This window comes from Anarhichas minor, unplaced genomic scaffold (genome assembly GCF_050575085.1).
Source record: "Anarhichas minor isolate MPS153535 unplaced genomic scaffold, ASM5057508v1 ptg000062l, whole genome shotgun sequence".
In the NCBI taxonomy this organism is placed as follows: Eukaryota; Metazoa; Chordata; class Actinopteri; order Perciformes; family Anarhichadidae; genus Anarhichas; species Anarhichas minor.
The window spans coordinates 8,883,970-9,118,169 of NW_027466508.1; the positions used below are offsets into that span (position 1 = coordinate 8,883,970).

Here is a 234,200-nt window from a genome sequence, read left to right on the forward strand (position 1 = left end):
TGTGTGCAGAGAGAAAATAAATGTGTGAATATGTAATTTGCATGTTGATCTATTTGAGAAGACATTATTAGCTCTGCTTTTAATGTCTTAATGTGTGAGTTGAAAATGTAAGATAAACTGAATGGTTTATTCATACTTGTCTGTCACCCACTGGATTGAGCACTCCTTTAACGGCCTGTTGGAGAAAGCTCTGTATGACTGAAGCAAAGGTAGAGCGGGTTGTCCCTCAATCAGAAGGTCGACGGTTCGATCCCCGGCTAGTGTAATAATAGAACTGTATTCTTTGTATCTTCTGTAAACACGTAACATGGTGCACACTGTGTTGTTTATTTATCATGTGTCTCCTTACAACACTTAAAATCCAGAGGCTTAAGCATTACCTACTTACACCTTGTTCTTGAATGCCCCACTCATTTGGATAAGTATTATGTTTATTTTCTGAGGTTTACAAGACGTCAGCTGGTGAATGGCTGCTTACTAGAAAATAGGAGCGCAGTGTCAGTATGTATTTTACCATCGTTTTTGAATTTGTATTGGAATAAGCTTTTGTTACATTAACATACATTTGATAGAGTCAATTCAAGCTCAGAGAAGTCAGTCCACTGAGGTTTAAAGGCTTGACCACACAAACGATGACAGCAGCAGTTCTGCTGTTGGAAGCACACGCCACTACCACTCCCTAAAATTCAACTGACGTTGACTACAGAAGCATCGTATCAGAATTCAAGAGATTCGTGTAAGACATTAAGGAAATATTGTGTGTGTGTTTTTTTAAAGCTCATCAACATCACAGAGGCCTGCCAAGAGGGGCAGCCAAAGTTCAAACTCCCACAGCCCCCTGGAAAAGCTCTGCATTTGTATCAATGAAGCTCTAGCGCACGTTCAGTCAGGAAGACTATACTCTTGCATGCCTGAGCCCGTAGTTCATTTGTCATACATCTGCCAATCACTCCTCACGTATGCACACTCTAATTTCCTTGCTGTTATTGTTTGGGGCTGTCAATCATGATATCAGCTGTTTAGATCAGCTGGTCTCTTCTATCCAATAGCACAACAAAACTATTTTGTCGTTAGCCTATCATCTTGCTGCTGTCTCTTTTAAATATAATTGTCTGTCTACCTTCAATACGTACATGCTGCTGTTACGCACCCCTCCACCTCCCCATCTCCACCCAATTGTCACAGATTCCTCATCTTCATCAACTCATCAGCCTATCAACCTCATCAGCCACCACCACCACCAGTGTCTGGACTCCACGGGGGATTTATCTTGCTGCTGCTCAGGGCAGACGCCCCTCGATTACAGATCTCCCTATAGAGTCCAAGTGCCAAAGATTGTGAAGACTTTATTATCAGATATCATTTGTTTATAATAAACAAACAAATCTGGTGATCACCAGATCAATGCGAAGTAATTGTTCCTTCAGAAGCTCATGCTGCTAGAGAAAAAACAGGGCTTCTCTTTTTTCCCCCCCAATTGTTCCACCACAGTGGATGCCTTTTGCAAAACATTTAATATAAGAGGGAACTTTATGGGCATCAATTGGACTTTATTACCTTGCTGGTTGTGGTTTGATGACCTTAAGAGAGGTCTGCAGTTATTAACACAAATGTATGTGTTTTGGCACAGAAATTATGGGATTCTGAGATAACATTGCAAATCTCACATGACATGTTTTATGATCTGAGAGGGGCATTCTAAATTAATAATCCACTTCATCTCCTTTCCATTACCTCGGATTTACATACCCTTGCAGCCTTGAAGTGTTAAACCTAATTTCTTTGTTCTTCCTTGACCAGGGATACTCTCAAGGGTTAATTTCTGCTACCATTCGCTCTGCCACTCTGTCTCAAAAAGCAGGTTTTTGTACTCTTTAAAACTGATTCTATTCAGGCATGTTTAATGATATTCGTTTGACATAATATTGTTTGGTAACATCCATTACACTTGCTGAGTGTAATTTTGAGTGTAATTTTGCTGGTAACAAAATCTCGTACAGATTTGCACAGTACGTCTATTAATAATTTCCTTTGTTTCATACTATTTCAAGTACCTGCCTGCGTTGGAGGGACCAGTCTGGTCTCACTCTCAGGGCATGGAATACCGATGCTTGGGCAGTAGCCCTCTGTGTCTTGATACCGACGCACAAAACCCTTTAGTGTCTGTACAGTATGAGATGCACTGGGCTTTTAACTAACTCCAATGTAAACCCAACCGCGTTATTGTTAAGATGTGGAACAACTAACGTAGTATTTAGGGCAGAGAAGTTTGCTCAGGGCGGTCGGGAAGGATGCTGAATGGGTCAAATAAACAGGACTTTTACTCAGGGGACCGGCCAAACCATAATGTTTTTTTTCCTAATTCTAACCAAGTAGTTAATTTAATTTAACTTAATTTAACCACTATGTGTTACAACGTTAACTGCAACCATTTCACAACCACGTGCAAACCTTCAGCATCAAGATACTAAGCAAAAAACTGCCCCCGGCGTCATTATAGTGACGCCAAAGGCTTCTGCCCAAGCGCCAAAATATGACGAGTAATGATGAGATCATGTTGGAAGTCTGTCAAGTGTTGTTTAAAAATTAGATGGTGCCTTTGAAGGCTGCACATATCTATGTTTTGCATTTTAGGCTAACTATAATTTAGTACATGTGCATGCTTAGTATGTACCCTTGTATCATATCAAATCTGAGCTGGATCTTTTATGTGGGATACCTGCCCAGTGAAATCAAATGCATTAAACTGTGGAGTACGAATGTGAGACAATGTTCTTAATAAAGCTACAAAATGGATTGAGTGATGGAGTGAGACTAGCTTTGTTGACAAACTACAATATAAAATTCCTAAAATACTGTCCGATAGACTACATATTGTCGCCCTACTTTTCTGTAAAGCAAACTGGCATGTCTTTGGCTGTGCTTTATTTTCAGGTAATCCAATGGTGTAGTTGTAACTAACGGTCCATTAATAATCCATACATTAATGCTTTTTAGGACTGTATTTAATTCAATCTTTAACTTACCTTTTCTTTTTCTTACAAAGTGAGCAGTGGATAATATTAAGACAAGTGCAAGCCACAGAAAGTAAAACCATGGATTCAAATGCAGGACATTGCGGCTACATTTTACACGCTGTTAAAGGGATTAACCTTAAACTCATTGCACTAAAGAATACACCCCAACGAACCATAGCTAATGCTTTGAGTGTTTTGACCTTTATTATAAACCAGTGAAATCACACCACTGTTATCCATTATTAATCTAATCTTCTGATTTTCAGGTTACAAAATTAAATAGGTCCAAGTGTGATGCCCTTTTTTAAACATCTTAATTCCATGACAAGTCCATCTAAAATGTCAAATGTCAGTTAGGTGAAACTGCACCCCCCTTTTCTGAGAAATTTTAGTTGGACATTGAAAGATGGGCCCCACATTTCCTTATTCTCTGGGTGAAGTCTAATGTGATGAAGATGAATATTATCAAATTCAATTACACTTTGCAGCCATTACTTATGGCACTCCCTGTGATATATTTCCAAGAGTAGGGCTGTGGTGCACATGAAGTTCTGATAATGATGATTACTGTCCATGATACATTTTAATGATAATGTCAGACCAAAGGAAAAGAGCATTGGTGAACTTGAAAAGATATGACACCCACAAATAAAAATAAATAAAACTGTTGATGTCCACATCCTTTTGATGTCTGAATCCACTGCAAAACTAACCCAACTTGAAACTTAACTTTGTAATTTATAGTCAAGTGAAGTCAATTTTTATTTATACAGCACCAAATCAGAACAGATGTTATCTCATGACAGTTTTCATATAGCGCAGATACCCAACAGTCCCCCATGAGCAAGCACTTGGCGTGACAATTGCAATAATCCAGCCTAGAAGTAACAAATGCATGGACTAGTTTTCTGCATATTTTTGAGACAGAGTGTTCCCCTATGATTGCAATGTTATAGGTGAAAAAGGCATCATTGAAGTTTGTTATATATGGGACTATATCTTTATTTAATATGTTCCAGGGGTGTTTGGGGCAAAGTACAATAACTTCAGTTCTGTCTGTGTTACCAGAAAATGGCATGACATTCACCCAAAAATCAATATTCATCATTTTATTCATAAAGTATTGGTTTATACAGACGGAATGTAGAAATGGCCGTTACTTGGTTAAATAAAACACATTCTCATCTTATCTCGTCACATGCTTTTTACAGATTGTAATGTACTGGGTGGCCCAGCGGATCAAACTATGACCCTCCACTATGATTGCTGATTGCAGTCAACACGTGGTTAAAGTTGTAAATTCAAACAAAACTTGCTCGTCTTCGAAATGATCTCCGTCCATACTAAAACGCCTGAAAACAAATATCACGTGACTATTCACGTACACTGGGCATGCGGGTGGGTGCCGGTGTAAACAGGAAGCAGATTGGCTGCTTAGTTAAAAAAATACAAGTTATAAAGTAGTCTTTAATTATGAAATGTTGTGTTTGATACTTAAGATCTTCCTCTCAAATCTTCCTCTATTAACTCAAATAGAGACATTTCGTGGAAAGTTTTTGAAGTTTTTTTCAGGCTCAGTTACAACGCTGCAGGTCTTGCTCTATATCTCTCACACATCAAATTGACTTTAAAATTAACACTTACACATAAAGGTTTACTAGATTATGGGTCCATAAATGTGGTCAACCGACGTCTCTCACTCATTTCCTCAGTTTCGTTGTTGTCTTTTCTCACTCGTAGCTCTGCTGGTGCCTGAAGTCTCTGTCCTACTGGAGAGCAATTAAATGTTTTGTTCCTTTATAGTTTATGTGTGTGGACTAAACAATAGTTGTGCAGAAAAAAATAAGCATTAATAAGAAAAGGAAAAACCTCCGTTTTGTGTCCGTCACCCTCCTCAAAGCCGCTAACCGTGACTTCAGACGTCCGCTCCGTAGGTCTGATAACGCCGCTGGGTCATGCCACTTACTTTTATCACTCGGCTTGTCTCCTTTATGTTGCAGCCTTTGAGCCAGGTTGTAACACTGCTAATAACCAATTATGTAGCGAACGCGGGTGTGGGCATCATCGTTTTCAAACCTATGCGTTTACGCCATGCAGCCACACGAAGAGGCAACCCCGGAGTTTCCAAACGTATTGTCCTCGGGAGCGTTTCCAAACGTATCCGTTTCCAAACGTATCCGTTCTCGAAAACTCCGGCGTAGTGTGGACGCTCAGTGTAAACGTAACAAAACATATGCGTTTTCAAATGGAAACGTAGTAGTGTGGACATGGCTTTAGGCAACAAAACCATTCGGGAAAGACACGACAGTTGGGCTTAAAAGAAGTACGTTGACTAAGTAAAGGGTAAACAACGTAACATGAGCACAGAAAACACGTAACTTCAAAATAATAACACTTTGGGACACACTGGTCTCCTGGTTGCACAGAAATTTTCCATTTTCCGTTCATCCACATTCATCTCACACTTCACATCCAGCACACCTCATCACTCTGTTGTTGTAAAAGTATGCGATATGAGAAAAAAATGTTGATGGCGTTTTAATGCCACTCATCACCTATTTTAGACTGTTCTCTCGAGAAAAACCTTGGACAGAAATAGGTGTTTGTGAAACAGCTTAAAACAACCCACAGATTATTTTTGTTTAGCATTACAGCATGTGGTAGTGTGGGTGGATGGCTGGATAAAGAATGTTAATTTAGTTGGTTCAGTATAGAAACACTGACATAGCCTTCTTTGCATTTGGCAACATATTAATTGGATTTGGAAGAGGATTTCAAAAATGCTTTACTTTTGATCTTTTCTGACCATAACCTAATGACAATAATACTGCATTATTTATGCTTTACACTCCCACGTGGCAAGCCAGTAACCAGCGCTGTGCTCTCATATGTTTGAATATCACAGCATCAGTGACTGTACTGCTGTTATGTTGACTGGAAATGAGTGGATACATATAACGTAACTCTCTATTTATCATGATAATTCATAACTACAGCCAAGTACATTAAATAAGGAGTGATAATGTATTACAGATGTCTGACAGCAGCATGCTTCGTTAGCAGGTTAGTTTTAGCATGTTTACTAAGTACTCACTGCATGTGCTTGGCTACAATTCACTACAACTCACTCACCAGCTCTTGTTGGACAGTTGGCGTTCAGCCTTAATCAATGCTCAAAGAATCTGAACTTGCATTTGATGCCCCCAAAGCAGCGCTTGCAAAGCAAAGAAATGTGTAATATCTGGCCACATATTATCCCTGTTTTCAGGGATCCAATTGGAGGTGAAAGTATTTCCAAAATGTTCTTAGGTTTTAGCATAAAACATCCCACATCTTGGATAAATTTAGCACGAGATTCATTTCCCGCCGCTGTTCCTTCAATTTTGAAGACCTGGTGCCGCTTAATAAATGGAGTGGGTGAAATCAGAAAAAGAGAACTAACGGAAGGACCTGTAGCTCCCCATGGTATCACTGATGGAGAAAAAGATTTAGTGACTTTAGTTCTTACACCGATCATAAGTAATATTAACAACATACAAAAATACGTTAGCCTAGCATCTTAAAACCTCAAGACATACTCAATAGTGTTTTATGATGATGCTTTACGAATGAAGTAATGAGGAACTACTTAGTAACTATTCAGTATGATGTATTTACCAACTGAAAGACTTAAAGATATCAAGGAAATGTACATCGGGTTTGGTTACACACATAAGGTCGCCAAATACAACTAAAGCGTGTGAGGTTAGTCCTCTGTGTGTGTGTGTGTGTGTGTGTCTGTGTGTTTCTTAGAGCGCAGGCGGCTATTAAATAATCATCTCGCGTCTGACTTTGTTTAAATCAGATATGGAGAGCTTTTTTGTCCTTCATGACATTTTGATCTCTGCTTTGTCATTAAGTGAGGGGATGTGATGAAATTTGCATAGCCCTAATTCTTCAGCCTGCTGACAACATATTTTAACAGTGACAGCCATCTTTAATATTTAGAAGAGTACTTTCCAATGCCCTTCAACTGAGCCTGCAGTATTAATGTATCCTTAATAGGAGAGGTTCCATAAATGAGCCTCAAATGGAGCTAGACATTTTAATGCTTGCTAGAATGGCTGTTATTTCCACACTTAGCCATAATAGTCTATATTGCATATTTAATAAAGTGCAGGCTCGTATTAATTGTTTAGCAGCCAAGGACTTCATTGAGTGGTTGTGATGTTCTGGATGGGTTTTTCCCCAGTCTTCAGCAATCCCCTTTGTCCCTTTTCATCTATTCTAGTTATATACAGCACAACACTGATTAGATAAATGCATTTTATAGCTTTTTTTCCTTCAGTTACGCTGGAAGAATGCCTTTGTGTGCGAGTGGGTAGGGGGTTCATAAGGAAAGTTGTTATATTTATTAGTTAATAACTTTCCTTATTATATTATAATAGCATTTCTTTGTTTTTATGGAAATTAGTTCCACAAATATAGTTATTTAATCATGACGATCATGTTTGAGCTACATAGCAACACTGGGCATGTGTCAAGTTAATGTGTTTGTTTGACTTCTGCACATCAGACACGGGGTAAACAGTGAAATGACTTGCTTGGATGTCAAGACTCTCACTATTACAAAAAAGGAACACATGCAGTAATTGACAAAAATGTGAATAAATGAGGAATACATCAAAATGAAGATGGAAATAATAATCTTCTTGTGATCACCCTTCACAAAATCATAAATAATGACCTATTTAGAAATGTATCTAAAACCTACAAAGGATTTGTTTGGCCATCTTACACAATAAGCACATACGGACCAACATCAGCATTCATTTGGAGTTATGTTGCACCTAACAAATGTAAGTCCAATATCCACTCTCCTTTGAGCTCTGTTTTTGTTCTCCACCAACTGGGAAGTATTGGTTTCTTATCTTCATCATTGTTAGATACGTCTGTTTACTATGTTGATGATAAGTGTGTTTGTAATCCTGCCCTTTGAAATCCTGCAGTTGGGGAAATTAATTCCAGTCAACGGACATTTCTGCAAAGCTCTTCATCACTTTGTTTTTCTCGTGCTGCTGTTTCTATTTCCCCAAGAGACTGCATAAATAACAACCTATTCAACTATTGTACAGTTCATTGCTATACAGTGAACACCAGGTTCATCTAGTCTGAAATTAAATTAAATTGCTTTTATTCCCAGTTTATCCACATGAGTTGATGCTTTACATCATTATCTTACAATTAAAACCACTAAGATTATTATAAACCTGAAAGCAGTTTTGATTAAATGGGTTTTTATTTAAATATTGAGTGTTTTAATAATACATATATACTTACAGCAAGTGCAGCATTTTCTCCACAAACTCAACTCAACAAAAAGCTGACATTTTAGACTTCATTTGAATATATGAGAACTGGTCGCGACTGGTACCATTATTGGACATACAAAATTAAAGGACATTTTTGCCTCCAAAGGTCAAACTCTCATAAGAGGGGGCACCATCATTTTAGAGTCATTAGGAATTGACTGGAAAGAGTTTTGAATAACAGTCCTTTCCTTTTGAACTCACTTCAAAGACATCAGAGTGCTTAGCGCTGTGGTTTGACAGCTTCACACTCGAAAGGACAGGCTGATCTTTGTCCCCTTTTACCATTTAATTCCCTGAATGGATTCGAGCTAATTGGAGATCATTATTGTGATGGTATGATGTCTTAGGATGAAGTCGTCCCTCTTAAAGAGCTGTAGTGGCATTAGGAGAAAAGGGGAAAAGACATCCTAAGAGCTGCTAACATATAAACAAAATGTATTTCACTTCCCTTCTTCTACAATTCTTTAGGTTAAACAATGATTTCTGAAAGCACACAGTTATAGCTGCAAATTCAATATGACCTAAACTGTGGTACTGCAGATGTTGGTTTAAAATGATTTGCATAACAGTAGAGCCTTCCAAACCAAATGAAAGTTGTAATGGCACTCTCTTAATCTGACTAGGTGGTTTCAGTGAGGACAAAGCCGAACTATGTCTTCCCGTGGGTGCACTAAATCCAAAGTTGATAAACACTTGAGTTAGCACCCTTGTGATTCAGCACACAGTCTAATGTAGTAAGTTTGATAAGTGAAGGGCAAAACCACCCTCATGCATTTTCATCAGCAGCCCCTGGACAAGGCTCAGACACACATTTCAATACCTCAGAGAGCCTTTACACAACAGATAGGCAGACTGTAGCTGTAATGTACATCCCAGAACAGCCATTATTGGAAAGAGGTTGTGAGGATGTCGTATTGAGGAGACAGTTAAAACGGTTTAATGAGAACTTGGATGCTTGCTTAGAAAATTTACGATAAAGGATAAACTTAGAGCGTCCGTCGATAGGCAAGCCTCAGCAAAGACTAAATAGAACACCTAAATTTGGATTAAGGAGGAGATATACCACAGACTGTGGCTGTTGGTGTGTGTGTCTGTATACTGCACATATACAGTGCTTCACTAGAGCTTTGTAATAGGGGTCAATATCTTGACTCTTTACCTACGTAAGGCTTGTCTGAACCCTCCAACGCATCGTCTATCTCAGCAATATTTCCCTGACAGCAGAGAATGGCAGCTATAAATACTGCTGGCCAGGAACATGACAATATATCCTGGATCAAATGTACAAATGTGTTTTATGGCAGTCAGCAACCAGCCATCCATAACTGAAGTTGAGTGAGCATAACTTTAGCATGAAGGTTGTTTCAAGGAAGCTTGTTAAGCTCAGGAAATGCATGGCAAACATTTGCCTCCCATTTCCTTTCTGTTCTTTCCGTAATGCTCAGAATTGTTTGAAACAGTTCGGTTTACATTTAAGCATGTACATATTGCATTCAAAACAAACAAATCATGTTGTGAATGCAACCATGGACAATGAGCCTTTTTATAACATTGTGTCTCATGCCATTTGTATTCTGATTTGTTGTGTGCACCAGTGAAGTAAGTAAAAAGTTCCGATCTAGCCACGAATTAAAAAGTTTATATATGATGACGGGAAGCATGAAAAGTGAGTCTGCATTTTGTTACCTAAAATTTTTCAGTCATCATTTCACCATTACTTCAAGAGATAATTTGTCATTTTGGCAGACGATAGTTTGACTTATCAACCAGTCCAGCAACATTATTCATGAATGCATGCTAGAGACCTCCCTTACAGCCAGTGGTTTACCAGACAAAAATTGAAAACGACACAAAGGTCATGATACAGGAACATTTTTAAGCTACAATGACTTTGACCAAAAACAAATTACTACTCCTATTTGTCTAGTTCACTCATCATTCAGCCCCCAGCTATAGTAATGATCTTTCAGACAAAAACTGCACAGTGTGCAAAAGCATTTGCTTAGCCTGCAAGCTCATTCACTTTGAATGGCAGTATGATGTGTGCTGGTCCCAGTTTTCTCAGATAACAAACATTTTGGGAAAGCTCTTGCAGGACTGTTAGCCTCAGCTATGCATGCAATGTCATCCAAGAGTAAAGCCGCAGAACAGCAGGTTCACACCTGCAATTATGGACCTTATATTTTTAACCTTCCCGTCTGGTGAGGCCAAGAAGACCTCCACAGCGAAGCAACTAGGAGGCCCTACAAGGTGCCTTAACCCTCTCATTGAAGCAGCATACTCCTTTACTGAGCCAGAACCCAAAGGATATTGCTGTGGGCAAGGGTTGGAACAAAAATGTACCAATAAGTTGACAACTTCAACACACACACATGTTGATGGCAGAGGCTGCAATACAAGGTGCCAACCTGCCCATCAGGATTTGTTTTGATTCTGATTCAGAGGGCTACAGTGTGATTATAAAACGATTATCAATTCAACTTGATGCCTTAACATTTATGATTTCTATAAATGATTTATTTTTTCTCACTGTGACTATCTGCTATTTTTTAATCATAGCATATTTGTAATGATTCATAATAAAAAAAACAGATCAATTTACTTCCAAATTGAAGAATTGTGTCAACTGGAGGATTACATTTTCCAATATATTCCCCAGCATTAAAAAGCAATAAAAAGCTGCCCTTATTTATATTTATTTTATATTTTAATAATAAATAATAGACTTCTCTTCAACCAAATCCTCCTGTTATGGGCAGTGAGCATTCTGTGCCAGCTCTTATACAAAAATAACGCTTTCTCTGGAAGATGTGGTAAAACAATACACAGAGCGATAAGGTGCGCGGTTACGGGTGACACAAGATTCTGTAGCAGTGGATGTCTACGTATAGCATGTTACTTCTAACCCTTAAAGGTCATCCTTCTAATGGTTTTTACCATTACTTGTCAATAAGACCTCAAGATACCTGAACTCTTCCACTTGGGGCAACTTGTCCTCTCCTCACCTACTGTGCAATGCACCCTTTTTCTGAGGTAAGACCAATGATCTCTTACTTACTGCTTATATTCATTCACATCACAGTCATCTAAAATCGGTTCCAGAGCTCAAAAGGCGTCAAAGTCCAATTGAGCCAAATTGACAACATCATCTGCAAATAGTTCAAATGCCATTGTTCTTCACATCCACACAATTAAAAACATCAGGAGCCAAAGTGAGGTCACCTAGTTGAACATTCTGTCCCACTTCATACTCTGTGATTCTTGTTGATAAACCAGGATCACAGAGTATGAAGTGTTATATACCCTTAATGTGTTGTATATTCTTAATGTGGTAACTCAGAGTTTGTGTTACACTGTATGTAACTGCATTACAGATGTGTGGGACAACACTGCTTTTGAAAATTATGTATTTAATTAATTCATCAGTATGTCTCCAAAAACAGTGTGAAACAATGTGAGCCAAACAGGCAAAGCAAGCCCACAGTAGAACATGCAGGAGTATGGTAGTTTCTTACTTTGGATCACACAATGGTGGATAAGAATACATATATTGCATCTTATTTATAGATAATATCTCGTTTTTGATTAAATGAGGGATGTGATGTTAACAAGGAACATACACCAAAGAAAACCTGGGTTATCATATCCCTGTATGTGTATATATATATATATATATATGAATCTAATGTGACTGTGCAACAAAGATAACTATGAATATAGAGGACTTTATTAATCCCAGTGGGAAATTGTGGTTTTACAGCAGCCACTCAAAGAGGTAGGTAAGAAATGAAAGAGAAATTGTGCAATTACAGAAATGCACTCTATGTTAGTAGTGCAAATCAAGTAGATAATGTGTACTGTACCACAAAGTACTGGATTGAGTTTTTTTGTTATTTTAGCAATTGAGGATGAATCTTTTGTTCATGGCTACATGGGCACTGCCTGTTAGATGTTATGTATCTTACAACATCATTTATCATCACATTGATTGTTTTTTGTCCTGACTCAAGTGAAATGTGTGCATTAACAAATCAAACATTACAAGCTACAGTGTCCTCTTCTTTGAACACAACAAGCATATTAGGTTTCCCAGACCCAGGATGAGGCCTGGGCTTCTGGGTACCTGGATTTCTTTAATCAGTATATGATGATTACATGCACATAAATGGAATAATTCCAAAACCAAATCCAAACCAGGGTAATAGAAGTTCCCATACATGTTATCACCAATTGCTCGACAGCTTCTTCCAATTCAGCAGACTATCAGTGGGTGTGGAAGATTTGGCAGCAACTTACATTATGATGCAAGGATCGTGCATGTGCTGAACACACGTACCGAAGTCGACACACACACACACACACAGAGTATGTTACACTCTGCAGAGCAACACTGACGGAAAGCCTGTTTGTTTCCCATCTGTCTCTCTCTTTCAGTCTACTGAGCTGTTTTCTGTCTTTTCTGCTGGTGGAATTTCACTCAGTCTTAATTGATTTGTTACTGTGCCTTTGCCATTTTGATCACCCTGACACAAAAACACAAATATATGTTAATTCAACAGAACTTGTATCATTTTGGAGACTGTATTAAAACAGTTGGAAGCTCTTGCGATAACAAAAATCCTTGAATCTGCCCAACCTATGTTTTAAAACCTCGTTGTTGTCAGAAATACATTTTAATTGTATTAAAATTAAATAAACTTGAGAATGTTCTAATGTTTTTCCTTTGCTGTTGGTGATTTCAGGATCACATATACCATATGCTTCTCTTCATCGTCAGAGCCATTTCCGGCGTTTTTTGACAGTGGATCAGTTTGAAATATTGCACGGAGTAATGGAACAAGAAGGAGCAGCCACGCTGAGCTGTTAGATGAAGAGCTGCAGGCGACAGGCTGCACACCTCTAACTTCTCAGCAAGGTAACCAATACTTTCATTTTCACAGACTTATGCCGTGTGCAGCATAAAAAAAGATCACAGTTGCTCACAGAAAGATGGATTATTACCTGATTTTGTTATAAAACTACAATGGTTTGCTCTACTAACCACAGTATTATGGGACCTGAAGTATTAAACTGCATTTGCTGTTACCACCAGGAAATAGAGTGTCGCCAAATCAACCAGGACTGAAATCTTAAGGATTGCCACTTTAAACCTAACCTGACCGGCCAAATGGTTTGTTACACAGAACCATTTGGGGAGACGCTATTGGAAACTGTTTGGAAAAGGCACTTTCAAAAAAATACTTGGCAGGTGATTGGATACACCATCTCTCAATCAGAATCCAGTTCCATCGAGAAAATCCTTCAGTGCCGTTCTTTGCTCATCTTTCATTAAAGAAATACTCTTCAGTTCTGATGTAAATGATGCTATTGAAGAATCTAAGTTACCCTCTTTAGAAGCCGCAATTATTGTTTTGAACAAACTGTCGCCTCTCCGTGTCGTCTCGCACAAGATGGATTTCCATGTGAACCCGCGACTCTCAGGTGATCTCGTGACATTGCGAGAATCCAGCTGCCGCGCAAGGTAACTTTGAACCAAGTCATTTAACTGACACTGCACGAACAATATTCTTCAGTTTGTCACCACAAGCCACAAACTGGCTTGTCTGCTTGCATGCTAGCATTGTAGAACATATTAACAATTCAAGCCATGCAGCTAGCTGGAGGATAAAAGTTGAGACTATTTTTTTTCAGAGTTACAAATCCCTTGTAAAGGAGAATAACATTTAAATTTAAAATGTCACGCTTCCCTTTTAGGCCCTGCTTCTATTGCATGAATTGATTGTTATTGATCATGACTGATGTTCATTGTTCAACTCACAAATGTAATTTCCATCCTCTGTTTAGCATTTGGGAGAGAGACGTGACAAAAATGTGAAACAGCATCTTCCTGTCCCTTTTATTTATTTCCTTGTTTTTGATGAACAGTGATTGGGATTTCAGCAACCTCTGGATTCTGCTGTGTTCTGTAGGTCAACAATGCTGTATGTCCCTGCAACTGTGCATCAGTCACCAGGCTGTTACCCCAGTTGAAGCCAATTATAGCAGATCCTGGAGATCCTCCAAATGCACAGATCCATGTTATAGGCTGCTGTCTGAGGGAGGATGTATGTCAGCTGCATCTGGGGGTTTGTGTGCACCAGCCCATTAAAAGGTCAGTATGCAGCTAATTCACTGGTGTGTAACTAATTTACAGTACTAATTTTAGTCTCATCAGGTGTTCATTGTGGGTTGATAGATGAAGTAAACATTTCAACCTCACTGATAACATTATAGCAGCACTAGTGTGACCAGTAAAAGGAAGGGTTGCCTATTTAGAAAGATACATGTCTAGTTGATGTGGTTAATATGCCACTATCACGGTTTTCATACCAGAGGAACTTTGTCATAGTTCTAAGAACCCCCGAGAAGTATCGTAGTTCTTAGAATGCCGTTCTGATGGACTTTTTTTTTAGCTCCTTTCTAAGAGAAGCTACTCTCCCAGCAAAAGAGGAACCACGAGTGATGTAAGTGAACTATGATTAGTCGAACACATGAGCCAATGCAGCACCGACAACAGCCATTTTCAAAAACCTGTTAGCCGTGTGAACAACAGAAAACAACATACGCAACAGCTTGTAACAAAAAAAATTTAAGAAAACAACAAATGGTCCGACAGTGATGTCCAGAAGTTAACTCGTTCGTGATCACACACAACTGAGCCAAAGAATGAGTGAGAGCCGCTGCTCAGTGAGTTAACCCAGTAGCACAAAGGCTAAGCCAGTAACGTCAGCCTAAAGGCTCTCCCAACTGAGCCGACGATGCCAATTATAAAAGACAACTAGTTAACTTGTGGTGCATCACGCTGCTGCCAGTGTTTGTGTTCTGTCTCTGTTTAGGACTGCATGTTGGATTTAATTACCCATGGGTCTTTTGTTAAAACTGTATTACAAAAATATTGTTTCAAGTGCAGAGTGATGATTCACACCATAGCATGCCGTGTCATTGCATTGAGATTAATTATATTGAAATGGGACTTTGCTCCCCAATTCACACAGGAGAAGACTGAAAACATAATTTGTGCAGAATTATGTTTCCATGAAAAATAAAACGTTTTGTTCTCAGTTTGTCAGAATTAAATCTGAATACCTTCCCCAGGGTGCTTCATTGGTATTAAACATGTAGTGACATACAGTATGGTTGGAGATTTAAAAAAATAATAATAATAATAATAACTACAACAATTTCAAATACTGATGTTTTTTCACCTTGAATGACATTTTGCATACTGTTGTTGTTCAACTGGTATATTATTTTCCTGTCATGCAATATACATGTCATATACTTCATCATCTCATCATATATACTGTATAAATAAAGCAGAACACATCTCAGTTACACAATAAAAGTTTAGGAACAAAGTACAAGTCAAAACTTGAAGAAATGTGGACGTGCTCAGTTTTAAAATCTCAAATGAAAAGAAACATGCAGGCATGTTCGGTCTGTAATGAAGAAAAACAAGTTTGATGTCTGGTAATTCACATTTTACTGTTAAAGTAATTGCTAATTTTAGTGTTAGCCTTGTTCTTACATTTAGATGAATATGCTTTGGTTTGTTGTGACTTTAAGAGTCGTTTAACTCCCGAGGCACTCATGAGTGTGAAAAATAAAACTGACCTACTCTGGGGAAAAGACAAACAGTTGAAATGAATAGTCTCCCAAACTGTTATTTTCCACTTGTAAAATTGGTGTTAGATTATGAATAGCCTCTTGTTCCCTAGAAGGACAAAGAGGAAAGTACACAATGTTGAAATCACTATAATCATGGCAAAGAAGTTCTTCAACAGGCACCAAAGAATAATAAAATAAAAGGTGTTCACTCCATCTCAGGTGTCAAAAAATGCTTCACTTCATCAAGCACTCTCATTGTGTCGGTAGGGGTAAAACTACTGTGTTTTCTTTTCCTCCTTCATTGGACAACAGTGTTATTTTACCGTGTTGTAAAGCATGCATGATTAGTGTCATAACCTCTATCAACATAGGATGTGTGAGGGATTACATTGGAGGGATCCAATTACAGATGTCTGACACTTAGATGTAACATCTGAAAGTGCAGTCAACCATCATTAACAAAGATAATTTTCTCAAAATGTTCCTTTTTCACATTAAATGAAGCTGAGACGTTGGTGAATTGACTCTGGTGGCAGTAAGAGTTTCTTATGCCAAGATTCACTTAGATGTGATTGGCAATGGTGCAGTGTTCTTCATGGAAGTACAGTATCCTTAATTTGCCTCTTATTGACTTAAATGATGGTTGGATTATTACCCAATATGTTATTCTAATTAGATTGAGTAGAGGTAGTTGTCAAAGGGGTCAAATAAATGTCACAGGTCTAAACTTCTGTGTTTCATTATGGCCTGAAGGATGCTTTCCTGCGTTACTGTGCAGCAATACACCTTGACTATAGAGAGGACGATGATAATTAATCAGATGTCCACATTTCAACCATTTTACTCTCTCTCCAGTTATTTGATCGCATGTGTGAGGGGGGGCCTGCAGAGCAAAGTCACATCCTGATCAGAAAGGTGACACCTGTCCCTCCCTTCTTCAATGCTTCTGTGAGACTAAATCATGTTCAGCCTGGTGCTTTGCAGCACGACGAGAGCAGCTACACTGATCTTGTTAAGGGCCAGTGGAGCCGACAAGTACATTCACTGTGATTTAGTTCCAATGACGTGCACAGCAATCTTCAGGGCGAAGAACTGTGTGCGTGTATGTATGTGTGTGTCCGTCTTTGTGTAGAAGGGTCAGGGTCACACTCCAATTCACTGAGACCCCGGAGGGAACAAACTGAGCCTGTTAGAAATAGTGCGGAGTCAAGCTTAACCTATTTTTAATAGTCCCTCCCTCTCCATCATTCCCTTCCCAGATCTGTCTTCTGTAACAGAGGGCTGCTGTTTTGAAGGTTAACATACTATCAATACCCTGACATTGAACAAAGTCCACATGGTATTTTAAGACCTGACACTACAGCACTTTAAATGTGCAGTGAGTATATCCGGGCGATCGCTGTTTAAAAGCCCTTGTGAAAAGATTTATAACACGTCTAAGATAACCACAGTTTTAAATGTAATAATGATCAATAACACTGAAGGGGTAATTTAACAATTAAAAGTTATAGGAACTGATCCTGGATTCACACAACCTACTTCCTGTGAGGTAATTAACAGTTTATGGTGGCAAACCAGTGCAATACTTTCCAGTTAAGTGCTCCTAAACAACAGTACATTTGAGAAATGAATATGCAGCAGAACTGACAGCTGCAAATTATGGCTGTTTCTTGATGCCGGAATAATAATTTTACACTACATTACGGCAGGTATTTACAATTCAGAGACGGAGGGTGCATACTTAACTACGTCAATTAAGCAAATAGTTGTGGAGATGTCAGACACTCCACTGAAGCAAATCTTTAGCAGACGGGGATGTGCCATGTGCTGTTTATGACACCAGCTGCACTGGCTTCCCAATGGGAAATAGTTTTGATGTTTTCCATAACTGCCACTCTTCCGCTTCATCAGGATCCCTCAAAAATGTTTTGACAGGTAAACATGTGGTGATGCACACCTCCAGTGAGGGACATTGCACAAGTTGAAGAAAGACCGACAGAGTTGCCTGTATCGCTCAAGGCATTGCAGGGGAAAAAAGGGGGAAATTTACATTATTTTCACTGTAATTCATCTACGGCTCAACAATCTTGCACTGGTGGGAACTGGCTACACTTTCTTCTGCACGTACTAGTTTAGTTTAGTGTCAGTTTTAGTTTATTTTGCACGATGCAAACAGCACAAACCCAGAAGTGAAACATTGTCACAGGAGGGATGATAAAACTATAGCTCATACAGTACTTTACCATCAAATTTTACGGCTAAAGCCCTGTCTATAAGAATGTATGTTTATATTATGGATGTAGGTGCGACTCTATATTGCCTTCTTTGTTTTATATGTTTGATTTATGTATATAGATCAGTCAGCCTGTTTGGTGGGCTTATCATTTATCTGGTTTATTAAAACCTGACTGAAATACAATGTTTGATTTGATTGAATGATCACGTGTTTCTATTATAACATCATTGCAACATATGTTACTTTAAATATTTGTATCATTTTAATTCTGCAAAGACTTTAATTCTTTGATAATTTTGAATAATTTGTTGCTCTTAGAATGATTGATACTGATACTCACTGTGTAATGGAGGCTCTCTGGCCGGGGGCTGTTAGGCACACGCACACACACTTGCACACACACTTGCACACACACTTGCACGCACGCACGCACTCACATCAACATCAAATCACACTTCCACAGTCTGTCATAAACACACACATACAGAGCAAGGGGTAAATGTTTTGTGCTTTTTTCCTGATTTTATCAATTGCACCTTTTTCTTTTAATCTCATTATTACTCGACACTTTGGCAATATTGTCTTTGTTACACTTATGCATTACGTATCTGCCAAGCCACAAAATGTTGACAGTTGACACAGAGTGTATCTGCAAAACAGTGTTATAACATATTTCTTTTGTTTTCCCACAATATCTGCTCTAGTAATACAATATTCGCTCAGCAACTGAAGCATGATAAAGACTTTTTTCATGGTTCAGGCACCAAGCGCTTGGTTAAGGTTAGGAAAATGTCATCTTGGTTAAATATTGAAAGTCAAAAGGGTCTTGAAGCACAAGCCATGATGTGTTTATCAGGAATTACAGTTTTTCTGATTGCTTAAGCACGATTTTGAAAACAGGACTCATTTTGTCAAAACACTACACACAATTCACACAACCAAACACGCAAATAGCACATCGAACACCTCAGATCTTTTGCAACATGAAACACTTCATTCAAAAGTATAGAATAATTGATAAACATCCCATCTTGTCACTGTATGGCACACACACGGTCATACAATCTGATTCTCTTTGATGCAGTTACAGACTGATGTGCTAAATGTAAAACATTTCTACCTTCTAATGATATAGTCTGGGTTTGATATTTTACAGATATTGTTAGAGTAAAGTCCATTTAGCTCCTAGAATTCGAAGAGAGCCTATTTTAAAATGAAATATAGTACATAAAAACAGCAAAAACCTTTATGGAGACAAAAAAGAAATAACATCCACAGTTACGTAAATTCAATTGCTAATACACATTTTTGGAAACAGGCCTCTCGCTGCTATGTTGGTTGACATTGTTGATGTAAACAGGTCCCAACCTGTGGTCTTTTTTTATAGCGCTTACATCGTGTTAGATGAGTCGACAATCAAGCAATTGGGTGTTTGGCCAGGTGGAACTTGTATTGGTCAATCTGTCCATGTGTGTGTCAGTGTTTTGAAATGGCAAACATGTGAAGTCATGTCGGATTCAAGTGTCTTATAGAGAACTCTGTTCAGTCTGTTCATGTTGAGTTGCAAATTGAGTGAAAAGCAAAACATGTGTGAACATGTAATCTCTGAGTGTCCGTTTCAATAATTGAGTTTTTTCTGTCATTGTAGTGTGTTAGCAATTGAAAAAATAAACAGCAACATGAATCACACTTTCCTTAACCTCGCCGAACAGCTGCGTCTCTCACACAAGTAAGGTGTTGCTGCTGCTGTGCGCCCTCCTTTCTACTTAGTTTGCCTTTTTATAATGTCCAGAATGTTTAATTATTTTTTATTATTTACTTTAGACAGCAAAAACATTGAACAGGGGGTGCTCAATTGTAAATAATAACAACAATCCACAATCAAAAGCTGGTACCCTATTAATACATACAAGTCACTGCATTTTCCACAACACTGTCTTGTAAATATTTTAGAATAAAAGCTCTGTATTAACAAATTAATGGATTATTTCCACAGGAGAATGCTAAAGGGCTTTTGTTTTGAAACAGAAAAAGGACGTGTTAAGTTAAAAATAAATATAAACTTTTTTAATGCCAGTGACATATCCTACAAATAAAGACATTGAAACTGTTGCTGGACATAATGTTGCTGGTAGGATGTCATTTACTGTCTATTTTTGCTGTGAACCGAAATGGCTTGATTCTTCCATCAGGGAGACCTGAGTAAATAATTATATTTTAAACAAAAAATTGAATAGTTTGCTTATGAATGGATAGGAATCATGTTTGTTTATAAAATCGAATACATTCATAGTGATTACACACAGAGTTTGTGAAGACAGGATGTGGAGCTCTGCCTGATAGAGACAGTACTCTGATAGGAACAGCTTGACAGAGGAGAGAAGAAAAATGTCAGGGAAGAGATGCTGCTGTGGACAACAGTTAGAGAACTATTTCGAATATGTAGTTGTTTCTCATTCATTTCAGGAATAAAGATCAATTTGAATGTTGTGTATTGCTAGGTTCTCTGTGATGGAAGAATCAAGCCAGGTTGTTTAGCATACTGAAATGCTTGTTGAATCACTTCGCAAAATCTGAAAGAGCAGATTTGAAAAAGTGAGTGGGACCTTTGACAGGAATGTGTTGAATGTCTGCAAAGCAAGTTCCAAAACTTTGAAGCAAGTTTTGGAACTTGGACAACTTGACATTGTAAGAGTGATGCAATTATATCAGACATTCAAATCTTATTTTCAAATGTTTGACTCCTATTTTTCAGTTTGAAAGGCATAGTGTACACGTTAAAATCGTACTTTCAAATAAGAACGTGACATTTCATGCATTTAAAAAAACGTTCAATCATGTTTTCCCCAAAAAAATAATACTTATTTACTTCTGCTGCTAAAACAAATATAAGTGCAATTCCTTGGAGACAGGGTTGCCAATCTGCTGTCACAGCCTGTCTTTATCTGTTTTAGCTAATATAACATGATGAACTAAATATCGGGAATCGGTCATGATAAATATACTTACAGGAAAGTAAAGCGGTTTAGAAACTTACCTACTAGAGACTTTGATAAAGAAAGATTACAGAAAGAGATTGCAAAATATAATTAATAGTATACTGTTCCTTAGCTGGCAGCTGGTACATTGAAAGAAGGTGGCGTCTTTCAGTTCCTGGTTCCTATGTGAGCCTAGGTAAGGTATTCTAACTCTTATCTGGAAGGAAAACAGAAACATGTAGACAGGACTGGACTGCGATGACAGTCGCCTCCGGTGGTAGGGTTACAGTATGTTAAGGAGGTGATAGAAGAAGGAAGGCATGGAAGGCAGGGAGTGTTAAGGGGCGTCATAATAAGTGAGAGTGGGAAGCGAGACAAGTGTCAGAAGGTTGAGAGGGCTGCGAATGGAAACACTGGCCCGGCTTGTCGTGTCATTTCGGCAGACTTGCCGAGGACAGCAATGTTTCCGGAAGCTTCAGCTTCCCCCTGCCGCCAGAACAAGACGTCCTCTCTGCGGCCGTCGCTGCTAACAGACGCCATCAGTCACACTGGCTCAGAAACCACTCGCTTCCAATCTCACCACTGCTGTGAAGGCAACTGCTCGAGCTTGTCTCACAAATCTGCTCCTCTGTGTGCTCTGCAAGCAAAGACATATATTTGCCCACCGTCACAACAACAACAACACACACGACACACAGACACACGCAATTCAAAGCACACAGAATTCTTCCGTCACTTTGCCAGAATCAAAAAGCTCTCCTACTGAATTTGTCGCTGTCCTGCTTTTTATATCCCTCTCTCTATGAAGTTGGCTGCTGGATTTACACTGACAGAATCCACCTCATGTCCACCATGTTTCCTGGGCTTACTGTCTTCATCTGAGCATTAAAGGCTCACCACGCCACATATTCTCATGTACTCTACTGGATGGGAACTTGTCCATGGACCATTTGGGAGATTTTTAGCTAATAATAATATAAAGCCGGAAATTAACTGTTTCTTTTTTGTCATATAAATGTGCCCAATTTTCAGCTTTGAATACTCATTTCATACACAGCGAGATCCCATGCTCTTCGATATTGTACTGTGCTAGTCGACTTTGTTTATGGACAATTACAAACATGCAATGACATTCTTGTCACTATAGTGAGGACATTGTTGATGGTGTGCACAGAAAGGAGGAAAAGCATTGATGGTTGAGTTGAATGGTGATGGACGGATGTATGCCAGGGTTTAGGTTTTATATATTTAATGTGAACTCATAAGGTATGTTTAGCATATGTGTTTTTTACGTGTCTTAAGTCTGTAGCCATTCTTTGTTTTACCTGGCTGCAAGACGGGACCAATAAAGATAAAGCTGAAAGTTAAAATCGTGCTCCCTTCAAGTTAGACATATGCTAATGTGTGTGGTTATTGCCATGTGCACAATATCACACAGTACAAAAAGGAGCCTTTGCAGAGACCGACTTCATCAGGAACTGTTTTCATCATGTAAATTAGCCAATAATAATACTGAGTTTGGTGAAGAGTGGAATGTAAAAGCATGAGGCTACTCCTTGAAGTGCAATATCTTTGGAGCTCCCATACAGGCCCGTTTCCATCTTTTAATGTACCCCATACACTTCATTCCCATCCCTGCCTACAACAAAATATATAATAATTTCATGCACTGTTTTCGAGTCTGCTCATCGCTGCACCTCCCAACCCTCTATATATGCACATTTCTCTCCTGCCCAACCCCTCCACAAACCAGATCAACGCGCATTCACTCTTCCCTAATGAACACAAATGCATAATTCTAGCTCATTACCTCCTCCACTCCTCCCATGTACCGTAAATGACAAACTAACTGACATCCATAAGCAGTTGAATTGTTGGTGGATTTGACCTTTGATCTCAAACGCAACCATGTGTTTGACATTTGGTATAAGCCAGTGAAACAGTCAAGGCTACACATTAATCAGCAAGGCATTAAGTGTATTGTAGAGTAACACATTGATATCAGGGGTTGGCTTAATTTACTTCATATTTTGTATCATACTGTATTGAGTTCTAGACATTTTTGCTAAATGTTTTAATGCTTTATCCATTAATTAAATTGAAAATGGCTTTTTAGTTTTTCAACACTAAGCAATATTCATTCTTAAAGGATAAATATACAATACAACATTCCGAGCCTTATTTTAGCAGCAAACAACTATTTGCTGAGTAAAGATATAGTGGAGTTATGTCTACCTGAGCAGAGAATGAAGTCACTCTCCCTCTTTGTATGTTGTTATCCGAGCTTCTTCTTGCTTTGTTGACCTAGCCGGACCGGCCTTTCACACTGGCTAGCTCACGGCCGCCGCTCTGCACGGCGGTTACAGCTGATTAAATAATATAGACCGATGGAGTCATCGCGGTAGTGTAGCACCCACCCTCTGGTTCTCCCTTCGATTAACACAGTTAGCTCTGTCAGCACGTTTGCCGTAGCTAGTACTGTTAGTGCTGCTCGCACCGGCTCAGGCATCTCAGGAGTAAAAAAAAAGCCTCTAAATCAACCCTCATTGACATTGACTCCCGATACTTTTTTAAATTTCTTTCAGTCCCTGCTTGCAACTCCTGCTGTATCGATTTTAAGCGGTGCTTAGTATACTTAAAACAAATCTCAGAGCCTGTTTGATATGCCTATGGCTAAAGCAGGCTTCGTCATAACAGCCCTTGTTGAAGTCATCTCGCTTTCTCTCTTGCTCAACCCGCTTTGATTGTAACCAGTCAATTAATCAGCAGTTATCAGCTTCATAGATATGGGTTAGGGAGGGCCTGCTACACCAGTGGGTTCAGAAGGCCGTCATCATCTATTCACATGGTTTATCACCAATACAAATACAAGAAGACGACGTAGACCCCTATTGACCGCAGTAATTATGACGGGAGGAAAGGAGGAAGTCAGGTGATGAATTATAACAAGTCAAAGTCTGCGTAGGAAGGAGACCTTGTTTGTGGCCCATGTAAAACCAAAAGTCAAAGTTCACTTATTTTACCGTACTTTTGTTGCTACGTACTTAACTAGCGCCGCGTAGTGAAGTTACGTAACAAACCCAAACCTAAAAAGTAGTTTTGTTGCCCAAACATAAAGTTGTTTTGTTTCAATTCACAATGCTAAGCTTCACTTTCACAACGTGGTAGCTTGGCCCGTCTGAAGCATTAGAATGGTAGTGATAACCACTGATGACACCCGTTCAAAGGGCTGGTCAAATTCCAAAATGGTGCTTTCTCTCTCTCTGTCTCTGTCTCTCTGCCTCTCTCTCTCTCTTGCTCTTGCTCTCTCCCTCTCAGCTGCTATTATTTATTCAGTTTGTTTGGCGGGACTCAGTAGCCGCGGCAGCCCCTCCCTGGCAGACCTATCGAACTGTGGCATAATAGATGTAATACATCAATGCGTTTGAGCTGAGAGCCTTTAATTAGGCCTTCCTGCTCGTTTCATCAATTCCCCCCTGCCCTCTTGAGATTTGGGGGAGGGGTGTGGGGGGTGATACTGAAAGGCCTCCTGCGCTGCATGTGAATCACTGCACCTCCACGTCCCCAGCCCATTCCTCTGCCTCCTCAGTAGCCTCTTTGTCCCTGAAAATCGCCAGCCCCCAGCCTCCTGTCCACCTCCCTACCAAGCCCACTGCCACTCATGACTGCAGGGTCAGACAGCATAAAATGCTGATCCTTACCTGAATGTCAATAATTAAAAACATGTCGCCCTTTAGGATTTGAAAATAATTGGCTTTCTTTCAGAAAGCAGCAGAGATGTCCAATATGAAATAAATTATTCTGAGTGTATTTGTGTGTGTGCGTGTGTGCGTGTGTGTGTGTACGCCTGCATACGTGCACGTGTGTGTTTGTGTGCAGCCATGACCTTGCTCCCCAGGTGCTGTTGAAATGTGTCATGTTGAATAAACGCCAAGAAGAATCCAGTGGTGACCAGCGGCACAACTGCAAACACAGACCACTCTCCTGCTGATTTTGCCATTTTTTGTTTACCATTTCTGGCTGTTCAGATTTCACATGAACCACAGCAACAACATCTGACATTTACCACAAGTTAAAATATGACCACACCAGACCACATAACTGAGGGCCACCAGCACTGGGGGGAGAGTCTGATCTAAGTAAGCATACAGTATATTGAGGACGACTGCTCTGCAGCTTTCAGTGCTGAATGCCAGACTATTGATTGCATTCATACGTATTACAGACATCATAGATTGCTTTTGTTTCTGATGAACAAAACTATCGATCGGAATTCAATCCTGAATCCAAATGTGACTCTATTTATTATGACATTCAAGAACACTTATTCAGGAAGACATTACATCAGGTCTTTAAAGGGGTACCTGTGTGTGTGCAGACCTGTGTGTGTGTGTGTGTGTGTGTGTGTGTGTGCGTGTGTGTGTGTGTGCTACATTAATGCCAGAAAAATCTGAAAATAGCACTGTGCTGCATTTCTTTAGGCAGTACTGAGTTTTTCATCACAACAAAAAAACTAGTGGGAGATTTAGTTAACCAAGGCTAATGTCCCTCAAAATTACCTTCTATTTAAGTAAAGATTCTGTCTGTATTCATGTGCTTTTGGTAGCCTATGGGCCGGACTAGCACACATAGTTACAGCCAAACACTTTATCCATGATGAGGTGAGCAAAGAAAAAGATGCACTGGCTGAAGACGCTAAATACAGCTCATAGGAACACACCAAGGACCAGCTAGTCCCCCTACAGATGAAAAGGAGATGAAAAGAAGACCAAAAGAAATGTGAGGACCAACCATGCCAACAGCCAGCACATAGTGGTTGAGTATGTGCTAAAGCATGTTTCTTCAATGTGACGGAGCTTTTAAAGGTAAAGGTTGCGGCCTGCTCTCTGAACCAGAGTAATCAATAACATTGCCTCAGTACATAATGTTACTTCCACACTGAGAATGCAAGCTTGTATGAAAGGATTTTAAAAAGATGTGATCCTGTGCTGGAAAAGAATCTTAACTATAGAAAAATAAAAAGTAATTTTAGACGGTCCCTTTTATGCTGATAAAATATATAACGAACAAAGAAATGAAAATATTCAGAGTTTGGCAAATACATACAGTACTTGATAATACCATGCTGAGAAACCCATACGATATGAAGCAACCCACATTGTTCTAGGGATCTAGTGGTGGGATTGAAGGGCCAACACCTGAAATACTGAGAGGCACAGAAGAGAAGAGGAGAAGCTCTGGAAGAGCTGCAGATCAGAGGACATCACCTATTATATGGCTGTTGACTTGCCAGCAGAAAGTGCAGGACCTTAACTACGTGGCTCAGATTCCTGCTCCATGTTCATAAACCTTGTGATGTGACAACAATCAAAAGAAGACACAAATTGTGAGAAAGTTGTGAAAGCCACATTAATGTGACAGCAGTTTAGTCCCATTGGATGTGCAACTCCAGTGAACAGCATATAAAGATTGATTTAGGATTTAGGAAAAACGCACTTGGCACAGACTTCATAAAGAACGACAGATGGCATCATTCTGTCATCCGTCTTATTGAGGATGCAAATTATTTTATGCTAGAAAAACTTTAAAAGATCAGCACATGTGTGCTTACATACACAAGCATATACTGTATGTACAGCCTGGACTATATTGCTTTGTAGATATAGTATAACTATTGTATAGTACACTTTACATGATAAACTGCCCACAGTCTGTTAATTCCACAGCAGCTAATCCCTTCAGTCTTTTGCTAATATATCCATTACATGAGTGATGCTCCCATAAGCCAGCCCTAGTCAGTAAATAATTCTGGTTAATTAAAGCCAAGACATCCATCCTTGCCATGGCTTTGTGTGCAGACTCTGCGAAAGGCATGTTCTATTAATAAAACAGTGGTTATCACTACTGTTGATGTAGTTTCAAACCTCTTAATTAGACTGTAGATTTCAAATGGAAATTAATGGCCAATAATTCATCGGAAAGGCGGAAATGACACCTTATTTCCACGACAGCGCACCCATCAGGAGGCGCACCAGCAGGGGATGGCTGTGCGAAGCAGCGACACTGAAGTTGAAATATTTATTTATTTGTTTATTTAAATGTCATTACGCTGCTTCTTGCCTGGGGAGATTGATAGTTAATGAGCAGTTAAAGGAAGCCCAAAAGCTTGTTAGCAGCATGCATGTCCATTTGTAAATATTGGTGACTCACAAGGCATCCTTATTTGTGTATCCTGTATTCTTTTTTTTGAAGCAACCACCACGTCTCCTGGTTAGATGAAGAATTATTTTAATATTTGAGCCCTTTCTCCAGTTAATTTACCAGTTTAAAAAGAAGCATTACATACAAACATACAGTACAAGGTGTTTGTTTATGGGAGAGAAAGCTTGTTAGCAGACACTTGACTTTTAGTGATCTTTTATATATTTGCTTCAAATTTATTTATTTCACAAATGGGAAATTATACCCAAGAGGAGGCAGTCAGTATTATGAGTTTCTATTAAACATGTTGATGATTTAACTAGCATTAGTTCTTCCCCTTGTATACCAGGACCAAATATGTAATGTCCCCGGGGCATTACTCCAAATATGATTATACGCTGCTGGTAAAATAATTAATTGTGGAAAACACTCTCTTTCTTCCTTTCTCAAAAACAAGTTAACACATCTATTTGTCTGTCTGTCTATCTAACTATCCATCTATATTGTTTTTTTTTCTGCCAGGTCTACAGGAGAAGAATTTGTGTAAAAATAAAAATTAGTGCAAGTAAAGCTGTACTGATAATTCATCAGCTTTCTGTAAAGGAATTGCATAAAATAAATTCTCTCTTCAGCGTTAGTAAATTAGAAAAAGACCTAAAGCTGAATCTATTGCTATGATGAAATAATAATGATTGAGCTCTATTGAACAGTGAATATATCAAAGGCAATAATAATTTGGTTGTTAACATTCCTTTTGGTTTTTGGATTTATTGAAATATTTAAATGTGTATACATGTGTTTTCAAATATGTTCAATTGAGGATTAAATGTAGAATATTACCCACATTGAAGACAAGAACAATAAGAAAACATTTAAGGATAATGATGATTGCGATTCAGAAAATAACAGCTGAAAAACCTTTGGGGATGCTAAGAGTCATCTTGAGCAGAAGTAAATAGTGAGACATGGAGGTGAATTACTGTTGTTCGTAGCTGTTGTCAAAGCTATAGTGCTGTTTCCAGCAAGTAGCCAACATTATTAAAGGCTACATGTCTATCAAAGAATGGTACGTAATGGAGGAGTGATACTTTGTTTTGAGAGTTTTGATTAGCTCAGCTTGGACAAAATTTGACAACAGCCTAAGACCAAAGGCCATGTATTTCAAATGTAACTGCCGTGCTATCGATCTTTACCATATTCACCATCTTAGTTTAGCTTGAGAGCTTGCTAACAATTGCCAATTAGCACTAAACATAAATACAGTGGCATTAGGATTCATCCTCTGAGCCCAGAATATCCAAGGAAATCTATTCAATAGTTGTTGAAGATTTCATACTGAACAAAGCGGCAGACAGACAGATCAACATCACCGTCACTAGATGCTAGCACGGCTAAAAACTGTAGCAAGTGTCCTTGTTGACAGGTCTGCAAAATACAAATAAATTAGCATTTGGTGCCATATTTTTCTGATATTAACCGTGGCTATTTGCAAATGATAGATCTCCGATTTCCTGACTGACATTGGCTTTGTGAAGCTGATCACTGTAATTGATTGGTTTGATAGAAAGCGACAACCAGTCTGATATTAAATGCACCGGTCTGTTTCATCTTCAATAAGGAGTCGGATATTTTTTTGTATTACTCAATGTATTTGGTATTTGCCATTTGTGAGTAAAAAATAACGTTTTTTTCAGAGAATCTGTCCTGCTTCGCTATCTTCCACAGCCACTGCATACTGTATATTCAATGTTGGAACTTTAAACCTAGAGTCCACAAAACTGTGAAACAAAAGCAATGATATTATAAAACAATCTCTCTGTGTGACAGCAATCAGCAATCAGCAATTTGAAAATGCCAATATGTCTAAAAAAAAATAGAAGCCATTTTCTCAGACTGACGCCGCTCTCTACAGGGAACATGGTGTTAATCGAAGTTGGGCAGGGAGCCTTTTTAATAGGTATACAAAATAGGAAAAAGCATTTCACTTTGCCTTTAAACTAGTCTACAAACTGAGACTTGGAAATCATCTGCATTGTTATAATTTCACAGACATAACTCTAAAACCTGTAGAAAAGCTGGATCACCATGTGCAGTTATACAGATTGACAGCAAGCTGGTAAGTTTTAGTAGAAACCTTTCCTAAATCATATGTTGGTATAGAATAAAAGATGGCACTGTTGACAAAGTCTGGGGTTAACTTCACCTGCTCATGTTCTTTGGTCGGATCCATATAGTGGAAAGGTTTCCTTTTGGCACGTTGGCCTTCTCTATTTAGACTCACACTGCCCATTTACAAGAAAACCAAGGCTTATAAACAAAAGTTGCATGGATTAGTTTTCAGCCAAACACAGCCGGTTATCCTTTCAGAGTGTAAGATGGGATGGTGACTAAATCAAAACTAAGTTGGTGCATTTGTCAGTACATTTGCTATAATTTACCATCTCTGGTCTTAATTCCAGTTAATATGAAATAAGTAAAACGTGGAAAAAAGAGTTGGTTGTTAACACGGCACTTACCGGCTGCCATTGTTCTCACTTGCCAAATCAAGCCGAACTAAACTGTCAAGATTCTTTCAAAAAGAAAAGAAAAAAGAGGAGAGTTCCCTGCTTGGTGTAAGTGTGCCATAATTCCCATTTGTCTCTTGTCTAAAGAATCACAGACACTTTGACAGAATAACAACAAAATGTTGTAAACTATTCATGAAAAAGAAATTCAACTTTCAAGTACTTACATGTGGGTCATATTAGGCTGGATGCCAGTTAAAAGACTTTGTCAACTCCTTTTATGTGTCCATCATATCCGTGTTCGCTAGTTTCACCTATCTGTATTTACAGCTTGTGTGTATTTGAAATTTGGTGGAAATTTGGTGGCACACCTCTGTAGGAGAGGTGTTTCCATTACTGCTGTGTTGCAATGCAGACATCTGCAAGATGTAGAATTTCTGTTTCAGAGTAGCTCAAAAGCAGAAACCTTTTTTTTGCAATTATTCAATACATGTGAGTGCACATAGAGTGATAATAGCAAAAATAATTGGCATACCCTATACTACAGTGTGATCAAGTACACCAGCATGGTGGCCATAAAAAAATAACACAGAGATGAATCAACGCCGCTCCGAGTCAGTCGAAACACAGATTTTGAGCTTCACAAAAGCGGCATGTATTACAGGGCTTTTGTATTGGACTGGGTTGTTTTTTTGTGTGTCCAACCCTCTTTAGGTTTCTAACATCGCACATCTTGAAGATGAGCAGCATAGCTCACCATGGGAACAAAACTGTGTGTCTACTTAACACAGTAAAGAGGGGGCTAAAAGACCTGCAGCCTCTTTCCTAATGAGCCTTGTAAGACCTCATGCTGTTTGATGTCTGGTACTGTTTCATCCAGCTCAGACTCTGTCTCCATTGCCCCCTAACCCTCTCTGTCCAACGAGGGGACAGGCAGGCTGGCACCCCTCTGCCCCGTGCCTGCCACCCACCAGGCCTGACCGTGTTCTCCACTTCATTTACCTTATGCTTTGCTCCTCTGCCGCACCAGGACCAGAGGCCAAAACGCAGACAGATATGCACCTGCAAAGTAACATCCCCTGGGATTAAACCAGGCACTTCATTTTGTTTGCATTTTGACAGGGTGTTTTTAATTTTACCTGCCAGCACGGGTTTGTTCAGGTGCTCTTTTTGGACCTCTGTCTTGTGTGACCTATCATCGCCATATGGTCCCAGTTCCCAAAGCTCACTACTGATGGACCTGCTGGCAATAAAGGAGCCATTTAACCTGTCGGTGCTATATTAAGGCCTTATTGTGCTGAATATCGTTTGAACTCTCATTCCCACCTGTTTCCCCTTTAAATATACTTTCACACGATGTTGTAACAGACAGGATAGCCATTGTTGTTAATGACAATTGTTTTTTTTCGTTTGTGTGTGTTTTCGACTGTGCTCACAGTTTCGTTCCTTTCATGTATTTGATCACTTGAGGCAAGGAAATGGATTTTATACCGTTGTTCTAGATCTGAGAACTGTGCACACTTAGTTGAGACAGTGAGCCTGTGCGTCTTGGCAACTTGAAATGTTTTCACATTTTCTTCATGAGATTAAGGTTTGATTTTATGGAAAGGGTTGTTTTGACAGCGAAAGGCACAAAAGACAAAAGGGAGTGAGAATGTAGTCAAAGTAAGAGAGGGGAAAGAGAAGTCATACATTCAGTGAATGATTCATAAAACAGCCAGAAAAGGGAAGCAGTGATTAAAGACCAACCAGTGTTGAGGTCAAACTGATGACTTAATGATGATTAGGTGAGGACACCACTGCTTGGATACATGCTCGCGTGATAAGTGTGTTGCATGTTAGGAATGCAACATATGAAGGTGTTTTGTTCATCTCAACACAAGCTGTGCCCTGTAGTGGTCGGAACACTGTGGCAGTTTACACTGAGACATTTGACCACACTCAGAGGTTTTATGGCATTGCCAGGTCGAGTTCTAAAACCGTTAATAGAAATGATTGTTTAAAAATATATATATATTGAATTTGCAAGTTAATAAACTACCCTTTGCAACATGTAACATGTTGCTTGTATTGTATGAATCTCATTGCTGATTAAATCTATTTTCCCTGTCATCTACATTGCTGTGAACACTTTCCCCCTCGTTTTCACAGTCAAATCACAATAACTTTCAGTAACAGCTAGCTCCCCACTACCACCTCCTACTTCTTTAACCTCACTAATTATCAAATATTTTGTCACAGCCCTGGCGCAGGCTTCTGTGCCGTTCTAAATGAATGTGCCTGTATTAAACTTCAGGTGTAAGGACAGTAACAGTGAGACTTTAGCTTTGAGCCGAGTAGAACTAAAATAGGCAAATATTTGATGTGTGAATGCATCTGGACATCCAAATCAACTAACGGTAACATGAGGAAAGAGAAATCATCAGTCAGGGGGACAGCTACAGGGGGGAAAGAGAGAGGACTTCAACAAAAAAAAGAGATGTGGAGAAGTGAGATGTGATGAGTGAGATATGTAAAGAGAGACAGCGATGAAGACTACTGTGTAGTGTCTGTGACAGAGGGAGGAGAGAGAGATAGCCCGTGTGATGGAAACACAGCGCTCCATAATGTTATCTCCACTGGGAAGAGTTTAATGGCTGAATGCAGCGCTATCTATTCTTGATATTGAGAGCAAGCAGTAAATTTCTCTCCCAAATGCAAAACTTGTCAGGATTTAAAAACTCGTCACGCAGCTTTATGAATCTCATTCTGTTTAGATGTTGCCAAGCAACACAAACTGCGGGAATTCTGAAGCCCAAGAACTATATTGTGTAACATTTAAAACAGTGGAGCAAGATCAAATTTGGTAAATGTATGATGATTCTATGGCATTTTGTTGGTAAGTGTCCATGGTATAAGAAGGATAATGACCTCCAAGCTTGTACGTTTTGGCACTTCTGCCATGACCTCTATCCCAAGTAAAATGAGAAGCTGTGTTCAGGTCGTCATTTGCATTTATTTTAGCCCGAGAGCTCATTGGTCCATAATGTCTGTGTCCCAGTGTCTTTGATGGACATCCGCAGCTGATCAGAGACAAGTATTTGCCCTGGCCATGGTACCGTATGCTAACTATTTGTCTGTGTTATGTGTCAAAATAGTGTTTTTTAGAAAATTCTGTTTTTGTTTTTATATTTGTCAGGCTCCTATATGTCTGAAAAACACTATTTATAAACTTAAAAACTATGCTTGTGACCAAATCGGATGAAAACGATGACACTTGAAAGCCTGCTGTTAGTAGATACAGTATCCACTGATATCTCTACAAGTCACATTATCTTTTTTGCAAAGTCAATGTATCAGCCAAGCAGAGGAGCACACCTACTGGGACGAGAACAAAGCGAAACGATTGACCTCGCTAATGTTGAATTAGTAAACACAATAACAAGGCTGCGGAATTCCCAGAGCAAACAAGAAGCACAAGAAAAAGTGATGCTCCTCTCCTCCCTCTCCTCTTTTTTATCTCTGTATTTCTCTGAGAAACCGAGGCAATCCTCACTGCTTCTCTTCTGAGCTCAACAAGTTTAAAAAGATAAAATAAAATTCAGCCAAACAGTAAAACATCTAAATATATATTTATTTTAAAAACACTTTTTGGTGCTTCATGTGTTTTGAATCAGGAACTACATACAGTAACTAAAACACATACCTGTGACATGAACTCAAGATTACTTTACAGATTCACTATTCAATGTCCATGTATTTGTATGCTGGTAGAAATAAAGCGTATACAAGCACTGTACATATTCTGCAATAATGACCTCATGGGTCCATCTTCTCCACATAGGAGCAAGACACAGACTTTGTGTGCCCGGTAGGCCCGCTCAGTAATCCATGCACCTACGTCTTTTAGGCTTTTCCCCGACTCCTGTGGTTTTCTGTACAGTTGCTTCACAGAAAGGAAGTGAATTACAAGCTAAGGGACATAATGACCTCGAACTAATACGTCCTGCTGATACATAGTGCAAGTTATCGTTATTGCTCAGTCAAACAGGAAAAGGAGGCAGTGACAAATGCATCTTTTTGTATTAAATTGTTGGTGGACAGTGAGACGCTGTCTCAGCATGAGACAGCAAAGAAAAACAATGTGATGTATCATTACATAGTGTTACATTAAATTGCCTGCTGGTTTAATCAGGTATCAGAGAGTCTGTTGCTTATAATGAAAGTCCCTGCACATCTACAAATGAGAACTTAAAGTACCCTGTGGCGTTTTCTTATAAATAAACACAAATTGTGCATACTCCTGAGGTCTAAAAAAAACATTTGAAAAGCTATTTCGTCTTGAATTATATTTGCCTGCTAGCAAGAGCTGGTGCATTGCAATGTTTCCTGGTGCATTGCCATCACTGACTGTCAATCAGTGGAGTAGCAGGAACATGTACACAAGCTCCCACATACTCATGCGTGTGCATGACTCTTAAACTCTTAAAAAGCAGGTAGCATTTTATTTACAGTTTACACTCATGAATATGTCTGTCAGGTAAGCCTGTTTTTGTGTTTATTACATATTCAGTCCCATTGCAAATTATGCTGCAGGCACACTGGAGCTCCAAGTCTTCAAGAATTAATTTAATCTGGGTTTTTTTTGTCAATAAGGAGAGTGGGGAAACACGTGGGCCTGCAAAACATTCTGAACACACAAAGAGAAGTTTACTATCTCTTAAAATCATACCACAGTAGCATCTTTTGAAAATTTCCTGCGAGGTCTCCCATGAAATGGTATTCATCCTCTTCATGCAGAGCATTCTCATCTTGGCATTGGGCACACACTGTGTGCAACATCAAACACATTTCATTTTGTGCTCGGCATAAAAACGGGCTCCCCACATTTCCCCTCACTACCTTCTGTAAATCTGCATTGACAACTCGAAAAACACATAAACATGTGCCCACACACCCACACTTCATCAAAGTATAATGCACTCACACACACTACTGCAGCCTCCCCCTCACCTACTCACACACAAGAGCACAATTAAAAAAGACACCATTACCGGCACCCCAGCTCCAGTTCACTTCACTGAATCCTCACAGTGATGCACTGGCTCTCAACAAATCACTCTTTATTTACTGTGGTTTCCTTGCTCAATGAATGTGAGAAACATGTTGACATATACAACTCTAACAGTAAAATTGATTCTAATGAATGCTGTATCTAACTGACATTTTGTTTGTGGTAGAATCAGCTCCAGATGAAATTCTTGGTTCTTGAACAAGTTTCTCATCTCAAATAGACTTAATAAAACTAACATCAGTGTGCTTTAGGAGGGTTATTGGTCGCTGGAAGCATTTGTCCTCTCCTTACACCATACTGTGAAGTGATTCTTTGTAAAAGGAGCTACATTGTAACAAAAGGGGCACAAAATCCACAATATTTGTTCTGTGCAAAACTGAATTTTTAAAATCAGCGATGCTAAAATGAGACTTCAGCAGAGGGTGTCTTCATCCCGCCACAGAACAGCAAGGATATAAAGTCTGGGGAAACACTGAGAGGGAACATCCTGCTACAGTCAAAAAGACTTTTGAGAGACACACTCTATTTTTGTAAAGAACACAAACAACACCGGTCTCGTGGTTGAAAGTCCTGTGTTTGTTTGACTCATCCACCTTCCCACCGGCCGCCCGCTATAAGTGGTCTTTCTCTGTATTTGATACTACGTCACTAGCTCTGCCGATGCACAGTCATGTGGATAAGTTTGAATTGTGTGTCCACCACAAAAAAAGGATCCGAATTTACATACCGTTGGCATTGTTTCGTTGTGCTGAGCAACACAAAAATAATGGAAAATTCAAGTCCATGTACACAAATACACGAATAGTTTTCAATTTGGTGACTATTTCACGAACAGCCGTGAAACTCAGTTGGTTAACTTCAACTTGCAAAATCCAAACTTATCCTTATCCTTTGCCTCAAAAAGCATATCTTTATGATGTTGTCTCCCGGTTGAGAACCACCTTGGGCATGATCATGTGCTTTGTCAAATGTTAAAAACACATGCAGCCAATAAATATTCATTACATTTATATTAATCCTGAAGTCATCACCAGATTTTGCACAACAAAGAGAGTGATAGACTATGCATAAGGTCAATTATCTATTGTTTGAAAACTGCTGGCCTGATTGTTTGATTACCTGTACTTGTTACTTAAATACTCAAATATGAAGAAAGACTCCTGAAAAGGGAGAAGACACAGGGACACAGTCTGAAAAAAAGCAACAATCCAGCTCCAATAAAATGTGAAGCATTGCAGATTGGTAAACGGTGACAGTGACAGTTATATAAGCCGCTGTGGCAGATCTAAAGTGATTCCCGCAGTCTTCCCTTAGTCGCTTAGAGGACGCCCCTTTCTTGACATGGAATAACAAAAACTTGAAATCCAAGTGGGTGCAGGAGGGAATGAGATTCGTGACAGAGGCACATAACATCACTGAGGGACTGAGAGGAAGGCTTAGTCACCAGCCTCACACTGTACCTCAGCAAGTCATCAATTATAAATGTGAATGTAGTCAAGAGAACATTTTCTCATTCATTAGAACCATATTCTACATTTACAGTAGTATCTGAGGAAGGTTCACTGTTCATTCAGACATGTCATTGTATTCTCCACTTCCATAAAATCTATCCACCCACATATCAGAGGTCATTGCTTTAGTGTTTTAAACATCACAGTTTCACCCACTACACCCTCCTCCGTCCCTCTCTGAGTTGCAAGGTTAACGCTCCAACCTGGTGAGAGGCTGAGGAAATGCTGTATGAGCGTTGAAAACCATCAAGGGCACCTCTGGCACTCAGGGTTGCGATGGATAAACAAAGAGAGTAGAAAAAGACCGCCCTCCAACCCGCGAGTTGCACAGACTGCACAGAACCAACAGGTGACTTTAAACCTGGTATCCTCCATCGCTTCAGATGGCTTCAGCGGTGGCAATTTGCCGCCTTTCAAGAGCCAGGCCACATAATGTCAACTGGCTGGCTTTGATGCCACATTCAACATCGTCTGAATGTGTTAAAGGCGCAATCCCTTATCCAAATGTGGCCAGGTGAAAAAAACAATTGGAATAGACATATTTTCTGTTATTGCAGTCTTGCTGTTCAGACTAGTTTCAGACAGCAGGGTGAGCAGTGTTACCCACTGCAAGAGCGGAGTAGTTACTGAGAGTTCAGGAGGCAACAGGTCTAATGTTTACCGGAAAAAAGGGGCGCCGCTGATGCTGACAGTTTAAGAATTCTGATACAGATATAGGGGGGGGGGAAATCATTATAGGCCACAAGAGCTTATTGCCCTTTAAATCTGGTTGGAAACTGTTTATTGAGAATGTCGAGAATTGCCAGAGAGAATGTAGAGAACATACTCTATCTGAAAAGGCGATGTTTTAAATTCCTATGTTTGTTCTCTTTTGTAGAGGTGCCACTGACGTAGTTCTTTCCTTATTTTGACTGAATTCTGACTATAGTGTCAGCTTGTTTTTTGTCATAGTTAAGCGCCACTTCTGCCTGTTAATTGGATACTTTCTGAATTGATTTGTATCCTGAGTTTTGAAAGTCATTTTAGTTTTTTAAAATATTTTCTCTTATTTTGTTTTATTTAAACAAAAACAAAAACATTGGGGAAACTAAATGAGCAATCCTGTCAAAAGGAGAAGACATCGGCAAACATCAATCCCACTGGCTTCACAAGAGTAAACAAGAGCGCATCTGACCGCCAATATTCAAAACATTGAATTCAAACCCGCAATGCGATAAATCAACTAACAGACGGCAATGCAGCCTGTGTTACTGTAGTTATGTTAATAGGGATGAATTATACCACATAATCCAGACTGATTGCCACTGAGGAAATGGCTTTCATCTTACTGTACAGTGCAACAGTGAACAATTAACATGCATGTCACAATCTATTTCATTATACGAACTATGGGTCTTAAAAAGTTATGCAAGAACCACTTCCCAGTGTCAGCAGAGACTCCTTTTATATCCTTATCTCTGTTCCTCTCGCTGTTCCAGTGTCCTACATGTGTGTGACAGAACTGTAACAGAGACCTTGGGAGCAGTTGAATAGGGCTGTGCGAACGTGTGTCAGTGGAATCACTAATGGGAACACCATGCTCCAAATATACAGTCCATCTGTAGCCTGCGCAATGAATAGCAACAGCTCTTTGCAATATTGACTCCTCCCTGCTCCCCCATTTTAATGATTATGCCTTTGTCCTTTGAGGTAAAAAGTCCTGTAGGAAACGTTCCATTACTGCATTAGAGGGAGGGGGGCTGCAGAGCACAAGGCTGTCACATCAGCTCTTTACTATTCATTAGGATCTCTTTCTTTTTTCCAGCATAAAAGGACCTTGATAAGCCATGTTTATTCATACACTAACCTTTTTAAATATTTCCAAGAGCTCTCCGACAAAGACCTACCTGGCATACCTAATACCTAATCTTTGTTTCATTATTCAGTCCTCATGCTCTCACTTCTCACTTAAGATGCAATACATGAATTGTGCCTCCACACTTCTTCTTTTAATTTTGCTATCTCCCTCTGCACCTCACTGGCACTATCATTTCATTATTTAGGTTTTCACAAAGGCTTTTTTGTTTTTTTTATACCTGTTTTTTTTTTTTAGAGGGGGGGTGTTTAATGTATTGCATTAGTTCTTTATTCTCTCCGTCTCCACCCCCTACAGTCTGCCCTCTTTTTCTCTGGCTTTCTCTCATTCAGAAGTCCTTGCCTCGGCACACTGATCCCTCAGGGCAGTCTACTGATTAGTGCAGCCCCCCCCCCTCTCTCCACCTCCAGCTCACCTGCCCACATTTTATTTAAATTATTTATTGCACTGAGGTTATTGTCACAGTATCTCCTGCTCTATAAAAGAAAAAAGGAAAGATAGCACCAGTGTAGGGTCTACTATGCAATGACTCTACAGGCTATAACACAAAACAGGTAAATCAGCCCTGAAATCACAGGTAATATCATAGTAGAGAAATAGTTTGACCTTTTGGGAAATATGCTTTACTGTCTTAAAGGGAGTTGGACAAGAAGAACAATACCATTCTCATGCTGCAAATTAGCTTAGCTTAGCATAAAGACAGCTATCCATGCAGTGTCCAGAGGTAAGAAAATACACCTACCAGCAACCTCATTAATTAACATTGTATATCTTGCTTGTTTAATCGAAAGAAGAAGAAAACACGTGTTAAAAAGACAGATTGCGTGTTACTGGGGTTTATGTCTCAGGCTTGGTGTGGTGCCAAGTCCTGGATTATTTGATGGGTGCCCGGCAACCTGACAGTGATAAGACGCGCTCCAAACGGCGGCGCCACCAACGAGCACTGCACTGAAAGAAAACTCAGTTCTAGTCATGCAGACATGTTGTATGAATAATACACATAATTACACTTGTGTTATTCAAATTAGAAGATAGAAGACAATGAGAAAACAAGATTGTTATGATAATGCATTTGATTGCAACTTTCAATATTTTCAATATATCCATGTAAAAACAGGTAACTTGTAAATGCAAATAAAGATCCACATCAAAACAGCTAAAGACAACAACAAAAAACACATTACTAGCTTTAGTTGCATTTAATAAATAACCTGTCAATTTATAAGCCTTGAATAAACTCTCAAAAAGTCCCTCTGGATCTACGATTATATTTTTCAAGCTTTTGCATAACGTTCAAATAGATACACTTTTGACTTGAATGCTTGTTTGCGTACATCCATCATGAATTACAGGAGGAATCAAATGTGAGTTTAGCATTCAACATCTTAATAATTAAGCTACCTGTTCCACTGGTCCTGAAACTCTCTTTTTCTCTCTTTTCTTCAGCTTCTAAATAGTCATAGGCACATAAAGTCATGTTCCTGTCCAGCTCCATTTGTCTTCTATAAGTGGCTCAGCAAACCTTACTCCGCTCCTCTATTATACCTGCACCGCTTGGATAGATACAGTTAGCGCTAGCAGACATGTTCCTTTTTCTCTGAGACCACATCTGCCAGTCTGCCAGCCACCCATGATACTTGGCAGGCTTTCACTGACTACAGTGAGCGCTGCAGCTGCAGCAGCACCACCGGTACCGTCGGCACAATGCTAAGACATGGGCCAGCTGTAAGCCCAGATACTGATACAAACACAGGCGCTGGTCCCAGTTAACAAGTGTAATCTGCAAGGTTTCTAGAGCAGCAAGGTTCCAACACAAACATGGCTAATATCCAAGAGAAGAGTTAGGCAGCACATACTCAATAAACAATTACTACAAACCTGTGCTTTACATTTCTGCTGTTGGAACAGATTCAAGCCTCTACCACCACAGAGTTTTGTGATATATTAATTATATCTGTAACCCATCTCTCGCCTTAGGAGTTTCACTTTATCTACATTGAGGCCTTTGGAGCGCTAGCAAAAAAAAATAAAAAATGTTACGCTCTGGTTTAATTGCAGGATTGATTTCTGAATGATGGTGGCTTTATTCCTGTGATCGGTCTTATGAACATCTTTTCCATCCTCATCTAAAGACAAATAAAGTCCCTTTGACCTCATCAGTAGCTTGTTTGGATTGGAAGATGGTGCACTGCAACATGGTGGAACATGTTGGAGAACAGGCGCAGCAAGAAATATCGGTTTTAGCGGACAGCTATTAAGCACATCAAGAAGTGTTTATTAGTGAAATGAATTACTAATTCAACAACTGCTCCCCTTTTTCAATTATTCTGTCTGAGTTACTTTATTTTCCATTTCTACTTTCCGTCAGCCTCGTGGCGCTGTCAATCTCTATAAAGATCTGCCTGTTTGTTTTCCCTCCTCACTCCCATTCTTCCTTCAGATGAACTGTCACATCCCCTCCACTGAGCATCAATCCACTCTTCGCAATCTGCCCCAAAGTTAGTGATGCCAAATCCATGACGGCCTCACTCAATCCACATTTTCCACCCAATGGAATTTGAGGACACATAAACCAAACCTTGCTTGGATATGCACATTCCCACTCAGACTCATCAATCAGGCCTCGTGGGAGCTGCCGTGCTCCAGATTGGTTTTTAGCTATCCAGTGAATTGATTGAGAAAGAGAAACTTAAAGTAATGTGTTTGCCAATAAGGTGCCACACCGGCTTGACGAAATCAGGCATCATGACCGCCTCTACCGACTAATACTAAGGTTTTTTGATGCTATTTTGGAGCACTCTATCGGCCAGACAAACTATCAAGTATGTTGAAGTTCCCCTGGATATTACCTGCTACCTACCATGAGAAATAGGAGTTTGTGTGAAGCAGGGAAATGAGTGAACATGAGGGTAGTAAGAGGGGGTGAGAGAACGAGTGGTGAGAGTGAGAACTCAGCAGTGAGAGTAGAAATCTAAAGGGGAGAGAAAAAAGAGCCCTAATTCAGATGCTGCAATCTGACAGAATAATTTATTGACTTTCTGCAGCTTGGTAAAGAGTTCCTGATAAATGGAGCAAGTCCCACTGAACTGGTATCAAAACAATTAGAAGGGGGTCATACCAATTGAGAAAATATAAAGCAAAAATCAGAACCATCCATTCATCCATCTATACACGAGCCTCATTGAGGGTCATGGGGGAGGGGCCGGAGCAAAACACAGGGCTGAACCTGAACTACATCCTTCAATTTGTTATTTATTGATGACAGATTTTGAAAGGGGCGGATTGCCTCTTCATTTAGTGTTTGAAACATTGGGAATTCGATCACAAAACAACCTGAAATTCAATGAACTCATGTTCAGCATAATCGCAAAGTATGCCAGATATTGGATCAGACGGGTTAAAGTTGTGCATTCATGTGTTGCTGTATACACATGAAGAAACTGAATATTTAGGTCATTGTGATTGAGAGGAAACTACAAAGACATTAAACAGAATAAGGATAATAATATCTTTGAATGTTCTACAAACAACCTTCCATCAACTGAAACTCCTGAAACTGAAACGCGTTAACAATAAAAAATGAAGATGTTTACAAACTTGAAAAGACTCCTCTATCTGTCTTTGTGACAGACAGCAAAAGAGATGGAGAGCCGCAAACCATTATAATAAATTGATTGAATTTAGGAATTTCAAATTTTTTTTCTATTTTGTGATGAAAACCAACAACTACTGAAATGTCATGGCCTTTATTGGTGTTATTTTTTTTCCTCTTACTTGTTTATTTGTTTTTTGTTGTAGTCTGTGTTATTATTAGCATGTGGCCTAATTATAAATAATTAACTGAATATATAAAATGTGTTTTACATGATACAGGTCAGCGCTGATTAGCAGCTTTCGATTAAAAGCAGGTTTAAAGCAGTAAGCACTGGTCTCTTTTGGCTTGAAGTTTAAAATGATAAAGAAGAATCAATTGGCAGACTCAATAAGAGGTTGTCTGTGCTTTGTCTAGTTAATATTTAAATAGGTTTGGTCTGTGAGTTGGCTAGTTTGCTGTTGAACTACTTCTGCACACCCTTTCATGTCGCTGTGGTAATATTTTGCTTTCACTCTGTGTGCTGGTCAGATGTATTCTCAAAAATGCATTTAAATACTCGTAATTAGTAACAAGTCTAGTAAAATAAGGTAAAAATGTTTCTTATAATCAAGAAATGTGTTTTTAATGCTTCAAATGGTAGATAGCATGTATAATATCTTTCCAACAGAGATGCAAAGACAGACATTTCAAACACTTCAACCTTCAAGGTCATACAGACAGGTACATCGAAGTTTTGGGTACTCATAAAACTATAGCTCGAAGAACACTGAATCCCTTTGTTAGGTCTACACTGCAGGAACATGACAAGTTTGAGCCTGGTTTTAGCTCAGACTCCTTTTGATTTAGCAAACCACGAATCCTACACTGCAGCAGCAAGATTAGAGCTGAATGTCATCTAAAGTACCTGCAATGGTGTTCATCATTATAAGATTGCCTGACAGGTCTTTGTGGCACTGTGCCCCCTGAGATTCGGCTGCTGACACGCTGGAAACATGTTCATAAAAGACCTGTTTTAAGTGTTGCGCCGTTACAGTGCTCTGAACCTCCCATCTGTCTACAAACAACACCTCTGTCTGGTGAATTACAGGTGCAGCATGTGTTAAAGCAAAAATAATAAGCACAATGACGCTGCCTCCTTCCAATGAAAACGCATCATGTGCTGTAAGGTCAATTACTGCATTAGTGAATGGATATTACGCCAGCAGGCCGATAGCTTGATATGGGTGAAGGTAAGGTTATATGACAACAAATAAAACAGTGATTTGCAAAAGTGATTGCTTGCTTCGTAAACACTTTCGATGGCCAAAGCATGCAGAGACAAGTTCCCTGATTGCTTATTGATCACGAATGAGTACCTCAGTGAGAGGAGATCAGCTCAAGGTTACAAAGGTCAGTCAAAAAGCCTGCCAGGCCTGGGACAAATCTGTTATTAATGCTTTACGATGCTCATCAGAAACGGATGTGTTATTGATTTATTGTAAAACATTTTGTTTTATTTTATTCATTTTCTAACTTCAAGGACCAGTGTGGAGAATATAGTGGCAACTAGTGGGGAGGTTGCAAATTGCATTCAACTGAACACCCCTCTGCTCCCTCCTCCATTTCTAAACGTGTCGGAGAACTACGGTCGCCTTCAGACTAGGGCAAAAACGCTGAACGCCCTCTCTAGAACCAGTGCCTGGTTTGTCCGTCCTTGGCTACTGTAGAAACATGGCGGTGCAACATCGCGGACTCCGTGAAGAGGACCCCCTCCCTCTGTGGACATAAAAGGTTCATTCTAAGGTCAGGGACACACAACGATAGCTATAAAACATAGCTGTGAATATTATATTCCATTCATGCCCAACAGGGTCGCTTGTAGAGAGGATTTCCTCTCAGCTCTACGGAGCTTTTAGCATCATTCAGCTCATTGTTTTGGTTTTCAATTTTGCTCGAAGTGGGCCGGTACTCACTGGTATACGGTATCGGCACTTCTACATTTTACTCCTTGGCATAATGGGACTTGTTCTTGTGCACGGGCACTTCTCACAAGCTGCCGGTACTTTTTTCTGCCCTCTCCATATCAGGTTCTCCGGATGACTCATAATGATCAGTCATTATGGTGTAGCACAAGCGATTTTAGGTCACGGCTCATAAGCAGTATGAACATTTAAACAATGTGGAGAGCATCTGGACGAGCCAACAGACGGCTTGGCACGGGGGAGAGGGGGGTTGAGAACAAGGGTGCAGTCATTTTTAGCGATAAAATATTCACAGTGAACTGTTCCTCATCACCTTTTTGTTTTTTGTTTGTGTACAAATATATTTCATGAAATATTATTCAAAACGTATCTAAATCTGCTCTTTTGGTTTACAAAATATGATTTCACAGGACAAACATTTCCAGAGGAGTGAAATGTTTAGTCGAAGGCTGTGACATAAATAAATACACATAAATAATAATTACAGCAAGTTTTCTCTGTAAGCTTTTTGGGAGTTATCTTTATCAATTATAATGGCCCAATCGTTTAAAGTCAAATCTTTCAAATTTTCTTGGAGGTTGACCCCAAACTCCATCTCCTAGTATTTTTTATTCACTGTAGAAATTCAAAATGTGACTCTGTATCCTGCACTCTATGTATCAACACTGGGTAAATATACAAACACACCGCCCTAATCCAATAAAGTTTCACTGAGAATATTATTTAAGTAAGGCATACCATAGAGGATCTTTAGCCCAAGTACAATAATAAAACAATTAAATAAAATGCTTTAAGAAATATTGAATAAATAGGAACAAGTAGCAAGAAATACACAGGCCAGCATGTGAATAAGGGGAGTACTGGCACTTACAGTATATTTTTCCACTTTTTCCACAATAGCCTTGTTTTTGGAGGCAGCAGGCAGCTGTTTACAACAAAAAGGGCTCTAAAAACCCCTGTACCCTAGCTTCCTAGTAAGGAACGACAGATGGATACAAACATGACTCCAAATGAATGGCAACGTTTCTCCGTATCTGCTTTAAAGTTTGTACAGTCAACACTTTGCCTGTAGTCTATGGTTGCCCTAAGTTGAGCAAACGGCTTTCTCCTGTGAGTTGCCGGCGCTAACTGCCGGTTAATGCTGCCAAAGAGATCTAAGGCGTGAGCAAAAGATGCATCTCCTGAAGCAGCGCTGGTAATCAAATAGAGTGACTATCAGACTGTACCAAGTACCCGCCACATCATGGGATGATAGTAGTACATTAGAGATTTTGTTTATTTCTTCAGCATATCAAGTTGTTGTTTTTTGGGGTACGTTCTTTTGTTAATCATTTATTTCCATCTCTGGAAAATGGACAATTGTCCTGTGTAATCTCACAAGTTAGTTTTAAGTGTTCGTCACTGCCTTACCCCTTCATTTCTGCAATGGGCTTCTCGGCTATTATGTATTGTTTGTACCCTTTTGTGTTCAGTTTGTCCAGTTGGTTTGGTCAATTTACTTAAATTTCAGGGTAGTTATGTTAAGTTGCCCTCTTTTAGGGACCCAGAACTTGTATTATTTCAGATTTGTAAGTAGATTTGTTTTATGTGTGTGCTTTGGATAAATACTTTTTTTTAATACACTTGTGCCTCCCAGCTCTGCTCCTCCCAGTTTTTTTCATTTGACTTACAAACAGTTACAATACAGTATCCATAAATCCAGTTTAAATCCAAATTAACTTAAGTTAGTTAAAGCTGTACATGGAATAGACGCTGATGTCGTTAGAGAGATACACAAGGAGAAAGCATATGAGAGACACAGCATGTCTGCTGAGTTGGCATGCAGGGTTCAGAGTAGATAGGCATGTGTGCATATCGTGTGTCTTTTCATGAGAAGAAGGGGAGACATTTGGCCGCCTTGTGTTATAATCTATAGGTTTTCAGAGGAAATGGGGATGAGCAGAGGATTGTTAACCATATTTCAAAGGAAGTGAGCGAGATAAAAACTCCTCAACATTCCTTTGCTCTCCTCTATTCCCCAGCTGTGAGTATCAATCATTCTCTAATATTCCCAGCATGTCTTCAGGGTCTCTCTGTTCAGGCCCTAGAGCCCAGCTTATGGCATCCTTTAGATCTTTCTCTCTTTCATGTGAATGCACACTCCGACTTTAACATTTCCGACCAGCATTAAGATTTAGAGTTGTCTTTGACGTACAGAATAGAGCTGCGGTTTTCTTTGGTGCCTAATGAAAATGCTCCACAAATTTGAGAGGTCAGTGGCTTAAATGAACTGTATGGGGAGCAGCAAAGGAGTTCAGTTCAACAAATGTATCTGGGATCAAGTGCATTTCAGAAGTCACATTGAAGAAGTTGAACAAATGCGGTGCAATTTGTTCTTAGAGAATAAAGATGCACCATTTATTTCCTCTGAAATGTTGAGCATAAATAACTGCCTTGAAAGTGAAAGTGATCAAATGTCTCAAGATGTCATGCATCATTTTATCTATTTGGCAAAAAAACGACTTTAAGTTCACCAGGCTGGATCGACATTGTATATGTGCTCTCTAATCACTAAGAGGTCACATAAGGTATAGGCTTCGGCACAGAAACAGCCTCTCCTTTATGTTTTGTACAAATGTTGGCAATATTTTACTTCAGACCACTTTACTAGCCAACCACTTGATTAGATACAATTCTAAGGTAACTGCAATTTGGTCTTTTTAAGTTCCAGTATTGCAGTCCCTATTTGTGCTTCAACTTCAAGCCCTTTGAGAGCAGGAACAGTTTCTTTTGCAATTAATCTTCAGTGCAATTGAATATAAAGGTTTCTCATTCAGTTTTGGTGTGGTCTGTTAATGGTAATGTAAGTGGTTCTAGTTTGATGTTTAAATTACTGAGTGTTATATTAGACTGAACACGCATAGAGAAGCAATCTAAGAGTTTTTGTAATAAAGTTAGGCCAGAAAAGTTTTAAGCCGACAATAGCACATACACTAACAACACATTCTCACTCCCAACTCGTCAAATACCAATGCTTGGTCAGTGGCTAAGCTTGGCTAAGCTTCAAACTTTGACGCTCTACCTACCCCTCTAGCAATGGATTTTGACGTGTCATGAACGGCGTGTCTTCATACAGTACATTTGTTACATGCAGAGTAAAATAGAAGATGAAGCAAGGTATGCTTTAGGGCGTGACTTCCTTTGGATTGACAGGTCGCTACCAAGCATTGTCCAGTCTGGGACTTTTCTGTGTTCTTGTCATACAACTTCAAACCTTTCCCAGAGGGTTTTCAGTTCATGAAAGTTAATTGTAACCTTTTTGGTCTCCTAAAAATGTCATATTCAATGTCAATTTGTACTTAGCTCCAATCTCTAGTGTAATTTCTGGTTACAAAAAACTAAAATGGCGACAAACCAAAATGTTGCACTCCAGGCTTGAAAACAGCGTCCACAAACAATACTAACGCGAACAGCAACCTCCTCGGTAAAAGTTGTGTTTGTTTGACCTATCCTGCCCCCTGCCTCTAAGCGGACTATGGCACTAGAACAGTTGCTATGGGCGTCTAATAATGACACAGATGGGTTTACAATAGAGTTAAGGGAAATCCGGTGCGTCTCACACAGACGCTAACGGGTGCCTCTGTGCATCAGTATCAGACGCTGAGGGGCACTGACCAAATCTGACAAGTTAGGAGTGAGAACGAGTTGTGGGTGATCATATACAGTATTCCCAATGCACTTCTGTCTCAAAGAAATTACATTTTACATACTACTAATTTGGGTTTCCAAGTTGTGATATCTGTGAATGATAATTCAATTCAATTCAATTCATTTTGTACAGCCCGAAATCACAAATCTGCCTCAGAGGGCTTTACAATCTGTACACATGCAATATCCTCTGTCCCAGGACCCTCACATCGGAACGGGAAAAACTCCCCTACAAAGCCCCTTTAACGAGGATAAAAAAAGAAAAAACCTTTGGGAGAGCAACAGCAACATCCCTCTCCCAGGATGGACAGAAGTGCAATAGATGTCATGTCACAACACATTAAATGCATTGTGTAAGTGCATTGTACATTTTTTCTATGCATAAATCATAGATAGGTTGTCTGGGTGGAGGGTTGTCTGAGAAAGTGCAGGACTTTGACACAAGAGAGTTGGGTTTGCATCCACCTACAGTTACATTTAGGCAACAAAATCACTTTGGTTAAGCTTAGGGGAAGATTTTCATTCCAATTAAATATTAACATGTTAAACATTTCCTGCCTCTCACTTAAAGTCACTGTCGACTTTTTCCAATATTTAACCAAAGCCGTTGGTTGTTGGCTGTTCCTAGCCTTAAAAGATTGCTTTGAGTGCCAAAACATAACCAAACAAGGTTTCACAATGCTTCAATCGCTATGTGCACATATTGGATATTGTAGACAAACAAAGGAAATAATGTTGTCACTGACAATTTTGTAGATATGGTCAGTATAAAAATGTTGTCACTTGCCAGGTACATAATTAAAAACATTTCCTCATTATGTTGAAAAGAAAATGTTATCAAGGTTGAATTACTTTTCGTTCAAAATGTATTCGTACAATAAATTAAATTAGAAGTGTATGAAGTATATGTATTTTAGGAGACACGTGGCTGTATTTAACACTTTAAGAAAAGCATGTATAAGTGCTATATTAACATGTCATAAATGGTGTATAATACTATTTTGTAGTTGTAAAAGCAGACATTTTAAGTGGTTTTAACATACATCATTTGTGAACAACATGTTCTTCATCTGCACTAGCCTCCACTTAAGGGTGCCCACAGGAAGAGTTATAGTTGTTAAAAAAATGCTTATATCTGCTTAAAGCTACATTATAATGTGGCATAAACTATTTATTACGTGTTTATAAATGCTAAGTAAAGTGTTACACTGCAGGGGTAGCACATATTAGTAGAGACTGTTTGGTCTTTTTAGTCTCTGCATATTTTTCTTTAAGAATTCTCGGATATAGAAAAGCAAAAGTAAAGAGCTTCAAAGCTTGTATAAAGAAGTCAAAAAAGATCAACAAGGCGCTTCTCTGCTTAATGAAGTAGCGGCAAACTTGCAAAAATAAAGTAGCACTTCTTCAGAGAGCAAAGCAAACTGCTTGTTTCAGTGATCAGTGTTATGTTCTCTGAAGATGTGCCACGTTTTGATCTTTTGACAAAGTGTGCCAGTACTTCATTGAAACTGTGTATTCTGTATGTGATAGCAAAGAAGCTATATTGCTGACAGACAATTTTTACTTTGAAGATTTAATTTTGCTCGAAATTCAGTTGTCAAGTTGCCCTATTGATGTTTTTTTATTAACTGATGAACACAATAAATAAATCTCAGGATCACGCTTTCTTTGATAGTCAAATATTGACACGTCTTTGAGGGACTGCAAAGTGTTATCAAGTTTGATTAGTTTCAGGGGACTCTCAGTTGTGTGAAAAGTAGCCTTTTGTACATGGTGTTACTATATAAACTGATTTACTTGTGTAGTCTGTCACTTGTACTTCAAAACGGTAGACATTCAAAAAAGTATGAATTGATTACTTGATAGATCTGTACCATAACATAACCTCACTCCATACACTGAGCTTATAGTCTACTATTTTTCAGTTGTTTTAAATGTCGACGAACTAAAAATAACAAAAATGAGGACATGAATCTTTCAACAACACAGGCTTGCATGCAAAAACTGATCAAGATGAAGATGTGTAACAGTCATTTCTTGCATCAGCTTTCCTGTTTGTTTGTTTTGTTTAAACGTCAGCTACCTTGCTCGGTTGCATGTTGTGTTCACGCCCCTCACTTCGTTGGAGCTTGCATGGCCACCGAAGGAGGTGCGAGTTGACAAATGAGGGAGGAAGACACAGCGTGAGGTCATGGCGAGGTAGCCAGCTACCTCTCGCTGCGTAAATAAATAAGCCATGATGCTGTCAGCAGTGCAGAATATTCATCACAATAATAGCCACCTTGGGGTTGGTTAAATGTTCCAAGGAAACATCAAGGTCAGACTGTGTGCCCTGATAATATAATAAACTTCATAAAATGTCTGATTTGTGTCTACGTGAGCTGAAAATCACTTGGACAAGCAGCCCAGGCTAAGTGAGAAAACATGTTGGGGAGAAATAACATTTGAATAGTTAATATCTTTTATCGACAGCATCCCCTTGAACTTTTCATCTCTGTATTAAGTAAATGCAGCAGTTTCGTATGTTCATACGTGCACCAAATTTTAAAGTCAGTCAAAGCAATGAATACACACAAAGGTGTCCTTTCCTGGCAGTGCGTCTTACATAATTACAACAAAGAAGGACTCTCGAGAGAGTCGGAAGTCTTGTGGAAATGTCAATAATATTCACATTGCTCCTGTCACATAGCCTGCCATCATTCAAAGCTTTAAAGAACATGTAAAACGTCTCCCTTGTTCCATGTTTTTGCTGTGTCCTTGGCTGCCCCACTCTTTGAACGGCCTACAGGGACTCGGGCACAGAGGCAGAGGATAGTATTCGCTTAGATTATTTAACTTAATATGCACCTGAAGCACAGTTATACTAAACTAAAGGGATATTACTCACCTGAAGCTCTGTCTTGATAATGATGTGTAACACCATGCACAATTGGTGTTTAGGTGGTGGGATCGCTCTGCACTTCATATTGGGATGCATGGATTCTTACGCACGTGATCTGAATAGAACCCTTTCTGAACATTTCTTGTAAACGCTTAATCCAAAAATCTTTAAAGAAAAAAATGGCCCCATCCCAAAGTCCACAATCATGAACTTTAAGATGTGTTCTCTTGCAGACATTTTGAGCCCTTTATGCACATTTTATGTCTGCATTTCAGGAGACTTTGCCTGAGGGAATAACCCACCATTCATAGCCTTGTGACGTTAAAACATGGGGTTACCAAAGTGAAAATGAAACAGAAGAAAACTAAAAAGTCCTAAACCAACAATTTTATGTTAACGTTTTGGCTTTGATGATATGTCACCATAAAGTGCTGTCCCATTGGTATTTACATCGTTATGAGCCCTTACAGCCTTTACAGCACTCAAGCACAAGCAGCGGGTGAAATCTGTCGCTAAAATCTGTGCGGGTTCAGGGTTTAGGTCTTAGGGTGGAGACTGGAACTGGGTTTAAATCTTTTGCCCATGACCCCTGTTGCCTCTCTGGGGTCTAGGGGCCACTACCAATGCAAGAGATGTGGTGTGTTTGTAAAGTCATGAAACAGAAGCATTATGTCTCGTGGGTTCAACGCCCTCACTGCTACTGGCTTGAAATCAGTATTATCAACTCAACTTTAAGTTTAAAACACCATGATTGCCATTGAGATCGTCTGAACAGGTGGAAAAACAACTTGAGTAATTAATCTCGCTTTTTTAATGGGTTGAATTTTAAAAATTAAAAGGCAGTGGACGCCTTGAGTTCCAGCAGCAAGGGCAGTTATTAATACATCAAGTAATTAGCATGGTTCCCGTACTCTTATGAATGAAAGTAATTGCATCGAACCTTTTTCCCACCTTGCCTCTCTCTTAAATTTGATAAAAATGGAAATTCCATTATGACCTTTTAACCTTGTGCATTATTCAGGTGAGCAGTTTACCCACTATTTCTCTCACAATATGGCCCAGGGTCCAGGTTTTTAGCATGTGTTGAAGCCTCTGCGAGGCTCTGGAGAGTCAAGCCTTCACACACCCTTTTGGCTTCTTGAAAAATACCTCCCTTTGGATTAAATGTTGAAGACAAGGCGCTCACATTTTGTGAGGAAACTAAATTAACCAACGTACCCTACAGCTCTCTTCTTTTACCTCACACTAAAAGCCAAAAAGTGCATGAAGCCTAATGTTAATGTCAATGATACAGACGGAGAGCAGAGGCACTTTGAAACCACGCTCACAAACACAACAACTGCTCTTTTACATGAGGCTAGTGAATATTATTGTTGCATACACTGTGCATAATAAATGTGCTGTACATTTATTTTGTAGAAATAATTTCTATAAAAATAATGACATAACTAATATTATATATTTGTTTCTAAACTGTATTTAGAAGTGCATCAATATGGCACAAATTTCCTTTTCTGATTTCCCTTTATTTATTTTACAAAAGACTGAGCCTCCATCATACAATATCACGCAGTTTACCTCTTGCATCCATATACTGTACATGCAACATCAAGCCATTTTATACTGTGCAAATTTTAAAATGGTATGAGTGCTATGCTCTTCAAAAAGAAAAGTACCACAGTGCCACTCATCAGGCTTGAATAATGAATTATTTACTGATCCCTGAGCATAAAGCCAAAGGGCTCCTGTTCACAGTATATCTACCAAGCTCAGCTTTATGTAATGTACTCTGTCAGGTTTGATGTATAGCCTTCTGTCAAAGGCTATGAAGCAGTCATGGAACTCAATTAAAGGTACCCTGTGGAGTTTTCTTTGTAACAAACAAAGTTATGTTTAGATTTAGTGTTTCTCACCCAAATTTGGTATGTATGTTGTTATGGTCTGGCTCTAAAACCATAGCAAATGATCATGAAAACTCTGAGGCCTGACAAACATGTGAAATGTCTTTTTTCTAGCTCATTAAACGCTTTAAACATTCTAAAATATGCGTTGTTTACAACCATGTTGAACCAACAGAATGAAAGCATATTATTATTTTAAACACCCTCTGTAGACAAAACACAATCATTATTAAACTGGAGAGGATGCGCAGTGCTTTATTTTCATTCACGTGCAACCGCGAAGTGTTTCTTATTCAAGAAAGAAGTGGCGTTAATATAAAACATCAAAGCAAGAGCAGCATGCGTCTGCAAAACTGGGGGTGTGAAACCTGGTGCAATGTTTGCATCCACAGTAGGGTGTGATTCCAACAACGCTCTGTTCACAGCTACTAAGGCTTCTGCCTGCAGTTTTGCCAGGGGTGACTGGCAGTTTTAAGAGAAAAATAGTCAGAGGAATATCATTCAAAGTTCAGACTCCACAACAACATGTTGTGCAATCTTACCAGGCCACCATTGAACACAACTTGCTTGGATTCCGTTTCATATATTGTATGTTTGTATCCAACTTTGATGTTGTCTCAGTACTAAGCTGCTGATGGCTTTAATGAATGAATAAAACATCTCACGGCATGTTCTCTCCATGTCTTATTGTGGTTCTCCCTCTTTGGTTACTCAAAAAAAGGCAGTTTGGGGAGCAGCTATATTTACCGTATCTCTCATGTTTTGAAGTTATTGGTACACAAGCCTAGGGACAAAGACAAAGCAATCCCATTTTTCATTCAGACAAGAACTCCTCGCTTGGCCTTGTCTCTGGATTTATGAAATCCCCCAGTGCTCAGTTTCATTGAACGTCGGAGTTTACAAAAAGCAGGCTGACATTCTGAACCTAATAATTGACTTTGATAACAAGCTAGAAGACTTGTGTGCTCACTTATTGATGTTGAATATTAATGAACTAGAGATCTATGCTGCCCTCTGACAGGAACCCACCTGCCTGTAAAAATACAGAGCAGGGTGAATAAAGTCAACTCCCTCCCAGATTAATTCCATTTGGTGCAGATCACTGCAGTCACTTTTCAGCTTTAATAGTTGTTCGTTAATTTTTCGGGGGATTTTGGGATGCAAATTATTTTCACAATAAGTGTGTTCACTCTTCAACGTAAGCACAGCTGGCTGTTAGAGTTTCCAGGCTCAGCGAGGCTATTTAGCAGCAAGAGTGCACTACTTGATCGCACATCAGCTGTTTGGTTAAGCAGTCAACAAAGCAGAGAGTGAGGAAGTGAGGGGGTTGTCTAGAAGATGGCAGCCCTGTCTTCATGTACTCCATATTGGAACCATTTCTTAACTTTACAGAGCACCACAGCCCAGGTGTAAATGATTATGTCAAACATTGAGATTTTGGCTCATTCATTGCATACTTACAGTATAATACAAGCATACACATGCAGTCTCTTTTTTGGTGATGTCATTAATAAATTAAACTATTGTTTCTCACATGGACAGGTTATTTATAACTCTAACATGCTACATATGTGCGTGCGTTCTGGTTTGTATGTTTTCTCCCCCTTTAAATTACAATCAAATAGCCTATCATCATACTTAACGATATAAACCCCGGGCACTAGGACCTTGGAGAGGCTGCTGCGCTGGCTTTCTCACTCTGCCAAGTAACGTCTCTCGTCAACGACAGCCAGGATTATAGCCAAGGAGTTTAGCTCAAAGTAAATGATGCACGGAGTGAAATTGTAAGTACAGGTAGTTACAGAATGTGGCTATCTGTAGTTGTTAACGATTGTTACCTGCTTAAATTTAGGTTTACTTGAGGCAAATGAAAGGGAATATTGTAGTGGGCTATGTTAACGCTAAGCTAGCTAGCTAGCTAGCTAGCTATTTTGTTAGAAACTGTCTCCAGTGAGCAAGAGTGTGAACGAGCGAATTCTAAATACAAGAAATAACTATCGACATCTCTCTATTCTTTGCATTAATATATCTCTCTTGTATTTCGAAACAATAATATCAGTCCCTATAGAATGTTGTTGTTTATCATCAGTTAATGCTAGTGAAAACTAAATGTCATAGTGTCCCTCATAATGCTATTGTACCGGTATATCATCCAATTCATTGACCAGATTTTTTATTTTTGTTATTCATGTTTTATTTCTCCATTGAATGGTATATTTGACACTGAACTAGTTCATCTTTATCTCAGTGATAGTGTCCAAATGAGCATAAAATATCACTGGTATGTAAAAACTACACGGATAACAAAATAGATGTAAATGTTGATCAAAATCTTATTCCCTTCTGCTTATAATAAAACAAGTAAACAACTCAAAAGTTGACACTATCAGGTCCATTCTCCATCCATTGTGTGCGGTCCCTTTAAGAGTTAGGATTTGGGAGTGACGCGGATATGAAAGCTAGTTTATCCGTCTTTCATTTACAAGCAGGAAAATTATTTCTCTCTCTTTATTTGAGAAAAGTTCATATTTGTGTTGTCAAATTTCACTATGACCCTGAAATTCTGTCTCTTGTGTTATCATATACTGAATGCAAGCAAAACTACAGAGCAAAATCACACTCTTTCTGATTGAACCAATCTATGAACTGTCTGAAACAATGGATATCCGCGGCAAACATGCCGCTCCCCTTGGGGCTAAGCCCCCCTTTCTATGAATCCTACAAACGCCCCTGGTGAAATGATAGATATAATATAATCAGTATCAGTTCAGCTTCTTGGTTTAAATTACTGTTTTACAATTAACTGCTTCATATTATGAATCTATACCCAACGCCCAATAGTAATGTGACATGTATCTCAAGTTTCTCCTATGATGAATGTTCAGTTCAGTTCTTAAAGATACAATCTCAAACATCTCCGTATCGTTCTCTTTGGCGGAACCTATGGCGATAAGCAGTAATTTGTTTTTGTTTATTTTTGGATCTCACTTCCCAGAGATCCAAGTGTTAGGTTACTTGTGATTTTTCCAGGGAATGTCGCCACAGACACTCAGTTCGTAATACTGCAAATACTAAATCTTTCATCAGTGGGCCTTAGGCTCAATCATTACTGTGAAAAAGCAGAAATCAGCAGACAGCTCAGTGTGTGTGTGTGTGTGTGTGTGTGTGTGTGTGTGTGTCTGTAATTTAATGAAACTGGAATTGTCAGAGAGCTGAGAAACTTCGGTCCATGCCATAAACTCAGACTTCATTGCATCTTGTCAATTTGAACAATTCTGTAAATCCGATTTGTATTGAAAGGACTGTAATGAAGCTAATGCCGACTGGTTTCCTGACTTCTGTCTCTCAGAAACAAGAGAGAGAGAGGAGAGGTGTGGGGGCGGCGTTGGTGCAGTGACAGAACCGGATAATCTTTGCCTGGTGAAAGCAGGTAAAATCAGAGCACAGAGCACAAAGTGTGCGAGATGTGCTTTTGTCTAAATCCTATATTGTCTTCTTCTTCTCTGTTGAATGTGTGCGACGATGCTTAACTATTGAATCTGGATTACCATACGCGATATCTGATTAGATGTTTTCATCTCAAGTGTAGGAGTGTGCTCCAGGCAGTGATATGCATTACCATGCCAGACAGCCGAGCTGGGGGTGGATGGGCCAGAGATGCAGCGATGACAGGAAGTGAGCCATTTGAGGCTGCTGCTTACCTGTTCAATGTCAAGCAGATACCTGATGAGATGATTTGGTCTCAAGTGTGCCCGCAGCTGCAATCTGCCTTTCAGCTTTTAGAAAAGAAGTTCACAGCATTACCTCGACATCAACAGAGCAGACAGAGCTTAATAATTATCTAATTCACTAGCAGAGAGTGCATCTAACAGGGAAGCTTCAATATGAAATACATCTGCATTTTAAGTGTATAAAAGGAATAGAGTGCTGCAGGGATGGCAATTTTTTTGTAGGCAAACCCTGAAGTTAGCATCGTACTGGTTCCCTCAAGAAAAAGCCAATTCAATTCATAACACCACTTATATGATTTTTGAAACCTCGCAGCTTCCCGTGGATCCTGGTTATACCCGGACCATGGTCATGCCTCCTGCTGTGGTTCTGTTATTATCATTGGATGTGTTGTAACTCTGTTATGCTGTTCATTCTATGCACATGACATCTATTGCACTTCTGTCCATCCTGATAGAGGGATCCCTCCTCTGTTGCTTTCCCACAGTTGTGATGAGTTTTAATATTGATGATATTTTATTTTAACATTAGCAAGTTTAGAGCCTGACATTTACAGTGACAGCAAGGCCAATATTTGTTTGTCTGTTTTGACCGAGGTTTGTCATGAATAACAGCATAGCTCGAATAAGAACACTACCAAAAACCAACTTCAACAGAACATGCAAGAAAAAGAGAAACATAAATTGCTGAGAGAAAGGCAATGCTGCTACAAAGAGACAGCCTCTGGGCCAAAACTTGAATGAACATCTGCATTGCCGTTCCGAGATGAAAAAGCACTCTAAAATGAGAAGGAACTGAGAGGAGATGCAGATGTGGCTCATTTTCTTTTAACTCTTTGCTCCACAGTCTGCTTAGTCAGTTTAGACTGAAAAGCTTCTGTTCTTGTTCAAACTGAGTAAACAGTGTTCACTGCAAAAGTCAACTGAGAAACCACTTCATTGGGTACACCTGCTTAGCCGAATGCAACCGAGTATAAGAGCCCTCGAGTCCTTCCCTAAGAAGCCGATAAAGTTTTATAAAGTCTATTTTTCACACTTTTGGTGGTGGATTTGCCACAAAACACAAGGCTTTCACCCACAACACTGCTGTTCTTGTCTCTTGTGAACAAAGTACTTCAAGTACTAGTTTTGGTTTTGTTTGAAACAATTTAAAGTTGCGACCGTTCGGTCCAGAAGAAAAAACCTTTCCGTCTAAATGTAATTGACAGTTTAGTTGCACAGGAACGTAATTTTGTAGGAGAGAGGGTTGCAAAGTCACGTTACACAATGCACCTCTACTTGACTTATACTAAGTATAATAAAACCCTGCACCACAAAGAATTAAGGTAAGTAATTTAAATTTAAATCTGCTGCAGTGCAGAGTGATTACTTCAATAACCGAGAGACCTTCAAAAGTATCACACACAGCTGAACAAATAAATAAATGAATGACCACAGCTCTTATTGAGCGTTCAATTGAGCAGTAATAACATCTCAATTGACAGAGAGTGACAGAGAACATAAGTAACATTCAGGTGTTGCAGGATTCATGTCAATTCAACCAAATACATTTTACAAAATACTCCTTTTTGGTATCTGGCCTCTGCTTTTGCTGTTTCTCCAAGTATCGCAAATGTCCTTTTTACAACACAAAGAAAATGTAATTCACCATTATTGTCCTAAAATGGCAGCTCAGGTTTCAGTGGTGCATATCTAAGAGCCTCAGCAAATAGGACTATCTGCCCTAAATATGTTATATTTCTATTTTGTAATTTGGGAGGATCTTTAATCTGCTATCGACCATACATCCAGGTGAGATTATACAGAATATATGTATGTTATTATTAGACAGACTGGTAATAGTCCGTTAGTTGATCTTTTGTTAATGTGGTTATAAAGCCGGTTGACAGACAAATGAAATCATTTCGTGGAGTCACTAAATGTCAGAACAGAAGTGCTGATTACACCCACGTTGATGTTTGACAGGAAGGTTTGAGTTATGAGAACTCTGCTGGCAGGGTTTTATCTCTCCTACTTAGTGATATTCATCAAGAGTACTGTTGTTTTTTTAGTGTTTTAGTGTTTTCCCTATTCAGTTGACAGCATTTAAACTGAAAGAAACATTAGAAATATGTTGCATAAGTTCATCATGAGTTGCCATGAGGAATAAGGCCCATCTTGTACAATTTCAGTTATCAGAATTTAAAACGAGTGCTATCGCCTAATGTCTAACTAATAAGTGCCACAGTTTAAGAATCAATTATCCACAATGATGACAATCACATCCATTTTAGCTTCTAAGAGCCAAAGGATGTGGTGTTTAAAAAAAATGTGTATGTCTCTGTTGTGTGGCAGGAGCGGGGACATAATTTAGGCAGTCGAGTTGATTCATCTTTCAAAGATGACTCTAGGCCCCTCAAGAGGAATGCAGCCAGGGTTTATAAGTGATATGTGCTCCATGCTTAATTCAGTGCGATTTTCCAAGCACAAGGTCACTCATTGTCAGTATCTGGCAGAGGCCCATTGAGAAGAATGAGATGAGCTAAGAGAGCTTTCTCATTCTGAGGCTGCAGCTCTCGACTCATAATTATCTGGATGGCGCAGGCCTGCGTGACATTGTCAAGGAATACAAAACTGTAATCTCTGCCTGGTTCTTCTGTAATGAATTAACGCCTATGGCGGTGGCACAGCAATGCATCACAAGCACTGATAGATTTCAATTTTAGAGAGTTATCAGCGGTTCTATCATGGGAATGGCTCCAGCAACAGTGACTATTTAGAGTGGAGTGACCTTTTCACCATTAAGGTCTATGTGTCTGGTGAATAGTCAACCTTTCATTCAAACCCAAGGGAGCACTGTCAGAATCTCTCCGACATGTTTAAAGGGTTTTACATTGCTGGAATTATAATGAGTTTATTAGAGATAACGCTGATGTATAAAATGAGACTGTAATCAAAGTACATTTTCACCTGAAGTTCTTTGTTTGTCACTTGTCCATGCTTTCAAGAATGAAGCAATTTCTGATCCGACAATCATTTGGCCTTCCAAAACCGTTTTACATCGTGGTTACCTTACATGGTTAAGGTGTGTTTATAGGTTCAGCCACAAACGCGACTTGGTTAGGTTTGAAATATCATGGTTTGGGTTAGAAAGCGTTCTTAGTTGAGAATAGGGGACCTTCATTGTCACGGTTACAATAATAAAGACATGGTTAAGGTTATGGAATAATAGTATACGCTTTAAAAACAAATAACGTTGGCTGTTGGTTTGAAACTGAAACAAACAGCAGCACTTCGTGTTACAGTCCAATGTTTCGTTGACCCATGCGTCCACGCAGACTTCCTCCATACATGGACTTTGTCCCTCTTCGACAATATCACCTGACTTCCTCTTTTGCTGCTGTCCTAATTACTACGGATCTTAGAGTCACTTAAAAATGACCTTTTGAGACTATTGCTTGAACCACTTAAACTCCTATCTTCATTAACTCTGTTCCTGAGAGCATGACATAGTTATCGTCACACTGCCATGGTTAGGTCCACACGTTGTTATAATGATGCGCTAACATCTAACAGTACTAAAGAAACTGGCTCTTGACTGCTGCTGCAGACAGGAAAACTTCTTTTCACTTTAAATTTATTTCAAAACATGATTTTAGATCTTCATTATTTCAGAACATATTGTGAGTATATGTAATGCACAAGATGAAACTGTATTTTTTCGAGTTGCCTCAGCTGCTGGCGTCGAAGCTCTGTGACACTTTCTGCAAGAGATTTACAACTGTGCTTAGTTCCTCCAGTTATGTAATAATTGTAATACTGTTATTGTGAAAAAAGCAGGTAGCTCCAGGTGACCAAAGGCAGCAGCGGTGCTGCACAACACCAGCTATAAACAGACAAGATATGTAGCCAGCTTTCATCTCAGCTCTGCAGAAGATTCCCAGCGAACTCATTTGGGATGCATACACAGACAGGGAGCAGAAAAACAGACAAAGTCCAAGTTGAGAGGTGTTGAGTGGGGGTTTTTCAGCAGTTAGCTGCACAAATAACCTAATTGGTTGGTGAAAAATGGTCAATATCCATGCCGGTGTGGACGAATCTAATTGAAAAAAATTGTTTTTAAATATTAAAGGCCGTTCTCTGTGTTTTTCACTTCATGTGAACATGTGTGTGTGATTGAGGATGACAGTGAGTGTCTCTGCAGCTTTATAGGAGCCCTTGTGATGGCTGAATAAAACACCAAACCTTTTAATTCTTCCCAGGGATTACGGTTTAGTCATAGCTCATTAATAGAAAATATTGGCCCCGGCTTTTTTTCTCATTACTTTAAACCATTAAATATGGTCATTTCATTATTCAAACAAAAACATGAGACCTTGGGCTTAAGACTGTGACAGCACTCACGGACGTCAAATTGTTTTATTGATAGCCGACTATTATTAGACTGTTGGGAATGTCAGAGCTGACTCTCTTATTGAAGGGTTCTTGTCTGTTCTTCTTTTTAAGAGCCACAAGTCTATATCGTATGACAATCACAATTGAGTGGACAACTTGGTGGGAGAGCGATGCCAATGCATAATGTACAAATCGTCGGTCTGTCAGAATCACAGCAGAATTCAACATCAGAGCAAAGAACATCCTCCAGTGACGAGGGCTTTGATGTAGGGGTAGCAATTTGTTCTGCCTAATAAGCGTTCAGATAGAAAATAAAGGTTCAAATGTTGATGGAATTTTGCAATCAAGAAAATATAAATGATTTGTCATTTGATGTTATTTTTTCCTCCTGTTCTTGTTATCTCACACTCTCACTCTTTGGGGCATTTAAATTTTAGTCCATGTTGTTGTGTGTTGCAATGTTTTTATCATGTGCAGAGCAGCAGCTAAAAGAAAATAACGAAGTTTCGTTAAGGCTGTAAAGTTAAGATGTGGTTCTTCCTGGTATGCTGTCATTAATGCTTCTGTTTTGCAGTACCGTGGATGGCCAATGGGACCATTTGGCCCCTTTGCAAACTTGTTGAATTGTCTGCTTTAGAGATTTGCAAAATGTACCTGATGCAGCCTCCCAAATTCGCGACGCCTTGACTCAACAAGCCACATCCAGCTTTCTTGATACATCCTTGCCTACACCCGAGCAGATTAGCATCAATACGACAAATACCTTAATGCATTTAATCCATTGTAGTTGACCATTCTGCCAAGATAATAGCTGTAGCAGCAACTTTGCAGTATTCCTTCTTAAATGATTCTAACACCATACCTACTCAGCATAATGGTGAGTTTAACTCCTTCCCCCTTATTTCCTACAGTAAAAGACTTTGGTTGTTTTTTGGGATGTTTTTCTTAACTAAATTTAAATCACGTAGTGTTTGTCTTCATCCAAAACCCAGCTGCTTTTTGATTTTAAATAAATAGATGCCCCTCACCCTCCCAATTGGTTGCTTATTTATTTATTTTGCTTACATGGTAGACACACGAGACTGCCTCAAATTGATGCATTGAGCTGGCATACCTTTTCCAAATCCCCTCCAGCCTCTCATCTAAAGCCACCTTCCTGATGTATAATTCATACGGGAAGATGTTCAGGGGACACAACTCCAGCAATTAAGTTGTGTAAATGACAAGGTCATTAACAAAGTTTATATGGTAATGTCGTGCCCCAAAAGGAGATGGGCAGCAGCACCTGTCGTGTTGTGGATGCTGACCTCAGCAGGCTTCCCAACAGGGGCTGACGAGGCTTCCAGTGTTGCATTAGTAAGGCAAATGTTAAACAGCAGTACAGTAGTATTAACATAGACACCATCAAGTCATGAGGACTGCGACTGTGATCTCAAATTCATTCATTAAACATTGTTTATACATGCTTCTTAAACGATATGGCGTCTATTTCTCACTATTTTTCTCTGTATGTATTTCATCTTTTCATCCTTTTGGCTGACCATTTAGTCAAACGCATTCAGAAAACAACAGAATAACTTCTGTGGGTTATGAGGCCGCTTTAATCTGACAAATCCAGGATTAAAAAGGATTAGGTTTTGCCCACTCTACACAACAATCAACAGTAACAACTATATGGGTGTTATTTCATGTTATTCTCAGTCAGAAAAGGGTGCCCAGCCAGGAAACGTGTTGTACATACAAAATGTAACAGAAAGAAGCCTCTATAGCTGTGCAGCTCAGGGTGAGGCCGTGCTCCTGGATATTGATGATTGCACTCTTAATTCACAGGTCCTGTTCCCTTATCCCTTTCCTTCTCCTTGGCACTGATGGCCTCGCTTTGACAAATCTAAAGCAACAGAGGGGCGACAGAAGAGCAGATTCTGCAGTTAAGTGGAGGTAAGTCAACCTGCCAATGAAGGGCGTCCCTTAATTGCAGCACTTGTGCGACAAATCAACATAAATGGCCCTGGAAATGTGGCCGTGAAAATCAAAGTGGTGCCTTGAATCACACCTCGAAACACAGGATTAACAAATGAGGGTTTGGGCCGTATATTCGGCACGATGTAATTCTGCCACTAATACTGTGAAACACACACACAAACTCATTTGATGCAAAAACTTGGGATACAGCTCACGTTCTGTATAATATGTTCTGTTACCTGGCTAATTCCTTCCCTTTAGGTGTGCTTTTTTTCTGTCTTTCATTATTGCATATTTCAAACAAATCTCGGTTCTATTTTCAAGCTCAACAGACTATTTCTATCCAACTGACATGGGTTAGTTTGGCCAGTATGAAAATGCATGCGGTGCTGGACGAGCCTGCTAAAATCGAGTTCAATCCATTCCTGCAATTGTTTTCAGTTAATGTAACAAAATGAGACAATAATGAAGACTAATGGCTTACCGCATTTGGTTAAATATGAAATTCATTTAGATTACTCTCCTGCTTTGCAAAGATTTTACAATCTCTCTAAATTAGCCATCGCCTGTAATGTCCCTAATGATGAAAATATCAGTCAAAGTCCACATCTTTGTTGCATAAATTGGGTTAAGTATGAATTATAACGCTTCTTTAAATTGTTTCACATTGTGAGGAAAAACATCAGAAGTCATAAAAATAAAAATAAAAAGTTATATTTTGCTCACCTCATTTGTGGCATTTCCAGTTTGCATTGTTTTGTAAATCTGCTGTCAAACTGAACGCTTAACAAGCCGGTTGAAACTACTTCAAACTGCAGAGAAATTTGCTTTGTTGACTCACAAGTGTATTCACCTGCGTGAAATCCTTTGGCACCATTTTGATCATGTCCATCTTTTCTCACTCTTCAAGTGAATACTAATTACTCGCATTTCCTTTGTCAGATTTGATGCTAAAGCCTCCCTAATCCCAGCTTCCCCTCTGACAAGCTCTACACAATTTAGAGAGTGTTACAGAGAGATAGAGTGCGATGTATGAAGAGGGAAACTGAAAGAGAAGCTTGTAAATGTGTCCATCACTCACATGCACACCCACACAAAAACAAACGGATCAAGAGAACTGTACATCAACGCCGCAGAAATCTACCTGTGACACTTTGTGAGCAGTCCAGAAACTACAAATGACATCATGTAAAAACAATGACAGTGACAATTTAATTTAATTTATCATATACTACATATTGTCAGTACAATATGTAGCTGAAATGCAACTGTGGCTACCATAATTGAAGTGCATCTGCTTGAAAGCAGAGCTTACAATTCATCATTCATTTTCATTCCTTTATGCCTGAAGTCCTTCTGAAGGTTTTTATAAAGAAGAGAATTGCCCATGAATGATGTGATCATTTTCTATTGTACACCGGTCAAGGCAGCACAAGCGTATTTTCTTCCTCACGCCTGCCAACTAATCGCATATATTCCAAATGTGATCCTCATCCTGGCAAAAGGTTAGTAACCTGTTCTTATATTTGTCCGTTCACATGGAGACTTTGGCCCTATTCGCACATGACTAGTATTACCACTATTGGGGACCTGTAGTGATTTGTAATAATTGAGGAGGTTTTCTGTGATTTTAATCTGTTGCGAATCGGCCATGTCCGTAACTTCTCAAGTAAAAATTCTACGGCAAATTACCTCATGTCATGTGATAATATTGGTCTTATATATATTTATTTTTTTCTGCAGCTTTTTTCAGATGTAACGCGGAGCCTTTACATCATATCTAGGGGAAAGTTAGTTAATACGAGTACAGTACAGACCTAGCTACTCCCGTGTGAATGCGTCGAACGAATCACAGACGTGGATTGCGTTGCAAGGTACACCGATACTAGAAAAGTGTTGCAATACCCTGATGTTTAAAACGGTGAATATTACCTGTTTTTATTTGTACAGATACTTTAAGAATAACAGTGTTGAGCGGGGCAGTGTGTGTGTGTGTGTGTGTGCAGCAGGTTTACAGAGCACAGGAACACACTGACTTTGTGTGGTGGGCAGATGAAGCATATTCAAACCAGATACAACCATGAAAAATGTTCCTTTTCACAGGTGTTCTGGGCAGGAAGAAATCACAGCATAATTTCATGCAAAAAACAGCAGTAAATTGCACTGCACCTTCTGTTGCATAAACACACCCTCAGCTGCTGATGTAAATGGGTGCATGTTCATTTTATTTTATTTTATTTTTCTGTCACTAATTTAGACCCGATTCTGGGCTGTGTAAGGTTTTTCCTCCCACATATCTCCAAACAAAAAAAGTCAAATTGGTCACTGCCTTTCAAAACAACCCATATTGTTTTCTTAACTCTGCTCCTCTGGGCAGGATGACATCACTTGTTGCTGCCTTTTATGACCAACACAAATAATGATTGCAAAAGGTATTTGAAGGAATAGAGAAAGTTTTTCCATCAGTCATTATAAAGCACTTGTTAATGCCTTATTATGCATGACCATAATCTACAACTACTAGGCCATTAACAGTTTTCCCTCAATAATCGCATTATTTCTTATTGATAGTAAGTAAGAAGTTGTTGTACATGAATTAGGATCTTAATATGCTTTGCTCAGTATGGGCCCTATAAGGTGGTACCACAAGAATAATCATTCTCCCTAAATTACACTTAATAAATATGGTATATTCTTATGTATTATAACTACAAGGGCTAATAATGTCCAAATAATAATAAATGAAGTCTGTTTTACTCAGAATGGGTCTTGCTTATAACTGATTCACTAGTAGTTGACACTTAATACCCCCACACAGGTTCCCTCTTCTACAGCTGCCTCCTCTTTAGTAATTATTTAGTAATTAATTATAGCCCACAACTATTGCAATTAACAGACCCTATTCTTAAGTGATGGGTTACACCTTGAGAAAAATGGAGGTCTATTGACATTCACAGGTTCAATTCCCATTCAGTGGTAGAAGACCAAATTCAGCACTAGTGGAAAAATATCTCCTTTATTAATGGTCCACTTCAGGGACTTTCAAACATATATATGAATAGATTTATTTTCAAGGAATAGAACGTGCATTTCAATAGACCTTTATATATATTTTTTTGTCATGTTTTAAAGTGCTTTATAATGACTTAAGAGCCAATATACTACTGTTATGCATGCTAATAAGTGCCTAGTTAATGGTGAATAAGTGTGCCTTTTGTATTAAGTGTAACCAAAGACATTATTAGGACTTAGGACAGTGCTGCACTGTTGCGTTGCTCTCGGCCATTAAGGACATGTCATGGACATAATGTGCAAAAAGACATATAGGACTTTTGTTGTAAAGAATTTATTGAAAATAGAATGTGTTGATGGGTCTCGGGTGATCACAAGTTGACAGCAATATTAATATCGAAAACATAGGGTTATTATCTACCGGGGACTCCCGCTGACACCTTTGCAACAGCAGTGCAGTGAGCGTCAATCAAGCGGGGATGAGAGCGAGCAGCCGGATGAGCGTGAAGGTGTCAGATCTGAGCAGAGCACCGGAACAAAACACCAACAGGTTACAAAACTATAATTAAGTTATTTCATTTGCCTCCAAGCAGCAACCTCCGGTGCTGAGAAACGAAGCCAACGCAGGAAAAGCTGCACTTCTTCCAGTGGCCATTTGAGGCTGGCTCAAAAAGCAAGATAGATTCCCATAGACCCCCATGCTACCATGCCCAACTTTACAGCAGAAATAACCTGTTTACAGACTGGTACAAAAACAGTTTTGGTTCTCAAAAGCTAATTTCCCTGTTTGTGACAACTGTACGGGGGGGGTACATTTTTATATTACTTACATAACGTTATGCAACATTAAGGGTGTGGCCCCTTTGAGTGACAGATGGTTGCTGTACCAGGTTGCTAGCCGCCAGCTGTCTCCGCTGCTGCATCACCCGGGCTCGCGGAGACTACGTCCATATTTTATACAGTCTATGGTGGCCTCTTGATGCAGTGTACATATCTGCAGTGAAGCTGCTATGTGCTGCTGTTGACAATGTGAAGGTAGTAAACCCTTGGCTACACAAGCTGCTGTGGATCACCTCTCTCTGTGAGTAACTAACCCACACACACACACACACACACAGACAAGTTGAGTAGGCGGTCCTTCAATGTGGCCCAGGACACACTGCTAAAAGAATGTGACCATATGCAGCCCGAACCAATTCCGAATGTGGTCTGAGCAATCGGAATTTAATGCGTCCTGGATGCATTCCCACCTGTACTTTACTGTAGAGCTGTCCAGTTGTGATCGGATCACCCAAGATTCATGTTAATGCCAGGTATGAACCAGGTCTGAACCAGGCCTTTGTTTCTTCTGGATCCAGACAATGGGAATCTCTGCAGTTGTAAAACAATACCGTGGCTGCAGACCACAAACAGATCACAGCCCTTTGCATTTTCAGCCTGCATGGATTTTGCAATGCATATATAATGTGAATTTTCTAAACAGACAACAGTCCTTTTGGGCTCATGGGAGAAAGACTGAGGGAGAGACTTGATGAGCTTCAGTTCATCAGAGCAAACCTAGTGTCCCCTAGTGGACATCAGAGGTGCTTTTCTTCTTTAGTCAGTAGGATACTGAAGAGCTGGTCTGAGCGCATCGACTCTGCACATACTCGGAGCACACACACAAAGACGCGTAACTCATTGCAGCCCATGCACATTTACATCTGTCCAATCGGATATTTAGTACTTGACATGTGTTTATGGTACATCCTGCTCTGTCTAAATCAAAACTGAATGATGAAAGAATAAGCCTGATAAGTGAATTTAGAGATTGAGGAGAGTTGACACAGTATGTAATCAGACCACAGAGGTCTGCTTGTAGTATGAGAGAATGAAATGACAGTGTTGATACAAAAGTCTAAATTTACCAGAGGTTCTTGTTTGGATGCAGTTTTTGCTCATTCAATGGTAATGTACAGCGGCACACTGGAAAACTGAACTGTTTGATGGCACAGGAAATACTTTACTCTGTTGACTCATCTGCTCACAGGTGGATAGAAGAAATAAAAACCCTGAACCAATCAGAGACTTAAAGGTAGGATTAAGAAAGGAGATTTCATGCTGTGCCGGAGCGAGACTCAATTTTAAACAAGAATGGCAACATGTGCGGATGAGATCAACGCAGCAGTGGGCCTACAGGTTTTTGTTAGCTGACTTCCAGAAATAACAACTCTTACCCCCAATGTCTACTGGATGCATCCGTGTCGCTTTCCTGCTCCACCGGACACGCTATCAAAGGGTCCCGCTGATGACTCACACACCGCTCTTTTCTGTGCTGCCCTCTTAATGCTCCCACTCTTCTTTTGCGAGACCAGCTTGCATCTCTCTAAAGTAAAAAATATGTTGTCACAATAATGGTCGACTGCGTAACCGTCATCCTACTAACTGGAGTCTCCACAGGCCCCAGTGGTATACCTTTTGACACATCTCACAGGTGCTTTTATTCTATCATGACAATGATGTCGATCAGTTTGTTTAATTGATAGAATAGAATAGATGGATCAAACATTTGCCATGGACCCTAATTTAAAGTATCACACAATATCAGGGGGGTAGGGACAGTCTTTTGAAGGAGTCAGACACATTTCCTTGTATGTTAGTATGTTGGTAGGATGAGAGTTAAAGATGCTCCATTTCTGAAAGACTTCCAGTGGACTCTTGAACCATGACAGAGCCACAGCCAATAATAACGCAACGCAGCCACATCCATTGGACATCCAGGGCATGTTTCTTCAATGTTCATGAAAAAAAAAAAAACATTAAGTCTTTACTGCAGCTTCTGTATTAACTAATATTTATGTTTTGACAGGACGATATTACTGCCAGCAACGGTGGCTTTGCAGAAACTTTTGGCACGTGTTTGTTTTCTTTTCATCAAGTGGGAGATATCTTAGCTGTCAGAAACTCCCGATATCTTCACCTCGGGATTAGAAGCAGGAGACTGACGCGAAAAGTCTTCCCGACTCCACTTCTCGTAGTTGTGGTCTGAACAATATGACTTAAATACTGCTTAATGAGGAAATGTATACTGTAGCCTCTATGAGTCCTTCCGTAAATATATCCTTGAAACGTAAGGTAGCTGCATCACAGATCTTGTGGATATTTTTTACACTCTGTGTTTTTTTTAAAATAATGAATTGCTTAAGATTGTTACGGCTGTGTGGTTTCAACATTAGAACAGGAAACATAATCATATTCATGGTGGAAGCTTTCTATTATTCAGTGGTTTCTAGACACTCTTATGTTCAACCAAATGTTACCAAAGACACCACCAGCTCTCAAATATTATCGATTGGGTCGAATCATACGTCAAAGAACTAAACCCTTTAGGGAAACTTTGTAGTAAAGACTGTAAATTAATGAAGCTGTTGCTTTTATTCATTTATAACTGCTTCACCTGTCGGTGGCTCACAGCAATCTTAATTAACATTCCACCAGTTGCTACAAAACCCTGTCTATGTGAGACTTTAACAGATGTAATGGTACATATGTACGTATTGATTTACAGTGTATAGGGTGACATTCAGACAGTTGATGTGTTTAAATAAGGAAAGTCAATGTGTTGATGAGAGCTCTAGTCACGGTGTGTCTGAAGTTGGTTCTCATTTCTGTTCAAATCATCTTCTCTGTGCCCGTGTCTGACTGAGAAATATTCATGTGTAATTATGATTTGTTACCGTGTTTGTTTTTAGTGTTGTATATTGGATATACTAGTAGTTGCAATCGTGAAGAATCAGTAATGTAGACGCTGTAGTAGATGAATGTCAGATTTCATGTTTATTATGATGATTCTGATGAATATTGTGATCCTGCTCATCTGAGTTCTGTTAATAATTGCTCTCCGTGTGAGAGCTGATGCTGCTCAATTGACTAATTCTGTTTAATCTCTTTCTCTCAGCTCTCATAACAATGTCGTCAATCTACGGAGGTCAAGTTGTTTCCACTAAATATTTCTCTAATCAAAGCTAATTGAACATTGCCTTTACGACCGTTAGAGATAATGTCCTAAAAAATAAGACTTTGATGGCATGATACATTTGTTTTTTTCCAGTGAAGCGTAGCCTTTACTAAGCCATAGAACTGCTGCATGCTGGCCATCTGGACAGTCATTCATGTGCAAATAATGAAGTGGCTCATGTATATGGAGTCAGAGGGAACTTTTCAGATGTCCACTTTCCTGTTTTACATCAAAACATTATGAGTCAGAGTATTTTATTAACATGTCTCAATATGCACATAAATACTAATACTAAACTAACTACTATATGTACTATATATAACTACTGTTGGAGGATGATGTAATCGACAGAATGAGGAGCCCTTTTTTTAAAGGCATGAAAAAACATTCAAATTTGCTCTTAGTCCCATAGTCTTTACTCTTCACACATATATCCTGCATCAAAATGTTCACACATGTATCCTCCTCTCTGAAATTGTAAAAAGCTAACCCACAGGAGTTGTACCTTTGCAGCTCTGACCCTTAATGATTGGGAGTGCACTTTGACTTTGCCATCGACTGCCATTGTAATTGAAGGCTCAAATCTTTCAACGCTTTTTTATTTTTTATTTTTTTATGCTGTATTTTCCCATTTCTAAAAAATGTGTAAACATTCACACTGTGGAAACAGAGACGACAGATGTCAAAGATGATTTACAGCCTGCAAAGCCACATGCATTTTAAGAAAACTGGCTGCTTCTTTATTCTTATTATCCAACTTCTCTTGTTTTTACTGCTTATTTAGTATTTTATCACTTATCCTAGTTTTTATGCTCTTTTAGTTATATGTGTGAGTGCTGTGTGTTAGGAAAGTCATTACATTACACAAAACTCAGACAAATAAAACACTGAGACAAATGGCACTGTGCTCCATCCATTTACCAAAACTACATTTTCTGATTAAATACTTTGACTAAAAAAATTGCAAAGGGGAAACCAGGAGCCACATTATTTTCACATTTTCCTTACAAACCAAACTAAAATAATGAAATGAGTCTGAATTATACAAGGTCTCCCAGCACAGGCTTAATACGCATCAGCCACCTCTTTGGAGTCAAACTGTAGGAGGGGAATTATAACCAATCAGTGGTGCAAGATATTAAACCAGTGGATTAAATCCAAATGACTTCCTGAAACAAAATAGGTAGCTATAACAACAGCAGGTGGTCTCCTGCGCACACAAACTGTTTAGCGGAAACTCAGACACCTACATCCTGGCAAGTAATCAGGATTAGATTCCCTAAAAACAAAGAATCCCAAAAACACTTTCCCGCTGCGAATAATTACAGACATACGGTGGACCAACACATTTACATCGTGCTCATGTAGAGCACAGAAAATGTAGCAGAGTATTTAACATATGAAGGCGTCAATGTATCCTCCTATAACGGTTCATATGATATTGAACAAAAAAAAACATTTTCCTTTTGTGTGCGTTCTCCTATGAATGGCCTGCAATACAAGCGTTCCTGTGCATTGTCGAACCTGTTTTTATGTGAGCAACAGTGAATTGTGATTCTTAGACCCATTTATCTAGAGCCATCATCAGGTCAAAATGTATGTTTCTCCAACACTTTGATGTATGACAAAATACTGGCATAGCTAATGGCATTCCCATTAATGGTCATTCACGATTTTGTTTTACTTCATAGGATCACAGCAACTAAACCACAATGTCAAATTGTTTCAAAAACAAGCTATTTATTTTTTCTGTTACGGACAGGACTTTACATCTCATCCTGGACACAAAATACCACACGTGTACTGTTAGTATTCAAAGGAATCAGTCACAATCCTCCAGCCTGCAGGTTCAGTAGATGAATATTAGATATTAAGCCTTAAAAATAATCACATCCACTACCAAGGAATCACAAACATGAGAATGCACTTTTTCCTGTGATTAACCATGTGGAATATAAATCCTCCAGATACATTTGGTTACAAGAAAATGCATATTTGTTTGCCACAACTTCTTATTCCATTGACTGACAGCAGTGATTTAGCATGTCGTTATGTTTGTGTGTCTGGTTCAGTGCTGCAGCGCTGCAGAGGATAAGAACAAGTATCTCTTATTCACATTTAAATGTGACAGATGAAAACATACATCCAACAAACCTTGGAGGAAGCAGCTCCTTTCATCCAAACTTCCAAAATGTTCTGTATTCTCTCCAGAATTCCTCTCCCATGTAAATCGCCTACAACCCTATCAAATAATATAAATAATATATGAGAAGTAAACTCCCTCAATTTGTTATTGTCATGGATCTGCTGGAAAGCAGACTGCTTCTGTTTAGTTTCTGTTTTACCTCGGGCTATATGGCAAACTTGTCAGTGTTCCCTGGGATCTCCTTTCATTTGTCTGTTTGTCTGTTTGTGTGTCTGCACGCAGTCGTGTAGGATTCATTTTCTATTTTACTTTTTATGTGCATGTGGGTAAGCATGGGTGTGGTGGGTTTACAGCATACACATTATGTATGCATGCTGATATCTTTTGAATATACATGTAGAATTAAAACTGCATACGAGACTCCCACACGTTCCTCGAAATTTGCATTAAGATCTACATGGCAAAAGAATAGTAACTATTTATTTTTATAAATTGGTGGAGTCAGAAGGAAAAGATATGGTGGTTTATTCTAGCTTATTTACACACCTTATATGGATAAAGTTAAACAGCACCTCTTAAATAGCAATAGGGTTTCTATTGCCAGAGTTTTCATACTTGGCAGGTGCTGTTACACACTGGCCCTGCCACACAGCGCAGAATCTTCCCTCATTTGCGAGGAGATGGAGAAGGATGTGCAGAGATGTGAAAATAAGCCCGGACTTCCCAATGAGTATTCCACTCACAGCTCCATGACCTTGAGGTGAGCTTATCCCCGGCCAGTGTGCCAAGCTGCATGAATTATAATATCCACGTATAGGTCTAGCCTCAGCCTCTGCCCCAACCAAACAGCACTAGGCCTCGCACAGCTTCTCCTCGCCGGAGAACAGCTTTTCACCACTGTATAACTGCCCGCTGGAGGATGAAGTCCTGGCCAGTCAAGACACCTGGTTCAAGAACACAAGGTGAGCATAGAAGAGCTGGTGGTAGATATTATATGTGTTATAATGTGTATTGTTATCGAGCAAGTTCACAGTCAGAAAAGTTAGATTTCATTTAGATTATTTAGTTGTACGGATTGGCTGCTGTATTTCTACTCAGAGGTTGAGGGATCACCAACACTTGGTTGACGAGCTGATGCGCGGTAGCTTCTGCAGCGTTTTAGACATAATTATTATGACTGCTTTCTTCACCGTATCAAGATACAACATTAGGAACTTGTCTGAGCAAGAAGGATCATGAAAACAAGCTGTGACAAACATGTAATGTTACTGTTACATGAACATGCTTCATTTGTAAATGACTACTTTTAGTTTGAAAGGAACCATGCAGCATTTATGCTCATATTATTCTAGTGTTTACCCATTGACGACAAAAAAAAACACTGCTGATACCAGATTGTTCTGGTACTGTCAGATTATCGGCATATTTGGCCCATGTTATGGGTCCGATTAAAATGTGTGGAAAATAACAGCATGCATTTGCATCGTCACTGTTCTACTTAGACAATTGCAAGCACTTATTTGCTTTCTGTGGGAGAGTTAAGAGGATTGTTACAACTCTCATTTTATTTTTCTCTGTTGCATATGACACTGCTAGAAGCCAGTTAGCTAGATTAGTACAAATTTTGAGGAGAGAAGAAAATCAATCTTTTCATCTAACTCTCCACCAGAAAGCAAATAAACGTACGTCCCAAATGATCAAACTATTCCTTTAATTTGAATGCAAGTTCTTTATAAATCAAATGCTACCACATTTACAAAGTCAACAACATACCCTATATAAATGTAGCATGTGGTAAATATTTACCATATACTTTATGTCCCATTTTTATTACCTGACCTGCTCTGCCTTTGTACTGCTCAACCCCACGTGTGCTATCACTGTTAGTGATGTGGTTTGTATTTGTACAGTGAAACACAGAGCTTCAGTGAGCACACCACAGACCACAAGTTGCTCTCACAACCACCATAACTCAGAGAGGATAACCCAGTACATAGTGTGGGCTTTAATCAATTAAAGACAATTTGCAAATGCAACATCTTTACAGCTCACAGTGTCCTCACTCACCTCCCCACAAGTCTTCACTGCATGTGTTGTGTGACTGGAAAAATACCACTGGTGCAACAGATCATAAAACTCACAGTTCGGATCGGATCGCAGATGATTGTCAGTAAGCCTTTATTTAACACTGTGATTGTTAACGTTAAACTGTGTAATTAATCGGCGGTTCACACGCGTGCCGAACCGTGAGCGGGGATCCGTATGCATCACGGATCGACAATGGCCCGTTACAACACAAAAAAAAAATACTAATTTAAAACATATAAAAGTATAATAATTGAAGCCTTATTATTTTTGACATATGCTGAAAGATAGAATACGGAGAACACTCTGACATAGTTAGAGTGACCTCAACCTGAGACAGTAAACATCGTGGGTGCAGTGACATATGAGTAGAAAGGAAAGCAAACTTAAGTAATTGATGAATGTTAACCGATATCTTTCTGGATACTTTCCTCTTGTGTTTATACGATAGTATCATAGCCAATCAGAGAATTGTGTACGACCTCCTGTAACCAATCACGATGTTCCAGCAACAGGCATATGTACGAAACTTTGAATGTATAAAGATGGGCTGTTGGAAATAGAAATTGGCTCAACACCAGGCCCGTATCTGTGACTGTTGAAGGTGATTGTTGCCCACCTGCAAGTGTAAAGATTCCCCAGAATAAAACCTTGAAAGACATCTTCTCTCTTGTGAGTCTTGATGAGAAAATGTCCACCACATGTTGTGTCAGATGCTGCTGCAAATGTGGTTGCCTGTTTTGTTGTAACAGCTGTTCTGCATGATGCTTTTTATTATGTCTATTTGTTTCATTTAATGGTTTGACCTTTTTGGTTGCCACCTTTATAGTTTGCATTATATACTGTAATAAACTGTGACTTTTTTTTAAAGAATTGCTGTGTTTCTTGGTTACGAAACAGGAAGAACAGGCAGGGAATGAGAGAAATGTTTAATGAAAGAGAGAAAGGGCAGTAGAAAAATGTTGATGGGTGCCATGCTTTAAATTATGCTGCAGTGAGCAATCATGGCCATTTCTGTGCTATTATGCAATATCTCTCTCTCTCCTCCCCTCCTTCCATCTGTCTTTCCTCCTCACCATCCTGCCAGTTCTCCTGTAACCCCTCCTTGTACCCCAACATACACACACACACACACACGCTCTGCCTTATCTTTATTCCCAGAGAAGGCTCTCTGTTTGAGCTGTCATTATAACCACTTCGAATAGCCTAGCTTCATGGAGAACTAGAAGAGACATGCTGTGCCCAATCACATCACACTTTCTTCCTATCCAATACATGCATGTCATATTTCATTGAGAGTAAGATAATATGTATTGAAGGATCTGACTCCATAATCCTGGAGTTGAGTTTTTCATCATAAATGCTCCCAGACAGGGACAGTGTTCAACTTTTTGGGGGCTTAAACAAGAAACATACCTCCCCCAAAAAGGCTCAATTATTTTTTTGCCTGCTAAGAGTGCGACTGGGCCTGTAGCTCCATTAAGTACGCCAAATCTGAGTTATTACATTAAAGATTACAGCAATTTGTATTGCTGTACATTTGCCGCTCTTGAACCAAAAACACAAACGTGCACCTGTGTTTTTCCTGCTGTGACAAGCAAAATGTCTTCAGTGAAAAAGGACTTTAGAAGACTAGTGAAAGCGAAAACAACTAAGTAACTAAAAGCAATAAAATGATTTGTAGTAGCGACAAAAAGATCTATGTCAAGCCTCAAATTTACTTGCATATTAACAATTTATATGGTAATCACTTCCAAAAAATTACGTTAACTGTATTCCAAATCCTGTTCTTTCATGTTAGCAAATTTACGATTTACACCTGGCTAATTACGTAAATGTGCAAAAGTGAGCAAAGGAATGTAGGCGACCGAAGACCTCAGCAGTTTATTTGAACAAGAAAAGCCAAGGTAAAAACTTGGAAGCTCAACTGCAGTGATTCCCCCTGGTGTTGCACTCACTCAGTCAGAACACCAGGCGGGTGGTCAATACTTGTCGGAAGCCATGTTTGAATGCAAATTACGGCTGGTGCTTGTTCAGATGTGTACTTGCCTGAAAATTAGTTTGTTCAGTGGTGGCAGAACCTTGTCTGATTACAAGTGTTAATGCTAATTAAGTTCAAATAAAGTTAACTCCTGATGGTGTGTTTTTAAGTACAGGGGTGAAGACACGCCTACATTCATCATGATGCTACAGAGTGGCTGAGATTGTAAAGGTGCTTTTGTTGCACCCTTCAAAACACGTCCAAAAACACGTCCATCTTCGTTTTGCAACTGTTATTAACAAATCCCACGGTTAAGCACAAGCACATTTTGCCTTCAGCCTGCATACATCACATTCTCTAAAAACTCTCTTAAAGCGACAGCGCAGAGAGAGGGAGAGGGAGAAAGAGAGAGAGAGAGAGAGATCACTTCTTAGGTATTTTAAGAATGATCAGTGTGATAATAATTTGGGATACATATTTTTCACACATCGTGATCTTCACGCCCACGGCCAGTGAGCCACACCACCTCCATGCAACTGGTGCTGTTTTCTACCATGATGGGCAGCTGATAAATTAACATAACAGCCTGGTTACTTCCCGAGAACATAAATCCTGCCCCCCTTCCCCCTTCCTCACCCAATTTTACAGAACAGACACTCTGAGGAGGGATGTTTTGAATAGCAGATGAACGCACAGAAGGCACAAACAGCCAGACATTCATAATAAACTACGGGTGGCTTTACCACAGTGATTTGTTTCTGGTTAGAATGCTCTAACAGGGAGAAAGAGAAGAGGTATTTAAATTTAACAGACAAATAAAGTATGGATGAGATGAGATGAGATAAATTGTTTGTTTCTTCACTAGACTAGTTTGGGTTAGTCTAATGCCTAGTTTATACTCTAGCACCAGTCCACACAGAATGCATGGAGGCAAAGAGCCCAAGGAGTAAATATCAGGCATGAAGCAACTAATAACCATTTTCAGTCCTGCAGGCATTGTGATGGATTACAAGTACTGTGTGACAACCGACGTTCTGAAAAGTGAAGCCAATGGGCACAGGGCCTTAAACTTGCATGGCCATTGGGGGAATGCAAAAATAAGAGAAAATTACCCAACTTCTCACGTGACTTCAGTAAACATTGTAAATGTGAGTTTATGGTCTCAATCAGCTTCAAGTCTTCTTCAATACAGCATGATGTTCATTTAGTAAATGATAATCCTATTTAGAGTAAAATAGACCGTAAAGAAGGGTATGCTTTAGGACATGGTTACCTTGTGATTGACAGGACGCTACCAGAGACATTCTATGTCGTCTCTACCACGTTGTCACTCCTCCATATAGTCCAAATATGGTAACTTCAGTTTACTGGTTGCCAAAATCCAAGATGGCGACAGCGAAAAAAAGAAAAAAACAACTCGAGGCTTCAAAACGGCAGTACACAAACCAATGGGTGCCGCCACAAAGACTACGTCCATTTCTTACATACAGTCTTTGGTTGTACACCAAACCCAAGTCTTTTTTACGTTGCCACTTCATCAGGCTTTCACAAAAGGTACAGATTCATAAATCTGTTGACTGTAGCCTTGACCTTGACTGAATACCAATATCTCCCCAAGGTCAAAGATAATGAGCAAAATATTTGACAGCCAGGAAGGGAATTATGCTGTTTTGGAGTAGTTTGACAAGTTTCTTCGGACATTTTGATGGTGCAGAAAAAAACTCAAATAGAGTACATTGTAAGTGAGAGAGTAACATACCGAACCGCCACCTTTCAAACCTGCAGGGGGACGAATTTGGGATACTGAACAGCTGCAGAAAGTGACTTAACATGAATAAAGTCCTCGATGTAATCCGCTGGCATTATGGTTCCTATAAAACACATCAACCAATTCAAATTTGTGGTATTTTTGCGATTTTAGATCGAGAAATTGTGCGGCCAAGTCCATCAGGAGCACCCAGAGAAGTAAATTTGTTGTTATCAAAATGTATTTGTATTGAGTTGTTAATTAATTTGTATCCATGGACACTGTCAATATTTAGACAGTGTACATTAGCAATTCATGTACAAAAATAGCTTCTGCATAACCAAAAAAGATGAATGGAAATGATTATTTGAATCTTCTATGAAATCAATATTACATGATAGAAATAACGGCTGCATCCTGATCTGATTTGAACCGTCTTTTAGGAATCAGTTTAATTACCATTTAATTTCCATTGAATGAAGAAATTTCATTTTAATTAAATTTAAATGTTATTGAATGTTTATTTTACAATTATTACAATGACACCTGCTGTTTCCATTTCATTATTTTTAACGTCTACAGTATTAATCTAATCAAGACTCTGTCTTCTTTGGCTTCGTAGCTTTTTTATCTTATTGGGGGAGAGAGAAAGACCTGCATCAGGGTAGATCTGTATCCTTGACAATAATTGGACACTGATAGTGGGTGGTTGTGTGTGTGTGTGTGTGTGTGTGTGTGTGTGTGTGTGTGTGTGTGTGTGTGTGCGTGTGTGATTTCACTCTGTGGTCTACTAATAACACTCTGCTGACAGTCATTCTTCTTGTGTTTATCAGTGTGCAGGTGTTGTACATGCTTGTGAAATTTAAGTGGATATCAGAATAATGAAATTAAGAGCGTTCACTTTGTGTGCAGGCCAGGGTCCACTTGAGGCACACTTTTTGCCTCAAGTGGAGGCTTTTTTGCCAAAAGAGGAGACATTTCTCCTCTTTTTAAAGTGTTGAGTAATTATTGCCACAAGCCTCAGATATTTCCCTTTGAGTTTAACATATTTCATATGAAACAAAGAGCTAAGCTTTTAAACCTTTTTCTGTGGTGTGGTGTTTTGCCCCTTGCTGCGACTGGTTGGATAATGGAGACCTGCAGGCCCACCTCAAAGTACTGCAGTGGCTGTTACAACAGACAAATACAAAGAGACACACAGACAGAGACGGTGCTCTGTGCAGACAGGGCAGACAGGTCTTAAAAGTCGGTGCAGGTATCAGAGCTGAGCAGCGGGTGGTAATGATTGACAGCTTGTGTTTTATCTGAGATTGCCTGGCCGTTTTGTTTTCTGTGTATTAAGCAGGTGAACTCAAACAAGGCTGTAAAGACCAAGCACATTTTGAAAACAAGCCCAGAAAAACAAACCCTGTGACTGCCAATATTTCCAAGCAACATTCAGCTCGAAAAACAAGCCTAAATGTCTGTCAACAAAAGTGGCGCTGGCAGTGAACACAGCAGGAGTAGTGAATACCTATATAGCATCCAGGGCGGCCGACACCGAGGGAACACCGGGTCAGGTGCCTGGGTCAAAGGAGGCCCAAAAATAGTCTGCTGAAATAATTTCCCTGAACACATTTCTAAAAAAAACATCATCTAGTATTAGTGAGTCACATAAAAGCTTTTTTTTTTTTTTATTTTATTTTTTTTTTTTTACTGTTCCTTGACATAGTGCTCAAAAAACTATTTTAATTTTCCTCCCTATAATGCAAAAAATAGTTTGTTCTGTCACGCTACTGCAAGATCAAAAGTGTAATATCTATCTAGCTACCCCATCGCCTCCCTTCCAGTAAACTTTCGGTAAAAGAGATAATGATAGCAGGGGTGCACGGGACTTTCTGGCCAGGTATTTGACAAAAGATAGTGAAGTTGGAGATGCTGTTGCAACAAATACGGCTACAACTGCAATGTGGATGGAGGGTATTAATCGAGAGCATGGTGAGAAATCCAATCATTTAGCTATTAGACATCTGCCAAACACAGCCGATAATAGCACCCACCTAGCTTTAACTTTAACATACAGTTATCAGCTTGCATAGAAGCCTAACGCAATGCGTCCTCTGACAGAAACAACTGGAGTCTGGAGATGGAGTTAGCAGCGCCGGAGAGGAGAGACAGAGAGGAGGAGAGACCCAGCCTGGAGGTGAGAGCGGGGCGGGAGAGGCAAGCAGTGCCGCAGAGGAGGGGGAGGGAGGAGGAGAGACACGGCCTGCAGATGAGAGCGGGGCGGGAGAGGCTAGCAGCGCCGGAGAAGAGAGGGAGGGAGACACAGCGCCTGCCCCAGAGTCAGAGCAGCATGCTGGATGATGCGAGCACTGGCGAAATAGCATCAGACTCATTTTAGTGCTCTTGTGTTATGGCCGGATTTAATGATGATCCTGACAGGGACAACCTGGTACCTGGAGATCGCAAAAGAACAAAACAAAAGATGCAGACAGATTCATTAGGCATTAGCTGACATATTCTAAATCCCTTAATGGTCGTGAAAAAACAGAGAGGGACTGGTTAATATAGAGCGGCTCAAACTAAAGCATTTTGCTTACCACGCTTGCTGTTCTTATTTCAACAAGAGAAAAGTCGTGCAGTACACTGATTTCCATTGATGGGGTGTAAATTGCCGCTATTAAATGACGAAAGCTTAAGAAAAAAGGTTCAGAGCATGAGAGAAACCGTGCACATAAACACTGTTATTGGAAATGGAAGAACCTGCAGTATTCCGTCCTACAATCGTCTGACAGCCAACAGCAAAAAAAACAACTGTGTGAGAGACTGAAAAAAACCAAAGCACTACTACAGAGATTGCTGGATTCTACACTGTATTCAGCCTTCAGGAATCTGTCATTCAGGGGCAACACAAACCGACTTGAAGTGAGAGATAATGGACATGTTCTGAGTGTAATTAAGCAATTGGCAAAAGTAAAATAACATCCTATATGATCAATTACAAAATATTAGGGAGCACAGGCAACAGGGAAAGAGAGTCCAAGCCCTATTAACTAGTCTAGCATAGCAGCGCTGTGGTGATGGGTCTGTCTGCATCATTCTGGTATAGGGGGAAAAACCCTCTGGCTTGTTTTTTTCTTGTGCGGTGCTAAGCACAGGATGCAGCTGCCCTTACAAAATAGAAAGTGCGGATAGCAGAAGGAGAGGATTTAGCCACGTAAAATACACAGCTAATGGCAGCCAGTCAGACGACAACAAACTATTTCATAATGTGTAACGCAACCCCTGCAGAGGTCAGTGCTATGATAACGAAGCTAACATGGCAGGAAAAGTTACGGGAGTGCAAGCCCGCATAATGATGGCGAATCTTACAGAAGGTTTTGGGCTGTTCTCTGGACTGCTTCTCTGACACATGATGGAGTGTGCGCATAGAGGCAGTGCGCCCAGTGGTAAAGCATTTGCTTTGGGACAGTGGGACAGTTTTCTGACAGAGGCAACTGCTGTTGCCAGTGCCATGGGCATCAAACCAAAGTTGGAAATGAGCGAGAGAAAGAGGAAAGTTTTTTTTTGATGAGTCAGAACATGGGATAGAAGAAAGCCCAGACATCGCCCTATTTAAAGTGGTTTATGTTGGCATGGACTGCGTTATCTCTCTCTCTAAGTGCACGGTTCACATCAATGAAGCAGACCATTTCCACGGACAACTTTTAAAGTTCAAGTTTCAAAGCATTAAAGATGGAAATGATAGCGCGTCTCTAATATGATTATGTTTTGTGACGCCTATACTTGGATTAAATAGTGTGTGGGAGAGCCATGGGTTGTGTGCACACGGCAGTCCTGACAGCTTGTTTCTGATTGTCTCAAGGGATGTCTGTGTTGATGATTGCTAAAGCATGTCGGCATTTAGATTAGATGTATTATGCAGGCAAACAGAAGTCATGGATGCTGGTGACACCGGAGTCCAAACGCCAGTGTAACAAGTCAAGGTAAATGTAAAGGCAAAAGACTTTTTTTACACCAAAAATAGGAAACTCTTATTGTCAAAGACTGTGCTCAGGCCTTTTTCATTCTTTGATGCAGAGCTGCTCCTAATTCATTGTAACATGGTTGTGATGAGAAGGGATGCAGCATATTTTAGAGTCTCATCACCATAGTTACAATACAAGAGTCCTGTAGGCGTTTCATCGTCTCTGTTCAAGCCACTGTCCAAAACAAAATGAGGAGCGTGAGCTGAAAAACATGTCTGATCTTGACAAGTATATGTCGTTTCTAAGCAGATTTCACTGCAACAATTGGAACCGTTTGGTGAATTTCGCATTGTTTTCTTTACAGGACTGTATTGTTTTAAATAAATTCCTGGGACATTTTGCGAAAAGTAATTTGGCACTTATTACAAGTATAGATACAATCATGGTAATAAAGTAGAGATGATTATCAGCTGGGTCACTTCCAGTTAATTATTTCTAATGAAATGCTGGTGTAAAACAGAGTTGTTTAATCTGTGCACAGGTTATTTTAACATGCAAAGATGAAAGAAAAAGATAACCCAGACATTAACCCATTAACAAATATTAACGTTGGTTTAAATGAAGCAGTTCTTATAAGGAAATTCCTCTGTTACTTTTAATTAGTAACAAATACATTTCTTTCCAGGAAATTTACAAAGAAACAATAACAAAATAGATTGTAAATTGTTTACATTAAATACAATAAAAGGTTACTGATGACGGTCTTTTAAAATGGAGCTTAGTTATATATTAAGCTATAATTGTTGACAAATACTGTAACTAAAGGAACATTTAAAATGACCATTGCAGTGTGTTATAAACCATTTATTAAATATTTAAATTTCTATTTAAAATAATTGAATTCATTATTTGCTTTACAAAATAGTTGTCAAAACAGGACAAATGAAGTAATGCAGTTGAATGGGCTCACCAGTAATGTTACTGTTTAAAGGCTGGTGTCAGAATCAAGGTCAGCTGTCCACAAAGGACATGAGCAGCCAAGTAGCCTGTGATGCTTGATTTTCCTAATGGGTCATTCATCAGTGGTAATTTGCTAAACTAATCTTCCCATTTAGTTCTGTGCGGAAAAAAATTAACCTAACCAATTCACACTGACAAATGAAGCCATTATCAACGTAATGGTAAATTGAGAGGTCAAATTAAGGTGCCATGCTTGGGGAACCAGCACCCTCCCATAAAGGAAAAGCATCAACACTTGGAACATGATCCCTCACCTCCATCTGAAATTATTAACAGCACCAAAATGTATTAATAAAGGTCGAGTACAGCATTGTTTCACAGAGCAAAGTGCTTCATATCCAAAGCCCTTGTTGGATGGGATTAATATTCCAGGGGGAGGTGGGTAATAGAGTATATTCAGTGCGGCAGATTTAAGGCATTTAAGCTGACACCACATTTCAGAGGTTTTTTAGGCAACGATATTCAACACAACAACTCAGAGATATATTGTAAAATACAGAGACCAGTGATCATACTTTAGAAATGTAGGTATTTTCATCTGATGGGAAGAGACGAATCACACACACACACACACACACACACACACACTGTGTAATGTGTATATGAATGGATCAAAGACCCCGGCAGACCCACAAAGCTGTTTTCAGATATTCTGTCTAATTAGACTTCTGTTCTGGTTACAGTTGGCTGACCTACTGTACACTACGAATTAGTCAAAGTCACCAAAGCTTATAAGTAACTAATAAGTGCCCGGTTACACACGAAGGATGCAGAGGGAAATATGTTCCTTATGAACAGGTTGCGCTGGAACATAATAATAAGCTCAATAAGAAGAAGCAGATTTGTTGAAGTAGCACTTATCAGTAACACTAGAGACTGTGTTGTGGGAATAGTACACCATAGAACATTTAAATATATGAATTAGAGCTGAAACAATTAGTCAATCAACAGAAAATGAATAAGAAACAAATTTGAGAATAAATTAATCATTATTCATTTTTCAAGCAAAAACATCAAACGTTCTCAGATGTGAGGATTTAATATCTTTGGGTTTTGGACTTATGAGCATTATAATTCAATTAATTCAGAAAATGACTCAACGATCAAGCGATAATGAAAGGTTGCGGCCCTTTAATCAATACAGACAAACATACATGTTGCAGTACTTGTGGGTTGTGCAGTGGCCACCATTGGCTGGGATGAGTTTCAATCATTGCAAAAATACTACTGTGGAAAGTTTGTTAAGCATTTCTTCATTCAACAGAGCAAGATTATAAAGAATTGGATGTCACAGCAAAGCTAACACGATCCCCACCTTAAATTCTGCCTGCCACGCTCGCTCCATTCCAGTAAATGTCTGCACTGTCATGTTTGCGAATGCATCTCAGAGTTCACCAAATTTGAACGTCGGAGCACAGCGAAAATTTACAGCACGTCCAAAAGCGTATCATCTGACTGAGGCGCCTGAGTTGAAATACTTTTTTTTTGGTCTTAGTCAAACATTGGGTGTGCTGAGAATGATAAAGATGCAAGTTGCCCTGCCCTAACAGGTTCAACGAAATAAAAAGGAGCGTGAGAGAGAGAGATGTCAATCAAGCAGTCTGCTCGCTCCTACACAGTCCTGAGAAGAGAAGACGTCTCAATCAGGCAAGTAAAAATACCTGTGCAGCGGTCACAATCGCCGATCAACACATGCTATATCTAAATCACCAAGTCCCGGGCTTTGATGGCATTATCACAGCAGGCAGTTTCACTTTAAACATTGATGTAATTAATAACATTAATATTTTCTGCATCCTACTTTGGAGTGGAATACCTGATATTGTGCATGTATGCTCATTGCCACGAATAAATGGAAGAGTTAGTCTCACCTGTGCTTTTTCTGCCGTGACAAATCATGATGCATATAGTGAGCCATGTCTGTTGTGTCATTCTGCCGTCAAAAGCGTCAGTCCTGTTGTGATATATGCTGGTAAGCTACTTAAGCTTGTAACACAACCACTTCAAACCGATATCTTGGTTAAAGAGACAGTAATCATAAAAGTAATTATGTTTTAAGGAGAATAATATGATAGATTGAGATTCAGTCAGTCAGGATTTATTTTGCGTTAATAATAACCAGCAGTAAATTACAATCGGATTAATATGCTCCTGCTATGGCTTCCAATCACAGCTTTTAGTATAGTTTATTGGTTATGTGGAATGAAATTCTTTATTGAAGCGTGATTATGCTGTAAGCCACAAACTAAATGCAAGGTCTTGCCACGTGACACACACATATATCAGCTGGTTTAAATTGACTGACTGAACTTTCTCACAAACACACTGAAACTGTGAATACACTTCAACTATAACAATTGTAACCAAACTGATAATTGTAGTCCCTGCCTCTTTACAAACACAAACTACAAGTGCTAAACGTGAAAAAAAATACATGTTTTATGTTTTTGTATCCCTGATGGAAATGTTGCTGTTTTTTGTTTTTTTTTAAGAAAATTGTATTTATAGACTGGATATTGAACTGAATTGTTTGTAATAACTTTACACTTGAGCCATAAGCTGCCACGGTCTTAAAACTGCTTATGTAGTGTACAGAGTAAGCCCAGTCTAATCCCAGCAAAAGTTGGTGAGTGACTGTAGATAAGGAGTAAAATTGAGCAGACTGCTACATGCACTGTGGAAAATAGGCTGTAGGCTTCACGCATCATGTACCTCACTTTACACATAATCTCTATGTGACCACGTGGCAGTCTACTGTCTGGTCAATATGCTATTTTAAAATGTCCTAGGTACAAAGTTTATCAACAGAGGCTTACAGAAAGGATGAATTCTTCCTTAACTTAAAGTAGGACAACGGCATTGTCTTACTTTGTGTATTCATGTGTTGTTGAAAGTCTGACTGAGCTATATATCAGTGGGGTTTTTTCAAATTTCTGCACCTGCAAAAACAAGTAATCACACAACGGTAGTTTTGACAAAGGTACCGACGAAGTAAAGGCGTCATGTTTTCGGAAGTGTCTTCTCACCTGAGGTGCCATTCTCTGCACTTCCAAAGAGTAAACACTCATAATCAGTGAACCGTCATCACTGACCTGAATCCAGCCCGGCATGACAAAGACACTTCCTTTGCTTGCTTGTTCAGACTGGGCTATTGATCCTGACAAACAACACATCCAGGGTGTGTTGCAATCATTCAACACATCACCCCTCTGGTCTCACTTCCAAGTTACCTCTATCAACAGATCCCTCCTTTGCGTTACAACGCAAACACTCTGCGGAGTTTACCTTCAATGAGCGGAGCCATAACAACTCACTAAGTGTTTGTTCAAGCAGAAGGCGAGGAGAAGTGCTGGCGGGACGGAGGGAGGGAGAGAGAGAGGCAGTGATGATAAATCACCAGAGAGGACGATGTGACGCTGACAGTATTACATCCTTGAACTGTTCCTCAGTAGGCAAGGTTAGGCTGTCTATTGGTGGGCTGCAGCTCCCTCCGGGCCTGCAGGAAAGGCAAAATTAGGCAATTACAGGCAAATGAATCTTTTATCCCTTGACAGCAGCTTTCAGAGTCTGAGTGTAAAATGGTGTTAGGATTCAGATGAAGTGCATCTGTGCACCAAAATGCTCCACACTATGAAGAAAGGTCCTATTCTGCATGCCGCAGATCAATAAAAAGGCGACATAGTTTGAATTTAGGAAACATATGGGAGCTGAATATAATTCATGGCCACCGATAGTTAATTATGTGGTATGATGTTGCAGATGTGTTGTGTTGTGACTGCTGGGTGTGGACCTCATCTGTTTTCACCCAACAGGCCCAACAGGTGTTAGCTCTGAGGGGGTACTGTGCATGATGATGAACATACAAATAAAGTGAAAGTCAGTGGGTCATTAGTCTCTTACTTTCTTATTGATCAATCATATCCCAACGTAGCAGAATAGCCGCACTGTATGAATTGGCTTGACTTGAGCTGAAAGGCAAGTTTTACATGACTGGCGGACATAGCCGATGGCGTCGGGTCTTTTTTGGTAGCTTTGCTAACTTCTCTACTTGTACTATGGAAGAAGGTAAACATTGAAGAAGTTGATAACACAACTGTCTTTGGAAAAAAGTCCAACTCTCACCAGCAAACTTAAAAACTTTATTCTTCACCTTCTAGTTCTGACAAATGGACAAAAATATTAAACTGCAGAAATGACGATCATGAAAGAAAAAAACATATCCCAATATATCCATATGACCTAGTATCCATTGTGATTACTCATGCAACCATGGCCTCTAGTTAATTCGATTTTAAAGATCCCCTCAAATTAAGCTACTTTTCACAGCTCTATCAACAGAATTTTCCATAAAATCATTCAAATTCTTTAATGAGTATCGCCCAACGAATCATCCCGCAGCTCTTTTTAGACTAATAGGAGATCGTGAAAGGGGACACCTCGATACCATTAGAATTATAATACAACAAACATAATTTTCAATAATCAATTTATATTGACAAGTGTCCTTTTTTACACACAAAACCACATCGTCACACTAGCAGTCAGTGTCATACTTCACACATAGTGGTGAGCCGCTTGTAAACATGCTAGCAGATTAGCTCTGTAGCAGCAATGCTAGCTTGGCTACCCAGTTGGTGACGTTACCCTTGCCCTGCAGGTCGTAGCGGTCCGTCAAGTCTCCCAAAATTGTCCATTGCCCAGATATCTAGTGATGTTTTTAATGTGTATTATTGCAGTTTCACTCCAGGAGAATCACACTGTTTTCTGTCTGTATTGGATGCGCTGGAGGACATGCATGCATTCAGAACGTGTTAGGAGGTGGACCAGTTGATATTCCCTGCATGAAATCACACTTCAGTGCTCCTGACTTTACCAGCAGCCGAGGTGAGGCTTGAAATAGTAAAGATGCATTTAATGATAGTGAAACAGAGGTATAGTTAGTATTCATGAAGAGACACGCCACTCCGACGCCCGTTCTGCTGCGGAGGGACATGGCTGGCCAAACACAGCAGCTTGAGGTAAATGCACAGAGGTAGTTTATAATGTTTGGGAGTCATAAACATTCTGCCCTTGGCTCTTTCCTAGCAGACGGACCAGGGAGAATTTTACTACTGCCATAAAGCATGTTCATCTTCTTCCTCTCCCCTTGCTTCCCCTCAGTTATAACACACACACAGAAACACGCGCATACACAAACACACACACGCCCATCCCTGTCATATTTCACAAACACCTTATGCATTAAAATGAAGGAAGGGAACGGGAATGCCTTCTGTAAACAGAACGGTCAACCGTTCTCCTCACTGCTGCATTGCTTGTACTTAAGGCCAAAACCAAAAGATCAGAAAGAGTTAGCCTTTCAACTGATGATTTATTTTATGTTTGAAATGTGAAGGTTTATTTTTAAAGGGTAAGGGATTCAAGGCAAAGGGACAAACTAGGATGGGCTGGACACAATAAATCCTTGTGATGGGAAAATAAATTGTGTCATTGAGGTGCTGATTGAATTCAATTATATTTGATTCAATTCACAATACTCAAGATGTGTATGTAACATCCTGTCTACTTTGACCTCCCCTATATGCGTTTATGCTTTAACTGTTTGAACTGTAGCCCAGATGACAACCTAACTGGTCACTGGGAAATTTAAGTCAGGGCATCTCATGATTGAGATTTGATCAGATCGTTTCGTTCTCTGTAGAGAACCACAGTGAGTACATTCTTAAAGAAGTAATCAAAAGTGGATATTACAAAGGGCTTTAGAAGGAAGAAAGAAACATGTCCAACATGTGTGACATACATACTTCCACACCTAAATACACACAGACAAAACTGCCCAATTAAATAAGGTTTATTAAAAAAAAAGCCCCTCGGGTGAGCTGATAGCCGTGGCGTACGCCACATGGGCACAAATGCCCTGAGCAGATTCCATTCCCCGGCTGGCCATTTGCATGTCATTCCCCTTCTCGATTTTCCCACTGTTGCTGTCAAATAGAGGCATGTTTTAAATCTATAAAACTCTGTTCAATCAGATTTTGCACATCTGAGGTGAAGGTTGTAGCTGTAGAGGATTGCAGGGTTTCTGCTTGAGTATTGCAAGCTAAGTTAGGTCGTGCCTAAGCATCGTTTCTTAAACTACAGTTATGGGCTACCATGCAAGGTGCCACCTGTCCATCTGCACTAAACTATTTCACATACACACCCATACATACGCTGAGTTGGGTTAAATGTCTTGCCCAAGGACGCATCGACATGGACTGGAGGAGCCACAGCCACCAACTATCACAAGCTAACATTTCCTATCAACCAGCGACGGCTGGTGAGTCCAAAAATTGGGGAGGAGCAGCGAGGCCCCGAGTCCATACGAGGCTACGGCAGCAGAGCAGAGCCCGTCGTCCTGTTCTTCTGGACTGTGTACCTCTACCCATACAGAGGACACGGGAGAATTTGAAAAAAAAAAAATTGGCTGCAATCATGCTTTTTGTAATCCAAACGAAGTTTTTGTAAAATGATGTCCATGTCTTTGACCAAAGTGTGGTTTTATATTTTAACCGTCTTACTAAAGCTATAGTACAGCAACATTACCTAATAAAGTGGTTGTGTCCGTATATAGATTCTGGCCATCTTGACCATGACTTTATATGGTTTGTATTGACTTTAATGCAAGATGCTGAATATATACTGTGTATTCGTTGCTCTTAAATTTACAAATATAGTTTGAATTGAGATCATCTTAATTTAGCAGACAAAACTGGGGTGTCGGATGGTAAAACTCCTGACCCCTTCTACGTGGCTGTTTTTTATTAGACACCTGCAGGTGAGCTGGTGTGGTAACTATGGTGATTATGCAGTTCTGAGATCAATGCTTCAGTGTCTCCCCGAGTTATAACCCTGCAATAATGATTCAGTTGTAGTTCTGCACCAGAGAATGAGGCTGGCACAAAAAGGACAGCGCATTGATGCACTCACACCAAAACCTGTGCATTTTGTTTTTAAATCTTCCTGCCAATTTCTATTCAAGAAGATGGATTTGCTAAACTCTATTTAATGTAGTAAATGCTTTTTTGCCTATAGGTTGGATGCACTTATTGCAAGTCGCTTTGAACCAAGACATCTGCCAAATGAATGCAGTGTGATTGATTCAAGTATAAAGTAAGTGTGGTGAAAGCCTTGATCACAGCCTTAATTAAGTTTCTATTTTTAGAAAAATGTTTCTCAGAGGCAAGTGAAAACCTGCGAGAACCAGAAAGACGCTGTGATAAATCTAGTTTATGTGCAACTCTTTAGACTCCCTGAGGCCTGGTTCAGCTTAACTCATAACCAGCATTTTTTTATTGAACTTCTCTAAGGGTCAATATAACTTTGATTGAAAATAATGCCAAAAAATAAACTCCTTCCTTGTCACGTTTAACCCCCCTAAGCCCCTACTCTCACTACAACTTTTAGAAGGAAACTTTCTAACTGCAGTCGTAGTCATCTTTGACTTAACTGACTCGTCGTTAAAAAAAAAAAAAAAGACTATTTGAGATATTGAAGAGTCAGCAGTCATGCTAGCAGCACTGTGAGGCTGTGCTTTGAGCTAAATGCTGAAGTCAGCATGCTAATGCTGATGTTAAGCAGGTATAATATGTATACCATGTTCACAATCTAGTTTAGCATGTTAGCATGCTCACATCTGCTAATAGGCAATAATAATAAAGTACGGCTGAGGCTGTAGTTTTAGTTGTATTAGTAATAGTACTGAACTTTATCCTGATGGTGGTGCTAGATTAAAAATGAGATAACCAAAGTGGTTAAGATGTATCCTGAGGTGGGCTTGAATGTGTGTACCAAATTTCCTGGAAATCCAACTAATAGTTGTTGAAACTTTTCACAAAAGGAAAAGTAAGGGGATCAGCAAAATCTTTAGGATTCATCATCTTGGAATCATGTGTAGCACCACCAGATCTGTTTTCACTTATCCTGTAAAATATCTCAACACCTACCAGAAGGATTGACACAAGAGGAAAAGTCAGGGGATGACTTAAGTCAGTAGGATTCGTCCTCTTGCCACCATGAATGTCCGTATAATTTCATAGTAATCCATCGAAATAGTTATTAAGCTTCTTCAGTCTGGACCATGCCGTTTGCATGGCTAAACATTTCACTTGTGTGTGTGTGTGCTTAATAATATAATTTAATGTCATCTGTGAAAGTGTAGGTCTTGATTGAAGATGTGACCAAGGGGCCACCCAAACACATAACAGAAGCAGGTCAAGTACAGATCGCTGTGGGACACCACCGTTAGCAGCACTAGCTCACTCCGATAGAGAACTATTCTACACATCATGCTGAGTTCTGTCAAACAGAACAAGTACCGGCCCCTCGAGAACAGAGTTCTCCAGAAGATCTGAGGGGACCAAGTGCTCCTCAGTGTCAAATAGGACAGATGTTAGATGAGAATCCACAGCAATCAACAATGAATTGCTACCCTGGTGAGCGTAATTTCAATAGTTTACATCTGAGCTCAGACTGAATCGATCAAAAGTGGAGTGGACAGATGGGCTGCGAGTTAGCCAGCAACCACTTTAGACAGTTTAGACATGAAAGGACAATTAGAAATCGGTCTGTAATTGCTTATTGTAGGCGGATTAAGGTTTGGACTTCAGAGCAAATGAGTGACTAGATTTATTTTGCAAACTGGGAGAACAAGCTGTAGGATTAAGTGATTTATTGACAATGACGAGAATTTGTTTACAGCTAAAGTAGAGTCGAAGATATACGAGTTTCCCAATATGAGCAAAATGACCACCATCATCAGCAACAAATGATAATTGTTTGAGAAATTGGAAAGTCCAACAGATCAGATCTGTTTTCCTATTATCTGCTATTAACATGTAACTTAATCAATTCAATAACTACAAAAACATATCCATGATTCACATTTAATTGTCTGGCTCGCTGAGTTGTCACCTACAAAGACCGCTTACTGGTCCAACTTGGATGGACATATATTGTGTACAATTCTGGCTGCTCAGTTGCTACTATCTTAAGTCACCCACTTCTATAATGACAATGACTCTGATTAATCCCTCAGAATTTTAAATGAGTCTGTCCCTCCGAAAGTAAATGTACTAATACACTGTGTTAGAAAGAAGATAGAAGGCTTCTGACAATTAGAAAAAGTCGAACAATGTCTGACAGTGAGATAATGATGATAGCCTGTAAGAATATCATCATAAAGTACATGTCTCTAAGGACCTCACAAAGACAAGCCTGTGTACGGCTAATTAATCAGCAATCAATCAACGAACAAAATGTAAAATAACAAAATTCCCAGCTGCAGACTGCATGCCGTCTCCTGCAGTGGAGGCACAGCAAATAAGGAGTGAAAGTGTGGCTCCATACCAAGCTCAACGTAGGGCGCCAGTTGATATCTATTGCAACCTCCTACTGTGCACTAACAATATTATATAAATATACTGCACAAGGATCATACCAAAAACTGTACACATTGTTTTTACAGTAGACTAGACTTGCATCCACATCCGGAATTTGGAAGAAACAGAAAAACAAACAATGATTTGAATAAATAAATGCATCCTTTGCTTTGTAAAAGATCAGTATACATTCAAACCTACATGTCACTAACTGCTTTTAGTGACATGTTACACATACTTGGTTGATCAAGCAGTGCTAATAAAATGCTGCTTTTCAATAATATAATGTAATTCCTTTGTTAGTGTATCAGCACAAACAATGTTTGATCCATTTATAGTAAATATCTACAGGTTGTACTCCCACATACAGTAAACTCCAGGCTTTATATAGCTTGTAGTACAATGTGACAGTTCAAATACTTCCGTCATACAGTAGATATCTGGAGTGGAATCCAAAGCAGCTGTGTTTTACATTGTTTGAGAACAAGATGATGAAATGTGTGTACAACAGCATATGGCAGTAGAGCACCTTGATGTGTTTTGCTTGATTGTGTTTTTTATTTTTTTTTAAATCACTTAGGCTATCTTGTAACACCATTATGAAATGTAATTCAAAGCTGCCAACGTGTTTTGGGGATACTTTTTGATTTGAACTTTGAACTGAAGTCACACATCATCTTCAACCCATACATGTGTACATCATTATCGTGTTTAAAAGAGTAACTTAACACCCCCAGAATATCTTGATTTTGGTGACCTCCAGTGGTTGCACTTCCGCCCTTGCAGTGATGTACAGGTGTACTCCAGGACATCAATGTCAGTGACGTTACAGGTGTAAAAGAGCACACTGATGACTTCCATGGAGTTAAAGGCAGGACAGTGAAATATCAGTCAAATCAGAGATGCTGATTTACTGTAGAGGTCTGAATCCAGGCTATTGCCTAACCTTGTAGCTGCCAAATGCTGTCAATGAACACTACCCAGGATTTGGCAGAATTGTCCATTATAAATGTCTATTTATGGTGATAGAGTTTGGTCCGGGGTGCAACAGGGATGAAACTTTCAACCAGAGAGGATGGTAAAATACTGCTTTTTTTTGGGCCTGGCACCAGACAGGGACAACTGATTTACTATGAATAGCTTGCTAAAACTTTGCCTGCATTGATTAAATGTCAGTTGAAAGAGTAGTAACATGTAAAGACTCAGAATCTGCTATGACCATATTGAGAAACTAATGTTAGAGAAGCAAACGTGGCATATCTCACATATTGGACTAAGCTAACAGATTCATCTCCACCACTCACGGACTACACCTACTTTTCTCTCTAGAATAGTGTGTGGAACATGGTCGCCGGCAAGAAAATAACTCTGGATTGGATTATTAATACATTTTACAACTTTATGAACTAATGATTTACCTCATGAAAAAATATCCTCTAAATTATGGATGTCTAAACCGGAAGTTGTCAAACACATTTTGCCACTACAAAAATGTGATCCAAAGCCCGGTGCTCTTCTTGGGGGCACTTGTCCCTTACCTCTAATTTTTGCACTTTCATCCTACTTTGAATTTGTTTAGAATGACTGACCCCATCCTATCCCACATTCACATCCCATGGAAAGCCACACTATGGCTGATGGCCAGTCCCTGTTTGTTGCTGCTTCTGAAGCTCGAACTGCTGCTTTGTAGAGATGTCCCACTCTTTGAAGCCCTCTTTCTCTGGCAATGTTTTGTCCACGATGGTGAATTGGCTGTTGGGGCCGGCGCAGTTAGACTCAAAAGAAAGTGTCATCCCAGTTCAACTAGCCAACCAGAATTACATTCAGGTACTTTACAGTTCTGCCTGTGTGGTTGGCATGTATTAAAAAGTGAATATTTGCAAGTTGCTGTTACTAAAACATGGAAATGTCATGGTTTAACGTTTTTGAAGATCAGCTATCTCCGAGCAAGGCATTTGAAATCTAGATAGAGGAAAATTAATCTTAGTATGAAATTCACCTGTTTTTATCAAAAAGACTGGAAAAAGGAAGATATTTCATGTTAGCTGTCCGTACAAAATTCCGTCCTGCAGCAAATACATCTTCACTGTTTACTGTGTATGAAAGAGCAAAGCGGTTATGATTATATGTGTGGCATTTAGCATGTGTGGGAAGGCCCGCAGTATTTAGGCTGTAAAAACATCCGCTCATCAGTTGGAAAGCTGAAGGGAGCAGCAGGTGCGTGCCTGTTGCTAAGCAGCACCATAAAATGTCAAAGGCACAGCTGAAAAAAAGGCCCAAATAACATTTGAAAATAACACTAAAAGAATATTCGCTTTTGTGAAATATTTTTAAAAGGGGGGACATAGATGCAAAAGGAGCAAAACCAATGTAAAGCAGTTAAAGCAGGGCGGCTGCAGCTCAGGTGGTGGAGAGGCTGGGCCAATAATCGGAGGGTTGTATTAAAGAGGGAAAAGTTGCAGTTATAAGCATTGCAACATGATAATATAGCTATGACCTTTTAAACACTAATTCCATCCGGGCAAAGTATTCCAAAACGAGTCACACATTTTTTTTAATCTAAAAGGAAAATTGATCTCTCACATATAATTCATCGGACCACTTAAACTGTGTATATTTATCAATAAGCTGACTATAGTTCAACACAATTCATCAACAAAAAAACCCGTGTCCTGAACAAGTACATTTTGCGGAACACAACAAATCGGTTCGAAGAACACGGACAAAAAAATGAATACAGAAATCTCTCATCTGTAATTACCAAAACAAAACCTTTAGAACACCATCATTCAGAGAAATAAGCTAATTGAGAAAACTGGTTTTCATAAAAAAACTATAAAAACCAAATAAAATAACTGTCTTGTTGAATTATATTCTCTTGTTTTTGCCAGATGGTTGTATTAATTGTGTGTGTGTGTGTGTGTGTGTGTGTGTGTGTGTGTGTGTGTGTGTTTGTGTGGTGAAAAGCAGCATAGCCTGCGTTTGAGTGGGTACAGTAGCACATGAGCACATTCTAAATGCAATCAATCCTTGCTATGGCCAAAAAAAAGGAAACGTTGGAAATAACTGGAATTATCAGTGATGAATGTAACCACCGGGTACATTCAGGAAATAATAATACAGAAGAAAACACATACTTGCACTCAACGTAACCTTCCAGTGAATTACTGGATGCTCTGCACTCAGGGGCATAACAGTTTGATTGACATCTCTAAGCAAGCTGGAGAAGTTGCTCAGTGGTCTCGTGTTCCAAAGTAAAATGTAGCATATCAAAGCTGTGAGTTCATCCTTATAACACATTAGCATGTCAGCATTTCCAAACAAGTCACAATGAACCCTGCGAGTTTCAACTTACTGCATATGGTGATGAAATTGGACTGCAGTTATGTTTAAATCACTGCTTATTTTTCAACCATCTCATTGTCTCCGTCAACTCCACAGATAGCATGTAATCATTTTCTGATGTTGAGCATTTGGGCAATAGAGTAGTTTACACAATGTGCCTGCATAATCACCGCAACCGGCTCCCACAGCAACTTTTTCTTCAGAACTACACTTGATGAGTTCAGCTCTGATTTGCATTTCAGCGTGTGTTTGATGTAATGTTTATTTAAACCGGAATTGTAAGATTACCAGACCAGTATCCCTAGAAATTATTTTAATACTGGACTGAACTCTGCAACACACAATATATTTTCAACTTTCTGTATCTGTGGAAGTACAGTAGTGTGCCTCTTCTTTCAGAAAAGTGGATCTGAATATTCTGTGGTGTTTGCGTACTAGAGTTAGCGGGAATTCAGACCGAAAACAGCCCTGCGTTAAAACAAAACAGGGGGCTGCGATGGCTGGTTTGAGGTATCAGTGAGGATGAAATACAGTCAATTTTGAGTAAGTAATGTGTTTAAAGGCTTATCAGATGGCAAAACACTGCACAGTGACTTGTAATACTCACAGACAGGATTTTATAACTCTGGAAAGTCCTCAGGGTTTGTCTTTTGTTGTGACGACCGCAAGGTAAACAGCAGAAATACATAGCATCCACGTTTCAAAGTAATCCACCAGGAATGTGCACTTGCATGCATTTAAGTAACTGAGACAGCGCCTTGCTGGAAAACACAGCGTTGAAGCAAAAGTTGAGCCTGGACGTTAACTGTGCTGTATTTAGAGTTTAACTAGATATCTACGGATGACTAACAGTGACCTTAACGACTGCTAAACAGCACGGCTACAACTATTTACTATGTATGTAGGGTGCGGTCAGCTCATCACATATTTATTTGGGATAAATGTATGTACCCCACTTCTCCCGGGTTCAAGAGGAGTCGTCAATTTCTTTTTCTTTTTTTACATATAAGAGACGCTGAACAAAGGATTACAACTTGGAAAATCATAAACAGTTTTTTTTGCTGAACTGTCCATTATAAATGTTATTTTCTGATGAAAGGGTTTGACTGTACAGATGCTGTAATAATATTGTAGATGTATGACGTCGGACTGGAATTTGTGTCAAAAAGAAACAGTGCAGTTATCATTCATTACACAAATCAAATGATACACATCAAATGTAATCTAGTTGATGATTATAATAACTAGAGTAGTTAACTTTAATAGACAAATGCTCTCACACTCGTCTAATGTCTATTGCCATGTTAAAGGCCGTAAGTTAAATGCTTACAATGCATGCACATCATGATGAGCCACTACTACAGAATAGACACACTGTACTGCAAAAATTAAAATACACACACAAACACACACACACACACACACACTCAGGCCAGCAGCAATACACATAGTCCAAGTGAACAACAGATGAATATCAGTGCCACATCCCACAATCCCTTTCTTCCTGCTGTGGTCCTCTCTTCAACACATACCGCTGAACTTGAAGGAAAATTGCTTTTCTGATATCTCACAAAGTGTGACCTTACTCACAAAAACACTCACTCAACCACTCCAAACCAGAAATGGATCCCCCCCCCCCCCCCCCCCCCACACACACACACACACACACCCAGATGAATACAGATCTCCCTGTCATGTCAGATACACTGCTCGTCCTCAATCAGCTTCTAGCCTAAATCAAAAATCCATTATTATTTTCATTTTGTCATCGGTCATAATAGGCCCAAATCAGGGATCAATGCATCATGGTGAGTTAATAAATGAGTGGAGCAATAAAAATTGGCTGATGGGTATAATCGTGATTATGTAATATTTTCACTCAACAAGAATCATTTTTATGACACGAACTCAGTCGGCGCTCTTTGATCAAAAGGAATTAGACTGGAACTGCTGAAAATGAAAGTTGATGCAGCAACTAGAAATATGAAGACGTCTTTATTGCCATTGCTTCATTTAATGGTCATCGTGGAAAGCCAGAAAATGGGGGAAAATATGATGGATCCACCTCAAAGTAGCAAGACGAATCTCACTGCCATCTGGATCAACCTGAGTCTGGGTTTGTTCTGTCGATAACTTTGCTGAGACGTGGCGGAGTCAGACAAACAAAAGACAAAATATAGGTTAAAGGAAAGCCAACGGTTTAGCCAGATTATCTAAACCATGAGGGGAAACTGAAGTCTGCCAAACATGGGAGTTTGTATGAATCCTGCATGAGTGCTTGTGTTTTTTGCCATGTCCGATTTATGTTTCTGCTTTTTTGGATCATCAATTAATTTAAGTACAATCTTATTGCAAATAGAAATGGCATCCAAAACTATGAAAACACAGCCCTGTTTCCTAGAAATTATGTTTATCTCAATTTGCAGAGTAAAATAGTTTGACAGATTACTTTTTTCAACATAATGAGGAAATGTTTTTGATGAACGCATCTGCAAAGTTGCAAAATGTTCATACAGAACCTCTCTGCAAAACACTTACAAACAACACGTTTGTATTTTGTGATTTCTCTCCATTATCCTCTCTTGAAATACAATTTCAACTCACAGCAACTCGAGCATGAATAACATCGTTGATGGTAATGTAAAAGGTACTCACAGCATTTGGTAAAAGTCAAAAGTTAATTGAGGCATTAGTTCAACCTATGAACATGTAACCAAAAAAAAAACTCTCTTTCCCTCACACTAGACCCAACCACTCATCGGTCTCAGGATACCGTTCACCCAGACTGCCTCCCGTATGTTAGCAGTTTTTGAGCTGTATGCGATATCGGTGTTTAATTAATACGCTGCTGTATTCCTCACTGTGAGGAAGACACCGAGATCATTCTTTTATTTGTAAGGCAACATCACGCTTGATATCAATATTGCTTTGTAACACATTTACTAAGAAACCAGCAGCAACTTGGTAAGAAAATTAACAGGAATTGAAGTTTCAGTACTTTATATAGACTGAACTGATTTGAATAGATCGGCCCAATTGTCATGACACCTGATCCAGCTATTAGAGTCAGTATCGGCATCGGTACATCCTAGTTTTATTCATTGCATGATAAAGCAAAGTGCAGCACACTGTCATATCTCTCCTGCGCTGTCGATCTAGTCTAAATTGTCAACCAGGAGTAGATTTCCATTAGGTCTATGTTCCACTATATTTTACATAATGAATAAAAGGGTCTGCAGCAGATGTGCAGCAGATACTGATAAACGTGATCAATCCCCTGAAACAACTCAGCTGTTGAGCTGTTGTATTTTAAGACGATCTGGGGTTTATGTTCAGTCCCATTAAACTGAGCTCACAGTTAGTGATTTGACCTTCAGTTCCTCTGTCATGAGCTGGAAATCCAGAGTTAAAGTGACATCTAGCTGGCATTCACTGACAGCAGATGAGGAGGAGGTTTAGATGTGTGCATGAGAAAGAGATATTAAACCCTAAGAAGCCAGAGTGCGGCTGACAGCTCTTCCACTCCTCTTGTTTCCTGTTCTCATCTACCCCCTTTGTTTTTTTTCCCCTTTCTCACTCTGTCATCTGACAGTTAACTGCACAACAGGAAGCTCTCCACCGAGGGGGTTACGATTAAATTTCGACTGGGTTTTTTTCTGTTGTTTTTTTTAACAGCCGAATGCTCTTCCACACAGTTACATTAAAACATTTATACACAAGCACTCTTTTTTGGGGGGGGATTTGCTCTGTCTTAGTGGAACTTACCCTGCAGAACAAATAGCATCTTATTTTTGAAATGTAGATCGGCTAATTGGAATTCAGCTGGCTTCTTTTTTAATTTATTGAGTAACAGCTGGTCACAGACAGGGATGTAGTGGGAAATAAAAACCCTTAAATCTTTTTAATTTCGTCATAACACACCAAATGTATTTGTGTTTCCTTAATTTATAGCAAAGATCAGTCAGTCGGAAATGGTTGATTATAAAACACTTTTTCTATTGCGGGAACCTAAAGCTGCTGAAGTGCATCATTACAAATCCATATGCCAGATGTGTGTGTGTGTGTGTGGGGGGGGGGGGGGGGGGGGGGTTACAGGATATAAGTGAAGCCAGGCTATTGTTAAAAATATTGTTGTCATTATATTTTAAAAGATTGTCTTATTGCGTTGCTATTGAGGTAATCATGTCAGCAAAGTCAGGTAAGTTGTAGTCACTTAATGCCACTGTAAAACCTAATGGTATAAACTGTGGGGGAATTAACAAAAACACACATCATTCAAATTAAACCACCAGCACAGTGCTCATGATATGAGGTCATATGATCATATAATGACCATGTTTGATTAAGAGATACAATTTGGGGAAAACCACTTCCCTAACAGCAATAATAAGAAACTACTTTAAAACTGGAACTGAACCCAAGTAGAAGAAAAGGAGCAAGTCTGAACATGTGTGCACGAGAGACATGGCCACTTAGACAAAATATGAGTCCTGTGTGCTGGGAAGTCCACTGGGAAATTATGTGACTTTGTTATTGACCGTTTTTTCCTGCTACGAAGGACAAAAAGGTCTTCCACGTGAAACAGGGTCAGGTCCCCTCTCACTCTCGTGTGTGTGTGTGTGTGTGTGTGTGTGTGTGTGTGTGTGTGTGTGTGTGTGTGTGTGTGTGTGTGTGTGCCAATTACCTGGTGGCAATAAGAGTCCCTCCTACAGGGCTTCAATGTTACGCTGAAGTCTAACAAAGACTCAATACGCTATATAGCATACAAGAATGTGTGGATGCAAGCCAACGCAAACAACTACACTACTGTGTACAAGCTTTGCACACACATCACCAACGCTAATATCGTTAACTGTTCCGACCGGCTCGGGAGTCGCAACATAAGGACGGACACCACATCAAGTTAGATTCAACAACCACCGCTGTCAGTTTATTTACAGGACACAAATAAACTGGCATGTGCAAATCCAACTGTTTTTTTTGACAGGGTAAAACCTGCTGCTCTTTTGGAAATTGCTTCATTGTCATTTGCTGATGAATTGCACACACAAAAGAGTTCATTTTGTAATGATGAACAATATGGAGACCAGTCTCGACTGTGTGACGGTAAGATATTACTTTTTTCCCCAGTGGTGAGTATTATAACGTATTACTATTTCAAGTCTAGTAACAATATTACATTGACCCATCACAAAGTACTTAGTACCGTACTTTCGTTGTCACCACCCGCATATCACACTGAATTCAAATTTAAACTATACTATCCCAGAGAGGCCAAATATTCTTTAAAACACAGTTTTAGATTTGTTAAACCTTTATCTACTTGAGAAAATGAAAACAACACGAGTTCACGGTTCATTTTTCACATCTAGACCACATTGGACCAGGTCCAGATCAAAAGCTTTAACTTCTAACGGTCTGTGTTGGCTTGAACCTCGGATTCGCCGCTTGCGGCTATATTTCTTTGGAGGTTTATCCCTATGAGCGACTGCTTTCACATACAATGACCAATGTGATGCATTGTTAATATAAAAATAGTAATGTTAGCTGCTTTAAGAAAAATGTCAGCAAATTATCTTTCTTTGAGTAGTATATTTTGAGACTTTTTTCCTACCTTTCCCAGCTTGTAAAGTGCAATCTGATAAATCGACCATTTGCATTGCCATTTGAGATAGTCCAGAGTCAGAAAGAAAAAGGTCTGAAATACAATTTTGAAGCTATGTATCTGTGGGAGTCAGAAACATTTTCCCACTTAGTTTCCCCATCTGTGTAGGTGTGACTGTGTATGGATGCATGTGCACGTGGCGTATTTGTGTGTGTGTGTGTGTGTGTGTGTGTAAATGATGACATCACTTGCATGCAAGGTGCTTCCACACATGGCCTTATTTGGCCCAGCACAAAGGCATACACACTTCAAAGGTGTGGGTTTTGGATCAATCGCGGTGGGTGTAGGTAGGTGGTGAATGTACATTCGCTCCCTTCATCTATGACTCTTTTCATGTCTATGCTTGCAGGAGCCACATTCATGACAACACTTGAATCTTAATATGAATAAATGAGCTTGAATCAAATGAAATTGTGGTTTAAATCAATCAGAAGCTAGAACCTGTGCGTAAAGCAACACTTGACCCTGTGCCTTTCGGTCATGAACATCATTTTAATTCAAGGATTGAGCTGCACAAAGTGTATAGAAACCCTGCGGACCTTCAAAGCTTAGAGTCTTTACAACGGTCTCTTATACAACCCCAACAGTACCTATTCACTGTAGGCACCGCAAAGTTTGCCTTTCATCAAAACATCTCCTTATCGGTGAATATTAAAGATTTGTACTCAACCTGTCAAGAAAACTTTAACTTCAAAAAATGAAAAGTTGGAAGCAAACCAAAGCTAAATACACACGCAACTCTTGTTTAGCAGGAAAAGTATCTACATCTGGTGCTCAACCATCAATTTAAAATAAGTTTAAGCCAGATCTTAGGCGACGCGGTGAAGTGCTCCCTAAGAATCTGCATGAAGTGGCCACTTATAAACTCCCTCTTAAAGTCTGTTGCTAGAAGTCCCTGTGGCTGCTCTGCTGCCCAAGTCACACAGTCCTTCAAGTTTATTTTTGAAGTCTGACTCGTATTCCTTTGGGACATGAAGGTCGGAGGCGGCGGGGTGAGCGTCCCCTCCGTTTTCCTACTCTTCTGTCCCCTCCTCCCCCTCCTGTCTCCTCACTTCACCCATGGGATGCAGGGAAGGTGAGAGAGGGTCACACATTTCTAACGCTTGACCAGCTCTGCGTCTATTGGCAAAGACCGAAGGTGCGTTCATATCAAAATCCATACTAAACTCAACTTTTCAGTGCAGACAGGTAGCTGCGAGGTGAATGGTGAAAGAAAGCAATACTTCTGTTGAAATTGGCCAAAATTAAGCAATTATCGGGAGAGGATTTTTTTATGGGTCGATTTTTTTGGTTTATTTAATCAGCTAACTCGGTTTGTCCTCACTACAGACGTGTACTTGCATCTTTCAAAATGCAATCTTGTATAAAAACAGCATTTCACTGCTGAACTGAATCACTTTTTTATGTAATTTGTATTGACTTTGCTTACTTCCATTACACTTACCTGTTACACTAAAATGTATTATTGCATTTTGGAAAAAGACAGTTGACAGTGAAGAAATTGAAAATTGTGTCTTTATAAGCTATAACATGAATCACTGTTATCCTGCTAATATTCATAAAACCTCCATTCCAACCCTGCAGATTCCTCCAGATTCATCTCCTCGTATTCTGTCTGTGTCTTATTAAAGGCCTAATTGAATGTGATTGATGACAAAATTCCCCTTGATTAAAAAGAGCTGTGACAGAGATGGTCACGTTGCCGAGTGGAGAAATGTCACTATGACGCTTTTAATGGGTTATTTTCAAATCGCCTGTGTAACTTACAGGATTGCAAATTATTTAATATGTCAGGCCAGTAACACTGTTGTAAGAAGCCACCTAAAACAATGTATTGGATGTTCTCACACAATAATTCAGAAAGGGTCATGCATGTTTTATGGGCAATCAATCAAACTCAAACACCAGCAGGCTAGATAATGAGGAACTATTGAGAGGAATGAGGCCTATTCAAGCTCAGAGATGGAGCAGGACAAACACCATTCTCTACGGACTACCTTGAACATGGCATAGTTATTGTGAAGGTGCGTGTTTGTCTGCATCTGTCCAGGTGTGTGTGTGTGTGTGTGTGTGTGTGTGTGTGTGTGTGCAACTGATAGAGAGTTCATTTGCATGGGTCCTCTTCTTAAAAACGTGCAGTATATGCAGATGTTTGTATACTGTTTTATCAGCTTTATTTATCCAGTTGGAGGAAAAGATACATTTCAATCCATCACGGATTATTGAACGGTAACAAGACTTAAACTAAGCAGGGGTCTCATTTCTAAAAAACAGTGCATGGGATCCACATTAAATGCTTGCATATGTATGTATGTACGTACGCCAAAAAACATTCCGATTCATAAAACCTTGCGTATGCCTGCCAGTGTGCAGCTGGTTCAGCCTCACACGCCCACATTCAACCAAATGTGGCACCTTATGAATGTTGGTGCATAGACATGAGCCTGTTTATCAGTGGGTCTTTATGGGGAATCACGCCAGCTACCGAGAAGAAGACTAAGAAAAGGATTTTTTTTGACACAGAAATCAAAGTGCTTGTGGATGAAGTGATCTCTGAACACTCTGTGCTGCAGTATTTATGTTTACAGCAATTAGACTGATTGGTTCCAAAATGATCGCGACAGTCAGTGTAGCCAGCACTCTGGATATTATTTAAAAAGGAAGTTTGGTAAACACTACATTTACGTTTTCCTTTGGCATTATGAATAGGACTGATAATGACGATATGGAGTGATTGTGCGACAGCTGTCACTGGCTTTATTTCCACACTTTGTTAATTCACACAATCCTTATGTGGAGGTGGTCTTCAACATTTCTCTTCATTCACCGCTTTTATAGACTGTGTGTTTGTATAAGTGCACCAAGAGAAAGTGACAGCTAACCTTAACCCTTAATAAAACAATCAAAAGGCATCGAATAATGTATGATGTTAAATAAATCAGATAATGCATAGGCAATTCAGTGATATCCCTGCAGACTTGACTGGTCTTGAAATATAATCCTCTTTGTTTGAGACCGAGACACGACTTGAGAACTGCAACACTGCCCAATAGCTGTCGAGACATTTCACTCAAAACCACAAATGTCAATCTTGTGGCGGTGCTATAGAAAAATCAGGGGATCAGTCAGTCACCTCTGAGCACCATGAATGTCTGTCCCAAATTGAATGGCAATCCAGCCAATATCTGTTGAGACATTTCACTAAAAATCAGAAATGTGAACTTCGTGGTGGCATTAGAAGAAAAGTCAGGGGAACACATAAGGCTTCATACTCCTGGGACCATGAATGTCTGTACAAAAATTCAGACAAAAGTGATGGACCAACCTGTAGACAGACATTTACATCCTATAGAGACACACTGCTAACATGGCTAAAGAAATTGTAATGTAATGTAGTTTTAACCCAAAATAATTCAACGGATGTTGGACTGGCATCGTACTCTGATGCACGTTAATAAAAGACTAGGATTTGTGTCTTTATCATTATAGTATTATTGCCATTTTTTTGCAATTTACATCCTGATTTCAGTGCTATATAAATAAGCTTTATTGTATGGCTATTATTAGGTATATTGTTGTTTATTAAATTACAAAAAAAGGACAATTATAAAACTCATTAAATACTTGTTAATTGCAGAACACAGAATGGTATTGAGGTGCAGTGGGGTTTTTTGGGTCTGGTTGCTATGATACGGAATATCCACAGAAGTACTGCTCTAGATGAATCAGGCCAAAGCAAGTAGGGAGAGGGAATGGACCCACCGGTCTATGTGTATTAATATCTCCTATTGTTGTTCCCGTTGCAAAAAGTTCTAAAAATATATAGCGGTCGCTTGCCATCCCGTGGTTGGCGATACATTACCAATTTATAGCTACAGCTAGTCATGTGTGTAAGTAATCAAACAAGACATGACCTATTCTTTATTGAAAAGTATCTCAAACTGACAAATTCAACTGTAAAACAGTGAACTCTATTTCTGTTACACGCCATTTGTTACTCCCTAGTCTTGTACTTAATATGGGACATGGAGCACTAATCTCCCCCAGGGGACATGCAGTGACTTGCTCTATTACCTGCCCGTTATTGGGCAAGCTTCCAGATGTATGTGACCATGCTGCAGGTAGAGCTAATCCTGTAATGACACAGACGGTCAATTGATTGCAGTCTGATCTCTATTCGAGGCTCCCCCCCCACAGGTGGAGCTGGTGGCTTGTGAGAAGAGGATTTAACCTTCTCTCAGTGAATTGATTAAGAGAGGGACAGAGTAGGAAATGCTGTAAGTCCTCCCTCGCTGCGGAGCGTATCAGCAGCGGGGGACAATTACTGACGTGACATTTTGTCACAGACGTTGCACTGTTGTGCCGTCATTTTGTGTAGAGAACACGGAGCGAGCTAGAGATGTTCTTAGAAACACACTCTTGTCACAGAAAGATCAGACAGATCCTTTATTATTTCTGTGTTTTACATTCATTTTCAGTTCCATGTGGCAATGCACATGATGCAAGATCGTGCAATGCTCTGCCTTTAAAGTGATAAACCTTATTCCTCATCTCTAAAACAAAACTATGCTTCATTTTAACGTCAACAGATTTCTTTTTCAATGCAGATCAATTCCCCAACATTTCCAAGTGTTGTATTGGGAAAGGCGTTTCAGATGTGGTTAGATGGTCCGACAAGCATTTCTTTAGAAGCATACTGATGCCCTTTGAGTGATGTTCAACATGATGACTAGAGGAACAAGCTTTTATCCCAAACATCATGAGTCCAGTTCTCCAACACCTACAGCTATGCCTTAAATTGGCTTGACCTTTAGGTATGAAGAAAGGTGGCTTATGCAAAGTCTTTCTCTCCACTTTAAAGGAAACTAATTCCACTGAATCATCTGAGAACGAGGTGACATTTCAATATTTTTTTTCATGAAACAGCCTTACATTTAAGATTTAAGCTACACACAGTTTTAAATGTATGTAAATATTTAGTCAATGCATCTGTAAATACAACCGGCTCAACCTCATTTTTCAAAATGTTTTATCAGACAATAGATGTTCCCCAAGTTGTGTGCTGGGATTAATAATGGCTCCGCCAAGGGTTTCATCAGGGATAGCACATAAGGGATGTTGGTTTATTCCAATGTAAACTGTGAGGGTTCAATCAACACTAAACCAAGTGTCCCTATGTTGCTGCGCTGCAATGAACATGATTGACAGGTGGGTGTGCAGAAGAAAGGTTAGAAGGGCTTTGGAGGTAGAGGTGGAATTATGGGATGGGAGGGGGCGGTTTGGAGTCAGCGAGTACAGATCAGGCTCGAGATCACGCCACGCTATCCATACCAATAGGCTCATGCACAGATAGCGGCGCACAAATCATCAGTTCAGTGAATTCGGTGCACACATGGATGCATTTACACACATCAAAAATCAACAAGTAGGGAATGTATTGGTTTCTCCCCCCCCCGCTTCCTTCCTGCACAAAGAATTTGTACAAACGCATTTACACATACATTGAAATAGACATGCATGGGCACACACACACGCCAGACCGTAGGTTAGAGGAGCCCAGTGAGTCCCAGGTTGCACAGCAGCTGGGAAGGGTCATTATCATCTGTGAACTGTGACTCACGCTGACATTGTCTGGATGGTCAGCTATGATGGGGTGGCATGCTGCGACAAGCTCCAGGTGACTCAAAAGGGGAATCGTATGGGACGGCAGTTGGCGGGGAAAAATCAAGATGAGAAAAACACAAAACAGGGACAGAGCAAAAACAGGACGGTCTGATGATTTACACAAAGCCAGTTTTTTTTTTGTTTTTGCACAGACGGGTGAGGAAAACAGATGCAAGAGTTACAAAAGGAAGAAAGGCAGGAAGTACAAGGATGAAAAGGAAGCATCCGATATTGTGAGAAAAAAGCACTAAAAAGAAAAACCATGGCAGAACAACAGAGAGAGAAAAAGAGACTAAGAGAGAAGAAAAAAAAAGGGAAGAGGATCCTATTTTTCATTTGAACAAAAAGCTCGACATCAGGATGAGCCGCAGTCTTGTCATCATGTCCCTTTTTCTTCCCAGAACAACCCGTTTGATGTGAACAGAGTAATATGGTGAACAGCAGGGGGTATCCACTGCATCAAAGATAATTTAAACCACACACTGGCCCATTACAGTATGCTTATGTATGCATGTGTGTGTGTGTGTGTGCGTGCGTGCGTGTGTGTGTGCGTGTCTGACTGCATGTGTCAGTATATGTGCGCAGCACATAACGACGCTCGATTGTATCCCTTTGCCACGTTGTGACAATTATCAACCCGCTTGAGTTCTTAGCATGATGTGTCTTAACTACCAATCACAACTAGCCCCCTGTCTGTTGTTCCAACATTGAGTGTAACTGTGGAAGTAATAACAATGCAATGTAATAACTGCTTTTAATGATCCATGACAGAACGGCTGGGGACGCGGAAGTCACTTCTAACCGGCGTGCGTTGATGGATGGTCCACTCGGTTCGGCTAAGAGCTTACATGAATAAACACATAGGGCTGGTGTTTGCTGCAGAAACTCCAAATGCAAACCTTTGAATAGTAAGTAATTGAAAAAGTGTAATCTGATTATGGGTGCAGCTTGGAGGGGGATTCAATTATAGCTGAATCGTTAATATGATGTTTTGAAGGGCACAGTTTTGAACCATGGATTTTTCTTTCCCAACTGAAAACAAATTGACCGCCACATGTGACTGCCCCATTTTATTGTCAACCTTATGTTTTGCACCTTAAACAAGAGTAGGTTTGAAATGCATGTAATCACAAGGTCAATAGTTTCAATCGACACCTCTGCAGAACCTTCTCCGACCTTTTTCCAGTGTCTTGCAGCTCTGCTCAGTGAATTATGGAAATAAATTTGTATTCATAATTATGAGAAATAGATTTTCTGGTTCAGCTTTTCTCCGTCTCCCCCAGGCAAGGCCCACACTGAAGCCCAAATTGTTCCAGTATTGGCCGACAGTTCAAGGCTGCCGCTGTACTGAACAGCTTGCGAGGATTAGTATTTGAATGTGAAGCATTGTTGAAAAATGAGCAAGTATGCACCATCATATTTTTGGATGAATAAACATGAGTAAACTCTTCTGAGACAGCATATCACACATGACTTCCCTACTTGTTCCTTTTCCCAAAACAAGTGCAGGACTATTGAAAACCCTTTTTTCTGAATTTATCGCAATTTGACAAATTAATTTAAATACCTGCAGAGTTAGTTAGTTGATCAGTCCAATATTCATTCGCTTTTACATCTGATGTGGTCCTCACTAACTCCAGAGAAACATCAGGCTAATTAGAAACTAAATGGTCCTCTACAGTATGTTCACCAGCTAGTTGCTAACTGTTTCTGTCTAGTGCTGGGCAAGTAGTGTGCAGTGGGTTTCTGGAGGTTCTTTGATGAAAACAACCGCCTGCTGCTGCTGGATCCAACGTTAATGAGAGCGGTTAGAGTGAACCAAAACAGCAAAGTTGCCGGCTGTAAAATCAAATCCACTGAATGAGGTATGAAGATGCTGAAATGCTCCGTAGAGCTGAGGTGAACTTCAGAGTTGGGTCATAACTCGCATATACAAGTAAGCGATCATGCGATCCATAGTTAATATAAAAATATTGATTATTAGAGATGTCCCAGGCCGATACTAAAGAGCGGTGTCAGGGCCGATCCAGACTTATTTGAATAGATTGGTGTGGGCTAAATGAAGCCAATGAAAATACCATCTTCCTTTCCTGCACTCTACTGTGGTTTGACAGCTGGTTAATGTTGCAGTGAGTGTGAATGTGAAGGTATTTGGCACCAGCGTATTGATAACGTAACGCAAGAGAAAGTAATACAATACATTAATTATATTCATGATATTGTGTCCAGTTATAGAACATATTGGTTGGTTGGACTCTTTACAGGTGTGTGTTGACAGAGAAATATTTGGTAATTAATGCATGAATTATCTTGATTATGACCTCATTAGCACACCTGATTATGTTTAATATGTCATGGTGATTATAGCAGGGCATGCTGTTTTGCTTATCAAGGCAGTGGGAGAGGTGAGAGAGAGAGAGAAAGGCGGCCGGGGAGACAGAGGACACGGCTCTGCGGGGTTTTCATCCCATGCCAGCGGGGTTAACTGTGTGCAGTCTCTCAGCTGAGGGCAAGAGATGATTCCTGGTTAGTCTCACTGGATCTGAATCAATTTCACTTCACCTCAAATGAACAAATAACATATCTTCTCGAACTGCTACAGTGGCATTAGCCATGCAGGCATGTTTTGGTTTATTTGTTTAGGTTTTGAGATATTTGTCTTCAAGATGTCTGCATCCAACCCACTACTATTGAAGTGTCCCGTCTTGAGTTTCATTTGATGTACATTTTTGTTGAAATTATTATAGATATTATATACATTAAACCTATGCAACAAATCAATTAATGTGGAGTTCCTCTATAACTGACAAAATCTATTTCCTTTAAACTGCCATCCAGATGAACCCACACAAGGGTTTTATGATCTGATGTTGAAAATACATTATGTGCCTTCCAAAGCCTTTACAAATCACTGTTGAGAAACAAGTCCGTTTTATGAATGAAACAACACTAACAGTTAAGGTTTGGTTGGGTTTAGGCACATAAACCATAAAGGTTAGGGAACCATGGTTATCATTAAAAGAAACTGTTGTCGACTGCCTCCGGTGTTAAAATTTGACGTTTTGTTGACCTTTCCAACCAACATGACCTCCCTTTGAAGACACAATGTCACGCTACTTCTTCCTTTGCTCCAAACAAACAAGACTCATAATGATAATAATTACTGTGGCCACTGGCTTTGACACTTGAAAGTAAACACATGGCGTTTTGGGGTATTGCTGAAACTATACTGATACTTTTTCTTGGGAGGACAGTCTCATTGTAAGTTACCTTTGATGCATCCTGAAAGGTAAAAAGAAAAAAAGGGAAAAGTAATCACGGAGTACTGAGTGATCATCCTAAAATGTTCTTCTTTGACAAGTAAGCTGTCTCCACATCACATTTTAAGAATAATCCATTTAACACTGCGCAGGGCTATTGCAATATTATACAGTGTTCACTCTAAAAAGGCACAGCCCCACCCCTTAACTACATATTGATCTTATCTCTGCAATTTAGCACTGCCTCTCTTCCCTCCAGCTCCCCTCCCTGGAGGAAAAAGCAATACAGCCTCATCATACGCACAGACACACAACAACACGCAAACAGTGACACACATGTACATAGAGGAAAGTGTGTGTGTGTGTGTGTGTGTGTGTGTGTGTGTGCGTGCGTGCATGGTGGGGCGGGGGGGGTCACACTCGAATACATGACTAATACTGTCGACATAGATAAATGACTTTTTAAGTAACAGAAAATTGCTCTGTATTCCATTCACTGAACAGTAGTTTCCTCTCTTCTCTCCATCCGTCTTCCGTCTTTCCTTCCCTTGTCCTCCGCTCATTCTTCCTCGATTTCTATGCTCCCTGCTCATCATATTTACACTGTGAAGCACACCCTCTCCATCTCTTAACTTTTGCACCACTTTCTCCTCTGCCAGTCATTCTTGCCCTTCTGTACTTCCCTCCGCTTTTTCCACCCGCGTTTCCAAAGCAACAAGTAGCAAAAGGTCTCGGAGACTTTCGTCTTCTTCTTTTTTTCACATGGGAAGGAGGACGCAGAAAAGGATCTGGGGCTGCACAATAGTGGAATTATGCAAATTAATCCGCCCAGTGACAATGGATTAGAGCGTGCTCTGCCACAGCTGACAGAAGGGGTTTAGAGTGAGCTCTGAGAGACACTTTAAATGATTCTTGTCGCACAAATCAGATTCACATTCACGCTAATATTTCTGTGTCCACCTATTGCCTTTTCTCCAGCCTGGTTGTTTGAATAGCTGCTGTATCTGTGCACCATGTAAACAGGCATGACATCTCAATACTTTGTAATAGATGCAACAGTTAAAAGAAAGCAGACAGAACCTTTGCACGGAAGAAGACAACATTGTTATTACATCTCGTCACCTCTGCAACAGAGAAATCTCGATATGCATGTTTATATGTGTGAACTTGTGACAAATTTTGTTTTGATGAGCGGATGCAACCTGTTTTTCACGCATACATGTGCCTGTGACACTCCCACATGTTACTACAATTTCAAATCTCAGTTACAACTTATGTGTATGGCACCTACATAGTATTTTTGAATGATCCACATTTCTCTAACATGCAACATGAAGCTACATTTTACCATGTGGAATCTGATTATTCTTTCTTACCTTCCATTCAAATGGATACAATTACCAACCTGACATCCTTTTTTAAAAGCCATAACAATGCAAGCACTTACTCCTTTGTTTCCCAGTGTGTCTTTGTCAGAAACACACCGCAGGCCCCTGCTGGTCAATTCCGTTGCTAATCACACATGGATATAGTTGTTGTTTGTTTTATTGCAATGTTGGCAAATTGAGAAAAAAAACGAATTGTGTTGTTGTGTGTGTACATTGATTTTGCATCAGCATTAGCCCGCCTAAAGCATCTCTCACCGTCTCTTAAGGTGGTTTGAGAAGCTAGATCTTTACACATACTCTGTACATCAAAAGCAGGTCACTTTTATGAACTGTAAAAGTTCTTTATAGATTTAAACTGGACTAAGAAACTACAGCTGTGCAAGCTTTTCTGTAAGGCTGTACTTAGTCACAGCGGTGCTTTGAGCTAAATGCGAACATCAGCATGCTAACGCGATCACAAAGGCAATGCTAACACGCTGGTGTTTAGCAGGTACAGTGTTCACCATCTTAGTTTAGCGTGTTGTCGCTCTAACTTGCTAATGAGCACCGAACACAAAGTACTGCTTAGGATGATGATAATGTTTTGCAGATATTTAGTCACAAACCAAACTATTGGAGAGATTAACATTTTGATTGGATGATGGTGCCATAAGAAAAATGAATGGATCATCAAAATCTTTACAGTTTATCCCGAGTGGGTCATCTTATTAACACATTTCACTCAAAAACTACAAATGTCAAACTAACAAGGGCACTAGATGAAAAATCAGGGGATCACCAAAGTGAGGATTCATCCTCTGGGGACCATGAATGTCTAAACAGAATTTCATGGCAATGCATCAAATAGTTGCTGAGATATTTCAGTCTAGACCGAAGTGGTGGATCGATTGCCCGAACAACATTGCCATCCCTAGATTCCCACCACTAACATAAAAGAAACAGAAGCTATAAAGATAACAACCGTAGCAAAAAGGTTGTCAAACACTATCAAAGAGAGCATACAGGCAAAAGTGAAATAGCCTGAATGTTGACTTTTGTTCCTCTGTGCTGTAAATACACTCATAAGAATCAATTTTCCCCAAACTGAGTTTTTTTTGTTTGATCTTGCGGACTTGTTGGACACACAAATATGTGTACCTTTCAAACAGGTTCATGATCTCCTGCCGCATTGTGCACGTTCACTTTTTTGTGTATTTGTTTGTATTAATGGCTGACACATTATTATGTTTTCACAGCAGCTCTCTCTCTGATCTCTCCCTGATCAGTGCATACTCTAGGTATCTTGTCGGGAGCTTTGAACCACCGAACAGCAGGTTTTCGGTGTCCTGATGCAGTGCATGCTGCGTGCCTTGAGGTGTGTATGTTCATGAAATATAAAACAAAACCTGTGTGTTTGTGTGTGAGAGAGGGAAGGAGAGCGGTAGATAAGAGGAAGCTATAGGAGGAAGGAAGAGACCCAACACTTGTACTGTGCACTGCATCTGGCTATACACATACCTCCCCCATGCTTCAGTGAAAGTCTGATAGGGATCAGATTTCATAACAGCCTAATAACACCCTCCAAGGGGTCTCAACCTCACCTATTCTATCTCTGCAAGAGCTGCCATCATCTTTACCTCCGCAATTCAGCCTGTCAACAGCCGTCAACCCCTCAACAGGCCGATATTGATGATAAAACAGGAGGCAGGATCAGGGAGCGGGCGTGCATATGTTCACACATCAGTGTAAGGTTGGTACAAGAGTGGGCACTCGATCCAGCACCACCACCACCACCACCACTACCACCTCCACCAGGAGAAGAGCTCGTTGTGCACCTGGTAGTGGACTCGAACACGGCGGGGGAAAAGACAGATTTCCTGAAAGCGTGGAGAGGAATACAAAGAGGCAGCCGCACAGAAAGAAAAATGTATAATGATGCCCGTTGTCACAGCCTTGACTTTTGGACAGCTCCTCGCAGTGTGCTGCAGAGGAGATGGAGAATTGAAAGCCTTGTCATGCATCATAAATGTAATACCATATGGGAATCTAGCTCTCACACACGGAAGAGAATAGAAAATTTGCACGCCCCATAAAGAAGAATGTATTGCCTTTTATGAGGTAGCGAAGGACATATTGTGTGGCAGGCCTCATAAACATGCGCATGTTTCTCTTATGAGTTTTTCAGGGATTTGAGGGAAGGCTGTACAGAATGACAGAGGAGGATTAAGAGGCAGAGAGACACTATTTACATTGAAATGGCGGTACTGCTCGAGAAGGGAGAGGATGAGGAGAGGAAGTCGAAATGGAAATAGACGAGAATGAGATGATGTGATCTGGGATCTGAATGTGAATGCAAAGGAGGTTGAAGGTGCAGGCAAAAATAATCATGCATAGGATGTTTGTGCTGATGGATACAAGATCAGCATGCATACCATTTCGCTCACCCCTGCCCCAGAAGGGCTCTTCGGTGGCAATCTCATAGCTGCCTATTTTTTTTTTTTTTTTGTTCTCCTAATATTTGCCGCAGAAGAATCAAACAAAAAGTGGATTTTGCGGGCGTGGGGTTTTCATCTTGCCGTCTCTGGTGGGATTGTTAAAGCAGACCGTGTCTATAGATCTTTGGAGGTCACAGCATTCAGAAACCTCCATTTGTTGCCGCCATCATCCCCTTGGTAACAATAAAGGACAATCGGTGTGTGTGAATCAGCTTGTGCCAAGGATCTGGACCCCTGCGCCTCAGGGTGAAGACCCTATCATCATCTTTGCTTGCTGCACAGCTCTGCCAAGGGAGCAGCGAAGCTTAAGACATCATGCCCAGATTTGGCAGTACTTACTTTCGGTATATGTGTCTCTTTCTCTGTCCTCTCCCTGTGACTTAGCTGCATCTGCAGTGAGGCTGATCAATAGATCACACCAACAAGAGGTCTTGAGGCCAATTAGGCCAGGCAAGCTGGTGTCAGGCTGCGTGTCAATACTGAGGCTTGTCCACCCTTAGGAACAATGGATAAGGAACAAAAGCAGATAGATATTACTGAATGTGTGTGTGTGTGTGTGTGTGTGTGTGTGTGTGTGTGTGTGTGTGTGTGTGTGTGTGTGTGTGTGTGTGTGTGTGTGCTCTGCAGTTACTGATTTACATTAAATGAAGCCCATCCAAGAGAAGTTCTACCACATCTTAAGCTCTTGACCGCTCCCAGTTTTCAGAAAATGCCTCCTTCACTGTGGGGTCTGCTCCTACATACCAAATAGAGCAGAGAAGTGGGATGAGGGGCTGCAGATCAAATACCATTGTCTTGCTTTCATGCACAATACTTTAGCGCCCTCTGTTGGTGTGTTTGATTACAACACGATTAAAAAATATATATATAAAAATTGCATAGTTTGACTTGTTCACGTATCACAGTTTATGCAAATGATCCTTTCAGCCAGCTCCTGACAGAAAACAATCGCTACCCCCTAAACGTAACATATTACAATATTAGTTTAATTTCCCCTCGCCTTTAGCTAAATAAAAGGATATCACTCCAAGTCTGCCCAATTCTGAAATACAATGCATCTGTGTCTGGACCTATCTTGGAATAATCATGAAGGTGAATTCATTAAGTTAACTGCAAGGTTTATGTGGTGAAAGGGCGATGTGTGGTGAGGGTTCATAGAAGGGGAGATACATCCAATTAATTCAGTGTTGGTTAAGCAATAACTGAGAACCTCTCTTTCACTCACACTCTCACACACACACACACACACACATATGCACACCCACCCCCTCACGCTCTCTATGACAATCAAGTTAATTAAAATAGTTGAACAATCCAGTAGTCTGAGTAAAGGCAGAATAAGTCACACCCAGGCCGAGCACTTTAAATCTTAATCAGGCGTCCACTAATTAAACCTTCTTTCCATCGTTTCCTATAGTGAGGTGTGTGGTTGTATACAGTGTTGACACCAATGTGCTGCAGGTGCATGCATGTTTTCATACAGTTGAGATAGTTACAGTAATTATGTCATTCATTGTGTCATGCACATACAAGCCTCCAGCCCATGTTGACACATAAGACGCCATCACATAAGATGTGATGTGGCACATGGTGATACATTTGTTCGGACAAGAACATAACTTCTTGCCTATAACATTACGCTGCAAACACAGACTTTTGTATTCTATTCAGATAAAAAGTTGCCTCTCTAAACCAGATACATTTTTAATCCCACCTAAATCAAATTTAAAAAACAAAGTATTTGAAATCAAATCTTCCTGCCTCTTTAGCTAATGATTATGTTCCTGTGCACACAGAGCTCTGTTAGTATACATCTACTGTATGCTTACACCAATATATGCTTTAAGCAATAGGAGCCATAAATCAACATCTTTCTACAAAAGACAGGCTCAGTTTTGCACATTAAAAATGACCTGTGTGCATTGCTTGAAATGTACACATTGGGAATGTACAAAAAGCCACCTTGACATGATTTACTTAAATGTTTATTTGTAGTAGCTTGTGAAGGACTTGTGTTGAAAGGTATACTGCGACACCAGATGTTAACAGTAAGCTAATGCAACAACAACAAAAAATAAATAAATATGCCATGGGAAATTAGGCTTCGAGCTTGTTTGTCAAAGCTTGACTAACCAGTTATGTCATAACACATCCTGCTCGGGGCAAAGAAGGCTTTGGTGCTGCTGCTTTGGCATCTTAACTGCTATGCATGTCAGTTCAGGCCAGGAGGAGCAATCCAGCCATTCCAAACCTGAGGGACTCCAAACATGGATGATTCATGCAGACCCAAGGCTCCAGCATGAAAAGCACTCATTTGTTCCATTTTTCCATGGACTGAAAAAGTTGGACAGTGAATGCTAGAAGCCATCGCAAGAATGGGGATTTTTCCACCTCGTTATGCTTTCAGGAACTACCTACTTCCCTCAGATTCTATGAATAGAGAGAAGATTGGGAGCAGCAGGAGAAGTATGGTGTAACAGATTTGAAAGGGAGAATGGAAGAAATGTACAGCTCCATCTCTCAGAAATAATTTAATCTTGCATGCGACCTCACTTCCTGGATAGTGTCCGTCTTACAGGCGTTGCCTGTGGTTATCAGGTGCCTTTTTTCCCTTCTCTTATCAGTGTTGTAAAGTTTTACGGCATTGAAGTCCTGTGGGGTATACGGTTCACTAATCCTTAGCTGCCCGGTCCTTTCTGCCTTCTGGATACGTTAGAAGTGGCGATTCAAAGATGAGTCACAATAAAAGGTCAGGACTGACATCAACCAGGTAAGCTTGTTTCACCAGTAATGTCTTTCTACCACATCAGTCATTGTGCTGCTTCAAGCACAATAACAGCTTTATGGTTTACGACAATATAGTATTTTTTTGTTCACACTGATCAAAGTCCATCAGAGTCAATCATAAACCTTTTCAGCACTAAAAGTCCATCTGTAACTCTGTTTTCGTTTTGCCCTGTTAGACTGTCTATGAGTCCATTAAGCATTTGTGCAGGCAAGAACATAAAGAGGAAATATGTTGCCAGCAGGGAAAGGTATTCGGTTATGCAAGGTAATCATTGACACAGCAAAACTGTTGACATTTCCCTGCACATAAAAAAGAACAGCCTGCGCCCTGGGAAGGTGCATGCCCATGCATGAATGTCACGATATCATCTTAAAACAATTCACTTAAATGCCTGTCAATCAACAGAAAAAGAAAAAAAAAACCTGCAGGTTGTGAATTTGTGTTTTTGCCATGTAAGCACTCTCATGGACATTCACTTGTGGTGCTTTCCATTTAACTGCTGAGGTGTTCAGTACATAAACTAACTAATCTCTCAAGTTATACCGAGCGTACTCAATCAACACTGCGAGTGTCCAAGTCGGTGGGTTTTTGCATTGGAGCTCCCCTCGCTGGTGACTGGGAGCACCACTACTGCACCATTGTCTGCTCGGGCATGATGTACAGCGAGGACAGACCTGAAGCCACACTCACAAACAAAACCTCCACTGCCTGCACTGAGTTCCCTGCTGTTTCTCATTCTTCGCAGGTCAAAGGGATTTCCTGTGGAAGCTGCACATCAAACCACACAGACAAACATGGCTAAGACAAGCAATGGTAAGTTATCTGCGGGTAATGTCAGGAGTGTGATTCAGCATATTCCCCTCGTACTCAGAAGGGCTCCATTCTCACTTTCAGTTTCACTTTGTTACTGAATATTATCATGAACTGAGTGTAAATGCATATAATGTCTGAATCAGGGATGTGCGCATTGTGTCTCCAGCCTCTGTTACTTTGCCCGTCTGAATGAAATATTATTAACATTATTAAAATAATAAATATTATTATAATGCAGGGTCCCGTTTTCCCTCAAGCTGTTCTTTAATGTAATGTACTGTATATAATTTCAATATATAATTTCTGTAAATAATCCATCAACTTCAAGTGTTTTTGCTCACAGAAGAGCATCAAATAAATTAATCGGAATAAAAAATGTAATGTAAAATGAGTTATCCATTCCATTTTTTTTTTCAATATTCTTAATCTCTTTACAGATGATATTTATGCATATGCGCTGTCCAAGACCCTGACAAAAGTTTCATCACCTGCGACTGTAGGACTCTACTCCTCATGTCAGAATCGAATTAGCACGATCCTCGGACAAATGGCAGGTATGTACAAACACTCGGCCCCCCAGCATATCATCTCTTCTGTCTGCTGGAGGACGCTTGATTTAAATCAACCACTTAAAGCCCAGCGACGTTTCTGTTTTCAGAGTTCACGCTACAATGGTCACTGTGAATATGCCTGTGTGAAACAACAATGCGTTGACCGTAGAAGATGCACATACAAATGCTATGCTAGCACAATATCATTACCACATATTAAACATAATGTTGCACTGACTTAGCCACTGCAGTCAGAAAATCACTGCGCTACTTCTTGGCTTATGAATGAGCTGTGCACCACCTCAGAGCTGACTCATGATTGATTTAATCTGATAGATTGAAAAGTGGACGTTGTGGACTGTATTCTGAAGTACACATCTCACAATTTATATATTTCCCCCCACAACACATTTATACCATAAGGGATAAGGAGTTTCCGAGGCTGCACATACTACTGCGTCCAAACAATCCCCCTCAGTATCAACTGTAACGGTGCAAATGTAAGCAACTCTTACCACATCAAATTAAAATTTACGCCAATTGCCTGCAAAATTATAAGCATATCTTCGCCTCATGAACGACGGATGAGCAGGTACCACCTTGAACTTTACAAATAAGAAGCACATTTCTGAATAAGAAACACAAAAAAATAAATCACATATTAGGAGGCTTCAGAATTCCACAAATGAGAAGGCTACATAGTCGCCTTGCATTAGAAACGTGAAGATTCAAACCATTGTATGGACAAGTGACATTGAACAGACCGAATGGAGCATGTGCGGCTGCGGAATCGAATAGAAAAGATAAGTTTAAGGTTGTTGGTCTTTGTGTTACCCAGAGGATACTGAAGGGTTGTCGTGATGATTTATTTTTTTTACCTTGAAAGACAGTATTGCACCAGCTCGGCCAGGCTTGGTGTTCACATACGAAAGGTTATCCTCACATGTGGCCTACTCCAACCTGCTAAAGGATGTACATAAAATGTCAATATTATTAATGTTTTGTGTCTCCTCAGTGTACATGAAGCAGGAAGCTTTGAAGATTGAGCAGAATTCCGAAGGAAGTTACAAGCCTCGCTCAGTTACGCCTTCGTTTTGTGGCTTTCTAGCGCTCATTGGGCGAATGCTCTTCTACAGGCCCATTTGGACAAAGGAGAACCAGCAGCACCATAACATCCGGTTCATTGATGTACATTTTAGTGCCTGGCATTTTGCAGGCAGTGACCTGCTTTGGGCCGGTCTAGCCATACGGCTTTTTCAGGCCATGCAGATGAACTTTGGGAAATTACAGATTGTGCTCTTCCGTGTGACTCAACATGATGAAGAAGAGGAAGTCAAGGAGAAGGTTTGTGAATCTACAGAGTCTACAGCCATGCTAGTGGCTCTGTGTGTCTTTACTCAGCTGCAGGATATAAAACTATATCTATACTCTTCTTTTTCTTTACCTTCGGTAGAAAATTGTTACCAGTACAAAGTGATGACAGCAAGGTCTATTTCTGCAAAGTCACATCACAGTCATTCAATGTACTGGAATGGGAATTTAAGTCTCAGTGGCAGATACCAAAAAAGATATATTAGAAGATATGCAGAGATGGAAAGAGTACTATAATATGTCACGTAAATGCACTTTAAAGTAATTTTACTCAAGTGCAATTAAGTAATTGGATGAAAGTAAAAAAGTAGGTCAGGTAAAACGTAAATTTGTAATAGAAGGGACGTTGAAAGGAGGGTAAACAAAAATGTATATGATGATAAAACAGACCTACTAACACATTTAGGCTACAAAAGGTAACGTCAGCAATAGCCCTTCTGTCCAAAGCTACAAGACCATTATTTCTCATTTCTGTTAAGAGCACTTTGCAGCCTGAGTACACAGCTGATAACTTAATACAACCTGAACAGCGAACAAAACTCAGGCAATTACTCAAACAGGAGCGACAATAAATAAAAAGAGAAACCGCGGCGGGTGCAACAAGAAATATTAAGCAGCATGCTATGTTATGCTAAATTAAATAGCCTACCACTTCTTAACAGCAGAATAAAACATCACCAAGGCAGATAACACAATAAATCGCGGATGCGGCCACAAAGACTAATAGCCCATTAAAGCAAAGACAAGAGCCACACAGTTTGTTTGCACAAGAGTGTGTTGTTGTAGGTTACTCACCTGTCTGAACGCGAGTCTTGCGCACCTGTCATTACTCCACACTCTCTGCTCCATAACCAGTCCACTCATCCGCTATGTCCCAGTATAACCAGTCCACTCATCCGCTATGTCCCAGTATAACCAGTCCACTCATCCGCTATGTCCCAGTATAACCAGTCCACTCATCCGCTATGTCCCAGTATAACCAGTCCACTCATCCGCTATGTCCCAGTATAACCAGTCCACTCATCCGCTATGTCCCAGTATAACCAGTCCACGCCTCTCCGTCCCACTGCGCTCCTCAAAGTTTTCAAACATTTCGAGCTATATGAGCGCTCTGTAGTCACTGTGACAGAGATTATTGTTAAAACAGCAGAAAGTCCTCAAACACCTCACATAAGGTAAACGTTCCGCAGTGAACGTCACTGCAGGATAATTCACAGATTTAGCGTGTTGCCCACACCCATAATGCACCTGTTCACGCAAAACGTTGTTTTTTTTACCTGTGCTAAGTCACAATGATGTAGCAAAGTACAAAGTAAAATCAAATTACTTCTACAAAAAAAAATAGAATTAAAGTACAAGCACACAAAAATACTTTGTTACAGTCACGAAAGTAACTATGATTAGTCACATCCATCCCTCAAGATATGTAGTGAAGAAAATAAAAATTTGTTCTGGTGATGGCGCTAGATGAAAAGGTAGGAGTTCACCAAAGTTATGACAATTTATCCCGAGTGGATCATGTAAGTTGAGGCGATATTTCACTCAAAACGAAAATGTAAACCTCAAGGTGGCATTGGATGAAAAGTCAGGAGGTATGACACGAATGTCTGTACAAGACCTTGTGGCAATCCATTAATTAGATGTGTCCAGATCGATAGTGATGAATTCGACCTGCTGATGACGCTCGATGAAAAGTCAGGGGATCACCAAAGTCATTAGGATTCATCGCTATCTAATAGTGTTCAAATATTTAATTCCGGACCAAAGTGGGGAACAAACTGATGACTGACATCTCCGTGTCGCAAAAAACACTTCAGTGAAATCTAATATGCCTCGTATTTGTTCTGATTTGTTTTGAATTCAGAGAGTGGAGGAGAGTCCAAACCATTGGAGGTCCAAGAAGGTTTGCTGCTGCCCTCTGTGGTTTCTCTGCCTGTCCATTCTTGTGGTACCACCTATCATCCTGGTACTCCTGTTGACTTTTGGCCTTCCCAAGCCTGAGGTGAAACCAGGCGCGGCCGTGAATGGAACAACCACCCAGGTGGCTGTGCTTGAGGGCCTGGTCATTGCTGCTCTAGGAGTCCCTGCAGCAGGCGCATTGAGGTTTGTCTTTTCCATGGGTAAGAACCTCATCTTTAGCCAGGATCTGAACATCAAGAAGGGGATGGACAATGAGCGCATCAGCATCCAGCTGGGCTTCATGAACGAAGTGAGGAAGGAGATGTGGTTTCTGTCTCAATTCATCCAGTTTATGGAGGTGTTTGAGAGAAGGAGGATCCGTGTGTTACTGAAGATCACCAATCTGGACCGCTGCTCCCCCAGGAAAATTGTCGCAGTTCTGGATGCGATCAACATCCTGCTTTCAAATGAGGAGAGTCCTTATATTTCCATCCTGGCCGTCAACCCAGATGTTCTTGTGGAGAAAGTGAACTTTGCGGATGGCTGCTTCAGCAAAGAAGACAGAGCTTATGCGATGTTGAACCGCATCGTGACGCTAGCCTTCACTGTCCCACCACTGTGCGATGATTCAAAGCGCAATTTATTTGACAGCCTCGCTAGCAATTCGAAAAAACCTGAGCGAGAAAAAAGTAGAACTGGGAGCTTCAAAGAGACCTGTTCCTCAGTGGAGATTGTATTTGACACAAAAGAATCATATCCACTGGTGGACATAAATCCAGCTGCACTGGATGTAAACGAGGAGGAAGTAGAGAAGTTGGTCATGAGCATCCTGACCAGCAATGAAAGGAATCTGAACAAGTACATGTTAGAGGATGCCATGTCTATGAGGAGGGAGATCAACTCCATTCGACTGACTGTGATAATTATGAAGGCCTTGAAGAGGGACCTTCCTCGACCAGAATACATCGCAGCATGGGTGGCCTTGGCTAATCAGTGGCCCTGCCGCCTCAGCTGGATCATCCAGTGTGTGGAAGACGCTCAGCAGAGAGCAGTTATTGATCGTAACAATGAGGCCAACACTGTTGATTCAAAGACCTTGTGGGAAGTCTTCAGTGAGTCCAGGGCTGAGCTGTATGTGATGAGTGCACAGATTGAGGACCTCCTCGAGCAGGATGGAGATCCTGAGATGTTTGAAAGATTTCTCAAGATGGATTTCCGATTCACGGTAAAGGACTTGAAAACATTTGAAGAGGCGACGGTGAACCTGGATCGTTCAATTAGGAAGGAGCTGGCTCACCTCAGAGGGACCTCCAGGCTGAAAGATTGTAGTTTGATGAGGAACCTTGCCCCTCTACCAATCACAACTATCATCAACATGGATAAAGAGGATGTGTGTGAAGAGGTAAGAACCTTCTTAAAATATAATTTTTCAGATTTTAGTCCCGGTTGATTTGGCGGTGACAGCAAGTGCGGCGTAAACACTTGAGAAGCTACGTTATCTATGTTATGTTGCCAAAAATAACAATTGTTTTAATGAAGATGTCAGCCAATAGCTGGCCTTTTTCCATCATGAATATGTTTTGTAGAAGCCTTTCTGAAGAATTATCGCTGTCGGTGCTTACCTTTGTGACAAACACATTGCAAGTACACATTGCAAGCATCCCCGTGTGTCACCAGTTGAATGCTTTTAATGTGAAGCAGCAGAAGTGTTCGGTTTGTATTACCAGTACCTAAGTACAGCTGCAGATGCAGAGTTAGGTGAGTAAGCAGTCAACAGTGAGGCTGTAATCAACAAGATAAAATAACAAACGCTGAATTACATGTCGCATCATTTCCTGTCAATCCCTTGTGCATGGAGAGGGCAGTTTTAATCAAACACTGGAATGGCGGACCCTGCCACTTACAATAAAACCTATAGAGAGGTATATACTGAATGTAAATACATATAATGGCTTTTTTTTTTTAAAGCTGACCGTAAATAGTATCCCAAACACAGACACACACAACAAAGCAGTATTTATTGAAATTAATGTGTTTATTCACCTCACACGATGATGCAAATCAAAACTTTGTATGGACTCTTGCAAATGTAACAGAAAAGATCAATTCAATCATATCAGGGAGGATTAGCAACTAAATCATATCACTGCTCAGTGTTGATAATGCTTACATTTTCTTATTTTTTTCAGTTGGAAAGAATGAAATTTCCCAGCAAGTATAATGATATTGTGAGAAGCGAAGACCTCAACGGCTCGGCACTGGTCTTTTGTGAGGCAGATGACCTTAAAAACATCCTAGATATGACCTTAGGCGAATGGGCAACTTTTAGACTGCACTTCCTGGGTTTACCAGCACATCTCCGACCACAATACAAGAACATGCCACCGTCACCTTCTCATTCTCAGAACCAGCTGTCGGGATTTCGCCTCCATGTTCCCCATCAGTAGTCGTCTACTCTACTGTTAACAGCATGTAAGAATGTAATCCATTTCAAGTGTGATATCTCTGCATGGTTTATCAGCAACATTTATCAACAATCTTTACAGTAACAATACAGAAACTTGTAAGTGTGAATTAATTACATTTGCTTTGTTTTGCGACAGGAGCTTTTGATAAACTCTTGATTCTGCTGAGAAAAATGTGTAATCTCGTGTAACTATGTCAAATAATTATCAAATGCATGTTGGTTAACTTATGGGGGACAAGCAATGATAGCTGTACTGTTACGTAAATATCAACCTCTGTTGACCTGATTGTACATCTGTGTTTTTCATGGATCACATTCTCCTATAATAGGTATTTTTCGACTTGTCACAATCGGAAAAGCACATTTCTGGCTGAATGTCATTCCCTGCTTCAGTTTCAGAGTTCTGGTATTGTGCATGTTGGCTCACTGTCACACGGTAATGGCTTCACTGTGACACTTTGATGAAATTGAGCCATTGTTTATGTTACTAACAACACCTGTGCTTTTCCGGCTATGACAAGTCAGAACGTCTGCTGTGAAAAATAACTATTATGCATCATTGTTGCCGTTCTTTTTTCTGTCAGTGTGTTGTGGAAGGTGGCAAACAGAAAAGGACCCCAACGACAAAAAGCTGCGAAAGATGTTACCCAAACAAAACACACAGAACTATTGTTTTAAAATGATTGTTATGACTATTAAAATATATAATTACAGATCACATGACCTCTTTGTTGGAAAATAAGAAGCTCAAGAGGCTCTATTTTTAGACTTTCTTTCTTCCTTTGCCTCTCACACAAAAGTGGGATATGAACTTGAAGTTTGTTTCTTAAATTGGGGGGTGTTTCATCAACGACTCAGGCTTTAGTTTAATGGGAGCGTTAACAGGAGGCTCCTTCGTGCACAAAATTGAAATTTGATTGTATGTTTTACACATTCCTTTTGTTGTTTTTCCATGTTTGTACTGTAACTTAATTCTGGAATTACTGAATGTTTATAATGTGATGTGCCTTCGTCATACATCATGAATGCATGCTACAGGTTTCACGACCTTTCAATAAAGTCAAAGGATATTTACTGCAAATTCCCGTGTAGTTGGTGTTTCATAGAGTGTAATTCACTTGATCAAATGTAAATTCTGACAAATGAAATGCATATGCAAGTGTCCCAAAAAATAAGGAAAACACTCATCCAAGCAAATATATTTATTATTGTGTAGCACAACACATTTTTTTCTAAATAAATTTGCCTGTTTACAAACAGCCCGAGCAATGTGCTGACTCATTAATGATATATTTTTACATCAAAGTGTTCGTATATTAAATAATCAGCTGAAAGTTCATCTGTATTCCTTTGAACTACTTCCCTCAGAAAGCTGCAAACATTACTTTGTCTAAAAATATGAGGCTGACAATCCCAAGGCATTTACTGTACAGGCAATAACATTTCACTGCCACATATACTGAAATCTAGCCAGTACTATACAGTAAGCATATTTTGTGGTGGTGTTTCTAATCATATTAGCACCCTCTGATATATTTTCTCCCAACTCACTGTGAATTTTTCCTCACATTGGACAAATCATCAGTCATGGAGTAATTATCTGAATAAGATATTTAACTGCTGAGCCAGGCTGATAGAGTAGTGACAAGAGGCACAAGTTCATCGCAATTTTACATTTATTATATTAACCCCTAACCAGTGGATTCATTAACACTTAAAGGTTTGCATATGAGCCCTGCTCCAGGTAATGGCTCATTGCTAAGGTCTTCTTGCAACATGTAATTTATTTTTTCATGTCAGCAAGAGTAGAAACTGTTACAATATCCTGAAGAGCATAGTGGTTACTTTGTAAATATTCATACTGAGGTATAAAAGCTCAAACGGTGAAAAGGCTGGAATTCTGCTTTCAGTCTATAATTTGTCTAATTGAGATGCATATAATAAGGCATAACTGCATGTCTCATTTTAAGCATTATTTGCATTTCAAGACACATAGTTCATAGATTCAACAATCTTCAAATAAAAAAAAATAAAATGTAGACAGTTATTGTCAATCATGCTCATGGTAAAGTTATAATAAACTGGGACACCAAACCTCTTCTATGATTAAAAAATAAAAACTTATCTGGCCAATTCAGGAATGTTAAAAAAAATAAAAAATAAAAATTTACTTTTGCTAACAGGCACCTTTATGACAACTCCACAGTGATATAGATGTATAGTTTCAATGGATCCCAGATTGAAATGAATAATATTGATGTCCTGGTACAACTCTGGGTCCTTGTGTTGGTATGCAGCAGTTCATAGCAGACAGCGGGAACACTTCCAGGTTTGTTTGGCTGTAAAGCAGCTCACTTGCGTCCCAAGGACTCAGCCAGCTTCTTCAGCCTTTTCTTGAGCTCCAGAGGAAACTTTTCATAGCACTTTTTACAAACAGGCTTCATGTCAAACTCAACAAACTTGTTCCTGAAAAGAAGGAAAGAAAGAAAGATTCTGTCAAAACTTAATCTACCTGCATTATTCTGTATCTAAATAGTATCAACACTGCAGGTTAAAATGTGTCTGAAGTCACAATCTCCTAACTTTAAATTGGGTTAGCATGAGGGCCATGCTTTTAGGAGGTAACACCACATCTTCTGACATGGAATCATGGAAACCTTTGAAATGATCATCCAGCTTTGTCCTTTAGTGAAACATTAGTCATCTCATTCAAAGCAAAACAAGAAAGTTTGAGGAAAGCTTAAGTTTCTCATAAATAGAGCTGAGACTGTTAGTGGATGAAGTGCTTTTAGTTAATTGACAGATTAATTGTTTGAGTCGATATTTTCAAGCAAAAAATTGGTGGCGCACTGCTAATATAGAAAATACATGCAAATAGCAAAAAAACACACGCAAATGGATAAATCAACTTCACCAATTTGAAAGAATATGCACATAATTGGGTTTCAGACAGTCGATTGAACAAAACAAGACATTTAAAGACTTCACCTTGGACTTTTTCTATTTTGACATTTTATAGACCTAACAATTAATCCATTAATTGAGCAGATTACGGTTAGTTGAATCCCTACTCATTAGAATCAATTGAGTCAAACTTTGATATGAATGTATACTTCAGAGGTTTCGCACAAATTCCATTAACGCATAACAGTTGCAGGGTGTCGGTTTATACCTTACAAATTAAAGACAAATAATGACATCATGCCATACTGTCACAAACATGGAACACCACAGAAAAAGAGGAAGGCAGAGACGGCACCAACCAAGGATGGAGTGGTGAGTTGTCAAGATTAATAACTCTACAGACACACAGCAGGATTTTTCTTGCGGTCTTTGGCATCGCGCTCACGTCGAGCCAGGCGACGTTTCAGCTCCTCTGGCATGCGCTCATAGCAGTGCTTGCACACCGGCTTCAGGTCAATTTCAACAAACTTATCTCTGAGTAACCACAGAAGTGAAGTGAAGCATGTAAGAGGAGAATTTGGAGAGAAAAGAGCCAAAGAGGGAAGAGTTGTAGCAGGAAAGTGAAAGAAGTGTTAACACTGACACTAAAGTACGTGTTAAGTAAGAGCGTTCAACAGAATTGCGAGGAAATATCAGTATTGTACACAATTAGTTAGTAAAAAGAAGCCATTAATGAGAGCTTTTATTGAGCAACATCACTTACTTGAGAGTGAGTTTTGTGTTGCAGGTGGAGCATGAGAAACAACTGACACACCAGGCCTTGTTGAGAGCAGACACCACTGAGGGGGTCACGGGAGAAAAAGAAGGGAAATAATCGTCAACATTCAACTGTTGTCTGTTCGAGCAACATCTTAAGTAAATTACATTCAAACACAGCCCTGAAGATGAGATATCATATTGATACTCACCATCGCCTTCAATCACACGGTTGCAGTGATAGCACACATCGCCAAAGAGCTGTAAAAATATATATATATATTTTTTAACAAGTAAGCATTGCTAATATTGTGTCTGTCATGTCCTCCAAAGCCACTGTTTTACCTGGCTCTCCTGCTTCTTACCTGGTTATAATGAGTCTCACAGTAGGCCAACCCCTTCCTCTCATAATGCCGGTGACCGAGGAAAGGCTTCTCACACTTGGCGCACACAAAATGCTGTAAACAAAAACAAATGTTGTTGAGGGAGTGAAGGGGGGGGGGGGAGACTTCTAATGTAGGCATGTGAAACTGACTAGAGGAGCAGTTGCCAACACAACATGAATAATACATGAGCATTATATGAATATGTTTACTTAGTTAGGAATGTTTTCAAAAGTTACAGACTTGACCTGTGGTGAAATATTCGTTGTTTTTGTTTTGTTTTGTTAATCACATTCAGCCCACCAGTGTGGTGTCCCACAGTGTTGTTAAAATAGCTCCTCTTTTCTGATGACTGCGCGATAAAAGTTCCTGAAGTGGTTAGATACTCAATTAATTTCAGCAAATGACTGTATTTAGCATTAAATTGACTACTATACACTGCTGATAGTCTGGAGCTTTTATGACCAGTATAAACTTCAGCAGCCTCCAGACAGAACACACAACTTGATCTGCTGCGCTCTGCCTCAGGAGAAACAATCTTTTTACTGCCTCGAATTAGCTCATTAACATAGTTTTGGTACTGAAGTTGTTTATTCAATTAATTAAAATGTTCCTGTACATAAGTAACTCAATTTGAAATTCATGAAAGCATTCTATTCTGCTTCAGTTGAAAGGTTACATACAATATCACCTACATCAAGTTAGCAACTCAATAAAAAAATGATGTCCATATCAGTTACACTTGCCTCTCCTCATTTCTCTCCACGCAGATACCAACTCATGAACACGGTAAACATGGTCACAATTCCTAAAGTGCCTATACTGCCTATATACCGTATCCAGTGTATCATAAGTCGTCTCCTTCTTTTGGACAAACCTCCACATGCCACTGCTTGCCCATGGCATTGACAACACGGCCCTCGATGGGTCTCCTACAGGCGCCACAGATCGGTACGCCCATCTTATCATGGCAGGGCAAACAGAAGAGCTCTCCCTTCAGCTCCCTGGCTTCAGCCGTCAATTCCTTCCTGTGGGCACAGAAACATTAAAACACATCAGACGATCTTTTTCTCGTGATGTCTTGGATACATTCTCATGCGTGTACTGCTTTCTGTGCTTAACAGTGAGGCGGAGAGGTAAGACTCACCCACAATTGTTGCAGTTGAAGTGGTCTGGGTGATAGGGGTCGTTCTTAAAGATCAGCGGTTGCTCTTCAATGATGGCATGGCACTTCTGGCAGATATACTTGCCCAGGCCACGAGCTTTCTCGCGGTTATGGCAAGGGCGACACAGGTGCCTGAGGACAACCAAATTTAGCGGTGTCAAGAAAGTGCAATAAGCATAACGTAACGTTTTGACATACTCTGTCACAGCTGCTCAAAATTCCAGTATTTGTTAGAACGCAAACGCGAGAGAGTCAGCAGCTTGACACGTGTGTAACCACCGGTTTTACAGGCTGTCACAGGGTCTCCGTATTAAGCCTGTAATAAGACGGGATACTCACCTGCCAGCATTTTTGACAAACCCCACGTCTGCAAGCACAGCCTGGCAAATGTCACAGCAGAAGCAGTCGGGGTGCCAACTATTGTTCATGGCCTTAATGACACGACCAATGATGAACTCCCCTGAGGGAAAGCCATAAGTAAGAGATCAGTTTGAGGCAAGTCGAAGTCCTTTTCAATATGTGTTGGGACTGGATGCCATCAGTATATCATACACAAAATACATATTCAAACATCATAGTTCCTAATGAGCACACCCCTATGGAGTCCTGGTGTTACTTCAATGCACTATAGTGCTTCCTATAGTGTTCTCAAAGTGACACTTTGATGTTGAATGCATTTTAATCTTATCCATTACATTTAATTAAGAGCATGTCTGTGTCTCCCTGGGCACAGTCAAGCAGTATTAAGATTAAGCTTACGTAGCACTAAAATGCATCTTGGGTGATCTAAACACACGTGGGAAGTTCGAAATAAAAAGTTGAACAAAAGTATGAATATATTTAAAGAGCAGTGAGGACACACTGGATATGGAGGTCAGGGACGCTTACATGCAAATGTACCACGGTGCAGTGGTTCCCAAACTGTGTGTGGAGATGTGGTGAAGGCCTGATGCTTTGCTACTTGCTGTGGAGCCGTTTGTGAAAAGGTTTGTCAAATAAACGTCGAGTAGACAACGATCCAAAAGCAGAAGGGAGACCCAACAGAAAGGATTTGTGACGTGAACACTGACGGTATTAAATTAAAAGCTTAATCAAGATGTTTTAATGTGCTTGTGTCACGGCAAACCTTCGACACATATAAATATAGATATTTCTCAATTCTAAGATTCTGCTTCGATGCAGTGACAGAACATTATCGGGAGTTTGGTTGTATTTCAGGTCAGTGTGAATCTTTGCTGTGTCATTTACTGTCACGCTTGTATCTCTCCTTTGATCTCTGTGTTTCACCAAGGCTAAACTTACACACGCCGTTTGTTTCAACAATGTTGAGATGAAAAAACATGCATACAGGTTGAAATGAAATTGTGTTGAGCAGGTATTGAAAAGATGCAACATCTAATATTACACTGTTGTAGTCTGATTTGTTTTTAAACACTGTCTGAATAAAGTCCAGCTTTATCTGACTGCTTGTATTAATTGATGAAAAAGCAGCCATGCGCAGTAAAATAGAAAATTGAGGATGCTACACATTGAGATGCATCGAGACTCGTTGATTCAAAGATGCTCTTACATAAACCAACGCAAAACAACTGCAAGGAATGGGTTTCAAGTTCAACCCCACACAAGGTTCCAAAAATCCAAAACAACTCCTTCAAATAGGTTGTGAACAGAGAAGCAAAGTCTAATCTCAAATAATCACTTGAGGGCCACCCGAGATGCATTCTGGTACCGGGTATATCTCAAATAGATCTAGACATGGTCCGAAAATATTCAAATACAAAATACTTTAACATTTACACAAAGTGTAGTCTAGTCTTTCTGGGGTTCACAAAACCCCACAATTACTAGCTCTGGACCGGCCTGAAATGAGTAAAGGCCCTATAACACTCACCACACTGGTGACAGCAAGGGGCAAAGAGCATCTGGAAGTCATGTTCACAATATTTTCTCCCTTCAAACTGTGAAGAGAAAGAGGATTGAGATTATTTCACTCAAGAGAAACATTCGCTCCATAAAAAGGAGTACTGGACAAATCACCAGCACACGTGCAGCACATAAAGTATACAGCTCATCAAAGTATTGATTTGTGAAACGGTTTACAGCGCCTATTGGAGTGCACTACCTCATAAAAGAGTCCCTCTGGGAACTGCTGGAAACACTGGGCACACACAAAGCAGTGCTCATGGTACAGCTCCCCATTGCTGTTGACAATCTTCTCGGTCGCGGCAAAGCCACTCTTACATCGCTCACAGGCTGCACTGGCCAGGGCATTAGCAATGCTGTTTGCACGAGACAAGAAAATACACATTAGTACATTACTACCTCCATGAAATGTTAGGCTGGCAATTGGGATGCAAGGCCGGACCAATGTTTATCATTTCACACATAACTCCTACATTAACTGCTGTGTTTGTTTTTAGCAGCTGTCACCATGGAGAGTGGGAAAATAATATGTGAATCAGTTTGGTCACTCACTAACACGGTTACTCACTCCACAGCCATCTCCTAATTTGGTAAAGGAACAGAGGTAGTGAATGCTAGCTGAATGACGATGTGCAGCCTTGCCTCTGCTCCAACACACACACACACACACACACACACACACAAATTGACAAATAATACCCAGACACATACAGTTCAATGCTGTTCCTCAACTTTCTGTCAGTAGGTCAGTAAAGTGTAAGGCCAATGCTGGACTGAAGCTGCGTGTTAAACACAAATATGTTGTATTAAGTTGCAAACTAAAACAATGGTAGCTAACATTACTCCAACCACGCGTAATGTAATGTTGGTTCAGCACGTTGGCCAGTAGTGGTATTCCATGCACTGGTTGCTGTCTTTAAAAGACTTCAAATCAATCAATGCTCATAACCTCAGTGATTAGAGTTACAGGGCGGTGAGTGCTAATAATTCGCATCATGTTGAGAGTTAAAAAAAACAACAGCTAACTAGCATGTAAATTGTATAGTTAGCTCTAATGTGGGGAAGAACACTACATGACGTAATTTAACTAACAATAGCTATAACATATAACAGGGAGGAAGCCTTTAAACTGTTAGCGTGGACTAAATTATGAATTGATCATTCACATTGTTGCTGGTGCCTTAAGTAGGGTGTATCAATTGTAGCTAACTTTGCCCCAATGGTAAGCGAATGTGACGTTAGCTTTAGCTTGCTGGCTGAAGTTAGCGGTTGTGAATGTTTGCTGCTAACCGCTAACGTTAGCTACAGAAGCTAATGAAAATAATCTTACCTGCCCGTCATTCCAGCCACCCCAAGCATCCCCTCTTAGCACGACACTTTCTAGAAATGTAGCTAATGAACTGACATGTATTGGTGTGCTAGTTCGCTTTCGCTGTGTTGCCAAAGTTTTCAGGGAAAAGGAGACTCGTCCTGCACCGTGTAGTCCCCTCCCAGTACACCCGTACCGTGCCCGAGTTGGCAGCGGCTTCAGGCCACCCCCTTCGGGAGGGTCTCTGGAAGTTTAACATCATTAGCTTTCTGCATCAAACTGCCCTTGACCTCATCGTACTGAATTATAGGCGTAACAACGGCCCTGTGCGAGGATCTGATGTATGGACAGAGCTGTTACGGTGCTGGTTGACAGCTGAAGCAACACACAAATATAGAATACACACATACAGAAACTATTGAATGCATATTTTGGCAAACACTGAAGACAAGAATGTTCCTGCGAGTGTTTCTGTACATACAAAGCTGTAATATCTGGACAGAGTAGTTTATGAAGCTCTATTCATAAAACTGTGTTTGGAATAATAGAGAAATAATGTGGATTTGAGTGAAACCAGCCATCTGAGTTCATCAGCTCTTAGTCCACACCTGAAGTGCTACCAACACGTGAATTATCACTTAAATCCCAAGACTTGAAAACATAATTATTTGTGGGTGGAGCAGCACATGTTTACTGTCGTTTATATGCCTTCTTGGAAAGCCCTCTGTTTGGAGGTAAGTGCAGTATAAATAAAATGTACCTTGTATTGTATTCCACGCTATTCCCTTTCTCTATAATGATACAATTTTCTCACAGGGAGGTTTGAAGCTTGATATACAAGCTTGATATAAAGATAAAATGAGTTGACTCACAGTTAATCCTGTGTGTATTTTTCTACTTCGTAACAATATTATGTTTTGCCTATACGTCTCTGTAAACACATGTTTTTCTACAGTAGACACAGGATATTTTGCAGTGTTTGATTAATAAAACGTTGTTTGTGGCCCATTGAGGACAAAGGATAAGAGCTCTGCAGGAGGAACACAAAGGAGTTATGAATGGCTGCAAGAGCATTATTATTATTATTAAGAACAGAATCTTGAGAAAAACATTGTATTTACGCTATTTTTGTTGGACAAAATTATACTTTGACAATAATTCAAACAAACATATGAAAAATATTTAATTTCCAAGTCTTTATAGATTTGAAATTCTAGCGGGCCGTTGCTCGCACAATGAAACCATTTGAAGGCAAATAATCAAACGATGAGCCAACTTCACCACATCTGATAGAATTCATTAAGGTCTACTGTGGACCACAATACTGTGAGGGTGTTTGAACATAATTCATTTTGAATGACTAATTTGATGTTTTCCACTCCCCCGAATAGTTTGTGACTGTTTTACTAAGAGTTAAAAAACACAAAATTGTGTGGACCATGCTGGCACAGACAGATCAAACTCAGCTCAGCTCTCTTCAGACCTGTATCGTCTTCAAACAAGATAGCTGTGCAACACAAGCCCAACAAAAAAAAGAATGCTACAAGCTCATTAAACAACAATGTTTTTTGTAGTTCAGATGGAATATGGATTCAAACAGGCATTTGTAATGTGGCTATGAACTCAACTCAAATATTACAAGTCTTTGGGGAAAGTACAAGAGGTTACCTTCCAATAAATCTTCTCAGTAATGTTAAGCTAAAACAAGAAATTGTCACCGAAAGCTGCAGCCCTTACTTGGCCTGTGATATTAAAATGAGTGTCTATAAGAACTGAATACAAATGCAGTTCATTTTAACCAGCAGATGGCATGACTTTATAATTTCATAACAAAATGTAATGTGCGTCAGCAAAGGATAAAGTCCTTGCTGACATTCAGACAGAAAACATCAAATTAAGACATGATGGGTCCCCATCTGCAGAAGTATTAATGTGAAGTGACTTTGTTGTAATTAACATTTACAAACAAAATACACAATAAAAGGTTTAACATCAACCCTGTACAATCAATCCATTTTAACTGATCATAATGATTTACATAGTCAACCTTGATGAATCAACCTTACGACATCTAGCAACTATTATTCGTTCACTCTAATGCAACAAAACAATTGTGAGACTTAAATATTTCATTCTTACACATTCAGGCAAACATTCAGTCTCATCAACATTCAGCTGTCACACTGTCTTGTCTGTTATACATAAGCTCTGGTTTCTGGATGATATGGCACTTGTTTTTTTGCAACAGATAAATACGACTTTGGACAATCTATGAAGCACCACCATCAATTCAAGTTGTAATAATTGCCCCTGTTGTAGGCCAGCCAGATGTTTCTGGTGGCTGGAGAAACTTCTCACAAAATGCTGTTCTAACATTTGTAGCAATTATGTTACTCAATACATTTGAGCTAAATTCACATCGAGAAAAACAGTTTTTCTTGAAGATAGAAATATGTATTTTGTGTGTTTGTCAATTGATCATAATTTTAAATATGCTGCTGTGTTTACCGGACATAACTGTTGATAACAAACATAACTTAGAGTTTGTCCATGTATTAAAAGATCTGGCTGTCAACCAATTTGAGTTTCTTGCATGGCGACCCTTTCGGCGACTTCATTTACCTCCAAAGTGTGTTTAACAAATAAATGCTAAGCCAGAATACATCTGGCTGTCTGTAAAAACTATTAGCATAGTGAATGATGGTGCGGTCCGGCAGGTTTGGTTTGTTCCTTTCCCAAAAGGCTTATCTGTCAAAAATCTAACAATTTAATTTCTTAGAATAGAATAGAAAATAAAAATCCATAAAAATCTTTCAAGAATGACTCATAGAATTGACAGCTTTAGTGACCAATGTATCAAAACCAATTGGCTGCAAAATGCCTGAATGACATTGCAGCTCATCTTGGGGTCATTCATTAGAGTACAAGTGCATAGGATTCAGTAAATATACAGATGATATCAGTTAGAATTTCTTCCTCCCATTTGGTTCGCAATATAACATTTTGATATTTACAATTTCAACAGGAACATGGGTAAGGCATCCAAAAATAAAGCTACTGAACATTACATACAGAAATGTCCAAACCCTCTCTAGAGAGAAATAGAGAGATATAGATACAGTATATACAGACTAAGATGATTATGGCCAAAGTTACAGAAGAGCACCGCCTTCACAAATAGCTGTCCTTAGAAAAAGGGGAGATGGAAATGTCCATATCAAATGAGAGCACAGAGTAAGAGACAGCTCTCTTTTTCTAAATGAGCTGCAGTGACTCAGAAACACATTCCAAGACATCCAATAGAAACATGATGTAAGAGGTATAGGAGCAGTTGACACATGGATATGTGCTATAGCTTTTCTGACTGAGTCTTAAGATCAACCATCCAGTCTATGACAAGCTTCACACTTGAGGGTGACTGTCCCCCTCATCATGAAATGTTTGTTATTCTTGTACAGTTACAATGTGTCAATCTAAAAATGAAATCAGAAACCGTCCATGACTATAAAGGACGGGAATTGTGGTGATTTTGACTGAATATCACCAAAACATATTATAATGGTGAACATCCTCATCTAATGCATGTACAATGCACATGTCACACGTAAAGACTATTTTCTAGACTTCCTGGTCTCAAAGACATTTTGCTTTCAGTGTAGCGATGACAATCTGTTAAAGGTGTCTGTATGTCAACTTGACTGAAATAAAACGTTCTATTGGTATGATTTGTACTTATGTCCATCTATGATATGACAAAATGTTTATGTATCTGCCTGCACATAATGCAAAACAGGCTGTGTACAGCCCCAATAATATTACATTCATTCCGATTAATTCCCAGACATTCCTGGTAATTCAAAAAGTCAAATACATTTAGATATAAATATACATATACATATAAATAAAACGTGTATAAATAGAATGGCATGGCAGATTTGAAATCAATGTTACATGTTTCATCACATCAAATCTCAAGGTACAATTTCTTCATGTATTCAGGGAGAAAAACACAGACACACACACACAGGTGTCCCAGGTGCCTGGGAAAGGGCCTTTCTCAAAAACAAAGATAAAGGAGAAGAGGGCCATCGCCAAAAAAACAAAAATAAACCACGACACACACACTCACAAAAACCTGGAGACAATTTACATCTCGTCCCGTAGATCTACCAGGTAGGCATCATGTCTGGGAACCTTTGACACCTCCCAGTGGATATCATCGAGCCCATAGCGGTGATCTGGAACCAGTACCTCCTCCATGATGGATAGCTGTGTCAGTCTGTCGCCACACAGAAGGCGCTCCAGGACACTTCGCACTCTCCCAAACCGATGGCTGCGTGCAGCGCCGGGTGACGCGGATCAGCTCCTCATCCAGCGGCCGTAGCCCGTTGGCACACACCACCAGCTCGATCAGACGCGGGCAGGTGAGCCCAACGCGACCCAGCACGTCTTTACTGACAGAGCGGCCGAAGTACAGATGCGTGACGGGAACTTAATCGCGAAAGAATGGGCCAAACTCACCCTCACAGTGGAAGAAGTAGCTACATGACCAGATTCAATTTAGGAGAGTGGCGCACCATGGCGTCCCAGCTGCTCTTCTTGATGGTGTGGAACTGTTGGCCAGGATTCTCCCTAACCACGTCGAGGTAAACGTGCTCGAGGTGAACGTGCGGTTCTCGGAGGAGAGAGAAATGAGAATCATCACTCAGCAAATGGTATTTGAGCGCTAGTTGTCTCAGGCCGTGGCACTGATTAGCCACACCAAGGATGCCTGGGATAAGAAGAAAAACTAATTAGGAGACTATAGATCTACACAACCTAATTAAGGCTCAGCAATGTCGGCCGACACTGTTCTATCTTCCAAAGCTGTTAGAATTATCTTCCAAGTCATTCTTTGCTCTCTTTGTAAATTGCTGATAAATGTGCTTTTCTATTTATTTTACTTCGACCATTCCTTCTCAAATTTGGCGTCCTGCTGCTGAAAACATTCCAGGGGGGGCTGGTGTTCCAGAGATGTACGAAAGTCACAACGTCAGCTATAATTGACCTTGATCAGTCAAATTCTTAACGATAATTAGTCAATCATTTATCCTTAACCTCCCTAATAGCCACCATTCCTTCCATTTGTCACCTACAAGTGAAAGAAAAGGGCAACTGCTCATTTTCAGCAGTTTGAGGGTGTCACTGTTATTGGCCACCAGGAATTTGAGGGAGGGGTCTTTTTCAGGTATGTCATCAATCTTCAGGGAGGACAAGGATTTGGAGTTGACAAAGAGCACTGTCAGCGCTGAGAGGAAGTGAGACTATTGAACAGAGCGAAAGAGAAAAAATATTTAGTCATTCCCACATCATAGCTCTAAGTGCTAGTTTTATTTACCAAGACATCAATTAATTTGACATGCAGGCATAGGAACCAACTACCATCTAGTTCAGTTATATATATTTGCTTTGCTGCCCTCTGCAGTTGGCAAACATGTCTGCCATCATATCACCCTTGTCTGGATGTGTGTGCATCATTGTGCATGTGCTTGTAAAACACAAGATATAAACATAACAGAAATCCATTCATCACAAAGTTCTTCCAAAGCACCATTTGTGATCCACAACTCCACAGGTTACCTTGAGATGTAGATGCATGAATTAAAAAAACAAACCACCTGCCGCACCACGTTGTTTATGATTTATCTTTCAAGATAAAGAGAAGAAAATAAAATAGGGCGAGTGTGATTTTTGAAAGATGCTCACCAAGACATAAATAAAATCAGAATAAATTTGCAGAACCTATTTTATCAAAAGGCACATTTTCAGCTGCATGTCTTTGTACTTTGGGAGGAATCCAGAGAAAACCCACGCTGACACGTGGAGAAAATGCAAACTCCAAGGGCCGCTCTTGCTGTGAGGCGATAGTAACCACAGTGCAGCCATGACAAGAATTGTATTAACATTTATTCTGCACAGCACAGGGTGATGGTGCCTTCCTATTGTACCCTATACCTCCCAGTCACACTTTGGGTTACTCCTATTAGAAAGAAATGAAAGGTCCAACACAGACATCTACACTGCTCTTCTTTTCATCATTTAAACTCATTAAAACTAAACACAATTTCCTTCTCCTGATGAGTGATGGGTACAATGTGTGATACAAACAGGGAGCTGCTCATGAAAAGGACTGCTGTACAGAAGTGATCAATAAGTCTACAGGATACAACATGCAAGGTTATGTTTAACTTCTTGTCTCTCTCCCTCTCTCTCTCTTCCAGGATACAGGGGCACAGGACACTGACCAACTGACCAAATGTTGACATTGCTGATTCAACACAAGCCGTGCCATTTGATTTTGATTTCAATGTCTACTCAGTAGTGTTCTCTGTGCTCTTACAGAATATAACAAAACCGAATAATAAGGCTTTAATTATTCCCTAATACCATGAAATTAATGTTTAAATGTAAATATGTTTATATTTGTATTTTTCCCACCACAATGAACCTCTTTGGCTGGTCCAGTGATGTAAAACACAGTCTAAGAGACAGAGCAGTGTAAACATACAGCTGTTTAGAGACGTCACAGAAATGCCCCATGTGCCACTTGTTCAAATATTGTAGCATTACCACACGCAGCAATGGATCGCTGGTCAGAATCGAACCTGGGACGTGGCCAAAGAACTCAACCTACAAGCCTTTCATAATTTACTGTTTAAAAGGAAGTTTAGTGGACCTCACTGGGCAGTGATCTGTCTCCATCTCCTCCGACATGCTGCTGTTGCTGCACTGGTTTTGGCTGGTCCTTGTGCTTTATCTGACAAACCCCGGAGAGGTGGAAGCTCAATTTCCACGTCCCTGTACAACACCAGAGGCTAGAAAAGACCGTACGTGTTGCCCCCTCTTCAATGGCTCTATTTGTGGCTCTAGTTTAGGGAGAGGAGTCTGTGTAAAACTTCCTCAAATACACCCGTCAAGACCAGTGGACTACAGGGTAGGATGGCATCGCTACTTCTTTAATTCAGCTTGTATGTGCTTGGGAAACTATGATGGCTTTGATTGCAGTCAGTGCCTCCCGGGCTTTAGAGGACCCCAGTGTGAGGAACCGCACGTTATAGAGAGGAAAGAGATAACAGATATGACTGATTCTGAGAGGGAGACCTTCTTGTCGAGCCTGCACCAGGCGAAACAGAGCCACAGCAGCCGGTATATGATCCTTAGCAGCAATGACACAACAGTGGAGGGGAACTATGAGTTTCACAACTCAACTGTCTATGATGTGTATGTATGGATGCACGACTACGCAGCTAAGACAATTCCGGTTCAGGACATTCATTCTGCACACCAGGGCCCTGCGTTTGTCTTCTGGCACAGATTGTTTTTACTTTTTATTGAGAGAGAGATCAGGGAGCTCACTGGGAACCAAGATTTCTACATTCCATACTGGGACTGGACCAGAACCGACCACTGCAACATCTGCACCAACAAGTACCTCGGGGCAGTTGGCAAATATGGTCGTATACACAATGCTTCCCTCTTCTCAAACTGGACGGTGAGATATCGTTTTTGTTCCATTCCTGTGCTTTTTCTTCTTCTGACTTGTATCATGTATTCCTCTTTCTTTTCTCCACAGATCACATGTCTCTTTCGTAGAGATGCTAGTATAATCTGCGACCCCTCTAATGAGAATGATCCTAAGTATCTAATCCGCAACCCTGGAAGAGATACAAGGTACAAAACACTGCCAACCACCAAGGATGTTGAAGACACTCTGGCAATACCAGATTATGACACCCCTCCATATGACAAAACATCTAACAACAGCTTCAGGAACACGCTAGAAGGTATAATTCATACGTTATATTTCTTATTGGTGACTTTTACATCAAATTTCTGACACAGGAATTTCAACTAGACATAATTTGTGCAAGTTAGAATTTTAAAACATAGAGAAAACAAAAGGGTAAGATGTAAACAAAGTGAAAATAGGGTGAGGAAATTCAAGATGCAATACTCTGTCCTCCCAGGTTATAAGAGTCCCGATGATCCCCGACACTCGAAAACTTCTATGCACAAACTGGCGCACCACTACTTGCTCGGCACCGTGACTCGGGAGTTTACCGCAGCTAATGACCCCTTATCCTTGGTGCTTCACAGCTTTCTTGACAAGTAGGTGTTGTATTTCTTGGTCAAATGCTCAGTTAAAGGTAAGTTCACCTTTTTTAAAAGTCTATTTGAAACCAGTACTGACATGCGTGTGTGGGCATTAAAAGGGATATTGGCAGTGGTGGAATTTAGCTAAGTACATTTACTCAAATACTGTATTTGAGTACAGATTTGAGGTACTTCTACCTACTTGAGTATCTCCATTTTATGCAGCTTTATACTTTTACTACATCTCAGAGACAATGTTGTACTTTTCACTCCACGACACTTTTGGTACCCTTCCTGTGCAGTGAAATCCATGTATCTCGAGACTTTGAATGTTTGTGATAAACTGAAGGTTCCTTTATGTTTTGAGAAAATTCTCCTCCTGAAGCTAAAGAACTTCTTGTATCATCTAGAAAATGCATCATCACAAAGCTGAAAACTGGGTTTTTCGGAACTCATGAAAAGTCAGTGGTGGGCCGTCAGGGCCAGCTAAGCCTTCTCTGCTGGCCTAAACAGAATCACAAAGTTATAGCTATTTTATAATTTAATAATTTTTCACAAATACACTACATGTATTATAATTGTTTCTCCCATTAGCTTATTTTCTCATTGCACAGCTCCTGTCTTCCTCTGTTGCTCTGCTTCCAGCACAGCTTGTTTTAAGTAGAGCTTTTATCCAATCAGATTCAGCCCCTATGTCTCTATGTAAGAGAGAGGTCCGGTGCCCTCTAGAGAGCCTTTGCAGTTTAAGTGAATGGGGACGATATTGTTAATTGTCATAGTCTTCAACCAATCAGATCTTTAGTTTGACATGTTGGGTGTATTCTTTGATGTGCCAGTGGTACCCACGTAGCTTGCTAAGTACGTCTGCATTAACGTGCGCCGTGATTGGTCAGTGGGCCAGCGTGACTTTTGTCAAACAGAAAGCTAGCTAGCAGATCTTAGTATTTAGTAAGAGTTCAGGTTGAAACATATGTAAGAGAAGTTATGACATTTTTAGCATTTTGCTTGGTGTAGATTTTATTTTTTTTACCTAGCTGTTTAAATGGTTTAATACGAATACGTGTATTATTACACCAATAGAAACAAATAACCATAGCTGTGGCTCATAATTAGGTTATTAGGAGATGGCTCAAGTAGGACAGCACAGAAGGCCCAAGTATAAAATGCACGGCCCGCCACTGTGAAAAGTTGACTTTTATGAGGTACGTGGTTCTCACAGGACAGCGACTTGTAGAGGAGTATTTTCACATTGTGGTGTTTGTACTTTTACTTAAGTTCAAGATCTAAAAACATCTTCCGGCAGAGTTGGTTGACTGCTGTAATTGTTTCTTTATTCCTTAATGGCCACAAAATATCCCACGAAAGAAGTGATGGGGGACAAAATCCTTGCTCAGTGTAAAAATGCATTACAAAGTTCTGCTGAAGGTTACATGAGTCTGTGTCAGACAAATTGTGTAGGTATCTTCCAGAGTAAGGTGTCTTAGTATGAATTCCCTCTTCCTTTTTTTTGGGTTTCCACCTTGTTCTGTGCTCAACATCACGCTGAGTTTAGTTCAATACATTCAGTTTTTTTTAATGAGAATGATTAATGAAGGATTGTGACATTATTCTCTGTGTTGTGTGAACTGTTATCAGGATTTTCGAGGATTGGTTTAAGGACCACCCTAATGCTACCTACCCTGACAGTGATGAAGTAACTCCAGCCCAGAGAGCGAAGGCCTTCATGGCCCCTTTCTTCCCTCTACGCACCAACGACTACTTCTGGAACAAGCCCATCCAAGACCTGGGTTACAGTTACAGGGAACACAGCCTCCCTCACTCTGGAGCTGGGAGCAGACCAGCAAGACAAGGAGAAGAGACAGCACAGAGTCCACTCTAAACGTGGAAGAACACCTTTAGATTCAAAGGGATGAAAACGATCTAATTTTCTGAGAAATTTGAGTTAGTGTGCACTTGTTATTGATTTGGACGATGCAATTGTGTATCACGGTATAGTGATATATCATTTATTCACAATGTTTCCATTGAAAGATGATAAATTACAGTATTCAATCATCGCCCAGCACTAGTATGGGCCACCAACCAAAGACAGATGTTTTATATCAGCACAGCTTCAGATTTAGACAGGTCTGGTGTTGTATAATGGAGGGTTGCAATTACGACTTATTTCACTATTAATTAATTCATGAATTTTTTTTATTATTTAGTCAATTGTCCAGAAATTACACTCAGTTGGCAGTTTTATTTAAACTGATGCTCTGAGGGTTGTGATTAATGATGCTACATAAAATATAAAAGTTTATTATAAAAAACAGAGCATGTACATTGGATAAATGAATTGTATCTCACTGCTGATAATACAGCTCTTTTCCATGGGAAACATCAAGATGACTGCATTTTCACAAGGCATAAATGAAATCAGAATAAATTAGCAGAACCTATTTTATCAAAACGTATCTTCTCTATCAAACATGACATGAGAATGGCTAAGAGCACATTGAAAAATGATGGAACAATCAAAGTATTTTTCATTCATAAAGCTTGTACTGCTGTTAATAAATGTGACTATCAGAACATTAACAGAGCCCATTTCATTGTGTGTCCTTGTCATTTCTTAAAGTTTAACTCTAACATGCGTGTAGATTTCGGTCTTTCCAACCTACTCTTGTATTGTACAATTTGTAATTTGCCTTCTATATAAAAATGAACACGACACACGACACACTTATTCAGACGGTTGCTTGAATATCAAAGATATGTTTTTCAGTTCATCAGCTGTGGTTGATGACGCTCAGTGGGAAATCATTATGATCGTAAGGCCGCACAGTGGAGGTGTTGATTTTAAATCCCATGGTAGAGGAGATCATATTTGGGAATATTTCGAGGATCTATGGGACTCTGGACAATCATCTTCCCACGCATGGCCCCTCTGTATATGACCTCAATCAGATCCTTGAAATCCTGTTTGGTCTTGAAGCTGCCGACAAACTTGGTGTGATCTGGAGAGCTGAGAGAGAAAATAAGGTCAATGAGACTCTTGTTATTGCAGTGTGTGCATCTGTTGTAGTTGTGGTAAATGTGCAAAACCAGCTTCTCAGGAGCTCTGGTGTGTGGACTGTTGGATAGAGGGAAATGTGATGGCCGTTTAACACTACAGAAAATTAAACTACAACTTTTTCGATAATAAATGAACTGTTCAGCTGTCTTTTTTTTGTATATAAATTTAATATTTGAGGGTTTTGGACTGTTTATGAGGCAAAACAATACATTTGAAGATGTCAACGGGTTCTGCAAACTGTGATGATCTCTAACATTTTATATACGATTACTAGATTGAAAAATAATTAATTGATGATGGAAATCATCCATTTCAGCTCTATTGCTAAACTAAACGAGGAGACTCGTACGTATAACATTGTACGCAAACATACACCAGACAACGTTCAGCAACGGTAACCTCCGGTCACTCACCCATAATCCACTTTCATGTGTTGTCCGTTGAAAAAGAAAACAGTGGAGGGGATGTAACTGATGTCGAAGTATCTTGTGTAGATGGGAGCTTTATCCACATCAACGATGTAGATGGACGCCATGTTGCTCAAGTCATGGGCAGTTTTTGACAGCTAAGGTGGACAGAAAATGGATAAATTTGCAAAAGCCAAACAGTCGTGTGACACTATCATTGAGCAGCCGTTTGATTGTTTGCATTCATGATCCTACTTACAATCTCATCGAGCTGGAGACAAACAGAGTCTTCGTCTCTCCCAAACCTCAAAACCACGACTTTTTCTGCTACGCTTTTGATGACTTCATCTATGTCTTTTTTGCACGCTAATTTTGCCAAAAACAAACTCATTTTCGAGGCTACAAAAGTTAGCTTCCCTTGTTGTGCTAACAGGCGGAAGTTACGTCATAAATGCTGTACGACGCTGTGGAAAAGAATCCGTCTGGAAACAATATGAAATTATCAGTCGTGTAAAAATGGTTGTTGTAATTTATATCGACCTGTCACAAAGAATTACAGCAGCAGTAGTGAGTAGAAATAGATTTGCGTTGATCAAAATCTCGTGTCATCGTCAGCCAACGTTAAATAAACATGTAGAACCAGACAATCTGTAGCATGCGACGTAGTGGCGTTTCACTACGACACTTTATAGTGTGACACCGTTTGAACAACGTGACCTTCTCTTACATTTTTGTACAAGCATGGACGTCGCGACAAGTGGAAGAAACAATATCTAAGACACAAGATGCAGATGTTACATTTCCATGACGGTGGGGAACGGAGAGAACCGCTTTGATGACACTTTTTGTTCCGTTTAAATTCATGAAGACAAAGTGACAGCCCACCAGTGACCGTCTGTATTTCCTCTTTGTAGTACTTCAGTACTTTCGCTGCAGTTTAATATATTTTATCACGATGTTACGGTTCTTCACGAACCAGGGTTTTTATGAACTCTGGAGAGGCGGTCTCTTTTTGGCATCCCGTGTTACCAAGAGGCAAGTCGGTGCTTCTCTCGTAGTCTGCAGCACCGGTCGTCACCGGCCACACATTTCTGCTGGTCTCTTCAGTACTGGCATCCCAGTGTGGAAAGATGCCCTCCAGCCCAAAACAGACAACCCCAAGGAAGTACAGACACTAGATCTGGACAAATGGAAATCTGTAATGAGAGCCCAAGCGGCAATAGAAGAGAGACGGCAAAGCGATGAGGATGAGGAAGCAAGTGATGAGGATGAAAACCTCAAAGAACCAGGTGGTGATGTAAAGGGCGGTTCTTCACTGGAGGCCACTCGTGATCTGGTTGCAATGTGGCAGCAAGCTGGGAAGCTTGTACCTCAAGAGATGACCGACGACGAGGTTCAGATGCTGGCAGAGCTCACCACCAAGTCCTCCAGGAAGAAGTACCTTAAGTACCTGGCCATCAAGGAGGGCCACAAACGGGCCCGTAAGGAGAAGCAGCAGCAGAGGAAGACGGAGAAGGAAGCCTCAATGGAGCAGAGAAGAGGACGGGACAGCGACGCAGAGGAAGAGAGAGGACCTGAACTTAGAAGCACGTTGATCCTCCAGTTCTGGGGGCGCTCCCTGGACAAGCTCCTGGCCTGGAGGAGCGCCCAGGCCATGATGTTCGGTCAGCCACTGGTGTTTGACATGAGCTATGATTCAAACATGGCCAGGCGGGAGTTGGAGAACACAGTGTCCCAGCTGATGGAGGTGGAAGGGTGGAATCGGCGCGCCACTGAGCCTTACCACCTCCACTTCTGCAACCTGCAGGCGGACGGAACCTACAAGAAGGAGCTGGTCAAACGATACGGCGCAGAGGCCTGGGACCGCCTGTTGGTCACCAGCACTGACCAACAGCACGTGGATCGGTTCCCCCGGGAGCGGCTCGTGTACCTCACTGCAGACTCCCCCAACGTTCTCCGCACGTACGACCACTCCAAGGTCTACATCATTGGAGCTCTGGTGGACCGGTCGATCCAGTCAGGCCTGTCGTTGGCCAATGCCAAGCGTCTGAATCTGGCCACGGCCCGTTTACCGCTGGATGAGTTCCTCCACTGGGAGATGGGAGCCAAAAATCTGACTCTGGACCAGATGATCCGCATCATGCTCACGCTCAAGGAGACGGGGAAATGGGAGGAGGCGCTGAAGTTCGTGCCTAAGAGGAAGTATGACGGCTTCCACCAACAGCAGACACCGAGAGAGATCGGCAACAACAGAGGCAGGGGAGTCACAAATCACGGACCAGGACGGGATGGTGACAGGCCACTTAGATCTGGAGAAAGAAACAGTGAGAGGACATTTAAAAATGAGGGCCAGAGTCTTCCCAGAGCCCCTAAAGAGTCTGGGTTCAGTGGTAGAGGCAGAATGGCTGGACTACCCGGTGACAGAGAAAACAAACCAGCTGCAACCAGAGTACGGACATCATTTAAGAGCAACATAGAGGGAAGAAAAGGTGCAGGCAAAGGCAATATGTGGTGGGATAATGAGTAGAGTCAACACAAATTGTAACATGGGATAATAAGGATATGTCTGTTTACAAGTGGTGTCTGAGGAAAATGTCAAAACCTGAGACAAGCGGTGATTAAAGTGTTGTCATACGGTAGTCACTGGTGCTTACCGACTGCTTTATTTTGAGGTCCAATGCAGGGTTACAAACAAGAAAAGAACAAGACATCTTAAAAAAAGGTAGAAACTCTTTTGGTCTGACATGGAAAACAAAAAGGTGTATAAATATTTTTAGGGTGTGCTTTCACTGTAAATTACGCCGTCATCAATTCACACTTTTCCATACAGATGAAATAAACCAAAACATTTATGCAGCTTGGTTTTAAACAAAAAAGTACCACCCAAAATGAAGACATGATTTAATGAAAACAAATCAAATGTTATTGGAAGTTGTATTTTCAAAAAATGCGTCACCACAAAAATTAAACTCTTTGCAAATAACTGGATGTTTGTGTACAATAAGTATTGTACCGAGAAACCACTTCCAAGATATTGAACGTACGCTTTCGCAGCATGCGTTAGACAAAATATACCAATAAATGTTTTATAAATAAAACACTAGTCTAATGTTCAAGTATGAATAAGCAGACACCCTAACTGTCTGTTCACCATGTAATACTGACTCAGTATTTTGACCTCACATCCCAGCAATAAATAACCCTTTCCGTAGTTTAAACCAGGCTGGAATGGCTCTGAAATGCATTCTGTTTCCATCACTTTCACATCACCATCCCTGAACAAACAACTCCATTTTCTTATTAGCTTTTTTTTTTTTTCAAGTTAAAGAGCAAAATAAACAGCAGGTTAATACAATTTAAAAACATCTGAAATTGTGAAAATCCAACAATCAACTCTTAGGACTCTTACGGATACAAAAGATGTCTGCTGGAGCAGCTAACTTTTGGTGCCGACCGAAGAAGTCACGTAACACACAACAGCAATGATCTCCAGAGTCATTTGAATTAACCTCCGATGCCGCACCAGTGTCAGATTGGTGCGTTTCGCTGCCCTTTGACCCCCCTACAGCACCAGGATGTCTCCAGTGCAGCGCTCGCAGCAGTTAAAAGTAATGTTTTCGTAGCGGGTATATGGGTGAAACCTGCCGATGCTCTTCTTACTGCCGAGAAAGCTTGAGTTGGCGGAGTCACTGAGCGGAGGGTCTGCCTTGTTTTCCGAACAGGAAATCGGATCTAAAATCTTCAGCACCTAGGACAGAACACAGATAAAAACATTTGTGAAGCACTGGATTTTATGACAAATGTTCGAAAATGGTCAGATTTCCACAAAGGGTATGGAGCTCGTACCTTCTCGGCCATCTTCTCAGCCGGAGTGCTGCAGAGCAGCTCAGGCGTTGCAGTGCTGCTCTTCACCACGCTGCTGCTGGTGCTGCTGCTGGTGGTGTTTCCCAACAGGTGGGAGTTGATGGCGTCTGCTAGCTTGTGATTGGCTGCTGCCAGCTCTCCTGTGCTAAGGGGCTGTGCACTGGGGTAGTACGTCTGCTGTCTGCCCCACTGCAGAGAAACCAGGAGCTGCTCCAGAGATCTGACGACAGAAAAAAATAAACATACAAACTTAAGTATCAGTAGCTCAGCTGTGAGCCTTGAACCATATGTGCTCAAGCTTCTTTATGTTTGACTCAGCTAAGATATAAAGTTCACACAGCTATCTCTATAGCTCATTTATGGTAATGCAGTGGGATAAATTCTCGCAGCAGGATCTGCGCAGATTCTTGGAAAGTTCCTTCAAAAAGCCGACACTTTTTCTATTGATTTGCTGTAAATGCTGTAAATTCCTTAATGCAGGCGTCTCTAAGTGAACTAGAATGTTGGTAAGGGTCTACGTCTCGTCATATCTAATATTAAATGCAACTTTGTGGAATTTTTCGAATAACTTATTTTTTAATTCAGTAAAACGAAATAATTTCATGCGACAAATGTTTCAAAATAAAAGTATATCTAGCGTACATTGATAAAAAAATAAAAAAACCTACCCATGTACTGTCTGTAACCGTGTGAATGCAAATGAATACTAAGGAGCTGATAGAATAGGAATGACTGAAATCCTGAATGTTTACTTTACGAAGCTTAACAAGTGATAAGAGGCGCAAATATATTTCATTCCACATTAACATCAAATTGTTGGTCAAGTGTTCTTACTACAAAGCTGTGCCAGTGTGAGTCTATTTGTTTGAGCAAGTAGAGCTACGTCTTGTATGTATTTTACACTTTTTTTTTTTTAAACAAATACACCATACAGTAGGCATCAAGAGGAGAATGCTTACTTTCTAAAAATATAACAACAAAAGGAAATGCCATTAAGTGGAGCAACAGCTTTCTTATTTATCTGGGGCAGCATTTCCCTGCAGTTCGTCCTGGCACGTTGAACTTAACAGAGTTTGTGTCTTCATCGGGATTTTTAAATTGCAAGCTAGTATAATGAACCATTCCCTTAATTTAGTAATTATGAATACACTGTATGTTACCTGTGAGTGAGCACCATGTGACTGGAGAACTCTTCTCTCTCCAACAGCAGGTCTTGAATTGCTCCCTGTGCCTCTCTGGTCTGTCTCTGCAGAGCAGCTCTGGCATTCGTCAACTCCTCTGCCATGACTCTGGATAGTCAACATTGAATAAGTGTTTATTCAGCATGACAACGTTAAATGTCACTTCTTATTGTTCATAGAAGAATAATCATATTATTAATAATCGTAATTTAATCTTCTTTTTGTTTGTCCTCCTCATACAATGTTAAAATGTCCCTGACATATGCTTGCAGGCTGATAAGAAAATGTTCCTATTTGTCATTTTTTAATTTAATTTTGTATATTTCAAACCTGCTGGCCAGGAACTTGCTCCTCCAGACGTCACACTGGATACTCCTTCGCTCCAGCTGCTCCGCAGTGTGTGCCAGACTCCGGCCAAGAGCCTCGTTCTCCAGAATCAGATGGTTCTTCTCCCGCGACAGACGCTCAAAGTGGTACTGAAGGTCATCACCCACCGACGCCACCAGCAGCTTCTTTAGCTCGCGGTTTACCTGGCAACACGGAAATAAACACCCAATTCTTTTCACAGCTGCAGAAATAATGTTTTCCTTTATATTCACTTGAAAGCACTTCATCGCTGAAAGGATAAAACAATACAGTGGTCTCTTTTTAAGTCCACCATAAGAGAAATAAGGAGCATGATTATATCGTATTAACTATACGGAACTATGAACTCAAGACATTTTACATGAAACATTGAAATTCATTTCTTACCTCCGTCTGCACACGGAGCTGATTGGAAAGGCCTTCCTTGTCCTGCAGCAGCCTGCGCTCAGAGTTTTCCAGCTTCTCCAGCTGTCCTCTCCAGTCCTCCACCAGAGGCAGCGGGGGAGAGCCCTGCCCCTCAGCCTGCTGCCCGGCCTCCCCTTTGCCCTCAGCGGGCCCTGTACGGGTGCGCCGGCTAATAGCGGAGCGGGGGATGATGATCCTCACAGCCTCCACCTCCGTGCAGGCCTCTCGACTCACCTTGCCCAGGTAGAGCACCCCGGGAGGCTGGGGAGCAGGCCGCATAGATTTGGGGCTACGTTTAGGGCTAGCCACCTTCAGGAGGGGAACTGCAGACGGACCCGGTGGCGGCGCATCTGTATTGACCTCCAGAATGGCGCTGGGCGGTTTTTCAGTTTCCATGCCATCGCCAGCTCCTCGGACAGGCACACGGGCAGAGCCTGGGCAAAATAAACAAAGCCAAGTTTACACTTTGCACTGAAAAAATGTGTCCTGACTGAGCCAATAACAAAGAGGATTGCTCTTAATGCAGGTGTGAATATTCCCATAAACGCCCTGTTGTATTGCACATGCAACAGTTAATTGGCCAATGGCAAACAAAGACTCCAAGGTGTCAAATAGATGCCACGGTGTAGCCACTAACCCTCTCTAGCAGCATGTAGCGCTGGGTATTGAACCTCAATACATTTTAGGGTACTTAACTAAATGTGTCTGTTGTGTCAAGTACTAGAAGTTTACACCATCATTTCCAGAACATCGTCTTTTATTGCGCAAGCTGGATGAGCAGAAACTAGTTCCAACAAAACAAACCAATCCTCAACGTTACCTCTCACATCAGCAGTCATGGTGGCGGTGGTGTTAGCCGAGAAGGAAGTCTGTAGTTCAGGTGAAACCCAGGTGACTCGTCGTCATCTATGGCAGTTGACAGAAGAGAGAGTGATTTGTTGTTAACATCTGTAGAGCAAAGAGGGCCGCTGGTCAGAGGTCAGGCTGAACAGCTGAGGTACTGATAACGGTAGCTAACTTAGCGCGTAAGCTAACTTGTTAGCTTAGCTGTTTGCCGACCAGCTTTAACGGGAAGTTGAACAATCCAAAGTTGAAGTAACGCTATCGTGATAGCTGCTTGCTACACAGAATGACACGTCCCAGTAGTAAGATCTGGGATCGGATTTGGGGATTCAGACAGATTGTTAGATAACATACCGGGTAACAATGGATTGAACCTCCTCGATTAATTCGTGTAAGCAGCAGCAAGCTGTTTATTTTGTCACCGGACACAGTTGGCCTTTGAGGAGGAAGTGGTCATTACCCTGGGTTTGGCGTTTCAGGCAACACTTCCGGTCAAGGAACGCCTCCTCGTTTGCAAACTAAAGCTCGTTTGCAAACTAAAACTAAAGCCGGATCATTACCCAAAGTCGTTGGTTCAACATTCACCCCGACAGTCTATAATATGGACATTTGGTTGAAGCGACAGCAGCGTTAGACAAGAAAACCTGACAGACTAAATCCAGGAAATAATTATCGAATAAATAGTCTGTCCGTCCTGTCCACTGTGGAGAATTTCAATATTAAAGACATTATTAGTAGGATTTAATAACACCCCTAGTGGTGAGTAGAAGTGTCACAATAATAAATATGTTAGTCACAATATATTTGCATATGGAATGTATTAAAGGTTTACAATATTCTTACTTATAGAGGATATTATATGTTACAGTATATTAACACATTGAATGTATTAAATCATAGAAGTATAGTCACTGTAGGTATTAAAACACTAAGAATAGTCTTGAGGGTCAGATAGGGATTCTCAGTGAGGTGTCAGACATGCAGCAGCAAATGGAGGCGACCTCATCGATGGAGGATGGGGCCAGTGGGACGGTCAAATGCCAAGCTGACCAGCAGGACAGAGAGGAGGAGTTCAAGATGTTTTGCGAGGAGCCAAGATGTTTTGCTAAGGGATCGATAATGGGAGGGGGCAGAATTCAAATGAAGCCAATCACTAATCGCCACGGAGGGTCATTCACATGTTTTATGACAGTGTCGGACACTTTCCGACTCTCAGGGGATATAAAAGACAATGTTTTAGGGAGTTTACCTCAGATTACTGCAGCTCTCATTTTCAGCTAACTGGCCGCGCCGGACTGTGAGGAGATGCGTGTATGTGGTCTCTGCTCTCGAGAACATTACTATTGATAGTTAATTCAGTTTGTAAGTGAACTTTGTGTAGTACATTAAATATTGTTTTAATTTTGGACCGGGTCCAGCTCATTCTTCTGATGCGCGTGCGCAGTAAGAAGCTCGCAGCAGAAGAGTACCTGCGGCCTGCAGGCTCCTTCATCCTTTGTTCTAACCCTAACACCACTCAACACAAAACTGATCTCCAATCCGTCGCTGTGTTGCTTTACATGACTTCGTATCATTGATATATACAGCAACTAACTGTGAAACTGATTGAAGATCAGGTAAAGGGATGCTACTCGAAGCTGGTGGTGTAACAGCTAAATATGTCCCGAAGTAAATAATGCGGAACCTTCATGCGTCGTCAATTAATGCTCTACGGACAAAAAATAGCGTTACAACAAACGGTGAAAAGTGCCGCTACAGTGCACTTTCTTCTTTAATCACCTCAGTAATTTCGGAGTTCATTCAATAAAAACGCTCAGATTAGTCATGCACAGGTAACTTGTCGTGTTTCAGTTTTTGATTCTCACATTATTATTTCGGAGGCGTTTTGGACTATAGTTATCATGGGAGTGCATGGACTCTGGAGGCTGCTGGAGACTACAGGGAAACCCATCAACCCCGAGACTCTGGAGGGAAAGATCCTGGCCGTTGGTATCCTCCTGACTTGATTGTGGTCTTTCTATATGTCTGTCATTGTTTGAGCAGGGTTCCATCACTGTATACCTCCACGTCTCTCTCTCATATGTATTGATGACTGTATTAACTGATTGTGTTAAGCCATAGCGTTAACCTTAGCCGGACACCTCCAGACATCAGCATATGGCTGAACCAGGCAGTGAAGGGTGTGAGGGACCGCGACGGCAACAGTGTCCAGAACGCCCACCTCCTCACCCTCTTCCACCGCCTCTGTAAGCTGCTCTTCTTCCGCATCAGGCCGATCTTCGTGTTTGATGGGGACGCGCCGCTGCTGAAGAAACAGACTCTGGTACGTCCAACGAAAAAATGTCTTGTGTCGATCGTTTTTGGATATTTTTCTTCCAAAATGCACGCGATTCCCACGTATTCTGTCATTTGATCATACGCGGCTGTGGCTCTCCTGCAGGCTGTGAGGAGGCAGAGGAAAGAGGAGTTGACCCGGGAGTCCAAACAGACCAATGAGAAGCTTCTGAAGACATTCCTGAAGAGACAGGCTATCAAAGCTGCACTTGGGGACCGCAGGTCAGGGACAAGGGCAATGTGCAAGTGGATGGATGGCCATGAAATAAATGCCATGTTTCTTCTCTCTTTCTCTCCCTACACAATGAACTGTCTATTATCTTAGTAGAGACATTTCAATCTCCTTTGTCTGAAGTATTTATTGTTTCCCCTGTCACAGTAAGGATCCTCTACCCAGCCTCTCCACTGTGAGGAGAGATGAGGTTGATGACATTTATGTTCTACCAGCCCTGCCAGCTGTAGAGGAGAAGGACAAAAGCAGGTGTGGGACGGTTACTACTCGCTTGTCATTGTTGTAATTCAGTCGGAATATCTGTGCATGAAGAAGCACTCTGCAAAATGGTTTTTTTATACAGTTGTTTTGCCGATAATTCTGGTACTTTAATCATTTTAATGTGTTTTATTTATTCAGCTCAGAGGAGGAGGAAGAGAAAGAGTTGGAGGAGACGGATGATGGTTCTCACATGTATCAGGTAAAGTTATCACGTGCACGGGAGAGTAACATTGAATAGCACCACCACCAAAGATATAGCTTCAAATAGTTTGTTCGAGCGAATATTGATGGTATTTTGGTTTTTAATAATGTTTAAATATTGCTCGGTTAATGTTGGATCCGGGTCTCGTCCTAGCTTTGGTACAATAAGGTTTTTTTGCTGAGTGAAGGCCTCTCTTTGGCCATCACATTGTCTCGATTGTTTCATAAAATTCTACAATGTGTCAGTACCTTCAGAAAGTATTTAGAGTCACATCCAAAAAATCCTCTCATTATTCCCATGTTCTTATGTTGGTCGGCTGCTCACTGTGTCTCAGGGAGAATTGTATGAAGACCCCAACTCAGTGGACATCAACTCAGAGGAGTTTGCCGGCCTGCCTCCTGAAATGAAACATGAGATACTCAAAGACATGAAGGAGTTTTGCAAAAGACGCCGGACCATGTACCACAAACCCCCAGAGGTACTGTTCATTCACACACACACACACACACACACACACATGCACGTACCCATCTCCTGCTCTTCAACACAGACTCCTCTTCACTTCCTCTTAGCGTTCAGGAGACTTTTCACAGTACCAGTTGGCCGGCCTGCTGCAGAGGAACCAGCTGAACCAGCGTCTGCATGGTGTGGAGAAAGAGATGAGCCAGCGGAGCGCCGGCAGCGCGCCACAGCTCTGCCAACAGGACGGGGACGAGCAGACTCACAGCGTAGAGACACACCGGCTGGTTTCAGAGGACTATTCCCACTATATCCTTATTAAAGGTGAGGGAGGCTATGATGGCGTGTTTACTCAGTCAAAGGACAGGTTTTCAGTTTTTTTTACAGGAAAAGTCTAAACTATCAGTTGTCCTGATTCTTGAACGCATCATCAAAAAGGAAGCGTTTCCAAAATAGTTACTGCTCATAACTGCATTATTACACAGTGCCACTTTGATATTTAGTAAAGCACACTAATTCAGTGTGATAGGTTACTCATCTCAACCGTATTTGGTGCCATATTTAAATCTATGGTTATCTTCATTGATAAGAGACTGTATCCTTTGTCATATTGGAAACACCACTCTGCTTTTCCTACGCAGGCTCCAAAAAGAGCGAGGCTGCCCCCGAGAGCCGACCGGCAGCGGCAGCCTGGTCCGGGAGCTCCTTTGCAGGCGGCACCAGACGAGCACCAGACAGACCTGAGCCCCTGTGGCGTCCTGCTTGTGAGGAAAAGGCAGAAGTGGCGGGTCCCTCCTCAGAAGACTCCAAACCTTCTGTGTCAAAACCGAGTCAGGGAGACACTTCACCACCCTCGCCTCGTACACTCAATGCGATCCGGGCTGCGATGAACGACAGCTCAGAGGAGGAGACGGTGGACCAGGAAAAGAAGGATGGTAGCGCGTCCCCTCGTACCCTGCTGGCAATCCAACGAGCTCTAGCTGAGGAAGACGACGACGACGACGACGGCGCTGCTGAACACAGGACTCTAATCAGCAGCTCACCCACCAAAATGCGGGCCAATATTCCCCGTCCTGTGCCACAAGTGGTCGTCAGCAGCTCGGAGGAAGAGGGAGAACCTGATGGTGTGAACTCTATGCCTCATGAAAAATCAGATTTTAAGGGGAACCAAAGTTTCCACGTGAAAGATGTTTTGTTCGCTGGGAGTTCTGAAGGTGAGACGGAGGCCATGATTGGTCAGAGAAATGAAGCTCTTCGCTTTGCCGCGCTGCAGAAACCTCACGAGAGAGAGATGGAGTCAGAAAAGGAGACAAAGAGAAGACAGTTGACAGAGGACGTAAGGCTGGGAAGTAGAGGACAGATGGAGAAACAAGAAGAGCTGATCACAGAGACAAACGGTGCAGCTGCTTTCAATCAAAACACATTATCCACCAATCTCTCTGCTCAGCTATATGGGAAACCTCCAAGTGAAGAGACTAAAATGCATCCTGCGCCGTTAAAGCAGAGGAGTAACGAGGTGATTGAAGCTCTGGAGGAGAGGACCGGAGAAGATATGAAGTCAGAGGGCAGCGAGGAGAGCGGGTCAGAAGGTACAGTAATAGTCGGGTGAAAGATCACACTCATTCATAACTTCTTAAACCTGCCGACAATAACAAAAAGTGCTTCTTTTGTGTTTTCCCAGAGAGCTTCGTCGAGGTGTCGGACGAAGAATTTAAAGAGGAGAGTGCAGAGGATTCACTTGTGATGGTTGGAAAGAAAGGATCTCCAGGTGAGGCCCGTAAAGATGAGACCAAGCAGGAAGAAAAACCAGAGGAAGGCTTGAAAAAGCCTCCCGGCAGTCCAGCTGCTGATTCTTTAGAGGAAGAAGAAGAAGAAGAAGAAGACAAAAAGAGACAGACTGAGGAGACAGAGTTAAAGGAGGGAACAGAGACAGAGTCCAGCACAACTCCAGCGATAAATGAATGGGAACACTTGGACATGGTGAGCATTCCTGTCAGGATGGTTTAGACAAACAAGATTTTAACTTCAATGCTAATAACTGTTTTTAATTCATTAGATTTATTAAGAATGTAGCCTCGGGAGTTAAATGATCCATCCAACCTTTCACTTCACACTGCATAGCGCTGCAGCACGGCTAAGCAGAAATGCAGATGTTTTTTAAATGACGTGCTTTAGGCTGAGCTGTGTAGCAGTTTAATGTGTATGAGGCAGGGCTGATGCATTGTGTGTGTGTGTGTGTGTGTGTGTGTGTGTGTGTGTGTGTGTGTGTGTGTGTGTGTGTGTGTGTGTGTGTGTGTGTGTGTGTGTGTGTGTGTGTGTGTGTGTGTGTGTGTGTGTGTGTGTGTGTGTGTGTGTTGTGCTGCAGGATGAGCTGGAGGCTCTGGAGAGCTCTCTGCAGGTGGAGCAGAGCAGCCTGAGGGAGCTGAAACAGCAGCAGGAGAGGATGGCGAACACCGTCACTGGGCAGATGCACCTGGAGAGCCAGGTGAACCGAAGACACAGTAAAATCACACGGACACATTCAAAACCACACAGGCACTCCACCCTCACACCTAACCTTAAGAAATGTACGAGCCTCTATCGAAAAATCACTTCCGTAAATCATAAAAAATAAATATAATGCAAAATGTAAATACACATGCATGAGATGAGACAACTTAGAGAAGACGCAAAGCCGGCCCGGAGGATTCATCTGCAGTCGGGATAACTTCCCAATCTTTGCTGTAAATTTATGTGTCTGTCAATTTAGGAGATTGGGTCGTGTTTCTTTTGGGGGATTGGGGGGGGGGGGGTTTGAGAGTAATGACTATTTCCCTCTTTGATCCCAGGAGCTGCTGCGACTGTTTGGTGTGCCGTTCCTGGTGGCGCCGATGGAGGCCGAGGCTCAGTGTGCAGCACTCGACCGCGCCGACCACACACACGGGACCATCACGGACGACTCCGACGTGTGGCTGTTTGGAGGGAGACACGTCTACAGGAACTTCTTCAGCCAGAACAAATATGTTGAACACTACCAGTACAGTGACCTGCAGAACCAGCTGGGTCGGTGCTTCCTGTCACGTGTCCTTATCAAGTATTAAGACGTGTTTCATGATTCATTTCCTCTTGTCCTATGTTTTTTTTATTTGATTGTTGAATTGGTATTAGTTTCAATGTTTGAGTCTAAGAGATCACATGAGAGCGTAAATGCCCTCTCCATGTTGATTGAAGATGCAAAATACACAAACAAAATATATATATTTTTTAGTCAGAAACTCAAACCTTGAGATGCATTATGCAAATTCATTAGGTTCAACTTTCAGTCAAAGCAGGTCACGCCTTAATATCCTGTTTAATGTAAAAACAAAACAAACCACAGACAAATATGACATTGGATTTTTTAATAATATAATATACTGTATACTGTAATATATCTTTTTATGACTTTTATGTGCAACAGCAGATGGTGCTATTGTGCTGTTTAGTGGGCTGCTGAGATGAAAGGGCAAGGTGTTGAAATTGTGCTTGGATAACAAATGGCCGCGCTAATCCGCTGAGCTTATATTGCATTTATCAGAGACAGGTGCTTGTGTTGTGATGGGCTGTCAGCACAAGGTTTTACTTCTCTTCCCCCATCTTCTTGTCCTTTTTTTATTCTCTGTCTCCAATCCAACCTCTGTCTCTGTCTCAGGTCTGGACAGGACTAAACTGATCAACCTGGCTTACCTGCTGGGAAGTGACTACACAGAAGGCGTGCCGGGGGTCGGATACGTGACCGGCATGGAGATACTGAATGAGTTCCCCGGGTCAGGCCTGGAGCCACTCACACAGTTCAGGTGTGTGTTTCAGGGTTTGAGTTAACCGGTCCAGGTTATTCAAAAGTTAGTGGATTTTTCTTAAAGTAGGTGTTAATAACGGTTCTTGGTCATATATTTCTCTCTACTGTGACTGTCAAAAACAGGCAAAATGAACTCATTGTTAAAGCCAATTTATTAATCATTTACTCTCCATTTAAAGTTTTATATAAGTGTTTATATTTGCCTGTGTGTTTTAACTGAACTAGGTAAATAATGATAATAATAATTAGGTTGATTTGCCTGGTTATTGTTTGTTTCCTCTAGTGAATGGTGGTCAGAGGTTCAAGATAAAAAGCGGCTGGTGGCTGATCCTCGGGATTCAAAGGTTAAGAAAAAATTAAGAGACGTGAAACTGTATCCTGGGTTCCCCAACCCTGCGGTTGCTCAGGCTTACCTGCAACCTGCCGTGGACCAGTCGGACAACTTCTTCAGCTGGGGACGCCCACAACTCGACATGATCAAAGAATATCCTTTCTATGTATTTGTGTGTGTGTGTGTGTGGGGGGGTGGCACATTCATGATAGTGTTACGTTTCCTTAACCAGTCTTTTACATTCTGTCTGAGTCGTTTTGGCTGGAGCAGTCGGAGGACAGAGGAGACCCTTCAGCCTGTGATCAAGCAGCTCAGCACCCAGCAGGTAACCAGGTGTACTTTGTACCCCGAGGGACACTTTTGCAGTGAAATATATATCCACATGTTTGCATTAAGGAGGAACATAAATAGTCAAATGTGATTACAGATTTGTGGGATGCAATTGAGTTAGCAAGTGAGCAGAGAAGTTGTGATACTTAGTTAAAAGTATGAATAAATGCTCTAGTCTTACATCATTTATACTTCCTCCCTCCCCGTTTTGGTCCAGACTCAGCTGCGGATCGACTCATTCTTCCGCATGGAGCAACAGGAAAAGCAGGCGATTCGCAGCCAGCGACTGCGCAGAGCCGTCACCTGCTTGAAGAGGAAGGAGAGAAAAGGAGGAGAGGAAGAGGAGGACAGTGAGGAGGAAAGTCCATCCCCATCCAAAACTAAGAAAGGAAAGGCAGCAAGCAAGAGTCCGAAGAAAGGAGGAGGAGGAGGAAAGGGAGAAGGAGAAGAGAAGACGTCTGTGGCAGGAGGAGGCTTTCTGGGGTCGGAGGTGATTGTTGAATCTCCTCTTCCATCTCTGAAGGATGTGAGCAGCACCAGCCAGGAGTCTCTCTCGGTGAAGGCCGTCCCCCAGCCCACTAAGGCTGTACCTCGGTGGGCCAGGAGGAGCAGCAGCAGCTCCAGTGAAGACAGCGACCGTGGCGGGGAAGTTGCCATGGTTACAGCCCGATCTGTCTTCGAAGGCAGCCGACGAGGCCGTGGAGCGAAAAGCACGAGAGGGAGAGGAAGCAAGAGAGGAAAGGGATGGGGGAAGAAGCTGTGACTGAACTACAAACAGAAATCGTCCAAGCGGTTGTGTTGTGAAACATGTCGCTCACTCCCAAATAATGTCTGTGATATTATATCTGATATTTACAAGGGAAATGTGTAAATGAATCACGTAATGAATTGAGCCTTTTCTGTATAATACAATATGTATTTTTTTAAACTATCGAGGTGACTGAAAATATTTTTTTCATATGTTTCGAGGTTTACGATCTGTGAGAGGAATGAGAATATTTTTGCATTAAATCTTTGAGCTAAATGATTTTGGAAGTTGGAAGTATTTCTGCAGTAGATGAAAGTTTGGCACATCTTCAGACATTCCACTCACTTTTTAAGTGCGAGACTGAGACAGGTGCAAGTCTTCTGCGCCACAAATTTCTTCCAGCCAGTGTTTCAGTCGCATACATACTGCTCCTGCATACACCGACCCTCCTCCTTCTGCCTCGGAAAACACACAAAACTTCGAGGCTTTTGCACACGTGGGGAAAAATGTAAGCGTTATATTTTCAAAGTTCTATTTTAACTTTATAAATTAAGTATATTATGGGTCAGTATTTTAACATTACCCCTCCTCTTCACTCCCCAGCTCCAGTTCAGCAGTCGGACGGAGCAGCTGTCGCTGTCTGTCAGTCATACTGCAATAGAGAGGGGGTTTAAGCAAGCCCAGAGAGAGCTAGAAATGTTGAGTGGAGTTGAAGTGGTTGGACAAGAAGTTAGGACACACTTTATTTGGGCGTAAATTAAAACCACAGAAGGTGACAGCTAACAGCCTACTGCAGATCTGGATCCAGATTGACTGAAATCCAAAAGATTCACGACCAAAGAATCAGTTGGCTGCTATAGATTTTCTGTTTGGGGCGTTCTAGCCCTCCTGCTTGGACTCCTTCAAACATGGAGACTCAACAGTCCAACGCCATGAAGGAGGACTCCAGGACCAAAGAAGAAGGTGAGAATTTGTAATACACAACTAAAAACTAAAGATTTTTCTTTCTAATTTAATTGGCATTGATTGATATTGGCAGTATGGTGCACTTTTTACTTTTTGGGAATCACATTTCAGAGAAAGTATGCATGCAGAGTTCATTTTAAATCCCATAAATCAACTGAGTATGAATATAATGTCACAGCTCATAAGATGTTGAAATATTTATTCCATGCAAACAATTACATCTCTGCTCGTTAACGACATAACATTATAATACACACAACAGCTATAAAGGCACTCCCCAACCTCCTGCGTTGTTGCTCTGTGGGCTCCCCTGACCTTTTCTCCAAACCAGTGTTGCATAACTGAAGCTGTGTATCAGATGCTCTGAGTATCCGTCGGCACTGTAACATAGCTGGAGTCTGACACACGGGCATGATGTGGCAAACAAACAGCAGGATCAGATGGGCATTATGAGCCTAAATGTGATTCATTTATAGAGCAGAGAATCAAATGTTACCCGTAATGTGATATGAAAGAAGAAGAACATGATTACTCATCTGCTTGATTTAGGGTTGGCACATTTAAGTGTCATTTTTAAGTGATGTGCAGTGGTGGACAAAATAAAAGAAACACCTACCAATCCTGCACAGTAGCCCTGCAGTACCATCTTGTTTTTGATAGTTTATTTTTTAACTCATTTTGAGACTGTTTCACCTAAATTACCCACCACCTTACCAAGTTTTAAGACATCTAATCTATGAGATTTCTGCACGCTTCTCTCGAAATAAATGCACTAAAACAAATCAACATTCTTTCCGAATACAATGTCCTTGCTAATCTGGATAATCCTCACTGTGCCAAAATATTCATAGGAACTATTGTAGTTCCGAATCAAATGCAAATTTCAAACGTCGATGCAAATTTAGCCATTCAGTGTCTTTCATAAAAAAACGGCCATTATTATCTTTGACAAAACTAGTATTAAACTACTGAGCTGTGTTATAAGGCCTTTCGGTTATTTTGCCTCAGTAGCATTGTATAGGTTACAAACTGTATTCTAATGACCTTTTTCACAGCAATTCTTGACTTGTCACAAGAGGAAAAGCACAGGTGCAACAAATAACATAATTATAGCTCCATACCATTTCAATGTACTAGTGAGTCAGTGTCTCCTGCTGTGACGTCAAAATGCCTGCTGTGAAAAAGGTCTATTTGTTTCTGTCTTGTGTTATTCTAGGCTCTGCATTGTCCTCGCTCACTACACTATCACACTTTAAGCTTTATGTGGTGTTTTCTTTCCCTAGCTGCTGTGGATGCAGAGCTAGCTAAAGCCATAATGGCTCGGTGTTTCCACCCCTCCGTGATTGGTCCGGAAGCCTGGGAGGGATACGTCTTTTCTGATTTGGAAATCCGTATTAAAGAGTCCACAGACCTCTATGGAGCTGTACTCTGGCCCTCGGTACGCCCCGATTTATACATTATCACAAATAATTAGCTGCTGCACTGCTGCTGCCAGTGAACTTTAAACCTGTGTTCCCCAACAGGCGATGGTGTTGTGTCATTTCTTAGAGACCAACCGAGACGAATACAACCTGACGGACAAAAATGTGATTGAACTTGGTGCTGGAACTGGGCTTGTCTCCATCGTGTCCAGCCTGTTAGGTACAGAAACAAAACACATCTGGTGATTAGCTCTAACAAGTCTCTTTGACTTAATCTTTAAATGTGTCCTCTCTCTGTTGCTGTTTGTGTCTCATTCCCTTTAACACCCAGCTGCACTGTCTCTCTCCAGGTGCTAAGGTGACCTCCACTGACCTGCCGGATGTGTTGGGGAACCTCAAGTACAATGTCATGCGCAACACCAAGGACCGATGCAAGTACATCCCTCTGGTAGCGTTTTTCTATTCAGATTTCATACTGTTGGGTTGATCTTTATAAATACAACCATCAGGTATGTTACATTGTGTTGGTGTTTTACTCAATCATCTCTGTTTCTAGGTCACAGAGCTCATCTGGGGTCAGGAGGTGGAGCAGCGTTTCCCGCGTGCCACACATTGTTTCGACTACATCCTGGCAGCTGACGTGGTGTACGCCCATCCTTACCTCGAGGAGCTAATGGACGCCTTTGACCACCTGTGCCAGGAAAACACACAGATCCTGTGGGCCATGCGCTTTCGTCTGGACCCAGAGAACAGCTTTGTTGATCGCTTTCGGCAGCGCTTCCACTTGGAGGAGCTGTACGACCTCCCCAGTCTGAGTATCAAACTGTACCGAGCCTGGAGGAAGGACAAGAGGACTAAGGACCAGGGAGGGGCTGCTGCTTGAATTGTTAATACACACTGTATATTCATTGTGTGTGAGATTGCGTGAGTGCGTCTGTGACTGCAGAATTAGGTAAAATGTGTAAATTGTCTTGCTGAATGGAAATGTTTGTAATGTCATGTGTTTTTATGGATCTCATGTGCAAATGTCTACATTAAGACTTGTTGATATTCATAGTTTGATATGCCAGATGGATCACAATCTCAAGTTGTGATCCATGTTTTTACACGTTATTATATTATTTACAGTATTTACAGGTGTAAACTTCAAAATGACCGTTGAATTCCTTCTGACAAGGGGTCAACAAAAGCTGAATGGCCTTATTTTTTTGCTGATATGATCATTTAGCTGAACTTAATAAACTGGCAAATGTATGTCTGGATACACTCGAGGCTTTTTTTATGTTTAGTGGGCATTTGGGATTTGTCACCTAATGGCAATGTCACAGTTGTCAAAAAACGTTTTTCCTCACTGATGGTTCCCTAAAGATGAATCCTCTGGTGACCATCAACAACCGGCGCGTTAATCTGATAACGTTATTAACAGTCAGCAGCAAGCAAAGCTGAGCTTTAAAGCACAACCGAGGCTGGTGAAAGTTTAGCAGGTCTAACAATGTAGAGTTAAACCTGACAAGACCAGCTGCATACAGAGGATACACCCTTAGGATTTAGGTAACAACAAAACCTTTCTTCTGGCACCACCATCAGGCCAAATTTAAAATGTTTTCCCCAATGTGACAATGTTTCACTTGCAGTGATGAACCTTTAGAGAATTCTCACAAAAAAAGATCTTCTGCTACCCTTAGCTTTACAGAGATTTATAGCAAGTTATAGCTAATTGCTTAGTTCAACTTTACCGTTTTGATTGACTTTCACTGCTGTTATAGCTTCATTTTCAGCTAAAAAGCTTTAAAAACTCTGTGTACACTTCCTGCTCAGCACCAAACAGCAGACAGACACAGTTAGCTACAAGCTGGGGAACATAGCGCAGCATTTAGCAGCTGAGGAGCCAGATATGTTCTTGTTGGTAGAGACTAAAGACAGAGCTATAAGAGAGTGAATGATGAACAAACAAAAAAATAAATATAAAGTTGCTCTATAACTTCTGGATGTGTTAATAAGCAACTGTTTGCTACCAAGTTTGCCATAAGTCTGACAAATGTAATAATTATTTGCAACATACTGTATATGTTCACACCCAAAAGAGGCGACCTTACATAACATTCAGCTGCAAAACGAGGTCAAATTCAAAGATCACATCCATATTGGGCAGTTTGTGCTGCTTCAGTAACATGAGTCACACACAAACTTTGCATGTTTTGGAAAGTCACCAGTTAGCTTAATTATATTGGAAAGAGCAAGTTGAAGTCACCTGCTATTCGTGTAACCTTTTAAATCTGACATTTAATTTATTATTCGTGTGATGGATATGTGTTTGGATGCCGAAACACATGCTGGATTAAAGGGGGACAAGACAGGCTATCTGTGCTGGTGGCGGTGAAGCACCGAGTAGCTGAAGACTCTCTGAGGCCTTGAAGAGGCATCGGTTAACTTCATCACTCTTTCAACAGTCTCTTGATAACAATCAACCTTTCACCGAGAGACATAGCTGAGATACTGCCAAAAACTCAAGCTTAAAAACTCTTATCTTCTGTCCAAGTAAGGCTGCTCCACATCAACAACACACAGTTTAGGAATGATCTAACCACTGTGCACTCCCCCACTTCAGGTCAAACCATCCTGAGGTCCTGGATGGAGTCCAGGTTTTGGGACGCGAGTGGATTTAGTTTGAGGATACCTGAAACTGGAAGGTGATACTTCATGACCCAAGATGTCAAATGTAACTGAGGAAGGTCTAATTGAGAATAAAATGACAGAAGCCCCCTTCATGCCAAGCTGATCCTGTTACCGCCCATCTCTGGTGAGGCAATTGAGGTCATTGCAAGAAAAACGAGTAGGCAAGGACAGCATAGACACGTTCCAGACTTTGCGTCATCTTTACATTCAATTATCTATACTGTCTGATAAAAGTGTGACCCACTTAACAGCAGTTAAAATGACTTCATAAGGCTTTGGGGTTATAAATGTTTGGGTGACAACATACACATTCAAGGTCTTTCTGCCAATATGCCAAGCACAAAAAAGGTTTTGGTCTGGTTTTCCGATGTGACTATTTGTGGACTACCAAGTAGCTGGAAATCATTCAGCAGAGTTAATGCAGGAGTCGTTTTTTTAAAGGTTTATTATTACTTCATTTTATATCATTTCAAATGATATTCAGTACGAACTTACAGACTGTGGAGGATTCTATGAAGCACCAGCAGGGAGGTCCATAAGCGACACTGGAAGCAAAGATACATGCCTGCTGGTATCATGACATTCCTGTCATTTTGGCTCCTTGACAGTCTCATCTTTGTTGTTGTTTGTGTGTGTGTTTACGTGCGCGCTGAACTTGTATCTTGCTTGTGTTCATTTCTCCTGGTCACGGCTCTAAAAATACCCTTGTGTCCTTGTGATGAGGATGGGTGTAACCAACAGGATGCTATAACCTTAAAGTCAGATGCTCCGAGATGCAGTCTGATGTCTCCTAAGATCCTTCACTGGGAAATAAAGCACAAGCAGGTAGGTCAAAGGTCACGGGTAGGGTGTTTGAAAGTGTAGAGAAGGTAGAAATCACAGTCGCAGATCAGTAAGCAAAATATCACAAATATATGACTTGAAAATCTTGTACAATCTTGTTTATATCTTGTATAAATAATAATGATTTTACTTTTGTATCAACAGGAAAGATAACTACCGTAAGTTAAGAAAAAAAAAAGAAACAGGACGTTATTACATGTTTAAAAAAACATTGAATTGAAGCTCAAACTCTAATATCTGAGATCTGTTTAAATCCAACAGCATACAGGATTATATATGGATACTTTGTCCACACACCTTTTGGGGGAAACCCATTATATGAAACGCAGGGAGAACGAAGCGGAAGAGGAAGAAGAAGATAAAGAGGAAGAAAAAGGTAAGATGAAGGATGCAAGAAAAAGCAGGATGTAAAACGTTTCCAAAGTCTCGCTGAGAGACCTCAGAGAACTGAGCATCTGATTTTTGTATCATTCAGATGAGTCGGCCGCCCAGAAGCAACCTAGGGCCAGACCATACTGGGCTCCGTGTTTCTACCTCAGAGCCAATAAGGAGATGTACTATTACGTTGGGCAGGAGATTTTTATCGAAGGGGTTCTTGACTGCTATGCCGGCATGGTATGGCCGGCGGTGAGTAGCACCTTTTTTTTGGAGATTTGCAACCTCATTTGCCAGAATATGACAGATAATACCTGTGTGTACCATTACACTTGTCAATACTATATTTTCTGGGATGGCTCTGTTTATTGATGCAATCCCACTCACAGTGTTAGTGTCAGTTCTGGATTATGGGGATATCATATATTGACGTGCTGCTGCTTGCACTCTGAGGCCCCTGGACAACATGATATCCACTGCTACATGCAATCATCTACAAAGACCTTGTTGGTCTTTGCTGCTCTGAGCCTCGGGTCCATACTTAACCTGCTCCAGTGATCCTTCAGTTGCCCTAACCCTAAAGCGCTTATACCTCCTGTAACTCAAAGTCATCTTGACTGACCTCAGGCTCTGGCTCTCTGTCACTACCTGGACACTCACCGGGAACAGTTGAGTCTTGTGGACAAGACGGTCCTGGAGATCGGAGCAGGAACTGGCCTCATGTCTGTTGTAGCAGCGCTCCTCGGTAAGACGTTTATATTCACGTTAAACTTGATTTGCCATTTGCACAGGTACAAAGTACAAGTCAGTGAAAAGACAAGAAACGTCAGACGAGGAATGGGACAGGGCTCTTTTCAGGGTCCATTTCTCTTTTAAACACGTGCCTTAAAACAGAACAAAGTGTTCGGCTACACTTCTCTAAAGCCAAACTTGAGAGAATATTCCCAAACCTAAGCGCCATCTGTGATGTGACAGGTGTCAACAGACACCATTTCATTTCGTGGTAAAACCAATGTGTGGTGAAGCCAAAACCATTATCAACTGTCGGCAGTAAAACCAAAGGGATCTGATATCAAGCCCTCTCCTACAATTGCTATTTTTGGTATATTCTCAGTTCCACATGACTCAAATCAGTCATTGCCTTTTCCTCTCTATTAGCTAGACACTCAATTATATTTCAATGGAAGCCCTCCATTACACAATCAATGGATCAAAGATGTGATGCAGAAAAATTCAGATCAGTAGCTACATTAAAACTGCATTTGCACACTACAAACTCCTTAACAAAGGTCACCAGTATGCTTTTTTTACTGTTATTGTAGCTATTTTAATGTCAGATGTCCTGTTTTCCTCAGGAGCTTCAGTCACAGCTACAGACTTACCTGACGTGTTGGGTAAACTCCGGGCCAATGTGATGAGGAACACCAGGGAGCGTTGCAGATACACTCCCCAGGTGGCAGCTCTGTCCTGGGGCCAAGACCTGGAGAGCACCTACCCTACATCCGTCTACCGGTATGACTACGTGTTGGCAGCTGACGTGGTCTACCATCACAACTTCCTGGACGATCTCCTGGTCACCATGAAGCATTTCTGCAAACCAGGAACGACTGTGATCTGGGCCAACAAGGTGAGGTTGGAGGCCGATCTGACTTTCACTGAGAACTTTAAAAAGGCTTTTCACACAAGTCTGCTCGCTGAAGACGGAGAGATAAAGATCTTCATGGCAACGTGTAGAGAGGAAGAGGAAGAAGGTGATCTGGAAATCCAAGATTTGCTGATTGAGAAGAAGAAAGGAAAGGAGGAAGAGGTGGAGGTAGAGGAGGAGAGCAATGAAAAGCTTGTGGTGGAAAAACACAATGACGTTGAGCTGCACTATGTCAATATAGAAAAAAGTAAAGGAAAAGAAAACAATGTAGCTGTTGGGAAAAAATCGAAATGACTAATTAGTATGCGTTTAAATGATTAAGGAATGTTATACATTTAACAGAAGCTCATGTCCTCTGTAGTGTTTAAGGCCTGATGTGTCCTTGTGCGAACTTTCATTGACACTAGGTGTCTCAGCAAGTGTTTAGTCTATTAAGAAGCAGTTGATTGCCGAAAGAACACTTCAGCTGTTTGTCCTGAATAAGAATGATAATAAACTTGTAGAAAGCGTCAATACTTACGCAGGGCTGATTTGCGACCATGATTTACGAGAAAGTGACCTTTGTACTAGAACGAATTGTTAAAGTGTCCAGATATGTAGACGCCTGTGTGAAACGCAAAATGTGTGTGTGTTACCCTGTGCCACTGCATGTTGTTTACTTAGTATAAATATCAGAGACTCGGAGACAGATCTTCGAGCAGTCTTGATGTACATTCTGTATGTGAATCAACTCTGTCTCCTTCTTTGCAAAGAATAAATGTCCATTGATTAATGATTTTTACACCAGTCTCGGGTGAATTTTTCTAACAGTAGCAGAAGAACCTCATGTGGTGAGAGGAGATGACAAGGAGGAAAAAAACAAGCATGAGTCTGATTGGGAGGAAGGGATGGAGGAGATGATGGTCCTTAATGACGACGGCTATGAAGAGGATGAAGAGGATGAAGAGACAGGCAGTGAGGAAAAGGTAACAGGTGAGTCATCTACGTGAGCTGTGAAAATGCACACTTATCTGTGTGAGCTGAGGGAGGTGATGAGCAGATTGAAGGCAGGTGTGAAGGTAGACTTGGCCCAGGTTGTCCACAGGACAGGAAGAGATACACAAACACACACACAGACAAAGACAAGCCGGGGACATGGAAGACATGAGGAGTGTGAAGTACAAGGGACAGAGATCGGTGCTGTGACTATAGGCCTCACAGAGCTGTTAGCATAGCTGCAGACTTACATTATTATTTTTAATGGAATTAGTTTTGATGCAAAACACAATTCCACTAATCATTATTATATTATTAAGGCAGCAAAAACCAAAACCTGCACAAATAAACTCGAAAATATCTGATTTGCTAGATATCACTAAGTTACTACAAGTGAGGAAATACATCTAGGGTGTGACGGTTCCCTACCTTCTATACTTGTCTTTATATGTTTATTTAAGGTGGTAATCGCCCTAAATGGAGACACCTGGGCCCAGTGTCTCCATTTATAAAGCTCCACCTTTCTGGCAACGAGAGCGCTCTCTTCTCACCCCGTGGAGCAACGAGGCGGTCGTTCTTCCCCCCCGAGTTCGTTGTCGTATTATGTTTAATAAACTGCTTACTCTTACCAACCGTCTCCGTCTCCCTATCTAGTGTCATTGCCTCAGAACCAGGTCGCAACAAGTTGGGTGCTCGTCCGGGATCGATATTAATCCGTTTTGCGGTAATGGGTATGTAGCTTTGTTGGTTTGTTTGAATATTGCTACTGCACATGCTTGTCTGTAAATGTACATCATAGTTGACGTCACTAAATTGTAAGTGGGGTTTCCCTGGATTCCCTGTAGCGCTGTCCGGCGTGCGTAATTCCTTTGTGGGTCTTATAGCGGGAAACAGGTGCGTTTGTTTGGGAGATGCAGTAGTTTGTAATTATTTTCGGCATATAGATTAAGTTTGTTTTGCGAATGGTAGTAGTTTTTTCTCGTTTCGGTGTGAAAATTGTAAATCGATGTACGTGTTGTCTGGCTGCTGTACTTAAAGTAACTTTGATGCAAACGTTCCTCCGTCAGGCTCAGTGGCGTTACCCTTTTGGGGTTCGTCTTGTTTTTGTTGTTGTTAGTGTTGCGGTGGCCGTCTTTAGAGCGATCTTGCTCGGGAGTACATCCATGGTTCAGGGTGAGTCGCCAGTTTCTGGTTGCTTTCCCTTGCCACTGGGCTTCAGTGCGTAATTACCCACTACCAGTAACTGCATGAAGACTAGGGTTGAGTTTGTATGTCGGTAGATTATGGTTGGGCAGTCAGCTAGAGGGGCGCACTATGCTGATGAGGCCATAGTATGTGATTTGTGCACCAGTAGCCTTCACTATTCGTTTCATTGATTTCATGCACACTTAAATACGGAGTGTTGAGAACTTCTTTGCTTCTCCCTCCGAGAAGTATTTAGATATCTGCACTAAAGAGCAACTGCTGAAAATAGCAGAATATTATGAAATCGATATTGGTGATAAACGTCTATAGGAGAGTGAAGGCCATTTTTAAATCCAATTTATTTGAAAAGATTGTTTTGACCGAGAATACATCAGCTGTTTTCCAGGATGCCGCAGGGTCTCCGCCCCAAACGGGATCTAGTTTAACCTTTGAACCGCAAAAATAGTTACTCATGTTACAACTTGACCACAAGCAGAACTGTTGAAAGAATTGGCTGTGGAGGCTGCGCCAGCAGACTGAAAATGCCAAATTGGACATGGAGACATTAAATAAGCAAGCTGTTGGTGAGTTTAGTAGGAAGTCGTCTTTTTCAGAGCAATCTGGGGATGGTTTTGATGTTTTGGGTAACTGAAGGCTATTGCCAAAATTTTCGGAAAAAGATCCGGAGTTGTTTTTGTCGTTGTTTGAGCGTGTGGCTGACGCGCGTAATTGGCCAGATTCCGCGCGCACGCTGATGCTGCAGTGCATGCTGACTGGGAGAGCGCAGGAGGCATATACTCCTCGTTAACTGATAGTCAAAAATAGTCCTCTGTGAAGGCAGCGTTATTAATGAGTTGGTTCCGGATGCCTACCAGCAACGATTTAGGAACTTAAAAAAGGAGAGAGTCATCTGGAGTTAGGGCGTGATCTGACTACTCATTTCATGACTTTGATCAATTGTGTGAACTTGTGGTCTAGAGCAGTTTAAAAACTCAGTTCCTGTGCGCGTTGCTGCGTACATCAGTGAGCAGAAGGTAACAAACGCGGCTGCAGCAGCACTCGCTGACGATTACGCACGGAGGCGGATTTGGAGATCACAGGGCTGGTCATGGTAACAGAGACATTGGTGCTGCCGGTGGCGGGGAGTCATTGGGCCGGCATGCTAAAATGTTTCCAGTTAAAGGCGGTAGTAATCTGCGTAATGCAAAAACAGTTTGTAGTTATTGTTGCAAACTGGGATACTGGAAGGTCCACTGTCATTGGTTGAAACTTCAGCCTAAAAATGCTGCCTGTGGTGCTCATGCTAAAGGTGTTGGTTTAGCCGCACCCATTTCTCAAGTCATCGCTCCTGAGTCCTGACTGTCTTGACTTGCATGTAAAAGACTTTGGTCCAGTGAGTTTGGATCCCTACCTGCCATTTATCCATAAAGGTGTGGCGTTAATGGTAGGAAAGTGAGATGAAGGTGCCAGTGACAATTTTGAGGGACACGGGGGCTTTTGACTCTTTCATTCAGGGTGCTCTCTTTTCACCCCATGGAGCAACAAGGCACCACCACCCCGAGTTCGATGTTGCATTATGTTTAATAAACTGCTTACCAACCGTCTGTGTCTCCCTATCTAGTCTCATGGCCTCAGAGCCAGGTCGTGACAAGGGGAACCAACCTTTTTAATATGCAGCGTTCTTCATAGGTTATGATAGAAAAATATGCCGTATAATACGACTTTAAATGACTTGTAGCGTTGTAGGGTTTGGCAGTGTACTCTTTAGTGAAAACACAGCGTTGGAACTTTTATATAATCTGGCAAGATTAGTGGCAAGAACAACATCTGAGACTTGAGATGTGACACACGTGGTAAAACCAAAGTGTGAAGCCAACGTTATCACCAACTGTCGTCTGTGTAATCAGAGGCTGATGCACTCTGTCCACCGGTGTAGTGTGTCTGAACCCGTTTGAGCATTTTTTCATTGCATCATATCACGCTGCGGGCTCATCAGATTTTCTTTTTAGCTTTATCGTGGCATTGTGTGCTCATGATGTATTTGTATTTTTGTCTTCATTGCTTTTGAATCTGACTGGAAGTTCCCCTCTGTTAAAGTCTTGATTCATCCTCTCTACACATCAGAACAGCAGGTCAGACGTCCAGCCTGGGTTCCCGGCATCAACAGTCGCATTGGTAGGGATGTCTACCATTACACAGGACACGACATTGTTATTCACGAGTCCATAGACTCCTATGGAGCAGTGATGTGGCCAGCAGTGAGTGCCTCTGAAAACATCATAACAGTTTTCTACTGTTTTTCTTAACACACACATCTTATAAGAGATGTGTATGTCTTTGCCCTGCAGGCGTTGGCTTTGTGCTCCTTCCTGGACAACAACAGGAAGAAGGTGAACCTGCAGGAAAAGGTGGTTCTGGAGCTGGGAGCAGGAACTGGACTGGTAACCATTGTGGCCAGTCTGCTGGGTAAGCGGTCTCCAGTTTAATTCACACAATGAGCACAAACACAAAAATCATCAGCAAGTTTTGGGAAAAGTTAGGAAAAGTAACCATGACATGATACACAAGCTTTGACACAAAACACACACACTGTATAGGAACTATTGCTTGATTTTGTTACCATGTGCAGCACAAAAGTATGTCTTTAGATGAATTTCCCACCAGAGCCTAAACAAATAATGAACGTTCGTTGCTTAATTAAACTGCATTTGCACACTACAAACTCCTTAAAGGTCGCCAGTATGCTTTTTATTTATTTATTTTTTTTACTGTTTTTGTAGCTATTTTGATGTCAGATGTCCTGTTTTCCTCAGGAGCTTCAGTCACAGCTACAGACTTACCTGACGTGTTGGGTAACCTCCGGGCCAATGTGATGAGGAACACCAGGGAGCGTTGCAGATACACTCCCCAGGTGGAAGCTCTGTCCTGGGGCCAAGACCTGGAGAGCACCTACCCTACATCAGTCTACCGGTATGACTACGTGCTGGCAGCTGACGTGGTCTACCATCACGACTTCCTGGACGAGCTCCTGGTCACCATGAAGCATTTCTGCAAACCAGGAACGACTGTGATCTGGGCCAACAAGGTGAGGTTTGAGACCGATCTGACTTTTACCGAGAACTTTAAAAATGCTTTTCGCACAAGTCTGCTCGCTGAAGACGGAGAGATGAAGATCTTCATGGCAACGTGTAGAGAGGAAGAGACAGAAAAGATATGGATGGATAACTCAACAGGCCCTACAGGCCCAGGGGGCTCTTAGTCAGCGCCTCTGTTTTAAGTGTTTAAAGTCTTATTAACGCCACGCTTTGGAAAGTTAAAGGACGAGTATCTAATTATAGTTATCTCCGCCAGGAGGATAATGCGATCGGTCGCGTGTGTGCATGTGTGTAGTTCTGTGTCTGTCCACAGCTAATCTCACATTATGCTGCAGCAAACTGCATTATATCGGTTATGGCTGGGTGCTCAAGGACTTCTTGTGGTTGCAGTGACTAGCACTTTCTCAAAACACCTTTTATAGCCTGTTTTATTCTGCCATTGACTACCTGCTGACTCCTCACTTACTACTAACCAGCCCTGGCCGGTAGGGGCCGCTGGTGGTAACATAGCTGAGTGCAACTCCGACCCCCTGTCCGCTACTCTGCACCAAGAGTGGGTGGGGGTGGTGGTGGTGGTGGGGGGGGGGGGTGCAGTGTGTTTGGCTAACTGCTAACGGAACTACCAGTACAGTTGCAGTGCCTCGCCGCTACTACACGTGGTGAGTTAAACTTGTTTTTGAGTTGTTTTTCTTTTTTGAACGACGCCTTACAGCCCTTTGGTGTGTAGACAGGGAGTTAGACAATTATGGGTTGTATTATTTCAATCACACAATACAGCAGTGATCGTTGCTGCTTTCCGATACTATTTTGTAAATATCCCACTCTGATCTGTCTGGACACTGTCATTGAGGTCTAACACCATATGTCCTACATTATAAGGCACCATATTTAGCCTGCTATCAAACCTCTGTTACATAAGGTCCAAGAAAAGTTAGTTGGAATCAAATTAATTGTCTCCTTGGGGAGTTGAAATAATTAGTCAGTTAATTGATTGACAGGACATCTATTTAGACATTTTCAAGACAAAACAATTGAGTTTAATTGAGAAAATTATCATAACATTAATTGTTTTTTTTAAAAAGTGTTAGTCCCAGCCTTTTCTCTGCCTGTCTTCACCAGTAACTGAAATGTCCTGTTTGTGTTGGCATGTGAATTGTATTTTTCTATTGTTTAATTCAGTAAAAAGAAAAACCTGTCTAACTTCTTCTTGTTCTTTACTTCGTCATTTCTGGACCGACTCTTGCCCAGCTATTACAAATGCAGAGTAAAATGAAGCAATGAAGGGTAGAACATTCACTCGAAGACCAGAAAAAAACAAATTCTTCCAAATCATTTTTATTCAGTGTTGTTTTCCTTGTTTGTGACGTAATTCCATGTGACCACAAAATAGTGTGACAGTTCGGGTCTTTCCCACCTCATCAAGGAAGAATGGGTATAAAATAATACTAAGAGCCTTATCTCATAACATTCTGTAAAATATTGGCATTTACTACATTTTATGACTACAAATATAAATACTGAACATCCAGAAGAAGCAACAGATATAGAGAAGTCTGGCCGGTGCCAGAAACGGACTGTACAGTCCTGTGGTGAGTTAAGGCCATTTTTGGAGAAACTGTTATTGGCAACGCTTACTGCAGACATCTGCCGAAACCAAACCCCAAACGCAGGACAAGAGGAGAAACAAGGACGGAGACGCACGAGTACACAGGAGATGCAGAAAGAAAAGACGGTGAGCACAAATTCTGACGAACCCAACTGATTCCAGTACAGCCCTGAATACCCGGAGAAGCCTATATGCTGAGGCCGCTGCAGAAAGCGCGTGCAAGTCAGAGCTAAAAACAGAAACACAAGGTATCCTTACCCCAGGGTCGACATGAACCGTGACCACGGATTCGCTGTGTATGTAGTTTACAGTCACCCCAGAAAAGATTGTCTACTCCTGTGAGGCCGAAAGGCCTCGGCTTAAAAGCAGCTGCTTTTACATTCTTAAGCATGCACCTTCCACTTGTGAGGTCTTAGCACATCATTTTGAGCTGTTACATGTAGAAGACCAGTGGTTCTCAAACTGGGTGGTTTGAGGGCAAATCTATTTCTTCTACTCAATATTGTGATAATTAATTTTATAATGTTCAGCCTTCGTGCTTCTCTAAACTAAACTTAGTGTGGGACAATCCTTTGGTTAAACTACGGATCAAATTTGTTTTACAGAACGAGCGGAAAAGGTTGAGAATCACAATTCTAAACGGTTAATATGTAGTTTGTATCTTTAGCATGGTCCTCATTCGCACTGTGAAAACAACCAGCCCCGTGTCCTCATTTGTTACATGACTCATGTTGTGAGATATTAGAAAAAAGGACCACGCCAGTGTTTTTGCACATTTTAGATCAAATCATGTAAACCTGAAAGTTCACAGATAATGCTACTATTGCGTATGTGTATAAAGGTTTTCGTGGCTCCAGAGCTGCAACGAGTCTAAACTGTCTTGTCAGTTGGGACCGAAGACGAAAGAAATATCACCAGATATCTCTGGTTCTGCTGCATTGATTTATTTTTTTTTGCCCTGCGATATGAGTAAATTTTAAATTGGTGAAGTGCTCTTTCAAGTATAATTCCACAAAGTGAACATCAAGACTGCATTGATTTTCTATACAGTATATTCAGTTATCGTTTATGAAGAGACTGACTTTCAACTACTGAGCTAACGAGCTTCATTAAGACTGTGTGGGTGTGAATCAACAGTGGCAACGTAAACATACAGCCATCGTCTCGTTTTGATAGAAATAAGCCTGCACCACCTCAACCCAGAGAGACAACACAAACCGCTCATGAGAAATAATGAAAACTGCTCCAACTTTTCCCAAAACATTGCGTGTTCATGTAGAACCCAATCACTTATAGTAAAAAGATTGAGAAATGTAGTTCTAAGGGCTTTTAATGCAGACTTGGTGTTCACTGTGGATGTTTTAAAGTCTAATATGTTGAACAGTTGCCTGGAAAACTCCATTAAAAATAATTCTAAAACATGTAAAATGGTTAGCTGGGATGTAAAGTATGGGATTTGTAGACAATTAGATAAAACATACAAAAGTACCGGCATGGTCCTTTAAATGAAATACGGTTAGTATGGTAAATAAACTAGATCATGCTTAAACCCCTCTAGTTGGCCATCGTTTCAGTTCTGTAGGGAGCAAATGTTCATGTACACAATATGCTCACAAGTAACACGGTAAGTCATTCACAAACACACACGTGGATTATCACCAGAATCTTGTTTTGGGTTAAAAAAAAAAAAATCTCTCAAATTGAAACAAACAAAGAAATCAATTTTTCCTTAAATCCTAGAAGACATGCATATAAGCAAAATACATCAATTTGAATAATAATTCTATTATATTCCTATTGCTTAATATTTGTATGTTATGCGTGTATGTACATCATTTTATGACACTGTGTACAAATGCAACATTTTGAATGGTGCAGAGAAACATCTAAGACGGAGTGAACATTGTACAATGAAATCTGAACATCCTTCCGCTGTCCACAACGTCCTCTCTCACGTTCGTGAGGTCTGTTAAGATGGCTCGTCAAACGTGCTGCTCGGGTCACTGCAGTATGGAGCGGCCAACACCTCTGGAGGTAAGCCGAAGCAGAGCCAGTGCGTTTGTGGCTTCCTATTACCTTATGCGTCACCCACAGCCTGCATACAGTGCACGGGCTCGTCATACTGCAGGTCTGAGCCTTAAAGACACATTTGACACCAACGGTGAAGAGTGCAGACTGGCTGTAATGATTCTGGAGCCTCGCACTGCTTCTCATCCCATCAGAAAAAAGGTACGGTACATGTAGGAAGGCACCTCAATACTGTTTTGTGTTCTGTGTACATGAATCAAGAGTCTAAAAAGACAGACGAGACTAAATATTAACATTATCAGCCCGGCCTGGCTGGAACAATCGAAAAAAAAGATATCAAGTTCCGTCTCCCTTTTAAGTCAGGGACCAGGCAGACTGTGCGTGCCCCCGTATGTCCGAACATCATGCAGCAGCAAGGCCTCCAGTCCTCTCATTGAAGTAACGTAGCGCTCACTTATGTTGATTTGTTTGTGTGAGTAGATGGGGGGGTCACAGTTTCTTTTGTTTTTTTAGGACTAGGGACGCGTCCCTGGAGTCCACACTGGCCCTTTTACAGTATTTACACAAAATAATGAGGTTATTGTGAAGTGGAGTCCAGACAGCTGAGGATGTGAAAAGCTCCAAAACATGTAGAGGACACCAAAATAAGGGACAACACACAACTAAGAAAGTTCTGAGCTATAGGTTGTCAAACGTCTGAAGCATTTTAAAAACGTAAAAATAATTATTTGTTGTTTTTCTGTCGGTGGCGTTCAAATGAACCGTCGTGCCACATGGTCTGCAGATCTGTGACGTTCAACAAGATATTTTAAAAACAGGACGAACACGATCCCTTCTCACCTAACTATAAAGGTGTTCAGTCTCTCCAAACATTTACACTCGGCGTTATCCTTCATTTTGGTGTCCACCCACATCTAAACTTGAAAACCCAGATGCATAGGTCATGCGACCCTGAGGGACATGATATCCAACAACCATGTATGGCCATGCTGCTCATGCATGCATGTATGTGCGTCTGTGCCTAGAATGGCGTGTATTCTGCGGGGTACATGACAGGGAGCCAGTTCTCACTGAAGGTGGCACAGTGTGTCCATCGGAGGTGTTGCATGAGCTGGAAGACAAAATGAACAGGAAGTGATTCAAAGGGAAGCAGGCGGACATTCGTCTTTGGAGAGTATGCAGCTGAAAATATCTGGAAGAGATCCGTTGGCGCTCTGATACCTGGATGCAGTTCTTCATGTTGTCTTTGCTGGGCTTCTCCTCCACCATCTTCGAGGCGTATTTTAAGGCTCGGCCGTACATCTTGTTCACAAGAGCGTGTTTGTATGAAAACATCAACACCTGAGCCGTGGAAAAAAAACCAAAAAAAAAAACCTATGAACTCAACATTTATTGAATGCATACAAAAGTAGCTAGCTTGATAGATGGACACATTGTTGCTTTTCCAATATCACGCGGCAGATAAATTCACATCAGAACACCGAGTAACGGACTTTGGCCATCCTTCATTTTCTAAAAACATCTGGCTCACCTTGGAGTCAGTTAGCTCCGCCCACTTCTGCACCTCCCAAAACGTATCCGTCAGAGCTTTAGCCATGCTGTGCACGGTGTCGTCAGAACTGCTGGCCACCTGTTCTCCAACCACCACCTCCTCCTCCTCCACCTCCTCCTCTTCTGCTGCTGGTGGTGGTGGTCCCGTGGAGACGGCACCGACGCCGTCTTGCTGCACAGGGGGCAGCAGCAGCTGGTCGGGCAGCAGCAGCTGGTCGGCCAGAGCGCAGCCCTTCCTGCACAGAGCGTCCAGCAGAGACGACTTCTGCTTCTCCATGTCGCTGAAACACCGACGTTAAAATAACCGGTCAGAATTAAGGCCTCGAGCTTCAGCACATTGTAGTGTTTTACAGCGGAAACAAAGACCCCTTCACCCGACATCTTAAAATAATAAATACACTTATATGAAATTAAAAGGGAAGCCTTAAGGAAAAAGACCAGCAGCACTATTTCACACGACAAATACCATTTATGTAAAGGGAGGCCGCTGGAATGTAACTTTTGCTGAACACATGTAACAATTACTGGATGTGGTAAATGCTAAAATGTTGTGCGACAGTAAACAAACTCACAAATGTCAGTTACACAGCAATGCTCATCATAAGTTTTGCTAACATTAGCTACTGGTCACACCAGACTACCAAGAGAGGCTGTACCAACAAAACCCATAGAGTGCATTGAATAAAATGATGTGTTTATCGCTCATTAATTCAACTTTTCCTCTGCTAGTTCTTCTTTCAAAAGCTACACAGTGTTGCTTATTGTTATCATGAGGTGAGATGTGTCGGGATCTTAGTGCCTTACCGCCTCGGCTAAACTATTTCTACTGTATCTATGGGTCATGCTCCACACTTGATAGATTTTACCGAAAACATAACTGCAGATATTGTAAAATTGGTAAATATCCCAAGTCTGTCATGTTCAATGCAGTAAAGTACTGTAATTTACTTTTTTTGTGTGGTTAACTAATGTTATCTCCTCCTCTGCTTGCCTCTTTACCATCAATTGAGTATGCCTTGATGAAGAACCCTAACAATGTTCATATTTCTCCTATTAACGCTACTGTGTGCGACGTACGTCTTGATAGAGGCGGCATCGGGCCGAGGGTCCGTCTTCATGGTGAGGTAAACAGCCAGGGCCGTCTGGTCGATGTGGGATATGACGATTTCGGCTGCCGATGCCACCTCTCTGAGACGTTTTACACGCTCCTGGGAATCAAACAGAGGGCGGAGAAAGAGCAGTGAGCAGAGATCAGACTCAAACTTCTAGAGCTGAATAATTAAATGCTCCCGCCAGAGCTTCCTCCACAAGCCCCCCTCGTCTCTTCCTGGTATGTGCACCGTCACCTTTTCAGAGTCCAGCTGGTGCAGTCTTTGCACATGCAGCGGGAGGTAATCGAGGTAGTTCTCCCTCAGCTCGTCGTAGATGGTGCTAGAGTCCAATCTGAACAGCAAAAGAGAGAACAGGACAAACGGTTAAATGAGAAATTAAATAATAATTTAAAAAAAAGAAGGAAAAGCAAGCAATGTGTGGCTGAGCCAAAACAAAAGAGCTACTGTGCTCACTTTGTCATCCACTGAATCTTTAAGTCTCTCATAGCTTCAGCAAACTCCTCCTTCACGTCCTTCTCCTTGTCCCCCTCCTTGTCCTTCTCCTTCCCTCCATTCTTTGATTTGTTGGGAGCAGGAATTAAGTGGTAGACGACTGGCACGATATCCTGTATGAATACAAAAACATATACATAAGTTAGTCAAAAGAGAATAACTAATACATTCAATAAAATCCATGACCTCTTCTACTACTCTGGATCAGCATCCCAAATTCTCTCTCTCTTCCTACCAATGTCCCAAGACCCCCAACGTGTTCTGGTTATCTTTTTAAATCAGTTTTTAAAAAATGCCTTTCAATAGTCATACAAGCTTTAATTGGTGCTCATTATCAATTGATCTTGATATTTATAGATATTAGATTATTTTAACTGACCACCAGAAAACTTTATATCAAAATTAAATACCATTACGACTAGCCAGTTGCATACTTCAATACAGCAATGATGACATGCGTCCACATAATTAATTAATGAAGATATGACAAATCCCATCTGAAGGTAAGGAATAAGCCGTTTCCTGATGGTAGGAGAGCAGTTGCTCTGTTGTACAGTGTTTCTAGCTCATCCAGTACCTTTTTAAACTTCCCTTGTCGTTTTGCAGAGGCCTGCCCCTGGTGGTCAGAATAACACACAGTAAGGAAGAGACAACATCAACACACCAAAAAGGATTCTCTCTTTCTGTTATCTTTCATCCTCACTCAGAGTCACAGTTTAATCCACCTACCTGTCACACTTTAATCAATGCTTAGGGTGGTAAACAGTGCTGTAATCCAAGCTCAGATTTATATCTTAACAAATCTGATGGACTGGTTTGTACTACTTCTGCATCTTCACTCAGAACTGAAACCTACAGTAAAATATGACGTGGTTTCACAGTCAATCTTTGACTTGAAGACAGTAAAAGTATTCATGTGCATGTGAGACTCAAACAATAAACATCCTTCAGGAATGCAACGTGAAACAATATGAACAACATTGAACAAAAACATTCATATGTAAAATCGGTGCTGAAGTTTGACAAGAAGAAGCATTAGAGCTGCTGAGTCCAGCTGGTTCAGCCAAAGACACAGAGCTGTTAAAACAAAGGTATTGGGACGCATGCGAAGAAACAACCCTCTAGTGGTGAAAAGAGGAACACCTACAGCCCACAGAGACAGTGAGAAGAAGCTACAGAAATGAAACATTTGCCGTATTACTGCACAAACCCCAGGTAGTATTACAGTACTATTCCCTTTAAATAAATATTTCACTCAAGTCAATTTAGGAAAGGAAGCAGCACACACTAGCTGTGCTGATAATGAATGTGATTTAGGTCCCTCTGAAGTAAACATGTGAACATCTGGACTTGTTTTCTAGGAATACCTACCAAAATGCATCAGTGGCCTGAGGTATCTACAACTGTCAGGTAACTCAAGTCATTATGCCCCGATTCACTCCTGATCCTCAGGACAACAAGTACATCACATATTAAATGTGTAAAATGTCATATTTTCATCATTAATCAGGTCAGACTAAAGGATTAGCACACTGGTCAACATAACCAGATATATTGTAGTTTGTTATGTGTTCACATAATGTGAAAGATTCCCTCATTAGAGGAGGAGACTGAAAACTACCATGACTTTAGATCCCGAGGAGCAGGACTGACTGTTGCTCTGGAGGATAGAGGGTAACAACAAATAAGGCCACTCACTGCTTTCTTGCCGTACTCGCTCTTGGAAACAACCAGAGAGCCTGAAAGATAGCATCCCGGACTCGTCCCCTTTGGGATCCTGGGAAAAACAGAGAGAAACAAAAAGAGAGAAAGACGAGAACATTAAACTAAATTGAATCATGTTTCTGCTGTTCTTTGATCAGGCAGCAATCATACCAATCATGTTTAGCTGACAGATTATTGAGAAAGCTGCTTTTTTTTTTTTTTTTGTGGGTGACAAATGAAACGTCCCTCGCCAAATCGACTCACTTGTCGTCCGGCAGGGCTGTGACGTAGAAGGGTTGCGTGGCACCTGGGCACAAGGTGACAGTGTTGGCCTTCTTCTTGGCCATGAGGGCGGCGCGGTGCGACTCGTACACATCTAGACTGAGCGTGGTGGACAGACGGTGAGAAACCACAAATGGTAGGTCCTTAAGGCGCTCCAGTTCGCTGGACTGCTCGTGGCGGACCTGCAGGCGCACCGTGTAGTCCCCCTTTTCCAGCTTCAGAGAATACTGAAGAAGTAACACAGACGGAAGGGAGTCGTGTTAAATGCGTAACAACATCTGGCAAAGAAAAAGGATGTTATGTTAGGGGCGAGCTAAGCGTACCTGGTGTGGATAAGCGTCCCCGGAGCCCAGTAGCCTCTTGTTCTGATCAAACAGCATCCAGAGCTGACTGTCAAACTCAGACTCATACAGCAGCTCACACAGCATGGGACAGCTGGGGGTGACCTCTCCACTCTTAGGCTGAGGACAGAGCAAAAGAAGATTATACATGCATGGAAAACAAAATATCAGCATTTTCCTCTCAAGTGCGGCCGATGTTGGCAGTACCTGGTGAAAGCTGTAGGTGAGGACAATCTCGTAGAGTTGTCTGTTGTTGGGCAGAACGTCCCTCAATCCCAGGGCTTTTATCTTTGAATTTAAGGGCCTAGAACAACAACTATCATGAATCAATGAACTGCACTGATGTGTGAGTGTGCGCGCGCGTATGTCTGTCTGTGCAGTTACCTGAGTGGCTGAACCCAAGACTTGAGGGTGATGGTGGGGGACACCTCCTCGTACCTCAGCGGCGACGACACATCGAAACTCGTCACTCCCTCTGAGGCATGCTGCGCAGAGACAAATGACATTTACCAACAGAGAAGCGACACCGTCTCGGATGACGTTTACGTGTCCGTGTTGCTAGTCTATAAGACTGTTGTCTTCTCACTATGTGCATGGGTGAAGGGGAAGTGGCGAGTCCATGGAACGAGATGCTGTAGTCCACTGTGACGTCACCCAGGCTCGCCCACCAGCGTGCAATGCACAGCTCCACTATCCTTCCTGACTGGAGAGGAGACAAGGAACATGCAGAAATTAGTCCACACTTATGTTATTTATATTTTTCAAATGTATGCATCTAAGAAATTAAGTGACTTCCATTCCATTTCTATATTTAAAGCTGACTCCGGTATGTATGTATGTATATATATATATATATATATATATATATATATATATATATATCTCCAGTCAATTCAGCGTATATAAAAAATAAAATATACGTACCAGCACAGGGAAAGCCTCGGTTAGTGAGCCTCTTTCCAACAGCGAGGAAAACTTGTAGAATTCATTAGCTCTGTACGCTTTCTGTTTGACCAGGTGCACCGCATGGAGGACAAACTTTGACGACACGTCTCCCGAATGAGAGGTCAGTGTGATCTCTGCAGGAGACACACGGGGACAGAGAGGTGAGAAACAGCAGAGCAAGGAGGAGAGGGAATGTAGACGATGACAAGAGGAGGACAAGAAGAAAATACATGGAAAGTAATTTCAAGTCACATCTCTCTTACTGACTTGTGGTTATGATAACGCTGAGGGATTTGAATGTTTCCCCACATGCTATATTAAACTTCTTATGAACAATAAATCAATTTGACAGTGACACTCTCAGTCACCAAGGCAGGATTTTTACAACAAGGGGAACCAAAGTGCGAATGCACTTAACTAATAACCGAGTCCAATTTAAAATCAAATGTAAAATGCAAAGTAGCTCCTCAATCACACAATGTACTGACCTGCCCAGGAGGCTCCCTGAGGAACAGTGATGAAGTGGCGTCTGATCTGGCCTGGTCGGAAGTGGACGTCTGTGAAACACACCTCCTGATTACGACTGTCTGTCACTCTGTCGGATGAAGGAGAGAGCGCCGTCAGACACATTTAAACCTCTTGGAAGAGTGACAGAAAATAACAAATCCAATATGACGTAAGAGCTTACTTGGCGGGGATAATGACTGTGATTGGGACTCTGAAGAGGGGGGCACAGCTAGGTGTTGATGTATCGTACCCACAGACCTAAAAACAAAAAACCACATGTTCAAAGTGACCAGATTAACATTAGTAGACTCGGAAACTAATCTTTTTCGTCCTTCTCTCTTTCCTGTCCCTACCTCTGTGTAGTGCACTCCCTCTCTCAGTCCCACAGGATCGATGCGGACGTTCACGTGACGACACTGGTTCATCAGCTCCAGGTGGGAGGGGCACTGGACCCACGGGGCGGCACATGTGAGCGCCAAGTGTAGCTGCAAGGAGATTCGCTCAGAGTTTCCTGCGGTGGACGTTAAAAGAAGACAGATGGTGTCAAAGATTTTTTTAAATAAATAAATACTTGTTAACACTTAATTGAAAAGCTGTAAATGATTGTGCTTGAACAGTATGAACAGTACCGGTGTTTTCCGGAAAGATGGGTTCAATTCCTACTCCGTGATCTGAGGGTGCAACAATATGGGCTGGGTCCCTGAGGTAGATGCCTCTCTGTGATCCCACACTCACTGAGAAGCCAAGTTGGCTTGTGGGTAAAGTGGCGTGTTGAGTGAGGTAATCTAACGCCTTGTCCACCTGAGACGAAGAAAGGGAGTAGATTACTGGATGGCACACAAAAACATGTAAAGAAAGGGCTAAATAAGAGTGATGGAACGTGCTAAACTAAGAGTTACCTGGATTATTCCATGACCCTGTGCAAACACCTCGATGTCATCAATCTTCAGAGCGGTGTGCTCCAGCGCTCTCCTCACCGCAGGAACAGAGGGCCGTATCCCGCTCTGCTTCAGTCCTTTAAAAATCAGCGACTAGAATCAGATTTGCACTTCCATACATGCAGTATATTCCCATGTCTAGTATAAGTCTGTCGGACGCACCGGAGAGGATCAGCGCGATGCCGCCACAGGCGTTAGGAGAGGACATGGACGTGCCGTTCATCAGCTGGGTACCACGCAGAGTCCAGTTGGGTACAGAGGCAATGGCCCCGCCAGGCGCGCTGATGCTGACACCCAGGGCCCCGTCTGTGCTGGGGCCCCTGGACGACCAGGTGTACTGATTGGCAGGCAGCTTCTCCCTCAGGGAATACTCTGCCACCATCATGTCTGGAGTCACGTATGCTCCAACTCCTACGGAGAGAAGGGAGCACGATGTAAAGAAAAAACATACGGTATGACAAAACATACGGATAATTATGTTAACGGCACAACGACTACCAAAGATTCCTACAGCTGAAGTGTTTTTATAGCTTTCCTGTTGCGAAAAATAAAAACTGCACAGCCATCTTGACTTAAACAAGCAGTGATCAATCATTAACTAATAACTATGTCTGTTAATGACCCAGTGTGACCATACAGCCGTTTTCCAGAAAATGTTGGTGTTGTACATAATGAATATATTGTTTTGCCTTTTTTTTTTTTTTTTTTTTTTTACACCTCGGGTTACATGCAGTCTGAAGGTGTAGACTTAAATGATGAGCACTTGATTGGGGGTTTCATCAGCATATGTACCTATGACAGTGCCGGTGGTTCCCCCCGGGCAGCCGACAGTGGACAGGCACGGGCCGTTGTTTCCTGCACTTGAGACGAATATGACATTGTGCTTCTGCACAGCCTCGGTGATCACCTCACAAATCCTCCTGAAAGACAAATGGACTTTAAAAATCAGACAGCGTTGTGACGCCCCTCCCACTGTCCTGACTAACTGGCTGACATGGGAGGATCAACAGATGATGAGGCCCTTGAGCTATGAATGCTGGCCCCTGTGCTCACTCTGTCTCGTCCTTGCTACAGCAGACAACCACTCGGCATCAATCACACCCTCTGTTGAAATACTTACCCTGTGTTGGGCCAGTGGGTGGCTTCCCCGTAGCTATAGTTCACCAAGTCACACTTGTAGTTGATGACTTCAATCATCTTTGAGTGACAGGAGAAAGAAAGAAAAATTAAAGGGTGTGGGGGGGGGGGGGGGGGTAACCAAACTGCTAATCTATATTTGTCTCTGTAATTTACCGCGCGGATGAGTCCTGTGCCTGTTTCCATGGTGCTGAGACGGGTGTCTCCGATCTTCAGAGCCAGGATTTGGGCACCGGGGGCCACACCGTTACGCTCAGGCTCCTCTGGGAAGTAACCTGCTGCAATGCTTGCCACGTGTGTCCCATGAGCCCCTTTAAAAAAAAGCACACAAACAAGTTAAACTGGAGAAGACACTGTGGACTTCTACATCTGATGCAACCTTAACAGGTGAACCTGCAATAACCCACTGTTACGCTGAACAGATCACACCTCACCTCCACTGGTGACGATGCAGAGCGTGTTTCCCTCATCGTAAATATTAACAGAGTAGTTAAGCATCTCAGCGTTTCCTAACGTGGTATACTCTTGCGTCTCTTTGTAGGAGCTAAGCACCGTGCACTGGGACAGCTCTCCAATCTCTGAAGTGTCGACTACAGCTCTAAGGAGAACAAACAAGAAGGATAAACATACTAATAGTGAACAGAAGTAGACAGCATAGAGGAAAGGTTAAAAATCACTTGTGAAAAGGAAAAAACGGTTATTATGGCTTGCCTCCACATGACGCCATCGTGCCAAAGCACACAGTCATATACAGGACCAGGATCACTGTACTTCTTTTCCAATGATGCCAGCAACTCTGACTGACTCTGCAGCTCTTCCTTCTGCAACTTCTCCATCTGGAGAGAGAAAGCAGGAGGGAAAGGTACATTTGAGATTGACAGTAGAGAGAGAGAAAGATTCGGAAACACCACATTGCTGTGAATAGCAACTGCATGCAAACACCGACGGGTTCACAAAGAACTCAGGTTTGTAGATCTGACCTGTGAGGGTGTTGGGTGAGAGAGGTCAAACTCTTCCGTCTTACGAGAGACCTCAGCTAGTGCTGATCGGTGTGGTGGGTCCCACATCTTCTCCTTTCGCTCTTTCTAGTAGACCAAAGCACAACAAAAGTAACATAAAACATCCACATAAAACATCCACAGAGGATGGAAAGCTAATTGATTTTCATTCATTTTATCTAACGGACATTCTTGTTTTACTACTGTGGAATAAACCTATAGTAAGTAGCAACACTGCAAAGGGAGAGAGGCTATCTGTGCAAAACCACAATGTTGTAAAAATCAAACCCATGACAGACCTAGTTCAGCAATAATGGCCTATCTTCCTACCTGTATCCTTTCTTTGAGAGCCTTAGGGAAGAACTCATAGCCATTTTTAACTCCAATGCGATACTTCCCTGACGGGTTGACCCAGGCAAGAGGGATCTGGAAGACATAAAAAGACACAGACAATATGAAGAAGGAACCATAAAGTGGAGGTCTAATAGTATAATTAGATTTAAAAATGGGCCATAGAGATTCAATAAAAAATGATTTCAGATGTAGGACGATATACCTGTGATGGGACATTTCCTATGGGCCAGCTGTCATTCATTTTGGGTTGTCTTATTACCGGTTTTGGGGTGTCTACTGACCTTAAGTGTTCTACCAGAGAGGCCAGCGATTGTCCCATCTTTAGGCTCTGCCACCGTGGTCATGTTCACGTCACCGCTGCCTGTTGTATCGATGATGTCGACGATCTTTGGCTTCCCCTCAGTTGTGACCTAAAGAAGCAGCAATGAAGAAAGCGATAAGTAATCAATTACGACGTTCAGGCGGAAAGGGATGCATAGCACTAACTTATCCTGATCAAGAAGGGCAGTGGACAGATGCAACTTGAGTGTAAATGATGTACAAACCATGCTGAATAAACGTATAATACCTTACAACAGCATTGCCCTCCTTATACATATTTGTTTACACACACTGAAGAGGTCAGAGTCAGATTCTGCCCTTTTAAGCACCACTGAAGTAAGGTGGGCATGTGGTTTAAATGAGATGATCGACCTTAATTTAGTGTAATGATATGCCAAATACACACGTAACTATATGGAAATTACTAGAATCCGGTGTGACTTGGCAATAACGTAAACATGTAGCATGAACTAGTTAACGTCACGGCTCACTAACCGACAACTAACCGGTCATATTGCTACTATTAACAGGGCACACTGTGACCAACTGGCAGGACAAACTGAAATTACTGAGGCGATTGACGGACAAATGCAGCTGTTAGCTGCCAGGCTAACATGCTAGCTACCGTTGCCGTTTGTGCACCGATGCACAAATTGACAGCACGAGAAAGTACTTGCTATCAATTACTTTGTGTTTATTTGGTTGTCATAACAGCTATGAAGCTAATTGTCATAGTTGGTGTGTGTATCTATCAATGCTAGCAATCTAGCCGAACTAGCTATCGCCGTTGTGTGACCGTGTATTAATTACCACTAATGTGAATGAGTTGGGCCTTTAGCATTGCTAGCTTGCACCAGCTAGTTGGTTGCTAACGTCAGATTTACCTGCATGCCGGGGGCCCCGGGATCCACGCCGGTGTCGAGGATGGCGATGAGCACTCCCCGGCCATCGTACTCGGGGAACCTGGTAAGATAGGACGCAGCACCGGTTTCTTTTTTGGGGAGCAGCCCGTGGAAGGGGAACGGTTCATCGATAGAATGAGCAGCCATGGTCAAAAGAGCGACAATGACAACAAAGCGGCGAAATGGGAAAGACAGCACCGGGGTGAGAGAGACTGGGAGGAGAGCTGTTTAAAGGGACAGTGCGAGCCACATCTCTGTGACCTTTGTTGAACAGGACTTTTGAAATGACAATATTCAGCTGATCACACCCGAGGCTGTCTTGTCGAGCATTCAAAGCCCCAAGTTCACCATGTGCCATGCTTGATCAAAATTACATTTAATGTGATATATTAAACACAAAACTGGAAAAAACAGAGGCCTTGTACTGCATTTGATCAAAGTTTGGGGCCAATTGTAAAACTGTTGCTACAGGGGCCATTAGTTTACTGTTTTGCCCTAAGGTTTGAGTGTACCACAATTAATATAGCTTGTTATCAATAACTATCACATCGGAGAATCATTGGAAGTGTGCAGTGTTTGGGCTCAGGAAATAAAATCAAGATTCCTTGACTGACTGATTAGATGTCCTCTCAGGAGTGTGTCAGCGTGTACAAATGGTAGTTGATTGACATCTCCATCACTCTACTGTTAGCTTTGCTTCATCCGGTAAATTAGCTAATCAGCTAGAATATGCGAAAACACTTCAAAATCTGATTTCAGATAGACGTCTTGCACAAAGCTGTCTAGTTCTTGATTTATATTCTAGTTGGACTAATTTACAAGGATTACTCCAGCAGCCCTCTGGAAGAATGCAACAGTTACAAGACATTTGATTTAAGGGTTACCCGTAGCCAAAAGTGTAACAATACAACAAAAACAAACATCCAGTGCAGAGCTGAGATGCTTTACTAAGACTGACTTAAAGTTTGACTCCCTACCCCTTGGCTAACTCTGACTCCTGCTGACTAGTGGCACCAAATAATAAAGAGGAAAACATTAAAATGTGAAACTGTCTTACTTGCATTAGACCAGTCAGGGAAGATTAAGACTGGCATAAAACCACAGAGCAGTCTAAAATATCTGTATGACTATTGCCTCCGTCCTGTAAATCTAGAAGTTGGGGTCACTGGCCCATAGTGCACACTAGGTGGTGATATAATACTGATTGTTGTGGCATTGCTGCAGTCACACTCTGTTGTTCTCTTTGCTCTCAAGGGCTTACTAAACTAAACTGAAGTAATGAATTGCAAGGTTTGGCAGTGCTGCTATTTCAATCCAAAATGAATGGGTTTTATTCAATGTATTTAGGGACAACAGAATGGAGTTTATCTAAACAAGTCTTCATGCAAACATCCATCATTTGAAGAGTGGCTGCTTGCACTAATCAAAAGCCCAGAATGCTGTATATCATTAGACTGTATCCCACACTTGCAAATTTTTCAATAGCTTTTTTTTGGTGGGAGGGTTGCAAGCATTAAGTGGTTTGAAGGACAACATGTCACCCTCCATGAAATTAGTTATTGCCCCTCATGACCAATCAGAGACTGTGGCAGATTAACAAAAAGTTGTGTTTTTGTATAAATGTTTGGATTTCTGGTTTAACTGAAGGGATAGAGCCAGGACTGTCCGCATATCTGCATATGTTGCTGATTCGTTTTTCTGTAGCCCCACTAACTAGCCTACAGCATGATTTCCGCTTTTTTGTATTTTTATTTTCTCCAGATGCAGCGTTGAGAACGGTGGAGTTTGGAAACAATCAACTAAAAAAATATAAATAAAAGTCTGATCAACTTGGAGATTCTGAGTTGGAAATATTAGAGATAAAGTTGCATTGGTGATCGTTCCACATACGAAATCACAGTCATTCTTCTAAGATTTGATTCATGTAGTATTCGTAGAGATTTCATTTGTTTTCCCCCCATAATACCAGATTAACTTTGCACATGTCAATCGCCATCTGTTCAACTCAGAACTCCCCGTCTCCTTCACATACACCATATTCACATATGTACAATGTGTGTCACGGTGTGTGCTTGTACCACAAAAAAATAAAGAACAAGCCACGGTAGGGAGAGTGTGCAGTTATTTTAAGTGTGCCAACGCCCTCAGTCGCTGCTCTGGTGGCTGGCTTGTGCGTAATAAAACAACAGTGAGCATCCTTTCACTAATCTGCTTAGAGTCAGCATCTGCCTTCTCTTCCCCTTTCTGTCAATGGCTCTGCATTGTCACGCATACACATACGTATGCAAACACTTGCACAGACAGTTTGACGCCAAGCTTACACTTATTTTGATATCCTCGTTCACTTTTCTACTCGTGATAAGTTAGACTTCCAAAATATGAGAGCCTTTTTCTGTTTTATAGCACTAGCACTCATACACACGCACACAGTCACACACACAGGCTTGTGGTGGTTTACCACAGGGCGTAGCCAGTTTAGCTAAACTGAAATAAATGCACGTCATTAACGTCTTTAAAGCAGTATTTCCCTATGTGATGCACACAGCTACAAAAAAACAGTGTTCTCCACCTCGCATTTTTGCTGGCAGATATGATACTACTTTGGTTGCTGTGTAATGATAGTGGCAACCCTTGACTCTTGCATTGTCTTATATTACGCTGATTTGACTGGTGTTACATATGTGCATGCAAATGTACAGTCAAGAGGAGAGTTCACGGCTTACCTGCTGGGCTAAATAGACTTTAAATTAAGGTAGAGCCCAACTCGCTCTCCCATGTTGCCACAAGTTGCACAAACACACAGCTGACAGGATGTGGCCAATATAAAGGACCTACATTGTTGCTGTTTTCCCTGTGCTAAGGTTATGTATACACACCATGGTTAATATCTATGGAAGTTGCTACAGCATTTTAGAGGAGATAACCAAAGGCACGCAAATTGGATTAACTGTGTCACTGATATGCAGGCACAGGCACAATATACACATTCAGTCAGTGGTGGGAAACGTACTCAGATACTATACTGAAGTATAAGTGAAGTACATGCGTTCAAAAAAGTATTTATCTAAAATGTTGGCATCAAAATATGTTTAAATTACCGAAAGTAAAAGTACAATTGGATTATACTGTAATTATAGTATCAATGTGCATCATCATCAATGTGTAAGGGTCCCTTTATGTCACTATTGTTGCAGTTGGTAAAAGCGCAGCTAATTTTGAACTACTTTATATACTGTTGGGCAGTTTTTCTATTATAATGCATCATTGAATACTTTTAAATTATCTTTTGTATTGATGATCTGCACTGATGGAAGAAGTATCAAAACAACTTTGTAATAAGACTGTTACACGCATTCAAATTCCCACATCAGTACAGAAGTATTATCAGCAGAATTTACTTAAAGTAAAAGTACTCATTCTGCATGAATATTGCCTCTGTAAGTGTTGTACTGTAAGTGTGGGACTAGTGCATCAGTGTGTAAGCAGCGTTTTAACGTTGTCAGGCTCCCACCGAAGGGTGAAAAGAGAAATCTGAGGGGCCGTGAGATGTTTAACGTGAGAGAAAAGAAGAAAAATTGTCTTTCTCCACAAATCTGTTTTCCTTTTTGTTACTTTTTTGTAATCTTTGAATGATGTTTCTTCATTTGGCCTTGAAGAGTTATTTAAATGAAACCATGTGGGAAGTTTAGCGGGGAGATCTGTCTTTGGTGGCACTGCAAACAACAGCTTAGCAGTATGCAGTCAGTTACTTTCCACCACAGATGATCCGAATCTGTAAAGTAACTAGAAACTGAATGTGTCAAACCATGTAGTGAAGTAAAAAGTACAATAATTACTTCTGAAATGTGGAGTAGAAGTATAAGTGGAATTAAATGTAAATGTACTTAATTCCGTTCCCTGCTGCATTCTGTTAGCTTTAGTGCATGTAAGTGTTGTTGCTGTCATTTCTCTTTAAGAGGAGAGTCTAACAGGTTGACGGTATACGGGACATATAGCCTAATTCGATTTAGAGCTGTTCTAAAGGAGTCACAGCTAATCCGAACACTTTAGCTGACAGAGGAAGCACTGCAGCTAACCTTCGCTCCTGGTAGAGAGACTGTCCGACTGCTGTTTAAGTAAGTCCCACATCTCTGCTGGGTTGGGCTCGGCCAGCTGGGTTTGTAGGGTGCTCCTGACCAGAGTCGGGCTATTTTGAGGAATGTGGTCATGGTGATCTCAGAGGCGTGGTCCAATAGGCTCAAAGTGTGGGCTGATGACGATCCTGTATCTTTCACCTGAATGGATGTTAAACCCTTTCCAGACTCCCCCCACCGAGCAAACCAGTACCGTGTCCATTCTTCCATCTGTTAAATTTGGCTCGAGATCAGTGTCAACGGGAAAACAGGGACAAATGAATAATTTACAGGTTATTGCTGTCGTGTTTTGCTTTTAGGAACAATTCTCTTTTGGCTCTATAATTACCTTGTTTCCATTAGCTCATTTTGTCTATCATCACGATAGTTTGATACGAGTTTGGTGGTGATTCAGTCAAATCAATAGCATTTTTAATTATGTTGGTGGAACTCTGAGAGACAGGGATTTATTTGACTATTCAAGAAATATTTATTGACCATGACATTTACAAGAGATTTGCACCCTTGTACCCTCTTGAACAGAATGATTTAACAAACCGAATGCAAACCATGAAAATAAGTTAACCCATTTTAATTCTCAGTATTGTTGATGTACAGTATCCGTTAATGGAGGAAGTTTGTTTGGAACATAACACATGACCAAACAAACAAAAAATCTTCTTTTACACTCAATAATGTCAGGTTGATGTTTGAGTTCAAGTGGTGAGGGACCTTTCTCTGTGCATTTGTTTCGCTTTTCTGTCATTATCAGGCCATACTGTAGGGAAACCAAAACTCCCCTGACGCAACTCAAGTAAATATTTTGCTGGATGTTGATCAATTTAGTTTAGTATCCAGAGGCCAAGGCTGTTTCCTCTTCCTGTGACAACCTTAAACGTCAGTGTGCTGCACTTTTTAAAGCATATTATTGTACACCATGTCCTGAGTTTGGCAGTGACCATAATGCACAGCAGTTGAAATGGGAGTGAGGATCCTTAGTCGTTTACAACCAGTAAAGCTCAGCTCATGGGAGCAGCAATAGATCATTCACGCCACAGAAAAAAAAGTTTAAAGCTGTGTTGTAGTTTTTTTTTTTTTGCATCTGCAGTCTATTTGATGTAGGAAACAATCCGGAGAGATAGAGTCAGATAGTGCTGCTGCATGTGGGGCCCATAAAGGGGGAGTAACAGTGAACAGCCACAGAAAATGCATCGCCAATTTTCAGAGAGGAAAGGTACATAAATAAATAAAACGCTGATGTATATGAGTATGGTGACCTAGCTTTGCCAGCAGCTACACTTATATATTTCTAAATCATTCAACATTATGAGCCAGTTCTTGTCAATTCAGAGTCTAGCCATCCTCATGACGTTGTAGCCTGTATGAGGGGTGATTAACGCCAAAGAGGAGCAGGAACATCGAAGCCCGTATGAGGGGTGATAGAGAGAGAAGTAAGAAGAGAAGAAGCAGTGTCATCCACAACACTACTGCTGCTATTTCCAAGGGGAACTTAGTCGGTCAAATATTACAACATATAGACTTGTCAGTTGGTCACTGGGTGTAGGTGTGGATGGGACTGGATGCAGAGTGGTTTCATGTGTTTGGTGCCAAATTACAAAATGTGAAGTTGCTTGTTAGCATATTGCTCTTAAGTGAGGAGATTCACTTCTAATTACAACTCAAATACAGCACGTCAGATAACTACACACATTGAGGCCCTTTGGAACTAGACATGACATACTGATCTGAGCACTGTTTTGAGAAACTAGCTGTAATTTTCATTTACACAGTAGTGACAGTGATAGAAAAGAGATGAACAAAGATAGACAAGTTATTTTCCCCTTTAAAAATTAGCTCTGGTCAACATTATCACAATCTATCCCATATTCATTGAGCAAATACGTCAGTTAAATCTGAAATATGACAAACTCCTATCTTGAGTCACTGTCAGTATCTTTTTTGGGGGGTCTTCTTTGTCTAAAAACTGTATTTATTTTCATTTGCCATGCTGTAACTCGTGGGAAATGATATGATCTTCCTAACCATTCACTAGAAACCAACATATCTGCCGGAAACGGCATTTTAAATCGTCACTGGTTTTGCCGGGGTTTTTAGAGTGGAGCAGAGCAAAGTAAAAATACACTACGATGTCGGGCGATCTTGAAAAGACAGCGCACAGCTTGACAACAGCGTTAGTCCCGCCCCTTGAGCTGATTCGCTCATCGTTATTCTAGTGCTCATTGGTCAATTGCTTTTTAACTGTGAAACCGCTGTTTCATGTCACGATGCCAAACGAATCAGTCAACTTGAACTCGGTGGAATGGGCAGATTGAAAGGTCTGGACCCAGAAAACTATTTTGCACCTTATTATTATTATTATTATTATCTGTATTCACTTATATGTTGGACTGGAGAGGAAACAATTTTCAACTCCTCTGTATGTTCGGTACATATTGAGAAATTGACAATAAAGCTGACTTTGACTTTGACTTTGAACTTCGCACTACTGCCACTTGCGATTCTATCTTATCTTATCTTAAAGACGAATGCATTTCTGCTATACATCTAAATCCCGTTTAACTTACTGGTAAGTTACCACTATATCATTTGCATTACTATACTTTATTTTTCTGACTGGGAGAGTGGGAGGCTGTCTTCATTTTCCTCAATGACGCCACTTCCTCGCCTCCCAGTGCCACGGATCACCCTCCATACAATTGTGTGGGCGGTGTTGTGTGCAGCCACACCTCCACTGCTGCTGCTGCTGCTGCTGCGGGACTCAAGCTGAATCTGCCCGCTTGTTCTTCAACCAGCCAGCAGAAGCAGTGATCGGGACCCGGAGTGTGATCGCTGTCCGGAGAGCATAGATGTGCAAAACCCCTGGATTATCCGTGCGCTGGAGAGGCCAGAACCGACCAGCGTGGAGGACTGTCTTTATCTAGTCGTCTAAAGGGAACGAGCCACGGAGAAAGCATGGCGGTAGAAGAGGAAGGTCTCCGGGTTTTCCAGAGCGTTAAAATAAAAATAGGTAAGAAGACAAAAATCCCTACCCCCCAGTCTGAGCGCCTCAATGGATGGCTCCGTGTTAACGGGCCAAGCAGGCAGTGAGGGCTGGAGACTGGAGGGGGTGGTGGGGGGGTGGGGTGGTTGTACAGATCTGTCTCGTTCCTGCTGTTATTGTAATTCAAATCACACGCTTTCCTCTCAGCGCTGTAAACCGCAAATTGTAAAAAAGAAATGTAGCCTCATCGAGAGATTCAAAGCCTTGTGGGAATTTGGCAGCTGGCATAGGAATCCAAATCATGTGTGTTAGGGGTCCACATATGGAGACTTGATATTCAGCAGGCTGTGCGACATAAAGGCTCCACAGCTGCCCATATCCAGATGCTTTTTCTAGACGCCTCAGCTCAAATAAACCTTTATTACACCTTTAGCTGCTGCGACCCATTCATGTTATTGCAACCCCCCCTTCTCTCTCAGCTCCCCCCTCGAAACAGCTTTATGCCTAACTGTCTAGCTATTGATTGCTAACCCAGATTTCTATTTTTAGATATCTAGCTGGTCTCCAGTGAGTACCCCTGGTTTGTAGGAGGCATGTGGCGCATGCATATCTGAGGAGGCTGAGTACAGTTTGCGATGGAGGATTCAGTGTAGAGGCCTGTGTGTTTTTGCAATTCAGAGATTGTCATGTCTGTACAAGAAGTTGTTCTTCTTGATTTTTTTTAGTTGTAAAACTGTAGTAATTACATAACGTACACTACCACCACTTGCATCTCATGGATTACAATGGATAGAAGAAGAAGAATACTGTGAGGAATAAATACTAGTAATATCAAAACAGGAGGGAGAAATCACGTTTTCATTATCAATTTTCATTATTGTTATTTTCTTGATTAGTCAATTTATTTGGAGTCTTCAAATAGTTTGTTTTATCCAACCAAGAGTTGAAAAGCCAAATATTTTACATTTACAGTCAATTAAAACCAACAAAAGCTGCGGACATTCATATTTGAGAAGCCAGAATCTGAGAATTTGTGGCAGTTTTGCTTGGAAAAGTATTTTAATGACAAATTGATGATTGAAATTAATTTTCTGTCCACCGACAACCAATTGTTCCTGCGATTATATTAAATGTAAGTACTGTACTATGTTACTATAGTGTTTATTTTGTTGTTTTGCATTTTTCACATTCAAAGCAAATAATCATTTCCTCTGTCTGCTCTAAACTGTTATCTGGGGTCAACACGGGACGTTTTGGAAGCGTCTGCTGCAGTTTTTCCCTGACATCTGGCGGGCCATTCATCCTGGCTCCGCTCTCCGGTTTGTTTTGACTCCAAACATGCGACAGGAGGGATGAGCAGAGAAAAACAAATGACAACAAACACACACACACACACACACACAAGCTGTGGTGCTGTGTGACGATGCCAGCCAGCATTTTTAGACCTTTTCCAGTTGAGCTGATGTACAAAGTTAGGCTGTGTTTTTAAGCTCTTTCCTGCTGTTTGTATTGTCTGGAAACAGCTGGAGGGAGAACCACCGTGAGTTGATCAAATAATCCGGCCCCAGCGAGATGATATGCTGGAGGGGAGTTGTAATAGTAACTCACAAAGGCCTTGTTCAATTGCTGCACTTTATGAATGAATGTTCAGTCAGCCAGCAGCGTTGAGTTCCTGTGAATAAAAACTGAATGAGTGGAGGACCGCGAACGTCTTTCCTAGACACAATCCTGCTTACCAATCAGGCCAGCAAAGTGCAGTGGTGCAGGAAGTATTCAGATCCATCATTTAAGTAATGGACTCGACACTGCACTGTGAAATGCTTTTGAAAGTTAAAATCTAGTTTTTAAAATGTTACTTAAGCAGAAGTCCAGAAGTAGCTTGCCTAAAATCTATATAAAGCATCAAAAGTCAAAGGACTCAATGCAGAAAAAAAGCCCCCTGTGAGTTATTATTCTATACTGAATTAGTATTAAAGCATTTATGTAGCATTTTACTGTTGTAGTTGTTGAGGTGGAATCTTTACATGGACGTAAATCTTATCTTGTATATACAACTGCTACGATCAGTCTACTATTCAAACGTCATATGTTGTAAATTATTTTTTCAAGCAAAAATGCAAAGAAATAGCTATTTACTGCCCCTTAAATAGGAAGATTTTCAGTTTTCATGATTGAAAATGTAATATCTTTAGGTCTTGGACTGTTGGTCGGACGAAAACAAGATTTATGAAGACATGACCCTGAACTAACTTTTCACTAGTTCCTGACATTTTAAATACAAAAAAAGTGGCAACAGTAGTAACAAGTAACTTACAGCTAGTAGACGTATAAAGTGGCATCAAATGGAAATACCTCAGGAAAGTACAAGTAACTGACATTTGTACTCAAGTACAGTACCTGAGTAAATGTACGTTGTTACATTCCTTCACAGGCAAAATTACTTTGTTATCCAGACAAATAGCTTACAAGCTTTATAAATATGTCGCGACTTGTTGAAGAACATTGCTGTTGTCGTCACTTCCACGCCTAGACCCTCGAGTTCCCTTGTTCGCGTTGTACGGTGACGGCAGTAGAGTTTACTCCGCCTTGTTACGCAGCAGCAGCCGTACTCGCAGTCAGTCTGACCCCCACGGTGCTCTGCTCCTGGTAATGTCTATGTAACCCTCGCGTAACATTGTCTTCACCGAAGTCTTGTCCTCTGGCAGGAGACTGAGGCTGGCGGATGACTCAGAGCTGATAGTCTGCCAGATATCTGAAGAAGAGAGAGAGAGGACTTAATGTTGTGCTCCACCAGGTGATGACTCTCCTCAGTTTCCTGGAGGAACGCACAAGATTCGGAAACCGAAACGCTGCTACTGGGCCTCGAGTCCGTTCTGTCTGGCGAGCGCAGGAAACAGGAAACATCCCCCCCCAAATTCACTTCCCGATTAGCTGGAACAGACTACAAAAGAATTGTGTTTTTTCCTGCATGGCAACAGGCTAATGCAAAGCAGATGTAGGGAGACACAGAGCGCGGGACGGAGGAGGTGTCTCACATACAGGAGCGGGCTGTGACTCATCCGTCAGCGACCGTGTCTCTGTCAGCGCGCTCAGAGAGACGGGTGGAATCTCAGGGGCGCAGCTGGAGTCGTGACTTTGCACTCATTAGCAACAGCATGTGTGCTTTTGACTTCTCTGTAACTGCTAGACATACTCGGACAGATTCAGAGCTCTGGGAAAACACACCCAACCATACGTTAGTTTGTGTAAATGTGTACGACTTATTTAGTCAAATAAATGTCGCCGCACGTTCACAATTTGCCGTTTAATCCCAAATTAAAGGTTTAGATCCTTCCAGAGTCCAGTGTGTTATTGGATTGGCCTGAGAGTAGATGATCTCCACGAAACGTGCCGTTCTCCCCGTAAGCTACTCCACCTGGACTGCAGAGGCCGTTGACCCCGTTGGAACAAGAGCATGTAGGATACATACACATGGTGTAGAGGAGGTAAGGCGGTGAAGGTCGAGGAAAACAGGAGCGGGCGGATGAATTCAGGCAGCACGGGGCTGGATGTCTCGAGCCGGGTGAGGCTGGGAGGGAAAAGTTTGCAGTGACAGAGACCCCCTCCCCTCCTTCCTTCCTTCCCTTGACAGCTGGCCAACAGAGGTTCCCAAACTCCCTCCTGTCCAGACTGAATATGAGACATGGAGTGACGAGGAGAGGGATGAGGAACAATGTTTTGTTTTGTGTGCGGGGGGCTCCCGCTCTTATTTAGTTGAAGGGTTCTGTTATTTATTTATTAAGAAAAATCACAAGCATCACATGAGGCTATGATTGACTTCTAAGAAGTGGTGTGTGTGTGTGTGGGGAGGGGGGGGGGGGGGGGGGGGGGTGTATATGTGTACGTACAGGCGTCTATGTATGCGGCAGGTTCTCCATTTTGTCCTAGAAGGCCAGCTCTCTGGGAAGTCGTTTGCTGTAAACATGTTTGTTGACTGTTGAGACGCAGGCCGTGTTTCGGCCCGGGCGGCTTTAGGCTGGTGGAATAATCCGGGCTGGGTACAGCAGCTCTCACTGCGCTCGGTAACGTTGCCCTCGACGAGAACACAGCACCAGGAACAGTGGGGAAGTAACGGCGTAAAGGCCAGCATGCAGGGTCAGCAGGGGTAAACAAAGGGCCGCAACCGGAGCGCAGCTCCTTCGGGATGTCCTTCACATGCCCCCGTAGGGGAAGTCGACTGGATCCCTCCCTGGAATGACCTCCACTCACCATGCTGCTCAGCAGAGAGAGAGAGAAAACCCAAAGTGCCAAGAAGTGTCAGAAGCACGTTGCCACATTCCATCTTGTGGAAAAAAAGCCGAAAGAAAGTGGTGAAAAATGTCTGTAGCAAATGGCCCCGCGCACACTGATTAAATCGGGGTTTCGCAACAGTGTTGCTCTCCTCTGGCAACACGAGCAATGTCAGCTTGCCACACACAGGGACTTACACCCGACCTACTCTCCCTTTCCTGTGCTTGCAAAAGATATCATATCTCCTCGTCATTGTGTGTGTCAAGCCTGTTTGTGAGCGTATGTAGGGGAGAGTTGTACTCATTTGACATCTTTGTTATTTTTATTTCTAGAAGTTTTTAAAAGACAAACAGAGTATTGTGTAAATGGACGAGGAAGTTTAAAGTGACCAGGACGTATAGGGGCCGTGTAAAGCTGTGACACCAGCTCCTTGTACTTACTAACTCCACCATGACACCACACTGGTCTGAAAGATCGCACTCTCATCCTGGGGGAAGGTACCCGGTTTCAGACCCGGATTTCTAACATGTGAGCAGATTTTCCACACACAGTGTAACTTCACTTCACATGACTTTATTTTTGTTTTGTTCTCAAGTTTTCCATGGAGGCTAACGAATCAGTTTGAACATTAGCTCCAGGACGCAGTAGATGGAGAGCGAGTTTGATCAGTAACTGAAAGGTGCTTTTTCACAGAGACTGGGGCGTGCAGTAAACTTTTTTTCCCCCTCCACGCTTATCCTCCTCAAGCTGCTCGACAACTTCAGCACAGCTGGTGGACGATTTGCGACAAGCTTAACCCTTGAATATTGAAAAGATGCAGGTGGAGGGAAATGAGGGTTTCAGAGGTTAACAGGTTTTCATTGATTGTGGGTTTCAAGATGAGCAAGAGTGGGTTCAAAGTATGTGGCTGCCTGTCGATGATGGAATTGCTTATCTTATTTTCAGTGGTGTTAAGTTAATTTGCGTTTGAGTTGGGCGCATTTGCTGAAGATGTTTTTCAGGCTTCTGCATTTGTGGACTCATATTCAGTACGAGCGTTCATTTAATAATTTGTTTTTCTAGACATTAACGAGCCTAATGTCTCAAATAACTATTTTTGACAATACAAAGAATCACGTTGAAGTGTTTTTACTTTGTGTTGATTTACTTTTTGTACTGTGGGTTTCTGTCCATAAGAAAAGAGCCACTGGACCTCACACCATCTGCAATTCTGATTGCGACCACTACGCCAAACTTGCATCACAGCCCAGCGTTGTTTGTGGGGTTAAGTCTGCGTTTGAAAGATTTAGGCAGTGGAGGCCTAAAAAAAACACACTATCTAGTTGTATCATGGGAAGTGTAGGATTCAGGGTTTTGGAGTCTGACCCATATAGGGACTAAAAGTCAGGATATGTGGTTGTTTCTTAAACCATTCTTGTTTTAATCTGTCTCTCACAAGGCTCCAGGTTTATAACAGTTGTATTACTAAATCGCAGGAGAAACATTCGAAGACCTGACTTGGGGATCTGAACACTGTTAATGAGTGTTGTTGTCTAATATTGAAACTAAATGCAAGTTGCAGCCCTAGTTTCAATGATACAGGAATATTTTACTGTGGGATCAAAGCTACTGCTCTATATATCCACAGTGTAGGGGTCTCTGTGTGTGTGTGTGTGTGTGTGTGTGTGTGTGTAATGTTTTTATGTTTAGTCATTTTCAGAAAGACACTAATGACTTACAGTTTTATTTCAGTTCTTGTTTTAAGTCTCTAATTAGGACCATCAAAGGAAGTGAGTATTAACTGTGGGATAACAAATTGTCCTCTTACAAGTTTCAGTCCTTCTTTCCATTCTCACGGTGTCTCTCTCTCTCTTACACACACACACACACACACACACACACTCAGGGGTAACGGGGTGGGTTATTCACTGCCTTTAAACTACATCTTGGATTCAGTTGGAATTCCTTTCCCCTCATCTCATTTCCTGTTGTAGCTAACCACTCTCCAGTTTTCTATCTGACTGACTTCTCTCTCTCTCTCTCTCTCTCTCTCTCTCTCTCTCTCTCTCTCTCGCCCTTGATTGAGTACACTGCTTGTATTTTCCTCCCTAACAGCCCCCCTCCCTTCTCTTTCCTTTCCTCAAAGCCTGTGTCAAAGTCTGCTAGCACAGCCACTGAAAGCGTTCATGTCTGTGTATCCTCGAATGTGTTCCCGTCAGAGAAGATCAGAACGAGTCGAGCTGTAACTGTACACACGAGCGTGTCCGACTGAGACTAGCCAACAGGGGAAGAGGAACAAAGCTACGCGTTCAGCGTGTCCGTTACGTTGCTTCAATCACTTGTGCTTCCTCATTTCTTCCGTCTTCGCCTCCTTTTTCTTCACTTTCCTCTGCAGGAATGAGGCAGGGGAGTCAACCTTTTGTTTTGATGTGTCAAAGCGCTCTGTCGTCATTATTTCTCCGCAGCCCCCAAATTTAGCGTACACACCACTTCAGCACACTCACACAGGTGTGCCTACAAAGTGTGTGTCTTTACACTGTTTTTGCTCATGAGACTAGGGCAAGATATTCTCCAAGGGCAGCTGCAGTGATGCAGTGATGAAAAGAGAAAGCTGCTGCTGTTGTTGTTGTTTTTTTAATTTACTGCTTATTTTGAATCTTGAGGAGAGACAACGCACCGCCTCTGGAGAAAGTAAACGAGAGAGATGAAAAAGAGGATACAACCAGAAATAGAGGAAAGTGAAATTAGGTTCAGGCTAATTTTGAAAAGGAAAGCGAAATGGGCAATGTAACACAAGCCCGACATAGATAAACCCCCCCCCCCCTGACGAAAAAGAATAAAACTGCAGCACATGAACCAGGATGAAAAGAAAGTAAGAGAGAAATATAGAGACATGCTGAGACAGAGGATTACACCCTCTGGTTTCATAATAAAGTCTTTAATCTAACGTGTTGAACGTCAGGTCACTGCAGAGGGTTATCCTTTCCTTTGTAACAGACTCACTCTCCGTCAAACATAAACACACACATGCCATATCACCGTTGTAATAAACTTCCCTCAAACTGACGAACTCTGCTGCTTATCGACTCATCCAGAAAGACAACTGCCCGGCACTTCCTTCTCCCACTAAACAGGAAGCAGCAAGATGTCACTCTGAATCTGTAACTGTGGTTATTTTCTTCTGCTCAGGAGACATTACTGGAGGCGTTTGCATCTTTTAGCCTGATAACTACAGACTGCATTGTAAGTCAAAGTGATGTTGACATTGCATGATAATGCATTTGGAAGTAGTGAAAGGGATTACAGGGTTTACTAATCCCATGTTATTGACATTTTGTCAAACCCCAAACAATGAAAACAATGTGGAAATCATGACGGGTACATGCCATTTCTGTTTGTTTGGTGTTTTCATTTGAAGGATGTTACAGTCTCATCCTCGGTCCACACCAACGATGTTTTCATTTGCCGCCATTTTTCATCTGTTCAGCGGATGTTTACCGATCTATCTGTGATGACATTTAATCATCCAATAATATTGCCCCGGTCGGTCTGTAATTCTCAGATGTTGCTTTTGTACTTTTAACCAACATTTCTGAACATCAAGTTTAAAAATGACTGAAAACTGAAGACAAATAGATTCACTGTTCACTGTGATGGATTACTTATCTCAAGCAAGTTTCAAGTCTCCGCAAGTTGATTTTCACGCCGTATTAGAGTTGAATCCTCTGGCTGCTGGAGGAAAAAAAGCTGAAAGAATGCACTCATCAATCTAAGAGGGTTTGTAGAAAGGTCAGCAGTAATGTAAATAGAAATACAATATTTGGAGTAGAAATGTGCTTATACATGTTTAACCACTTGAACAGTGTTTGAACTGTGATGTAGACACCTTACAATAAATAAACTTTCTCCTGTAGCTTCGATTTTGGCACAGAGATTTGTTTTTACGCCGCAAATTGAGTCATTAAACACACACGCACACACACACAAAGAGCTGAGAAAGCTGTGGTAATCCCATTATGTTTTGGTTACTAATGGCAATTGAGCAGCAGAGGTGAATGAGGAGTACAGGAGGGAGATAAAATAAATGGGGGAGAATAAGCGAGAGAGAATCAAAGACAACGGGGGAGATGAGGGATAAGAGAGACTTGCGTCATCGCTCTGCTCTCGCACATAAACAAAGACGGAGTCGGATTCTGAAACAACAAATCGAAGCAGCTGAGCGCGTGTGTTGTTTTACAGCTTGGGTGTCTTTTTAATTTGTGAATGAATGTTGTTGTTGTGTAAAGGTCCACATACTGTATAAATCAGCCCCCAGAGATGAAGTCATAACACCGTGTTGGGCCGCAAACCCCACAGAGAGACACTTAATCACCTCGGTTTGTCTCAGCGCGGTTTTACGTTCATCCTCTTTGTAGAATTATGGATCAGAGGTAGAGCTGCACCAGATAAGCTCTCTTTCATAACTGGCCATTTGCCACTCTTATTGCATATTGAAATTATGTATCTGACAAAGACTTTCTAGTAGCAATAGCCCAACGCGTAGAAGAGCTAAAAATATACACCTGGCACCTGGTTCCTTATTTTTCTCAACCAATTTCTCCAACTTTCCAAAACCGACATTAACCACCACTTCACTTGAAATGTAAATCTGTAAAACAAAGCGTCACAAATAAATAGTTTCATTTTTAAAAGTAATTTCCTAAAACAGCCGAGCTCTGTAGTTTTTTAACAATTATTACTCAAACATGAGTAAATAGTGCATTTGTTGGGGACTACTTTTAGTTGTGTATTTATACACATTTAGTGCACTAGTGAGTATTTATGGCAGCAGGTCGGTGCGTGTGTGGGATTGACACAAAATAAACTACAGTGCCCATATTCATAACCAGGGAACATGACACCCAGTGATATGGTGTTGCTCATATATGGGGTTTTAACAGTTTTTGGACAGTGGAGCTCTATGGCACAGAGGAATAAGCTGGATCACGCTACGAAGAAAACAATTGATTTCAACAACAACTTTTCATGGTTTACAACAAGACAAATATAGAATATCACAATGCGTAGCCTTTAAATAGTCACAATTCAGTGCAGGACCTTTGCTTAATTAACTGATTGGTCTCATGCCTGCAGAACAAACCTACCAGTGTGTAAATAGATCACAGGTTGTATCCAAACAGTGCAATTGCATGTTATTGAGTGCGTCATGATGTGAATGTGATAACTCACCTTTTTTTTTTTTTTTTTCACTCCTTTTCATTGTTGCAACACTAACTTTTCCTTCTCAAGTTTTGAGGAAACTGGTTCTGTGTTAGGAGTCAGTTCTTGTGCAATCCCAAACATGAGGCGTCAGAGCTGGATGACTGCAGTGTAATTTACCATTCACAGAATTCCTTTAAGGTAGCAGAATAAAGAGTTCAGGATTTCTATGGTATATCTGACTTGTTTCCTTGTTTCTTATTGAACTGACTGTAGGAAGGATGATTGGCTCTTTCTAAAGTTAATATTTTGAAGTTTTAACACCCCAAAACAAAGGACCAAGAAAAAAAGCTACACCAGCATTAGATTTTCACTGCATTACTTACAGTTTTTCTAAAGCCCTTGTTCCCAAAGGTAAATAAGGGTCACAAGAGGACAGTATTGTTATAAACTTTCTTTTGTTATAATGTTTTTGTTCTTGGTAAAGGCAAGAGAGTGGACACTTTTTCCCTTTTAAAATTAAACAATTTGACAGGGGAAAATCATAAGTAGACACTGCTTGATTTTATGGCGTCCCAAGCCCAAAGTTGTTGGGAGCCACTGTTGTTGAGGATCAAATTTTAAAGAGAAAGTATCAGTTTGCAAACATCGTAACCCAGCCACAGACTCATGCTGCCGTTGTGAAGAAGTTACTCCTTTAAGGCCAGAAATAGCTGTGCGAGATGTCGGCTGAATGGCAGCATGCGATTCTCATGCAGATAATGGAGCGTTATCGGAGCAAACAATGACAGCGTTGCACTGACACACACGTGTCACTTTAGACTCCAGAGTCTTGTTGGTCCTCAGGGTGAAGAGAAACCCAATAAGTGAACAGAGTACTGGCTAACATGAATCCGTGGCTTTATAAAGGAGAATGTATGTATTGCTCCCGAGGGACTGAGTGGAGCACCACCTTTGTGCGTGCTTGTGTGCGTGTGTGAGTGTGTGTGTGTGTGTGTGTGTGTGTGTCTCGGTGGGTGGTCGGACCACATTCTTGTCAAAGGGAGTGCTATCTGTCACACATGTTTGACGAACAGATTGGGCTTCAGCGGGATTCAGGAAATGTCCCACGCAGATTATTTCATTCACAGATCTGACAACACACATGCACTCACACACTCACACACTCACACACTCAACACATGTTATTTGTGTGTCTGTTTCAGAGAGCATGTCTTAATATTTTCCCGCCCACTTTAAAAGAAGTAAGTCTACCTGGCAGAGCATAATTTCATTATGTGTGCAGCGGTCAGATTATTCAAAGCTAAAACAGGTGTGAACTTACATAATACCATTCCTTTTTAAACTTTGCGTGCATGCTTTCAGTGTTAATAAATAAGTAATCACATACAGCGGTGTGCCTGAATAAACACATTGTTACTGCTTATAGCAGCGTTTCTAAATAATAACTCCCCTCTCCTTTCTCTTTGTGCAGGAGAAGCGAAAAACATCCCTCCGTACCCGGGGCCAAACAGGATGAGGGACTGCTACTGCACCGTCAACCTGGACCAAGAAGAGGTCTTCAGGACCAAGATCATAGAGAAGTCACTTTGGTACGTTCAGGGGCCCTCCGCCCTTTTTTGTTTGTCATCCTTTCAGTCCGTATATAAAGAAAGGTGCAATCGTGAAAGTCCAATTATAATCACTTTCTTGTCGGTCAAAGCTTAAGGTTGAGACGGTACAAAAGTGAAAACACCTTTTATTCACAAACAGTAACTCTCTGCCTTTATGAATTGATTAAACGTTTAATTCACCAGGTTAGAGCTGTAGTTTTAGTTGTAAGTCCATCTTTTGTTGACAGAAGTGATGCTATTGGACTTCAATTGTATTTAATAAAGATGAAAAAAAATATTATTTACAAGCTTGATCTAATTTTGTATGTATATAAATTCTATACATTCTTTGGCCACAGAATAACTCTGTATCAAGGTGTTATTATAAACACAGCAGACTTCTGTATAGATAGTGTAAATATATCATCATATATCAAACCAGACTAAAGAGAAAATGCTAGAATGATGAAGTACTGTATTACAAGGGGAAGTTTTCAATCACAGAGTTGACAACATTGAATTACATTTATTTAAGGGTCCTGTATTTGTAGGATTCCTCATAAATGCGGCTCTGCCTGCCTGCCTATCCATCCACCAGCCCTTTGTATGTCTTAATGTCTTAATGTCTGAGGAGTAACAGATGAAGTCAGTAATTGTCAGCAGCGACCCTGAGGGCTCAGCTCACGAGATTCTCATTGCAGTAATAGGTAAGGCAGAGCATGGCAGTTGATGTATCTTCCAGCCAATGGTCACAAACAGGCCTATTGTTGTAGGCAGGCGAGCTGCAGAGTCCACATGACTCATGGCAAGATGTTAATGCATGTGATCTTTTTCTTATGTCTGGCCAAGGGACAAAATCAATCATCTTTGGGCAAGACTGATGAAAGAATTTTGTCTGTGATGTTTGTAGGTTCAAGTGCAAGTCCCGATTGACACACACAGTCCGACAGCAACACTGAAAAATATTATGGTAGAGGCAGGAATAGTTTACAGATTAACCAATCAATCAGTTAGTTAGTTAGTGGATAAAGAATGAGTGACAGCACTAGAATTAGAGGTTGTTCACACAACATATTCACATGTGATTATCGCACTTTAAAGCTGCTTTGAGGAATTTTCATTTTCTGTTGTTTTTGGCCATCCCTGTGGACAAAAGCTGTAGTTTTTAGAGTCCTTTTAGAAAACCTCTCGTTTAACCGCAGCAGGGTCTGACAGTGTGCCCTGCTTAGTCCTGGTTCTGGTTGTCCCATGTCTCTCTTAACTCCAGCCGGCCCAGCAATACGTCTCGGGCCTCCAGCAGCTGCCGAGCGAAGGCTGCAGCGAAGCCGGATCTGGGCCCGTCCTGCTGGGGTCGCTGCTGGAGGCCCCGCTGGAGGCTGAGCTCAAGGAGTTTGGTGAACTTGAATGAATTTGTCTGATTTTACCAGAATTGGACCCGGTGGCACCGATGACGAGCATTTAGTATAACTATACAGAAATAGACAATCTTCTCACTGATGGTTTTGTTTACTTAGGTCATAAAGAGGCATCAGTATTATATTGAGACTGTTCCATAACCAGTTAAAAGTTCCTGATAGAAACTGTATCTTGCTGGCTGGACAGGGCATCTCCTTATTTAAAAAGTTTTATTTTTCCTTTTAGACAGTTATTTTTATATAAAAGCCGCCACTTCATTTCTACAGGAGATTTTGTTTTCCTGAGTCAATTCCCTCTTTTTTTCCCTCACAACATGCTTTCTTCTCATCGTTCAACAACTTAATATGTCTTTGTGGCGAAACATGCTCAATCAAACAAAAAACGGAGTCTCTAATCACAGCTTGCCTTGTGTCTCCTCTCGCCTCCAGTCCATTCTATGGGGAGGACTTTTACTGTGAGATTCCACGTAGCTTCAGACACCTCTCCTTCTACATCTTCGACAGGGACGTCTTCAGGAGGGACTCCAGTATCGGTGAGTAAACAGCTGCTGAAGTCACTCTCCCTCTGTTTGTGTTGGTATCTGAACTTCTCTGTGCTTTGTTTGCATTCTGCATCAGCCGCTCATCCTCAGCCATGTTGAGAGCCGTGTGGAGGCAACCTCTCAGTCATAGAAATGCTTTGAATTTGGAATTTAGCACCGTTAAAATGTCAGCATGAACCGTAGTTCAAACAATAAAAAAATATGTAAATGTCTAAAACACGGTTTCCAACGTCATGATCGACAGAAATAAGGAAACAATTTTAGTATTTTATCAGGAACAAATGTTGATAATTTGCTGTTTTTCTGTATTATATATTACTGTAACTTGCACTTTGGAAATTGTGGGAGGGGCTTTTCACTATTTTCAAATATTTCATAGATCAAGGGATTCGATTAATTGATATTGAAAATATTGTGTCGATATTGAAAAACTGTTATTGCTAAAATTTAGCAAAGCAATTAAGTGTTTTCCCAGCAACAAAACAATGTGCCTGCTAAGTAATAACACTGTTAAAAATTAATGTTAATGTTTAGTGTAATTAAACATTTATATCTATAGCATTTTTAAATAGCATAAATATTTTACATCTTAAAATATTTAACTGTTAAATTGGTTGAAAAGGATCCGAACAACCATTAATTGCAGTCAATATGTTCAAATGAGTGACTTTGTAGAGGTGAGATACAGACTTTGTTATCTTTAGACATAACCAGGCTAGCTGCCCCTTGTTAATGCTAAGCTAATAAAACCAAGAATCATCTTGCACAAATTGTCGAATTATTCCTTTAGGTGCCCTTACAGTTACGCTTTTAGTACCAAAAAGGTGTGTGTCTGTTTGTGTGAGGGTGGATGTTTTTCTCAGTGTCATTGGGTGTGTCAGTGTGCATATTGGTGGGTTTGTATTTGTGTACGTGTGACTGACCACAAACTGAAAAATCGTTCTCAGGATGTGATTTGTATCATCAACAGCTCCTGTGTGTGTGTGTGTGTGTGTGTTTATGGGTGTTGTTTACAGAAAAGTAACTTGTTAGTTTCAGGGTAGAAATGACAGGGTCATGTCCAGGCCACCAACAGTACGCTTTGTGAGTATTTCTTCAACAGGTGCCTGCATGCATTAAAAAGACATGTGGCGGGTGGATTGACAGCAGGTGTGTGATCCATCCAGTGTTTGTTGAAGCTTGCATTGAAGCACGTAGATCTTTTTAGTAAAGTGAGTTATGAGCTCATTTGTCTTTGTGTTTTAATGTGTGTGTGTGTGTGTGTGTGTGTGTGTGTGTGTGTGTGTGTAGGCAAAGTTGCCGTGAAGAAAGAAGACCTGCAGAAATATCACGGCAAAGACACCTGGTTCCAGCTACAACCTGTCAGCGCTGACTCAGAAGTGCAGGTCAGTACAGAGAGAGAAAACACTTACACACACACACACACACACACACACATTTTAAAAACAAAGCACTGTTCTCTGGTCTTTTTCGTCCTCTTCTCTCGCAGATCCTAAAGTTGTTGTTGTTTCTCAGCTTTTCCACAGAAACCAAATGACACTTAGTCTCAGGGCTGGATACGTTTTGGGGCTGGTGTTGGTCGCTTGCTCAGATTAGTTTGATTCTTTGATCTTTGAAGCTTTTTGTAGCACTGCCTTAGTTTAGACAACATTTAACGTAAGACTTCCACAAATTCTCAATAGTTACCTCATTGGCGGGGTTAGTGGCTGAAAGAGCCAGCCCTTTATTTGGGACAGGATTATATTCGAGACTGGATTTTCTTTTTTTCTAATTTCGTTCTCCCATCAATGCACTAATTCCATCCGTACGACAACAGAGTCACGTCACATGTTCGGCTTTGTCTTTTACCCCGAGGGACCATAAACTGCCATGAATTGCAGCCTTTCCCTTTATCGAAACTCAGATAGCAGAATGGTGAGTATAATATGACTGTACTGATGATATTAGTAACACACCCTTGCGAATTTCAATACACTCGTGGGTTTTGCTCATACAACCTTCCATAGTCTGGTATGCGTGTTAGCTAATCTTACCAAGTTTTGGATGGAGATTGTTTAGATAGATGGCAACATCACCTTGCTATACTTATTCTACAGTTACACTGCGTTTTAGCATTTTAACCCTTATTGTCACTTGTGGCCACAGTAGGTGCTGTTCAGCAAAATATACATAAACAGGCTTTCAAATTGGAGAGAAATTTGGCTCATTTTATTCAAAAGAAAATGTTTTTGAAGAAAAACCTGCTTATATTTCTTAAATTAAGGTATGAAAAAAGTATTTTTGGGGTTTCATGCAACACCCAGCCTTAGACACCAGCATACCGTACGTGCATTGGTGTGTGATAGTGTTTCTGCATGTTAATGTTTGAAGCAGGGCAGAAACCAAACAAACACAGCGTGTGTGCACCTGAAACACCTGAGCCTGCAGGGTCAAAGTCACCTGGCTCTCTGTGTGGTTTGATCAAGATCACTATATATTTCACATTCTCACTTTTTTTTAATGACAGCTGGCTGTGATAAAAACGTAAAGTGTGTGTGTTTGGGTCGCATGGTCGTGGTTCAGATTGGCTGTTGAGAATAGTAATAAGACATCACTGAATGTTAAGGAATACGTTCATGGTTCTTACCTGTTGGAGGGGAAAAAAGCACATCAAAGCAAATCGCTCCTTTATTTTTGGGAAATGTTGACTGTAATGTTTGCACTTTATTCTACTTTGGTACCACTGACATCTCTGTCAATGTTAAATGCACATCCAAACATAAGTCCAAACATTAGGAACAACACAAATAACAGAGCTGCTGTTTGTGACAAGTGGAGGAAAATCTGCACAATTGATGGCAGCAGTTAAAAGTGAACTTAGTAGCTTTCTGTGATTGGCAGCGGTTTTATCTGCCATGCAGTTAGCACCTCTCATTGGGTATTCTCAGCAAGTAGTCAATGCAATTTTACACGCATATGAATAGTTGACCTTAAAGCCTTAAAAGACGGTGAAAACTAGCTTTGTTTTTCTTCTAGTAATCCAGCTGTGAGCTGTTGCGTTTTTCCCTCACTTGTCCTACATGCTCATTTGACACATGTGCAACATTTTCTACTATTCGGTGTTTCAGCAGTCTCACTCACCCACACGCATGGTTACACACACGCATGCACGCACACACCCGGCACATGGTACTGCACACACAGTCGGAGACACAGTGAACAGTAACATCTGCAGACAGATGGGTGTGTGTTGCCCTGGAGCAGCGATCTGAAACAGAGACACATTCATCTTTGGAGCCGGGGAGAGGAAGGATGTGTGAGAGAATGAGAGAAAAGAGAGAAAGCGAGGGAGATGGATCAAATGAAGTAGGAAGATAGAGTGTCTCTCTTCTCTTTTCAATAGAGGACACATTGTTTGGCCTGTCCGCACATGTGTAAGTGCGTGTGTTTGTTCCCTCTGCTTGTGAGTTTGCATACTGATGCTGTTAATTAATGGAGCTTTGGAGTCATTATGTTATTAATCCAATCACTTCAGAGAGGGAAAATAACTTCAGCATGACGTTCAGGCTCGCAGCTATTTACATACAGTGTCTTTGTTGGTGGAGGAATGCCCCTTTTTTCACGTTTGTGTATTTTTTTTGTGTTGTATGGGGATTTATCAAAGACAAATTATTAGTTGACTGTTTACTTGGCTAATACTTACCGTTTATGAATCAGGCATTTTCTGAAAAGCAGTTTCAACCAATTACAGCCTCATACTGGAATATGATACTATATGATGCGTGTATAGCTAAAAGTTTGGGATTTTTATTTTTGGTAGTACTGGGAGAGTTCATAAACTGGCAATTTAATCTAAGAGTGAAGCATCTGGACTCTACACTGTCCAATCAAAACTAGGGATCTCCACCAGATGTGTTTTCAGATAACCTGAAGGATTACATATTTCTATGAGTTGAAACCAATGGCTGAACCTGTTGGATTATTCATTGTGAGAGATGGATTGTCACCAAGCCTAAAACAAGCTTAAAAACTGACATTTTGTTATTGGATAAAGTTTCCTGTTGTTGTCAGCAGAAGTTTGTCTTGCGTCACAAGCCAGCCCTATTTCACACGCACACAAACAAAACGACGAATGCAAGGTTTACACCTGTCGCTGGGCACCTGGCTGTGTGGTGGACGCCGGTGTTGTACAGACGCTGAAGTGCTCATTAGCACTCTGCAGAACCTTGAACATTTAAATTCAAATGTGTGTGCATAGAAAGTATCCATTTGTGTGTTTTGTGTTCTGCAGGGAAAAGTGCACCTGGAGCTGCGTCTGAGTGAAGTCATCACAGACAGTGGGGTCATCAACCATAAACTAGCCACACGGTGAGACTGCACACACACACACACACACACACACACACACACACACAGAGTCCTTATGTTTATTTGACTTGTGCAGTTTTATAAAAAATATATGTAAACAAGAAAAGAAGTCACAAAGATTGCTTTTCTGCTGTTTACAGAAAAATACCCATTTTCTGTCAAAGCTTTATGCCGCTGTTACTGTCTGGTGATGTCTTTTATTTTTAGCCACGCTGGCAATGAGGCTCTAGGGACTGCAATGTCAGTTTGTCCACCACTTTGGTCCAAACTGAAATATCTCTGAAAGTACTGGATGGATGCCACAACATTTTGTGTAGACATTCATGGTCCCCAGAGGATGTATCCTGCAGACTTTGGTGATCCCCTGACTTTTCCTCTAGTGCCACCATGAAGTCAAAATGTGACTTTATTTATATTCCCATCAGCTGTACTTTGTGTTTCGTGCTAATTCAAGCTAATGTTAGCATGCTAACACGCTAAGCTAAGCTGGTGAAAATGCCACACAGTATACCCGCTAAACATCTGCATGTTAGTCTGGTCTTTCTGCGCATGTTAGCATCCTGACATGAGCATTTAGCTCGACGTACCGCTGTGCTAAAGTACAGCCTCACAGAGGTTGGCCTGACACTATGTAGAGCATGGTTACCTGGATGTGGACTGGTGTTAATGTAAAATTTAAATCAAGCGCAAGGTACACGCATGAGGTCTGTCTCCACCTGTTTTTGATACATTGTGCTGCTGTTGTACATAATACTGAAGATCAAACTTTGGAAATCACTCCCTTGTTTACTCATTCGCTATTCTTAATATAATGGAATAGTGAGAAGTAAAGTGAGATTTTGGACACTTACTTGCTGTCGAATCAGGAAGGAAGTAGTTTAAATGGCATGGATTTTCTAGGGCACTATTTAGTGGATACATTTAGCCAGTGCAACACACTTCGCTCTCATTCTAAGGTGCATGGCTTGTTGCCCGACAACAGCTTTTGACAGGTAGTGAGATGGTTGGAGGTTAGAGCTTGTTGTCTAGAATAAATCTGTTTTTGAACGTGTGAATCAAAACGTTGTGGATCTCATTGACTCATGAATCTGCCGTTTTTCATTGTGTCAGTGTGCATCTGTTGCTGTGTGAGTTCAAAACATACTCCTTGTACACGCATGTGATGTGTGAACTTCAGCGTTTGGGATCAATGATATGCTTATGGCGTAGATGGATTATTCTGTGTGTGAATATTTGTGTGTGCTCTTCTTCTGTGTAACGCAGCAGTAAAGTCCAATGACGAGCCAGCGTGGCTCCGTTCCCAGAGCCCAATGTGGGTAAGGAGCTTAGAGCAGCCGGTCATCTGGTCAGATTTCTCTAGGAAGACACGTGTACCAGAGGGACGGAGAGAGAGCTGCGTCCATTCAGCTCTACAGATCAAACTAACCGATTGACAGAAATCGTCTTTAGACAAAGAGAAGTAATGTTATTTATCATAGCATGTTTTATTGCAAGTCAACTGAGTGTACATACACTCAAGCACGTGTACATGCATTTAGCCTCAAGTAACATGTACATAAGAATACAATATAGAAAATACATAAGAAAAATTCAGCACTTCTTCAAACAACTACAATGATAAAATACTACTTAAAGAATAATGCATCAGTAATAATAACCAAATAATATAATGTATTATGATATAACTCTCTGTGGCCAGGTTTTTGCATAACAAGTACTTCTACTTTATACTAGTACTGTACCTTTGCTTAATAATAACAAAATTGATGTCGTTTTTATTCCACACATTCTTCCTTGTGAAAACATGGCGCCGACATTACCGTCAATGCACCTCGACCAACGACAGTTTGGTCTAACATTCGGGTGTGTTATTCGATGTAGCCTCAAACCACAACCCTCAAGCAGAGACGAGGAGTGGCTGAGGAGGACTCACTACTTTCTAATGTCACACCTTCTGATTTTTTTCATTTTCAAACTTGTGGTCTTCAGCCCCAACCGACGCTGACTCAGATGACTCATCAGATAGACAAAACTATCCAAAACCTGTAAACAGACGTGGATGTGTGAATATCGATGAAGTTCCCCTTGAAGTAATATTTTGAATATACGTGTTTCACTTGTCATTTTTAATTTTTAAGGTGTGGTTAATTTGTGGTTTGTACCACTAATGACACCTGAGAACAAGAAACATCTTACAACATACACATTACTTTCTCATGGAAGATACGCAAGTCCCTGTTCTGTTGTAATTTAATATTTCACCTACTTGCAATAGTGCTCCGTCAGTGACACATACTCAAAAATCACATCCGCTTTTTTTGTCTGTGGTTTTGGCACCATGATGTAATTCATTTCCCTCTTACTTGAGCCAAATTGTTTTTGACAGGTTACGTGGGCGCAATAAAGAAGCAGATTAACCTAATATGAGTAATGTCGACTAAAACAAATAAGTCTGTTTCACCACCACTGTCTGGCATGTCAGAGCTCACAGTGGTGAGAGAGGGAGAGAGACAAAGAGGAGAGGGCTGGATAGTAGGCCAAGCAGGGGTTATATAAACAAGCTTATTGGACAGGAAGCGCTCTGGCATTAGTGATGCTTAACCCAGCCCTCTCCTTATTCTTTATTAGGAACCAGTGTGTGTGTGTGTGTGTGTGTGTGTGTTTAGTCGGTTCAGTTGTGGGCAGGGCTGCGATTTGCTGTGTAATTCATCATGCGGTGTGAGTAGTGGTGCATCATCATGACACACAGGAAGTGAGTCGTCCCGCTGGGTGTCCTGTAACGTTTTCTAATCCCCTTACAGCATGATGTCATTGGACACAGGACACAGGAATAGATGGATGGATGAATGGATGGATAGATAGATAGATAGATAGATAGATAGATAGATAGATAGATAGATAGATAGATACACATATAGACAGACAGACAGACAGACAGATGTTCTGGTGGAACAAAATGTATATATATTTCTGCTTGTATGTTTATAGTGTATAAAACAGCGGCCAATTAAAATGACCTTGGAACAACAAGACTGTTATTGAGCCTGTATATAGAAAGCAAACAAAGTAGAATTTAATTGAATACATGCATATGCATGAATGTGTGTGATTTGATTTGGAAACAAGAATTCCTGCAGAACTGGAAAAGAAAGACGTTTTGCTGCTTTTTCTCTTCCTTTGTTTCCACTTCTGAGCTTTGTTTCCTATATCTCTCTTGTTCTCAGTCTGATTCCTCTGTTGTCGAGTCAGAAGTCTGAAGATATGCTCTCCGATGCTTTTTCGTTTTATTTTTTCTCCGGCCGCTCTCAAGTGGTCTTTGTGCTGTGCTTGTAGTTGCTGGATCACACAGGATTTAAAATTGGCGAAGAGTTGTGCCAATTTTAAATCCTGTGTGATGCTCAAATGGAATTACTTCCCTCCATCTCTTTTCATCTATCCTCTCTCTCTCTCTGTTTCTGCAGTTCTTACAGACACACCTAACATTGACACCAGGGACCGTATTCACATGCCGAGAAAACTCTCAGAGAGCTCTTGAATTTACTAGCAAGGACTTCCAGCGTAGGAGGGAGCTGCAGTATGAATGGACCAGATGTTTTATGTCTGAGAAAAGGGGGCGATTGAGTGGATGGCTTGATAAGATGCTTTCTTTAGATGTAGTTTTTGGTCAGTAAAAAAAAAAAAGCTTTCTTTCTGTCACTTAAACACTTAAACAATTTAGTGTATGCTCATGTGTTTAATACCCACGTCATGAATATAGATTTATAAATGTCCACATATGATGTGGATATCCTGTGAAAAAGGTCTAGTGCAGGGGTCGCCAATTGGCGGACCGCGGTCCGGATCCGGACCCAGACGCCGTTGTATCCGGACCCAGGACCTAAAATCGATGTTATTTTGACAGAGCACTTCTATTTTAACCGGCGCAGCTTTTTCAGCCGTTACGGCACTTGTTCAGCGGTGCAGGAAACGCACCGACCAATGCGTTGTAAATCACATCACGTGATGCAGCTCAGCCAATCAAATATGGGCATTCTGACACGTTTCCTGATTCGAGTGAGATGTACACACACCGGGGGAGAGATGAGGAAAGAGAAGGAAGAGCAGGAGAATTACGTGAGTCAGAGAAGTCATTTCACATAACGTTCTCCAAAGAGAGAAAAGTGGTCAAAGAGACCAGAGTCTTTAACCAAGAATGAACAGACTCTTATAGGTTATTTCTTCACACGGACAGTTTATAACCAGCATGTCTCATGTGTTCAGAGACCGTGACGATTATTAAAAGCGGTAATATGAAGCGCCACTACGAGACAAAGCACAACTCTTTTCATCAAACGTACCCACTCACATCTAAATGAAGACACAGAAAATAAACCTAAGAGCCCAAAATGATCAGGATCCTAACACATGAATTCACTGACCAACAATGATGTTGACAGAGAGAATAGAGCTGAAACAAGTGTTAATAACCACACATAAAGTCCATGCTCACTGATTTATCTTGTTAGAAGATGAGAAAAATATAATATTGTGGCTTTTTGATTGACATCACTTCACACCAGAATGAACTGAATTTAAAGCTGCAGGACAATTTAGTGGAATTATTTTTTCTAAAATGAAGTACTTTATTTTAAGATGCACATTTTTGAAAAGCTTTCTGTTATGTCAGTTATTCTTTATTCCAGCCCTTATTGTACTTGAAATGAGAAGAACATTTATTTATGTATTTCTATGTATTATTTATAATCCATCCAGTTACATTTGAAAACTGAGAATAATAATTGTTCAAATATAATTGATGTGTACTTTCTTTATTTGATTTGACAGTTGTTGACTACACAGAGACGTTACTACTACTAGACTTTTTGAATATATATATATATATATATATATATATATATATGGCACTAAATAGCGCAAATTAGATATTATTGTAATGTTCCGGACCTTTGTCCGAGGAGATTTTCTCAATCTGGACCTTTTGGAATTTTAATTGAATACCCCTGGTCTAGTGGATAGCAGCAGTAAAGTTCTTGTATCCACCCAAAAGGTTCAAGTGTCACATGTTTTCTTTTCGTTTACCAGCTCTGTGTTACTGAGAACCTTCTGTAATCATTTCAGAGCTCGGACTTCAAATTAGGATTTTTGAAGTTAAGTTAAAGCTGCATTAAGCCACTTTTTTTTTTTATCAATTGGGGGGATGAAAGCCTCCAAAAGAAACTGATAGTATCAGAATTATCATCCCAATGGAGTCGTGTTTCTGGTCACCTGGTAATCAAGGTCCAACACTGGTCTTTTAGCTCTTTGGTCTCCACAAACTCCAGAGAAACATATCTGTCTTAAGCTGCTAGATATTTGAATGTCTATTCTGCTGTATCATGCTGGGCAGGTAGCATATCTTCTTGTTTCCTGGAAATAGCTGCATAATGTTTGATACTGTATATGAGGGTTGATGAGAGCAATGAGATTCCTGCTGCCTGTGTGGGCAGAGGATTGGGTGTCAATTGTCAGTGGTCTTGGCAGGACTGGTGACCCTTTTACATTCGTCATTTGATTTTGTGATAACTTAATAAAGCTTTAAGAGTCCTCTGAGGGTAGTCTTATACTCTCCATACTCTGGCCCCTAGCTCTTAGCATTTGGAGATCATTTTATGCCGTTTCTTGTTTTTTTTGGTGCTGCCAAAAGAAAAAAGAGCTAAGCTAGCTCCTCCTAACTTAGCATAGTAAAGCTACATTAAAGTTGTAAAACATACCATAGCATAATAAAGATACGGTCAAAGCTTTTGTCTATATTAGATTTTATGTATTAGACCATTCGAATTTTAGTACCATCATGCCTGACATTTAGGCGATAAGTCATTCAGAGTAGAGCATTGGACGAGATCACACAGTTCTAATTAGCATCACGTTAATGTGTTACAGGTGTGTGTGTGCATGTGTGCCTATGCAAGTTGTACAGTAGTGTGCTTATTCATTAATGTTTTGTGTGTGTTTCTAAACAGTGTGTTGGAGTGCCAAGGTCTTCCAATCGTCAACGGCCAATGTGATCCCTACGCTGCCGTCTCCTTACTAGGACCTTCAAGGTCAGATCGCTCACACGATTGGACGTGATTTCACCTGACACACCTTTGTTTTCCATGTTAACTTTTAACATGTGGTTTTATCTCATTCTGCCTCTCTGCTTCTCTCAGGTCGGAAGCCAAGAAGACCAAAGTGAAGAGGAAAACCAACAATCCACAGTTTGAGGAGGTTTTCTATTTTGAGGTAAATATATCTGCTTGTGAGTTGTTGAACAGTAAATTGTGTCTTCATGTTGGGTATCAGTCAAAGCTAGAGATATAGTGTGGGTTCAAAACGTATGTGGACACCTGAGCCATACAGTTATATGTAATTGTTGATTTGTTAAATGTAAGTATCTTACACACCCAAGGCCTAGTTAGACTTCTTCTAATTAGCATGTGGGTGCTCAAACCGGGCTTCATCTCTCATCTCTCTGTCCATCCTGATCATTTTATTGCACCTGTTGTGGGTGGGTTGTGACACCTTTATCTTTATTATTGGTTAATGACGTTTGGTGATGTAATTCCAGCACAGCTTTACCCAACTTCAATCTGAGCAGAGGTACAAGTAACCAGAATAAATTGGGAAACATGTGTGTGGATGTACAGGGCCTTTAGTAACCACCCATAATAACCTTCGTATTAATAAAAGACAAATGTATTCATAACTGAGTGGTGTTATGAAATATGATATTTGGGCACAGACAACAATTCAGCAACATGTTTGAAATTTGGATACTAAAACATTTGTTCAAAGATTTTCACTGACAAATTTCAACTGACCATAGAATTTATAAAGTAACAAAAAAAAATCTCTCCCTCTGGTTATTTTGTTGCTCCATGGGTCTATTTGCTACTTCAAAATGTACTTCTCCTTTTAAACTGAGCAAGCTGTATTGTAATCATCTTCACAGGCTGCAGTGCACACGTTGTAAGGCTATACTCAGTTAGCATCACACTGTAGTTAGCCACTAAAATGTTCTGCAGTTAACAAGCTAAAGGCTCAGGTTCCTAGATATGAAAACGTTGGCTTTCATTGCTTTTACCTCTAAAGTAGTCACAGTGACCTTGAGTTACTAAACATAACATTAATTCTTGCTAATAAACAAACTTCAACATGCGCTGTGTAATTAACATCAACAAGCTAGCACAATAATATTAGCTAAATGGTCAAAATCAGCTTCACAAAGATAAACATATATATATATATATATATTTGTTTCATATTATATTTGTACCATACCAAGTTTTTATGTAAAACAAAAAGTTCAGAAAAATTTGCAAAAAAAATCTCAGTTCATATATCCGTCATTAGTTAATATTTATAGATATTTATATTTATATAAGAAGTCCTTTTCATACCATTACGTCTGTAATTTCTGAGATTGGTGTGTTGCAAAAGCAACGTTTGTAGTATTTTTTTTTCTCTGAATCTTTTTTCAAAAATTTCTCATGGTTCACATTTATTTCTATTCATGATTATATATATTTATATATATTTTTCATACACACAAACTTCCTTTCACACTGCCCCCGTTAACCCTCGCTCCCCAGCCGCTCTGCTCTGACATTTTTGTGTCGCTCCTCCCTGTGGCCTCCCCGCTGCAGCACTAGAAGACAGCAGGACAAGAGTATGATTGATTCGGACAAACCATCACCAAACAATCTGGCCCATTGATTTCTATCCGACAAGACCGTCTCATTTATTCCCGACCACCACATGAAGAGGACTCATGCCCTGTGGTGCTTTCTGTATGCAGCCCCCCTTCTGAGGCCCCCATCCTCACGCAAACACGGTCCATTTATCATGTCTCTGTCATGTGATTGTCCTTTACTTGGGGGGGGGGGGGGGGGATTTTAGTTTCTCATTGCTTCAAACGTACATGGACCCTGTCACATTCTGATCTCTGATATATACCATTTTGTTTTTTCACACTGCAAAAGAGCATCTTATGCTTTGCAATGTAATAGTAAAGCACCTGATGTCTCAATTAGGACTGCAACTTACAATTATTTTCATGATTTATAATTCTGCCAATTATCTTGTGGCTAAATTGTTTTGTCTATAAATGTCGGAAAATAGTGACATCGTTGACATATAAAAACAATCTGCTTATTGTATTAAGCCAACATAAAAAAAGTATTAAATTTAACATCATCTTTGACAAAGAAACATCAAATCTGAAACTGAAAGCTGAAACCATGACGGAAACGAATAGTCGATTATAAAAATTGTTGTAGACAGATTTAGTTTCGATTGATTAATCAACTAATTGTTTGAGTCTCAATGTTCTGTGTCCGCTTCCACCAGCCGGTTTTTCTGGATGTAGATGACCCTTCAGCTCACCAGGAGGAAACACCGACTTCCACATGGTTTATGCTAAATGTTCACTCTGCCTCCATTTCTAGGTGACGCGGCCATTAAGCTACACAAAGCGTCAGTTTGATGTCGAAGAAGAGGATGTTGACAAGCTGGCACTGAGGTGAGCCCATGTAGAGGATTCTGTGCTCGTACCAGTGCTGAACTTAAAGCGTCTCCTCGAGGTTGAACTGTGCATTGTGGTTTGTGGTCAGGGTGGATCTGTGGAACGCCAGCAACCTGAAGTTCGGGGATGAGTTCCTGGGAGGGGTGAGAGTTCCTCTGCGGGCGTTGGGTCAGGCTGGTGTCCATGACGCATGGTGAGAGGAACGTCACTCACACGCAACATAATCTCCTTTCACACACACACTCTTTCAATCAGTCTTTTTTAGATTGTTTTCTTTTCCACTGACCACGTACTGTGCTGTGCCCTGCTGGACCCGGGTGGGTTTGATTTCATCATAATTGTCAGTTGACATTCTGAGTATGTGTTGCCACAGCAACAGCAGAGCCATAGCAACAAGTATCAACATTGACAACAGTTAAAGTCCTTATTGACCACGGTGGATTTCTCTGAGCATGAAGGCATTCATTCCTACATTGCTGACCCAACAGAGCCTGTTTCTACATTTCATTTCTTTGCCTTCATGAATGATGGGAGCGCTCCTTTGGAAATATTGGGAGAATAAAAATTGGGTTTTCAGTGTAGTCCAATACAGAGTGGAATAATCACCTCCTTACATGTAATCAGAATGAATTTAGTAACTACATTTTCAAGCAACATCAGCATTTACTTAGAGTCCTGATTGTGGCCGACTGAGGAATGTAACTCCAATATTTACTCTCTTTTTTTAGCTCGTTTTTTGTCTCCACCAACTCCTGAAGGAAATATCTGGCCGAAGTGAGAGTTAACTAATACAATAAAGTTGCGGGCTGTAAAACCAAAACAATACGCTAAGAGATGCTAAAAAAGCTCTGTAGAGCTGAGGGAAACGGCAGAGTCGTGTGAAATTTCTTATTCCGAATGTAGCATGTTTCAATCAAGACGTGTTGGATATGCGGTTATTTTTAGGGTTTTGGGCACATTTATTGGACATGTACACAGCACATTCGCAAAATGCGTCTTGATTGGGGTTTTTACTGCAGTTGGAGACACACAGCCTCTTGCCTGTTTTAAGGCCAGTTCTGTGCGTTGTACACAAATCCACTAGCCAACAGTTTGCAAGGCTGGACTGGAGATGCAGGCCCGAAAGAAAAGTCCACAATTCTGGTCAGAGGGAGAAAGACATCTACTTTTAAACATAATTTAAAGACAAAATGTAAAGCCTCTGTACTGTGGGTCTTTCCAGACTCAATGAGTGACATCTCCTGTTGGCTTTGTTGAACCTGTTAAGGTGGAACAAATTACACCTTTATCATTCTTATAAGTCGATTTGTGACCTAATAAAATCCCATCAAAGATCCAACCATCCGTCAACCTGAGTAGAGGTCTAATCAGCCAGGATAACTAAAAACACCTATGCAGGTGTACAGAGGCTTTAAGTTATTTAAAGTGCGTATCGGTAGGAGGACATCATGTAGGCGTTTTCATGTTATACACAGCTACATGTAAATGGGAATATTAGTGGAATATAAATTTTCATCAGTCACGTAAACAGCTTAGTAGAATTATTGTCTTTTTGGTAATAAGGCCAAACAACGGAATATTTTGTAGTAAAAAAGAAGCTTTATTTTATCACTATTTTTGAAAATGTTGAGACAATTGTTGCCCATCATCCCTTCAAGTTTGATCTCGATCTGATCCAAGATCTGATCTTTTTCCTTCCTCAGGTACTTTCTCCAGCCCAGGGAGAATGGGGGGAAGTCAGTGAAGATAGAAGAGCTCGGCTCTCTGCGTCTGAACATCGTTTACACTGAGGACCACGTCTTCCCCTCTGAACACTACACTCCCCTCAGAGATCTACTGCTGCACTCTGCTAATGTAGCGGTGAGCGTATGTGAATGTGCCTCTGCTCTGCTCATACATATTTGGTGTCCTGCGGCATCTTGTGCTTATTACCGCTTGTAACACACCACTGTTTGAATGCCGCATGTTGACTCCGCACACCTCTCTGTTCAGCCTGTGTCGGCATCCCCAGCTCACACCCTGGGGGAGGTGTGTCGAGAGAAACAAGAAGCCGCCATTCCCCTGGTACGCTTGTTTCTTCACTACGGCAAGATTGTGCCTTTCATCAGCACCATCGCTCACGCCGAAGTCAACCGCACACAGTGAGTGTCTCGTCGCAGGAAGACGAATCGGATGTTGGAGAATTTCCTTTGAACTTTGTCGTATTAGCAGATATAAACTGTAGCAAATCATTCTCAGTACTAAAATGAGTACATTTCTTCAACACAAGCCAGCTGACTGTTGTATTGTTTGAGAGTTGGAATTAATTCCACTTCTAAATCAGGTGCAGATTTATTCTTGAATCGTATCAATTACAGTGATTGTGGAAATGAGGTCATCAGGTTGTTTGTGAAAATCAAATAGCTTAGCATTTTTGATTTGACTGTGACTATGCAGGCAGTAATGTAATTTATGATGAATATTAAACAACTAGTTTTGTTTATTAGGCAGCGGTTCTGATTTGTAAGCAAAAAAGCACACCCTGTCTCTCTGCGTAGGGATCCTAACACCATTTTCCGTGGAAACTCGCTGACTTCCAAGTGCATTGACGAGACCATGAAGCTGGCAGGAATGCACTATCTGCAAGTGACACTCAAACCCATCATAGATGAGGTATGGCACTGCGATACTACCGTGTTGGTTTGTCTTTTCATTTCTTGATTTCATTCATGTCTCTCTCTGTAGCACCCCTCAGAATATTTTTTAGCTAAATCAGATATCAATGGTTATTTGAATACCTTTGTAAATCTTCACAGATCTGCACAGAACACAAATCCTGTGAAATCGACCCGGTCAAGCTCAAAGAATCGGAGAACCTGGATACGAACAGGGTAAGAACATGAGTGTGTTTGTGTTTGTGTGTGTGTGTGTGTGTGCGTGTGCGTGTGTGTGTGTGTGTGGTCAGTGTTATCTGACATGTATCTGCCCTGCCTGCCCTCTCCAGGAAAATCTTCGTCAGTATGTGGACCGTATCTTCAACGTTATCACCACCTCCGGCGTTTGCTGTCCCACCGTCATGTGTGATATCTTCTTCTCTTTGAGAGAGTCCGCTGCCACCCGTTTCCAAGGTAACTCACCCTCTGAACGACGTACAAGCGATGGAGGAAACAAAGCAAGCTGCTATTAAGCAACAGGAAATATACAATAAAGAACGGGATGTGCAAGGCGTCCAAGGACACTTTCTTCTCCTTGTGCTCTGCTATTTGTGTCAAACTTGAAACCACTTAAGCCTCCCACACACTCATTATGGTCATGTGTGGAGTAAAGAGTATGTTCACCCAGTGTCACATACTGTGCTGCCTCCTGTCTGCTGCCACAGGGCACTGCAGTCACAAGAGGAACAAGCTGTTTCGATTTTCAATTTTGGAACTGTCTATATAATTGAGACAGCACATTGAACAAATATGCTTTTGTTACTCCAGACTGACCGTATATGTGAAATTATAGAAATAATTAGATATAATTCAAGCAAGTATAGTGGGATAAATCATCACTATCATACTTTTTTTCCCTTTCTGCTCTCTAGTTGACCAAGATGTCCGATACACAGCAGTGAGCAGTTTTATTTTCCTGCGTTTCTTCGCTCCAGCCATCCTCTCCCCCAACCTGTTCCATCTACGGCCGCACCATCCAGTGAGTCTGATTGGCAAAACAAACAGACATTCAACCAACATATAAACACATGCACATGTACCTCTGATAATAACTGCTGCTGAAAATATGTAGCGTAAAATGTTTTAGATTTCATTTATGAAAGCTTGAAAGAGTTTGTGAAAGAGTTTGTTTAGTTGTCCTGATTTTTTTTATTGTCAAATTTCCTTCTTTTGTTTTGCCACATTAAGGACTTCTCGTGCCGGTTGGCATAAAATTCAACGTTTATTCTTTACTTTGAAGACACTACATTTCTTAGTTTTTTCTGGTCCAACCAGTGTGTTTATGATGTGGTCATGTGTGATAGCTTTTCAAGATTGGATTTCATGTATTTCTGTCTCCCTAGGATCCCGCCACCTCTCGAACCCTCACCCTCATCTCCAAGACGATCCAGACCCTGGGAAGTCTCGCCAAGTCTAAATCTGTGAGTTTCTCTGAGTAAAGTGTATTTTTCTATTTTCATTCCTGTGACCGTCCATTTGTATTTCAGTGTAAGAACGATCTAATCTTCTCCTCTCTGTCACTCTTTCTTTCCATACTTTTATTCCTTTCAAGGCCAATTTCAAAGAGTCTTACATGGCTGCATTTTACGACTACTTCAATGAGCAGAAATATGCGGACGCTGTGAAGAATGTGAGTGTTGCACTTCTTTTCTTGTTACATGCTATAAATCTCCAGTTGGTAGACGCAGGATCAGATATTCTCTTTGTCTTGTATGTCAAAAGACTAACTCAGATGAATGAGTAATGAAAGAGAGGAGACATTTGAAAACAAATGAAAAAGTGGAGGGGATGTCAAAGCATGCCTTTCATGGTTGGAGTTCTTTGGCTGTCTCAAGTTACCACCACAACAAATATGTTGAAATATGACATCCTTTACTTCCCTTCACAGTTCCTGGACTTGATCTCCACCTCAGGCAAATGGGATCAGAGGAGTATTGAAACACCGATCATGCTCAAAGAGGGGTAAGGAGCCAGCATATTGTTAAACTGATAATCATGGAAAGAAGAAAAGGTCAATAAACAGCTCTCTCAATACCACTGCTAAAAAGTCCTAAATATGTCATATTTGATTCATTTAGAGAATGTATGGAACGCTAATTTGAGATTTTTTAATCCCAACTGTTTCATGTTCTGTGGCAGTAACCTTTTCACTGCCAATTAAGCAGCTTCACTGTTTGTCTTTTTACCACCTTATTGGCAGTTGTTTCTAGTTGTTGGGTTAACTATTAAGGCTCAACAGTCCAGACTAACTTAAAGGAATAGTTTCGACATTTTGGGAATTATTCACTTTCTGCCGGAGAGTTGGATGAGAAGATTGATACCACTCACATGTCTGTATGTTGATATGAAGCTATTGCGCATAACTGGAAGCAGGGGGGAGACAGCTAGCCTGGCTCTGTGCAAGGGTAACTAATGACACTAATTACACATGACACATGACGCATGACAGAAATCCTCCCTTGGAATCTTGTGTTTCCCAGTTTGACGCCCAAATGGTCTAATTTTGCTTGTTTAATCCGTACCAGACTGTAAAAAAAAGTTACTCTCTGTTTTACGAGATACTATTTCTTGACTGGCCCGAAACAAATAACCTACTGGAGTCTCCGCCAGTTGCCGAAAGCAAGAATAAATAGTCTGGCACACAACCTCCTTTTAGGTGAATTTTCAATTTTTGAAAAGCAGGATTTGTGTTGCCATTGGACAAGCTGCCGTTCGCTGGAGCTTCATATTTATCATACATACACAAGAGTTGTATCAATCTTCTCAGCCAATTCTCTGCCAAAAAAATAAAAGAAGAGTATTTCCCAAATTGTCACATTAGTCCTTTAAATTGTCACAAAGGTAGATTATACCTTTACATGTTTCAGCCCTCACGGTCTGACTCATTACCACAGTGAACAGTGACAGCACAGATGTACCCGAGGCTGTACACTGAGCCCTCTCTACCAACACATGGGCCGTTGTTTTGATGATATTTCTAATGGGGCTGTAAAGGCGAGGACAGTTTCCAGTTGACGGTAGTTGTGCCAGCGCCTCGCTCACCAACATCCCCACCCTCTTTTGTTTCTGCTACCGGGCGTAGGAGTGTAAAACTCACTATAAAGAGGGTTGATGGGAAGGGGTCAAAAGGCACGAAGGGCAGGTAAGAGCTTCTCTATATAAAGGCATTGCCCTTGTGACCCCCTGTGTGTGCACTGCAACCCCCCCCCCCCCCCCCCCCCCCGAACCAAGCCGGCCATATTCTCTCCCACCAACATCATGCGCTGCTGTAGATGCTGCTGCACTTTACTTTATATCTGGCCCACACATAAGAAACCTATCTGTTACTGTCTGACACTGTGTGATGGATTTGAGTCTTTCTGCATTTCTATGACAGTAGACTGGGTGCACACACAGACTGTAATGGTATAAAGTAAAGTGTTAACCTTTACGGTAAGCCCTCACTAGCGCTGATAGCCCTTCTCAATCCTGGCCATGCCAGACATGCTTGGTGTGACAGTGACAGCAAGGGTTGGTTACTGTACAAACATTTCTGGGATCTCATATCTGCCCGCATCTTGACCCTTTACACCCTTTGTCCAGAATGTGACCATATCACCACCACACACGTTAGAGTTTCCCGCACAGCTCCCGGCGTTATGGCAGATGTGAAACCAGCACGTTCTTGGCGCAGTAGTGTCAAAAGAGTACAAGTCTTCCTGTGGGAGAGTTGTGACTTTGGTGTTTAGAACCCGTGTGCTTCAGATTTCGTGTATGCGCTGGCCTTCAAACTCTATAAACAAAGACATCCTGGTGTTTACTCTCCCTTAAAAGACCATGCTGGTGGTTTTACATGTTTTAGCCCATTAACAACAAATAGTGTTGGCTGCACCTCACATCACTGTCAGACATTTTCCAAAGCATACCATCATTTTTTAGATTGATTTTAAGTTACAGGCATCCAGTGGTTCCCTTCATTTTATTACAGTGTACTTGCACGGACACTTCCTTGAGATTGATAATCCATCACAGTGGATCTCTGCATGTATTCATTGATTTTTTGGTAAATCAGTTGCGAGCTCAGAAACGCTGCATTCATGAGTGTTTGGATATTGTCAGAAATTCCAACCCAGAATTTAAAAAGTAAGAAAATATAAACATCCTTGTCAAGAGTTTATTGTGAATTTTTTGTAGGGCTGCAAATAACAATTATTTTCATTATTGATTAATCTGCTGATCATTTTCTCGATTTATCAATGTGATGACTTCAAAAGTATTGTTTTGTCCAACCAGCAGTCCAAAAAACAAAGAGAATTCTTGATATTTTTGCCAAGAATTCTTTTAACAACAATCAATAAATGTCCTTTTGTATAACAACTGATCAATATCGTTGATTTACAAATAAACACGACATGAGTTGTTCAGTGTGATGGATTCTCAAGTTTCAAGTTTCTGCAAGCTGATTTTCATAATGTACTGACACATAATGGAAGCCACTGACTGTTTGGAAGGAAATCACTCTAAAATATTGTGTTATGATTTGGCAAAAAGTCAGGTGGGGAGTTATTCACAATGTAGTAACAATTTAGATAATGGGGGTACCTTTGATCTTTGACCTTTGATGCATTGTGCCAGATACATGACAAATATTGTGAAAAATTAAAAAGAATTCAGTGAAACATGAGCTCATCTGTCAACGCTTTCAGTGGTGTTTCCATTTTTCCTCAGATTTATGATAAAGAGGGCACAAGGGAGAAACCGGTTTGGAATGAAGAACTTCAAGAAGAGATGGTTTCGCCTCACCAATCACGAGTTTACCTACCACAAAACGAAAGGTAAGGTCAAAGGTCTCTCAGGATCTCCCTGCAGTTGCATTGTTTCCTCGTCTGTTTCTGTCGCTGTGTGTGCTTTTGTAAGAAGCAGCAGGAGGGAGAGAATCTGCTGAATGTACAGTTAGTCTGCACACAATGTGCATTCAACACATGTGGTGGGGATTAAGTTACTGAGCACACGATACATTTGTGCTGCATCCAAACAATCTCGGGCCAACACGTACACGTAAGCTGTTTCTAAGTGACATACTACATAACAGGTTTCCATGCATGGTCAAATTAGTCAGTATGCAGACAAAAAAAAAATGTAGTTCTTGTTTTATTGTGCTGTTTTTTGTCCTCTCTCATGTCTGATGTGTTTCCTTTCATGTCCAGGCGAGAGCGCTCTCTGCAGCATTCCTATAGAGAACATTCTGGCTGTAGAGCGGCTGGAGGAGGAGTCTTTCAAGATGAAAAATGTAAGGACCCCACACAGCCATGAACTTTCTAGAGCTTTGAGCATTTGACCCAAATCACTCCTAAAAGTGTTTCCAACAAGATTCTTCCCTCACTCGCTGTCCCTATCTTCCCTCCTCCAGATGTTCCAGGTTATTCAGCCGGAGCGGGCGCTCTACATCCAGGCCAACAACTGCGTCGAGGCTCGCGACTGGATCGACATCCTGACCAAAGTCAGCCAGTGCAACCGCAAACGCCTAAGCACCTACCATCCTTCAGCCTACCTCAACAGCCACTGGCTCTGCTGCAAGCTCTCAGCAGACACAGCCCCTGGGTGTACGCCCTGCACTGGGTACGTAAAGGTGTCAAAAATCTACCCAGCGTCAGGTTCCTTTTCCTTTTTGTACACTCTCTCATCCTCTTATGTGCGTCTGTCCTCAGCGGCCTCCCGGCAAACATCCAGCTGGACGTAGATGGAGACAGAGAGACCGAGAGGATTTATTCCCTGTTCAGCACATACATGACCAAACTGATCAAGATGCAAGGTCAGACGCTGACAAGAGTGTTTTAAATGTTTGTGAGCACATTTTCCATGTTTCTTTTTTTCCCCCACCTTGTCCCTTTTGTGCTGTCTCTCACTCTGCTGCTGGTCTGTCTTTGCCTGCAGAGGCCTGCGGCAGTAAATCTGTGTACGACGGGCCCGAACAGGAGGAGTACTCTAGCTTTGTCATCGATGACCCCCAGGAGACCTACAAAACCCTGAAGCTGATTGTTTCAGCCGTGCAGACCTTGGAGCAGCAGCACACCAAGTACAAACGTGACAAGTTCAAGAAGACAAAGATAGGCAGCCAGTAAGTGGTTTGTTGTTGATTTATGCTTGTAGCTCAGATTATGTTTTGTTACAAACTACAGTTATTGTATATTCAATGCAATGGAGACTGAGAACTGCTGGAAAAATGTTATGTGTAAAATGTAGTTCAATACCGAGCAACTTCCCCTTTGGGCCAGCAGGTGTTGCAGTTGTACAGTCCACAATTGCACAAAGTATGTTGGAGATTAAATGAAGCACTTTTAACAGTTCAAATAACATGACATCGGCATCATAATATTGGCCTCCAGCTCTGCTTAGCCCCTTATAATCTGCCCAGAAAATGTTTTTTATTCATGTTCTGTTTTTAGCTCTAAAAACCACTCTAGAACCTCCCGCCAACACACAAACACCATCTTTCTCTTTGTTTCCTCAGGGAGCATCCGATTGGAGACAAGAGTTTTCAGTGCTACATTCGCCAGCAGTCCGAGAGCTCCACCTACTCCATCTAGCCCTGTGTACTGTTTCTACGATGCCTAGAACCAGCAGATTTTTCTTTACTGGAAAAACTTTCCTCTTGGCAATGCCCCGTGTCTAGTATTGAGTTTTAAAGCTTTATTTTTCCTCAAAACAAGATAAAAAAGGCATCAATGTGAGATCGTTTTACTTATTTCCAAAGCAAAGTATCCATGCTTCACTTTTTTAAAGACTTTTCAGGGAGCAGCATGCTGTGTCACCTGGCGTATTTGTCCAGTAGTAGGAAAATAAGAGTTTTAATTGTCCGTACCAGACTGGACGAGCTGTGTAGATGGACTTTTTTTTCGCAGTGTCTCAAGATGTATCACTCCAAACCGGGAGAACAGACCTCAGACCAGCATGAAAAATAGAGGAACAGTTGTGGAGGAAAGGAGTGATACGAATTAAGACATAATCATACCGGACATCTACGTGGGTCTCCTGTCTGTGATGTGACGAGAGAACAAGCCAACGTTTTCACTGGACAGTTCTGACAGTGACCAACACGCACTTTAATCGCCTCCACGTCTATCGATGAACAAGCATCGCAGCACACGTTCAAAAGCTTATTTTATCCGTTTGATTTGTATTTGGTTATTATAATGGTTGACATGTTGAGATGTTCCATTGTATTTCACTCCAGAAGGAAGGAAGGACTGTACTTTTCCCTCTTTGGGTGGTGTTGCCCCCAAGTCTTTGTTGTTTCTTTGTCCTTAACTTCCTCAGGAAGGCTGTGAAGATTGAGGGCACAGAAGAAGAAGGGATTGTCGGGACCAAGCACAGCCAAGAGCAGCTTGATGTTATCAATGTTATCTTTCAATTTCATCCCTTCATTTTTAACCCTCACCTTCGATGTTTAGGATCAAGTTTCCACGTGTCATTTGAAGCCTTGTTCTGTTATGGTTGGATATAAGACTCCTGTGTTACCAGTACCTGGGTTGAAAGAATAGCTTCTTCTTTTTTTGGAGAGTCAGAAAAACCCATAGATGCCTTTTTTGTATCTCTATGGGTGTCAAGTTGCAGCTTCTCTTTTAAGTAAGACAAAATACACTGGGTGGCTATTTAGTTGAACTCCATCTTGATCTGCATCTGAACAAAGACGTTCGATAATAACGTCCAACTTCAGAACCCGTTTCATTCGATATCAGGGCTGCCTGCTGTTGGCCCCTGTTGACTCCCGCAATCTGTGAATTGTGAATTGTGCATAAGCACAAATACATTCAGTAAAATGCATTGTGTAACCACAATGTAAACTGAAATAACAGTGTGCTAGCAATATACACTCAGTGGCCACTTTATTAGCTGCACCGGTACATTCTGTTGCAATTCAGCTCTGCCACAAATTCAGCCTTTACGTTTATAATGTTCTGTTTTTCACAGACATTGTGGGAAATGTGTAGTTAAGTTAAAGGTGGTGTTGTTCTGGACGATATTGAGAGGTGTTTCTAGCGTTTTTGTTCTTCTTATTTACAGTACAGCAGTACATGAGATGGACAGAATATTAGAAAGGGTTGAATATAATGCAGTCCAGAACAGTCCCATCAGTATCACCTCAGTTATAAACATATAACTTAATTAACACCTTTAACGGTGTAAAAAGAAGAAAACCGAATATTATTGGCATCATAAAAGTAGACTTTATGGCAGAACAGTTGTATATGATTGCATTAGAGTGTACAGGTCAAGTTAATTTTATTCATATTTATATATCTAATAACAACTCTGTCTCAGATGTACATCATGAAGTGACCAATGAGTGTATATAGAATATAGAGTGCATAATGGATTAATAAACACATTTTGTAATTAGATTCAATCGCCACAAACTAATTGCCACATGCTGAACCTAGAGCCACCTGGGGCCGTTGGGCAGTTGCCCACTATGCCCAGTTAGTAGTCCAACCTTGGCTAACAGACACACACATCCATGGTGCATTTAGTTATTCTGTTGCAGGTTCATATTAGTGGAAAACAGTGTATTTTGCTACTCTTAAGGGGTGCCAAAATTTGTTCCTGACGTCCAGTAGTTGGCTAATTCAACCATCCATTCAACACACCCTCAAACTGCATGAGAAAAAGGCAGTGAAGCCAAACTATCTTTTCACCCATCACAAAGCAGAAACTACGTGTTAGCACAGCTCCTAAACAAGGACGTCTTTTAGCTTTTAACTGATATATTAACATTTTAACCAGTCTTGTCTCAAGTTACGATTGTGAAATGGATAGTGTGTTACTGGTTGTGTTGCACTGTTGGCTGCCTAATAATGTAGTTATTCTGTTTTGTGAGTTACCTCCGTCTCACTTTGGAAATAGCTGCGCCCGGTAGTTTAAAACCTATTTATATGCATTCCTCTGAGAAACTGCCTGCTGTGAATCTTACCGGTCAGCACCCCAGAATCGGTCGCAGGTACAGGATTTATTGTTGTTAACCAGTTGTGTTGTTGTACGCCTCCCAAAGGCAACCGCTCTCATCGGCATTCATATTCATCAGCACTCACTCTTGCCAAAACCAGTGCATGTGAAGTATAAGTTGTAGTCACAGCGACGGTAGCCTCCACAGTCACTTTTGTGCTACCGGGTGACCACCAACCTCAACAAATTTTGTATTTTCCAAAACTAAATACCTGGTTATGTAGCCTCATGGGTGTTCCTGTGATCACAGGTTCCCAAACAGTGCCAGTCATCACTTTTATAAAATTCTCTTTTTGAAAAACAAACAAAAATAAATCATTGTTTAGATATGTTTTTTTTTTTTATATATATATATATCTCAAAACCTATACTGTTTTAAAACAGATGAGCAATTATTCCGATGACATCTTTTTTTCTCTGTCAAATGTGTTGATCTATGAACTACAAGGAAAGTTCTCAACTGTTTGACTCTGTTTTCTAATTATGTCTTGTCATACAAAAACCTTGCTGTGTAACTGAATCGAATGACTGAGGTGTGTGTGTTTGTTTCGTGCGTATGTGCGTGTTTGTGCTTTGGTCAGGGTGTGCATGAGTGACTGAGATGACGGGTTGTATTGCCAATTGAATTACCCCAGTGTTACAGGTCAGGGAAGGCAGAGGCCCACTTGTTTTAAAAAAAAGGAGAAAATCACTGCCTGTAATTATACTAAAGACTGTAGTGTGGAAACATTGTTGCTGTACTCTGGCCTGATATGGGTTGTCTCCTCTTTCCTCTTGTATAGAACCACTGTTCCATTTCAAGGAACCTTTGCCAATATATTCTCCCCACTCGTTTTATACATGTCCCACAGTAATAACATTAAGAGAGCGGCGTTGCTGTAACCTCTGAACTTTGGTGAGTGTTTGTTTCCACCAGTTACTGACTCTCCTCAGGTTTATGAAACTCTGCAGCACTGCATGGTTTTTTTTTTTTGCCAAGAGTGAGGAGACTCGGACTTAAGTGTAAACCACCAAACAGCTCTGTCTCTCATCTAACTTGATAATCATATTTATTATCATTTTCAGTGAAACCTTCCCAGAAAAACATCGGCTGAATTGGTGAGGTAATGCCAGTTACAGTAACGGCGACTCCTCCACCCCGAAGCAAGGGAATGACTTATGCAATAATGATGTTTCAGCATGCAATAATAGCAACAACCCCACAATACGCCCGCCAAATTATCAACGCACATCTGCTGGCCCTTTGCAGTTGAAATTCCTCTTCAGATAAACACATGTTATAAAGGGAGAACAGTGTATTTTGTACAAATATTTTAAAAGTATTAAAATAAGCCTGTTATATGTGTACATAAAACAGTTGTATGAATGGTGAAAATGTGATGTGTTTTTTTCCCCTGAATAACTAAATGAAACCAATATTAATGAAAATGTGGTGTCTGTGTCTTTTTTTAAATCCAGTGCCGTCTGCCTCTCAACTACACTGAGTATAGAGTCACGGTCACAGTCTGGCTCTGTGTCCAGATGCCCTCGGACGTTTTGTCAGGACTGAACTGAGTTGTGCCTTTAAAGACTATGGCATTGTGATTTTTAGGGTTGCCTGTGTTTCTTAGTCTCTCTTTGTTTCACTCTTGTATTCAGAGGATTTAGTTTTCTGGGTTTTGGCTTGTGTCATACATGCTTAGTGTTTCCTGCACCTCGTGTGTCATATCTTGTTTTAATCCTGCCTTTGTGTGTTTTCCTGACCGTTGTGATTGTCTGCCCCTACCTGCTTAATTCCACCTGTCCCTCGTTGGCACCCTTTTGTTTGTTCACGCTTGTTTCCCCTGTTTCATTAGTTGGTCTTCGTACCTTGTGCTTCGAGTCACTGCCTGCTTTTCCTTGTGGCTTTGTTTTGTAGTGTTCACTTTCCCCTGAGTTTTGTATTCACCTGCTATCTGCCCCCCTGCTTCCTGCTACCTGCCCTCCCTTGGACTCTCAGGTTGTAAGAGAGTCAATAAATCATTGAACTTTTCCTGCTGCCTCCTCTCAATCCATCTGCGTCTGGGTCCCACTGTGTAATCTCCTGAGACGGTTGGTCATATCAGGAGCTTCGCTTTGTTTCAATCAGTTAAGACATTTTGTTTGGCTTTAGCTGTGGTGCAGATACATTTGTCTTTGTGTCCATTGTTTGTGTCCAAGTTTTGCCTTTTATGAATCAATTATTCTGGAACTCTTTTACAGCATACATTCTGAC

At 40.9% G+C, this 234,200-nt stretch overlaps 11 protein-coding genes and 1 pseudogene across 17 annotated transcripts; 7 read left to right on the forward strand and 5 right to left on the reverse strand.

The window, feature by feature from the left end:
- The first annotated feature begins 116,962 nt into the window (after positions 1-116,962).
- nkpd1 (NTPase, KAP family P-loop domain containing 1) lies at positions 116,963-124,744 on the forward strand. The gene is made up of 5 exons (XM_076077801.1): positions 116,963-117,196; positions 117,634-117,750; positions 118,763-119,091; positions 120,983-122,419; positions 123,207-124,744. The coding sequence occupies exons 1-5, from the start codon at positions 117,178-117,180 to the stop codon at positions 123,462-123,464; spliced, it is 2,160 nt and encodes a 719-aa protein (XP_075933916.1). The 5' UTR covers positions 116,963-117,177; the 3' UTR covers positions 123,465-124,744.
- Positions 124,672-132,153, reverse strand: lims1 (LIM and senescent cell antigen-like domains 1). 3 transcript variants are annotated; one of them, XM_076077802.1, is made up of 10 exons: positions 131,946-132,149; positions 130,815-130,971; positions 130,584-130,650; positions 129,032-129,152; positions 128,675-128,824; positions 128,405-128,555; positions 127,510-127,602; positions 127,357-127,405; positions 127,152-127,227; positions 124,672-125,950 (listed from the first exon to the last, which is right to left on the reverse strand). In XM_076077802.1, the coding sequence occupies exons 1-10, from the start codon at positions 131,972-131,974 to the stop codon at positions 125,836-125,838; spliced, it is 1,008 nt and encodes a 335-aa protein (XP_075933917.1). In that variant the 5' UTR covers positions 131,975-132,149; the 3' UTR covers positions 124,672-125,835. The 3 variants fall into 3 exon arrangements, with proteins under 3 accessions (XP_075933917.1, XP_075933918.1, XP_075933919.1); XM_076077803.1 differs by having other exon boundaries at positions 129,032-129,123; positions 132,021-132,145; XM_076077804.1 differs by lacking the exon at positions 124,672-125,950 and adding an exon at positions 125,957-126,922 and having other exon boundaries at positions 131,946-132,153.
- A 3,439-nt stretch (positions 132,154-135,592) lies between these two features.
- Positions 135,593-138,677, reverse strand: LOC142933502 (F-box/LRR-repeat protein 3-like; annotated as a pseudogene).
- Positions 138,678-142,235: 3,558 nt separating this feature from the next.
- txnl4b (thioredoxin-like 4B) lies at positions 142,236-143,974 on the reverse strand. Its single transcript, XM_076077970.1, has 3 exons — positions 143,782-143,974; positions 143,529-143,680; positions 142,236-143,064 (listed from the first exon to the last, which is right to left on the reverse strand). Exons 1-3 carry the CDS (start codon positions 143,911-143,913, stop codon positions 142,899-142,901), a joined length of 450 nt encoding a protein of 149 aa, XP_075934085.1. The 5' UTR covers positions 143,914-143,974; the 3' UTR covers positions 142,236-142,898.
- A 256-nt stretch (positions 143,975-144,230) lies between these two features.
- On the forward strand, positions 144,231-146,161 carry trmt10c (tRNA methyltransferase 10C, mitochondrial RNase P subunit). Its single transcript, XM_076077693.1, has one exon. It carries the CDS (start codon positions 144,478-144,480, stop codon positions 146,047-146,049), a length of 1,572 nt encoding a protein of 523 aa, XP_075933808.1. The 5' UTR covers positions 144,231-144,477; the 3' UTR covers positions 146,050-146,161.
- On the reverse strand, positions 146,141-150,653 carry blzf1 (basic leucine zipper nuclear factor 1). 2 transcript variants are annotated; one of them, XM_076077694.1, is made up of 7 exons: positions 150,536-150,653; positions 150,159-150,244; positions 149,321-149,772; positions 148,898-149,097; positions 148,547-148,675; positions 147,369-147,606; positions 146,141-147,270 (listed from the first exon to the last, which is right to left on the reverse strand). In XM_076077694.1, the coding sequence occupies exons 2-7, from the start codon at positions 150,175-150,177 to the stop codon at positions 147,085-147,087; spliced, it is 1,224 nt and encodes a 407-aa protein (XP_075933809.1). In that variant the 5' UTR covers positions 150,178-150,244; positions 150,536-150,653; the 3' UTR covers positions 146,141-147,084. The 2 variants fall into 2 exon arrangements, with proteins under 2 accessions (XP_075933809.1, XP_075933810.1); XM_076077695.1 differs by having other exon boundaries at positions 150,159-150,286; positions 150,536-150,634.
- Positions 150,654-151,944: 1,291 nt separating this feature from the next.
- On the forward strand, positions 151,945-159,171 carry ercc5 (excision repair cross-complementation group 5). 2 transcript variants are annotated; one of them, XM_076077692.1, is made up of 15 exons: positions 151,946-152,170; positions 152,329-152,504; positions 152,622-152,737; positions 152,895-152,996; positions 153,147-153,207; positions 153,545-153,688; positions 153,783-153,993; positions 154,311-155,258; positions 155,351-155,649; positions 156,035-156,154; positions 156,498-156,711; positions 157,340-157,484; positions 157,770-157,970; positions 158,058-158,142; positions 158,365-159,171. In XM_076077692.1, the coding sequence occupies exons 1-15, from the start codon at positions 152,083-152,085 to the stop codon at positions 158,908-158,910; spliced, it is 3,456 nt and encodes a 1,151-aa protein (XP_075933807.1). In that variant the 5' UTR covers positions 151,946-152,082; the 3' UTR covers positions 158,911-159,171. The 2 variants fall into 2 exon arrangements, with proteins under 2 accessions (XP_075933806.1, XP_075933807.1); XM_076077691.1 differs by having other exon boundaries at positions 151,945-152,170; positions 157,770-158,142.
- Positions 159,172-159,286: 115 nt separating this feature from the next.
- mettl21e (methyltransferase like 21e) lies at positions 159,287-162,530 on the forward strand. Its single transcript, XM_076077696.1, has 6 exons — positions 159,287-159,403; positions 159,499-159,858; positions 161,145-161,299; positions 161,385-161,502; positions 161,633-161,730; positions 161,839-162,530. Exons 2-6 carry the CDS (start codon positions 159,804-159,806, stop codon positions 162,163-162,165), a joined length of 753 nt encoding a protein of 250 aa, XP_075933811.1. The 5' UTR covers positions 159,287-159,403; positions 159,499-159,803; the 3' UTR covers positions 162,166-162,530.
- Positions 162,531-165,119: 2,589 nt separating this feature from the next.
- LOC142933503 (protein-lysine methyltransferase METTL21C-like) lies at positions 165,120-167,115 on the forward strand. The gene is made up of 4 exons (XM_076077615.1): positions 165,120-165,201; positions 165,277-165,428; positions 165,804-165,921; positions 166,532-167,115. Exons 1-4 carry the CDS (start codon positions 165,120-165,122, stop codon positions 167,113-167,115), a joined length of 936 nt encoding a protein of 311 aa, XP_075933730.1.
- Positions 167,116-167,708: 593 nt separating this feature from the next.
- Positions 167,709-172,240, forward strand: LOC142933504 (protein-lysine methyltransferase METTL21C-like). The gene is made up of 4 exons (XM_076077616.1): positions 167,709-167,793; positions 171,106-171,239; positions 171,330-171,447; positions 171,795-172,240. Exons 1-4 carry the CDS (start codon positions 167,709-167,711, stop codon positions 172,238-172,240), a joined length of 783 nt encoding a protein of 260 aa, XP_075933731.1.
- A 1,155-nt stretch (positions 172,241-173,395) lies between these two features.
- On the reverse strand, positions 173,396-187,486 carry tpp2 (tripeptidyl peptidase 2). Of its 2 annotated transcripts, XM_076077678.1 has the most exons (29): positions 187,277-187,486; positions 186,353-186,481; positions 186,048-186,143; positions 185,700-185,804; positions 185,431-185,555; positions 185,154-185,317; positions 184,876-185,030; positions 184,703-184,779; positions 184,375-184,502; positions 183,745-183,993; positions 183,544-183,659; positions 183,274-183,445; positions 182,998-183,155; positions 182,826-182,902; positions 182,626-182,732; positions 182,117-182,271; positions 181,779-181,895; positions 181,577-181,677; positions 181,400-181,496; positions 181,175-181,312; positions 180,834-181,078; positions 180,564-180,642; positions 179,443-179,481; positions 178,827-178,978; positions 178,608-178,704; positions 178,339-178,469; positions 177,242-177,542; positions 176,932-177,051; positions 173,396-176,821 (listed from the first exon to the last, which is right to left on the reverse strand). In XM_076077678.1, exons 1-29 carry the CDS (start codon positions 187,439-187,441, stop codon positions 176,732-176,734), a joined length of 3,885 nt encoding a protein of 1,294 aa, XP_075933793.1. In that variant the 5' UTR covers positions 187,442-187,486; the 3' UTR covers positions 173,396-176,731. The 2 variants fall into 2 exon arrangements, with proteins under 2 accessions (XP_075933793.1, XP_075933794.1); XM_076077679.1 differs by lacking the exon at positions 179,443-179,481.
- A 6,669-nt stretch (positions 187,487-194,155) lies between these two features.
- On the forward strand, positions 194,156-233,395 carry rasa3 (RAS p21 protein activator 3). Of its 2 annotated transcripts, none has more exons than XM_076077773.1 (24): positions 194,156-194,434; positions 205,329-205,446; positions 207,291-207,394; positions 208,694-208,788; positions 211,674-211,750; positions 217,750-217,830; positions 217,939-218,011; positions 220,216-220,289; positions 220,381-220,485; positions 221,996-222,158; positions 222,285-222,433; positions 222,830-222,944; positions 223,088-223,162; positions 223,276-223,399; positions 223,858-223,964; positions 224,329-224,406; positions 224,538-224,615; positions 224,874-224,947; positions 227,693-227,799; positions 228,172-228,254; positions 228,375-228,583; positions 228,673-228,776; positions 228,899-229,082; positions 229,476-233,395. In XM_076077773.1, the coding sequence occupies exons 1-24, from the start codon at positions 194,380-194,382 to the stop codon at positions 229,549-229,551; spliced, it is 2,508 nt and encodes an 835-aa protein (XP_075933888.1). In that variant the 5' UTR covers positions 194,156-194,379; the 3' UTR covers positions 229,552-233,395. The 2 variants fall into 2 exon arrangements, with proteins under 2 accessions (XP_075933888.1, XP_075933889.1); XM_076077774.1 differs by having other exon boundaries at positions 194,158-194,434; positions 221,996-222,152.
- The last annotated feature ends 805 nt before the right edge of the window (positions 233,396-234,200 follow it).

Bases quoted from the DNA above. Each gene is read 5' to 3' on its own strand.
- ercc5 (XM_076077691.1), top strand. From the start codon at position 152,083: ATGGGAGTGCATGGACTCTGGAGGCTGCTGGAGACTACAGGGAAACCC. The intron at 155,650-156,034 runs GTGAGCATTCCT...GTTGTGCTGCAG, and splicing joins AATGGGAACACTTGGACATG to GATGAGCTGGAGGCTCTGGA. The intron at 157,485-157,769 runs GTGTGTGTTTCA...TGTTTCCTCTAG, and splicing joins GAGCCACTCACACAGTTCAG to TGAATGGTGGTCAGAGGTTC.
- mettl21e (XM_076077696.1), top strand. From the start codon at position 159,804: ATGGAGACTCAACAGTCCAACGCCATGAAGGAGGACTCCAGGACCAAA. The intron at 161,300-161,384 runs GTACGCCCCGAT...GTTCCCCAACAG, and splicing joins GAGCTGTACTCTGGCCCTCG to GCGATGGTGTTGTGTCATTT. The intron at 161,731-161,838 runs GTAGCGTTTTTC...CTCTGTTTCTAG, and splicing joins GATGCAAGTACATCCCTCTG to GTCACAGAGCTCATCTGGGG.
- trmt10c (XM_076077693.1), top strand. From the start codon at position 144,478: ATGTTACGGTTCTTCACGAACCAGGGTTTTTATGAACTCTGGAGAGGC.
- LOC142933504 (XM_076077616.1), top strand. From the start codon at position 167,709: ATGGAGGAGATGATGGTCCTTAATGACGACGGCTATGAAGAGGATGAA. The intron at 167,794-171,105 runs GTGAGTCATCTA...TCTACACATCAG, and splicing joins CAGTGAGGAAAAGGTAACAG to AACAGCAGGTCAGACGTCCA. The intron at 171,240-171,329 runs GTGAGTGCCTCT...TTTGCCCTGCAG, and splicing joins GAGCAGTGATGTGGCCAGCA to GCGTTGGCTTTGTGCTCCTT.
- blzf1 (XM_076077694.1), bottom strand. The intron at 149,098-149,320 runs GTAAGAAATGAA...CCGTGTTGCCAG, and splicing joins AGCTCCGTGTGCAGACGGAG to GTAAACCGCGAGCTAAAGAA. The intron at 148,676-148,897 runs GTTTGAAATATA...TTGACTATCCAG, and splicing joins AGCAAGTTCCTGGCCAGCAG to AGTCATGGCAGAGGAGTTGA.
- nkpd1 (XM_076077801.1), top strand. The intron at 119,092-120,982 runs GTTTGTGAATCT...TTTTGAATTCAG, and splicing joins AAGAGGAAGTCAAGGAGAAG to AGAGTGGAGGAGAGTCCAAA. The intron at 122,420-123,206 runs GTAAGAACCTTC...TATTTTTTTCAG, and splicing joins AAGAGGATGTGTGTGAAGAG to TTGGAAAGAATGAAATTTCC.
- rasa3 (XM_076077773.1), top strand. From the start codon at position 194,380: ATGGCGGTAGAAGAGGAAGGTCTCCGGGTTTTCCAGAGCGTTAAAATA. The intron at 205,447-207,290 runs GTACGTTCAGGG...TCTCGCCTCCAG, and splicing joins ATCATAGAGAAGTCACTTTG to TCCATTCTATGGGGAGGACT. The intron at 228,777-228,898 runs GTCAGACGCTGA...CTTTGCCTGCAG, and splicing joins CAAACTGATCAAGATGCAAG to AGGCCTGCGGCAGTAAATCT.
- tpp2 (XM_076077678.1), bottom strand. From the start codon at position 187,441: ATGGCTGCTCATTCTATCGATGAACCGTTCCCCTTCCACGGGCTGCTC. The intron at 177,052-177,241 runs GTGAGCCAGATG...TCCACGGCTCAG, and splicing joins CGGAGCTAACTGACTCCAAG to GTGTTGATGTTTTCATACAA. The intron at 176,822-176,931 runs GTATCAGAGCGC...TTTGTCTTCCAG, and splicing joins ACATGAAGAACTGCATCCAG to CTCATGCAACACCTCCGATG.
- txnl4b (XM_076077970.1), bottom strand. From the start codon at position 143,913: ATGAGTTTGTTTTTGGCAAAATTAGCGTGCAAAAAAGACATAGATGAA. The intron at 143,681-143,781 runs GTAAGTAGGATC...TGTCCACCTTAG, and splicing joins GTCTCCAGCTCGATGAGATT to CTGTCAAAAACTGCCCATGA. The intron at 143,065-143,528 runs GTGAGTGACCGG...TTTCTCTCTCAG, and splicing joins CACATGAAAGTGGATTATGG to CTCTCCAGATCACACCAAGT.
- LOC142933503 (XM_076077615.1), top strand. From the start codon at position 165,120: ATGAAACGCAGGGAGAACGAAGCGGAAGAGGAAGAAGAAGATAAAGAG. The intron at 165,202-165,276 runs GCAGGATGTAAA...TGTATCATTCAG, and splicing joins GATGAAGGATGCAAGAAAAA to ATGAGTCGGCCGCCCAGAAG. The intron at 165,429-165,803 runs GTGAGTAGCACC...GACTGACCTCAG, and splicing joins CCGGCATGGTATGGCCGGCG to GCTCTGGCTCTCTGTCACTA.
- lims1 (XM_076077804.1), bottom strand. From the start codon at position 131,974: ATGCTTGGGGTGGCTGGAATGACGGGCAG. The intron at 130,972-131,945 runs GTAAGATTATTT...TCGTGCAAACAG, and splicing joins GTGGCTGGAATGACGGGCAG to CATTGCTAATGCCCTGGCCA. The intron at 129,153-130,583 runs GTGAGTGTTATA...GCTTTCCCTCAG, and splicing joins CCCTTGCTGTCACCAGTGTG to GGGAGTTCATCATTGGTCGT.